The following is a 242,003-nucleotide window of genomic DNA, read 5'->3' on the forward strand; positions in this document are numbered from 1 at the left end:
TATCCCCAATTATCCCCGACGATCTCCGACTATCCCCGACTTTCTTTCGACTTCCTTCCGACTCTCCTGACTTTCCAAATTCCATAACTTTCCCAACGTTCCCTGACTCCCCCATTCTTGCTGAAATTTAAAAAAAAAAGAACTCCTGTCATAAATTGTATTTTTTCGTAAACTTAGCATATGTGATTGTAGATGATCTTGGTTCATTTCAGGACACTACTGGCTACATGTTCTACACATACAGTACCATAGTTATGTGTTTGACTCAGATCTATTGATTGATTGATGTTACATATCACTGAATTCAGAGGCATAACAATGTTTTGCTTCACCATTATAGAAATACATTAATTTAAACTTAGGTGTATGTCTTTGGTAACATAAGGAATAGACAAGTCTCTGTATTGAGTAGGTAGAGAGCCAAAACAGAGAGCTGCTCACGGAATATAACCCAAATTTAACACAAGACATTTGAACTCTGCAGTGACTCCATGTCTAGCCACCTATAGCCTATTTATAATAAGAGCAGCCTCAAATATGGAATCATTTTACCTTTGTTCAACTTAGTGATGAAGTAAAACCTTGTATCAATAAACTGCTTGAAGTATTTTCCCTAGCTAACCAAACTTTGATCAGCAGCTAATCATAAGTCACCAACATATACAAGATCTACAAATTCAAGTAAAAGCTATTGTCAATTCTCCTATAGCTTATTTGATTACTCAGAGTCAATGAGTATAAACACGCCAGATGAGGTTTCAAATATGGTAATACTATTGATACACCTGCTAATCCTTAGGCTTTCTTTGCTCAAGGTTCTAATAAATATATTTAAATGTTCAAGATACACTCAATTGCTATATAGAAATAATTCATCTTATTTATTATTGCAAGTGAAGCGAGACGATTTGTTGGTTAGTTCTACTGGATACGTAGATCTTGGATTGATATGTGTAAGCAGAAGATCGAACTGGTAAGTGTGGGACAAAGCAGGCCTCTAGAGTCAACTAAACTGCTGGTATAATTAGGAATACAAACCAGGTGAGTAGAATGTTTAATAACTCTTTTCTTTATCAGTACTGATTGAGTTTAGATCATGTCTCATTGTAGCTTTTTTTGTTTTCATTGCCATTAGTGCTTGTCCTTTTGTATGTAAATACCTGATAATTATGCTGAAAATCAAATTATTCGACTTTAAAAATTTGTTAGCTTCAAGCTTCAGCTTTGTTTAGTGAAAAGAATAGATTTGCCCTCTGAATGTTCAGGTTCTGTTAGAAACAAACTAGAAAGTTATTTAGACAGACCTTTGCCATTTGATTTTCAGTTTTAATAAACCTCTCTAAACTACGACTCACGGACATCAAATTATTTTCTAGCAATAAGTAATCATAAAGAGGCATAAAATTAGAACAAGCAAATACACTGTCAGTCTAGCAGCTAACAAAATATTCATGTTCAGTTTTATTGGTATTTAGTGACATGCAGTGCAAGGTTAGGAGTTTCAAGTTTCAGGCCTATTTGTTAAAGAGAACAGGTTCAAATTTCAAATTGTTGTGTTCCTATATAAACAAACTAGAGTTTTACAATAAACAGAATGTCGCTATTTCTTTTTCTATTTTACTAAACCTGTCAGTACTACAAAATGTCAATTAACTTTGAAAAAGCTATAAGAAATATGTGCTGACAGAAATAAAACAAACTGCAGGTATATTATCACTGCATAATCTAACCAAATGTTCATGTTCAGTTTTGCCAACTTTAACGACATGAAGTTTAGTGTTAACATTTTAGCAGTATAGCTAACATAAAGGATCTGGACAACAAATGTCTGCGAGCTTGTGAGCGTATGTATGTATGTGTGTGTGCGTGTGTGTGTGTGCATGCGTGTGTGTGTGTGTGTGCGTTTGTGCCTGCGCGCATGCGTGCAAATGTGTGCGTGCGTGTGTGTGCATGCATGCGTGCGTGCGTGCGTGTGTGTGTGTGCGTGTGTGAGCCTGGGTATGTGTGCGTGTGCATGCATGCGTATATGTGCACCTGTGCGCATATGTGCGCATTTGTAGTACCAATAGTTTAGGTAACGCCAATTTCTAGCAACAAATAATTATAAAAAATTGTGAAAGTAAAAGTACAGGTACACTGTCAGTCTATAAGCTAAAAAAATATTTATGTTCAGCTTTACTGATTTTTAGTGACACGCAATTTCATGTTAAGAGTTTCAAGTTTTAGGCTTATTTTACAAGCTCTTCGAGTTTTAAAATATACAGACTCTAGAAGTTTCTCACTATTCATTCTACAAAACCTGTCCAAACCACTGTGGTCAAGTCAACAAAAGTTATACGCAGCACCGAGCTGCAATCCTGGCACACCAACTTTCCCTTCACCACCAACCTTCATCACCATGGTATTACACACCACAGCAGAATACCTTCAGCAATCTCATAGCAGTCCTTACTGCCTTCCCATTTGTGCATGTACATACTAACATTTATATACATGTACATATGTGTACATAAATGAACATACATGTACATACACCCACATGCATGTACATGCACATATATGTTTTTCACATTCATTTACATACATTTACATACATTTACATGCATTTACATGCATTTACATGCATTTACATACATTTACATACATTTACATACATTTACATGCATTTACATGCATTTACATGCATTTACATGCATTTACGTACATTTGCGTACATTTGCGTACATTTGCGTACATTTGCGTACATTTGCGTACATTTGCGTACGTTTGCGTACGTTTGCGTACGTTTGCGTACGTTTGCGTACGTTTGCGTACGTTTGCGTACGTTTGCGTACGTTTGCGTACGTTTGCGTACGTTTGCGTACGTTTGCGTACATGCATGTACATGCATGTACATGCATGTACATGCATGTACATGCATTTATATGCATTTATATGCATTTACATGCATTTACATGCATTTACATGCATTTACATGCATTTACATGCATTTACATGCATTTACATGCATTTACATGCATTTACATGCATTTACATGCATTTACATGCATTTACATGCATTTACATGCATTTACATGCATTTACATGCATTTACATGCATTTACATGCATTTACATGCATTTACATGCATTTACATGCATTTACATGCATTTACATGCATTTACATGCATTTACATGCATTTACATGCATTTACATGCATTTACATGCATTTACATGCATTTACATGCATTTACATGCATTTACATGCATTTACATGCATTTACATGCATTTACATGCATTTACATGCATTTACATGCATTTACATGCATTTACATGCATTTACATGCATTTACATGCATTTACATGCATTTACATGCATTTACATGCATTTACATGCATTTACATGCATTTACATGCATTTATATGCATTTATATGCATTTATATGCATTTATATGCATTTACATGCATGTACATGCATTTACATGCATGTACATGCATTTACATGCATTTACATGCATTTACATGCATTTACATGCATTTACATGCATTTACATGCATTTACATGCATTTACATGCATTTACATGCATTTACATGCATTTACATGCATGTATATGCATGTATATGCATGTACATGCATGTACATGCATTTACATGCATGTACATGCATTTACATGCATTTACATGCATTTACATGCATGTACATGCATGTACATGCATTTACATGCATTTACATGTGTGTAAATACTTGTACATGCATGTACATGCATTTACATGCATTTACATGTGTGTAAATACTTGTACATTCATGTACATACATGTACATTCATGTATGTTTATGTACATTCACATACGTTTATGTACATGCATGTACATGTGCATTAAAGCTTTTATGTTACTAACATGTACTAACATTTATATACATGTACATACGTGTACATACACCAACATGCATTTACATGCACATATATGTTTTTCACATTCATTTACATTTATGTACAGAATTGTACATACATGTAAATACATTTACATACATTTTCATGCGTGTAAATACTTGTACATTCATGTACGTTTGTGTACGCGCATGTACATGTGTGTTAAAGCTTTTACGTTCATGTACATACATGTGCCTGCATGTACGTACATCATCATACATGTACATGCATGCACAAACATGTACATACGAGTACATGGATGTACATACACGTACATGCATGTACATACAAATACATGTTTTTCACATCTTTAAAAACACACAGTTCAGAAACTATTATGTTGCAATGAATATCAAAAACAGCTTTTTCAAAAGTAGATTGTGAAATTGATGACAATTTGCTATGCACACAGCCATTGATGAAATGGGTGAGCATGTTAGCCACATATTGTCAAGTGTCAGTTCCTATCAACGAATCTGAATCAGCCAGTCAGGCTGCTCGTAACTACACGTTAAAGATTCTGTAAGCTTAGTTGATCTAAATAAAAAAGGCCTTCCTAGTTTCGGCCGACGTTTGCATTAACTGCAGTACAATGACCAGTTCTGGCGCACAACGCTAATAAGCATGACCTTTGTCGCATGTCATCCCCATACGCAAGCCAAATCGGTAGCATCGCTGCTATTTGATAGTCTCTTATGCCAAGACTACTACAAGCAGATTTCCTGTCAGCAAAAGCATGACAACTCAGTAGTTCAGCTTACTTGCTCTCCTCACTGAGGCTTCTCATTCTAAAAATCGGAAAAACACCCGTTTATATAGCGAGACCTGTTAGACGGTTCCTCGGCTTTCCTCTGAAAAGCCAGCTTTTCAAAAATTATTGCCTTCCATGAAAACCAGCCTCTGCATTACTAGCTAATCACAAAAAACCTCAGGATATTTACATAATATCCCACAACTACAAAGAGTTAATTAACTTTGAAAAATTTATAAAAAGTGTATGCTAACAAAGATTTTAAAATGCAGATACATTGTCAGTGCACAAAACTAAAATTTTCATGTTTATTTATACTGATTTTCAATGACACGCAGTTTAACGTTAGGATGTTAGTACTACACTATAACTAACTATGATAGCTATAATAAACCTAAAGGAGCTAGCCAACGAGTTAAGCTACATGTTTCTTATTAGTGTTCTATTTCGGGACTCGACAGGTACTCGTAAAGCTTGATACACTTGAATTCTTTTTCTGAATTTCATTTTAAATTCTGCTTGTTATTTTAGGTTGATTAACGATGATGGAATCAAGTGATGATGATGAGACAAAGCTGTTATCTGCTAATAACCCTGACACAAAAGACAACGTATCGGATACAAATTCTACAAAAAACTATGGAATGCTGATATTTTTGGTGTTTCTACAATGTTTGTCAAGAGGGTCAGATACAATGATCTACCCATTCTATCCGGAGGTAGCAAGGGTCGAAGGAGTCACTATGGCTTATATTGGAATCGTCTACTCCGCCTATGACCTTGCAAGATTTATCTCCTCTCCAATCTTTGGTACAATTGTAAGTAAACCTGCTCAAACATGGGACTATATAGTGTGTATTTACTATACAGTAATCAACACATTTTATGAGGGTTGAAAAGAAGATAGTTATCAGGAGAATTACTACTGACAGTATGAAGTGTGTTTTATACTGATTTTGTTGAAATTAACATGTTCCAAGCTTTCAAATTGCGTGTTTAAGATTATAAAAAACTTCATCAATCAATATCATCAATTTCCTATGAGCAAAACAGAAACACGCGTGCAGATGAGAACATAGACTTATGACATACCTAGCTTGGTAGCATTTTAATAAATTTAATTAAGTGAAAAACAAGAGTTATTTACAAAAAATAAAACCGCGGTAACTATTGCTGACTTACCTTGCATGTGTTAAGTTCAGTCTTGGCAAAGCTTTGGGTTGCAATTAGGTTGCAAACTATAAAATAAGAACCTGCAGCCATTTTTTCTACCGACTAGCTTGTAGTAGACCTTAATAACAAAAAGTGGTTTCATGGATGGAAAGAGCTAAGATCAACTTATCTATATAACTGTTTAAGTTTAAGTTTTTATCATGATGACACAACTCTCACATTTTGCTATTTTTTGGACTATTTCTAGATTTCAAGCTAAGGTTAACTTTTTCTGATCATACCTTCCTCGAATGAGGCCATTACAAGACACGCACTCATGTTAAGAATTATCTGTTTTTGTCAAAGTTATTTAGTGAGTTGAAAGTTTCAATAATCATGTTTAATCACCACAGATAGAATATAAATACATTTCTAATAAAGAGAAGGTGAATCCAACAATTGTGCTCCAGCTTATTATATGCCAGTATATCTTGTCACAAATTGTCCGACCATGGCGTAATTAGGTCTTTGTCTAGATTTGAGGTATTTTGTTCTGCCTGGTCTACAAGTTTTTAGTCAAATGTTGTTAGTCATTTTTATTACTTTTTTGTAAGGGAGAAGAATTTGGTGGTGACTAAAAATCTCGTAACCATTTAAGTGTGACTTTCAAAAACATTACGGTAAAAACTTAAGGATCTCAAATCACTTGGGAGATAGCTCAAATCTGAGCGTATTACATTATACCTAGATTTGAGGTCTTCCTATGCATGATGCACTGCATATGCGTAAAGCAGTGAGGAATGCTGTTACTATTTAAGAGTAAATTAAATGAAGTCATTTCTACATTTTATTTGTTGGAGTAAGGTACCTGCCTTTAATGAATGTGAGCTAGCAAGTTGTTAGTTTGATAAATTTTGAATAAACATTAATAATTAAATTTATCACTTTTTAGTAAATTATTTGACCTGTTCATTTTTTGAACTTCAATTAAATACAGACAAAATAAGTGTGGTTTCCACATATACTTGATTCAAAAACTCACTGAGTAAACTCATTTGTTGTTTTAGCTAACAAAATGGCCACCTAAAAGTATGTGTATGGTTGGAACTCTTATATCAGGAAGTAGTCTAATAACCTTTGGGTAAGTTCAAATGCCTGTAAAAACGTTTAAAACCAAACGTTAAAAAAAAAAAGATTTTATCTTTAAAATTTATATTTCCAAAAGCTTCATAAACCTGCAAGTGTTTTGTTACAGGTTGAGTGATTTTTATATGCTTACAGAACATACTTCTTTATACATTTGCGTGTATGTGTAGGTGCACTGAGTGTATATGTGTGAGTGGACTGAGTGTATATGTGTGAGTGTACTGAGTGTATATGTGTGAGTGTACTGAGTGTATATGTGTGAGTGCACTGAGTGTATATGTGTGAGTGCACTGAGTGTATATACATGTATGTGAGTGCACTGAGTGTATATGTGTGAGTGCACTGAGTGTATATGTGTGAATGCACTGAGTGTGTATCTGTGAGTGTACTGAGTGTATATGTGTGAGTGCACTGAGTGTATATGTGAGTGCGCTGAGTGTATATGTGTGAATGCACTGAGTGTGTATCTGTGAGTGTACTGAGTGTATATGTGTGAGTACACTGAGTGTATATGTGAGTGCACTGAGTGTGTATGCGTGTGAGCGCACCGAGTGTATGCGCGTGAGCGCACCGAGTGTATGCGCGTGAGCGCACCGAGTGTATGCGCGTGAGCGCACCGAGTGTATGCGCGTGAGCGCACCGAGTGTATGCGCGTGAGCGCACCGAGTGTATGCGCGTGAGCGCACCGAGTGTATGCGCGTGAGCGCACCGAGTGTATGCGCTTGAGCGCACCGAGTGTATGCGCGTGAGCGCACCGAGTGTATGCGCGTGAGCGCACCGAGTGTATGCGCGTGAGCGCACCGAGTGTATGCGCGTGAGCGCACCGAGTGTATGCGCGTGAGCGCACCGAGTGTATGCGCGTGAGCGCACCGAGTGTATGCGCGTGAGCGCACCGAGTGTATGCGCGTGAGCGCACCGAGTGTATGCGCGTGAGCGCACCGAGTGTATGCGCGTGAGCGCACCGAGTGTATGCGCGTGAGCGCACCGAGTGTATGCGCGTGAGCGCACCGAGTGAATGCGCGTGAGCGCACCGAGTGAATGCGCGTGAGCGCACCGAGTGAATGCGCGTGAGCGCACCGAGTGAATGCGCGTGAGCGCACCGAGTGTATGCGCGTGAGCGCACCGAGTGAATGCGCGTGAGCGCACCGAGTGAATGCGCGTGAGCGCACCGAGTGAATGCGCGTGAGCGCACCGAGTGTATGCGCGTGAGCGCACCGAGTGTATGCGCGTGAGCGCACCGAGTGTATGCGCGTGAGCGCACCGAGTGTATGCGCGTGAGCGCACCGAGTGTATGCGCGTGAGCGCACCGAGTGTATGCGCGTGAGCGCACCGAGTGTATGCGCGTGAGCGCACCGAGTGTATGCGCGTGAGCGCACCGAGTGTATGCGCGTGAGCGCACCGAGTGTATGCGCGTGAGCGTTGTTTCTATTTGATTGTTTGACTTTTATGAATCCGCATGTTTAGCTGATGCATATGGCTGCGATTACTGTTACGGTATACATAAATTTGTCAGTGTAAGTATTTGCAAGGTGAAAGTTTAAGACTATGTGTGTAAAAGTGTAAGAGTGTAAAAACGTAAGTGTTATCAAAAAAATGTGTGATTATTGGTGATTTATTTACACTGTTATGTTTGACCTTTGCTGCAAATAAGCGTCACTCACTTGGCTATTTCCCTATCTGTTCGCTTAAATAAGTTAACCATGCTACATAGATGAATAACTCTGCAGTGATCACCTGTTATTCCAAGTGTGGGCTTCTATAAAGTCCGTAATAACAGCTGAGACAAATTTTACTTCAAATTTGGTTGCAAGCAGTTTTTCAAGCAATAAAACTGGAATCTTTAGGAGTGTTCACATTTTGGTTGAAAGGTTTGGCAATACCTGTGCCATTTGTTAAAAATTGGAAACCATCATTGTTTTAGATATATCGAAGTAATATCAAGTGGTTGGTGCTTCCTTGCCTTATGTACCATACTACGAGTCTTTGCAGGAGCGGGCTCAGCCATGGTAACCATTTCAACTACTAGTATACTACTAAAAGCTTCAGGATTTCAGTCTACCAATATCATAGTATGTATATTGCTAACGCAGCACTTATTTTATACACTTCTGTAACTCAACAATTGATGTAACATAATAGTACAGTAGGCTATCTTGATAATATACTTCTACACTTTTCAGCTTTTAACCATATCAGTGATTCATGTTCAGCAATACATCATGTAGTTTAAAGTGAGATATATAATCAATTACAAGCAATGTTTCTCCTTCGGTTAGCTTGAAAATAGATGCATATTAGATTGGTCAAATACACTTGTTATCCATGTTTTACCTGTTTTAGTTTAGCTCATTAGACTTGATTATTTCAGACAATTTTTAATTAATGAGCATTAAAGACTCTGACAACACCAAAAGAGACTTTTAAGCATTTGTACATCATTCCTGTATATGAGTTAACATTAAAAACAAACTTTTGAATGCTATAACATTTGATTAAATTTTACTTCCTGTTAACAGGGTATAGTAGAAGTAGGGAATGGTTTTGCTTTTGCCTTCGGTACTGCAATAGGTGGCACATTATATGAGGTAAGGCTTATATTCTTATTTGGTAATGTATTGCTTGATATTAAACCTATGAAAGACACATGTAGGTTACAGTATCAAATATTGTAGCAGCTTTCAACACTAGCCAAGTGATCTTGTATTTATAAACACAACTAGAATGTTAACTAGTAACGACCTTGGCATTCTGTGTTTGCAAAGAAATGGACATGTTTATCTTGATAGAAATTTGTCCGTTTTCTTCTGGCAGAGAACTGTCAATTTGAATGGTTAAGATTTCGCGAGGCTAATAAAGCCTTAGATAATCGAGCTCTAATGTTCTTCTACACCCTGTGCTGGTAAACTTTCAGAAAGCCTTGTAAACTTTGAGAATGTCTTTTATGTGATGTTAAGTTGGTTATTAATATAGATAGTAACTTTATATCACATTTCATTATACTGGTTTACACACTCCCAGACTTTAATCATTTATTTAGTATTGATTAGCTATTTGATCATATATTGTTGTCAACTTTCACCTGTCTCAGTTCGTAGGATACGTTACAACATTTTGGATCTCTGGTGGAGCTTTGGTCATCTCAACTCTGTTCACTGCAGTCTTCATTCCAGCGGTTGGTAAGTCTGTGAGGAAGGCAATATTACCAAAGAGAAATGATAAAACTGATAAACTGGTTATATACATTGTGTAACAGTAAAGACAGCATTACCTACATGTACATACTTATTCTAGCAGTATTTATTTTGTCACAAAATACTCGGTGTGTTTTTTTAAAACATTAAAAATCTATTAAGTAAATGTTTTACTTAATTTCTATTTAAGCATATGAACAGTATTTTACATCCTCTTTTTAAGATTTTTTGTTCACTATCTACTTCGTCTAAATAGACCTTTCATCAATTATACATGTAAATGTATACTTGACACTAAACTGCTAGCATCAGAGATGTTATCTGACTTATAGTGACAATAGAAGCAGGTGCTTGATATGCCGAGAGTTATCAATTATTAGCACAAACATGATAGTTACATGTATAGCAACAAATGTTTAAAATATAATTAAATTTTTCATAACATAATTTTGTCCAAGCACTTTAGTCTCTACATTCATTAAGCATGCATTGCAATTCATTCCATGCATCACATTTTGTAGCAAACTCTAGTTCTCTGCTTTGTACAATTTTAAAATTATACACCACTATAAACAGACTGCTTAGTGAAGTGTTTAATTCCCGATAGGTATAAACTGTAACAACAGGTTTCAACAGGTATCACACACTGACAGATGCTATCACACACTAACAGGTAATAGCTGGCACTTAGGCTACTGACAAGTACTAGCAGGTGCTAAAACATACTAATGTGGACTAAAGAAATAACAGGTATTACCCAAGTACTATCAGGGACTGACTAGTGCTAACAGGTAGTAGCAAATACATGTAGTAACAGGTGCTAACAAGTACCAACATATAAACTTCCATAAATCCCAATGCTTATTTCAGTGGAAGAAGAAAAAAGATCCCAGCAAGGATTTTTCCAACTACTGATCATACCAGGATGTGTACTTTTAAGTTTGACTTTGGTCATATCGAGAATGCAGGACACGTGTCGAAACATTGGTCTTACAGAGCTGTACATAGAAGAGGTGAGTATTCCACTGCATGTTAAGACTGACTTAGCTATTTGTTCAATAGTCTTAAAGTCTCTGTACAAAAATGTAGAAAATAGTGAGAACTATCAAGATAGTTGATATTGAGTTCTAGTATATAGGATTACCGCTATATATTACCAATTTAGTGAGTAATAAAAAATTTTGTATTTCTCTGCAAAAATTATTGGTAGAGTTACTTATTAAATGCTTTACATCTCTTTGAGCAAGAGTTAATAAACCTAGGTACAAGTGAAGCTCTACCTTTTTAGCTAAGGTGCAAGTTGTTAACATAGCTTTCTTGAAAATTAATTGCGGCAGATACTAAGAATTTGCAAAATACACAAGTAATTTTAAACTAGCGGTAGTATTTTGACAAGTTATTTTTGAGTTTTTTTGCAGATATGTTAAGATTTAAAGGCAATAGCGAGATAGTATTTATATCTGACTGATTAGCTAAGAATTCTGGAAGTTTTAAAAACCATTTCCTGGTGACATGTTTGTCATTGTTATATAGACAACTCAGAGATGACCTTGATTGATGAACACCACTGATAGTGCCACATGACAGGAACTGTTTATTGAAATAGTTGTGGGGTGCTTTTTGAGCTCACAGGTTAACAGAGTATGTTGTATGCTGTTTCCCTTTGCTTTAGTTTGCCATTTATCTTTACTTTAGTTTGCGGTTTCTCTTTACTTTAGTTTGCCGTTTCTCTTTACTTTAGTTTGCTGTTTCTCTTTACTTTAGCTTGCTGTTTCTCTTTACTTTAGTTTGCCGTTTCTCTTTACTTTAGTTTGCTGTTTCTCTTTACTTTAGTTTGCTGTTTCTCTTTACTTTAGTTTCCTGTTTCTCTTTGCTTTAGTTTGCAGTTTCTCTTTACTTTAGTTAGCTGTTTCTCTTTACTTTAGTTTGCTGTTTCTCTTTACTTTAGTTTGTCGTTTCTCTTTACTTTAGTTTGCCGTTTTTCTTTATTTTAGTATGTTTCCCTTTGCTTTAGTTTGCCATTTCTCTTTACTTAAGTTTGTCGTTTCTCTTTACTTTAGTTTGCTGTTTTTCTTTACTTAAGTTTGTCGTTTCTCTTTACTTTAGTTTGCTGTTTTTCTTTACTTTAGTTTGCTGTTTCTCTTTGCTTTAGTTTGTCGTTTCTCTTTAATTTAGTTTGCTGTTTCTCTCTGCTTTAGTTTGCTGTTTCTCTTTAGTTAATGAAGCAGCTTTTTAGATACCTGTATGCCATTTTAGTTACTAATCATGCTGGAAAGACTAATTCCCGTTACTAAAAGATATAGCAAAAGTATTGAGACATACTTCATAATTATGTTATTCATATGCTTCACTTAAAATTTAATAGTTGCTCAGCAAGGGATCAGCTAGATCGTACAACTCTGAACAATTGAATATAGCAACTATAACTGAATGCTGTCAATTGCAGTGATTTGGTGAGTGGGCGATTACGATTTTGAGGATGACATTCTAGTTCACTATGTAAATATTTTTTTCTGTCAAAACAAACAAAATTACATAGAATGGTTAAGATTTATGCCATAATTATTGGTTTTATTCCTTCATCCAATCTGAACCACGTTTGCCTGCAAATTTCGCCTATACCACTGTCTCATCAATTACTCTAGGAAATCTTTCTAAGCATAAGGCAAGAACAATTGCCGGAATACTACTACTGCAATGTTTGGAATTTTGTAAATGCGAAAAGACACCTGGAAATTTTATACAAACTTACATGTATTAGTACAGCTGATCAAAGAAATTATTAGTCATCGAAATTACTACAATGTTTCCAAAATGTTGTACTGAATGGTTGAGGTGGAAGAATGGCTCACAGCAGCCAATCATTTTTCTCCTTATATAGCGGTGAACAAATGAATGAGCTTTACAATTAAAAGTCAATATATCCGGAGTTGTTGGTTTGATGTAACAGGTTTATTGCCTAAACACTCAAAATACTCAAATTAATTGGTTCAGTGTAGGTATATTACCTACACACATTTTACCTACACACAAAGCCTTAATATTTAAATGCATCAGTCAAAACCTATGAATCACGCAAAGCTTGCAATTAGGGTCTCTTCACATTTATCTTATATGTTTTTAGTAATAGTTATATTAATACTAAACATGTCTAAATATGACTCTATTATTGATGTTTCTATTTGGCTCACATAATTTTATTTTTTCTTAAATAGAATTTCATTAATCATAATAAGTCTGTATATTCTGATCCAAGTTTATCTAATTTTGTCAGCTCGGAAGTAATCCAGATGTACTTGGACTCCTCTACATCTTCTGGTCAGCCTTTTACATCAGTTCTTGTGTCGTAGCCACAAGGCTACTAAATAAGGTGAGACATTTACCTGTTGTAAAGTGTGAAACATATAGAATAACAGTTTACCATCTAACTATTGTATGTGCAGCCAATAATTTGGTCTTATAGAGAGAAATCATAGGAAAGGTATATATACAACTAGCTGTACCACCCGGCGTTGCTCCTGTAATAAAAAAGTATTTGAACAGAAAATCTATTTGTATTTTACATATAACGACATTTGCCATTCTAACTTTCAAACTACATATCATGAGAAAAGTGTTTTGGGTAATTGAAATAAATTAACAGAGAAAATTAAAAAAAGCACCTGTAAAGGTTTTCAAACTTTGTCAAATAACTGTAACTTTCAAACTTCATATCATGAAGAAAATGTTTTGTGCAGGTCAAATAAATTACAAAAAATAAAACAACTATAAAAGAGTTCAGATATAAATGTGAAATAATTAGCAAGTACATGTATCAGCTAAATTAAGTTGGTTTTGCTACGATTACAATAAAGGATTATTCGGCAATAATACAATTAACACGAACTGTGAAACAAAATAAAAATTCTAAACATGTTGAATTAATAATAATAATTCTTGCATAGAACTGTTTGTTTAACCCTTTCATTACCATCCATGTACAAACATACCTATCGGCATACAGCCAGCCATTTTACCGCAAATGGCCGATTTTGCTTCACGATACGTATACAAGTTTTTTCAACTTCAAACTCTATCTAGAACACTTTTGTTATATATTTTATTTTTCTAACATATTAACAAATAGTCTTATGCCAAAAATTCAATGCATCTAAACTTTGTGCAATGCTAAAGCTATGTGAAACTACGATTGCTACGAAGCTAGAACGATCCTCTACAATGATCCTTACTCTTACAAAACTATTACTTTCATCACCATCAGAGTCAGTGTTGCTACTTTGATTATCTGTGTAATCACAAAAATCTGAATTGGCTGTAATGTCATCAATGTAAGCAATTATCTGTTTTGTAACTCAAAAAGTACTTACAAAATTTACACAAAAAATGTTCGTTTTTAATTTGAAAATTCCCAAACAAAAATTTAAAACTGCTTTCTTATTTTAGGCTAATTTTATAGGGAAACCTTCGGACAACACTGTCAATACTATAAATGTCCTAAATATCATTGGTTATACTGTAAACGATTAATAAAATTAAGTTATTATGCAACTACTGGGAAAGTCGCAAAAATGCATCTACGGCAGTTGACCATAGAAAACGCATGAATGCAGCTATGGCAGTGAAAGGATTAAAAATAGTTACTGTTCCACCAGAAGATGTCTATCCAAACTTTGAATATGGCGATACAATTGCCTCTCGATACCGGTACAGATGCAAAAATGATATATCATACTTTGTCTGACCGAAAGGAGAGAGAATGTTGAGGCTTTCTACAGAGACGATATAATTGTCCGCGGGAAAAGAATTGGCCTTGACCCTTAAGAAAAATATTCTATATAATCTACGGTCTATAATAGACCCTAGATTATAGAATACAGACTTTAGAATTAAAACTAAAACTTATAAGCTATAAACTGTAGACTGTAGAATTTGAACTAAAAACTATAGACAACAGAGCATAAACCCTAAACTAAAACTATAGAATATCAAGTGTCCCATATAGACTATTGACTATCACCTGCCAACTGTCGGCTAAACATATAAATTAAGAACTTTAGGAGTTCAAATAGAGCTACAGATAAATAAGTGTAGATTCAACTATCACACAAAGAAAACCAACTACAGCTTGGAGAATACTGGTGGTAGATTATAGATGATAGACTACCCACTTGAGACTGTATATAGCAGATGGTGAACTATAGACTATAGACTACAAATTACAAATGATAAACAATAGATTATGAATTGTATAAACCTTAAACAACATCTGGCGGGTGAGAGATGACGAATGGTGGATGACAGATGGCCGACCCCAGACTATGGACACTGCATGGCACATGGTCTAGTTACTTGTATGAAGTGGTTATTTTAAATCATTTTGTTTTTGTTGATATTTTGAAGATTTTATCATTGTACAATACAAGTTTTTCAAACTAAACAATAGATTAGGCTATTGCGTTACATAAAGGTATTTTGTATAACAGAGTGTAAATATTGCGAAAAACAAAAAACTTGTCTTAACTGTCTATTGCTGGGTAGTTTCATCTTATCTATGTAGAACATATTACAAAAATATGTACCTTAATTTTTAACATGAATCTTTTTATATGTGTACACTATTGGTTTGTTATACAGTTTTCACAGAGCAACTATCTTGCTTTGATCATTGGCTGGATTTGGTCTGCTGTCACTGCTCTACTAGTGTGTCCTTCACCTTTGTTTGACTTCATATTTCGCGGCAAAAAGTAAGTGAACATGATATCTACTTGAACCATTTCTAGATTAATTTTTAAAAAGTTTGCTCAAAAGAATTTGCTAATGTAATAATATTTTTGGATTTTTAAACATTGACCATTATATTTAAAAAAATTTATATATAAATTACTATTTGTCACTCTTGCTTCTCATAGATACTATAGTACACTTTAATGGAGCATATAATTGTCGATTCCTGTGTTGCCTGTGCGCTTATCTTTGTTTCATTACAGGTACTTTTGGCTCACCACTATTGATATGGCATTTGCGTACATTCCATCTTCTATTATCTACATAACACCTTTTCAGGCAGCTTTAAATCTTGCTGAGTAAGTACATGCATTATCTATCTCTGTTACAGTAAAGATGTTTATAGTGGTCACTAAATAAAGAAGCGACGCGATTGGCGGCAAATGTAGAGCACTATTTTGCCACAGTTAGGAAATTTAGTGCAACATAGTGTTGCAGCTGTTGTAGATGCAAGTCATCACAGAAGTGAAATCAGTTATAGATGCTAAATTATTTATTTTGGGTTGACATCGACTGGGAAATTACTTTTTTTGATGAGACATCACTGCAACACAACTAGTCCCGCACCAACACATTGTTACCTCTTATTATAAGTATGAGCCACAGCAGTCATACATCTGACTATAAATGTAAGACAGTCTAGTGTTACAATGTTAATACAGTAAGATACTTGTAAGGTATGATCTTGATGTTCATCTCTATTCTGATGTTTGGCACTTTGTCTGATCTACTGTATAGCATATACTGGTTGTTATGACCTTATGAAAAGTTGATAAAGTGATAGCTAACTTGATAAAACTGAGTATTACTTTTAGAACTAAATATATTGTTTATAATAATATGGAAAATATAGTTTGCAACTTAATTTTCAAAGTTTACTAATGGAAATATTTACACTTGACTGTTTGCTCATTTTTATTTGTTTTAAAGTTGTTTACTAACCTTGAGTGTCATATTCAACTATAATCAGAAACATCTCTCATGGCATTCATATGTGACAAAAGGGCAGTTGTATTTGAGATGTTTTCTGAGCTTCTGGTTATTATATATTTTTATTATATGTTTCAGAGTAAATGGATATAAAAGGAATAGCCTGCACACCTATGGAATGGTAACAGGTCTCGTAAACAGTGCAATGTCGCTTGGTTCCACAGTTGGACCTGTTGTATCAGGAATTATTATCGAGGATAAAGGCTTTGGATGGACCACAACTTATCTAGCTTTTGCCAACTTCATATTGGTTAGTCGCTTACAGCTCTATGGCTAGTTTTGTTCGCAGGATATGTATTTGGTGTTTTGACAGTGAAAACATAAAATATAATTTTTTCTTATATATTCAGTCATAGGTTTGTTTTTGCTCTCATAGGTATAGTTGGATTTTCAGCTCATTCAAAATTTCTACTCAGACTGCGTTATTTCATCAAAGTGCCTTTTTGAACTATCTTGACCACTAGTCTATGTGTTTTACTAGCTTTCTAAAAGGTTGTAACTCATGTCTCAAATTGGCGTAATGTTAAAGAGAGACATCCTGTAAGCTTATGAGCATCCCTTTCAAGTTCACATTAAATAGCAAGTAATAATTCTGATGTAAAGATATTAAACCGTTAAAATCATTAAATATTATTACTTATCTTCAAGTAAATATGATTATTATATAAATTGTATCCTGCATTAGAGGGTTTTAATTATTTTAGTTCAGCTGTTTCTGTTTCGTTCGTTGCATACATAAATATTATAAAATCAAATAAAAGTTATGATAGTCTGTACTAAATGAACTGACTGTCTTTAGTCTATCTTTACGCTATTTAATTATGCTGATTTATAATTTGTCTAATTAACATGTAGCCGTCTTTTATTAGTCTATTGCGATGTTAAATTTGTTCCTGCATAAAAACCTTGTTAGAAAAGATGAGTTTAAGCAAGTGCATTTATGCTACAACTAACCTAATGTGTTATCATGAATATCAATCATATGATATATTCATGTGGAGAATATAAAGGTTCATAACAGTATATTTCAAGTATGCAGTCTTTAATTGTAGATTACTTTTTACTATAAAAGTAATGATATAAGCAGTAAAGATTGCAAACTTTATGTAAAATTTTAAAATACTGCTTTGTCTTTGAATATATATTTGCTTTACCACAAAAGAAATATTCTTAAAATCTCATTTACAACCTTTCAAGGTAGTTTATAGTATTTACTAACAGCTTTTACATTAACTCTGATTTAACATACTTAGTACCATCCAGTGTCATAAACATATCAAAGGTTTTTAGTTATACTGCTTTGGAATCTGTTCAAGCTTTTTGTTTTATCTTTTCTATTTGCAGGCACTATTAATTGGATGCTACTCTATTTATATGAGAGTCACGGGTCAGCCAACAGAAGTAGTAGAGTATCAAGATAATGAAGAAGTCAAGGAAGAAGCTGTGTACGATACAGAGAAAGTAGACAATGTAAGAGAGGTTAATGAGAAGATAATAGAGAAATACTTGAAACATGAAGACTTGACTAAAGTTTATCTTCAGCAACCAGCCTCAGACTCTAGTACTAAATGATGTAGAGTTGACTTGATGGAGTTGAGTTTGTGATGTCTTACACACATAAAATTAGAGATATACCACTCATCTCTGAATTTATTCTATTTAGTTGAGTCTGGGTTGAATACTTATTTTGGTTACTTGTGTTAGACAGATTTTATTTTTATGCATTTGTTTACATCGGAGACCATCTTTTTCTATGTAGTTATCAATATGTTCTAATAATAGCTATACTTCATTTTTAGCAAGTCTGTCAGCATTTCATGTTGAATAGTTACTGGTCACACATGTCATACATGCCATGTCATATGTGCCCATGTTTAAATTGGAAACCATATCAATGTGTAAGTTAGTAAGCTGTGCACAGCAACTAAATAAGCAGACAACAATAAAAATAGTTTATGGAAAACAAAAAATTATTATTATTACCATAATTACTATAATAATGAAAAAAGAGTAAAAATAATTTTGGCTTTCTTTTAACTATGCTAAAATTTATGTAGTCCTAAATTTTTAAAAAGAAAGCTTCATTTTCGTTACCCGTAATTTTCATAAAGTTCAAAAGCGGTAGTTCAAAAAAATTTACAATTCTATCAAAGGCAGTCTAATGTACAGCAACTAATTTTGCATAAATTGCATGTCTAATTTTAAATTGTTCTACTTTTTTGCGACTTTTTTGGATTTTGGTTTGTTGACTGCATTCTTTGGCTGTCAAGAGTTCTTTTTAGTTCTTTTGACATTCCAAGAGTTAATAAAACTAGTTTAGGGTTATCCACATTTATCAGATAAGTCATCAAGTGAGTTGTACTTAAGTTTCAAGTATTAGTAAATTAAAACTGTCTGGGAAAACTTTATAAAATGGCCACAACTCCTTTTCTCCTGCAGTCAAACATGTACCAAAATTTTTCGCTAATAAGAAGCGCGGCATATAAAAAAGTGGCTTTGAACTGAGTAGTGATTTCCAGTCGAGTATGTTACCAGAGATTTACCAACCTTTTATGATAATATATAGATATCAATGTAGATATATAATTATACAGAATTTAAGTTCACTTTCCTGCGTCATCATTTAATTGTTCTTCCAGAGTGGGTTGAGCAGTCTATTTTTAATCTGTGAAGATATGCATGACTGGTTATGTTTTACAATCCACAGCTTATGCTGAACACAAACTGAATGATGAGAAATGTCCTACACTTAGTGGCCTCCCTCTGATTTAACCAGCCAAGACATTTAGATGATTTATTGTGCCTATCTATTGATGATCTATTGATCTTATTAGATGATCTTTAGTATTTCATTGACTGGTTGCAAAACAATTTAGTTCAAATCATTTGGAGAGTTGCAGGTGTCCAAGGTGTCACTGCCTTTAACAGTTTTCATCTTAGCCTGCCATCAACTTTCAATTTTTGCCCAACCTTACAAAGGTTTTTATATTAACCGGTTTCATGGAGATAAACTAAAAAAGTGTGTTCAATGAGATCGTTACACTATTAATTATGTAACTGGTGCAATACACATCATTTTAGCATTTTGTATCCTATAATACCAAGCAGTAATTATACTTTTACAAGCGAATACTTTTATTGTCAAATACTATCATACTAAATCAGATTTATTTGAAAATCATTTAAGAGAACTCACACACTCGTCATTAATAAAAGGTGACTTGTGAATCCATGTTTACTCATCAGAAACGATAAAGCGCATTACGAAAGCCAAAAACTTTTTGGGTTGAAATAGCAGTTACTTTGAATGTGCAAACTTTCCTGCTATCACAAAGCACTGTATACACAATTAATGAAATGACTATGAAATTGACCAAGATGGGCTAGAACCTGTGATGTTTAGCTTGTTTTAGAAAACTCTTTTATGGGGAGCTAATTAGTGACATTCCAAGGCCTCAAAATAAATTTGCCATTATTTGTTTGCTGCACTTCTGGCAGAAGAAGCGAACAGACAGATGGGCAACCGTCAAAAGATACATAGACCAAATTCATCAACTCAATTTCAGTAATACCATAAAATTATTTCTTATTCTATGATTTTTATAATGATATGCCATGACACTTTCTTTTATATATTGACTAGCTGCATTACCCGCCTATGAAAACAGATTGACGTTCAGCATAAGGTTTTTTGAGAGTTGTCTTTCATACTGTAAAACAACTCCAAATATGCAGTCTACTGAAATTTTTTGCCCTGATCAGACTATGCATACACATATGCAGTCATACATGTCAATAATGTTGGGGAGGTCAATGGAAATCTTCAATATGTTTTAGAGCTAGTCTGCAATGCATAAGTATCAAACCACTCAAATCGGAGTTGTCCTGTTTGTGTACAGAGAACTGATAATGAAATTGACATTGCTAGGCAAACTAAAGTTCTTCAAACTAGCAGTATTAAAAAATTTTGCATTTTTCAAAAAATTCTACAAAACATTTTGCTATCGCCAGCATTTATTGAATGGAGACTTCTACATGCTTAAAAAACTAATCATAGCTCACCAGTTCTTCGTCTATAGCCTGTGTTTTGACATGGTATAAACAAACAGTAATGTGGTTGTGTCGATAAAATTTATATGTATAACAGCACAGACAGTATAATGTCAAGACAGATACAGCATTAGCAACTTACAATAGTAAAACATAACACCAACATGATAGCCCTTTTTATGAGATACAATAAGGAAAACGAATGCATGAAAATATACATATAATGAAAAATATGTTAGAAAATGCTGAGTGTGGATAATATGTAGGTATAGCAGAACATCAAGAACATAGCATAACATAACAATAACATAATGTTAATTTAATGCAAGCATTACATAACAATAACACAATGTTAGTTCAACGCAACACTTGCAGATAGACAACATTTTTTGTTTTTCTGCCGGGTGTATGAACAAACAGTTTTCAGCTTGTGCCTACTTTTGAGCAGGTGAGGTACAGCTGGTCATGGCTAAAGCAAGGTAACAGTAAGTCGACACCAGCTGCTCTCTTTCTTCTCACCATCGTCTATCGCAGTGCTTAGAGTACCTGTGCATGTTCTGTAGTAGTAAGTTTCAACACTCGTAGCTAGAAAAAAAGTTAGTAACTCAGCTGATGAAGGAAATGAACATGTTTACTATCACGAACAGTGGCAAATCCAACGTTTTTAAGTAGTGGAGATGTGGCAATTCATAGTTGGGCACTGTTCCATATTAACCTACGTTTTTTAACCTAGTGCTTAACGGAACAGTACCGGTAGGCATTGTTTTGTTTTTTCTTTCACCGCTAGAGGCGCACTAACCGGGATTTCGGTTAATGCGTCCTAGCGGTGAAAGGAAAACCGCAGAACAGCCGCACCCTTATGTAAGCCGCATAGCTCAAATCATCAGAAAAAACTAGTGGCTAATAGTCTGAAAATATGGCGTTTACTACTGATATTAATTCAGTTCGCTTCGTACAACCGAAATTTGTACGATGAAAAAAAGAAAGACCGCTCTATAAGGTGGACTAACACACACACGCACGCACGCACACACACACGCAAATACACACACACACAAACAAACACACACACACAAACACACAAGCTTATTCTAAACAACATTTTTACTTCTTCGATACACATTTGTTCAAGCTTCAAAACAGCTTATAAACAGTGGCAGGTAATGTAGTTGTCAATGGCCGAGTTTCATTTTTCAAAAAATTTGAGTAACCTAAGCTAGTAACTTAAGCTAGTAAAAATCTTTACTGCATTACCAAGTATAAACATCTGAAGCCAGCATTACAAAAAAATATCGCACCACAATTTTTCATACAATCATGATCTTCAATCGTGCTAGCTAAAACGTGAAGCGTTAAAGATTTAGAATTAAAGATTGGCAAGTATAATAAATATAACCACTATTATTTTATAGCATTGCCAGGTAGAGAGTTAACGTAATGGATAGCCAGGCCGTCTGCAAAATCCTTGTTTCCAAGTTTATTGCTAGTGCAAAACGGGATTTTTTCTTAAATTTTACTCATTGTAACTGGACATACTGACGGTAAACAGACCAACCAACAAACTAACAAAAACTGAGATTTTTATACATAGATAGGCTTTTTGGAATTTCTTGAGTATATATGCTTATGCCATACCATTACATAGCATCGGACTATCACATCCATATGTGTCAATTACAAGAAATCTTAAATCTCACATCAAAACTACAATCTAATCATTCAATCATAATCTAATCTCACGACTCTCACTAATCAACTACAGCTAGCTTTGAAATGAATCAAAGCTAGCTGTAGTTGATTAGAAAGCTATCATTGAATCTTTGTTAAATGCTTTTCAATGTTCAATTTCCACTAATGGTAGAAAAGATTGAACAAAAAACATGACTCAATTGTTAATTGCCTGCTAGTTGAGACTACCATATTGGAACTAAAACTAAATACACTTGAAGCTGGGCACCCGCGGACTTTCTCTGACTCCCCCGACTCTCTTCTACCATTCCCAATTATCCTCGACTATCCCCGACGATCCCCGACTATCCTCAACTTCCTTCCAACTCCCCAAGCTCCCTTAATTCTTCCGACTCTTTCTGACTCCTCTATTCTTGCTGAAATTTCTTATAAAAAGAATTACTGCCATAAATTGTATTTTGTCATAAACTTAGCATATGCGATTGTATATGGTTTTGGCTCATTTCAGGACACCACTGGTTAGATGTTTGCACATACCTTAGTTGTGTGTTTGACTTAGATCTATTGAATGATCGATGTTAAATATCACTGAATTCGGAAGTCTACCCATGTTTTGTTTCACTGTTATCGAAGTCTATAATGTCTTTAGTAACATACTGAATAGACAAGACTGTATTGAGTAGGTAGAGAGCCAAAACAAAGATCTGCTAACGGAATATAATCCAAATTGAAAACAAGACATTTGAACTCTACAGTGACTCCATGTCTAGCCACCTAGAGCCTATTTATAATAACAACAACCTCAAATATGTAATCATTTTACCTATGTTCAACTTAGTGATGAAGTACAACCTTGTATCAATAAACTGTTTGAAGTATTCTCACTAACTAACCAGTCTTTGATCAGCAGCTAATGTAAGTCACCGACATATAGCTGATCTACAAATGTAAGTAAAAACTATTGTCAACACCCTTATAGCTTATTTGGTTACACAGAGTCAATAAGTATAAACGCATCTGATGAGGCTTAAAATTGGGCATATATGGTAAAATAAATGTTAAGCTTGCTAAACCTTACGCTTGTTTTGTTTAAGCTTGTAATAAAGATTTGTTGATGCTTAGAATACACTCCACTGCTGAACAAAAATAAATCATCTTGATTATTATGGCAAGTGAAGCGGAACGCCATGTAAGTTAGTTTTACTAGAGCGATCGTGGATTGATAAATGCCTGATTTACTTGTAGCTGGGAAGTGTGAGACAAAGCAGGCCTTTAGAGTCAACTAAAGTGTTGGTATACTTTGGAATACAAACCAGGTTAGTAAAATGTTTAATAACTCTTTTCTTCATCAGTACTGATTGAGTTTAGGTCATATCTCATTGTAGCTTTTTTGTTTTAATTGCCATTATTAGTTTTCCTTGTGTATGTAAATACCAACTAATTATGTTGCAAAGCAAATCAAAGCGTTGGACTTCGAATTTTTTTAGCTTTAAGCTTCAGGCTTGTTTGGTGAAAATAATAGATTTGCACTCTGAGTGTTCGGGTTCTGTTGGAAACAAACTAGAAAGTTGTTAAACAAACAGACTTTTGCCATTTGGTTTTTAATTTTGTGCTGACAGAAATAAAAAACTGCAGGTATATTATCACTGCATAAACTAACAAAATGTTCATGTTCAGTTTTGCCAATTTTAACGACATGCAGTTTAGTGTTAACATTTTAGTACTATAGCTAACATAAAGGATCTGGAAAACAAATGTGTGCGAGCTTGTGAGCGTATGTATGTGTACATATGTGTGTGAGTGTGCGTGTGTGTGCGTGTGCGTGTGTGTGTGTACTTGTAAATGCATGCAATTGGGGACTCACACCAGAATTTAACAAACAAATTGGGGACGTTCGGAAATTGGGGATGACCCCAATCTTTTAAACCCTTTTTTCTTATAGAAAACTAAAAAGTAAATAGTTTAATCTAACTCCCGACAAAATCTGAGCATTGTCCCCAATTGCCTGCATTTGTACGAGAACATCTGTAAGTGTGGGTGTGTGAAAAAATATGTAAGTCCCCAAAAAGTTTGGTAAATTCTCACACACATTTGACCTGTGTCCATTAGTTAATAGGCAGCTATTTGCAGAGTTTTCTTCTCATAGAAACCTTTTGTCTCCTAACAATTGGGGACATATGTTTTATTGGGGAGCTAATTTCTATCTTGTAAAAACTCACAGTATTTGTGAGTTTCTACAAGAATGAAATTACAAGAGATGAAAACTCACAATATTTGTGAGTGAAAACTCACATTATTTGTGAGTTTTTACATGTATCTATACTGTAGCTTCGAAAGCAAATTGAGAGTTTACACTATTTTGAACTTATGTTTAGCTAATGGAGATATCTGCTCTTCTGCATTACAAATGTATTTAGTAGTTTAGCATTTTCAAAGGTTTTTACAACATAATGTTTTTGGTCAGCAGTTATACAAGCTCAGCAGACATTTGAAAGTGTGTCTCGTTTGCTTCCTTCAATAGTTCAGGCTTTTAATAATCCTTGAGAGCTCTTGTACTTTTTCAAATATTCTCACATATGCATCCTTCTTTATTTACTGGCTTTTATTTTTAGTATGGTTGCAGTTTGTACGTAATTAAAAAAAATTGCGCTTTATTATTTAAATTTCTTTGAATTCATTATGTACATTTTTTACATAAGTTATAGCTGCATAAAGTTTCAGGTTAATTTTACATAGTCTTAAGCATAAGATCTCGGTACATGTACTTTATTTACTTCCAATCTCGATCCATTAGATGTCTTTGCAAGAACTTTACTACATCATCCTTCCTTGATATTTTCAGACGGAATAAAATATAAAAATAAAACATGCAGCCTCCAATGCTCTCTCTAACTCGTCTACATTTTTCCTATATCTCTGAATAATAATGGTTGAAAATCTGATTTAAAATATATTTTAAAAGTCAACTTGAATTTTTGATAATTTTGGTTCAAAACATTTAAAACAAACATTATTAAACCAATTTTAAGTGTCTCTGCCAATTTTTAATCTGAGATTTGTATATTGTTAGAATTCAATCAAATCTTCTGTTTTTTTTCTCAGACCAACTGTCCATCATTGAACTTTGTTACTATGTAGTATTATTTCATAAGCTCCACTAAAAAACTTTAATTACTACTAAAAGATCAGATTCAATTGCAAAGATTGACAAGGTAGTATATCTTTAGAGGATGAAATAGCTAGATGGAAAATTCTGGCTTACATTTATTGCTCCTCATTGAAAATAGTTATAGTTTTTTAGAAAATATATATATTTCATCAAGTTTATAGTGAGTATGTTGACAATACCAATTTTTTTTATCTAAAGCTTGATCGTAATTTATCTCCTATGTACCTATGCTTGCTTTTCATGTATGGCTTGAAAACAATGGCATTATACAAGTTGCAAGTTTAATCAATTGTGGTTATCAATGTGTAAAACTAAGCAGCAATGTCAACATATAATGAATATATTTAATTCTTTTGGCTTTTGGATTTTTTGACAAGTGCTTGTCATCACCTCACTTGTTCTTTTTACTTTTGTTTATAATAGTTAACTCATGCTTACGCAATGTAAATATGCTGATGACTGGCTTTGCTAGCGGTATAAAATAAGATATGGCAACAAAATAAATTCAGTAGCGTAATTAAATTGTTGTCGGTTAATGCCAATCGCTTGGCATAAGTGTAAAACTTCCTTGCATTCAGCTGTCTTTTCAGCTCTGCAAAGTGGAAGGACTTGAGAGTTAATAGAAAACTCTGTAGAAATTTTTACCTTGATGTTAAAAGCATTAATGGTTGTAAAATCAAAAATGCAGATAAGACATCAGTTTGCCACTCCTGCTGTTTACAACTTACAAACTAAACTCGCAAAAGATCAGTATTGATCCTGCTGGAAGCAATTGGTTCTATTGAATTTATATCCGAATATAATGGCCTAACGCCGAGTTATCTTTTGTACATCGTACATGTGTAGAATTAATAGTTCCTAAAAGTAAATTAAAAAAATGTCATAATAATTATGATTGTTTATTACTCAACAGAGATTTTATAGACAACTATGGAACTTTTGAATTGAGTTTGAAGTAGAAATTAAGTCATGCATAATTTTTACTAGCATAATTATGAAAATGTGCACATGAGATTGCACATGAAATTGTCCACCGAGCACATGAAATTGGCAAAAAATTAGGTATACAGAAAAGCAAAGTGTTCTTGCATACTCGCAAACAATAAAAAGAGTATTTGGGGTTAAAATGGGTGTGAAATACTGAACGTAAATAATCGCCAACATGAATGATTTTTTTAATGTTTATTCCTACTTGGTTCATGGGAGTGCAATAGATTAAAAAATTTTTAATTTTATTGTAGTATTCATCATATTTAATTTTAGCTGGATTTCAGGTATATATATATCTAAGAGCCTAATACGCTTCAATGAATGCATGAAACTTCGTTAGTTATACAATACAAAGCCAAATTCACTTAGCTAACGTGTCAGCAAATAAACAATGCATAATGAAAATCTATATATCTAAATATAAATCTCAGTGTCTTTTTGTCTTCTACTGTATGTCCATTTATAGCAAGTATGCATTGTTTTAACATAACAATGCATAACTTACATGACTCTCGCATAGGCTTCATTGATATGCTAAGCAAAACTATTGCAATCAGTAAGCTGTAGTAGGACTGAAACAGGCACAGTATGAATTACACAAATATATAAACAGTACACAGAAATAAATGCAGTACACAAAAACAAAAAGACACCTTCATTTAAAACCTTCATTTGTATTACCCGTGCAAAATTGGGCAATCTGTTAATTTTATATAGAGCAGGAAAGGTTGCTACCTATTGGTAAAAATTCACAACAATAAAAAATCTAAAGAAGTTGAACCAATTTTTAAAAAAACACTTTTTATAATTAAATCACAAAATGAAACTAAATCTTCGGATGATTACCGAAAAATACCAAATAGTAGATCCTTGGTCAAAGATTTTCAAAATCACACTGGCAAAATTGCTAGCGATTTCTTGTTAACTGTTTTTTTAATTATTCTTGACAAAGTTATTACTGGCGCTGTTTTAATTAAAAAAGTTCACAGACAAATGTTGGTTTTTTTGCTATTTTTAATTTTGTCCAAAAAACTTTGCAAATATTTTTTATAGATTGCATTGTAACAAACTAATTTTAGTTATCAATAGCGATAGTGCATAAATTTACTTTTGGTGCTATTGTTATTGCGATTGCTAATTTGAAGTAAACAGTTTTATGAGAATTATTCTATAGCTGTTCATTGACTACTTCTGTTGGAAAGCTTACCTACAGTTTTAATGTTTGGAAAACCGACTCATTTTACTTTTTGTTGCTCATAGTTGCTCGTTTTTTTTTAATAATTATTTTGAAAAACTCTCACAGCATTAGTAAAATTTTGGTGCTGTTTGAGATTTGTTTGAGCCAATGTGTTATTGCTTCTCAATCTTTGCCTGTCATACATTTAGCCTGTAGTGTCTTGCTTATGATTATGTAATATCGAAGAACCAGCAGTTAAATATGGAGAACAAAGAAACTTATTCAGTACTGCTTGTCATCTGCAATAACAAGATGATAACATTTGATTCTGTATACACCAAATCAAAGACAAATAAGATGTTTACTTCCATAAAATGTGTGCTCAATAGCATATACAATTTACAAATATTCAATGAGTTTATTATTTTTCATTTAATCCATTCTATAATATTCTATTGGGCACAAGGCTTTATGGTTAACTAAGAACCAAGCAGATGCAGTGAGTGAGATGTGTTTTTAATAAAATGGTAGCTTGTAAATTTCACAGACACTGCAAATAATTTGTCAAGAATCTACCTAGGCGCGAGATTTTAAACTTCATTTGCAATATCACCCAGTTAGTCTCAAACAGGAAAAATTATATTTGTTTTGCATTAATGATACTCATGCTCACGTTCATTTTAAATCATATGGTTTTTACTATGCCAATCTTTTTAAGAAAATGCGTACTTATTTGCCAATATAAATAGCTTTCAAAATGCATCAAATTACTGCTCAGTCGCCAAAGAGTAATGTCATATGTCTTAAATGGAGAAAATAAAGTGAACCACCTGTAATGATCATGACGGATCATATTTTCAAAAGATTACATCTGAATTGACGTTGCACACAAAGATCACTGTTATCATAAACTATACAGACGTAGAACAAAATTTTCAAATATTTCACATGGAAACATCCTATTTGACATTCGCAAGTATTTTTTATAGACTGCATTGTAGCAAATTAATTTTAGATATCAACAACGATAGTGCAAATAGTTTACTTATTGTTCTATTGTTATTGTGATTGCTAATTTGAACTAAACAGTTTTATGACAATTATTCTATAACTAGCCATTGACAACTTCTGTTGTAAATCTTATCTACAGTTTCAATGTTTGGCAAACCCATCTAATTATATTTTTTGTACTCATAGTTGGTGAAATTTTGAAGCTGTTTGCGATTTGTTTGAGCCAATGTGTTATCGCTTCTCAATCTTTGCCTGTCATACATTTAGCCTGTAATGTCTTGCTTACGATTATGTAATATCGCAGAAGCAGGAGTTAAATATAGACAACAAAGAAAGTTATTCAGTCCTGCTGGTCATCTGCAATAACAAGATTATAACATTTGATGCTTTATACACCAAATCATAGTAAAATCAGAAGTTTACTCCCATAAAGTTTGTGCACGGTAGCACATACAATTTACAAATATTCGATGAATTTATTATTTTCTGTCTACTTCGCTCTACAGTATTCTATTCTGCGCAAAGCTTTATGGTTAGCTAAAATGCAAGCAGATTCAGCGAGTTAGACATGTTGTAAATACCATGGTGGCTTCAAAATCCCTCAGACACTGCAAATACTTTTCAAGAATTTACCCATGTGCCAGGTTTTAAACTTTATTTGCAACATCATCTAGTTAGCCTCAAACAGGAACTATTACATTTGTTTTGGATTAATTATAGTCATGCTCACGTTCATTTCAGATTACATGAGTTCTACTATGCCCATTTTTTTAAGGAAATGCATACATATTTCCCTATCTAAACAGCTTTCACAATGCATCAAATCACTGCACAGTTGCAAAGAGTTATCACATGCATTTCAAATAGAAAAAATAAAATGAACAAAAGCTAATGATCAAGAAAAATCATATTTTTAAAATATTTCATCTAAATTGATGTTGTTCCCATAGAGTACTATTATCATGCACTATACTGACATAGGGCAATATTGTCAAATATTTTATTTAAAAAATTTATGAAAACAACACGTAATATGGAACACAAATTAATTCTTTAACCAGACTATTGAATTTACAAAGAGTTGAACAGTTATATTTTAAAACAAATATGAAGGGTTTTTCTTATGAAATTTTTTTCAATTTCTCAAGAGAGATTTAGTATTTTGACAGTTTATATGTAATTCAACCATGAGCAACTTATACCAAAAGGAAATTATGATAGAAAATAGAATTATATTACCCCTAACCATGGAAGGTTTGAAGACATGTATTTACTGATTTGCTTTAGTTTTTAATTTAAATTGCAATTGGAAAAATCTTTTAAACCCAAAATGCATGATTCTCAAAGTTGATTGTTGGAATATCACACTCACAAAGTTTTTTTCTTTTGCATCACATTAGATAGTTCGGTTGATGTACCGGCTTGCACAGCAAGAACTCTAATAGTGAGTGATTATTGCAAAGTTGTTTTCTAGTGCCGTTGTTTTTCTAATAATTTTTGTTTAATATCCGTCGTTTTGGTATACTTTCAGTGTTGGTAGAGAATCTCCTGAACCAAGTAAATATTATTACTTTCTACTTATTTTCTGCTAAACATTAAGCAGCAAGGGTCCAGGTAATCATGATGCAACATCAAACAGCAACAAGATCAATTAATAGAACAAAGGAAATTATGCAATACGGTTACTTGCAGGCAATAATAAGATTATATGGTTTGCGTCTTTTACACAGTCCATCATACAGAGAAGAAATTTGTTCTCTTAAGATGTGCACTTCATAACATACAAAATTGAAAAATATTTAATGATTTTAATTACAGTGCTAATTTTATATGAAGCAGGAGAGGCTGATAATTGTTTATAAAATTCACAATAATAAAAAGTCTGATGGAATGATACCAATTTGAAAAATTATTCCTGATAATTTAGACACAAAATTAAAAAAAAACTTCTGTTGAGCACCAATAATTACCAACTGGTAGATCCATTGTTGAAAATTCGCAAAAGCACACTTGCAAAATTGCCAGCAGATCCTTGTTAACTGTTTTTATTACTGCTGACAAAGTTATTACTTTTGCTCTTTTAATTAAAGAAGGTCACGAGCCAAAATATCTGTTTTGTAAATTTTTAATTCTGTTTAAAAAACTACACAAGTATTTTTAAAAATTCCATTGTAACAAAATAATTTTAGATATCAATAGCAATAGTGCAATAACTTACTTATCGTTCTATTGTGATCGCTAATTTGAACTAAACATTTTTTTTGAGAATTACTCTATAGCTGGCGTTGACTACTTTTGTTGGAAATTTACCTATAGTTTTAGTGATTGGAAAACTCATCTCCCTTTACTTTGTGTAACTCAATTTGATTAATAATTGCTTTGAAAGTCTCACAGCATTGGTAAACCTTCGGCGCTGTTTGATATTTTTCTGAGCCAACGTGTTTATCATTGTTGACACTGCCTGTCATACATTGAGCATGTCCCATTCTGCTTATGATTATGTAATATTGAAGAAGCACCAATTAAACTTAGAGAACAAAGACACTTATTCAATACTGCAATCAGTAAAATTCAGCGCTGCTCATGCACAATGACAAGATTATAACATGTTCTGCTTGAAAACTAAATCAAAGACAAATAAGATCCTAAGCTCTCATAAAGTTTGTGCTCAATAGCGTATACACTTTACAAATATTCAATGAATTTATTATTTTCTGTCCACTCCGTTCTATAATATTTTAGAGCAAGGCTTTATGGTTAGCTAAAAACCAAGCATATTCAGTGAGTGAGACATGGTGTTAATAAAATGGTAGCTTGTAAATCTCACAGACACTGCAAATAATTTGTCAATAATCTACCTAGGCACAAGATTTTAAACTTTATTTGCAACATCACCCGGTTAGCCTCACACAGCAAGTATTATAATTGTTTTGCATTAATGATAGTTTTGCTCACTTTCAGTTTAGATCACATGGTTTTCACTATGCCCATTTTTTTTTAAAAATGCGTACATATTTGCCTATCTAAACAGCTTTCACAGTGCGTCAAATTAATGCACAGTTTCCAAAGAGTTATGCCATATGTCTTAAATCGAAAACATAAAGTGAACCACAGTTAACGATCAAGACGAATCACCTTTTCAAAATATTTCACATTATTTGATGTTGTTCACAAAAATTACTGTTATTATAAACTATACAGACGTAGTAAAATATTGTCGAAGGTTTCACATTGAAACGTTATGCTTAAAGTTTAATCAAATATTAACATAATTTAATAGTTACTGTTTGTTCTATTTTTAAAAACTTCAAGATGAGTTAAAAGCCAAACAGGCATAGCAAGTAAAATGTGTTTGAAATCGTAGGTTGTATTCTGTCTCCAGATTCTGCAGATAATCTGGCAAATACCTATTTAGCGGAAAGCAAATCACCTTTAGTTGCAATATTGTCTTTTAGGTGTACACAAATTATATTATATTTGTATTGTATTAGTGTTGTTGTCTTGTGTATGTGTGCTAAGTATAGGCTCAATAATTTCTATCATGCTAATATTTGAAAGAAAATAAATATATATTAATACACCTATTATTATACGTACATGAATAGGTAAAAATCCCAAACTAATGGGTTAAAGCTCATACACACCCATGATAATAATCCCGAAAGTGAAATGAGGATATATTATAACAATGCTGTTTTTATTATTTGGTTAAACTTAATAGTTGCAAAATTAATCGTTGAAATAACAAACACACCTCTGATTTCTCAATGTTCGATGAATGGTTTATGGATGAAAGTACATGTATACTTAATTAATTATTTCATTAATATTCTATAAGTAATAGTTGCAATTTAATGAACGGTTTTGATAGTATTCGTAGTTTTAAAAAGCTTTGAGAAATTTTATGACTGTATGTACAGTTATGATATTTGCTTTTTGTTTTCCAACCTTTGGCAATACAAACAAATGTTCATGCACTGATATTTTATCATCAATTTGGAAACATCTTATTACAAATGCTTTAAGATTGGTGGCGACTAATTGTGCTCTTATAATCATTGTGTAATGTTCCAAACTCATAGTTCTTATATAATAAGCATTTGTTGGGGTGTTTGTGTTTCTAAATTAGATATATTTTATTCTTTGTAACCAAATGTAACAACAAATTGAACGAAACCTTTTATAACATCCTTGATATGAATTAATACTATGTATGCACCAGTAAAATTGGTCAAATATTTCAAACCAATGGTTAAAAGATCATGCAAACTCGTGTTTATATTTGAACACTCAAATTAGCAACAACATATCTTAATGGCATTGAGATGCTATATCACTCAGACTGCTTTTGTAATAATTGCTCAATATCCCCAAGCTAATGGTTAGAACATCATACACATTTTGTGTAGATAATGGAGCGAGCATTGGGGACATTTTGTTACAGATACTTTGAGCTGCTGTATGACTGCGAGCGGAGTTGCATCAATTGGCCAACTTCCCAGAATGGTTACATAATTATAAATACTGATGATGGTATTTAGAGCATCTATATGGGACATCTTGTTACAATAGCTATGAGATGCTTGATCATTGTGTGTAGATTGGTAATAATTGGTCAATGTTTTAAACTAATGGAAGCAATATCATTCACAGTTGCAATAATAGTTTTGCCAACAAATTGGTGAAATCTTGACGAATAAGTGTGCACTTACAATAATTGATCAATTTTTTAAGCTAATGGTTCAAATATAACAGAAACTCGCTTTGATATTTGTGCCATCAAATTAGAGAGATTTTACCGCAGCCCAGATGCTTTGAAAGCCACTAAATGATTAGTGACTTTAAATGAACCTACAATAATTTGTAATGTCATATGGGCATCTGATAATAGTTTTGTCATCAAATTGAGACATCTTGGCACGATGGCTTTTACATGGCTTAAAACTGCACATTCTTTTACAATAATTGGTTAATGTGACCATACAAATGTTTAAAATAGCGTAAACATGTCTGAGATATTTGGCTGTCAAATAACGGCCATCTTATAGCAACGGATTTTAGATTGTTCATGACTGTGAGTTCACATATAATAATTGTTCTATGTCCCCAAATGAATGGTTAAAATATCATACACACCTTTGAGAATAATTTTACCATCAAAATGGGTACACATTGTTGCAATGGTGTTGACATCTTTTATGAATGACTATGTTCTTTTGTTATAATTGTTCAATGTGCTCAGGAAACTGCTTATGAAGCATATTCATCGGGGGCAATATTTTGGCATTAAATTTGGAACATCTTGCAGCAATGGTATTACGAATGAGGATGACTGTGAACTCAAATAAAATTATCAGTCAATGTCTCCAAATCAATGGTTAAAATATCATACACACCTGTGAGAATAATTTTACTATCAAATTGGGGACATATTGTTGCAATGGTGTTGACATATTCTATGACTGACTGCGTTATTTTGTTATAATTGGTCAATGTGCTCAGAAAACTGCTTAAGAAGCATATTTATTGGGGTTGTTGTTTTGGCATTAAATTTGGAACATCTTGCATAAATGGTATTAGGAATGATCATGACTGTGATCTCAAATAAAATAATCAGTCAATGTCCCCAAATCAATGGTTAAAATATCATACACACCTGTGAGAATAATTTTACCATCAAAGTGAGGACATATTGTTGCAATGGTGTTGACATATTCTATGACTGACTGCGTTATTTTGTTATAATTGGTCAATGTGCTCAGAAAACTGCTTAAGAAGCATATTTATTGGGGTTGTTGTTTTGGCATTAAATTTGGAACATCTTGCATAAATGGTATTAGGAATGATCATGAATGTGATCTCAAATAAGATAATCAGTCAATGTCCCCAATTCAATGGTTAAAATATCATACACACCTGTGAGAATAATTTTACCATCAAATTGAGGACATATTGTTGCAATGGTGTTGACATTGTCTATGACTGTCTGTGTTTTTTTGTTATAATTAGTCAATGTGCTCGGGAAACTACTTAAGAAGCATATTCATTAGTGTTGATATTTTGACATTAAATTTGGAACATTTTTCAGCAATGGTATTAGGAATGATGATGACTGTGAACTCAAATAAAATAATCAGTAAATGTCCCCAAATCAATGGTTAAAATACCATACACACTTGTGATAATTTTTCTGCAACCAATATGGGAATAACTTTTCACAATAATATTTCTAATAATTGGTTAAACTAATGGTTACAAACTTGCTGATTAAAATCCCAAACACTCATTTGTCTTCATATTGGCCTATAATAGATAGTTGATGGTGTCAAGTGCAGACTCCTTATTAGACTAGCATTGAGAGAATTTATGAGTGCGGGCGCACTTGTAATAATTGGTCAATTGTACCTAAATAATGAATATACTTGTATACTAATACAAACACACTTTTCTTTTATGTTTATATCATACATCAGGAAAATTGTATGACACTGTTTGAGACTGTTTTTGACGGTTTGCAGTTCCAATAACTGGCCAATTACTTCAAAAAATATTGACTGTAGAATCATACATAATTTTGATGACATAGGCGCCTTTAAATTAAACAAAGCTTATTTCAATGGTACCGATATATCTCTAATCAGTGTGTGCAGTGATAGTAATTATTTTACATTCCCAAGCTAATGGTTAAAATATTTTGCATACTTTTGGTCATATCTGCAATAAAAATTGAGTCAAAATTGTTATAAAACAATTGAATAGATTACAATTAAATGTATGGTTGTTGCAAAGATGGGCAACTCGATATATATTTCAGAAAATGTAATAGAAGGCATATTTTTTGGTACGGGTAGCACGTTTTATTAAACATGTTGATATTTTTTATAAGGTAAATGTTTTTGGGCTTACATTAGGCATATTAGAAATACCAATATTTAATTTCCAAAGCTTGATTCTAATAATTATGTCTCTGCCTATGCTTGGCTTTTCATGCATGGCTTACAAACAAAGGAATTGCGCAAAAATTTAAATCAAAAGATGTAATCATTGTGTGCAACCAAACAAAAAAGTACAACTAAAGTTGACTATATTCAAGTTTATTTGGCTTCCGGATTTAAAAAAAAGTTACTCACAATGGCTGGCCTGGTTCTTTTTACTTTTGTTTACAAAAGTTAACATGATTACGCAATGTAAATTTTTTGATGGCTGCCCTTGGTAGTGATAAAAATGAGATATAGCAAAATACTTAATCAATTATAGTAATTAAATTTGTTGCCTATTCAGGGCTTAAGAGTTCTATTTAAACTATGTTAAAATGTTTACCTTGAAGATAATCGCATTAAATGTTAAAAAGTCGGAAATCTAGATAAGACATCAGCCTGCAACCCTGGCCTGGCTGTTTGCAATTCAAAACCTTAACTTGAACGGATCATCGTAAATTTTGTGAAGCAATTGGTTACACTGCATTTATTACCAAACATAAATGTCTAAGGTCGATTTAACCTTTGCGCATCATACATGTGTAGAATTAGTACTCTACATAGGTTTAATATAGAACTATTAAACTTTTAAGTTGATATATGCGGAAAAATGAAGTCATGGATAACTTTTATAACACATTTACGAAAGTGTGGGAAAATATCAGATAACGACAACTCCAAAATGGTTGAAAAAAACAAAAATAAGCCAGAGTTATCGTCTCCATGTTTATTAGATAGAAAATTCATACATGTGCGTCAGGTGAAGTCCCCAAAGTTAGTGTTAAATCCTCATGAGCTATAACTGAAAAACGAATAACGTGACAGCTCTCAAAATCAGTGCATTTGTAAACCCAACAAAAAATCTTTCAATATGTTATTTTTTAAAGCTCTTAATGACAGATGAAAACTGTCCTCAAAGTGATGGTAAAAATATCGCATCTCCAATTGCATGCGTTTACAAGACTGTGTGTGTGCGCGCGCACATGTGTGTAAGCGTGTGTGCGTGTGTGCGTGGATGCGTGTGTGCGTATGTGCGTGTGCGGGTGCGTGTGTGTGTGTGTGTGCGTGCGTGCGTGCGTGCGTGCGTGCGTGCGTGCGTGCGTGTGTGTGTGTGCACACATTTGTAACACTAATAGTGCCGGTAGCGCCAGTAACGCCATCGTCAATGGTCACCCACCCACAAGCACTCCATTAGTTTCATATAATACCACTAGAAGTCATGAGAATCAAATACGTATTTATTAAATCATTTAGCAGCATTTAGCTTTAGAAGTTAAACTACGTGTACATGTCTATTACTGGTGTTTTAATTTGGTGAATGATAAACTTGAGTTCTTACACTAAATATCATTCTAAACTCTGTTTGAGTTTAGGTTACTTAACTATGGTGGAATCAAGTGATGATGATGAGACAAAGCAGTTATTTACTAAAGATCCAGACATGAAAGACAGTTTACCCGATACAAATTCCAATAAAAGATATGGAATGCTCCTATTTTTGGTGTTTCTACAATGTTTATCACGAGGGTCAGATACATTGATCTACCCATTCTATCCAGAGGTAGCAAGGGTCAAAGGTGTCGCAATGGCTTACATTGGAATTGTCTACTCGGCCTATGACCTTGCAAGATTTATCTCCGCTCCAATCTTTGGTACAATTGTAAGTAAACCTGCTCGAGTAAGGGATTATATAATGCGTATTTATTATACAAAGATCAACACACTTTATAAGCCATTGAAAAAAAGATAGTTATCAGGAAAATTACTACTGACTGTGTGAAAAGTGTTTTAATACCGATTTTAATAAAATTAGGATATCCAAACTTTTATATTGCATTTATAAGTTTATAAAAAACTTCATAAGTCAATATCATTAATTTCCTATGAGTAAAACAGAAACACGCGTGCAGATTTGAACATAGATTCCTAACAAACCTATAGAAAATGTATTTAGCCTGGTGGCTTTTCATTAAGTTTACATATAAGTCTACTTACATGTATCAGCATTACTTTAGCGATAAAACTGAAAAATTGAATTGTGTGAAACATAAACAAGCTATTTTTTAAAACTGCAGTGACTATTGCTACCTCCCCTTGCACGTCTTTTGTCTAGTCTTAGAAAAGCTTTGGGTTGTATTTAGGTTCTAAACTACAAAATTAGAACATGCAGCAATTTTTTCTACGGACTAGGTTGCAGTAAATCCGAATAACCAAAAAGAGTTTTCAAGGATGGAAAAACTAAGATCATCTTGTCTATAAAACTGTTTAAGTTTAACCCTTTTTATCAGGTTGAAACAACTCTCACAACTCGTTAATTCTATGACCATCTCTAGATTTCAAGTTAAGATTACCTTATGAGGACCGCACCTTTTTCGAATAAGACCTTAACCAGGCCTGCACTTATGTTAAGAACTACTTGATTAGGTCTTAGTTATTCAATAAGTTGAAGGTTATAATAATCATGTCTACTCATTGCAGTTAGAATATACATGTAAATACATTTCCAATAGAGAGAAGATAAGTCTAACTACACGTGTTGTGCTCCAGCTTATCATATGCACGAAGCAGCAAAAAATATTATTATTATTTAAGAATGAATTAGATGATTCCATTTCTACATTTTATTTTTTGGACTTGAGTATCTCCTTTTTATGAACATAAACTAGTGAGTTGTCGCTTTGATAAATTTTAACCATACTCAAACATTAATTATTAAATTGATCATTGTTTAGTAAACTATTTGACTGGCTGACAGTTTTTAATTTTAATCAAATACAGGCAATGCAAGTATGGTTTCCGCATACATTTGATCCCAAAGCTCACTGAGCAAACTCATTTGTTGTTTTAGCTAACAAGATGGCCGCCTAAAAGTATGTGTATAGTTGGAACTCTTATATCAGGAAGTGGTCTAATACTCTTTGGGTAAGTTCAAATATCTGTAAAAACATTTAAAACCAAGAAATTTAAAAGCAATGATTTAATCTTTAAAATTTACAGTTTTAAAAACTTCATAAACCTGCAAATATTTTGTTACATAGTGAGTGATTTTTATCTGCTTATGGAACATACTTCTTTATTCATATGTATATATATGAGTGAGTGTACTGAGTGTATATGTGTGAGTTTCCTGTGTGTATGTGCGTGAGTTTCCTGTGTGTATATGTGTGAGTGCACAGAATGTATATGTGTGAGTGTCCTGAGTGTATATGTGTGAGTGCACTGAGTGTATATGTGTGAGTGTACTGAATGTATATGTGTGGGTGCACAGAGTGTATATGTGTGAGTGCACAGAGTGTATACGTGAGTGCGTTGAGTGTATATGTGTGAGTGCACTGAGTGTATATGTGTGAGTGTCCTGAGTGTGTACGTGTGAGTGTCCTGAGTGTATATGTGTGAGTGCAATGAGTGTATATGTGTGAGTGTACTGAGTGTATATGTGTGGGTGCACAGAGTGTATATGTGTGAGTGCACAGAGTGTATATGTGAGTGCGTTGAGTGTATATGTGTGAGTGCACTGATTGTATATGTGTGAGTGTCCTGAGTGTATATGTGTGAGTGCAATGAGTGTATATGTGTGAGTGCACAGAGGGTATATGTGTGAGTGCACAGAGGGTATATGTGTGAGTGCACAGAGTGTGTATGTGTGAGTGCACTGAGTGTGTATGTGTGAGTACACTGAGTGTATATGTGTGTGAGTACTGAGTGTTTATGTGTGTGTGCGTGCGTGCGTGCGTGCGTGCGTGCGTGCGTGTGTGTGTGTACTGAGTTTATATGTGTGAGTTCACTGAGTGTGTATGTGTGAGTGCACTGAGTGTATATGTGTGAGTGCACTGAGTGTATATGTGTGAGTGCACTGAGTGTATATGTGTGAGTACACTGAGTGTGTATGTGTGAGTACACTGAGTGTGAACGTGTGAGTGCACTGAGTGTATATGTGTGAGTGTACTGAGTGTATATCTGTGAGTGCATTGAGTGTATATGTGTGAGTGCACCGAGGGCATATGTGTGAGTGCACTGAGTGTATATGTGGTAGTGTACTGAGTGTATATGGGTGAGTGCACTGAGTGTGTATGTGTGAGTGCACTGATAGTGTATTTGTGAGTGTACTGAGTGTGTATGTGTGAGTGCACTGAGTGTATATGTGTGAGTGTATTGAGTGTATACGTGTGAGTACACTGAGTGTATATGTGTGAGTACACTGAGTGTATATGTGTGAGTGTCCTGAGTGTATATGTGTGAGTGCACTGAGTGTATATGTTTGAGTGCACTGAGTGTATATGTGTGAGTGCACAGAGTGTATATGTGTGAGTGCACAGAGTGTATATGTGTGAGTGCACCGAGGGTATATGTGTGAGTGCACCGAGGGCATATGTGTTAGTGCACTGAGTGCATGTGTGTGAGTGCACTGAGTGTATATATGTTAGTGCACTGAGTGTATATATGTTAGTACACTGAGTGTATACGTGTGAGCGCACTGAGTGTATATGTGTGAGTACGCTGAGTGTATATGTGTGAGTGCCTGGGTGTATCCCTATTATTTCTATTTAATTGCTTGACTCATCATGACTCTGCATGTTTTCTCTGATGCATATGGCTGCGTTTATTGTTGTGGTACAAATAACTGTGTCAGTGTAAATATATGCAAAGTGAGAGTGTGAGATTATGTGTTTAAAGTTGTAAGTGTGAAAGTGTAAGTGGTGTTACAAAGGTGTGTAATTAGTGGTGATTTATTTACAGTGTTATGTTTGCAATTTGCTGAAAATAAGCATCGCCTGTGCATAAACTCACTTGACTACCATCCTTATTTATTCACTCAAATAAGTTAATCATGCAACATATATCATAGCTCTACCGTGATCAGCTGCCATTTCAAGTTTAGGTTTTTATGAAATCTATAATAACAGCTCAGACAAATTTTACTTCAAACCTTGCTTCATGCAATAAAACTAAAATATTTGGCGAGTTGTCACATCTTGGTAGAAAAGTTTGGCAATACCTGCATGAAAAAGGAAAAAAATTAATGTTTTAGATATGTCGGAGTAATATCAAGTGGTTGGTGCTTCTTAGCATTATGTACCATATTACGAGGCTTTGCAGGAGCGGGCTCTGCCATGGTAACCATTTCAACTACTAGTATACTACTAAAAGCTTCAGGATTTCAGTCTACCAATATCATAGTATGTATATTGCTAACACAGCACTTTTTTTACACTTTTATAACTCAACAATTGATGTAACATAATAATACATTGGGCTATCTTGGTAACATATTTCTACACTTTCCAGCTTGTAACCATATCAGTGATTCATGTTCAGCAATACATAATATAGTTTAAAGTGAGAAGTATAATCAATTACAAGCAATGTTTTTCCTTTGGTTAGCCTGAAAATACCTGCATATTAGATTGGTCAAATACACTTGTTATTCCTGTTTTACCTGTTTTAGTTTAGCTCATTAGACTTGATTATTTCAAACTATATCTAATTAAGGAGCTTTAAAGTTTTTGAGAGCATTAGAGAGACTTTAAAGTATTTGTACATTATTCCTGTATCTGAGTTAGCATTAAAAACAAACTTTTGAATGCTGTGGAATCTGTTTAAACTCCACTTCCTCTTTACAGGGTATAGTAGAAATGGCCAGAAATAGGGAATAGTTTGGCTTTTGCCTTTGGTACTGCACTAGGAGGCACATTATATGAGGTAAGACTGAATTTCTTATTAATTTATTTTGGTAATGTATTGCTTGACAGTAAACCTCTGAAAGGCAGGTTACAGTATCAAATATTGTAGCAGCTTTCAACACTAGCCAAGTGATCTTGTATTTATAAACACAACTAGAATGTTAACTACTAACGACCTTGGCATTATGTGTTTGCAAAGAAATGGAAGTGTTTACCTTGATAGAATTTTGTCTGTTTTCCTCCGGCTGAGAACTGTCAATTTGAATGGTTAAGATATAGAGTAGCTAACAGAGCCTTAGGTAATTTAGGCTTATATATATTTAGGTAATATTTTTCCAGAAGTTGTGCTGATGAACTTCAGAAGGCCTTGTAACTTTTGAGCATGGCTTTTATTTGATGTTACGTTTATTATTAATATAAATAGTAGCTTTACATTATAGGTAGTCTGATTACACTGGTTTACCCACTCCCAGTCTTCAATAGCTTTTTTAATTCATATTGTTTACTTGATCATATCCTGTTGTCAACTTCTATCTGTCGCAGTTTGTAGGCTATGTTACAACATTTTGGGTCTCTGGTGGAGCTTTGGTTATTTCAATTGTGCTCGTTGCAGTCTTCATTCCAGCGGTTGGTAAGTCTGTGAGGAAGGCAATATTACCAAAGAGAAATGATACAACTGATAAACTGGTTATATACATTGTGTAACAGTAAAGACAGCATTACCTACATGTACATACTTATTCTAGCAGTATTTATTTTGTCACAAAATACTCAGTGTGTTTTTTTAAAACATTCGATGTGTATTTTTAAAACATTAAAGATCTATTGAGTAAATGTTTTATTTAATTTCTTTTTAAGCATGTAAACAATATTTTACACATTTTTTTATGATTTTTTGTTCACTATCTACCTCTTCTAAATAGACATTTTATCAATACATGTAAATGAATACTTGACATTAAGCTGCTAGCATCAGAGAGTGGGTTACCTGACCTATAGTGACAATAGAAGCAGGTGCTTGATATGCTGAGGGTTATCAGTTATAAGCACAAACATGATAGTTATAGTGATAAATATTTATAATACATTTTAACTACAATGTAGACCTATTATATAAATAAATATTTCAAAACACAATTTTGTGCAGGCGCATTAAACTCTACATTCATTAAGGGTAATGTATAACATTTTGTAGTGAACTCTAGTTACCTGCAATGTACAAGTTTAAAATTAAACATCACTCTAAACAGACTGCTTAGTGAAGTGTTTAATAACTGACAGGTATAAACTGTAACACCAGGTTTCAACAGGTACTGACAGATGCTAACATACATTAATAGATAATAGCTGGCACTTAGGCTTCTGACAAGTACTAGCAGGTGCTAAACCATACTAATGTGGACTAAAAATATAACAGGTATTAACCAAGTACTATCAAGGACTGACTAGTGCTGACAAGTAGTAGCAAGTACTAAAAGATGCTAACAAGTACCAACATATAAACTTCCATAAATCCTGATCTTTATTTCAGTGGAAGACGAAAATAAATCTCAGCAAGGGTTTTTCCAACTCCTGACCATACCAGGATGTGGGCTTTTATGTTTGACTTATGTTCTGGCAAGAATACAAGCCACGTGTCGAAACATTGGTCTTACAGAGCTGTACATAGAAGAGGTAAGTATTCCACTGCATGTTAAAGTCTCTGTACAAAAATGTAAAAAATGGTGAGAACTCAATATCAAGGTAATTGATATTGAGTGCAAGTATATAAGATTAGCACTACGTATTACCAGCTTACAGAGCAATAAAAGAATATTGTATTTTTCTGCAAAAATTAATAGTGCAGCTATTTATTAAATCCTTTGATCTCTTTGACCTGACAGCAAAATTAGAATAATTTTGTGAGAGTTTATAAACCGAGGTAGCAATGCTGCTCTACCTTTTTAGCTATGGTGCAAGTGGTCAACATAGCTTTCTTGAAAATTAAATGTGGCAAATACTAGGAACTTGTAAAATACAAAAGTACTTTTAAACAAGTGGTAGTATTTTAACAAGTTATTTTTAAGTTTTACCAAATACCCTAACACGTAAATGCAATAGCACGATGGTATTTATATTCTAATGACTAGATGAGAACTCTGGGAGTTCTAAAAACCATTTCTTGGTGACACGTTTGCCATTGTTATATAGACAACTCAGAGATGCCTTGATTGATGAACACCCTGAGAGTGTAACATAATGAGAACTGTTTACTAGAAGGTTTCTGAGTTGTAGCCATCTGGAGCACACTATGTTAATAGAAAGTTTTGTATGCTGCTGCCCTTTGCTTTGGTTTGCTGTTTCTCTTTGCTTTAGTTTGCCGTTTCTCTTGACTGTAGTTTGCCGTTTCTCTTTACTTTAGTTTGCTGTTTCCCTTTACTTTAGTTTGCTGTTTCTCTTTACTTTAGTTTGCTGTTTCCCTTTACTTTAGTTTGCTGTTTTCCTTTGCTTTAGTTTGCTGTTTCTCTTTATTTTAGTTTGCCGTTTCTCTTTACTTTAGTTTGCCGATTCTCTTTACTTCAGTTTGTCGTTTTTCTTCACTTTAGTTTGCTGGTTCTCTTTACTTTAGTTTGCTGTTTCTCTTTACTTTAGTTTGCCGTTTTTCTTTACTTTAGTTTGCCGTTTCTCTTTATATTATGAAGCAGCTTTTTAGATACCTGTATGCCATTTAAGTTTCTGATCGTGATTGAAAGACTAATTCCTGTTGCCAACAGATATAGCAAAAGTATTGAGACATACTTCATGGTGTTGTTATTCCCATGGCTCCTTTAAAATTTAAGGGTTTCCCAGCAAGGGATCAGCTAGATCGTACAACTCTGAATACTTGAATATATCAACTATAACTAAATGCTATCAATTGCAGTGATTTGGCTAGTAAACGAATATGATGTAGAGGATGACATTTTAGTTCATTATGGAAACAATCTTTTCTGTCAAAACAAACAGCATTTCATAGAATGGTTCAACTTGCAGGTGAATGCGGTTCATATCGGTTTAAGGAATAAAATCTCTACACTATACTAAGCATTTACTGCTATGGTGTTTCTAATATGTTTATAGCAAGATTTATATTAATACTAAACATGTTTAAACGTTTCTCTATAAATCTATATTTTTATTTGGCTCACATATTTATGTTTTCTTAAAGAGAATTCCATTAATCGTACTAAGTCTGTATATTCTGATCAAAGTTCATTTAATTTTGTCAGCTGAGAATTAATCCAGATGTACTTGGACTCCTCTATGTCATCTGGGCAACTTTATACATTGGTTCTTGTGCCATAGCTACAAGGTTACTAAATAAGGTAAGATCTGTACCTTCCATAAATAATGGAACATGTAGAGTAACAGTTTTCAGTCTGACAATAATCAATTTTGCTGATAATTTGTTCTCATAGAGAGAAGTTGTAGATAACAGCATAAATACAATAGACTACAAATTACACACTATAGAGTATAGATTATAGAATATAAACTGTAGTCCATAAACTAAAAATTATAGACTATAAACTGTAAGGTCTGAACTAAAATCTATATGCTATAAACTGTACTGTAAATTTTGAACTAATTTATAGACAACAGAGGATTAACCCTTGTCTAAAACTATAGTCTATCAAGTGTCCCATATAGACTATTGACTATCACCTGCCAACTGTTGGCTAAACATATAAATTAAAAACTGTAGGAGTTTAAAAAGAGCTGCAAATAGTTAGCTATAGACTCAACTACCCCCACAAAAAGCTGCAGCCTGTAGAATACTGGTGGTACATTATAGATGATAGACGATCGACTCCATTCTGTAGATAGCAGATGAGGAACTATAGACTATAGACTACAAACTACCAATGATAAACAGTAGACTATGAATTGTATAGACCTTAGACAACACTTGGCGCGTAAAAAATGGCGGATGATGGATGACAAATGGCCGACCCCAGACTATGGACACAGCATGGCACATGGTCTAGTTTTTTGTATGAGGTGGTTATTTTAAATCATTTTGTTTTTCTTGATATTTTGAAGATTTTATCATTGTACAATTCAAATTTTTCAATTTGAGCAATGGATTAAGCCATGGCATTACATTAGGTATTGTGTAGGACAGAGTGTAGATATTTTAACACACCAAAGAATGTGTCTTAGCCGTTTATTGCTGGGTAGTTTTATTTTATTCATGTTGAATATATTACAAAATATGTACTCTAATTTTTACTATAAATCTTCTTATATATGTACACTATTGGTCTGTTTTGCAGTTTCCACGGAGTAACTATCATGCTTTGGTCATTAGCTGGATTTGGTCTGCTGTCACAGCTCTACTAGTATGTCCTTCACCTTTGTTTGACTTCATATTTCGCGGCAAAAAGTAAGTGAACATGATATCTGCTTGAACCATTTCAAGATTAATTTTTGAAAAGTTTGCTCAAGAAAAGGTGCTATAGTGTGTTATTATTTTTAGCTTTTTAAAAATTAACCATCATATTTAAAACATTTTATATATAAATTACTATTTGTAGCTCTTGTTTCTCATAGATATTATAGCACACTTTAATGGAGCATATACTTGTCAATTCTTTTGTTGCCTAAGCATTCATCTCCGTTTCATTGCAGGTACTTCTGGCTTACCACCATTGATATGATATTTGTGTACATTCCATCTTCTGTTATTTACATAACACCTTTCCAAGCAGCTTTAAATCTTGCTGAGCAAGTATTATCTACCTATGTTAGAGAAGAGATGTTTATCGTGGTCACTAGATAAAGAAGTGACCCGATTGGCTGCAACTGTAAAGCACTACTTAGGCACAGTTAGAAAAATTTTGTTCAACATAGTGTTGCAGCTGTTGTAGATACAAGTCATCACAGAGGTGAAATCAGGTATAGTTGCTAAATTATTTATATAGGTCACCGTCTACTGGTAAATTGTTTTATTGATGTGACACCACTGCAACACAACTAGTCCTGTACTGACACATTGTTACCTTTTATTATAAGTATGAGCCACAGCAGTTATACATCTGACTATAAAATACTATAAGACAGTTTAGTGTTACAATGATAATACAGTAGGATATTTTAAAGTATGATCTTGATGTTCATCTCTATTCTGATGTTTGACACTTTGTCTGATCTACTATATAGCATATATTGGTTGTTATCATCTTATGGAAAGTTGATCAAGTGATAGCTAACTTGATAGAACTGAGTATTACTTGTAGAACTAAATATATCGTTTATAAAAATATGGAACATATAATTTGCAACTTTCATTTCCAAGTTTACCAATGAAAGTACTTACACTTAACTGCTTGCTCACTTGTATTGTATTTAAAAGCTTTTCTACTAACCTTAATTGTCATATTCAACTATAATCAAACACCTCACTCATAGCATTCATATGTAATGAAAGCGCGGTTGGATTTGAGATGTTTTCTGAGCCTTTAGTAAGTATATATTTTTATTATATGCTTCAGGGTAAATGGGTATAAAAGAGACAATCTGCACACCTACGGTATGGTAACAGGTCTTGTGCACAGTGCAATGTCACTCGGTTCTACAGTTGGACCTGTTATATCAGGAGTTCTCATTGAGGAAAAAGGCTTTGGATGAACCACAACTTATCTAGCTTTTGCCAACTTTATATTGGTTAGTTGTGTATATGTCTACAGCTAGTTTTGATAACAGAATATGCGTTTGGTGTTTTGGTAAAAAAAAACATGAAATATCTTTTTTTCCTCACATACTCAAAACTGTTTGTTTCTGTTATCAATGGCTCTAGTAGCTAGTAGCTAGTAGCTAGTAGCTATAGTGCTCATAAGATGGGTTTTGAGTTCATTCAAAGTTTCTACTCGGACTGCGCCATTTCATCAAAGTGCCTCATTGAACTATCTTGTCTACTAGTCTCTGTCTCTGACTTGCTTTCTAAAAGATTGTAACTCATGTCACGCATTGGAGTGATTTTAGAAAACACAAACATTCTGTAAGTTCATCTGCATTGCTTGCAAGTTCATATTAAATAGCAAGTAGTAATATTGATAATAGTAATATTGATGTAGCGATATTAAAATCATTAAATATTATTACTTATCTGCAAGCAAATATGATTATTATATGAATATTTGAATGTATTATATTGCTATTATCATTTAGATGTATTATATTAAATGAATATAATATTATATTCATTTAATATTTATATATATTAAATGAATATAATATTATATTCATTTAGTATAGTACATTTAATACATTATATTCATATTAATATATATATGAATATATATATGTATGTATATATGATATATATATATGATATATAATATATGATATATATATATATATATATTATATGATATATATATGTTATACATGTATGATATATATATATTATATGATATATATATTATATAATATATATTAACTAAAAGCAAGTGCAAAAGCATATAAAAAGAGAACTCTACACTAAAAACCTAAAAGATTATTAGTGGAGTATGAAATATTTGAAAAATTATTGCGAAAAAAGTAAACTTTTAGTATTGGCGTTACAAATTTGTTTCGTGCGAAGCACTCCTCAGACGCAATTGTACTAAAAACTTTTTTAGTACAATTGCGTCTGAGGAGTGCTTCGCACGAAACAAATTTGTAACGCAAATACTAAAAGTTTACTTTTTTCGCAATAATTTTTCAAATATTATATAATATATATATTATATGATACATATATATTATATGATATATATATGATATATATAATATATATATAAATATTAAGTCATACAATAAAAGGTTTAGGTTATCTTAGTTAAGTCGTTTCTGTTCCATCAGTTAAATACATAAATATTATAAAATCATATAAAAGTTATGATGGTCTGTACAAAATGAACTGATTGTCTATAGTCAATCTTTACGATATTTAATTTTACTGATTTATAATTTGTCTAATTAACATGTACCTGTCCTTTATTGGTATATTGCGATGTTAAGCTCCTTATTCTGCATACAAACATTGTTAGAAAATATGAGTTTAAGCAAGTGTATTTATGATACAACTAACCTACTGTGTTATCATGAATATCAATTATATGATACATTCATGTGGAGATTATAGAGATGCATAAGGGTATATTTCAAGTATGTAGTCTTTAGTTGTAGATCACTTTTTACTATAAAAGTACTGATATAAACAGTGAAGATTGCAAACTATATGTAAAATTTTAAAATATTGCTTAGTCTTTGGATATATATTTGCTTTACCACAAAAGAAATATTCTTAAAATCTCATTTACAACCTTTCAAAGTAATTTATAGTATTTATTATCAACTTTTACATTAACTCTGATCTAATATACTAAGTACCATCCAGTGTCATAAACATATCAAAGGTTTTTAGTTATCTTGCTTTGGAATCTGTCCATATTTGTTTTACCTTTTCTATTTGCAGGCACTTTTAATTGGATGCTACTCTATTTATATGAGAATCACGGGTCAGCCAACAAAAGTAATAGAGTCTCAAGATAATGAAGAAGTCACGGAAGAAGCTGTGTACGATACAGAGAAAGTAGACAATTTGAGAGAGGTTAATGAGAAGATAATAGAGAAATATTTGAAATCTGAAGACTTGACTAAAGTTTATCTTCAACAGCCAGCCTCTGACTCTAGTACTAAATAGTGTAGGGTTGACTTGATGGAGTTGAGTTTGTGATGTCTTACACACATAAGATTAGAGATTTATCACTCATTTCTGAATTTATTCTATGTAGTTATCAATATGTATTATTAATAGCTATACTTCATTTTGGCAAGTCTGTCAGCATTTCATGTTGAATACTTACTGGTCACACATGTCATACATGCCATGTCATATGTGCCCATGTTTAAATTGGAGACCATACCAATGTGTAAATTAGTAAGCTGTGCACAGCGACTAGATAAGCAGACAACAATAAAAGTAAATTATGAAAATGAAAAATAATTATTATTACTATTATTACTATATTAAGGAAAAAAGAGTAAAAATAATTTAGCTATTTATTCACTATGCTAAAATTTATGTAGTTTCAAATTGTTGTACTGAATGCTTCATTTTCAATTACCTGTAATTTTTATCAAGTTCAAAAACGGTAGTTCAGTAAAAGTACAAATCTATCAAACTCAGTCAAATGTACAGTGACTAATTTAGCGTAAATTGCATGCCTAACTTGAAACTGTTCTACTTGTTGCAGCTCTATTGGTCTGATGACTGAATTGTTTGGATGTCGAGGGATCGTTTTTGTTCTTTTGATGCGGTAACAATAAAATTCTTTTTAGGCGGCAGCAATAAAACTCTTTCAAAATGTGTCTAATGTGATTGGTCAATTTAGAAATACTTGTCAGGGAATCATCTAAATTCTGTTCATTATTCCGGTACATCTAAGAACTTTTAGTTAGAAGTTCAGAGTTATGGTGGTCTCTTTCGGTACATCTAAGAACTGAGAGTTAGAAGTTCAGAGTCATGGTGGTCTCTTTCGGTACATCAAAAACTGATAGTTAGAAGTTCAGAGTCATGGTGGTCTCTTTCGGTGCATCTAAGAACTGATAGTTAGAAGTTCAGAGTCATGGTGGTTTCTTTCGGTACATCTAAAACTGATAGTTAGAAGTTCAGAGTCATGGTGGTCTCTTTCGGTACATCTAAAACTGATAGTTAGAAGTTCAGAGTCATGGTGGTCTCTTTCGGTGCATCTAAGAACTGAGAGTTAGAAGTTCAGAGTCATGGTGGTCTCTTTCGGTACATCTAAAACTGATAGTTAGAAGTTCAGAGTCATGGTGGTCTCTTTCGGTGCATCTAAGAACTGATAGTTAGAAGTTCAGAGTCATGGTGGTTTCTTTCGGTACATCTAAAACTGATAGTTAGAAGTTCAGAGTCATGGTGGTCTGGGTTTCAAAAAAATTTTCAATCAAGGAGACAAAGTGAATGTCACGCTGAAAATACTGAAACCAATTGTGTCAACTGTATTTTTTTTTTTAATAGCCTGAAATCTTACATTCTTGCCATTAAAATTATGATAGCGAGCCCTACTATCACTGGCCAGAGTTTTGACTAGACCATTACGATTGATTTAACATGACTATTTTGTTCATAGCAGCCATTTAAGTCATCATGGTAGTTTGACCTTGAAAATCAAGCCAAAGGTGATGACTTATCTGAGCTCAATTAATAAATAGCAGTTGTAACCGGTAGCTCATTACAGCATGCTGCCTCCAAAGACATTCCAGTAGTTAAGGAAACTAGCCTAAGATGATTTATGCTCATCAGAGAAATCATCAAGTGAGTGACTTAAGTTTTAAGTATTAGTAAATTAAGGCTGTCTGAGGAAACTTTATAAAATGGCTGCAACCCCTTCTTTCTTGCAGTCAGTCAATTATTCAAGCTCTTGACTGTTAAGACACGTGGCATATAAAGAGATGACCTTGAACTGATTAGCGGTTCCCAGTCTAATATGTAACCAGATACTCACCAGCCTTCTACGTTAATGTATTATTAATGTAAATATATAGGTACTTAGCTATATAGGCCTTAATTCCACTTTCGTGTCTCATAATATAAATTTCCTTCAGAGAGGGTTGAGCGGTCTACTTTTAATCTGTGAAGATATGCATGACTGGTTATGTTTTGCAATCACAGCTTCTGCTGAACACAAACTTAATGATGAGAAATGTCCTACACTTAGTGGCCTCTCTCTGATTTAACCAGCCAAGACATTTAGATGATTTATTGTGCCTTAGTATTTCATTGACTGGTTGCAAAACAATTTAGTTCAAATCATTTGGAGAATTGCAGGTGTCAAAGGTGTCACTGCCTTTAACAGTTTTTATCTTAGCCTGCCATCAACTTTCAATTCTTGCCCAACCTTACAAAGGTTTTTATGTTAACTGGTTTCATGGAGATGAACTAAAGAAGTTTGTTCAATGAGATTGTTACACTATTAATTAGGTAACTGGTGCAATACACATTGTTTTAGCATTTTGTATGCTATAATACTAAACAGCAATTATACTTTTACAAGCGAATAATTTAATTGTCAAATACTACTATACTAAATCAGCTTTATTTGAAAATTATTTAAGAGAACTCACACACTCGTCATTAATAAAAGGTGACTTGTGAATCCATATTTAATCACCAGAAATGATAAAGCTCATTATGAAAGCCAAAGACTTTTTGGGTTGAAATAGCAGTCACTTTGAATGTGCCAACTTTTCTGCTATCACAAAACACTGTATACACAATTAATGAAATGATTAGGAAATTGACAAATATGGCCTAGAACCTGTGATGTCTAGCTTGTTAGATTAAAGGTACGGCCACACATGCCAATTTCTTTACTATTTTTGACCAAAATCACATAATGAACGAAAAACACAGAATTTTTAGATCAAAATTCACAGGATGGTCAAGGTTGTGCATACACACCGAAATCATCAACGAAACGCTTTAAATTGGCTAAACCAATTGTTAGCGCGCGCGATTTTAGCAGCTTTCGCAGTTGGCATAGTCTAAGACACGGATTACGACACACAATAAAAGTACCAGTGCAATTCAACATAGTAGATATGATGCAACTGCTTAGATTGCACTATTTTTGGTTTTCTATCGTTTGAACACCATGTCTACAAATCGTTTCATTTCTGATAATAACAATTTCTTTTTAACAGCAAAAGTTCTGTTGTAAAAAGAGTTGCCATCTTTAGGCAACTTTAGGATCTCAATTCAGTCAGTTGCATCGCATTTACTGGCGAATTGCGTTAGTATTTTTATTTCGTGTCATGTTACGTGCCTCAAACTATAATAAATCACAAAAGCTGCTACAATCTTGCTCGCTAATAATTTGCTTAGGCAATTAAAAGCGTTTTGTCGACAATTTCGATGAGCATGCCCAGCTTTGCCAATTCTGTGAATTTCAGCCAAATAAATCTGTGTTTTTCATTCATTTTAGGATTTTGGTTGAAACCAACCAAAAATTGGCACGTGTGGCCGTACTTTAACACTCTATCCAGCTGAGCTAATTGGCTACATTCTATAGCCACAAAATAATTTTTCCATTATTTATTTGCTGCACTTATGGCAGAAGAAGCGAACAGAAAGGTGGAAAACCGCCAAAAATTACATTAGATATATAAAATTCATGAGTCCAATTTCAGTGATTGTCTAAATAAACCTTTTATTCTATGATTTATAAAACGATATGCAATGGTCTTTCTATACACCGATAGACTTTTTGAAATTTCTTTAATATGGGAGTTATGCTATGTCATTGCATTGGCATCGCATTGTTGTGCAATAGATTACAACAAATCTGAAAACTTACATGAAATTAGCAATCTAATCATTTTATTAACAAATCAGAAATGTTGATAGTTGAAATTAAAGAAGAGCCAATTAATATTGATATTATTAAATTGCCAGCTCTTAAATTCAGTCATGAATACAACCGAGGTGAGCAGAATTATGAACCTTTTGAGTGCTTTCAACTCATATTAGGTCCTGTTGGCTTCCTCTAACTTTCCTAGACATCTCTTTCAACTCTCAACAATCAACCACAACCAGCTTCGGATTGCTTCTATCACTTTACACTTGGTGAGCACTTTATTAAGATTCTATTTTCACTGAGCTGTAGAAGATATTTAACAAGGAGCAGGGCATATTTGTTAATTGCCTACTAGTTCAGACTACTATATCTGAAGCTAAAATAAATAGATTTGGAGAGTGGATGAAAACCCTAATAAATATTTTTAGATGACCTAAGATACACTCCCGCCATCTCATGGTAATAAATCATCTTAATTATTATGGCGAGTGAAGCAAGACACTATGTACATTAGTTCCACTAGAGAGATCTTGAATTGATAAGCGCTAGATATAGCTGGGGAGTGTGAGATAGAGCAGGACATAAGAAACAACTCAAGCACGTGTATACTTTGGAATACAAATCAGGTTAGTAGAATGTCTAGTAACTCTTTTTTTCATCAGTCGGTTACTGTTTAGGTTTGGGGGTAATGAATGTCTCATTGTAGCGTTTTCTGTCTTCATTACCTTTCTTACTTGTCTTTATGCATGTAAATCTTTACTAATGTTGTTGAAATTCAAATTTTTTGATTTTAATTTTTTTAAGCGTTAGGCTTCAGGCTTGTTTTGTGAAACAAATAGGTTCTCACTCTAGAGGTTCAGGCTCTTTTGAAACCGAACTAGTTGAGAACCGAGAGTTGTAGAATAAATAGACTTTCACTATTTGTTTTTTCAATTTTACTAAACCTGTTGAAACTACACATTAGATATAGAAGTATTTTCTAGCAACAAGTAATTATAAAAAAGTGTGAAAGTAAAATAACAGGTATGCTGTCAGTCTATAAGCTGACAATATATTTATGTTTAGTTTTACTGATTTTAAATGACACACAGTCTCATGTTAAGAGTTTCAAGTTTTAGGCTTATTTCATAGAACAAGCTCTAATTCTAAATTCGAGTTTTTATGGAAGCGAGCTATAGAGTTTTAAAATATACAGACTGTCGCAATTTCTTACTACCCATTCTACACAACCTGTCCAAACCACTGTAGTCAAATCAACAGAAGTTATACGCAGCACCGAGCTGCAATCCTAACACACCAACCTTGCCTTTACCCCCGGGCCTTTACCACAATGGTGATACACGCCACAGCAGAATGCCGGCAAAGCGATCCCATAGCTGCTCTTACTGCCTCCCCGTATGCCTCCCCCATATGCAAGTCGAATCAGCAGCATCGCTGCTATTTGATGGTTTCTTATGCCTAGACCACCACAAACAGATTTCCTGTCAGCAAAGGCACAACAACTCAGTAGCTCAGCTTACTCGCTCTCCCCACTGAGGCTTCTCATTCTAAAAATCTGAAAAACATGACCTGCTAGACGGTTCCTCGGCTTTCCTCTGAAAAGCCAGCTTTTCGAAAATCCTTGCCTTCCATGAAAACCAGCCTCTGCATTACTAGCTAATCACAAAAAAACCTTGGGATATTTACATAATATCCAACTACAAAGAGTTAATTAACTTTGAAAAATTTATAAAAAATATATGCTAACAGATATATAAAATGCAGATACATTGTCAGTGCACAAAACTAAAATAAATGTTTATGTTTATTTATACTGATTTTTAATGACACGCAGTTTAACGTTAGGATGTTAGTACTATAGTTAACTATGTCAACTATAATTAACCTAAAGGAGCTAGCCAACAAGTTAAGCTACATGTTTCTTATTAGTGTTCTAATTCGGGACTCACCAGGTACTCGTAAAGTTTGATAGACTTAAGTTCTTACTCTGAATTTCATTTAAGTTCTGCTTGTTATTTTAGGTTGATTAACGGTGATGGAATCGAGTGATGATGATGAGACAAAGCTGTTATCTGCTAATAACACTGACACAAAAGACAACGTATCGGATACAAATTCTACAAAAAAATATGGAATGCTGATATTTTTGGTGTTTCTACAATGTTTGTCAAGAGGGTCAGATACAATGATCTACCCATTCTATCCGGAGGTAGCAAGGGTCGAAGGCGTCAATATGGCTTATATTGGAATTGTCTACTCCGCCTATGACCTTGCAAGATTTATCTCCTCTCCAATCTTTGGTACAATTGTAAGTAAACCATCATCAAATATTAAAGGATTTACTATATATAATAGGACTTACTATACTTATATAGATTTTTTATATTTACTATATAAAGGTCAAGGTCAAGGTACATAATGATCATTCTAAAGAAGTTATTAAAGGGATAACTACTGACAGTATATTACTTCTTTATAAATTTAGGAAGTGTGTCTTTATAGTGATTTTGGTGAAATGAAAAGATCATAAACTTATATTTTGTGTTTATAAGTTTTTAAATAACTTCATCAATCGATATCATCAGCTTTTTATGAGTAAAACAGAAATATGTTCACAGATGATAGCAAAGACTTATAAAGGAAATATATGTGGTCTAGAGTCTTTTACATAGAGTTTGCACATAGTCTATTTACCAGAATTATTTTATGGCTGCAAAGTAAAAATTAACTTGAGAAGAAAGAAAAACAATTATTTACAAAAAAGTTGCAGTAACTAATACAGATTTAACTGCCATCTCTTTGATCCAGTCATAGGAAAACTTTGAGCTCCATTTAGGTTATGAATAATAATATTAGAGCATGTCGCATCAGCTAAATTGTAAAAAATTTTAATAAAAAAAAGTTTTCATGAAAGAAAAGACTAATTTTAGATCATGATGAAACTGTTTGAGAGTAAGTTTTTTTCATGTTGACACAACTCCCATATTTCCATGAGTATTTCTAGATTTCAAGCTAAGGTTAACTTATGCTAGATATACCCTCTTCAACAAAGACCTTTACCACGCCTGCACTCATGTTAAGAACCACCTGCTTAGGTCTTAGTTATTCAGAGATTCGAAGGTTATAATAATCCTGTCTACTTCCCAATGTTAGAATATAAATACATTTCCAACAGAGAGGAGGCAACTCCAACTATCGTGCCGCTGCTTATTATATGCACAAAACAGTAAAAATGTTATAACTGTTCAAAAGTAAATAATCGAGTCCATTTGTAAATTTTATTGGTTTGACTTTAATATATATTTTTTATGATTTTTCTATATTTATGAGTTCCTATGATCTTAGTTTAATTAATTTCCAATATAATCAAACATTGATTTTAAATTGAGCATTTTTTAATACACTATTTGTCTTTTGAATTTCTTTTTAGTTTTAGATAAATACGGAAAAATTAATGTGGTTTTAAAATGTGTTCGATCTCAAAACACGCTGAGTAAGTTTGTTTGTTGTTTTAGCTAACAAGATGGCCACCTAAAAGTATGTGTATGGTCGGAACTCTTATAGTCGGAGTTACTCCAATACTCTTTGGGTAAGCTGAAATACCTGTAAAGATACCTAAAAACATATTTAAATTTAAAAAAAGTTTTTATAAAATGACAATTTTGTCAACAGAATTTATATTTCCAAAAGCTTGCTTACTTGTATACTCTCTATACAATTGTGTGCATGTGTGAGTGTACTGGGTATGTGCCTATTATGTCTATTTAATTGTGGGGCTTTTCACAAATCTGCATATGGCTGCGCTTATTGTGATGGTACGCATAACTGTGTCAGTGTACATACATGCAAAGTGACACACTTTTAACAGTATTTGCAGAAATATGTAATTAATGACTTTTGGTTTATTCCTAAGGTCATAGCTGCACTTACTACCAAAACGTATTTTTTGTGCAACAAACCACTGTTATTACCCTTTTTTATCATGCAAATAAAATAATCATACTATGCTATTAGTATTAATCAAGCGAGTAATAATTATGATACTATAAAGGGAACTGCTGGTCCACAAGACAGTCAAGCAATAATCCCGATTGTTAAACTCCAACGATGTACTGTATGTATTCATTATAATAAACATCAGTGTACATGTAAGATTGGCACTAAACCATATGCAAACATGCAGAGAGTGTGCGCGTTCAACTCTTCCTTAATGATCTTTTTGTTCTTTTATATTTTTTTCTTTTTAGGCTTCACCCCTTTTTTTTGCATTCAGTTTTCTATTACAGTATTCTTGGTTCTCTTGGTAGTCCAATAGATCCTTATGGTGACCGAGCCTTTTCCAGTGATTGGACGGCTCAGCCTAGTAACTGGGGTGACCAGGGACTCGGTCCCCACGGCCTTGGTGCCTGGCGGGCTGCTACTACAATATTGTTCTATATCATATTATATCTATTAATAACACTATTTTGGTCAGCTGCCATTTCTAGTTTCGATTTCTTTTGATTCTGCAATTACAGCTCAAATCGATCTTATCTCAAGTTTTTTGCATGTAGCTAATTACGAAGCAGAAGTAAAATGTTTGTTGAGTTTAGTACAGTGAAACATCCTATGATGATATTCTGAATAATTTTACAGAATAGATAAAGATGAACTTGCTTATCGGAAACTTGTTGAATCAACCTGAAAGTATGTCAAAGCTTTAAATTCACCTCATTTTTATCAGCGATCCCTTTTCAGACAAAATTTAAAAGCATTATTAAAAGCTTTCAAGTTTTGTGAATCAAATTCCATTCCTTATTAATATATTACTTAATAATACTTAATAGCAAGAATCTTCAAGCTTCTGAAGTAAAACAAGTATTTTGTATACTGTAACTAACTGAAAGCCCTGTGTTTCACTGGTAATAAAAAAACAGCTTATAAATATTGCATTACCTTTGCAGTACATTACCTGCAGTACATTACCTGCAGTACGTTACCTGCAGTACGTTACCTGCAGTATGTTACCTGCAGTACATTACCTGCAGTACGTTACCTGCAGTACATTACCTGCAGTACGTTACCTGCAGTACATTACCTGCAGTACATTACCTGCAGTACATTACCTGCAGCTATTTATAAGGTGTTTTTATTATCCTCGCAATAAAAAAAATCATCAAAATCATTCTTATTGAAACATAGCAGCAAAACAATATGTTAACCTTAGTAATTATAGTCACCTACAATAACTTTAGTGCCTTTTGTGGTTATAATCTGCAAGAAACTGTAACATCACAATTTACTACGTGCAGAGTTCTTACCTTCAAGACAGACGTGTAATATAAACGCTGAATCTAACTTATATGAATTTAGCTTACTAAAAACATACCTGAAGGAAGTTTTAGTAAACTTTTAACCAAAGTTTAATCACTTATCTGTTTGAGAACTTGTTTTTACCATAATGGATGACCCTGAACTGAGATAAAATCGCCAAATTTTAATTTTGAGAGGAATTATTGTTGATATCGTTTTGCAGAAAACAAATTAGCCCTAGTACGGCGAGGACAGAAAAGTGTTGTGTTTCATAGAGTTCATAGAGTTTCAATTAGTATGTCATTTAGCATTTGAAATAGGAAAAGAGTGTATACAGTATATATATATATACTGTATACACTCTTTTCCTATTTCAAATGCTAAATGACATACTAATTTACAATTTATAGCTCTCACTATAGTGAGAGTTATAAATTGTAAGAGCCTTTGTAGATTCGCGGTTCAACAATTGGATTACAAACCTGCGGTTGCAATCTTTGTGAGTTCAAATCCAGCATGATGTAAGATTTTAATTCTAAGATTTTAATAGCTATAGCTGGACATACTAAAATACAAACAGACAGGCACGCACAAACAGACATGCACGAACAGACACACACAAGCAGGAACACGAACAGACACACACACACACAAATAGACACACAAACACAAACACACGCACACGCACACACACACACAAACGAACAGACACACACAAGCGAACGGACACACACAAACGAACGGACTCACACAAACTAACGGACACACACAAACGAATGGACACACACAAACAAACGGACACACACAAACGAACAGACACACACAAACGAACAGACACACACAAACGAACAGACACACACAAACGAACAGACACACACAAACGAATGGACACACACAAACAAACGGACACACACAAACGAACAGACACACACAAACGAACAGACACACACAAACGAACAGACACACACAAACGAACAGACACACACAAACGAACAGACACAGACACACACAAACGAACAGACACACACAAATGAACAGACACACACAAACGAACAGACACACACAAACGAACAGACACACACAAACGAATAGACACACACAAACGAACAGACACACACAAACGAACAGACGCACACAAACGAACAGACACACAAACGAACAGACACACACAAACGAACAGACACACACAAACGAACAGACACACACAAACGAACAGACACACATAAACGAACAGACACACACAAACGAACAGACACACACAAACGAAAAGACACACACAAACGAACAGACACACACAAACGAACAGACACACACAAACGAACAGACAGACACACACACACACAAACAGACAGACAAACTTTGACATTTAAATGGATATGATCATCATCTTAGATCAAATATTACATTATCAAACCTTACAGTATAGACAGTATTATTTTAGATATGTTGGAGTAATATCAAGTGGATGGTGCTTCCTAGCCTTATGTACTATACTGCGAGTCTTTGCAGGAGCGGGCTCTGCAATGGTAACCATTTCAACTACAAGTATACTACTAAAAGCTTCAGGATTTCAGTCTACCAATGTCATAGTATGTGCATCGTTAATACAGCACTATTTTTATACTCTTCTGTATCTCTACATTTGATGCAACTGACAGCTTGTTAAAGCTCTCATTATTGCTATTTTACCTGTTTCAGTACGCCTCCTTGGGTTAAAGTAATTTAGATTGTACAATCTCTAATTCATGAACACTAAGGAACTTGATCAAGGCATTCGCTAGTAATTATTTTCTGTTGATTAGATTTAAAAATCTCTTTGAATCTTTAAAATGTTTTTAAACTTTACTTTTTTTCACAGGGCATAATAGAAATAGGGAATAGCCTGGCTTTTGCTTTTGGTACAGCGCTAGGAGGATCATTGTATGAGGTAAAATTTTTAACTTACAAATACATAAGCTGAGCATGAACTTTGAGTATCGGTTTCAACTTTTGAGCATGACTTCATTTTAGTGGTGCAGTTATCACTATATAATTGTAAATTTACATTATAGTATTCTGATTATACTTTTTACGCACCCTTAGTCTTCAATTACTTATTTACATGTAGTATTGATTGGCTATGTGATCATACCTTGTGGTCAACTTCTACCTGTTTTAGTTTGTAGGGTATACTGCAACATTTTGGGTCTCTGGTGGAGCTTTGATCATCTCAACCCTGTTCATTGCAGTCTTTATTCCAGCTGTTGGTAAGTCTGTGAGGAAGGCAATATTACCAGAGAGAAATGATAAAACTGTATAATTGGTTAATAATCATTGTGTGACAGAAAGGACAACATTACTTATATCCTTATTATAGCAGTAATTATTTTTGTAATGAAATACTCGGTTTATATTTTTAAAATATTAAATATCTATTACGTAAATTTTGTCCTTTGGTTTCTAATTCAGCATACAAACAATACGTTGCGTCATCTGATTAACGTTTTTTGGTAACTATCCATCTCCTCTAATTAGACATGTCATCAAAAATGCAAATGGATACTTGACACTAATCACACTGAACACTAAACACTAAATGACACTAAACTGTCATGAAAAGATTAATTATTTTACCTGTAGTGGCAATAAAAGCAAGTGCTTGATAAGCTGAGGGTGGTCAGTTTTTAGTTCAAACATGATAATTATAGCAATAAATATTTAAAATGAACTTTAAACGCAATATATTCTTCAAGTATAATTAAATATTTCATAAAGGACTTGTTTTCATGCTCTAAATGTAAGGGGGAATGTATGGGGAATGTACCAACTGGTATGGTAAATACAGTATGTCAGTTCGAGGTTGCTTTTTCTAGACACAAAGGCTACTTCAGGGCATTTTCTGCAAAATCCTTCCTAAAATTCTGCGTATTTTTTATCTCAAAAAGCCAAAACAAAATGACCAGCCCAATTGATAGCACCCTTTTCTCACACTCGCTCCAAACGTTTAACATGATGCAATGGAGCATTAGGTGTGACACAGGACTTGACATCTGTCTTACAAGTTGATCAATCCTGAATTGCCAGTTCAATTTTTCCATCCTTTGATTTCTGCAGGCACTTTGATCTGATAGATTTCTTACACTCGGTGATGCCTGGTGAGCCTCACTCCTATTTTTAATAACTTGAGTCTGCCTAGATTTTGGCACTACCATTTTTCCATCATGAAGAACCAAAGCACCTTTAGTGGCAAACTCATTTTTAATATTATAAAAGACTTTTCAACAGTTTCAGACTTAAACTTTCAGCTACTTAAAACACCGCTCTACACCACTGAAAAAGGTGCTCAAAGCTAATGAATGCAATCAAATCTCTGCTTCTATCTATGAGGGAAATCTGGTTGTGAGCAGATTTGAGATTCAAAGTCTAAAACACATTTTGACGGCACATGGAATGTACTAGCTCTTTCATATTAGGCAAAAAGTGACAGTCTACCACTATATTTCAGTTCAAGGCTGACAAGTCAGTACAAACTTAGACTTGATTTAAAAATGTTTTACCAACAATCACAGGAGGTGAAACCTATTCAGAAAAATCAACAGGCTCTATCACACCCTCATCAACCATTCGCTTCAGCTCATTCTAAATTTTGTCCCTCACAGCAAAAAGTACTTTTGAACACATAATTTAGCATTGAGTTACAGTTTTATCTGATGCATGAACCAGGATTTTTGTCTTTTTCTCCACAACGTTTGTTTTGACACTAAGAACTTGATTCAACACCAACTGCATCAAACATCCTCAAAACCTATCAAAGCGCTTCCACATTTTGCTACGTACAAACAAACGCTTCATGACTTGTTTTGCATATCAACATTAGCCTTTAAACAGTCCTTAACAGGTATTACATTATTGGAACTATCAATCAGAGTTTTTGGTGCTTTCACTGGCGAATCAGAAACCGTGAATTGAAAAGTCCATATGATAATATTGAAATATCAATACTACTATCCACTTGAAAAGTAAAAACACTTGGCTCATCAGTTTTCGCTACACTTTGAACTCTAGCACTCGTCATAAGCTCACTGGATCTACTATTACCTACAGCAAATATTTGCACTGGATCTGCTACTACCTACAGCAAAGATTTGCACTAAATCTGCTACTGCCTACAGCAAAGATTTGCACCGGCTCTGCTACTACCTACAGCAAAGATTTGCACTGGAGCTGCGACTACCTACAGCAAAGATTTCCCCCTGCTCTGCTACTACCTACGGCAAAGTTTTGCACCGGATCTGCTACTACCTACAGCAAAGATTTGCACTGAATCTGCGACTACCTACAGCAAATATTTGCACTACTTCATCATCACTCTTAGTATAACATCTATCAACAACTTTACACTCTATCCTGCCCCTGCAGTACTTGGCATCCAAGAAATGATTCCAGCAATGACAAATGTTGCACTGTTTTTCATTAGCTAGACATGATGGATCACCAGATCGATGTCAAACTTTTGTTAAGTTAAGAAAAAGTTAAGCTTACCACGCTGCTGCTTATACCTAACTTTATTCACTATTGGAAGTTTGGCATTAACGCGTTTTAGCAAATTCAATGGCTGTTTCACAGTTTCAGGTGCGCTCACTACATTCAGGGCATTCCATAACGTCTTACATCGAGACCGTCTGCTTTGTCCATCAGCCTTCAATAACAGCTTTTCCCAAAATTTTCTATCGCATACCTTCTTTGCAATCTGGTCTCAAATCATGTCTTTTTTGCAATCATCACTATATCTACAGTAGCTATGTCTTAGAACAAGTCTTCTGAGTCTCTAAGTCATCAACAGATTCATTTTTACTTTGAGCTCTATAGATTTGATCTGTGAAGTGCAGTTTCTTGCCAAGTTTCAGCTTCGTAGAGCTCAAGCTGCATCTTTAACCGATTAAATCCTATCAATGGTCAAGTTTAAATTTAAAAAAATCATGTTTTTTTTCAAAATAAGTTACAAATTGGGCTTTTTTATTTAACTCATCCAGCTGCGCTAAATCTTCCACAAGTTGCAATAGATTCTGATCTCTCTGATCTATGGCTCATAAGGTATGTTTGGATCTGCTGGATTTTGTTAGAAAGGTGGTAGCGGTTGAGTTACTACTCGCATAAAATCAGTTTGAGCCAGCATGTTAGTAGATGTAGATAGTTTACTCCCCCAGTTGTAGACATCTTACGTACTATGAATTATCCTTGCTGCCAGTTGCAGTTTTTCTACTCAAAGTTTAACGTCTCTGAGACATTGTTAGTATTTATTATTTTCATATACAAAGAACTCCATGAGGAAAACATCATAGCAAAATCTTTAAACTGCCTAAGCTGATGCTAATAGCTCTCCACTCACAAAGATAGTGTAAAATATCACGTAACGGAAGTGTGAAAAATTGAAGTACCATGACACTAAAAGTTTACAATAATATCTAGTTCTATGCAGTGTCAGGGTTTGAAATTGCAAGACACTCTGAACCTGCTACAATGTCTAATATTTTATTACTGGCATCTATAAGCTGTAATAACAGTTTTCAACAGGTAGTGACAGATGCTAACACACACTAACAGATAAGAGCAGATACATAAGCTAATGACAAGTATGAACAAGTGCTAACACATACTAATATTGCTAAAAGGAAAAAGCAGTTACTACTAACTTATTAAGTAACAATAATCACTGACAAACAATAGCAGGTACTAACAAAGTATTTTAGGTAAGATTCCACACACCCCAATTTTTATTTCAGTGGAGGAAGAAAGAAAATCTCACCGAGGTTTTTTTCAACTATTGGCCATACCAGGATGTGTGCTTTTGTGTTTCTCTTGCATCTTGGTGAGAATGCAGTCGACATGTCGCACCATTGGTCTTACAGAACTGTACATAGAAGTGGTATGTATTCCACTACATGTTAAAACGTACTTAGCTATTTATTCCACTGTATTAAAGTCTCTGTACAAAGATTTACAAAATACAAAAGTAAAAAAGTGCTTTACTACTGACCTACTAAATCTGTATATTTTGATAAAGATGTACATATCTTTATTTTTTCAGCTCAGAAGTAATCCAGCTGTACTTGGACTCCTTTATGTTATCTGGTCAGCCTTTTACATCAGTTCTTGTGCCGTAGCTACAAGGTTATTGAATAAGGTAAGATCTGTACCTTCCGTAAGGAGTGAAACATGTAGAGTAACAGTTTGTATTCCAACAATTACACATCTAGCTGATAATTTTTTCTCATAGAGAGAAGCCATTCGAAAGGTACCATAAAACCTTTTATTGAACGCCACCTCTATTTGATCACCGCCTCTATTTGATCGCAACTATGAAAGAAGGGTTGAAAAATAGAGCGCCACCCTGTGTTTGAACGCCACCTCCATTTGACCGCCACTTTGACAATCTTTGATCTTTATGAACCCATAATATCAAGGGATCAGTAAAAAGGTGTCCACAAAATTAATGTAATGAATTGTTTACGTCAATAACAATTAATTATCTTGTTGTCCAACTCCTAAGCTTTGCGCTTTTTTTGTTAACTTTGAAATCAACACCATAGAAATAATTAATAGCTGTATCAGACAGATAGTAATTTCTAATTTAACGCAGTTTTGATTCTTCGAAGTACATGTATATAAAAACGGTTTACACTTGCAATGGTAAATAAACGATTAGTTCTAGGCAAAAGGCTACGTTTAGAAAGCAAAACTTTTACGCATCGCACTTGTGCTAAATGCAACGCGCAAAGGTTCTGCCCTGCCAAAAATTGTTTGGCGCTAATATCAATTAGTTCAGCAGTTTAGAAGAAGAGTTAAGGCCTAATGACATTGTGGAAGGTATTGGACACTTGGTAATGGTATGGTATGGTATTGGCCATTCGAGCAAACGATGCAAACATTTTTGTTTCAAAAACATTAATTTTTGTTTCTGCATGTAATATAAGTAGGGTTCATTTATGTCACTTGTTCATGAATATATATCTGCAGAATTGTATAGATTATTATTCTATAAAGTTCTTATAAACTTGCAGATTTATAGCATATTATTTAATAGCGTCATTGCGGTAATCGGACCTTACAATGAATCGACCCTCATAACTCCTTTTCTATTGCACATAAAAAGATAGTGTTGGCTGCAAACTGTAGCAAACATACCAATGAATGCAAAAAGCTTTTATGAAATTTTGGTAAATGTAGATATATGCCTTAAATTGTAGAATAAGATAAAAATTGAAAGCTCCAAAAAATTACAAAGCGGCTCACAAGCTATAATATCATCGCAGGTTAATTACAAACAATCTATATCAACTGTTATATAAACTATATTAAGAACTGAAAACTTTTAAAACATTTTACAACTTAGTTTCATGGTTGTTACCATTCATCAGGTAAAATTAAAATGATCTAAAGCTCATATGACTGTACGTAAAAACACATCGAGTAGCTTAACGGTAAAGGCCAGCTACATATAATACAACAATTTAATTGGTTCATGTCACAGCATTGCAAATTAAGTGCTTATTTGAATGTTTGCACTTTGACACAAGCTCGTTTCTTGAGTTTAAGCTTGCAAGCTCAGGTTTGTATAGAATGAAGTACTTCTCCCAAATACACAAAATACAGCGTTTACTGGTCTCATTGTAACTACTCACTTTTTTCAATACTCTCCACTTGATGTCATACTGGATGGATCGTTCTTTAAGCTGCCATATATAATTACTTAGTTCTGTTGAAGTTTGTTTTGATGGATTGTTGAAGCTGCTACGATGGTTGTAATATCTTTTCTTGAATGAGCCCTCTGTCAAGCCAACATATGTCTGTTTGGTAGCATTATATTCGTTGGTCATAACTGTAGCCTGATAGATGACAGAACTGGACAAACATGCATTTGGCAGTGGACATGTACTTTTATCTCGACAGTTGCACGTTGCTGTTGGCTTTTCGTTTGATAGCTGCGCTTTGTTGTTATTTGTAATAATCTGTCCAATATTCTTCATGCAGCTATAGCTAAGTTTTAAATTGTTTCTATTAAATATCGAATAAAGTTTGTGATCTTTGGGAAATTCTTCACTCATAGCTCTGAAAAAAAGCTTTCCTACATTGGTGGCAACATTTTAAGAGAAAGGGAGGTTATACCAAAGTATATTTCTCCTGCGTTTGTTTCTGGTGTTATGCGATGTTGTATTCTCACTAAATGTCAGTTTATGATGGTATCCACTTCTATTAAGGGCTTCTTGGTGTTCTTTCGTATTTTGTCTAAATATATCTTGATTTGATGATATTGCGGAGAGGCGCAGGTTGACTGATGCTGGAATGTCTTTGATGATGGAAGGTGGATGGTTAGATCTTGTGTGCACGTATCTAGGCATATTATTGAGCTTGCTGAAGGGTCTATATAATTCATTCTGTAGATCTAACGATATATCCAAAAAGTCAATGGTGCTTTTATTTGCATCTACAGATATTTTCAGCCCATATCAATGGAATAATGTGCACAGATTTTTCTTTGCTATTGGAGCTATTCTTAGCTTGTGTTAAAGTGCAAACATTCAAATAAGCACTTAATTTGCAATGCTGTGACATGAACCAATTAAATTGTTCTATTATATGTAGCTGGCCTTTATCGTTAAGCTACTCGATGTGTTTTACGTACAGTCATATGAGCTTCAGATCATTTTAATTTTACCTGATGAATGGTAACAACCATGAAACTTTAAGTTGTAAAATGTTTTAAAAGTTTTCAGCTCTTAATATAGTTTATATAAATGCTCTATTTTAATATTGAGCACTCTCTTCTAGTGAACTGCAACCTTCTTTTTCATCAGTCTATCAACTGTTATGTTATTTATCAGTTTCTCAATGCATATTTATTAAGAGATATTTGACAAGTTGGAGGTAAATTAGCAGACTTTTTGCATCCAAAAGGTTTAATGTCGCTCCACCGGAAGAAGAGGGCAAAATATAGGCGACATCTGCGTCGCCTGCAAAAGGGCTAAATTTATCTTCCCAAAATTCTGACGAGCCATTTGAAAAATACAATGCTAATCTTTATTTGAACACCATCTTCAATTGACCGCCACTATTATAGAGAAAGGGTGGAAAAATAGAGTGCCATGGCGTTCAATTGGAGGTTTTACAGTATATGATATCGTATATACAATGGCATACACATTACGAGCTTTAGATTATTGACTATAGATTAGACTATAAGCTATAGATTATAGACAATAGACTATAGATATAGCTAAATACTGCAGATTATAGACTCTAGATTTTAAATTAAAAACTATATAGACTGCAGTTGACAAACTATAAACCTCAAACTGTAAAAGTTAAAACTGTAAGCTATCTGCTGCAGTCTGTAATCTATTGACTATCAACTAATGGCTAGAATGATGGATTATAGATTTTAGACTATGGGCTATAAATATTTTAATTGACAAGCCGAGTACTGAAAGTGCCTCAGTCACACATAATAGCATAGGAGCAAACCAGCAATTATAATTTACTTCAATCATTAAAATCAGCGCGATTAATATTTTCGTGAAAATGACATCAGTGTATGTTTGTGCTGGTTTCAGAAGTATACAAACTTTTGAACAAATTTCTTTATTCGTAAGTGAAAAATATTCAAGTTTTTTACCGTTGCACTTTTAGCCGCAAAAGTGGACTTAGGTATTTTCAGCACAACAGCATTAATGGATTTAGTCACCTTTACCTCAAAATACTGATTTTGTCTCGGGTTCTGAAATTATTATATAACATTATCTTCCTAACTGCTGTTAGTTTACTGGTACACTTCCCTTTACATCAGTGGAAATCATGTGCTGATTCTGCTGGTTGAATTTCCTTTCCATTGTAACACACATGGGTTTTACCTATGAAAATAGGACATCAATATGGTCAACACAAACTGAATGGTTCACATTCATGCTGCGATGAGTGAGTCAAGAAGAGGCGGAAAGAAAGGCAAAACAACAACACACTGTTATGTTCCTGTATGAATAATAACACAAGATGTGGTTTATTCAATCTCATAGTATGTATTGCCTTAACATGTAGAGACAACAAGAAAAGTATAACAGTAATAAATGTTACCTGTATGAATAATAAGACAAGATGTGGTTTATTCACTCTCGTAGTATGTATTGCACTGTTGCCTTCCAGAGCCTAGTTTATATAACCATTAGCTATGGCTATTTAATAAATAGCTAAACAAAAGCATAACTTGTATTAAAGTATTTAGCTATAGTAGAATAGATAGCACAAAGTTAGCTTGATTTAAGCTTTATGATGGCAATCTAACAACACATTGCATTGTTTTCTACTTTAAGAAAACATTTGGGAAGTCCAAAAGCATGACTACTCTCACAAAGGGTCAGTCACTTCAAATCATCACAGCTGTGAGCCAGTACACGTAAACCTATACTGTAACTGCTCTCATAAGACAAAACACACTCTCTCAAAACAATTATGTAACTCACCGCTTTATGAATGTAACTAAACATCAATATCTGCAACTAGACCAAACTAAAACTTCCATAAACTCACCCTTCACTTTGTTAGTTTTGATTGGGTTTCTCTTCCAATCACCGAGAGTTCTTCTTATTTTTGGAATACTAATTTCATGGTTGTGAGCAGCATTCTCTACTTTGTTCACCTCTCGATTATCAGTTATGATTGTTCCAATGATCACGTTTCAAAATTGAATGATTTCATTGGCTCTAAAGGGTTAAGGTGAGATTGTTGCATGAAAGTCAAGGACTTGGCTACTTTTATCGCATAAAATAAGACAACTTCCATTTTAATGAGCCTGTCCAATAAAATTTAGGAACTTCTAAGACGAAAAATCAATGCAGTCACATTGTACCAAGGTAACATAGTTCCTTATCCTATGTCAAGCTCTAATTTTTTTATAACGTGACTAAGGCACTTTTAGCACTAGGCCCTTCAATTAGGACTGCAAATAGTTAGCTATAGACTCAACTATCACACACAAAAAAAAACTATAGCTTTGTAGAATACTCATGTTAGACTATAGATGATAGACTAGCGACATGAGACGGGAGGTTGAAGACTGTAAACTATGGACTATAGACTGTAAAGTATGGACTAGAGACTGTAAACTATGGACTATAGGCTGTAAACTGTAGACTATAGGCTGTAAACTATGTACTATAGACTGTAAGCAATAGAGAATAGACTGTAAACTATGAACTAGAGACTGTAAACTGTAAACGGGAAACTATATAGACTGCTGACAACACACGAAGCATTACGGATGCCACATTGCAAAACTGGATGATGAACACTGGATGACAAATGGCCCATTTGCCAATTCACTGTAATTACTTAACTCTTTTTTTGTTTATTTTCTGAAAACTTTATCGCTGTACTTAACAATAATTTAAATCACTGCAGCAAATATAGGTAATGTGTATGACAACGTGAGAACATTGCAGGAGTTAAAAAATTCCTTAAACATGTTATAACAAGAAATTGTGCATTTTGTTTTTGCACAACTCTTCCTATAAATACTAATGGTTTGTTATACAGTTTCCACAAAGTAACTACCTTGCTTTGGTCACTAGTTGGATTTGGTCCGGTGTCACAATTCTACTAATTTGTCCTTCACCTCTGTTGGACTTCATCTTTCATGGCAAAAAGTAAGTAAACACTAAATTTTGTTAAACCATCTCAAGATTGACTTTTAAAAATTTTGCCGAACAGGCGGGCTGGCATGGAAATTTTTTTAGATTTTTTATACCGTAAAACCTCTAATTGAACTCCATGGAAATCTATTGTTTAACCCTTTCTCTATAGTAATTGGATTAGTAATTAGTAAGTGATCAATTGGAGGTGGCGATCAAATAGAAGCTGGCGTAGTATTTTTCAAATGGTTGGTTGGTTTCAAATAGTTTACGAAAATAAATTTAGCCCTTTTACGGGCGGAGCGAATGTCTCCTATCTTGTGCTCTCTTTTTTCCTGTGAAATGATATTAAACCTTTTAGGATGCAATAAATCTGCTAACTCAACTCCAACTTGTCAAAGATCTTTCAATCTCAACTCGTCGATATCTATTGCTTGAAATTATCCTGCGATGATATGATAGCCTGTGTCCTGCTTTGCAATTTGTTGGAATTTTTATTTTATCATAAATTTGAAGACATCCTTTTATTTTATGTCTAAATTTAAGTAAATGTAAACCGTTTTTATATACTGCACCTCGGAGTATCAAGACCGCGTTAAACAAGGAACTACTATTAGCTTGAGACGGTTATTAATTATTTCTATGGCAGTGCTTTCCAAGTTGCAACAAAAAAACGAAAAGCTTTGGAGTTAGTCAACGAGAGAATTTATTGTTATTGATTTGATGTAAACGATTCATTATTTATATGATTTTGTGGACACTTTTCTACTGAACATTTGATATTATGAGTTCGTCATGATCAAAGATTGTCAAAGTGGCGGTCAAATGGAAGTGACATTTAATTATAGGGTGGTAAATAAAGTTTCAACCATATACATAATTATATGGTTGAAACTCTATGTTTCAACCATTCTCTCACAGTGAGGATCTAATAGCAGTGGTGTTCAAATAGAGCTGGCATTCAATTAGAGGTTTTACTGTAATTATTTTTTACTCTCTGTACATGTAGCTATTGTAAATTTCAATGTATCTGTTTCCTGTATTCTTATCTCTATTGTTGCAGGTACTTCTGGCTCACCACTATTGATGTAGCATTTGTCTACATCCCTTGTTCTATTCTCTACATAACACCTTTCCAAGCAGCTTTAAATCTTGCTGAGTAAGTATTATCTACCTATGTTATTGTCAACTTTTGGCAGAGTAAAGATATACAGTATTTTCAATAGTTACTAACAAAACCAGTTACGTGATTGGCTGCTAATTTTGGTCAATATATTGCAGTAGTTAGAAAGATATACTTTTATATAGTGTTGCAGCCGTTGTAGATAGAGGTCATCGCAGATTTCAAATCAGTCACAAATACCATTGCCAAACTGTTTATACTAAGTGAATGCTCATGGGTTGCACAGGTAATAAACATTTTTTGCACAAAAAACTTTATTGTAAAGCAACATAGGCGACATTTACCATTCTAACTTTTAAATGAATGTGGTTATTTAGTTCTATGTAGTGTGTTTATTTCTCTGTACTGTGTTTATTTCTGTGTACTTTTTAATTCTGCGTAAAATGCTGTACTGGCTGCAGTGTCTACTACAGCTCTGTACTGATTGTCTTGTTGGCCCTGTAAGTTTAAGCATTCTTTTCCTGTATTGGCCCAGTTGTTTCTTCTAGTATGGCTTCGTGCATGACACTAGCCAAAGTGTCAAGCGTGAATCCATAAATAATTTCCAGGTGTAACAAACATGTGCAAAATTTGTTTCATATTGAACAGTGTAGCGTATTGGATCAATGCCTGTTAGCAAAACGGGATGTTACGAGTTCAAATTTAGTGCGCAGCTAATTTTTCATTCCTAAACCTTTATTGCTATAACTGAACACCCAAACAGAATGCAGGCAAACACACATTTATATAGATAGATCTCCTTTTATTAGTATGAATTGTTATCAGTGTACATTTACAGCAATAAAACGATTTCTGCATAGCCACAATGTTACCAGTCATTATAAGTATGAGTATAGATATAGATATAAGACTATTTAGTGGTATAATGGTAACACAATAGGGTAGATCAATGTATGCTCTTGATGTTTATCGCTGTTCTGATGCCTGACACATCGGCTTATCTACTCTACAGTGTATGTTGATTGCGATCACCTTTTACGTAAAGCTGAGCAAGAGATAACTAACTAAATGGAACTGTGTATTATTTGTGGAACTAAATGTATTGTTGATAATTATACAAGTATAGCTGGTGACCTTTTATTCAAGGTTTACCATTTAATATACAAACACTTGACTATTCACTTATTTTTATTTGTTCCAATGTTCATCCAATAACAAGGCTTTGGTTTTCAAGATATCCTACCTTAGATGTCATAATTAACTATAATCAAATACCTCGCTCATGGCATTCATATGTAATCAAAGCACAGTTAAATTTTACATATTTTCCGAATTTTTAGTAAGTAGTATACAATAAACTCGGATATATTTTTACTATATATTTCAGAATAAATGGATATAAAAGAGACAGTTTGCACACCTATGGAATGATAACAGGTCTTTTGAATGGTGCAATGTCGCTTGGTTCTACAGTTGGTCCAGTTATATCAGGAGCTATCATCGATGCTCAGGGCTTTGGATGGACCACAACTTATTTAGCATTCGCCAACTTTATATTGGTTAGTCGTTTATATCTCTACAGCTAGTTCTATCAACAGAATTAGCACTCTTCAATTAACATTCTGAAAAAGAAATCTAACAAATCATTTTGTTTTTCACATACTCAGCCATGTTTGTTTTTGTTCTTATGGCTTTACTTTTCATAAGTTGAGTTTGCAACTCATTCAGAATTCTCTCCTCAGACTGTGTTATTCCTTCAAGCTGTCACATTGTATTATCTTGTATAGCAGTTTTCATCCCCTAACTAGCCAGTAGTCTCTGTCTCTGACTAGCTTTCTAAGAGTATGTAACACATGTTACATACTGCTGTAACTTTAGAGAGACACCTACTCTAAATTCATATGCGGCATTTTCAAGAAGAAACTAATGCACATAAATTTAGAGTAAATATCTAAATTCATGTGCATCATCTATGAATGTCTATTCTACAGCCAGTATCAAGGTTGAAAGTCATTTTAAACTTGTAAAACTTGGAGATAAAAGGCTAGATAGTTTGTATCTTACAATAACATGTTTATAACATTCTGACTAGTCAAACAAATATGTATATATTATTTTAAGTTATAAGTTGTTATAAGTTTTATAAAAAGAATTACAACAGCCCATACTAGATGAACTGATTGTTTTTAGTTTACCATTACAATAGTTAATGATGCTGATTTTTCAATCGCCTAATTAACATATACCAGTATTTTATTGGTCTCTCACGATGTTCTTTATTCTGCATATGAACAAATATTAGTGAAGAAGTTTGTTTGCAACTTTTTGGTTTGCAGGCACTTTTAATTGGATGCTACTCTTTTTATATGAGAGTCACGGGTCAGCCAACAGAAGTAGTAGAGTCTCAAGATAATGAAGAAGCCACAGAAGAAGATGTGTACAATACAGAGAAAGTAGATAATGTGAGAGAAGTTAATGAGAAGATAATAAAGAAATACTTGAAACCTGAAGACTTGACTAAAGTTTATCTTCAACAACCAGCCTCAGACTCTAGTACTAAATGATGTAGGGTTGACTTGAAGGATTTGAGTTTGTAGTGTTTTACAAATATAAAAATCAGAGATATCTCACTCTTCTATGAATTTATTCTATGTAGTTATCATTATGTTCTATTAAGAAATAAACTTCAATTGCGGTCTCTTCGGCAGAGTTTGAGTTAAATACTTCTTTTGGTTACTTTTTTAGGCAATCTTTATATCTAAGCATGCGTTTACATCGTAGACCATCCAAATGTGTAAGGTGAAATAACATTACATTGTCAACCAGATAAATCGGATCTTGTAATATGCTACAATGGCTGTGATTGGCTGCTGCATGGCTATAAGAGCTACCGTACTAAACCACAAATGTTTTAAGAGATCTATCAGACATCTTCAAAAGTAGGCCACCATTACTTCAATTACGTTTATAATATTTAAAATTAGAACTTAGCAAAAGTCTATCACAATATTTTAGTTCCTACCTCTTCAAATTGAATACTTGAGTTTAAATTATATGTAAAACTTATAGTAGATGATATGAATGTGTTATCAGATGAAGATACAGCGTTTCATCTCATTACATTCCCTAGCTTATTTTGGTTCATCCATGCACAAACCACATGTGCTCTTTTAGCATGTGCAGTAGATGTATTTGCTGTTGGTAACATTTATACGTATATGCTAGTAGTAACTAAGCTAGTAGTAACTGTTGAGTTGTGATGCAAGTTTTATCACTTTGTCTAGCTGCAGTATTAGTATTGCTACATTACGCTTAGTATTAGTGTAAGTATTGTTACTTTATGTCTAGTTGTAGGGTAAGTATTATTACTCTGTGTCTAGTTGTAGTGTAAGTATTGTTATTCTACGCCAAATTGCAGTGTAGGTTTTGTGATTCTGTCTACACACCAACTTAGTGCTTGTCGTTGAGCATGCTAAGTAAAAAAAAATGGTTGATAGACGTTCATAGTTTTAGTGTCGTGTATGTCTGATAAAAATTAACTTTTTTCCGGCAAGCAATCTTTGCAAAACAAATATATCATGGAAATATTTAATGAGTGCCATGAATGTTGAGATTTTGTTTCTGTGTATCAAAATTAGTAGGCAGAATGGTAGTACATAATACATTATATTATAGGCTACCTACCGTATATTATTATATTTTATTATATTATAATATGATGTATTGCATCATGCTGTATTATGTTGCTGCTAATTACTCTATAGTAATATATTATGTCGTGTCATTTTATATTATGATGTCGTAAAATAAAAGGTTGTGGCAAAATAAAAATGTTGACTTGAAAACATTAAAACAACAGTAAATATAGACTTATATAACATATTGGAAGACTTACTATATCTACCGATATGAAAGCATTGATTTACCAATCTACATGTATGCTAGATGAATGAGATAATAAAGATGTGAAAGAAAAATTTCTTTTCAAGAGAAGCAAACTGTTTCAAGAGAAGTAACTCCTTAAGGAGTTACTTCTGTGCTGTAAAAGTTCTGCGGATAGTCAAAAGCATGAAGCCTGAGAGGTTTTCCACTGATTTGTCTGTCCATGTATATTGCTCTGGGAACATGTACACTCTCGCTGTATAGTTCTGGCTTGTGATTCTTTCTTTTGTAAATTAACACTGTTATGGTGACAAAGATTCCAGCCAAAATAAGGAATAAGACAGCACCTATCACTCCAAACATCCAGTCTCCACACACTTTTCCTTCTACAGCGGTAGCATGGCAACACGTGAACAATAATTACAACTAAAAAGTCACTCTCTAAAAGTTCAACAGCGTGAGAGTAAAGGAACAATACAGGGAGCCCTGTTGAGTAATTCAGAGACAGCATTTGAAACTTCATCCTGTATCTTAATAAAAAGAAAACTGTTTACTTGTCTGACATAATTTATTAAGGCATTTGCAATAGCCAGTATCCAAATACCTTGTATGCAGCCTTCAAATGAAATGCTTTCTTGCTACAAACAGAATGAGACAGATATTTTACCTGCGCAAATACATTCCGGTTCATCTTCAGCTTTTTCAAAGCACTGCTGTCCACCAGAACACAGTTTGTTGCTGCAGGACATAGCACAGACTCTACCATGCTCCCCTTCTTTAGGAGACAGATCAACTGGATATTCTGCACGATTCAAAAGAGATGATAACTCTTTTATATACTTCAGATAATTTTAAGATAGTAGACATCTTTACAAATAGAGGATTTGTTTTCAGTAATGTTATTTTCTAATAGTTTATCCATTGTAGCAGCCACTCACTTGTATTGCAGGTGCAGTTGTAAGACCTGGCCATATGGGAGCAGACTGCATTTGGACTACAATCATTTAGTGAGCTGTCCTTACACTTGTCGTGGCCACACAAGGTCTCATCTACAAGATAATTTATATACTGGCATGTACGCAACAGCTTTTCATTGCGAAAGACTTTCAGCTTTCAGTGAAACGCCACTTCATTGGCTAAGTGGTCATGGGACTAGGCCTTGATTACAGTTCTATTGTTAAATGTTGCTGGCACTTAGGCAAGGCTTCGCTAACAATGTTTGGAATACTAGCTTTTTGTTTCAGGAAAACAATTTAGAGCATGGTTTTGTGTCACGGATACATTGCAGAGCTTAGTCGATGCTGTGGGGGGAAGTTTATATTAGCGATTTGAATCATTTCAGTATTTACGTGTAGATCTCCTTGTGTTTGGGACGAGTGAGAGTTCAAAAAACAACTAGCACTGAGACTATTCATCACGCTCATAGAGAAACAAGGATCAAAGTGAATTGTTAATGTACGTCGGTTGAGAAACCTACAGATCATCTTTTCATATGCCGATAATCCGAGGATGCAAAATAAGCCAACATTGCGGGAATTTTGAAATTGTTTTGTATATCATTTATATGTCTGTTATTGGAAGATAATGACTATGGTAGTTATTTAACTATCAGATATATAGATATAGATACTGGTGTAGCTCTAAAGGTTTAGATGCTAGTGTAGCTCTAAAGATATAAATACTAGTGTAGCTCTAAAGATATAGATACTAGTGTAGCTCTAAATATATAGATGCTAGTGTAGCTCTATAGATATAAATACTAGTGTAGCTTTAAAGATATAGATACTAGTGTAGCTCTATAGATATAGATACTAGTGTAGCTCTAAAGATATAGATACTAGTGTAGCTTTAAAGATATAGATACTAGTGTAGCTCTAAAGATATAGATACTAGTGTAGCTCTATAGATATAGATACTAGTGTAGCTCTATAGATATAGATACTAGTGTAGCTCTAAAGATATAGATACTAGTGTAGCTCTATAGATATAGATACTAGTGTAGCTCTAAAGATATAGATACTAGTGTAGCTCTAAAAATATAGATACTAGTGTAGCTCTATAGATATAGATACTAGCGTAGCTCTAAAGATATAGATACTAGTGTAGCTCTATAGATATAGATACTACTGTAGCTCTAAAGATATAGATACTAGTGTTGCTCTATAGATATAGATACTAGTGTAGCTCTAAAGATATAGATACTAGTGTTGCTCTAAAGGTATAGATACTAGTATAGCTCTAAATATATAGATACTAGTGTAGCTCTAAAGATACAGATACTAGTGTAGCTCTATAGATATAGGCACTAGTGTAGCTCTATAGATATAGATACTGGTGTAGCTCTAAAGATACAGATACTAGTGTAGTTCTAAAGATATAGTTACTAGTGTAGCTCTAAAGATATAGATACTAGTGTAGCTCTAAATTTATAGATACTAGTGTAGCTCAATTATAATAGATATAGACACTAGTAAAGCTCTAAAGATATAGATGCTAGTGTAGCTTTAAAGATATAGGTACTAGTGTAGCTCTAAAGATATATAGATACTAGCACAGTTTTAAGTATATAGATACTAGTGTAGCTTTAAAGATATAAATACTAGTGCAGCTCTAAAGGCATATATACTAGCGTAGCCCTTTTGAATAAATATCTAAGAGTGTATTTCTCTCTTGCTTGTTAAAGACTTTTTATAACAGTCCATAGCAGTTTGGCGTGGTAATATCAGCACAACAAGCAATAGCAGCTGATTTTACCATTTTTGAACACCCATGTAGATAGCTTACCTAGGCATATGCACGTAGGCTCAGAGTTTGCCTTCGGAAAACACCGCTCTCCTTGTCTAGGACAGACAACTCCATCGCATGATTTGGCGCACACAAGACCAGGCATGATTGATGAAGGTGACAAATCGATAGGATAGTCTATAAAAGATTGGCGGCCGATGTAGGACAGTATAGATTAAGGTGAAAGACAATCGATGAACAATGGTTAGTTTGATTATGCGTGCTTACCTTGTGTACAAGTACAGTTGTATCCACCAATAGTATTAGTACATTCTGCATTTGGGCTGCACAGGTTGTCACCCTCACACTCATCAATGTCATAAGCTATAGGTTCCTCAAGTAGCTCTACAACCAGAAACCAATTTCAAACCCACATTTTGTTGTGACATCATTGATTTTGGTTTGTGTGTACCTTTAATAAAAATAGCAAAAGCAGCCTATAAGAAGTCATTAATTTGGTCACTTCATCATTTATGATTTGAAAGGTTTTAGTCGTAATTGAAGTTACTGTCTAGCAAGTTAAACAGTACTCAAGTTATGTGATCTGTCTAACCTTTTTCAGTATTCACTTTGCTGCTACAATGGCTTGGCCCTCTTTGAGCAGCTGAAAACTGCATGACCATGTCAAGCCAATTTTCTTTGTTTAAAGTGTGCACACTTGCTTGACACTAAGACTACCTTGCATGCACAACAGCACACCACACACAGAGCACACTACACCATCACAACACACTGGGCACCCACTTACACTTTCATTTGCACTTGCACCCTCACCGGTATACGCCATCTACTTACACACAAATTACACACAAACTACAACACATATTTGCTTTGCTCTGACCTTTAGCACATTTATACATTGCTGACAGATACTTTCTTTTGAAGCCATTAGCTTTAGAGATATGCCAAGTTTAATCAAGCAATGGCTTCTTTCTTTATCATAAGCTCTAGCTAACTGACACTCCATAAGTCTACTACCCTAGGACACTTATATTTTGCTAGCATTTAGTTTCGTGAGTATCATACAGAGTAAATTTTTGCTGCAACTTAATTTCGCAGTTCTGATGAGTGCAAAAATACAGTGATGTGAAAATAAATGCAGTGGAACAAACAATTCGATTCTTCAGGTTCGGTTCACCGGTAAGAAAATTCTTTTTCAATTTGGGACTAGTTTGTAATTGTGAACCGCAGGTAGAATTGTGTGGCCGAGATCGATAATGCAATTTGATCGCTTGCCGCCATTTGTTTCTTGGACTATCAATGAACAAAGCTATTTAATTCCGCATTTTCGCTCGTTCGTTATGATAGTTTAGTTTCGCTCATGAAATTGTCGCGAGAGGATGACTCCGCGATAACGCGAAAGTTAGATGAGGCGAATACATAAGTGTCCTAGGGTAGATTGTCAAGCACTAACTAACAGGTGTTCTGCCTACCTATCTCTGAGCTGTTGATCCTAGCGATTTGTGCCAAAAACTCATCTGCGCTTAAAGGTGCTAGGTCCTGCGGGTCAGTCGGATCATGTCTCACTGATATGGCTGTGTTTATGACAATGCTTCCGCATGACACTTCAAATTCAGCGCAGTTCTCTACATTTCCTACATTGCTCATGATGGCAGTGCAAATACGCACCTGCAATTCCCAAGTAAGTTTTGTTTGCCATTCTTTATTCTGTTTAGAAATTCACTAGGTTTGAGCTGAGGAAGTTGTTAATCATTACAAATCTGCATGTATAATAAAGGGATGTTTCCATTTAGCATGCTACCATGCTTTAGATTATAAGATTACCTGGTAAATATTAGTGAAGATTAGGAAGCAATTGAAGCTTTGGTTACAAAGTTGTATGTTTTATGATAGAACAAACTATTTTGAATGGAATCTTAACTAGCATTTTACAGTAACTGTAGTAACAGACTTACATGTAGCAAAACATGTTGTTCACTATGAGGGTCCTGCAGAGCTGGATCAGAGCAGTTAAATAGGTTGGCATCAAAGTTTATCCGTAGAATCACACCAAATGTTAGTAGTATGTTTATTGGATGTGAGCCATTTTGACTTGCAGTTGCAGTTGATGTAGAAAGCGAGTTATTGAAAGTTGATGTTGGTTCATGCATTGTAGTAGTGGTTGTTGGTTTAGTTGTAGTGGTTGTTATTTCAGGTGTTGGAGTTGTGGTAGGTTCAGGTGTTGTTGTAGAGGTTGTTGGTTCCGGTGTTGTTGTAGAGGTTGTTAGTTCAGGTGTTGTTGTAGAAGTGGTTGGTTCTCGTGTGGTAGTAGTGGTTGTATGTTCTCGTGTTGAAGCAGAAGTTGTTGGTTCAGGTGTTGTTGTAGTTGTGGGTGGTTCAGGTGTTGTTTTAGAGGTTGTTGGTTCAGGTGTTGTTGTAGAAGTTGTTGGTTCCGGTGTTGTTGTAGAAGTTGTTGGTTCCGGTGTTGTTGTAGAGGTTGTTGGTTCAGGTGTTGTTGTAGAGGTTGTTGGCTCTGGTATTGATGTAGAGGTTGTTGGTTCAGGTGTTGTTGTAGAAGTTGTTGGTTCCGGTGTTGTTGTAAAGGTTGTTGGCTCTGGTAGTGATGTAGAGGTTGTTGGTTCAGGTGTTGTTGTAGAGGTTGTTGGTTCAGGTGTTGTTGTAGAAGTTGTTGGTTCCAGTGTTGTTGTAGAGGTTGTTGGTTCAGGTTTTGTTGTAGAGTTTGTTGGCTCAGGTGTTGTTGTAGAGGTTGTTGGTTCAAGTGTTGTTGTAGAAGTTGTTGGTTCCAGTGTTGTTGTAGGGGTTGTTGGTTCTGGTATTGTTGTAGAGGTTGTTGGCTCAGGTGTTGTTGTAGAGGTTGTTGGTTCAGGTGTTGTTGTAGAAGTTGTTGGTTCCAGTGTTGTTGTAGAGGTTGTTTGTTCCGGTGTTGTTGTAGAGGTTGTTGGTTCTGGTATTGTTGTAAAGGTTGTTGGCTCAGATGTTGTTGTAGAGGTTGTTGGTTCAGGTGTTGTTGTAGAAGTTGTGGGTCCAAGTGTTGTTGTAGAAGTTGTTGGTTCCGGTGTTGTTGTAAAGGTTTTTGGTTCAGGTTTTGTTGTAGAGGTTGTTGGCTCAGGTGTTGTTGTAGAGGTTGTTGGTTCAAGTGTTGTTGTAGAAGTTGTTGGTTCCAGTGTTGTTGTAGGGGTTGTTGGTTCTGGTATTGTTGTAGAGGTTGTTGGCTCAGGTGTTGTTGTAGAGGTTGTTGGTTCAGGTGTTGTTGTAGAAGTTGTTGGTTCCAGTGTTGTTGTAGAGGTTGTTTGTTCCGGTGTTGTTGTAGAGGTTGTTGGTTCTAGTATTGTTGTAAAGGTTGTTGGCTCAGGTGTTGTTGTAGAGGTTGTTGGTTCAGGTGTTGTTGTAGAAGTTGTGGGTTCAAGTGTTGTTGTAGAAGTTGTTGGTTCAGGTGTTGTTGTGGAGGTTGTTGGATCTGGTGTTGTTGTAGAGGTTGTTGGTTCAGGTGTTGTTGTAGAAGTGGTTGGTTCTCGTGTGGTAGTAGTGGTTGTATGTTCTCGTGTTGATGTAGAGGTTGTTGGTTCTGGTGTTGTAGTAGAAGTTGTTGGTTCAAGTGTTGTAGTAGAACTTGTTGGTTCGAGTGTTGTAGTAGAAATTGTTGGTTCATGTGTTGTCGTAGAAGTTGTACGCTCAGGTGTCATTGTAGAGGTTGTTGATACAATAGCAGCTGTCAATTATAGAGGTTAGTAGTCACCCATATGTAATCAATGGGCAATTCTCAACACTTACTATTTAGGTCTATAGAATTAAAGTTTTAAAATTAGTAAAAGACTAGCCCAGCTGAGTGGAAAATGTTTGCATCATAAGATCAATAGTATATTGCCTTTTCAATAATACTTGATCCATCCATAATTAAATTAAATTGAATTAAATTTTAGATGACAAGACTTAGTATGATTTAAAACGCATTTTAAAGATAAAGGTGTGAAGATCATGCCCTTTTGATGTTTACTGCATGAGGCTTTTTTTCTTCCAAATTTGTACACTTGGGCACACTTTAGAAGTAATCGAATAAGATGCTTGCATGATCTGGTGTAACATTATTTAGGGCAAGCACTGTTTAATAATAATATTATTATTAAACAGTGTTTGCAATAAACAATAATAATATTATTATTGTTCCTTTTATGATCACCTCTAATAAGATTTTTATGCAGTTATAGTTATCATTACCTTCAAATGTGATGACAAATGCACTACCAATCACTGAAGAATCACTTTCAAATGCTACTCCTGCTTGGAATGCTTCAACAATGACAACAGTTCCTTGTGCAATAGAGCCACACTTAGTGGCTACCAAGTCTCCATCAGCATAAAACTGGAAATATAATTTGAACGGTTAGGAGAAATCGGTTGAAAATATCATGGCAAATTTTGATCAAAAATTGGGAGAAAAGTTGGAAATGTGAGTGGCAGTTTTTACTGCTTGTGAATTTCTTATTTTTTCCATTTGATAAGAAAAGCAAAAGTTAATCATTGTAGACCACTCTGCCCATGAAATGGGAGTCGTCCTTTACATAACTTTTTCCATGATAAGCGATTGGTTCATGACTAGTCTCCAAATTAGTTGATGGCTGGCAGAGACATCCAATAACAACCTGCTTCATCATTTGCCACATATACATGTTCTTGTACGTATATTATGGCAAGCGCACACTTAATATAACATTCCCTAGGCAAGTGTGAGCAATCCATCACAGGACAAGTACATCTGCTTTGCTTACTACAAGCAGAAGTTGTGCGTGTTTTTAAGAGCTTTATTACACAAACAATGGCTCTGTGATCTTGGCTGGACTTGTCTGAGTCCAGTCGTAAGGGAACCTCGACGACAGGAGACGTGACAAGTTGCAGAGAGCAAGTTAAGTTTGAATGGCATTCCTCTTACCGGTGGAGAGAGGAAGTCAACCCACCCTGTTGTTTGCAGATAAGGCATTCTAGACCACTAGGCTACAGCTCCTCCTTATACGTGTACATATTAAGTTAATAGGCTCCTTTAATGTGAACAGAATTCAGAATTGGCCAGTTTCATACATTACGTACTTTTTTACTTATCTTGAAAACTTATTCCAATCAGCTGCAAACCTATTGCTCAGCCTGCGCAATGCCAAAAGGTTGTGTCATGCACTTGTAACTACTACTGATAGAGATATATGTAGCTGTGAAAAACAGTTGACTTTCATGAGTACAGTACATGTATCTGGTTTGGTAAGGATCTACCAACAAGTCTCACTGCATGAATCTAACCATTGTCTGATTTGAGCAGAAAGGATATCCTAGAGGTAATGTGGGGAGTCAAATCTGGTAATTAACCTTGAGAAACTATTGTGCAGGCATGTTCATAGAGTGCTTTTACATGGCAGTTTTAAAATGCCTTTTGTACATAGCAACTTATATATGTTTCTTGTACATAGCAGCTGATATATGTTTCTTGTGCATAGCAACTTATAGATGTCTTTTGTATATAGCAACTTATATAGGACCCTTGTACATAGCAGCTGGTATATGTCTTTTGTACATAGCAACTTATATATGTATTTTGTACATAGCAGCTTATATAGGTCCCTTGTGCATAGAAAATGATGTATGTTCAAATCTTAAAAATAATAACTTATGTACATGTATGTACCTTTAAATAATAACTTATGTATGTACTTTGTAGATAACAACTTATGTACGTACCTTCAAACTATCAAATCTACAGCTGCTGTGACTCTCAATGTCTGTGTCCTCTATAAATGTAAAGATTACTCTTTGCAGGTAGTCATATCTGATTAGCCACATACAATTAGCATTGTTTGGATATGCTCCCGGGTAGCCTGGTGAGTAAAGTGTCCCATCGACTTCATTCACAAAGGTGTGGTTGCCATTGCATTCTATTGAGATTGGGCTGGTGGTAGTAGTGGTAGTAGTGGTAGTAGTGGGAGTAGTTGTAATCGTTGTTGATGTTGTTGATGGTATTACAGAGATAGCTACAAATAAGATCATAAAATGTATCTTTTTAATATTTGGAATCAAACTAAATCTATTAAAAACTATAACAGCTTTTACATAAATTTCAATAAATATTTTCGCCATTTTTTGTCTAGGAATTAATGTTTATGTAAAACACTTTTTAAAATTATCACTCTGCGCACAATTCATCTGTCCATAGGTTTACTTTTTCCTTTCTTGTAGCTTTCTCATTTTTAAGATAACTTATTCTTTTGGAGAAGGTCATGTCCTTTTATGTCATTTTGCTTTTATTTATAAACTAGCGGAATGCTTGGCATTGCACGCGTATTAAAAATCAGCTTATGAACAGTGACGGGTAACGTAGTTGCCTGCCACTTGTCATTAGCCTGGTATATTTCTAATGTCTAATTTGAGTAAGCTAGAATTGCTAAACTTACTAATAAGAGCCATGAGAGCAAGCATCAAATGACGTTGCGCCATAATGGAGAGCGGTATGCGTATTTTCACCCATATAGCAACATATATCGTCCAATGAATCTATCAATCTTGTGTAGCTCAATGGTTTAGTATATTGTCTCAGATTCGAACGGTTCCAAGATCAAATCTTTTGCAATACGGATTATTCATTCCAAGATACTAAAAGCTATAGCTGGACAAACCAAATCACACATACACAAACACACTTTAAGCTTCATATATATAGATGGTCACCAACACTCGCGTTTAACAAACATTTTGTTATTTGCTTGCTGGTTGTTGCTTTGGCCAATTGTGAAAATTTGTTTCTCAATAGAAAAAGGTATTCCATATTAACAAATATTCTAACTATTCATATGTATGAAAGACAATTTTATTAAAATCCCGATAAATTTATATAAATTCAATAAATTCAATAGTGTGAAATAAATTTTTTTAAAAGACATGAGGTGCATGATAGTTAATAACAACTTGAATCAAAGCTGGATAAAAATACCAACACTGTAATGGAAGCATGCACCAGCATGATGACCTTGACACAAAAATTGTCTGCAACACTTTATGAGGTTTTGTCTTAATTACATAAAACATTATTCTGCATCATAACTCTTTTTAAGCCATATTTTAGGGTAATTTCAAAACTGTTCAATAAACCTTGACCGTAAAAACAAGCTAAAATCACTTGCAGTCGTCAAAATCGGCTGTAGCATAAATGAGTGGCGTTTTGGAAAGAGGTTTATTCAAAGTAAAAATGCTTTATGCCAAAGTATAAGTTCTGTGTCTTTTGTTATCTACTCAGTAAGTTAGCATCGTTGTGGTAGAAGTTGTATGCTCAGGTGTCATTGTGGAGGTTGTTGATACAATAGCAGCTGTCAATAGAGGTTAGTAGTCACTCATATGTAATCGATGGGCAATACTCAACACTTACTATTTAGGTCTTAAAAGTTAAAGTTTTAAAATTGGTACCAGCCCAGCTGAGTTGAAAATGCTTGCATTTTGAGATCAATAGTTTATTGCCTTTTCAATCATACTCGATCCAATCATAATTAAATTAAATTGAATTAAATTCTAGATTACCAGACTTGGTATGATTTAAAACGCATTGTAAAAATATAGGTATGAAGATCATGCCTCTTTGATGTTCACTGCATAAGGCTTTTGTTCGTGCAAATTTATACCCTTGGGCATACATTAGAAGAAACTGAATAAGATGCTTGCATGATCTGGTGCAACATTATTTAGGGCAAGCACTGTTAATAATAATATTATTACTAAACAGTGCTTGCAACAAACAATAATAATATTATTATTGTTTCCTCTATAATCACATCTAATAAGATTTTTATGCAGGTAGTTACCCTTACCTTCAAATGTGATGGCAAATGCACTACCAATCACTGAAGAATCACTTTCAAATGCTACTCCTGCTTGGAATGCTTCAACAATGACAACAGTTCCTTGTGCAACAGAGCCACACTTAGTGGCTACCAAGTCTCCTTCAGCATAAAACTGGAAATATAATTTGAACAGTTACGATAAAATCGGTTAAAAATATCATGCCAAATTTAGACTGACAGTTGCGAGAAAAATTGGATATGTGGGTGGCAGTTTTTATTCCTTTTGATATTTCTATTTATCCCATTCAATAAGAAAAGCAAAAGTTAATCATTGTAGACCACTCTGCTCATGAAATGGGAGTCGTCCTCTACAGAACGCTTTCCATGATAAGCGATTGGTTCATGACTAGCCTCCCCATTAGGAGATGGCTAGCAGAGACATCCAATAACAACCTGCTTGATCATTTGCCACATATACGTATATCATGGCAAGCGCACACTTAATGCAACATTTCCTACACGTGCGTGAGCAATCCATCACAGAACAAGTATGTCTGCGTTGCTTTGCTTACTACAAGCAGAAGTGAGTGTTATTAAAAGCCTTGTTACACACACAATGGCTCTGGGATCTAGTCTGGACTTGTCTGGACTTGTCTGAATTCGTCTGAGTCCAGTGCCAAGGCAACCTCGACGACAGGAGATATGACAAGTTGCAAAGAGCAAGTTAAGTTTCAATGACATTCCTTTCACCACCAGGGGCCTATTATAGGAAGTCATCCCACCCTGTTGTTTACAGATAAGTCATTCTAGATCACTAGGCTACAGCTCCTCCTTATATGTGTACATATAAAGTTAATAAGCTCCTTTAATATGACCAGAATTCAGAATTGGCCAGATTCATATGTTACGTACATTTTTACTTATCTTGAAAACTTATTCCAACCAGCTGCAAACCTTTTGCTCATCCTAGCAATGCCAAAAGGTTGCGTCATACACTAGTAACTACCTCTGATAGAGTTATATGTACTGTAGCTATGAAACAATTGATTTTCATGAGCACAGTACATGTATCTGGTTAGGTGAAGATCTACCAACAAGTCTCAATGCATGAATCTAACCATTGTCTGATTTGAGCAGAAAGGATATCCTACGGGTAATGTGGGAGTCAAATCTATTAATTAACCTAGAGAAACTTACACGTGTTAACTTGGCAGCTTATATATGTCCCTTCTACATAGCAGCTTATATATGTATCTTATACCTAGCAACTTATATATGTCTCTTGTACATAGCAACTTATATATGTCCCTTCTACATAGCAGCTTATATATGTATCTTATACCTAGCAACTTATATATGTCTCTTGTACATAGCAACTTATATATGTCTCTTGTACATAGCAACTTATATATGTCTCTTGTACATAGCAGCTTATATATGTCTCTTGTACATAGCAACTTATATATGTCCCTTCTACATAGCAGCTTATATATGTATCTTATACCTAGCAACTTATATATGTCCCTTGTACATAGCAACCTATATATGTCTTTTGTACATAGCAACTTATATATGTCTCTTGTACATAGCAACTTATATATGTCTCTTGTACATAGCAACTTATATATGTCTCTTGTACATAGCAACTTATATATGTCCCTTCTACATAGCAGCTTATATATGTATATTATACCTAGCAACTTATATATGTCCCTTGTACATAGCAACTTATATATGTCTCTTGTACATAGCAACTTATATATGTCTCTTGTACATAGCAACTTATATATGTCTCTTGTACATAGCAACTTATATATGTCCCTTCTACATAGCAGCTTATATATGTATCTTATACCTAGCAACTTATATATGTCTCTTGTACATAGCAACTTATATATGTCTCTTGTACATAGCAGCTTATATATGTCTCTTGTACATAGCAACTTATATATGTCCCTTCTACATAGCAGCTTATATATGTATCTTATACCTAGCAACTTATATATGTCCCTTGTACATAGCAACTTATATATGTCTCTTGTACATAGCAACTTATATATGTCTCTTGTACATAGCAACTTATATATGTCTCTTGTACATAGCAACTTATATATGTCCCTTCTACATAGCAGCTTATATATGTATCTTATACCTAGCAACTTATATATGTCCCTTGTACATAGCAACTTATATATGTCTCTTGTACATAGCAACTTATATATGTCTCTTGTACATAGCAGCTTATATATGTCTCTTGTACATAGCAACTTATATATGTCCCTTCTACATAGCAGCTTATATATGTATCTTATACCTAGCAACTTATATATGTCCCTTGTACATAGCAACTTATATATGTCTCTTGTACATAGCAACTTATATATGTCTCTTGTACATAGCAACTTATATATGTCTCTTGTACATAGCAACTTATATATGTCCCTTCTACATAGCAGCTTATATATGTATCTTATACCTAGCAACTTATATATGTCCCTTGTACATAGCAACTTATATATGTCTCTTGTACATAGCAACTTATATATGTCTCTTGTACATAGCAACTTATATATGTCTCTTGTACATAGCAACTTATATATGTCCCTTCTACATAGCAGCTTATATATGTATCTTATACCTAGCAACTTATATATGTCTCTTGTACATAGCAACTTATATATGTCTCTTGTACATAGCAGCTTATATATGTCTCTTGTACATAGCAACTTATATATGTCCCTTCTGCATAGCAGCTTATATATGTATCTTATACCTAGCAACTTATATTAGTCTCTTGTACATAGCAACTTATATATGTCCCTTGTACATAGCAGCTGATATATTTCTCTTGTGCATAGAAAATGATGTATGTTCATATCTTAAAAATAATAACTTATGTACATGTATGTACCTTTTAAATAATAACTTATGTATGTACTTTGTAGATAATAACTTATGTACGTACCTTCAAACTATCAAATCTACAGCTGCTGTGACTCTCAATGTCTGTGTCCTCCATAAATGTAAAGATTATTCTTTGCAGGTAGTCATATCTGATTAGCCACATACAATTAGCATTGTTTGGATATGCTCCCGGGTAGCCTGGTGAGTAAAGTGTCCCATCGACTTCATTCACAAAGGTGTGGTTGCCATTGCATTCTATTGAGATTGGGCTGGTGGTAGTAGTGGTAGTAGTGGTAGTAGTGGGAGTAGTTGTAATCGTTGTTGATGATGTTGATGGTATTACAGAGATAGCTACAAATAAGATCATAAAATGTATCTTTTTAATATTTGGAATTAAACTAAATCTATTAAAAACTATAAGAGCTTTTACATAAATTTCAATACATATTTTTGTCACTTTTCTGTCTAGGAATTAATGTTTATGTAAAACACTTTTTAAATTTATCACTCTGCGCACAATTCATCTGTCCATAGGTTTACATTTTCCGTTCTTGTAGCTTTCTCATTTTTAAGATAACTTATTCTTTTGGAGAAGGTCATGTCCTTTTATGTCATTTTGCTTTTATTTATAAACTAGCGGAATGCTTGGCGTTGCACGCGTATTAAAAATTAGCTTATGAACAGTGACGGGTAACGTAGTTGCCTGCCACTTGCCATTAGCCTGGTATATTTCTAATGCCTAATTTGAGTAAGCTAGAATTGCTAAACTTACTAATAAGAGCCATGAGAGCAAGCAAAAAATGACGTTGTGCCATAACGGAGAGCGGAATGCATATTTTCACCCATATAGCAATATATATCGTCCAATGAATCTATCAATCTTGTGTAGCTCAATGGTTTAGCATATTGTCTCAGATTCGAACGGTTCCAAGATCAAATCTTTTGCAATATGGATTATTCATTCCAAGATACTAAAAGCTATAGCTGGACAAACCAAATCACACATACGGTACACAAACAAACTTTAAGCTTCATATATATAGATAGTCACCAACACTCGCGTTTAACAAACATTTTGTTATTTGCTTGCTTGTTGTTGTTTTGGCCATTTGTGGAAGCTACGATTTGTTTCTCAATAGAAAAAGGTAATCTAAATTAAAAAATATTCTGACTATTCACGTATATGAAAGACAATTTTATTCAAATCCCAATAGATTTATATAGATTTAATAAATTCAGCAATGTAAAATAAAATCTTGACAAAGACGTGAAGGGCATGATAGTTAATAATAACGTGAATCAAAGCTGGATAAAAATACCAACACTGTAATGGAAGCTTACATCAGCATGATGACCTTGACACAAAAATTGCCTGCAAAACCTTTTGAGATTTTGTTTTAATTACATAAAACATTATTCTGCATCATTAACCTTTTTAAACCATGTTTTAGGGTAATTTCCAAGCTGCTCAAGAAATCTTGACTTTGAAAACAACTTAAAATCGCCTGAATTTGTCAAAAATAGCTGTAGCATAAATTAGTGGCGTTTTGAAAAGAGGTTCATTCAAAGTAAAATACTTTATAACAAAAATAAGCTCTGTATTTTTTGTTATTCGCTCAGTAAGTTTCCATCGTTTAATATACATTTGTGGCTTACCATCTCTAATCACATCAAAACCTTACAATTATCGCAATGCTGAGATATTAGACTCTACCTTAACAGTTGTTGATTATTTACCGGTATGTTAGACTAAGACTATATACTTAATTAGAGTTAATGTTTAGAAAGGTCAGTCAGTTTTAGACTAATAATAAACCATTTCATAACTTGAAAGTTCTGGTAACTGTATACAGAGTTATCTTCTCTTACCTTCAAATGTGACAATGAATGCAGGTTTAGTTACCGAGCCATCACTGGTAAAGGTCACTCTAGCTGTGCTTGTCGGAATGTATATAGTTGTTCCTTGTGCGATTGTTCCACATTTAGTCTCCACTAGGGTACCACTTCCATCAAAGAACTGCGGTAACAGTCAAAGGGATAAAGACGTTAGATCAGATAAATTCTTACTTTATGATATGGTCTGTAGAGTTTGATTAATTTGTATAGAAATGCTCTAATTAACTTAAAATACTGTTTAATCTATTAAAATGTAAAAACTTGACTTCCAATCGATTTGTAAAACTCATAAAAGCTAGAAAGGGACTTTGGAGTTGCCCTTTCACTTTAGTTGTTCTTGATAAAAAGGAATTGCAAAGAATGGTTTTGTATTTTTTCCAATACATTCAAAATATGACCCCCAAAAAATTTAAAGCTGACATTACAATCACTAGTAGTATACAAATAACTTAGACAACTTACTAGAAGTTTAAAACGCGTGCAGTGTAAATCAATATTATTTGACACTACCCTGAGTGTATCTTTAAAAAACTCGGTAGACGTCTGGAAGTAAAACCCAACCACTTCTGATTCCTATTGTCTAATTTTAAAGCTGATCAGTTTAAAGTGTCAAGATATGCAAAAGTAAAAAGAGAATATAAAGGTAATTTTTTCTGAGCCAAACTGGCAGTGAGGTATATATGTATAATGCAATTTTATTTTTTATCAAGGCTGCCAAAAACCAAATCAGAAGTTGAAGAATGTGTTTCCAATTAGTATTCTGTCTTTATCAGGCGCTTTTGCTAGCAAGAAACAACCGGGTCTCACCTAATACCACAGCAGATCTCAATCAAAATTTTATGTTTATAAAGCCTTTATTCAAACGTAACTTTAAATGACATGCTTCGGGTTCTTTACATTTTCTGAAACTTTCCTTAGCTCGTGAGTCAGAGTTGAGAACAATATTATTATAACCTTAGGCCCCTTTTAAAAAACATTTCTAAAAATATTTCTACACCTGCTAGAAGGTTAATGCACAAGGGCATAGAAGCTGTAGTACAATCTATAAATTGCACATTGAATTTTATGAATTAAGCAAGCTTTGTAAACGTTTATGTCAGTAAACAGTATAGATGGACTTGACTCTCATGAGACAGTGATTGAGAATTTTGCGCGCTACCAACTTTACTGCTCTGACATGCTAAACCACCTGCACTGGCATACCATACCAGCTATTCTGACATGCCATACCAACTGTACTGCTCTGACATGCCAGACCTACTGGACTGCTCTTACACGTCATACCAATTGCACTGCTCTGACATGTCATACCTACTGCACTGCTCTGACATGCTATATCAACTGTACTGTTCTGACATGCCATACCAACTGCTCTGCTCTGACACGCCATACCATCTGCACTGCTCTGACATGCCACACCAAATGTTTTGACATGCCACACCAACTGCTCTGACATGCCACTTTCATTTTGTATCAACCTGAAACTACAAAATCTATGGGTGACTAGCATTAAGCTCGGTGTAGCCTAGAATTTCGCTAGCCTAGGAAGCTCTGTAATCAATAAAAAAGGGGCTCAAAAAAACTGCTCTTGCCTAATGCCTTTGTGTAGCTAAAAGAAATTCAGAACGTCTTCCAGCAGTTTCTTTCAAGAAACAGCAAGAGCAGCAATTCTTTGTTACTTACATGTACCAGCTAGATATATGTGCTACTGGAATAATACTGTTAGCCACCTTGATGGCTAAATCTTACCTTCAAACTATCAAAACTACAACTGTATTGATTCTCAATGTTGGTATCATTTGGGAAGGTAAAGGATATGGCCATCCCAGAGTCAACAGCTATGAACCACTGACAATTTGCGTTGTTATCGTAGTTGTCAGGGTAGCTAGGTGAATAGAGGTTACCATGGCTTTTGTACCAGATGTTGTGAGATCCGTAACAGCCTCTAGGAGGTGGAGCTGCAAACCATCATAATGGATAATGATTGGAATGAAAAATAGCTTGCGTCTGTTGATTGTAGCAGTTTCATTCTAATAAAATTACACATTGTTCATAATATATATTAATAAATCCTACTTTGTGATTGCGCACACAAGCATGGGCATATACTCGCATATACTCGCATATACTCGCATATACTCGCATATACTCGCATATACTCGCATATACTCGCATATACTCGCATATACTCGCATATACTCGCATATACTAGTGTACATGTACATCCGTGCATGTATGCGTGCACGTAAGTGAGTGTGTGCGCGTGTGCGTGTGTGCGTGTGTGCGTAGTCTCTAGCAGTGTCTGTCTGGGCCTGTCTGTGCGCTTCAGTTTGTGTGTCTGTCTGTGCGACTGTCTGTATATCTGTCTGTTAGTCCATGTGAATACTATACATTTTAGCCTATTTCATCCAAACTTCACACGCATGTTTTTGTGCCTTTAGCCAAGACGCTAAATATATTTTGTCTCAAAAAATTTCATCAGGTTTCTCAGAACCAACCCCTTAAACACTCACATTCGGGCTATCTGTTGAAGAATAAAAGAACTCCTGTGTATCAACAGGCTTACTGCTAATGCTATAATACATAATAATATAAACAGTTATATCTGCGAATGTGTGTTTGAATAGCTCCTTTGCATAATCTTACCTACACAAATTTTTCCAATCGGAGCTCATTTATTCGAAGCTTACTTCAAGTACTTACTGCTGACTATTAGGTAGATGAACTTTGTTTAATAAGTATTTAGAACACGCTGTTGGCATCAGAGCCAACTTATCTGCTTATTCTCTAGTCAGTCATATCTTGGTTACAACCACAAATTTCTTGCATGTAAATCATGTACAGCTAGTACCCTTGCAGTCTAGTGTACAAGAGGAGACCATCGGGTGTGCCGCGGAAAATTATCAGTGAATGCGTTTTTGAGACTTCATCAATAAGGGTATGCCGGCAGCCCCGTGTGCCATAAAAAATAATTATATGTAATCACTAAGTTGAGTGTCATACAAATGGCACACAAAGCAATATTCTATACTAAGTTCTATACCTAATATTGGACAGACAGACAGACACTTATTACAATAAATATTGCCTATGAAGGCATTTCTAAACTGCTGCAACATCTTTACAGCTTTATGATAGTTTTCATTAAAATTAATATGTATGAATGCTCTGCATATAATCTGTTAAGTAGGTGTGAAAATGTTAAATGTAAATTGAAAATCTTAAATGCAGCATTTACCTGCAAATGTGACAAAAAATCCTTCATCTGTAACTGAGCCATCACTGGTAAAGACCACCTGTGCGCTGCTTGTAGGAACGACCACGATTGCGCCTTGTGGAATCAACCCACATTTGGTGGCTATGAGCCCTCCACTTTCATCATAAAACTGGAATAATGTTTCAAAAATCCAAATAGATAAAAATAACTAGAACAAACGTTCATAGAGTTATGATACAAATGGTTCAGGGACTCTATGATGGCTTTGAATGTTAGTGTAACAAAACTCTAGCGTGGCTATGTCTATGTCTATGCGGCTATGTGGTATCTGAGAAGCTCCTGCTAGTCAGAAATAACTATGGATCTAGTAAAATGCAGTTTAATAATTTAACAGCAACTGTTCTCAGGGTATTTTGTGTTCGTAGTCTCATTTATTAAATTTCCATTCACATAAACAGCAATAGCCTGTGCATACAAGCTTGAGATGGGCACATTATGAGCATCAACAGTGTACTGCCATCTACTGTAAAGACACCGGGCTATTTGTATGGGTCAAAATAAAACTAATTATCAATAAATTCTGGTATATGTCAAATCTGATGGGATCATAGAGTCATGACACCAATAGGCTCAAATAATCTCTCATGAAAATAAACAAGACAAAATAGTAGAAAAAATGTAATTGCTTATCATGACCATGAGTGAACATTCACTTCAACACATCTACTGTCCATTTGGACATTCTAATTTACATTCTGTGGCTCAGAATGTTGTGACAGTTGTCCTTTTTAATGAATGGATCATCAGACAGCTCTTTTGTATCAACATTCTAAATTAAGCAAAGATTTTGTGCAGTTATATGAACAAAATGCAAAAGCTGAAAGAGAGCCTCAAAAATCGTGCTAAATTTAACCATTGGATAACATATATAGCAGCTTCTAATATATAGAACTTGTAATTATATATGTAACTATACACATACATGTATGTCACTACACTCTCCCAATCTTAAAAGTTATACATACAGTTAGACTGTCCCACCGGCAGGTGGAATGGCTCTCAATGCGTGTGTTATAAGGGAAGGTGAAGACGATGATCTGCCCATCACCAACTGTTATAGACCACTCGCAGTTCGCGCTGTTGACGTAATCTCCAGGGTAACCGGGGGAGTAAAGAGTGCCATAACTTTCATAGTTGAAAGTTTCATGTTCATCACATCCAAGAGTAGATAAAGACTTCGGTACAGCTAAATAAATATTTAAGTTATTTAATAAAAATTTTGATATTTGCATTACAAAAAGTAGATTATATATAAACGTTTGAGATTTATTCAGCGTCTGTATTTATTCAATCATTCATATACATGTAGACTGCATATTCCTGAAGTATATAGTATGTATAGTGCTACAAGTTACTATTAGGTTATTTATATAGAGTATGTACAGTGCTACAAGTTACAGTCAAGTTATTCATATAGAGTATGTACAATGCTGCAAGTTACTGTTAGGTTATTTATATAGAGTATCTACAATGCTACAATTTGTCATTAGGTTATGTATGTAGACCATGTACAATGCTTCATGTGACTGTTAGAAAGATGGTAGAGCTCCATGTAGTTGAACTACAGCAAATGTTTGTATGCTATAGACTATAGAGCAATTTTGAGTTGGCAAAAACATTTGTACACCATCAGCCTGTGAGCATGTAGTTATATATAATCAAAAGAAAGAGAACAGAAAGAGAAAAAGATTAAGCAAAAATATGAGGAAAAGAAAAAGCGGAAGTTTTTATTTTATATCAAGAGGTGTAAAAAAGGAACAGAGTATGATAGCAACTGTCAATGAATTGGTCAAACCTTAACCACTTTAGCCAAAGAGAAATCACTGTGTGATTTTTCATCAGCACACCATCTCTATTACTATTATCTGTTTTACTGCATAACATTACGATGGTTTGTAAAGATATTGAATACTTAATATTTCCAGATTGTTTTTGTGGGCTGTTTTATTAGGTTTATAAGTTCACTAAATATTACAAAACTCTTTCGCTCGAACAGTGCATCGGCTCAGATATGCACACTGTTAATATATAATTTACACTGTGAGTAAGTATGTCCAGTAGAATACGTAGGTTCTTTAAAGCTTTTAGATGAATACACCTGCCTGCTAGTACCTCAAAACTATAAAGCTACTCATGCACAGCCCGAAAAAGATTAAATACTCAAATATATGTCTACAGATTAAAGTCAGTAAAATATATTATAGAGCAAAATTGAAAGCTTCAAAATGTGTTCACATACATATAGTTCTAAAATAATCTAGTAAAAAAATTCTAACCTGTAAATGTGACTGTGAATGCATCATAACTAACTGAGCCATCACTTGCAAATACCACTCTGGCACTGTTTGTAGAAATGCCTACAGAAGTTCCTTGTGAGATGGAACCACATTTGGTTGACACTAGGTCTCCATGTGCATCATAGAACTAGAATTATAATGACGGTAAGATTAAGCAAAGATGGACTCATCATAACCCATGAAAGAATATGCACATCTTTATGATGTTTAGAAAAGATACAAATACAGTTGACCAGCTTATGTTTACCAGGAGACCTTGGACTTAGCTGACCACAACACAAACTCCATTGCATCTTTAAAAATTAAGGACTTTAAAAACAAAAGTAGAACTTTTGCCAGTTTAAGATAATCAAATTTAAAGTTTTCTCTTAAAAGTATATTACTACTCTGCTAAGGCAAACGAAAAGATAAAGCAAATTATTAGCACAATAAAATTTTGAAAATGGCATACTTTGAATTAAACATCATATTAAAGCACTCGTTTTACTATCATGCTTAGAAGAACATGCTAATAACCAAAAGTTATAAGTTATACTAATCTCAAAAGTTGTAAGGTCACTTCTCTCTGATTTTATCTATTGATCACACAAATAGCACAAAAGAATTATGGCTTTTAAAAGGCAGCGTCCAATAGCTATGTTCAAATGATCATTTCGCGTGTTAATGTAGTTCTGTACCTTCAAATTATCAAATCCACAGCTCTCAATTCTTGTATCCTCCGGAAACGTAAAAATGATACCTTGAGCATTGTCTACCACTATAAACCATTCACAGTTTGCAAGGTGTTCATAGCTTTCAGGGTAGCCAGGTGAGTAAAGGGTTCCTCCGTTTTCGTATTCAAGGTAGTGGGAGCCATAGCACCCAAGAAGATATGGCGCTACAGATAAAGAACGTATTTATACAATTACTCAACACAATTAAAGATATAAAGAAAGCTAACACTAAAAACAAACTAAGCAAAAGTTAACAGAGAATATCAGGAAAAATAGCTAAAACATGTTTAGTTCATTCAAATCTTCCGATGAATTTTAAAAATACACGCTATATATGGGAACGGGATGAATAGATTCTCAACGATTTCACTTATTAAAATTTAGTACAATCACTGGTGATCAGCAATATTTGTGTTTTTGTTACATAATGTTTAAAGGTAAACAAAATAAATTCATTAGGCAACATTTATCCGTCTTTGCTAAGTCATCGCTACTTACCATGACATAGCAGTTGGATAAGGAGACTAGCCTAGCCCGCAAGTATATCTGATATAATTTAACATTGGCTGAGTTTCTATGCAGCTGTGGCAGCGAACCCACTTATGACGCTGCAGTGACATCATGGGAACGGAAAGTTATAGATCCTATTGGAAAACCGCTGTTTCCGATTGAGTGAGTATCCGGTTTGACTCGCTGATTTCTTGTGCTGTCATTGTTGCGTAGATACTACGTGTTGTGTTGACAATGATTATAAACTAATGCACCTTCCCTGCAACCAACCAGGGACTCCGAAGCTAAGGGTTGTGGGAATGAAAGAAAGTGGGACTGATGAGTGAAGAAGCAACAACATTTATTATTCTATTTCTCTAATAAAATTAAAAGTATACTACACCGCAACTATAGCCTAACTATAGCTAACGAGCCCTATGGTCAGGAGTATATACATTCATGGATACTGGAAAGGTTTAGTTGGATGGTAGAATTGGATATAGCAGGACATGTAGTACCGTCTAATAGTAGTTGGATATACTATTAGACAGTACTACATGTAGATGGATGGAACTTCAGTTCAAACACGCAAACAACATCAGTTTGGGTTTTTTATGTTTTCAGCGAGCCGACTAAATTTTATTGTAACAGGAAACAGCAGTTTTCCAATAGGATCTATAATTTTCCCAAGGGAACAGTTGTGTCGCTCTACTTCTGTCATGATTCAGCATAACTGTTGCAAAGCAAAACTTCGTACAATCGTCATATTTGTGTCATAGATACGGCCTTAGCGACAAAAAGCGTTACATTTGTTCAGGTGCATTAGTGCCGCACAATAAAGCGATATAATTCGATGTGACGATATATTTCAGTGGACGATTATATATTAGATCAGTTTTCAAATCGATATGAATATCAAAGCTGATGTTTTATCGAAATATCGGCTTATTTAATGTTGCAAAACTGGAGTTGTCTATTTGCCTTGTTCTAAAGAGAAGACAACTCTTGTTTTTCAACCAATATCCAATATCCTCTCATATCGTTCATGTTAAAGCCTATCGCTATATTTCAAAATAAGACAACTCCAATGTTTGAAATTTTTCGATATTCGATATATTTAGAGACCAAATAATCAAATGTACACGCAAAGATATCGTGCAGCACTAATTTGCATAGATCTTGCTTTGCTGTTGCTTAATATGCAGAAATTATTTGCTGTTGAAATACTCTAATCTCTGGCAAGTGGTTTAAAAAGGCCATGAGCACAGCGGATAACACCGTAAGAAGTAGCAGTTTTTCCTTCTGATTATTCATAGGTGGTTTTGGCCTTGATCTCTTAAAGATACAACTTAGACATAAGGCATCGCACAACCATTGCCCAACTATAATGCACCATGGGAAAATGCTCTGCTTATTGGCCCAGAGTAGCTCCTCGGCACTGGCGCACCCAGGTGTCATTACACTATCAACGTAATGAAACTTAGCGAATAGTGTGTCTATTCAGGGAGGCACTAACTAATCGCTTTCAATTTTAAATTTGTGAGACAAGATGAAGTCTTTTTCTGTAGAGGACTTCACAATCTTTATTTACTATATTATTCCTACCTTCAAATGCTATGGTAAATGCGTCCTTAGTAATTGAGCCATCACTGGTGAAAACCACCTTAGCACTGCTCGTTGGAATGATGACAGTTGTACCTTGTGCAATGGAGCCACATTTGGTTGCTATTATCTTTCCACTTTCATTATAAAACTAAAAAAATGTTAAAAAGTATAATAATTTTACAAAAATCTGATTATTATAAACTGTATTCTGTAAAAGATTTAAAGAACAGTTTGCCAGATGGGGATCTCCGTGAAGACAGTAGTAACATTGATCTTAACCAACCATCTTTAGAATTCTATAATCACATCACACGCTACAATATTTTAAAACTGGATAGAGGTCAGTTCTTTTGAAGCCTTGGTTCCTGTTCTTTTGAAGCCTTGGTTCCTGTATTACAGTGGGACAAAAATTGAATAATGCATAGTAGATGTTTTAAACTCTGCAGTGAAAAAGCAAAACTTGAGGAGTTATTAAATGAGTTATAAATATTAGAGTTTTGCTGGCGTGATAACTATTTCTTTCTTGAATTCAAGCAAAACAGTCTAATGAATCTGACATTAATTAATATCTTATGATCAGCATGGCTGAACTAAAAATATTTTAATAGGTTATGACAGGTTCTTAGTCAAATGTAAGAAATGTGTACTTGTTATAAAATATGTTTAGTTTGGTATAAGTGATGTGTACTTGTATATACAATATGTTTAGTTTGGTATAAGTGATGTGTACTTGATATAAAATATGTTTAGTTTGGTATAAGTGATGTGTACTTGTATATAAAATATGTTCAGTTTGGTATCAGCTACATTTTTTTATGGTACTTTTTATGCAAGAGGTGTGTATTTTACATGAGAAATGTGTACCTTAATATAAAATATGTTTAGTTTCCTACAAGAGATTTTTAGCTTTTAGAAACTTTGAGTATGGTCATCCTTTTCTGTGAAGGCGAGAATTGAAGGGGAAGATAAGTGAATGAATCAAGTTTGTATGAAATTATTTTTTAGAAAAGAGCCATGGAACTCTTGGTAACATGTTACAGACAAAAGTTGAAGATCGAGATATTTTTTCTGAAGCAGAGAACACTACCAGATTCAATGAATTACCTAAAGTGTATTACACACAAATTTAAACAACTCAAAGCTGAATAGCTTACAAATTGTTTTTATTTCATTAATGCTTACATGAAGGAAGCACAGGCTACAGAAATTAGCAAACATTTGATAGTTTCATATCAACTCTTACCTTCAGGCTATCATATTGACAGTTAGATGCATCCTCAATGTTAGTTGGTTCTGGGAAGGTGAAAACTATATGCTGTCCATCACCAACTGTTATAAACCATTCATAGTTTTCATTGTTCTCATAGTCTTGAGGATAACCAGGTGAGAAAAGGGTCCCATAGCTTTGATACCAAAAGTGGTAAGAACCATCAACTACCATTGACTGAGGCACCGTTTGTGGGACCTTGGGTGGAGGAGCTGATGTGAGAGCTGCAGCAGAGATAACCTTGTGCAATATACTGAAGAAATAACAAATGTCAAAAGGTTTTGCTCTCATGTTTCGAGCCTGATGATTCATGAATTTCAATTAAATGCTTCCAGGCTAAGTGAACTTTTTAATAAATTCTGAATGGTTTCAAATTGTACTATAAATTTTCAGTTTATCAAGCTATTAGCAAATCATCTGAACAAAAAATACATTTAAAACCTAGTCTTGCAGTTTTCGGAATAGACAAGAGAGAAGGGGGCCTTAAATGGAAATTGTGTTTTTGTAATGCATTTAAGCATTTGTTTTCAGAGAGGAATTATGTTCTATGTTTTGTATTTAATAGGTAAAACTAGTCAGCCTTACTATGCAGCAAAAATTAATTTGGCCTTTGAAACAGCTCTGTTCGGTAGCATTGTACCGACCATAACAGCGAACCAAAGGACTTTTTCCATAAATTCACCTAAGAGTAAAGAATTTGCTACATCTGAAAAAGTATGCACCATTCATTTATAGTCTAGCAATAGCGGAGTGGCTAGACAGACATATTATACAGCTAATAATAATATATATTATATTATTATTAGACATATTATACTAAAAACTATAAACAAACAAACCTTTGGTTGGTTCAGCAAGAACCAGAGTAAAAGCATAACAGAAAGTCGCAAGAGTACACTGATGAAGCATGCTGTTTATTGCTGTTCGACGGTGAAATGAGTAGAAGGTTTCACTAAATGCCTTTCTTAAACAATTTTAACAATGAATGATGTAAGAGAGTTTCAGGTTGCTACACAGTATCTTTCTTTGTTCCATCCATCGGCTAGGTTAAAAATAGTCTTCCATTGTAATCTTTATTGTTACAGATTGAATAGTTCCAAGGTCAGTCTCGTCAATAACAAAAAGTCCGCGACAGAAAAACACGCGTTGGGGAAAATAAAGCTATAAATAACTATCGAAAAGATAGTAAACACTTTGTATGACAAAACTGATGTAAGTACCTACATGTAAATGCACCAAACAAGTGGAGGTATTTAAGTGCTCCAAAACTACAACAATTACCCGAGTAAGCCAAAGCTACGATAAAGTCATAGCTGTGCTAAAGTTGCTCAAGGTACCTATATTTAGGTGTGCCCCAACCACGATAGATTCCCATATATGCTGAAACTACTGTTGATGACGACATAAAGCCGCTGTTAATACTTCTGGTGTGTCAAAAGGTTTATATGGGTTAGATGTTACAGAATTGCTGAACAATGCAGTCACAGGTTGGCTTAGGGTGACCAAGGACAAGAAGAGTGTGACCAGTGACAAAATGACAGAGTATGACTGGTGTCATTCTAACAGGTTGACCAGTGACAAGGTAGCCGAGTGTCATCACCAATAAGGTGAAAGAGTGTGACCAGTGACAAGGCAGCAGAAGTGACCAGTGAGAAGGTGACAGAGTATGATCAGCAACAAGGCAGCAGACTACAACTAGTGACAAGTCAAGATGTTCACTGTTTAACGGCTGCATATAAGGTTTGCTAGCTGCCACCGGAAAAGTAAAATCGGTTGCTCAGGTCATTCAATTTTTCAACGCTAAATGAGAAGTGGCAGCCATGGCAGAATGTTGGTCAAGGTCACCTCGGGCCTTGCATAACAAAATAAATGTCAAGGTATACTTCAAAACTTGCATACCAAAATAAATGTGTCGGGTACACTTCTATTGGGTTAGAAGTTTGTCCCTTAAAGCCTGGTTCCCATATACGCCGCAAAGTACCCGCGACAGCTACGCAGGCTATCGGCGGTGAAATGTGAACCTACGCGCCAGTTACCGCCGAGTACCGCCAATAGTTGCCGGCGGCAATGCAAGAGTTTAGCGCTGTTCAAATTTTGCGAAGAGCCGCAGGCAAAACCTTCCCGAAATGCATTGTACAGGTGAAGGTCAGCATTATCAAAACGGCATGGCAAGCGAACATTTTTTATGCAGCTATTAGCAATGCAGCTTTATGTGAACAGAAGCGTTGCAGGCATTTTGCTGCGCAATTTTGCCGCCGGGGTCTCGCAATCGATATGGGAACCAGGTTTTAGCTTGCCTTGTAAGATATGATGCTCAGAGGCAGTTCAACAGACTCCCCCGAGGTAGACCTGAGTAATCCGGATACTCAGGTGGGATATTACTCTACTCGCTGATGTATCAAGCTGCATAGCTTTTTCTTGCTATTATTACTTCATCTGCATTGGGCTATATTTAATATTGTCATCTGTTAGCGTACACTTCATTGTCATATAACAAGTTGTTATATTTTTATGTTTCTGAACATATTTATAGAGAGGGAAGTCAAACCGTAAAGGGATCTCAAAAAAACGATCATGTTAGAGATGCAGTATTTTGGAGCGTTTATCTGCTATTATGGATCAACCAGGATTAATTATCCAGCTTTAACTTATTATTCAGGGTTGGGTTATAAAAGCAGTCACCAAGGTGTTGTGGATGAAGCTAATTAATTTAATGGAAAGTTTGTACTTTTGCAAAAAGTAAGGAATCAAAATACACTTTCTTAAAAAGTTGCGCAGCTAGTCAATAAACAGGCTGCATGCTTTAATACATATAGTCATCTACTTGGCTCTCCCATAGTACCTCAAAGCATGCATTTTATTTGATAGTTGTTTCTCTGGTAACGCTAGTAGCCTGAGAACTTAGTGAGAAGTGAGGCGTGACGGGCATTGGGAGAAGGTTTATTCATTGATGTGTATTACGAGTTTTCAGACTAAGCCATGTGTTACACAAAAAGGAAGTGATACTAACATCCCTGTGTCCAAGTCTATGGGCAGCTATACTAGCCACATAAGAAAGTAGTCCAACAACTTCCACAAAGGAACTGAAAAACTCGGAGTCACATACATGTATAGTACCAACCCAAATGATTTCTGTAATGGAAGCTGAATATTAGATAGGAAGGGAGATTATAGCTCTTTGAGGCTAAGTATTAAAGCCAGTAGTGGCTTATCATGCTAAATGATGTAACGATTTTATTATCTTTCATGTCTCTGATTATAAAACAAAGAATAGAAGTAAAATGAAATAATAGAATATACAGCATCGGTAAATAGACTAACAAGGTAAGTCGATTATGAACTATCTTAAAGTGATCATTAGTCGAACATTTCCTGAGCTTTTCACTATCCTTTTGAGCGGCAATAATCTAATCATTAACTTGGTACAACTGATAGCAACTCTATATGTACGTTGTTTTTATTGCTCTCATTGTCTCAATTGTCAGAGTTGGGGAAACAAGCGCAAAAGAATGTCTATAAAAATATATATAGGCCTATGTATATATGAGCACATATATATATATACATGTACATGTATATATATATATACATGTATATATATATATATATACATGTATATATATATATATACATGTATATATATATATATATATATATATATATATATATATATATATATATATATATATATATATATATATATATATATGTATATACATATGTACATATATATATATATATATATATGTATATACATATGTACATATATATACATATGTATATATATATATAAATGGTTATATATAGATATATAAATGGTGATATATATAGAAAATAGAAAGAGAAAATAGAAAATATATATATAGAATAGTGTATATATACTAGAAATTCCCCTGTCAAACAGCTCACGACCAAAGTGATAATGGAAAAAGAAAGGGTACTGCCAGTTGAGAAATGCAATATTAACAGGCAAATGGCACTGCAGTGCAATAGGAGAACTACAATGGAAGCTGCAATGGTAGCTGTAATGTACTGGGTGTTATTATGTACAACAAACAGCAATAATGAAAGGAAAAGATTATATGTTTGTATCTCTCCCCTGCAATAAGAGAACTACAATATTAGAAGTAAAATGGCAAGCTGCTGTGTAATATACACAGGGTGGGGGTTGTATATCATTGGTCATAGCAACCAATATCAAGAAGTTGTGATATTTATCTAGATTTCTGTATTTATATCTAAAAAATTATGCTGAATTTAAAAATCTAACAGATTTTAGCTGGTTGTCATAAAAATAGATGTATATCTATAAGAAAATGTAGGCCTATTACTTTTGCAGATATTAAAAAACGGTTTGGCAGTACCGTGATATTGGGTACCGCGATATTGGGCACAGCCGCAGTATCATCAACAAATTATTTAGAAAAATAATAACAGTAACATTGCATTGTCACTATATACTTCGATCTTGTAAATTCGAATGATTATTCTTATAACTAAATATTATAACAATCTCATAAAATCAAATAATTATTCTTACAATTAAATATTGTAATAATCTCATAAGAATCGTTAAAAAATATCATCGTCATTTCCTTTACTTTCACTGCTTTGAACATCAGTTGGAATACCAAAGTACTCATTATAAGTGTACAAAATGTTAGTGTCCGGCAGAATCGGCAAAAAAAGTATGTATATATAAACTGCTCAAGAAAATAATTATATCATTACAGCCTGATGGGAGAAAAAGCCGCATCCTTGAAAATGACAGTAGCTGGAAGGTAAATACAAAGTATTCTTTAAACTATTTGTACGTGTAGGATAAATATATGCATATATGTACATGTGATACATGTACGTGTAGGATAAATATATGCATATATGTACATGTGATACATGTACGTGTAGGATAAATATATGCATATATGTACATGTGATACATGTAGGATAAATATATGCATATATGTACATGTGATACATGTACGTGTAGAATAAATATATGCATATATGTACATGTGATACATGTACGTGTAGGATAAATATATGCATATATGTACATGTGATACATGTACGTGTAGGATAAATATATGCATATATGTACATGTGATACATGTACGTGTAGGATAAATATATGCATATATTTACATGAACAAATAGTTTGAAGATTGGGTTATACATGTGTACAATGTATATGTGGATTTGGGCATGTAAGAATTAGTTGGCAGCGTAGATGACATGATAATGTGAAACTTGCAGAAAATACAGACCATGGAAAGAGTTAAAATAAGAAATTGGCAGATTTTATTGTTTAGCTATTAGCCCTAAAATGCTAGCAAGTCCAATTTCTGATAATTTTAAGCTGGGTTCTAAAAGCTTACAGAAATAATATTTTGTATTAAAATAAATGCACACCAGTTTGTATTCGCTAATAATTACGTTATTAAAACCTTGAGATGCCTTATTGGCTGAATCTCCTTTACAGAGATGTGGCTCCATTTTAAATCATCTTTGAAGCACAAAAGGCGTTAAGTTGTTTTTAAAAGGATGACATTGAATATGAAGGATAAACATGAAGATATGTTACTAGATGTAGAAGATATAGCATTGTCAAAAAGACTGGTATTTCAGCTTATGCTGTCTCTAAAAAAATTGATCATTTCAAGATTGAATGCTTGTAATGAATTAAACTAGTTTATGATGAAATATTTATTCAATAACAACAGTAAAATGCTTTGTTCAAACAGGAAAGCAAGAAAATTTCAAAAGGCAAAAAGTCTTTTCGTTAAAATTATAGATAATGGCAATTTTCAGATAGCAATGGCCAGATGAGTGACCGACAACTGAGTTCCGTATACGTGTCTTGTACATATTATTAGCTTCAGCATGCTCTAAAGCATTCCAAGTTTGGGAGATAATTCACAATACAAAAGTGGATTACTTTCTTGTCACCAAATTTGCAACTCGCCTGCTTGTTGAATTCTCTTGTGTTATAATCAAACCCATCCCTTTAATGGCTGCTGTAACCACCGTATATATTGTGTCACGGGTGCGTTTATATAAACAAGATCGATATGCGATGAGACCATTAGGTGTCTGTGGCTGACTATCTAGGTTACACTTGTATTGCCATGGCACTCTTCTTAAACTGGGCACTTTTGGCATACCTCCCCTTCACTAGATCTCTTATTATAGACAAGATCTCTTCACAAAAGAATGCAATGAAGTTTCATTTTTAGCCTAAGTAAATATAGAACAAAATTTGTATTTGACACTATAAACAAGTTATCATATAGCAAGTTATCGTATGGCAAGTTATCATATAGCAAGAGAAGGTTGTTTGTGGCTCATTCCTCCAAGTGGTCTGAGGCTATCATGGTCGAGTTATCAAACCAATGGTAGCTCTAAAACTACATCGTCACTAGGAGCTGCACTTGAACAGCTCTCAGTGATCACAGGGACAAAGAGCTTGACAATATCCCAAGTTTAGAGGAACTCCAAATAGCAGTTCTGTCCACAAAAGACAATAAAACACCTGTACCTGTAGCAGTTCTATATAAGTTTGGAGCCACAGTAGATTACGACTCTGCGATAGTGATATTACTCTGATATGATAGGATACATCTGGAAATTTGAGCTAGTAAACAAAACTGGAAAGACGAAAACGTTGTCCCCATATCTAAAAAGACAGCAGGAAGGAATGTGGCAATTATAGAAGGATCTCCCTGCTCTCAGTTGCAGGAAGACCTCAGCTCTTATCATCCTTAATCGACTAGGTAAGATATGTCATCAGGTCTCACCAGCGACTCAAAGTGAATTCTGAAGAAACCGAAGCGCCATAGACACAGACATAGACCATAGACACGGTCTTCAGTCTTCTTCAAATCCAAGAGAAATGTAAAGAACAAAACTTGGAGCTCTACGGAGTATTCACAGATTTAACAAAAGCCTTTGATACTGTTTCACGAGATTGGCTTTAGAGCATGCTACAAGAATCAGGATGAACAGTGAAAGTAACTAATCTGGCTAGAGCATTACATGATGCGATGCAGGCAGGTGTGGTTCAAGGTGAAGACTTGTCAAATGAGTTTGCAGTATGGAGTCGTGCAGGGCTGTGTCTTAGCTCCAACATTGTTTTCAATCTTCCTGGCTGTCATGCTTCATGTAGCCTTCAAGGATGTGCACTAGGGGTGTACATACAGACAAGACATATCTTTTCAACATCTCCTATTTCAAAACCAATTCCCATACCACCAAGCACCTGGTTTGAGAGATGCTATTTGCTGGTGACAGCGCATTGGTTGCTCATCCTGCCTCTGACATGCAGCTGCTCCTGGACAACTTTGCCAAGGCTGCATCTCTGTTTAGCTTGAAAATTAGTATCAAAAAGTCAGAGGGTATATACCAATCAATCAAACTCCTTCACTCTCCTGAAGCCAAATACATCTTCATCAACCATGTTCATCACTGGTCAAAGCCAAAAACTTCACCTCCCTCGGAAGCACTGTATCTAACACTACTTAGATTGAAAAAGAGCTCCAACTATGGATCAGAAAATCCAGTGCTACCTTTGGCAAGCTTCAGCAGTGACTCGGAAAAAAACAAGAGTGTCTCAGTCAGGGCGAACTGTAAAGTACATCGAGTGGTGGTTCTATCAACTCTTTTATACGGCGCTGAGACTTGGATGATATATCAAGCTCAAGAAAAGAAACTACATGTTGTGATGATTAGACACTTGAGGGACATGATGAACAACAAGTGGCAGGACAAGATCTCAAACATAAAATTTTTAAAACAGGCAGAGTTATCAACTATCACACAGATGTACTAGAGGCAACATTTAGACATCAAGTTGCACCTTTAAAAAAGCTATAATGGTACATTTATACTTACTTACTCACTCACTCACTTACTTACTCACTTACTCACTCACTTACTCACTTATTCACTCACTCACTTACTTGCTTACTTACTCATTTACTTACTCATTTACTTACTTGCATACTTGCTTTCTTACTTACTCATTTACTTATGTACTTACCTACTTACTCACTTACTCACTCCCTTACTTACTTACCTACTTACTTATCTATGCAGCTTGCTACTACATATATTCAATATTTGGTCACACCTTCAATGAGTATAGCCGTTGTGTTGTGGTTAGCACTGAGGGTTACCCAGTGGCAGGTCAATGTACCGCGTTCCCCTACATGAATGTCATTTTGTTTTTATAGGTTTAGTAAAAGCCGACTATCAAACTAAGGAGCAGCTGCAGTGTCTTGGTTAGCACTCTGGACCACCTAGCAGCAGGTCAGTGGTTCAAGTCTTGTTACAGAATGTCAGTCCCGAGTCCCGCCCTCAAACAGCATTTGAAATCGGAGACCCAGTAAGGCGTTGTCCTCCTGTATGGAATGCTCATCAGTTGTATTAGCTGTGCTTTCCTCTGACTCGAGAGAATTCATAGAAGCCTTTGTGTAAGTGCCAGGGTGAGTCAATGCAGCACGATTACTCTTCCGGGGTGGTTTCAAGGAAGCAAAACGTATTTATCTTATTATAAACGCACTAGAAGTTATGGAAATAACTTGAAGTTAGGACTTGAAGATATGAATATAGTATAGAAACTTTTTAACAAATTTTTTAAATTATCTTGCAGCATAGCTGATCACTTTGGATAGACAACTCTTTTTGCCTTTTGCAACAAAGTACTAAAATATATATGGTAGTCTGGGTCAGGTTGTTTGGTCTATTTTTAAATGTTTGTCTTTTTCTCGAATGTCATACTCATTGAGAAGTTTAGGTTTATTTCCTTTTAGCTCTATCAAATATATTTGGCTGTAGTTTTCCTAGATTCAAATTGTTGAAATAAAGGTTTGGTGTATGGAACTTTTCAAGCTTTGTGTTTAAAGGAGAATTGTTGAATTGCTAGGGTCCGGAGCTACAGTATATACAGCTGTAACCGTAGCTACCAGCCTCTATATCAAATTTGCTTTACTGGCTGCTTGCTATACCTTCACTTCAGTTCTTAGATAAAATTTATCAAGTTTTTTGTAGGAAAGAAACAGATGCGTTGTAATAAAAGAGCTAGCCATCAATTCATTGCATTTACCTGCATTTACTGTTTCGGCTTTCCATTTCCTGGTTTCTTCTATTTTTTCTTCTCTTCCTAACAATCATTTGCAATTTTTCAAATAAAAATTTATTCGATTTGCTGGCTAGTCTGGCATTTTATACAAAAGAACAAGAAATGGTACGAAAGCCAAAAATACTTTGGAAATAATTTGGGGCTCAACATGCCTTGACACAGCTCCCACCTTGCAGTACATGTAGCTGACAGTTGGTGACCTCCAGGTTACAGATCGCTCATCACACAGCAGCACAATGAGCTACAATGCACATTGACCAAGGCCATCTGTGGAATTGTAAAAATAATAAAATAAAGTGGGTTGAAGAAATGATGTTATTTGAACTGGTGAGTTGCTACTTTGCTATAGAAAGTGCAGTCATTCCAGAGTTTTGAGGTAAATAATATTAACAGTGAAATTTTGTGATTTGGTCCAAGTGTTTAACATGTTTAACGTATGCTACATGCCCTTTTAGACAGCTCATTGTCTGAAAATAGCTGAGTATGTAAGGAAGTCCGTAGCCAACTTCTATTGTTAGCATTCAGTCGGAGTACGTATATATTTACAACTATAGAGGTACACGAGCTATACTTTATGGAATCTTGAGCCCGACCACTCAACTCGCAGGACACATTGCAGAAATGTTTAGCTTGCAAAACAATCATTAATCATATAGGGCAGAAGCCTAGATAAGCTATAGAAGAGGGTCAAGGGCATTTCCACCAACACAGGTCAGTTGTGATGCTGCTGAACACTCACCGGACTTTGAATTTATTCTATTAGAACTCAGGCTATAAAGAAGTAATAACAGAGCAACAATAACAAGTGCTGTGATCCTAAAATTCAAAAAAAGAATGCCATAGAGCTATTTATAGAGTTATCCGTAGATTATATGAATATGTTATGGAGTCAAATGTTAAGCAAAAGGCAATAAGAGAAGACAGCAAGAGACAGTTAAAGGCGGGTGAAAATAGCAGTTATAATAAGTTCAGCGACTAGGAGAGGTCTGCTTCGACTGTCGGCAGGAGAGGACATACAGCTTCCTGTTCAGCACGGCGTTCTGCTCCTGCAGACTCCTGATCTTATCGGCCTGATGCTCAATGATGTCATCCACATAGTTATCCGCCCTGTAGCCTGAGAGAAGCGAAAGAAGGGGTGTGTTTGAGTTGTAAAACAGAACAAGTTTTCAACACAAAGCAGAGTTAGCCATATTCAAAGGTGTATCATTGTTGGGAAAAACTTGTCAAACTAAAACTGCCAACAAGTGGCACCTGGGGTGGCCAATGCCAGACAATGTTAACCGTTTGAAGTCAGTAAATGTCAGTTGTGAGGAAAGACAACTACTACAAAGTTGTTTGGAATGGAGAAAAACTAAGTTTTACAATAAAGACTGGAGCTAGCATTAACTCTGGACCTTGAATGAGAAAAAGCATCAAAGACAGGAGACTAGTCCTAAAGTATTCCTAGCAGGTAATAAATTTAACTAGATGATGCATAGTGAAAGTGAGGTGTGCTCTACTAGAGCATGACATGACGGAATTTACGCGCTCTACTATCTACAGCATTAACCATGAAAAAGGTTGGTATAAACACCAATAAGAGAAGGTGTCTGCTATCTACAGCATTGACCATGAGAAAGGTTAGTATAAACACCAATAAGAGAAGGTGTACTAACCGACACCCGAGCTACTGTTCAAACTATGAGGCTGAAAGCTTGTTAACATCTGGTCTTCTGCATCATCTGGAGCAAGTCTTCTCCTGTTCTGGTAGTATATCTTTAACGTATAGCAAAAGTAAAAACAAACAAAACAACAGATCCAAGGTACATCGACATAGACAACCGGTGTAGATACATAGACATACACAACCGGTGTAGATGCATAGATATACACAACCGGTGTAGATACATAGACATACACATAAAATGAAGTTACATAGACATACATATAATAGCGCAGGATTTCCAAGTTTCTCTGTTCATGTATGTTTATTTTTAATGGTAAATGGCTTATGAGATTAAAAGGAAAGTATTGAAGAACCAAATTATTCTAGGGTACCGCATATCCCCCCATATAAGCCTATCTCAGATATAAGGCTTGTAAATGGGGATATATCGTAGCTAATGAGTACAAATGCTAGAGACATCTATGAAACCGCTATTACCATGGAAGGATAACCGAGATAAAATGACTCAACATCAGGATTATGTGAACCAAATTCAAATAAAAAGGTATAATGGCTAGAAGAAGTGTATTGCTGTAACAAAGTAAGGCAAAATCATGGAGCAAAGGAAGTACATACATACTTTAGACAAATACAGAATGAGGCCGACTAGGATGATCGCCGTTTCTATAGAGACCAGAATTTGCATCCATTGAACAGGCTTTAGAGTCCAGAGGTTGCATTCCTCATCAACTAGTGACTATAATAGAATATACCAGCGATGAATTATGAAGTCAAATCGAATTACTCTTTCTTTGTCTGAGATCTTTCAAATTTTCACTTTTACACAGGACCATAGGGCTACAGAATAGACTTAAATCCTACCTTACAAGAGGAGGTTAGGTGGCCTGTTAAAGCAAGAATAACTGACTGGAAAAGAGATTTGACACAAAATGGGTGTCGCTGCAGGTACTTGATGGATCGGTAAAATCTGAGGTAACCCTGCATCTTTAGCCTCCTGTGTGTAGAGAAAATATCATAACTATCAAGGTAACTGTAGACTGAAAATACAGAGCATAAGCCAGAAAACTATTTGTGATAGCTGGCCAGTTCATCAGCATATGTGTGGCTCAACCTAACAATGAGCTGGGTCATAATATCATGGAGAGTCACTGACAGTCTAGAAAACAAAAGCACACAATGGATACAAGCAAATGCCTACCTTTCAAATTCTACTGACAAACAAGCATTCAACGCATTTACTCACCTGTGATGGAAGGAGAAGATAAGGTCAAAGAGAAATATCATGAACCAGACAAAGCAATGCAAGTAGAGAAGGAGAATGTATATCCCGATAGAGACAGCATCCTGGACAACTTTCTCTGTGACAACGTGAGGAAGGAGAAAAGATGTAGCCACTAGGCCTAAAGAAAGAGGTAGCAGAGTATAACACAGCAATTAAAGCCTCATCATGGCTCTGCTCTCGCTAGTTAGAAGTGTCTAAACTTGAGGGGTTCGAACCAACAAACGTCTCAAACCAAATGGGCAGGTAGAGTAATAATGCTGGCAGTTTAAAGATATGGTTGCGTCAAATAGTTCAATCAAATGAAATTAAGGCCAATAAAAGGGTAAAACATCAGCTACGATTTGATGTCATTTTTGTCTTTGTAGACTAACCCTGTCCAGAGATATAAGCGTTTGAATGAGGTCATCTTTGAAAACCCTCAGATTCGAGTGGGTGCTTCTTTCCGAATCATTCATGACGTATGTAGTGATACATGTCAAAAGAGTCCATGAGCAATAAATATATGATCTCTTCTTTAGCCAATCATCAGCACTAAATTTTTATATAGGTCATAATAAATGTTACTGCTAGTACAACGCGTTGTCTGTGATCTCGAAGTTAGGGATTTTACTCAATTAATAAATCGTACATCAACATTGACCGAATTAATTGACATCGTTAATTTACTGAATTACTGGATCAACACGTTTTATTGACGAACAACAGAATTGTAACAATGCTTCCAGTTCCTGTGAACATGACTCAAGAGTTTTCTGAGCACCAGGTGGTTAAAGTTTGGGGCAGACAACATATGGTTAGAGCTGACAGGCGTCAGCAGCATTATGCTGCAGAGGAAGATAGGAGAATGGAAATAAATTTATCTTTTTTGAGTCTCATATATATATATACTGTTGTGTTTACATTCGGATTATATTTTCCTGTCTGAGACTATGATGTAACTTCCTGTGCACGCGTGATACGAAATAAAAGATGTTGATTGTTGAATTGATGGCTTCTAAATTAATTTATAGCATCTAGCAATATAATGGCTTAGATTGACGAACAAGTGTTAAATATTGGTAACAATTCAAGTGCTCATGACTACATTTACTAATAAATAAAATTATAAGTTTTGCTATCACCAATCATCTTTTCATAACTTTTTTATTGTTTCACTTAGCTATAAAATTTGCTTCAAGTTTTCTTTGGTAGTTTTAGCTAGTAAATTAGATTTATGATTAAAATTTATGTTCACTTCTCATTTGTAGAAAGTGAGGAAAATCGATTGATCAATGCTCATCTTTAGCTCCCAGAAACAAGGCTTCGAATTGTTGGCTTGCCGTACTTAAGCTTTTGTTAAACATTTATTCATTTTTAAAATTACGCTTGCAATCTAACTCCCAATTTGAAAGCCTTCAGTAGATACACATTAGAACGACATATCTATGAAAGACATGTATTTATTACATTTGTTTTATTGATTACAGGATGTTTTATGTGGTGATGCCAGTGGAACATTTGTGGCAGTGTGGAAACTGCCATACACAGAAAAGAGAGACATGAATTTGTGCTACACCAACCATGATATGTTTTGTTTGAGTTTGCTTCAGTAGAGTAATTTGTTCTATTATATGAGCTGAAACTAGATGAGTGGCTACGACTTGGATAGATGTTGTTAATAAAAACTTTATGCCAAGATGAACATTTTTTGGCTTGTAAAAATTATATAACTAGAAATTCCACTGTCATACAGCCCACGACCAAAGTGATATTGGAAAAAAGAAAGAGTAATGATGGTTGAGAAATGCAATATTAGCAGTCAAATAGGATAACTGCAATGGTAGCTGTAATGTACTGGGTGTGGGTGTTATTATATACAACAAATAGCAATAATGAAAGGAAAAGATTATATGTTTATATCTCTCCTCCTGCAAAAAGAGAAATGCAATATTGGCCAATATTAGAAGTAAAATGCACTGATATTATTAGAATAACCAATATTATTAATATAGTAATAATATAAAACCAATGCACAATTTTGTTTACATTTCAAAACGCCATAGCTATCAATATCACGAGGTTGTGATATTTATATAGATTTTTAGGAAATCTGTACTACGTAGTCATACCTGCCAACTCTCACGCATTGGTCCTGAGACTCACGCAATCACCCCAAAAAAAATTAAAATGCGTGAGAAATGCGTGAGATTTTTGCCCCAATTTCCATAATTACATATATACTATCATTGATACATCAATTGCGCCAAAACCAAATCTCACGCATTGCCCCACTCTTGGGTTGGCAGGTCTGTACGTAGTCATTGTTCTGTAGCCATCCAAACTTCTAATTAATTATTGTTATAATCTCATTAGAACCGTTAAAAAAAATATTATCGTCATTCCCTTTACTTACACTGCGTTAGATTTTTAGAAAATCTGTAGTACGTAGTCATTGTTCTGTAGTCATCCAAACTTATAATTAATTATTGTAATAATCTCATAAGAAAATGAAAAAATTGAAATCGGCAAAAATGAAACAATTTCTGTACTCCTATGTTAATTGCCGAAACCTTCGGCAATTCGACAATGCTATAGACTGGTGAAAAGTGCACGTTATTTTTTCGCGAAATGCGCACGACTTGATCGTTCTATTATCTGTTGACCGCCGTTTCAATTTCCGGTCTTAACTTTTATTAAACCAAGCTTTTCAAGCGTTTTGTGACGATTTTCGTCCTAATAAATCTGTCTATTTGTGTATAATCCGATCAGATGGGTAAGTTTTTAGGGAATTTCGATAATTTACAAAGACTTGGTAACATATTTAAATAGGCCTATATGTGTTTTGTATCGTTATTATACTTTAACTAATCTACAAAATGATGGTTAAATTTGTTGATGAAAATTTAATAGAAGGGTTCGTCTCATTGTTGATGAATCATTTTCGTAAGTTGTGTGCACATGCATTTATCATAAAAACTCCCAACTTCGCATCCGCTCGTTTGGTCGTGGGATAAAACAATATTGTTGAAGATGATGCAAAACATGATTTGCAGAACATACTGAATACATCATAGCCCCGTTGACACCTTGCTGAATTCTTGTCTGATAGATGGATCTATGAAGTGTAATCAGAGCTATGTTGACAGGTAGTTTTGCATAACTCGACTCAATTCCAACAGACCAAATATTAAAAACTCCAAAATCTTTATGCTCCACGCTACTAAGTGAAAACAGGTTAGTTCACAAACCGCCAACCAGGTACAAGAATGGCTTTATTAGCCATTCGCCAGATCGGTGGATTAATTGATTTCATTGAAATTGGCGTATTACGTTCACAATTTCAGTTAACTCATAAAACCATTTGTTTAGTACTTGAATCAACTAATCATATGTGAACAGTCATTTTTTTCTATAAATTGATACTAATAATGATTAGATAACGTTGACTATACATGAATTTTTTACGGATGTAGTTGGTTTCGCCATATATTCGCACATATTCTTTTCAAACATGCAGCTTGCTTATTTCATTTAGTAACTAGTGTCCGGTGTGGGTAGCAACTGAAAACTTAGCTAATACAAAGGCCACGATGCAATAAGTCAACTTGGCAGCCTAATTACCGTAGACTGGCAGAATCGTAGTCAGTACTCAGATGTTTACACAGCATTTAGAGGAAACTATTATGACAAATTTTTAATTTTCCTTGTTTGAGGCGTCTGAGACATTTATAATAATGTATCTGTAGCTAGATTTAAAATTTTATCCCAGCAATCATGAGCAAATACAAAATAAAATATATGCTGATAGACTTTTATCGCAATAGCCGATGTGAATACAAGAGATATAGACAGGTTGTTTCACTATACACATCATTTTGGGCAAGTCTGGGAACGATTTTGTTCCTGAGCATTTTTACCGTGATCAATTTTTGTCAATTCTATTCTTCAAATATCTTGACAATGAGATTGCCTTAAACAACAAACAACATCTTAACTGATAGACAAAAATCAATACTTTCTGTTAAAATCAACTAAAATTAGATGCAATCACATCTTTAATGCTATTTGTAAAAAAGGTAACAAGCACCTGCAGGGCATCTCAAGCACCTACAGGGCATCTCAAGCTCTAGCAAGGCATCCCAAGCACCACTATGTAGTCGTAAGTTTAAAGGATTAGTGCAACCACAGCACAGATGGATGATTACATGGATAGTTAGGGGTAGTTTTATGTTGATTTGAGTACGCCTGAACATGTGCAAAAGAAAATAATAAAACAGAACGGGCAAGAAAGTGAAGCAACCAAGACTGAAAATACAGAAAAAAAAGTAACATTTTATTTACCTAGCTGCATTTAATGTTGATTTCATACCAAAAATAGCAAAACAAATTTATAATATGTAATATCAAGAAAAAAACTCCACAGGATAGTTATGAGCGATAGATCAGCTGCAATAATGATCGGATTATTTACAAGTTTCCGAATCAACCAATCAAGAGCTTAAGAGCAGGGATCAGCAACTACATGTAGATCTCTGAATGGACAAAGATTTATAATTAGCTCCCCAATGAGAGAGCGACTCCTAATCATGTTAAGACGAGTATAGGAAGTAGGCAGAAAAGAGAGGTACCAGTTTGCCACACTGAGGGTTGATTTTTTGGGAGACTTACCTAACATAACAAGTATTTCAAAGGAGGCCAGCGTAGCACCAAGTTTAGCTACCTTTGGGTGGTCTAGACCTCTGCCGTCTGTAAGGTGCAAAGATGAGTTGGACAGCCCTTCCTATGACAGATATTCAGGAATGATAACTCAAATATATGACACCAGAGGAAACTAGTGAGAAATACATACTCCATGACACTAATGTCTTTAATTGTGACACTAGTGTATGACATATGGTGACACTACTGTTTGACATATGGTGACACTACTGTTTGATGTATGGTGACACTACTGTTTGACGTATGGTGACACTATTGTATGGCATGTGGTAACGTATGATGACTCATCATGAAGCGCTCCCTTTGAATTATAATTGATGATATTGGCAAATATCATCATCACAATTTGAATATCTGATCTATAGTATTTGTAAAAAGGCTGATTCAAGCAAGGCTATGTCAGTGCAACAATTCGCTGGGACGATCAGATACTGTTATGATAATGAATAATAATTGAAACCAATGGGCTTCTCTAAGAGAGGAACTAAAGATAACAGTTGTGGTGGTTATATGTTGACTATGTTCCATTAACAGGGTTGAGGACAAAAAATTATAAACTGAACAAACTCAAAAACTTTTGAAAAAAAAAGCCTACAAAATGAAATAAAACCGCATCAATAGTGTGCAGCTTACGACAATCACTGGCACTTTGCTCAGCAACAATAACTGCTGTCTTGATTGAGAGAACTAAAGTGGACATTATTATTAAAGAGATCAAAATTAGAACCTAGCATATTACTTAATACTTCCAATGAGCTGCACAGAACTACGGAAATAATGGCAAGGTTTTTGGCTATTGCTTTTAACTACTATCATGATGTATACTTTGTGGTATAGATAATGCTATCGAGATACGGAGATGTAGACGGTGCTGTAGATTTATGGATAGATGGTGCTGTAGAGGTATAGATTGTGCTATAGACCTAGATATATGTAGCTATATAGGTATAGTTTCATAGGCGCATTATTGAGCAGAGCTAAAAAGGTACATATAGTACTATAGATTTAGAGGTATGGATGAGCTATCTACGTACACGTAAGACCAAAGCTGGTAATTACTCAGTGTTGGATTTATTTTACTGAAAACTCATTTGTTTTTCATGTTGAACAATACAACACCAGAGAGGGGCACATGGTAGGTTAGAACTGTAGCGTTTGACACTATAAACAGGTTATATGACAGCCCATGAAAAAAACTTGTGTGATGTCATAAAATCAGGGAATTGTATAAGTCTATGACATGGTAGGTAACAAACGGTAAGTAAACATGAGAACATTCTACAAGCTAGAGGAAATCAATAAAATATGGCATATAACAAGATCGGGCTTAACAGTAAGCAAATAGCCCCAAATGCGAGGCAAATACCTAGGGTGTTAGCAATATATAAAAAAACAGACGCCTACCTGCAGGTGGTCCCTGTCAGATGTGTCTAAACCATATGGCTGTGTTGTGTCTGGAGATGCTGAGAGCTCAGCATGAGTGCCAGAAACATTCATAGTACCACAAGTGAAGACCTAAATCCTCGTAATGCCAGAGTTTTGTACACCAGTCCAGTCCACAACAGCTAAATTAGAATGTGAGGACTTCAAACTAACAAAAGGAAAATATAATTAGCAATAAGCTCTATAAATCGGGCACAAGCATCACCCAAATCGAACATAACTTTCACACAAATTTGCTTTTATCCATGACTTACTGTAACTAGCGAACAACCAACAATGTATAAAATTAACTTTGTACCAAGTTGATGAGGTTGTCAAAGAAACCCAGTAAATTGTTACCAAACTTGCAAACCCAATTATCAAGGTTATATAGTTGATATACTCAATTACCTTATGTACACGCACAGCTCTATGAGAAAGGAGTCGCTCTATGAAGTGAAGAGCCCACCACAGCAACGCAATAAAAACTAATAGATGTTAGTGAACCGCACTTTCAATGGTTGCCTGGCAGCAAGCTGCCCTTCAGTCTCGCCTATGCAATTACTTATACATCAGACAGTAGACTATGAGAAGCATGTTCAGCCTAGAAAATTACAAAAGCGTCTGCTGTAACTGCAGGTGTGTTGTGAGGGCAATCCCTCATAGAACCAGTATGATGTCTGCTTAGTTTACCGTAAGCAGAGACTGTGTGTGTTTTTAAGAACGTCGTTGTACAAACAGTGGCTCTGTGATCTTGGCTAGACATGTCGGAGCCCATTGGCAAAAGCATGAACGACTGGAGACATGCCCAGTCGCAGAGAGCAATTTAAGGTTGGAGGTCATTCCTCTCACCACGGGTGGCCTTATTTGGGAATTTAAGCAAAACCTATTGTTTTTAGGTCAGGTGTTCTAGGCCACAATTGTTCTCATGCGCGTTAGCCACTTGTGTATGCATGTCAATCCCTCCTTGGTTTATATTCTCCAACGATAACATGTAACTTACAAGCTTGAGTTCCGCGGCAGTTTATAAAAGCATGTATAAAAACTTAACAACGAACTAACTATGATATATGTGTAAAATAAAAACACATCAAAGAAGTTCAAGTTGTGCACATAAGTACACTAAGAGATATTTATCAATATATAACAGAATTTTAATTATTCGTAAAATGGAGTTGTGCTCTCAATATCAGTGTAAGCATTTGTGGAGTTATCTTACACTGACCAAATACACAAGGATACAAAGGAGTAAACTGCTACATACCACAAAGTTTATGTATGATTACACACAAACTCATATAAAATGCACTCACAATGAACAATGACTCTAGTTTAAAAGCATGTGAACCCAAATCACGGTCTACTAACTATAATTGACTTGTAGTTCTAGTGAATACTAGGTTTCTCTACAACGGGTCACTATGATTACATTATTATTAACTAGGGATGGCTCGGTTTAAACCAATGGTTTAATGGTTTAAACCGAGGGGTTTAAACCAGCTGAAAAAATCAGTTTTTATGGTTTTTTCATTATTTTTTTGAAAAACATAATATATAAAGCTCCTAGCGGTTCATGTACGGTAGAAATGCAATTATGTGTAATTATCAGCTGTGGAAGTTTATTTAGGACACAGTAGTAAAGTGATGGCAAAGCTCAAGTTGAAACTACATGAAATACTAGCACAACAATGAATTAGTGAATTTCATTTTCAACTGCTTTTATCAAGTAATATAATGATCTCTTTAATGATGAAATATAAAAACCATGGGAAATACACTAATCCAATCATTATCTCTAATAATAAATAAATACTTTCTCAAGTCTGGCCAGTGAGAAAGGATTACTTATAATTAGAAATTAAAACAAAAAATCCTTTTGGGCAAAAGCTTTAAGTTTGCAAACTAATATTTCATTTATTGGGCTCAAGCCAAAGTAGTTGGATTGTTAGAATTCAGTTTATCAAGTTTTTCATGTTTTGAAATGCTAAAGTTGTGCATCAAGTTTCCAACATGCCTCGCAAATAGGATCCTGTTTGGCAGTTTTTCACTCGTACTGCAAAAGGCAAAGGTTTTAAGGCAAAATGTAATAGGTGTGCTGTCGTAACATGAGGTCATGCAGATAGGCTTAAAGCTCACGTAGCAAAATGTCAAGCTGAAAATACCAATTTAGACAGTGATGCTAATATTCAGGTGATAGAAGTTGAGTCATCTGCCACTGCTCCAAACACTAGCAATGCATCTGCATTATGCTCTGCTCTGCACTACCATACGACTAATCACTCGGATTCCAATTCCTACTTATACATAGAGCTGTATGTAAAATATTCACTCTATGTGATAAGATTTCTGTTCTGTATTTCATCCATCATGTTTGATTAAAGACTCATTCCGAAATTTCCATGTTTTCTCTCTTTCTTCCCATAACAGCTCCCGCAGTACCATCTTTAATAGATGATTCCACATATGTATGTTCAATACTCAATCATGCAGCTATAGTAAGTGATGTTAATTTGACTTAAAACTCCAAAAGCCTTGGTGAATTTATAAAAAAAAACATGAAAATCAATTTAAACCATATAAACCAAAAACCTGGTTTTTCCAACCCTGTTATTAACACCCGACAAAAATAGCCTACAATTTATCTCCCTAAGCAACCAAAATCATATTGTGACCAAATTCATGCCGCCTTGTGAGCCCAGCTTTGTCAAACTAAAATACTGGCACTCAGGCTAAAATCGTCTCAAGACGGTCGTGCCAATGCCCTGAATGTTTGCATGTTCTTAAACATGGAACTTAGCAACCGACTTTGCTACGAAACAAACAAAATGCTGTGCAACAGACCAAATCACTGCTGATCTGAGAACATTTTGTGAATAGTATGTGTATAGAAATGGAATAGAAATGGAATTTGTAATGCAGCATGTCAGAGTGAGAAATGTAAAATCTTGTAATTCACCTGTCAGCTATTTAGCAATTTATTTTAGCAGTAAGCAACGCAAACATATAGATAAATACTATGATAAGTGTGTTTGAAGACTGTCTAAGCTGAACAGCATCATAGATTGGTTTGTTTTCCTAGCTGTATTCAATTGAATATGAAATCAGTACTATGAGCTGATTGGCAGACATGCCAACTTCTATAATAGCTGAATAAAAATACAATTTTGGTAAAGAGAAGGCTTCATGGCACAGCATCTCTGTGTCCAAAATGGTAAGCCATGCTGTTGATTAACATTTCTGCCAGCACCCTAAATAACTTGTTCCTGTCAATTTCATTTTATTCCCCCAGGGAAAGGTCGGACTGCAAATAGGGCCAAGTTGGATCAATATTTTATCAAATCTTTTAATATTAGCAGTCAAAGTATACTCTAACTATCCAATCGTATTCCACATGATCGATTGTGATACACAAATGAAAAGAAACATATTGTATTGTATTTATTACTCTCAGCCAAATATCACTCCTTGAAAAATAGTACTCTTTGTACTATCCTTGTATGTTCATTCAATATTATCGAATCATTGACTTATTATTGTGGTGAAAGATAGCAAACAAGAACATTCTAGAATATATCAAGATCAGAATGAGTAATACCACACAGTTTGGATCGCAAAAGAACAAGAGCACGGAACAACCAGCTCAACTCAACCTTTTCAAAATGAACACCGACTCCTTTACCGTGTGCTTAACATAATGCATAGCGTCAAGCCTGACCTTGCATAATGGCAAAGCAAGAAGCAATGTCACATAAGCAATTGTGAAAAGGCTTCAAATGTAAAATACAAAATATTCCAAAAACATGGAGTCAAACATAAACCAGTTGAATCATGAAGCGTTACCGGTGTCTTTTAATCAGGCATTTAAATATGTACTCAATTACTTTATTATCGTTATCGCATTTAAAGAAAGTTTAGATTTTAGCCAGTCTGCCACTCGGCCTGGTTAAAAATCTAAGTGCTTTACTCATTGCCACCAATTCTATATGCGCTTGCAATAACAAGTGATCATATCTTTAATGTGAAATATATTTGTATACAAATATAAACAACACAAACACTAGAGGAAAACACGAATGCAGCTCATCTACTGTCTTTGGGTGAGTGAAGCCTCATATACGAGTCCTTCGTGTTCAGCTCCACATTTTTCCCTCTTTGACTGCCTGATGCCCAGCTGGCAACGTAGTAGGACGATGCAGTCCAACGGGCTGGCTAGCCTCGATGTAGATACTTCCACTGCACTTGGCTTTTAATTTGTTTGCATTTCAACAGCAAATAGTCTTTCTAGGTTTTTTAGTTTTAACCTACTTTAGTTGACCTTTTTATTAAGTTTAGTTCATTGCATGTTATTCCATGCTATTTTTGTAATATAACTAATTCCACTGAGAGAATAGCGCTGCTCAAACCTTTCCCACATGGCCGAAGCTAATAAAAAGGATAAAACGTGATCAAAATTAAATCTAACTTGTGTAGAAAACAATTTCAAAGAAATTGTGAGTGAAAGGTTTGAGCCTTAAACAACAATAGAACTTAGAGTGTCTCTAACACAAGAGCCAAGGTATGCACAAAAGGTAAGTTACAAAAGCTGGTTTACAAAAACATTAACTAAACAATGTATTTAGTAGAACTAATTTGTAAGAATTAACACTGTGCTAACAGGCATCATTTGAATTTTAGTTGTGTCATACCACTAAATGTTGACGCTTGCTGGTCTGGTTGGGCCAGAGCCAGCATGCAACTGTTATATGGAACTGTACCATGTATAGAAGGTTTCTGGTTCAATGGTTTGACAGGTAAGTTGAGCTAGGCGATCCATATAAATAAGTGGTAGTCTAGTGGCCAGAATATATTATTTACAGAAGTTATACATAAAATTCATTGGCTACAGCAATAATAAAAAAAGTGAGGGCTACAAATTTAGGTAAAGTCATGAAAGATGCTATGGGCTATGTATCTGTAACGATAACATAATATATCATATAATTATTATGTTATCCATAATATATCCATAATAATAGCCACCGATTTTTAGTATGACCCGATTCAGATGTTATAATGAGCTATCTTTAGATTAATGAGTTGGACTCAGGTGCCCTAAGCCTATTTGTAGATCGGCGGTTATTGGGTTACATAGTTCATTACACATCCCCAGCTTTCTTCCAACCGATATGTAAACTCTGCCAACATTTCCAGCCATTGAGCAACCTGTGCCGAAGGCTCCTTTCGTCGACATAACCACCGGAGCGAAGTGTGGTTACTCCTCAGTATAAACTGTTGTCTATATAAGTAGGGCCGGAAATGTTTTACTGTCTTAATCACTGCCAAGCGTTCCTTTCATGTTATGCAATAATTCATTTCAGCAGGTGATAAAGTCTTGCTGTAATACGCCACCACTATTTCTTGGTTATCATGTTTCTGTGACAGCACAGCTCCCACACCCACCGCACTAGCATCGGTGTCTAGTATGTAGGTTTTAGACAGATCTAGATATCTCAGTAACAGAACCGTTACCAAACCCTTTTTTAGTATTTCGAAGGCCCCTTGTTGTGCCTTGCCCCATCACCACGACATGTTCTTGCTGGTCAGTTGAGAAAGGGGTTTCGCATTTGTAGCATAATCTTGAAGGTATTGTCTGTAATATCCAGCAATTCCAAGAAATGCCTCGAGCTCTGACAAGTTTTTGGATGGAGGCCATTCCTCTACCCTACAGAGTTTTCCAGGATCGGTAGCTACACTCTCAGCACTGACCACATGTCTTAGGAACCGTACTTTGGAACGTAACAGCTCACACTTTGACGGTTCAAGTTTTAATCCAGCCCTGTGCAAGCAGTCCAGCACCTCTCGGAGCCTACTCACGTGGGTCTCAAAGTTGAGTGCCACCACTATCACATCATCTAAATACAGCAGTAACGTCTTCCAGTGTAAACCTTAGAAGACTTGTTCCATCAACTGTCGGAACGTGGCAGGAGCCGAAGTGAGCCCAAAGGGTAACACCTTCCATTGCCACAGTCCATTGGGTGTTGTGAATGCAGATTTTTCTTTGGCATCCTGGTCCAGTGGCACCTGCCATTATCCACTGGTCAGGTCCAGTGTGTTAAAGTATCGACTTCCTGACAGTGCGTCCAAGCTGTCCTCAATTCTGAGTATCAGGTAGGTGTCTTGATTTGTGATGGCGTTGAGTCTGCGGTAGTCAACGCAAAACCTCCACTTGTTATTTTTTTCCTCACTAGAACCACTGGAGAGCTCCATGCACCACTCGCGGGCTCGATCAACCCCTTGGACAACAGTTCCTGAATTTGTCATTCGGCTTCAGCTTCCTTCTGAGGGCCCAACCGATGAGGTGATTGATGTACGCGGCGAGCTCCCTCTATGATAGTAATGGAATGTTCCACTAGAGTCATCCGTCCTACATCCTCGTCAGTGGTGCTGAATACCTGGCTGTACCAATTCATTAAGCAAGCTAACTGTCATTATTGCTGTTCATCTTGACAACCCCGACATGTGTCTTCATACACTTGTTGCAAGTGCTTTGGGACCCACGTAGATCCGTCCTCTAGTTTCACGGTCGTTAATGCTGCTCCTTGAGAGAGCTTTACCTCTGGCGTTTTTATGTCATTTTCCTCTATTTCCGTGTAGGTTTCCACCGTTTTTGCAGCAGGAATTCTCAACAGCTGATCTAAGGGGTTCATGCACCTAACCACAATCCTGCCATCTCTATGAGGGTGAGTGAAGCTAGTAGCTAGGGGTACTCCCCCTCCACTCTCCACTATTCCAACAGGGTAGTAGTTTCAAGTTGTGATCCGGCACTGCACCATCATTTCTGCATGGGCCAGAATTTCCACACTTCGGACTAACTGGACTTTGTTTTGTAGCAACCGCCCATAGCGGTACACGCAAAGCATTACCAAATCCTGAATGGTTATAGTAGGCTGACCAAAATCCATCTTGCATCTATGAGCAGAGAGGAAAAGCATTCCTAGAATCCCATTCTTGCTAATACTGCTTACAACAAAGCCTTCCTCAAATTTCATATCCCGGAGGTGGCCAGGCAGTCGAGCCACTCCATAGAAAGGCAGTTGACTCCCCTCTGCCAGTTGTCCATGTGTCGTACATGGCTCAAGCTGCTGTTTGAAACTTTGGGGTAGCTGATCAAACATGCGCTTACTGATCAGGTTGGTATTGCAGCCGGTATCTTAAAGGAACAGTGCCGGTTTGCCCCCACCTTTCCAGGTAAGTAATAGCTAGACCCATGTAGTCTCTTTAAACTTTCTGTCATATCTATCTGTGGCTTCCATCTTTCAGGGAGTTTCAGGTCTGAAGTACGGTCACCGTGGAGCTTCCGTCTTTCGGGAAGGTTGAGAGAACGTCTTTTGGTTTTTTGCTTCTGCCCGAGCTGTTTCTGCTAGGTTTCCCCCTGGTCGCTTTGAGGTGGATCCAACTCTTTGTCTTTGGTATCTGATTCTCTCATCAGTACCTCATATCTATTTTGAAACTTGCATTCGAACTTCTGGGCAGGTTCTGGTTGTCGACAAGCCTTACTTGGAGATTGTCAACTTCTATTGGTGTTTCTCATGTGTCCTTGTCGTACCTGTATATTTTTTTTTATTATTTGGGGGTGCCCTCTTGCAGCCAGTAGGCAGTCCTACTGCTGCAGCCTTTCCTCGTTTCCCGGCCCTGTGTTTTGAAACTTTCGGGTTTTCCATGGGTGAGTGGGACAAATCCTGTGGAGGTGACCCTCTTTCCCACACCCCAACACTTGAGGGGCGCCCGTACAGGTTGCCTTTCTGAGTGTCTGTCTATGTACCTGCGTTAGTTGGCTTGTAACTCCGCCATATCAGCCACCAGCTTCTGTAGTACTTTACTTATATTTGTTAGAGGGTCATTCCGGACTGAGTGATGTTTAACGCATCTTCCCCGTCTTCGTCTATTTGTCTGATGCGTGAGCTGCCTGGGAACAGTAAGTGGATTTGCAGGTATTCATTTCCTGTGCGTACAGGGTGGGTGTAGGCACCCCTAATAAGAGTCTTTGCAGCCCTGCGTGTCCTAATGTATTAGTTAAAGTGTCCCGCATCATGATGTTCCTGTGTACAGGAGATAGATCCGGGTATGCCACTGTCACTGGCTTTTCCACCAATGCAGCATGTTGTTGGAGACCGGTCTTGAAATCTAGCTTCAATACAGACAACTGAGCCTGAGCTCCTGTCCCGGTCATTCCAAACCGCACTGTGAGATTTTCAAAAATCCCTTCCACTGTTCTGGCCTTGCCACACGCTCGAGCTGCATCTTTCAGTACTTCCCGGAGGTGAAGTATACTAGCCAATGGTTTCCATCCATTTGGCATAACTACATCTTCAAATTGCTGGATGAAATATTCTACATCTCCTGTGCCATAAAACTCCGGTGCCTTGAATTGTGGTGGTCCTGGTCGCGGCCAGGACTACTACTACCACCATATAAACTACCACCACCGTATAAACTACTACTACTGTATAAACTGCTACTACCATATAAACTGCTACTACCATATAAACTACTACTACTATATAAACTACTACTACCATATAAACTACTACTACCATATAAACTACTACCATATAAACTACTACTACCATATAAACTACTACTACCATACAAACTGTTACTACCATATAAACTACTACTACTACCATATAAACTACTACTACCATATAAACTACTACTACCATATAAACTACTACTACCATATAAACTACTACTACCATATAAACTGCTACTACCATATAAACTACTACTACCATATAAACTACTACTACTATATAAACTACGACTACCATATAAACTACTACTACCATATAAACTGTTACTACCATATAAACTACTACTATCCTATATATCACTACTACCATATAAACTACTACTACCATATAAAAAGTACTTCTGCTTCTATTGCACCTATGCCAGCTCTTTCAGCACTCCTATTCCTCCGGGCTGCCATACTCTCGAATAATCAATAGAACAGGTTGTCTGGGAGTTATCCTATCCCACCGCTGCCACCAAATGTAATGAATTGCGGGCAACTGCCTTTAAAGTTGTACCCGATCGATTACTACCTGTTGTTATTGACTATGTTGGCCACTGAGTGTTGTGTAGTCCGGACAACGGCCCTGGTAATATATTGTAGTCCGGTTTTTTGTGTCCTTAAAACAGATACCGGATCGAATCCCATTACACCCAGATAATAATCCGGTTTAATAAATAAGACTGTTGCCGGGTAAAATACTTGTATTTTATCGTATTGTGTCCAAACACCAACTGCTCACTATAAAGTGCAAGCCCCTTTTATATATAACAAATTGCGGGCAAAACCCGGGTAAACTTGCCCAGACACGGAGAAAACTAACTAAAGGCTGTGTCGGCCATAGCTCGTGTTCTGGTAAACAATAATAATATCGTTTGTTCAATATGAAAATATATACAGTAATTACCATAATTTCATGAGTACAATTTATCATATAATTTACATACTATTATTAATCCACAAACAAAACATAAATGAAACAATAAGAATGAAAGTGTTATCGTGTTCTTTTAACTGCAGTAGTTATTTGTAGAACGGCGGCTATCGGATTACATAGTTCATTACAATAACACTGTTGATAAGAACTGTTGTGTTTTAGCATACTGATGCGAAGGATGTAACTTGGAAATGAATATTTCGGTGAACATTTATTTAACCGGAAACCGACTGAATCTCGATACGTTTATATAATAACATTACGAGAATAAGGAAACAATACTACATAAGTATTGATCTCCAAAAGAGTATTACGATTATACAACATCTCCCCTTCCCGGGTTGATAAAATTAAACAGCCAAATAGCAGGCCACAAAACATGAATGGATAAAACTACTACTACAAACTACGTAAAGCAATATATGAATAAAACCATTATTCAATATAGTAATGTTGACAGGATTGTCGAAAGCATGGTGTACTATATGCAATTCACTATAGATCTAAAATTTTACGTGGCCTAATAGTTCGGCCAAAACTAGACTGTTTTGCACTATCATTTACTTTGGGAGAATCGGTTGGTTCTAACGGAACTATGTTAGTGATATTCCGCCTGACTACACTCCCCCTGCTATCCTGCACCACCACTGAACGGGGCGTTGTGGGGGAACAACCAACAACTTCAGCGTCTCGTTTCAAGTCCCGAACATGAACATTACTACCTGGACTAAGGCAAGGCGGGACTACAACACGACGTCTTTCATCAAAGTTAGCTTTACACTGAATTCGACTGAGGGACTCTTTGGTACGGACAGCTTCCAGATCTGGCTGTTTGGGAGTTAGAACTGAAGGCAGAGAGGGTAGTGTTGTGCGAATTTTGCGACTCATTAGCAGTTCACTCGGGGAGAGACCATTTTCTAGTGGAGAAGACCTGTATGCCATCAGACCTAAATAAGGATCTGGCTCTTTCTTGAGGATTTTCTTCATGGTCTGGACTGCCCGTTCAGCAGCACCATTTCCTTGTGGGTGTTTGGGAGAACTGGTGATATGTGTGAACCCGTACGCCTTAGCAAAAGACCTGAACTCATCTGAGGCGTACTGAGGGCCATTGTCCGAAATTAAAACCTCAGGGACTCCATGGCGGGCAAAAATACTCTTCATGTGTAAGATCACTTTGGAACTAGTGGTCTCTTTTAACAATGCAACTTCGATAAATCGAGAATGATAATCTACTATTAGCAAATACCACTTGCTGTCATAAAAAAACAAATCACTGCCTAGTTTTTCCCAAGGACGGTTGGGGAATTCCGAACGGAGAAGAGGAGCTTGCTGAACATTAGACTCCTTCCTGCACGCTTCACACCTACGCACCATTTCAGCTATCTGTTGGGACATGCTAGGCCACCATACTGATTGGGCAGCTCTAGCTCGGCACTTTACAATACCAAAATGGCCACTGTGAATTTTTTCAAGGACCGAAAGACGCTCAATTTGGGGGATTACGATACGGTCATCAAAAACCAGGACACCATCAACTATAGAAAGCCTAGAGCGGCACTCAAAATAGGGACGTAGTAAAATCTCATGAGAAGGGAGGTACGTAGGCCAGCCAGACCTCACATAACTGAGAACGCGGGAGGTGACCTCATCATGCTCTTGTTGAACTTTCAACTCCTCTAAACGAGGTGATGAGGCAGTGCAATAAAGTGCTGACACAGCAAACAACTCAACATCCTCCATTAACATAACATCATCTTCACTGATAGGACCAAGAGAACGTGACAACGCGTCAGCAATAACGTTATTCTTTCCTGAGATGTGTTCAACACGGTAGTGAAACCTCATGAGACGCATTCGAAACCTCTGGATACGGGCTGGGTTTTTGTCTAATTCTATGTCGTTCAGTAGTGGGACCAAGGGCTTGTGATCGGTTTTTATCACTACTTTCAAGCCTATGATATAATCTCGAAACTTTTCGCATGCCCAGACAACACCTAAAGCTTCCTGCTCAATAGTGGCATACCGTTTCTCGGTTTCACTCAGCGCTCGAGAAGCTGCACTGACTAATCGCAACTCCCCATCATCTTGCACTTGAAACAGGGCAGCACCGATGCCACCTCGAGAGGCGTCTGTGTGTATAACTGTTTCACGTTGTGGGCTATATGGTGCAAGTTCTACTGAACGCTTCAACTCTTCCTTGACACCATTGAACGCTTGTTCCTGAGCTCTATCCCAAATCCACACAGAATTTTTGTGAAGTAACTCTCGCAATGGAGCACTGAGTTCACCAAGCTTGGTGGTGAACTTGCTGAGCTGGTTTGCCATACCTAAGAAACTACGGACATCCTTAACACAGGTTGGCTTGGCAAAACTTTCAATGCCTTGAATAGCCTCAGGGTTAGCGCGAATACCGGAAGCAGATATGACATGACCGAGAAATTTTATGCTGCTGCAGGAGAACTTGCACTTATCAACATTTAGAGTCATACCAGCCTCAATCATCCTACTCAACACAGCACGAACTCTGGCATCATGCTCAGCAGTGGATTTTCCCCATATGCACACGTCATCCATATGGACTATTACGCCTTCGAGGCCATCCAGAACTTGAGACACAATTTTGGAATACAACTCTGGGCTAGATGACAGACCGAAAGGCAACCGATTAAAAGCAAACCTACCAAATGGAGACAAGAATGTGGTTAACATTTTTGCTTTAGGGGAGAGAGGAATTTGGTAAAAACCCGAATTGGCATCAAGGACAGTAAAAACGGTACCATTTCTGAGTTTGGCAAGACTTGACTCAACGTGAGCCATTGGGTGAACCTCTCGACGGACAACTTTGTTTAATTCTGTGTAGTCAACACAAATTCGGACTTTTTTGTTGGCTTTAGGAACAACAACCATAGGGGCGCACCAATCGGTAGGCTCACTGACGGGGGACACGACACCTTTGGTAACCATATCGGCTAGCTCTTGTTTAACATTAGGCAACAACGGATAGGGCACGGACCGTGGGGTGTTGATAGCGAAGGGTCTGCAGTCAGGGCGTAATTCTATGCCTACTTCCTGTTTCATCTTACCTAAGCCTTGAAAAAGTTTAGGAAACTCACTACGAAATACACAAGGTGCAGTAGTATCGTAAACAGAGTCTACATCACATTCACAAGATATCAAACCTAGTTTAACACATGCACTGCGACTAAGTAACGCTTTGGTTTGATTTACAACATACATTGTTTCACTATGACTAACGTTATTGACAGTAAGTACAGCCCTAAATGAACCTAGTACTGGTATCTTAATGTTACCCGGGCCTACAAACTGTTTCTTTGTTTTTTCAAGGGCTACATGTACACAGAGTGTACTAGGTAGTATGGAAACGTCTGCGCCGGTGTCCAACTTGAACTGAACGGGCGCATCGAGCTTGTCAACAGAGATGGTTTTTGTCCACACACCCACACTGGTGTCGGTTATTTCACCAAGGAATATGCGTTCTTCTTCTTCTACTTGGCTGATGTTGGGTTCAGATTTAGATCTACACACTTTAGCATAGTGACCGACCTTTCCACAAGATTTACAGCTAACGTCTTTGGCAGGGCATGTTCCTCTTGTATGCGTCAAATATCCACATCTGCCGCATGGAGTGTTATTACTCAGCTTGCTGACGTTACTACTCGCTAGGTGGTTGCTCCTAGACTTGGGTCTGCTGCTGCTTTGAACTCTTGAGACGGCGTCGACGGTGTCAGATTTGTTTGCCGCAGCTCCTCCATGCCCAGCCAAGTCTTTCATGTGTTTGTCCACCTCTTCTGATTGTCGAGCCATGTTAATGGCAACTCCTTCTGTTAGCTGGTCCACATTCATCTTTTGCATTTCACGGCTGCAGTCAGTGTCGACGATGCCAACTACTATACGGTCTCGCATTTGCTCAGACCTGTTTGAAAACTCACACCTGTCTGCAATGTCATTAAGGGCTCGGATATATTGCTCAACTGTCTCTCCTGGCTGTTGATCGCGTCTGAAGAACCTAGCCCTTTCATAAATAATGTATTTACGTGGGGTAAAATATTGCTGAAAAGCTTCAGTGACTTTTTTGTAGCTTTTTGCATCATCAGCGGACAGACTTAGGCCATTAAATATGCCTTCACTTTTACTTCCTAGGCAGTATAAGAAACTGTCTATCTGCAACTGCTCTTCATCTTCACTGAGCTTCGCTACTGCATGATAGCGGTTCCAACGAGCAAACCATTCCGTCCAGTTTGCCGGGTCAAAGTCAAACTCCTTCGGAGGATTAAATTTTGGCATTATATGTTAGAGAACGTATCTAAATATATGCAATCAGTGTTTGTGCATCTAGAATTAGCACGTACTGGGCACCATGTTGTGTTTTAGCATACTGATGCGAAGGATGTAACTTGGAAATGAATATTTCGGTGAACATTTATTTAACCGGAAACTGACTGAATCTCGATACGTTTATATAATAACATTACGAGAATAAGGAAACAATACTACATAAGTATTGATCTCCAAAAGAGTATTACGATTATACAACAAGAACTACAAGATTTGCTGACTGATGGGTACGTAATTTATGTTTTTATTTCAGTCATAATGTCATGAGATATTGGAACTACTAGGTTGTGAGTGGTACTCGTGCGATTACGATGCTGTGTTGCTGGTTTGTACATTTGCCATCACGGCAAGGAACACTAGATAAGAGATAATATATGATGAATTGAATCGGCGTTTCTACTCAGAAACTTGGGCATGATAATCTTTACAAAAACAAGATCTAGCATGTCAAGAGAAAAATACGGCAAAAGCAGTTTTCAAATTTAACTTTAGCTGCTAACGGTGCACTTTCCAATTTTGCAGGGTTTGGGAGATAGCATAGATCAGAGTTGTTAAATAGATTCTTAACGGTGGATAGAATGCAAATATAACTCATCAAAAGATTGGCTAATTAGTTAGTTTATTTATTAACCGGCAAAAATCTGCATGTTGCGGTGTGTTATACGTGTGTGCAAAACATGTATGTTAAAGAAAAGTGAATTGTAACGATATTTACATAGTACGTTAACAAAAATGGTTCACAGCTAATTTCTGAAATACTCGATATAGTATATAAACTAGACTTTAAAGTAGAGCCAGCAATCTTACTAATTAATAAGAGACGCAAAGGATTTCAAAATAAATATATACTACAGATACTTTCAAAGAACTTTAGCATCGGATAATGACTGATAAAGTTTTCTTTCCGCATTAGCTGAAAGTGAGTACATAATTTTAGGGTGTACATTAAATTCATTACAGTTGCATTTATGATTTTTATTTATTAAAAGATTTAAATTTTGTGCAAACAATGTATATTCATTTTGCGCGAAAACTTTGCCGGTGCTATGCAAAACATATTTACTGGTTGCCATGTCTACATCCTGATCCAGGGCCTAGTTTTGATTGTGATTTGATTTGCTTTGGTTATCGTTATTGTCCTGTTTTGTTTCACGTGAGCAACGAAATTGCATGTTTATCGGTCGATTGGGAGCTTTAATGGTCAAGTATTAAATATAAAACAAGGTTTGTATTTATTCTATATATATTGCATTTAAAATAATAACTATTTCACGACCTGTATTATCACGGACCATTCAATCGACAGCCGAAACTAGGTTCTGACTGGTGTTTTTGATTTATGCAGTTATATAGTTGCTTAGCTTGAGATTGTAAAAACATAAAAGGTTAACAGTTTAACTTACTGTTTTACTGTATGTATATTTATTATAAGTCAAATTAGACAATAACGCTATCTTGTGATAAGTAAAGTTTCGTTGTTTATATTTGGTTCCATGATTGCGGCTATGTATAATGCAATTGCCGTTTAAGATGTTGAAATGTTCAAGTAATCATTTTCTTGTAACATTTGAAAAAGTTTGATGGATAAACAAGCATACGCAAATCTTATTAAAAATACCAAAAATTTTGTTCAATCGAAGTTTTGAAACGTTACAACAATGATCTGTATTTTTCTATTTTATGCCCAAGAAGTAAGTATGCTTATTTTTCGCTTTTGATGAGGATGCTTTTTAATAATCATTGCTTATGTATGTCTTTCAATTGTTTATTATCTAAAGTGGTTGGATAACTTGAAATTTGTTGGTTTTGGTATTTCCTTTTCATGAATGAAAAAAATATTCGGTTTCATCTTGGAAAAAATTTATACTTATTTTTTGTCTACTCTTAGCTTGAATAAAACTGTTTAACTGCTAATTGTTTTGGTGTGGTAGTAAGATAATGTGCAACTATTTTTTGACATGCAAAAAATACTATCAGCTTTAAAGTTGTTAATACTATTAGAGCTTCATTCTAGGAAAAGACAAAATGGGTTGCGGTTCAAGTGCCCCAGCTCACCAGCCTGTTTCACACCATAAACCCCGACCACAGGCTTCAGTCAGACCTCAGCAGCAGGTTAGTTCTATCAAACCCCATTTGATAGTTTATCTTTAACATCCCTACCAAAGCCACTACTTTAGACATTGGTCTGCTACATTCCGATCTTTTTAATTTTTTATTGTATAGCCTTAAAAATAGTTATTTTGTCAAAGTTACTTTGCAGTCAGTTCTTAATTTGCTTGAATGATGTATTTAGCAACAGCCGGTTGCGGCGTATAATCCACAGGTAAGTAGTGGCTCTTATAAATGGTAACCCAGATTTTTTGCTTGTGTGCTCTTCACTAATCCCACCAATAGCACTGCTGTATGTCTAACTATGGTCACCATGCATATTAACCATAAAAAAGTTTGTTGCTGCTTTTTTGCATGTGCTTTTTAACGTGTCACGAGTTTGTATGTCTTTGCTCTCAGCACTCCCAGCATGCTAACCAGCAGCAAATGGCACCTGCTTCTCAACCAATGCCGTCGCACACCGCCACAGCTTCCCAGCCACCTATGGGCCAACGCTCGACAATGGGTGGTTTTGGTACAGGCTACAATGATGAGGTAATATAATGAGTATCCTGAATAATATTTTTAACTGGTACTACTCCTAGTACTCTACCCCTGAACCTATTGCATGTTTTCTGTACAGTTCGCTCTAATTGTTAAAGCATGTCTGACTTTTAATAGACTTTTTGATAATCTTGTGTTTTTGAAGTGCAAGCTGCATGTTATTAATGACTTGAAACCATGTTCAAAACATTTTTTGCTAGTGTTCATAAGTGTCTTACTATGGCTTTAACAAAAAAGCTGTGTTAACACATGTAATGCTACTCACTGCGGGCCCTCTTTGATTTCTCAGGTGACAGTATGTTAGTGATGTGTTTCTCATTATGATAATTTGCCAAATATGTTTATATTCTCGCAACTGTGTTCAACATGGCATCATGATGGTCACCTGGCATGCATAGGCTATTAACTAATGCTATGAAGTTTTTATTGACCAGCTGAGATGGCAAATACTTGAGTATGAAGACGCTTATCCATATTCAGTAATTGCGTTTTTGTGTTTCTACGCTCTACTTTAGTAGTTGCCTTCTCTTGTTGCTGTCCTTCGCACCCCCCCCCCCCCCCTTACCCCTAATTATTGCTAGAAGTTCTTATACTCTAATTGCTTGCTCTTGACACAAAGAGTAGTTGTGTTCTTTTCGTGCATCCGCCTTCCTTTGTCTCATTGATGCCACATCACAGAGCATAACAAGAGTTGCTGTCTGGACGTTGGTTCTTTGTTTACTAAGGAACAGCAAAACCTACAGAGCAAGCTTTTTATGCTGCCATTACAGTGCTACTGATAGGCTAAAACTCACAATTCTGGTGATTGGGTCAATCATAAGAATGGGTGTCTAGCAGGCTCGATAAGGCAACTCACTGCTTCGCTAATATATATCTATAGCTAGTCTGTAATTCTGTGTTTTGGTTTATTGCCCTGGCATACTATCATTGCTATTGGAACTTATGAGTGATCAACAATGTTATTTTACTTGTAAACTTGTACACACAGACAAAGCATGAATTACCTACATTAGTTCTTGAAGATATATCACTTTAAAATACACTTCTGGTTTGATCAGTCGATTAGGTTGTCTGTTCTTTTTACAAAAAATTGACGTTCTATGGAATATAATCTTATTTGAAATTTCATTGAGTTAGGAAGCTAAGCTTTTCATTTAGTGAATAAAGTCATTTAATTTCTTTACTAAAAAAGTTGAAATAAATAAAACTATTTCTTCTCCCAAAACAATTGTACCTGCATTTTTAAATGAAGTGATTTTTTAAACGCGCCTCACAGACTCATCAAACAATGTGAAACGAAGTACATTATTTTTTGTAGCAAACAGAAATAGCGGTTAAAGATATAAAAACAACAAAGGAGCTTTTGCAACAATACATAGACATCGACAACAAAGTACGGGCCTATGAGGCCAAGTACACACTGAAAAAGTACACGGAGATGCACACGGAACACGCCGCACTTCAGGAGACCTGTGTCAAACTAGAAAAGGCTTACCGTGAAGCCCAGGAAAAAACGTAAGTTGTGTCAGCTTTTCATAATGGGCTGTGTAAAACTATGTCTACAGAAAACATGCAGTATAAGTTAAGTTGGTTAAAATATATCAAAGGTACTAAAAAATATCACAAAGGTATAAAACTACTTATGAACGCATTTAAAATTTGTAAATGGTTTTCTAACTGCGCTTTTATGGATAAATGCTTTAGCCGCTGACGGCTTGCTGTCACTTACTCTAAAGGTAATTTCTAAGAAGACATCAATTTAGCTTGAACCTCGGCATTTATTTTTGTTTTTATAAAGCATGATGTTTGTTGGAGCGATCAGACCTACATGTTACCGTATATTGTAGTAGTAGTTTATATGGTGGTAGTAGTTTATATGGTAGTAGTAGCTTATATGGTAGTAGCAGTTTATATGGTGGTAGTAGTAGTTTATATGGTAGTAGTAGTTTATATGGTAGTAGTAGTTTATATGGTAGTAGTAGTTTATATGGTAGTAGTAGTTTATATGGTAGTAGTAGTTTATACGGTAGTAGTAGTTTATATGGTAGTAGTAGTTTATATGGTAGTAGTTTATATGGTAGTAGTAGTTTATATGGTAGTAGTTTATATGGTAGTAGTAGTTTATATGGTAGTAGTAGTTTATACGGTAGTAGTAGTTTATATGGTAGTAGTAGTTTATATGGTAGTAGTTTATATGGTAGTAGTAGTTTATATGGTAGTAGTTTATATGGTAGTAGTTTATATGGTAGTAGTAGTTTATACGGTAGTAGTAGTTTATATGGTAGTAGTAGTTTATACGGTAGTAGTAGTTTATACGGTAGTAGTAGTTTATATGGTAGTAGTTTATATGGTAGTAGTAGTTTATATGGTAGTAGTAGTTTATACGGTAGTAGTAGTTTATACGGTAGTAGTAGTTTATATGGTAGTAGTAGTTTATATGGTAGTAGTAGTTTATGTGGTAGTAGCAGTTTATATGGTAGTAGCAGTTTATACGGTAGTAGTAGTTTATATGGTAGTAGTAGTTTATACGGTAGTAGTAGTTTATATGGTAGTAGTAGTTTATATGGTAGTAGTAGTTTATGTGGTAGTAGCAGTTTATATGGTAGTAGTAGTTTATATGGTAGTAGTAGTTTATATGGTAGTAGTAGTTTATATGGTAGTAACAGTTTATATGGTAGTAGTTTATATGGTAGTAGTAGTTCATATAGTAGTAGTTTTAAGGGAACGCTTAATAAAGTACATCATAAATGGAACCTTTTTAATTAGCTAGATCTCTGTACAAAGTATCAACGTTCACCACCAGAACAGGTCATGAATGGGGTTTGAACTCTGCTAATGTACATGCACAACCCAACCATGTGCCCCATACTGAAACCCAGCATATATATAAGTTCTATCAGGCTCATCTTAGTGTAGGGGATACGAGATTACATTTAGCTAGCTACAGTCGTGGCCTGCATTAACATCCAATAAAGGGAGGTTTGCAGATGAATGGAGTAAACTAACGCAGTTCAATAAAAATCACTAAACAAACTAGTAGAGCATTTTAGTCTAGGACGACAAGAGCTGAAGTCATCGTCTCTTCAGACAGAATAGAAGAGGCGAGGTCTTCGCGCCCTCGGCCAATAGTGTCTTCTGAAGGCTATTCATTGGCATACATTATATTGTTACGCCAATGGTTTCCATTAAGTCAAAATCGAGTAGCAGGAACTCAGCACCGTAGTGTTCTCTACTGATCTAAGTAGATAGCTGTTTCATCTATAATCCACTTTTAACGCGCTAAGGGCAAAGGAGAAGGGAGAGTATGAAGATTTATTCTCAGTTTGGAGCAAGTCAATTGGTGGTAATCAGGAGGAAGAGAGCGATCCCAATGTTATGAAAGAAAAGGTACGTTAATGACAACTTACTTAACAAGCTATCACCAACTGAACTCATCGTTTTTTTCACACTTTGGAGTTGTCTTATTTTTGCGCATTATTTTGTGTTTATGTTATGATGTCATATGGATATATGGAAATATAGGGTTATTGACTCAAGATCACTCTGATTTATACATTCTTACTCTACCAAATACCTAATTAACCTGAAATCACACAGAAATTAAGCAGTTGCTAGCCAGTTACGATACTATTTATGCAGAGATAGCATTTGGTAGATTACGTGTTATTATTGGTTGCTGGTTGCTAACAAATCACTTGAATTGACTAATTAGAAAGAGTGGATTGAGGCAAAAGGAGAAGAGGAAGTAGCTAAAGCAGAGCTTGAAGCGGTCAAGGTTAAATTAGCAAAAAGTGAAACGACACTACGAGAGAGTGAACCTTTCTTTGAAGAACTTAAGGCTAAGCATAAAGAGCAAGAGGAGCTCTTAGGTGAGTCCATCAAAATCTTATTTTCTCTCAGGTTAGCTTTTGATTTAGATCACTCTCGTAATCATTGCGGAAATAACTGGAACTCTATCTATAAGATTTGAGGTTAACTTATTACGCTATTTGTAACAGGTCAAGCAAAAATCTTTTCCATTTGCCAAGTTTTTTGGTTTAGCGGAGAACCTCCAGTCGCACTTTTGTATTTTTAGTTACAAACTTTATGATAGCTTTAAGGTATGTCTTAGCACTTAAGTTTGTTTAGCTAAAATACATTATATTTTGTGATTTTTTTTGTATTTGGAGGTCCAAGATTAGAATATTGCTGTTTTTACTCCGAATTGAATTATTAACCTCTTGACTTTCTTTTGGACACACTAAAGCATGAACAAGTTGTGTCCCTCATAAATTAAAGTCCTTAGTCAGCATTTAACAGTGTGTGTCGCATTGCATTGTGGTTAGGCTTCGGAGCAGCGTGTTAGAATTTTTGAGTTAGAAAGTTGTGTTAGCAGTGTTATATATGCAGTTAGTGTGCAATCCTTGATTTAAGTTCTCCGACAGCTCGGGAAGGAAGCTGTTATGGTACACCGATTTGCTGGTGTATATTGTAAGAGGTTCTCCTCTCGTTATAGCTCGAGTAGAGACCATATCTATAAGTCGAGTTTGTTTAAGTTCATCGTAAGAGCTTGACAGTGTGGTTCTCTTCTTGAAATAAAGTGCAATGTAGGCATGCATGTTTTATTTTCATGTGTTTGTTGACAAGTGTCAACGTTGTTTTATTTGGTTTTTCTATACACATTTTCAATAAAAGTTAGCATTATCTTTTTCTAAATTCTTAGTCAAAAATTTATACGCAGTTTTGATTTAATCTGTTGAAGTCAGCTACTCATTTGTTACTTGTTACCTTTTATATTAATTTTGCTGTCAAGACCAATTATTATTATTTGTTGAGGCAGTAAAAACAGTCACATTCTTTTTAGCACTTTCTGAAATGTGTAAAAAGCCAACAAGCAGCAGTCGGCGTGATCTGGCTCTAGTTACACACAAAGTTATATTTCTATTCACTGAAATGGTGCTCTTTATAACACTTGCTGTTACATGGTTCTTACACTACTCTGAAGTAGGCATACAGGCTTTATTGATTACAGCTGTCAAGAATGTGTTCAAATAATCAATAGAAACACGCAATGGTCTTTTCCTGATTGGGCCACTTGCCCTTTTGTTCTATAATGTGGCTAGCTAACTTCGCTAGGGCGTAGTCACGCAAGCCTAAACTGTCAGAGTTAGCTCCAGTTAGAAGGTAGATTAGATTACTTCTAGTGTGTGCAGTAGGGGCAGCCTTTATTTGTCTTCTCGAAGTTATATGGTATCAGTTACAACAGCCAACCCCCAACAACATTGTTTTACCTTGGCTGCATCAAATAGGTTTGCTTGGCAGAACATCACACAAGGTTCGTGTAGCGTAAGTTACATAAAAAGAATTGGTCAATTGTTATTGCAACATATTTAGAGTTGTCTTTTTATTTGCAGAGGGAAAGTAAGTCTATTTTTATTACTAGTTTTTGAATATTACCTTAATAATATATTATTAGTGGGTGAGGTTTTTAATTTGCCTCTGCAATATTGAACATGAAAATATAGTCATAATGTGTTTGTTTTATTGTTTTGGCATTTTATGCAATGCGATAGAACGTGTTGAGCATTTGAAAGATTTGTTTAGTAAAATGCTGCTGCAAAAAACAAATTAAATATATTATTTTGATGCACTACAGCAAATTAATTTTTATCAAGTATGTCAGATTTTATGCATTCTTATCAAGTTTTCTTTATGAAGATCTTTAGCTCCGACATCTGAGTTTATCTTTTCATCTCAATATTTGCTACCAACACAAAGATTATTGACTTGTTTCTTTGGCAGTTTTACCCTATATCACTATAATGCCATCATTAATACTATAATACCATCATCTCTAGATAGTCCTTAATAGTACCTATACCACCATCTCTAGATAGTCCCTAATAATACCTATACCACCTCCTCTAGATAGTCCCTAATAATACTTATACCACCTCCTCTAGATAGTCCCTAATAATACTTATACCACCTCCTCTAGATAGTCCCTAATAATACTTATACCACCTCCTCTAGATAGTCCCTAATAATACCTATACCACCTCCTCTAGATAGTCCCTAATAATACCTATACCACCTCCTCTAGATAGTCCCTAATAATACCTATACCACCTCCTCTAGATAGTCCCTAATAATACTTATACCACCTCCTCTAGATAGTCCCTAATAATACCTATACCACCATCTCTAGATAGTCCCTAATAATACCTATACCACCTCCTCTAGATAGTCCCTAATAATACCTATACCACCTCCTCTAGATAGTCCCTAATAATACTTATACCACCTCCTCTAGATAGTCCCTAATAATACCTATACCACCATCTCTAGATAGTCCCTAATAATACCTATACCACCTCCTCTATATAGTCCCTAATAATACCTATACCACCATCTCTAGATAGTTCCTAATAATACTTATACCATCATCTCTAGATAGTCCCTAATAATACTTATACCACCTCCTCTAGATAGTCCCTAATAATACCTATACCACCTCCTCTAGATAGCCCTTAATAATACCTATACCACCTCCTATAATAGATAGCCCCTAACAATACCTATATCGCTATCTCTAGATAGACCCTAATAATACCTACACCACCTCCTCTAGATAGTCCCTAATAATACCTATATCACCATCTCTAGATAGTTCCTAATAATACCTATATCACCATCTTTAGATAGTCCCTAATAATACCTATATCACCATTTTTAGATAGACCCTAATAATACCTATATCACCATCTCTAGATAGTCCTTAATAATACCTATATCACCATGTCTAGATAGTCCTTAATAATACCTATACCACCTCCTCTAGATAGTCCCTAACAATACCCATATCACCATCTCTAGATAGTCCTTAATAATACATATACCACCTCCTCTAGATAGTCCCTAATAATACCTATACCACTATCACTTCACTCACTTTTGTCTAGATATGTTACGGCTACTTTCGGCGTTACTTGAACACCACAATTTGCTTTAGTTCCTGCTTGTCAACTTGCAGAACTCTAATAGTAAGAATGAGATAGTAAGTTTTACATCTGGTTATCTTGAGTGGTAGTTGAAGCCAATTGTATGGGGTAGATTACACAATCTAGCATGCCGAGGTTGATGGTCTGGTGTAAAGTATCATAACTTCTTTTACATGTAAACAGCTATCAGAACACGGTAGCAGTAACAAATAAGAGCATATTTGTTAATAGCATAGTTGTCTACACTTGTAGCAGTAGTAAAACAACTCCATTCATATGGTAGCAAAACACTGCAGGAAATGGGAGTTTTTTTCTCTCAAAAAGTGTTGATAATTCTAGGTATTTACGTGCATGTGGCAAACTACCTGAATGTTCATGCATCCTTTAAGAGATTGGGTCATAAGAATTCAATCTCCTACAGCACTCTTAATAAACACTTATCTGCCAATAACATCTGGAAGTGCTTGCAACTCGAACCCTTTTGTGCCACCTACAACTATTTTCTGATACGTCTGCTTTGAGTGGTCAATTATCACGGCACTCTTTCTCTTGTTGTAATTTTTGCTTATTTTTTCTTGCAGCGGCCATCTTTAAAGGAAAGTATGGATCTGATCATGAAAATAAACTGGAAGCAGAATTTGACTTCTTGGATGACAGAAAACAGAGAGTGGGTGCCGCCCGCTACAAATGGACAAATGGTAAAAACCTTCTAAGTCATGCTACTTCACAGCTATGTGTCGCCTGCAAGAAGTGGATGATGTTGCCGACAATGAACCCTGCGTAAGTTCACTATGAAAATAGACTGAGGTCTAAACTTTTGCTTCAATTTCACTATTTACCTATTAGCCTGATAGTTTGTGTCATTTTCTGCTCTGAAAATATTTATACCTTATACCAACTCTGCTAACAAGAGATGCATGTTGTTTATGCATGCCACTTGTCACAAGAAAAGCGTTTTTGCATGTGAGAGTTTGCTGTAACTTGAAAGCGATTTCGGTATATAACATGTATATCTATGCTTTTATAGTGATCAGCAAGGGCGTTACGTAGTAGCGACAGAAGCAAGGAATAACATTGTCGCGGCAGCCCAGAACATAACGTCTGCAAAGCGATACCTCAACACTATAGAGTTTCCCTACTGCAAGCCAGCAGAAGTTGCAGTGCTAGAAAAGGCTGCTGCCCATGTCTACACTGACATGCAGAGTCATCAAAGACATCAATATGTCTATGCCAATGTCTATCACAGCATGTACCTTCGGTGTAAAGAGCTTGTCAAGTGGTTTGCACATGTAAGCATTTTATTCTGCCTCACCCCTTTTCAAAAAAGACAACTCTGTTTTAATGATTATGTTTCCCTTTTGTTTAAGCGGACAAAAATGGTTATGCCTTTCATGTCCTCTTGCTATCTAATGCTACCTTATGCTATGGCACCAAATGTTATGCTTTATTACCTTAAGAAAGGGTAGGCTTCTTACCTTTTGAGGGCTTTCAAAAATGGGAAATTTGAATAACTATTCAACCCAATCCATTAACCTAGACCATATCATGTTTTGGTCACACCGCCATGCCATGACCACCCACTGTGTTTTCTTCTATTTTCATACCCCTAATAATACCTATACCGCCATCTCTAGATGGCCTATAATAATTCTTATACCACCATTTTTACATAGACCCTAATAATACCTATACCACCACCATCTCTAGATAGTCCCTAATAATACCTATATCACCTCCTCTAGATAGACCCTAATAATACTTATACCACCTCCTCTAGATAGTCCCTAATAATACTTATACCACCTCCTCTAAATAGTCCCTAATAATACCTATACCACCTCCTCTAGATAGTCCCTAATAATACCTATATCACCTCCTCTAGATAGTCCCTAATAATACTTATACCACCTCCTCTAGATAGTCCCTAATAATACCTATACCACCTCCTTTAGATAGTCCGTAATAATACTTATACCACCTCCTCTAGATAGTCCCTAATAATACCTAGACCACCTCCTCTATATAGTCCCTAATAATACCTATACCACCTCCTTTAGATAGTCCCTAATAATACTTATACCACCTCCTCTAGATAGTCCCTAATAATACCTAGACCACCTCCTCTATATAGTCCCTAATAATACCTATACCACCTCCTTTAGATAGTCCCTAATAATACTTATACCACCTCCTCTAGATAGTCCCTAATAATACTTATACCACCTCCTCTAGATAGTCCCTAATAATACTTATACCACCTCCTTTAGATAGTCCTTAATAGTACTTATACCACCTCCTCTAGATAGTCCCTAATAATACTTATACCACCTCCTCTAGATAGTCCCTAATAATACTTATACCACCTCCTCTAGATAGTCCCTAATAATACCTATACCACCTCCTCTAGATAGTCCCTAATAGTACTTATACCACCTCCTCTAGATAGTCCCTAATAATACCTATACCACCTCCTCTAGATAGCCCCTAATAATACCTATATCACCTCCTCTAGATAGACCCTAATAATACCTATATCACCATCTCTAGATAGTCCCTAATAATACTTATATCATCATATCTATATAGTCCCTAATAATACCTATATCACCATATCTAGATAGTCCCTAATAATACCTATATCACCATCTCTAGATAGTCCCTAATAATACCTATATCACCATATCTAGATAGTCTCTAATAATACCTATATCATCATATCTAGATAGTCCCTAATAATACCTATATCATCATATCTAGATAGTCCCTAATAATACCTATATCATCATATCTAGATAGTCCCTAATAATACCTATATCATCATATCTAGATAGTCCCTAATAATACCTATATCACCATCTCTAGCTAGTACTTAATAATACCTATACCGCTACTTCTAAATGGCCCCTAATAATGCCTATATCACCTCCTTTAGATACATGTCTCTTTGACTCTGTGACCTTCCTGAAATTGATAAAATGTGACTTCTGTGTTAATATCACCATAACTTTATTTTGTTTAAAAGTTTTCAATTCAAAGTTACATGTATTTTAAATTGTCCTTCGTAACTGCTTATTTCATATTTGTATAAAATTTAAGAAAAGACTACAATTTGCAAAGCGAAGAAGCGTAAAATGTAAGCACAAGTCTAGTTAAACTCGAGCGAGGGTTTACTATTTGTAAGCACTTTCAGTTCTACTCTTTCTGGCGGACAGCAAATACTAATATTTTGCAATAGCTGTGTGTCATAGCCCAGTTTCAGAGCTCACCTTATGTTAGATCAAATTTGGCTGGTTTTATGTTTGCGCGACATTTTTTGACCAGATGCAAAAAAAAATAAAGCAAACCTACACGTGGTTTTATCCATAATTATGCAAGAGGTTAAGCCATGGTTAATCAGTTTTGGCCACCATTGTGGCATCTTTTACATTTGCACTTTTCATAACATACACCAGTTGCGTTAAGTTCATGGTCTAACAGATGATCAGCTCGTAAATTATTATCAAGAGTATATTTTAACTCTTGTAGAGCTTTCTATCTCAAGAGAGAGGCACAAATTTTTTTACAATAAGAAAAACTAACCTTACAACTTTAATTCATTACAAAGTTTATTTTGTTTATTTTTAAATGGTCCCTTTGTGATCTCAACTGGATCATATATGAGAGCATTTTCTGTTTGATCAAATGCAATTTGATCAAACAGCTGTAATACATGACTATTAACTTCTAAGGCCATTTCAAGAAGTTATCGATCTTTGTAATGTTTCAGCAGACATTCATTCAATTCCGGAATTTTATTGACAATCGCTTGCTTTCGTCTCTCCGTATTATTCCAGGGTATTACCTTCTCCTCAAGTACGCCTCTTTGAACTGAATAAATTTGCAATTAAAATCAACATAACATTGACATAAGTAGTTATGGTACACCGGCGCCTGAGCCGGTCTTTTAAAGAGAGCCATGCATAAGGAAGGACTTGAGGAGTGTGCTTGACAACCAAAAGACATTTAGATAATAGCAGGCTGAGGTCAATACTTGAGAACTAGTCTGCGCTTAAAAAAAACGACCTTGTTTCATGGAACCCCAGATTCTTCGTGGAGTTGTTAAAACCAGCAAACAGCATACATTTATATTCATAGTCAGCAGTAGTGAAGGCAAACATCAGTTTAAAGTCTTAACATTATATTTTTAAAATCTGCTAGAAACTAGATTTACATAAATGATGAGAGACCGGTTATGCATGCATCAAAGAACTTCATGACACGCTGAAGGCTTTGCCGCTCAAAATGACACTATTGGCAAGTGCTGCCTCTATTCTCAAGTTTATTCACATACTGATCTGGTGTTTCTTCAGGTCTTGACTGAAACAATATCTGAGGATCTGAAGGATGCCACGACTGCTGCAAATGCCAAAGCTCAAGAACTCCGACAAGAGAGGTTAAATCTAATCTCAGTTAAAGTTAAGGAAGAACTTCAGCAGGAAGTGACCTTTGAAGCTCATGCTGCAGGTAATTTCTTTATGGATAGCTTATTTACACACGCCAGCTCTCCATCATTTCAAAAGTCTGAAACAGATTTACTCGATTGACCTTTTTTAATATTCTTAAGCCCCATTAAGGTGATTGATTTCAACTGCTAAATGGTTGATCATCTTGCAATTAGTAAAAGGTTTTTTAGTTGTTCCACTAAAGGCTTGTTAAACTAAAACAGCAAAATTTAATTTGTTGTTGTATGATATTCCAACACTAACAGGCCAATAGTCAGACACAAGGAGGCTTGTCGATAGTGATAGCTCTCTGCTTGCTTGCATTTTTAGCCAACAAAATAAATCTGTTAGCTCACATTTTTGTTGCAAATTTTGACTAACTCTTAAAATAATGCAATGAACCAAATGTAGAGTTTGCTTTTTAGTAAAAAAGAAAAGTTCATTTCTTTGTCTGCAGTAATTTAGTGGTTAGCATAATTTGTTTCAAATTGACAGGCCCCTGCACTTAACCTTGTCCTTTTGTAGAGCAAGAGGAGACAGAGGACTTGGGAGAAGAAGAGAATGCTGAGCAGGTGTTTGAGGCAGAGGGGGCCGCCGGAGAAGATACCAGTGAGGAGGAGCCTCCTTCAACTGAGATAGAGGCAGACCAGCCATTCAACCCTGTGCCCCTCAAGGAGCTCGTTCAGGCACCGAACAAGGAGGATCTCTTTGGTGAGAAATACCTAAATGAGAAATCTTTGTAGTTATGTGACCGTATTTGGAGTGTGAAATATGTGTGAATGTTTAGCTTAACCAGTTTATCAATTTTTCCATCTTTGATAAGTCTATCAAAGTTGCCTGTTTCTATTTTTGTGCCAAGAGTATCTGTCATTTTTTATCAGGCTCCCTCTTACACTTTTTTGTTACATTCGTTCCCCAACTTTCTGGTGTACTTCTTTTATTCGAATTCTTTTGTCAAGCGCCTTTCTGTCACACTCATCCAGTCACACTTTCTGTCACACTCAACCAGTCACACATTCTTTGGGTCTCTTTTTCTGTCACACTAATTTGTCATGCTTCTCTTTAAAAAATGCTCTGTCACACCCTCCCTGTCACACCATCACTGTCATACTCTCTCTGTCCCACCCTCTTTGTCACACCCTCTCTGTCACAATTTTTCTGTCACAACTTTTCTGTCATTACCTTCCTGTCACACATCATTTGGTCACACCTTCTCTGTCACACCCTCTCTGTCACACCCTCTCTGTCACACCCTCTCTGTCACACGCTTTTGTCACACCCTCTCTGCCACAATTTTTCTGTCACAACCTCTCTGTCATACCCTTCCTGTCACACCCTCTCTGTCACACTCTTTTTGTCACGCCCTCTCTGTCACACCTTTTTTGTCACCCCTTTTTTGTACCACCCTTTCTATTTGTTATACACTTATCACGCTTTTGCTATCATCCATATTTCTAGTCATATAATCTCTTACCATCTGATCTGTAACAGGTGACGCCCAGGAACTGTATAAGAGGCATCAGGAGAACCTTGAGGAGCTAGAAAAAAACCAGATGGTAAACAAAGCTCGCCAGGAACAAGGTCTGGAAGAGAAGCTCAAAGCTCGTCGCAGCAAGCGGCAGCGACAGGCAGCAATTGCTGTCGAGGAGCAAGCCAATAGCTAAAAGCCTTTCTTCTTTATCTTTATCATCTCTTATTTATACTTCTTAATATTCTTATTACTTCTTTTATACATATTCTCAAGTCGATAATTTCCACTTAAAAGAAAACATCGTTTTATCTACATAAATTACTGTGATAGACCCACAGAGGTACAAATTACTGTGATAGACCCACAGAGGTACAAATTACTGTGATAGACCCACAGAGGTACAAATTACTGTGATAGACCCACAGAGGTACAAATTACTGTGATAGACCCACAGAGGTACAAATTACTGTGATAGACCCACAGAGGTACAAATTACTGTGATAGACCCACAGAGGTACAAATTACTGTGATAGACCCACAGAGGTACAAATTACTGTGATAGACCCACAGAGGTACAAATTTGAACAAGTGACTGTATCAACTATTATGTTTTTCTGTCTTTTCAAATTTGCCTGAGTTAGTTAGGAAGCATGAAGCTACATGGGCACCTCATCTGGTATGTTACACACCGTATGTGTAGTCTGGTATGTTACACACCGTATGTGTAGTCTGGTATGTTACACACCGTATGTTACACACCGTATGTGATGTCTGGTATGTTACACACCGTATGTGTAGTCTGGTATGTTACAAACCGTATGTGTAGTCTGGTATGTTACACACCGTATGTGTAGTCTGGTATGTTACACACCGTATGTTACACACCGTATGTGAAGTCTGGTATGTTACACACCGTATGTGAAGTCTGGTATGTTACACACCGTATGTTACACACCGTATGTGAAGTCTGGTATGTTACACACCGTATGTGAAGTCTGGTATGTTACACACCGTATGTGTAGTCTGGTATGTTACACACCGTATGTGAAGTCTGGTATGTTACAAACCGTATGTGAAGTCTGGTATGTTACAAACCGTATGTGATGTCTGGTATGTTACAAACCGTATGTGTAGTCTGGTATGTTACAAACCGTATGTGAAGTCTGGTATGTTACACACCGTATGTGAAGTCTGGTATGTTACACACCGTATGTGTAGTCTGGTATGTTACACACCGTATGTTACACACCGTATGTGATGTCTGGTATGTTACACACCGTATGTGATGTCTGGTATGTTACACACCGTATGTGATGTCTGGTATGTTACACACCGTATGTGTAGTCTGGTATGTTACAAACCGTATGTGAAGTCTGGTATGTTACAAACCGTATGTGATGTCTGGTATGTTACAAACCGTATGTGTAGTCTGGTATGTTACAAACCGTATGTGATGTCTGGTATGTTACAAACCGTATGTGATGTCTGGTATGTTACACACCATATGTTACACACCGTATGTTACACACCGTATGTGAAGTCTGGTATGTTACAAACCGTATGTGAAGTCTGGTATGTTACAAACCGTATGTGATGTCTGGTATGTTTCACACCGTATGTGTAGTCTAGTATGTTACAAACCGTATGTGAAGTCTGGTATGTTACAAACCGTATGTGATGTCTGGTATGTTACAAACCGTATGTGATGTCTGGTATGTTACAAACCGTATGTGATGTCTGGTATGTTACAAACCGTATGTGATGTCTGGTATGTTACACACCATATGTTACACACCGTATGTTACACACCGTATGTGAAGTCTGGTATGTTACACACCGTATGTGAAGTCTGGTATGTTACAAACCGTATGTGATGTCTGGTATGTTACAAACCGTATGTGATGTCTGGTATGTTACACACCATATGTTACACACCGTACGTTACACACCGTATGTGATGTTGCTCTAAAGATAAGAACTATGACCACCACTTGATTGCCACCAAAATACACCTAGTATGTAAATGTTCGATTATCGAGAGTGGACGCTTGTCGCCCGAATAGTTGTGAGTTCTTTTCTATTTCTCTATTTTATGGATCAGGCATCAAAACAAGTTATTCTATATTAATGAGCATGAAAATACTTTTATAGATTTTTAATATTAATGCAAAGAATATTTCTAAAGATTTCTTTTGTGATATGAAATTCATAAAATATAATGATGGGTCAAACTTGAGATAAAAAATGGAATAATGAGCCAATCAAAGGATACTCTAACAGTTTTAAATGTTACGGCTTCCACTATTCGACGCAATTATCCATTAGGTCGTTTGGTGTCAGGCTTGAAATAAACCAAAGTTGTTGAGGGAATTAAGATGGCTACTCAGGCAGAGAAAAAGCTTAGTCAATAAAACTGAAGCGGAGTTTGAATAGTGATGAGAATATGCTTGTCTTAACAACCTTCTTCAGATAGATGTAAGTTGTTCAAATTTTAAGTGATCGCAATTAGCTGACATTCCAGCCTATCGCAAACATCCTTTAGTACCTCGCTTACCTTGACAAAGATAATTGAAAGCGACGCTAGTAAGTTGACATTTTAGTTTCTTCTCTGTTTTCAAATATCTTGGTTAAGTCAAGGGCAACACTCTTCAATCGTTGTAAATACTAATTTTAACCTTCAGGCTAAACTCTGGACTCTTAAAAAACGATGGTTTAGTTGGAATGCAGCAAGGGAAGGTAACTCCACAAAATGCTGTTGCATGATTGTACTGTTTTTATAAACTGAGTTGGCTAAACAGGAACAACTCTGGTATTGGCTAATAAAAGAGCCCAATTAAAAGTCTCAACTTTTTGATTGAATAAATCTCCTGCTTGTAAACTTCATAATTTTAGTTTACCAAGTATGGGCATTGAGTACCTTTAAGATTACTTTCAAGGTAAAAAAAATTGATGGACTAAAGTTTCCTGTTCATTGTCTGACTTATGGTGCACCTACATTGTATTTTCTGGAATTAGTAATCCGCAAGGGAAAGTTATAAAAGTTTTCCCTTGACCAGGTGGTCCTAAAAAAGGATATGGCCTAACTCATTATTCACACAGCAAAACCCCATTCTAGGAAATAAAAGTTGTTCCTTAATGTAGACAGGACAATAGCTTTTTTATAATATATAAAAATAATCAAAACATTGTAAGACATAATATCATTACAGCAATGCTTGAAGTCCTTTTGAAGATGTGATTGCGTCAAATTTCAGTTGATATTAACGAAAAGTATTAACTTTTTTTATCAGTTGATATGTTGTTGGTTGTTTTAAGCAATCTCATCATCAAAATATTTAAAGATTAAAATTGACCAAAATTGATTGTGGTAAGAATGCTCAGAAAAAAAGATGCGCCCAGACTTGCCCAAAATGTTGTATATTGTGAAACAGTCAGTCTCTATCTCTCATATTCACATCAGCTATTGCGATAAAAGTCTAGTCCTACGCGGCTCTATTGACATATATTTTATTTTGTAATTGCTCATGATTGCTAGGATAAAATTTCTAATTTACCTACAGCTACAGATAAAAGTCTCAAACGCTTCAAATAAAGATAATTAAAAATTTGTCATATCACGTAGTTTTTCTAAATTCTGTGTAAACATTTGAGTACCTACTACGATTCTACCAATTTATGGTAGTTAGGTTGTTCAGTAAACTTATGTTACCGCGGCTTTTGTATCTGCTAAGTTCTCAGTTGCTACCCACACCAGAAACTAGTTACTAAATAAAATAAGCACGCCGCATCTTTGAAAAGAAAATGTTCAAATTATATATGGTTACTATATAGTTACCTTTTGCATAGAGTAATGCATAGAGTAATGCATAGAGTAATGCTGTCTTTAGTGATAAATTGTTCAACAGGTGTTGATTGTTATTAAAGTTGGAAGGGATTAGTTTATAGCCTACTTAATATTGATTAAAATTATTTTTAAAAATACTCATAGGATTGTTGTTAGTTATGCATTAAATGCTTGTATAACAACATTAATGCTTTCAACAATTTTCAACAAATAATTTCTATCATTTGGTGATGTAAAAATATTGAACTCCCAGTTGAAATCATTAAAAAGTTGAAATTCTTTTTCATAGTAAAATTTATTTTGATAAAAAATTAATCATTTGTTCATTGTCTCTGAGAACTCAATATTCTTACATCAGTGATAGGACTTCAATTTGAATTATTTTTGGTAAATTTCGCTATAAAAATGGTTGTTGGAATTTCAGATCAAATGACTATCAGAATATCTGCCACTTAGTATTAAATCTTATGTATTTTTAAATTGTTAGCACAAGAAAGGATTAGATATCTATGGAAATAGGTCTTTAATAAAATATTAATGTAATATCAATAAGAAGAAAAAAATAATAGTATCAGAATATACTAAAAGTTTAATGGTTGCTTTTGAGGGGGCGTGTTTAAACTTGCCCCAGAGAAATAAAAATTATTCAAAGTTATTGTCATACTTGTGGTATCTTGTTGAACTGCATTAGCTAAAATGGTACAAGTTGATAGTTCATCAATTAATGAGACAGAATTTATGATCACATCTGAAAAGTCCACACTCTGTTAACTAAAATAATGCATTACATATAGCTTTAAAAGACATTTTGGTAGCTGAACATTGTACAGTTAATCTTCACTTAATAAAAGTCATATCTGTCTGTCTATCTGTTTGTCCATCAGCCATGCTAACAGCTTTAGGAAAAAAGATTACACCACACAAAGATCGAACTTGGATATTTAGATTTGCAGGCAGGCGCACTACCACATGCACCATTGGACTACCTTGCAGCATCATCTAATAAGTGAGGACACACTGATTACACTTTATGGTCTCTCACGAGACTGCCTGTGGAGTACTAGTCTCACGTCCCACGAGACTGTTGGAGTAATAGTCTGGTCTACCACAATAACTGGCAATTATAAAGCACAAAACACCAAACTAAGTATTGTTTTTTCTTTCATTGATCAGCAAAATTAGGAGCAGAATGTACAACTCTATGTGTAAGACAGTGAGCTTGTTACAATCTAAAATTCTAAAAGCTATTTCTAAAACAGTCTGAAACAATTACTGCTAAGTTTATATAGAAAAGTTTTTTATATTAATGATCACTTTTATTCAAAAGTAGAACCTTAGCAACTCATAGCATCTTAGCCTTAGCACCTTAGCCCACTCATTCAGATGTGTGTAATATGAGACCTCAAGAGCAATGAGCCATGGTTTTGTGGAGTCACACAAACAGAGGCAAATCTGGTGTATGAGAACCAGATTATTATAGATTCTGGCTTTGAGCTCAATAGAAGCTGATTTGTTTGCATAAATACGTATTATAAATTAATATGTCCTACAATAAGTTTTACTCCAAAAGCGAGTGACAAAGTCGTTGCCGACACACTCAGCAGGTGCCTTTGTTGACCAGCTATGGACCTTGTCAATAGAAAACAAGTCTATCATTGAAAGGGTTTTAATTAAACATGTACTAAACCATTGAGGGATATCACAGTAACTTGCTTGAAAGACTCAACAGAGTAAATGTTGGCTTTTTTGATCACATCAAATGCACTGAAAGAAATATTGCATGACTTCTAAATTCCACAATGACAAAAATATATTTTAAAAAGCAAATTTAAAACTTAAAAAAAGAAATCTGCATAATGTGCATTTAATACTTTTGTATGAAAACAAAACTTACTAAATACATCGTTTGAACAAGTTCTTGCAAGACATTTCAGTTGTCTTCACAGATCCAAAAATGTAATCTTAAGTAAGAACTGACAACTCTTAAAATTAGTGTGAGTTGACTAAATAGTTGTTTCATTGTTGTAGTATTGGAACTAGGCAGCGAGTTAGAAATAAAATCACTGTCATAAATAGTTCTACACTCATTCTAAGCCGATAGTATCTAGAAACCATGATCTCATGATGATTTCTATCGTGAGATTGAGAGGGCGTCTAGGGTGAGATTGAGAGCTCCGCAAGGCTCGATCAGGCTTGCCTTACGACCAAGGCAAATGGCAGAAGAGGATGCTGCCGAGAGGTAAGCTGGCAGGACAGCGACATGAGAAGTGTTGATGTCTGTAATGTATGGATATCGGTTTATGTTGGCAGGGCTGCCGGAGAGAGTTGGTTTCGATGTTGGAATGTTTGTGACCATTCTTGAGGTTGCTGCAGAATACACAATTGCTGTATTTTATTATGTGCGCAATTTCTAACCTTTTTATAAGGTTAAAAATACTATGCTGATTGACCAGCCTGTTTGGCAGCTCACATCATAAAACATTCCACCCATACTTTTGCTATTTTACCATCCATATCGGTAAAGGTTTTTGATATAAATTTTTAGAAGTTCTGCTTAGCTGTAGAAATTTTCAAGTTCTGAAAAACAAGATCAGTCTACTAATAAAACTACTAAACTACTACATGATGCCTTTAATTCTCATCTGCTGAAATAACTACTGAAATCTTATAAAACTCAAGGTGAGTTTACACCAGGATGAATTGTCTGAGTTGTGTTCCCGCTGAGAGAGTTGAAGTTGGAATAGTTTCTAGTCTGTTTATGATTTGAAATGTTTTTGCAAAGACTTTACACCAAACTAACTTAAACTCTGGCTATGCAAAATTAGTCACCAATTTTGTCACCAATATGTCACCAAAGTCATCTTTTTTAACCAATGAGAAATTAACTATTAACTTTGCAAGATATGATTGGTCAATCCCATGTTGTACCTCATCAATGATGGCCACCAAAAACGAACAAACATAATATGCAGCATGTTAATGACCTTGTGTCGCGCCTAGGACAACACCATTTTTACAATAGTTTTTCATTCTACACCAAACCGACTTTGTCTGTCTGTTTGTCTATGAGGAAACAACTCCGATAAATTCTCCTGGTGTAAATGCGCCTTAAAAACTAGAGGCTAAATTAAAATGCTTAAACACGAGAGAACAATTACTAATAAAATGTTTAGCTCATCAGACTAGCTGCAGGTGCTTTGTTTCCACTCACTAAAACAAGAAGTAAAATTTAGATGCTATGACCAATGAAATCTTTAGGGAATGTTGCAACAAGTTACCAAGTTGCACAACACTACAAAACTGGATTTTATGGTGTCATCATTGTTTGCTCTACATAAAGTTATTTCCATCTGTTTTCTATGCGCTTCCAGGGAAGCGCATAGAAAACAAGCCACAGACAAGGTTGAGTCAGCTTTCCAAGTTGTGCTGATTTTTACAGAGCTAACTCGTTTATTAGCTCAGATGAGCATTTAGTTTCTTTATCTATTTGTTTGTAGAGCTTTTCTCTTTCCTCTTTTCTCTATTTATCCTATTTATTTATTTATTCTTTTTTTCTCTTTTCTTTCTGTATTTAACTGTTTTCCTTTTTACAGTAGAGTCATTATTTTTTTGCGATCAGGTGAAAAACTAGACTGTTTGTTTTTGACAAGTGAAGCAGGTGGCTTATGAAAGTTTGGCATTACTCAATGTAATGTAATTGAAAAGATCTACCACAAATATGTAAAGAAAGGCACGATGTAAACAGCTAGTAAGACATGCGCAAGCATCATTAGCCTGCACTGTATTTAGTTGATGATACTGTACTAACTCAGCTATCGCTGTGAAAGTCACAGTTGGTTGCGCTAGCAACGGTGCCATTGCAGGAGCTAATTTTTGGAATGTATTAACCAGCTGTGATAAGTAGAAAATGTCTTACACCAGCAACTTAATACTGGTACATGCTATCCACCAATATGGCCTTCAGTTTTTAGCACAAACAAAAATATTTTTTTCGTATATCATGAACATTTCACTTCATATTTTTAAGTGAGTTGAGCTCAGTTTTCATTGACTAGTAAGAGCAGGTGATAGTTGTCTCTTATGGACTAGTGTTATCAGGTGATAGTTGTCACTCTTGAACTAGTAAGAGTAAGAAAATGAAGACTTAGCATTACTTATGCTTGTATACTTGGCTGAGTAGATAGTAGACTTTAAGATTATAATAATACAGGCTCACTATAATATACTACAATAATTAGTAGTAGTTGTATAACCTATTTTAGACTCTAGTAAACTTTAATAATAATAGTTCAAAGTTTGCATTGCTTTGCCCAACTGAAAAATGGTTATACATATAAATAGTTTCATGGGAAGATTACTTCTGATCAAAATATGCATGATTGTTTTGTGAGCTTACTAATGTGTAGACTTTGCCTCTGTCACGTCTTCTTATCTGATTTTGTGAATGTAAAAAAGTTAAACCACAAGCTACATAATTAGGAAAGATTTTTAACTAGTAGGCTTACTTAGTAGGCTCTCTAATTTACATTCCACGCTAAAGAGAATAAAAAGTTTTTTGGTGGCTGATTAAGTACTCTAAAACTGTGTCACCTGTTAAAACTGCTTGTACTTATTTTTTAGATCAATGAGAAAAGATCCTCAAGTCTGTTTAAAGTAGTTAAATAGAGGATGCTTTAACACACAATATCTTAAATGAACTGTGTTTGTGTCTGTCTAGACCATCTACTCGTCAGCAATTTTGCAGTGTATAATAGTTATTAAGCACAGCACTGCAGCAGATAAGACTTGCGGAGGTTGCTTAAGGTCTTATTGTTGCTATGGCAATGTATAAAATGATTCTGACTGCTAAGTACAGTGTGATTAAATGACTAAAAGCTGGTTCACATTATATCACCGTATCTCGGCTATCACCGTATCAGTGATAATAATGGTCACACTATCATAAACCTGTCTGCATTTGAATCAGCGAATACTCCGAGACGTAGTGCACTTCTTTTTCTTTTTAATTTTTTTCGAAGGAACTATATTGTTTTCACATGCTCGAATACAATACTAGCCTCGCAGAAATTATCCTAAACAGAAATAAATCATACTAACCACAACAGCGAATCACCATCCACGAAATAGTGCACATTGTACGGCTGTCGTTGATGCTTAGCGAACTGTTGGGAAAGTTTGACAGCTGCAAACTTTCCCAACGTGTCCGCGTTGCTTTGTCGATGCCATCGGTTTCCTGTGCACATAATCGAGGATGACTGCCAAAAAGACAATACGGCATATTACAATATATTGTGAACCAGCTTTAAGTGCGTGCCGAGCTATTTACTTCCCTTACAAGGTACCTTTAGCTTAAAGCAGGCAGGCTCAGCTTAATCCATTCTACAACCTGAAAACCTAATATGCAACCAGCAGTGCATATAGAAAATATTGTGGATTTGAAGGCACCAAACACTTACCATCAGATAAGGTTGCCATATGGCTCTGCTCTTGTACAGCGTTTACACTGATGGAAAGATGACGAGGACCAAGTTGTGAGTCATGACTTCCTGTTTTGAGGTGGGAGCGTCTTGCTGTATTCAGTTTGTCTAGCTTTTGTTTTACACAGCCTCTCATGTGTTTCTCCATCGTCCTAAAACACGAAGAATTATTAGTTTAATTCTTAAAAGAATTTGGTCGCGTATCATGAGTATCTCTCAACCAAAAACCTTCATCTTAAAAAGCTCTGGCTGATTGAAATTTTCAGTGGGCCCCAAGGCTTCAGCAGGTTTGACAGATTACCAAAATAGGGTAATGTTTCTATGCTCAAAGGAGACGGAGACCAGAGTTGATGACAGTTGTTATTTGGGGCAACTAAGAGTTCCCTGTGTGACAAGAGTAGTTTTTTGAAAGATCCCTCTGTGCAAGAACAAAATGTGGAAAGACCCAGAGCTCTATAGTTTATAAACAGTCTAGCTACTAATGTACAGTTGAATATTTCTTTTTTCCAATTGTATTCCGCTGCAAGAGTAAATTATTAGCAATTTCATACATCTTACTTTCATAAAGATTTATCATCAACAACTATTACTTTTATTATATTTTAGTGATACCATTTACTGCTAAAAAGTTGAATAACTCGGCTCAAAATCTGATCATAAAACTAGAAAAGATTTCATTCTTGAATAATTGAGAAAAAGACTGACATAAATTTCCTTGTCTGGTTCAGCACAAAACATCAGCATTTTAGTCCACTTGTGAGGAATAGCAACGCTTCCTGAGATTATATTTATGTATAGAAATCAGTCTAAAGCTAGCTGACTCCCGACACATGATCTTTATTATGTGAATAGTTTTGTTACAAGTTGGATGGACAACTCCTGTCATCCGCGTGGGATGCCCTAGGTATGATTTTATTAACTTTGTGGATTTGCTGAGATCTGATGTTTGGGACACAACCAACCCTCTTTTCATTTACATTGGACACGTAGAACAAGTTTCTAAATAGAGATCAACTAGACCTACTATAGTGAAGCAAAGAAAAGAGAGGGCAAAGGTCAAACTCCAAAGGCAGATCAAGGTAGAAAGCTCATGCCAGCACAGCACAGTACCAGAATTAGTTTTTTTAACAACAAATTTTTTTTATTTCACTTACATTTATTTATTTATTTTTTATTATTTATTTATTTTTTTATTTATTTTATTTTTATAGTTTTTGTAACAATAAACTGAAAGTGTCACATCAGAATATCTGCTTATGAGAATATAACTGCTGCAGTCGGATGTTTTAAGAGTTCCTAATCATATCTTAACCTTTATGAACTTGTAGCTTTATGACATATAAAATAAAAACAATAAATAACTACATGTTACAAATACAACTTTGAATAGTCTGAGGTTTTATGCAAAACTATAACATAGTACTAATTTTTGGAAACATTCATAAAAAATAACCTTATTCAAATGCATCTCAACATAAAACATGTTAGAGTTGCTTCGATTTTGGTATCGGAATTGATATTGGTGGCGATATGGGTGTTAAGTATCTGAATCGGTATCGGCCAAACTTTTTTTGAAAAATCTGAAACTTCAGATACTTTTCACAGATCAGCTATTTAGCAGAAAACAGTATTTTAGCCTGCTACACTAATGAAAATCGTCAGCTGCGACTTTCACCTAATGAATTTCGGGCCTGCCACACAATTTATTTCATATCTATTGCTTGCTCAAAATCAACACAGCTGAGGAACTTTTTTGCTTTAGTTAAGAGGTAATCACTAAGTGTGATATTTCCCAATTACAGTGATAAGATCTATTGCAGCCAATCACGAACAAGATAGCAAAGATGAGAAACAAGAATGTCATGTAATATTTCTATTTACTAGCATTACGAATGTAATTTAAGCAGTCGATGCATAAAGTTATCTATCACTCTTTTGATCCTGACGATACAATGTATCGTTTGTATCGTACAAAATACGGTAACCCTGGTGGCTTATCAGTATTTGGCCTGTCCTCCATCATCTGTAGCAAGTGAGTCCCTCTTCAAAACGACTGGCTATATTGATAGTGGTAGAAGAAAGAGGCTTCTTACTGAGAGAATTTAATCACTAACGGTAATTAAAAGAAACATTGAATTGCTCTAAACTTGTACAGGCGCAACAGTCCGTTCAGCAACAAAAGAGAGACTTCATTATCACAGGTAGAGAGAGCTGTACCATTAACAGTAATTACCTTTATTAATTATGAATTACAAGAAAGATTGACTGTTTTGTTACTACATGCACGTTATGTCAGTATGTGAGTATATATAATTTTTTTCCATAAATACAAATAAATACATTAATATTCATATTTTCTTTGCATCATATTTGCATAAGAAAATGGACAATTATCTATGCAACACAAAAGATCTGAATCGGCATCTAAATCAGATTATTTTTCAATAAGAATTGGTATATCGAATCGGTATCTGAATAGGCTGGTGATTTTGGAATCGGAGCATCTCTAATAGGCCTGCATGTAGTTTAGTGTTCTCAGTGTTTGCCTTGCTACCATTTCGTTTTTTATTAAATTCTTATTATAGCAATAGGATTATAATAAAGTAATACTTTAATTGTTATAATAGGCTATAGCAATTAAAGTATAGCATGCCACTTGATTTGAGCTTCATTTGAGCAGAACCTTCAGATCTAGAGGCAGCGAACCTAACCATTAAGCTACACAGAATACAAGGGGTTCATTGGGCAAATATTCATTACATTGGTTAAGATACCCACGCGTAAAGCACCTGCTTGGGGTTAATAACTAGCACTGCTGAACATTACGCGTAATGATTGCTGGCCCAAAATGTTTTAGTGATGACTTTAGTAAAGATCTAGCTTTCCAGGTAAGTTACTCAAATTCATTAGGTAATTATTCTATTACCCGTGCAACGCCGGACATTCAGCTAGTCTTCACTATAGTTGAGCAATGACCTTCTGAAAGCATGGAAGATGAGGCTATATAGTTGATCAACTCTGTCTTACTTGGTCATCAAAAACAAACACCCTGTACACAGTGCAATTGTACGCACCAACGTAACATCCTTATTTTCAATGACCTTATGATACAATTACATAGATCCACTTAAACTGGCAGGACGTCTATGCTTTCTCCCAAATTCTCTTCAGTTCAGCCAAACTACGAAATAGTTATGTTTAAAAAGTGCGATACCAAAAACACTATAGCAAGTCTTATTTGTATTTTTAGTAAAACTGTATCACTTTAATAAAACCTGCGAATTGGCGGTCAAAACAATAATATGTTCAAAGAAACATTTTTGTATTATTTTGGTTAAATTAATTCACAAAGCTGAAAACAGTAGTTATACACAGCTTCACATGAACATGACAAGGCAAGTAGACATGAGTAGCCTGCTACAACTTGTGACAAGTTGTGCCTGTCTCTGACAGCCTTCATTGATCCTCTGCATTATTCTTGTGATCACAGTACAAATATTATCACTGCACCTCATTGTAAGCTAGCCGGTTATTCAGCCATTGGTTTGGATGATTACATAACAACAATGTTTATTCAATATAAACTCCCAAGTTAAAACTAAAATGTTGGCTAAATTGGTTAGTATTTCATCACACTGTATCACAATGTTTTCATGACGCAAATGATACACATTTGCATTTGCTGGCATGTTGAGATAATGTGCCCGCAAATGGTTCAAGGGACATTCGTATGACGCGGACTAACACAAGCACTTTATTAAAAACTATAAGGATTTCTATGCCATATATCATAGCGGCCCATTTAGAACTGCTCAAATCAAAATAAAAATGACTAAAATGTGAAAAATGTTTAAAATTGAATAGCTTGGGCTGCTTTTTTTGGCGAATCATCTGCAAGTGCCGTTTTCATCATTCGCAAACATGAAACATTCAATAAAGATTTGCGAGTACCAAAATTCGCTTGACTTGGGAATTTTTGCCATCTCCATCTTGCGGATGATTTGTACATTGACACAAACTTGTGGATTAACCTCATCATGTAAACATAGTGTATATCTTAGCATGGGCATGGTTAGGAGTTATCTTAGCATGGGCATGGCTAGGAGTTATTTTAGCATGGGCATGGTTAGGAGTTATCTTAGCATGGGCATGGCTAGGAGTTATCTTAGCATGGGATGGTTAGGAGTTATCTTAGCATGGGCATGGTTGAGAGTCATCTAAGCATGGGCATGGTTAGGAGTTATCTTAGCATGGGCATGGTTAAGAGTTATCTTAGCATGGGCATAGTTAGGAGTTATCTTAGCATGGGCATGGTTAGGAGTTATCTTAGCATGGGCATGGTTGAGAGTCATCTAAGCATGGGCATGGTTAGGAGTTATCTTAGCATGGGCATGGTTAAGAGTTATCTTAGCATGGGCATAGTTAGGAGTTATCTTAGCATGGGCATGGTTAAGAGTTACCTTAGCATGGGCATAGTTAAGAGTTATCTTAGCATGGGCATGGTTAGGAGCGCAGCTAGAGAAAAAGGTAGTATAACCACTTGAAACTATGTGTATTATGTTTGCTGGCCTTAGATATATGAAAGACACACCGTCAGTATTGAAACCATAGAGATAAAACTTTTAAGAGAGTTTGTAACCTCCAAGAGAGGACAAATCCAAGTATACACGCTCTGTTACTGTGGTTTTATAAAGAATTTAAGTTGCTGAATTGAATCCTGCAGCCCAGCTCCGGCAACATGCAGATCTTTATAAAGTAGAGTTGGCACTTCATACTTTAACAAATCTGTAATTCTTAACTCATTTTAAAACATTAAGTTGTATGGTTCAAGTTTAGGGAGATGTGTGTATGGGATGAACATCTATTCTTATTTTAAAATCATACAATGAATGTCTGGTCTACACTAAATCAATGCCCATGCCTCATACAAACAAGAACCATGAACTTCTTTCTTTAACAAAATGCACAAAATTTCTGATTAAATTTTTGAAAAACCTTTCAAGTTGTTCAGCGAACTAAGAACAAAGTAGTATAGACTAGGGGTTCACAGCCAGGTAGAATTCCCACGAGGTAATTTTTATTATACTGGTGAGGAACAGAGAGGTGTCTGAATTTTTAAATTTTTAATTTATAGCCAGCAGTTCTGTATGAGTTTGGGTTCCTTCCTTCAACATTATGGTTTTATATATAACCCTAGTGGCTAATCATTAGCTACTAGTCAAAACCTAGATAGGCCTATATGTGAACTCCTCCATCTGGATGTCGATTGGATAATAAGTTAATTTAGTCATAAAGCAATTCACCGCGATGCCAAAGGTCATGTGTTTTTGTGTGTTGTGTACGTGTTGTATAAAGATTAATATTATGCTGTTATATGTTTAGATGTCTACTATATAAACGGCAATTGTTGTCTGTCTATCTGTCTGTCCGCCTTATAGAGTACCGTACTTTTCGGACTATTAGCCGCTACTAGGTATTTAGGGTGCATTAACGGGAATCTCCGGTTAGTGCGTCTCTATACATACCTAACCTATTCATCGTTTTTACACAAAAACCACGTGATCTCTGGTTAGCGCGCCTCTTTACGGTGCCCAACGACACTGGTGCGTTTGAAACAGCAAAGTTGTTGCCGTGTTAAAAAGTGCCATCCTGAGTTCTGCGGCCTATACAAAGATGCCTATACAGCTATACAAATGTACTACTCATTAAATAAATTAATGAGTAGTAGTTTACATGCAATTAATATTTACTGCCAATGTGTACAGAGAAGGTCATGTAAGCGTTTGTTTCTTGCGGTCACTGGAAAAAACGCACTTCTCACCTACTAAATTTCCACATCAAAAAGATAAGTACTTTTTATTCAATGTTGTATTGTCTATGAATTGCCACACTTCCAATACATAACCCTTTCACTTGCGTCCATGTACAAATTTAGCTATCGGCCTACTGCCAGCCATTTTGCCGATATTGCTTTATGAAATTTTTTTCAATTTGAAACTCCATCTAGAACATTTGTTTTGGTTATATCGTAGATTTTGCCAACATTTTAACAAGCACTGCTATGCAAAAAATTAATTGTATCTATACTTTGTGCATAGCCTCACATACTAAAGCGACGTGAGGCTACGAAGCTAAAACGATCCTCTACAATGTTCCTTATTCTTACAAAACCAATACTTTCACCACCATCAGAGTCAGTGCTGCTATTGCTGTTTTAATTATCTGTAAAATCAGAAAAAATCTAAATCTGAATCGGCTATAATGTCATCAACATAAGTGATTGTTTTCTAACTGGGTGGCGTTCTCAAAACTTACACAAAAATGGTTGTTTTTAAGTTGGAAATTCTCAAACAAAGGTTTAAAATTAAATTTTAGGCTAAGTTTATAGAGAAATCTTTGGACAACACTGTCACTACCATAAAAGTCTTAAAGATCATTGGTTATGTTATCAACGAATAATAAAATTCAATTACTAGCAATTGCTGGGAAAGTCGCAAAAATGTGTCTACGGCGGTCAGCCATAGAAAACGCATAAATGAGTCTACATCAGTGAAAGGGTTGAAAATGTTGAATTTGCCACTGTTTGTGATAGTAAACATGTTCATTTCTTTCCGCAGCTGAGTTACTGTTACTTTTTTTCCAGCTACGAGTACTACAGAACTACAGCTACTACAAAACACATGGGCACTCCGAGCATTGCGATAGGCGATGGTGAGAAGAAAGCGAGCAGTGTATATTACAAAAAAGCACACCATCTCATTCACTTTTAAACTTCGGCATTGTACTGCTTTACGCTTGAAGCAGTACAATGCCTCCCAAAAAGCCTACTGTCCAAATGCAAGAACAGATTGATTCCTGTAGAGAAAGAGACCAAATTCGCAAAGCAGCAGCTAGACGAGCAGAAACTGCAGAGCAAACACAGCTACGCCCACAATGAAACAGAACTGCTACTGCAGCTGTTAGAAGTGCCGAAACTGCAGAGCAAACATAGCTACGCCTACAACGAAACAGAATAGCAGCTGCTAGAAGAGCAGAAACCGCTGAACAAACACAGCTACATCGAGAGCAGGCCAGAATAGATTCTGCCGCTGCTAGAAGTGCAGAAACTGCTGAGCCGACCCAGCAGTGACTCAAACGGCTCAGAGCAGCCGCTACAGCGGCCAGGCGTGCAGAAACCTCCGAGCAGATGCAGCAGCAACATGAACATGATGCACTAGCTACAACAGCTGCGCGGCGAGCTGAATTTTCAGAGCAGATGACACGGCGACAACAGCAAGATGCACTAACTACAGCAGCTGCTACCAGGCGCCGTGTATGGGCAGAAAACTTCGCACTTGACTACAGTCCTGCAACACAGTAAAGGGCCAAATTTTTTTATGGGACGAATGTCCAAAAATGCCCCAGATGTAATGCTTTACGTTGGAAAGGCGAGAGGCCATATATGTAGTTTATATAGTAGATTTTATTGATAATAAATTTTATCAACAACCGCATTACTGCTGCACAGTTGGTATATACCATGTCAAAACACAGGCTATAGACGAAGAACTGGTGAATCATGATTAGTGTTTCAAGCACGTAGAAGTCTCAATTCAATAAATGCTGGCGATAGCTTAGCAGTGTAATAGCAAAATATTTTCTAGAATTTCTTAAAATATGTAAAACTTTTCAATACTGCCAGTTTGAAGAACTTCAGTTTGCCTAGCAATGTCAATTTCATAATCAGTTCTGTGTACAAAATTAGGAAACTCCGATTTGAGTGGTTCGAGACTGATGCATTGTAGACTAGCTGTAAAACACATTGCATATTTCCATTGTTCTCTCCAACATTATTGACATGTACGACTGCATATGTGTATGCAGTCTGATCAGCACAAAAATTTCAGTAGATTGAATATTTGGAGTTGTTTAACAGTATGAAAGACAACTCTCAATAAAACTATTGCTTCACGTAAATCTGTTCCCGAACACGGGTAATGCAGCTAGTGCACAATAAAATGGGGTTATAATTTTTATTGGTTGTTTTAGTCATGGGGTTTAAAGAACATGGGTGAATCAAATTTCTGAAAACACTTAGGGAAACTGAGTAAAAAAGGTTAAGAACCCTTGGTATAGAAAGAGTATAACCTACTTGTAGACCTACATGCAAGTCATTTCATGTTAAAGCAAAGCTAAAGTCACTTACGAAGAGTTTAAAAAAGTCGCCAGGCATATTCTGCATCGGTGTGACCCTCCATGAGTCTTCTTATGCCTTGTCAGTTTGCTAGACTGAGCACACGCATACGGGCACTCATCACACTGAAATGGTTTTTCTCCTGTGTGACTTCTTCTGTGCACTTTTAGGTTACTTTTGTTGGTAAAGGTCTGAAACAACCGTTGAAAACTTGTGGCCTGTGTTCTATGATGACATCCGAGGAGTAGCGTCCTTACCACCCTCTCAGTAAGTGGATATAGAACTTTAAACAAAGAACAACTACAGATACTGATCTGATTTTCACAACCTTGAACTCTGTGATAGATGTCTAGTTTTTTCAATAGGTACCCATTAGCGTTGCTTCTTTTCAAAGTTAGTGAAAATGTATTTTGATCTCCTTGGTCAACTCTTGTTATTCAAAGGAATGTTTCACATAATTGCAATATACTATATATTTGTAAATGCACTTCCAGAGACAGCAATGCAGCTGGCCTTCCATACCAAAGATGCTTTTTAAGCACATCAGAAGAATGTGTAGCATACATGTATAATAAATGTATTAATATATATCATAAAGTAAGTGTAATAATATTATATTACAAGGTTTATAATTTACCTTTTGGCAACTTCAACAGTATTACCAATAAAGTGTTTAAGCTGATCTGTACTACAATAACATAACGTACAATGCAATGCAGTGCAGCGTGTATAACATACATACATACAGTCACTCCTATAATGTAAAACTCATTTTATGTAAACTCCACTTAACCTAACGAATTTATGTAAAGTTTTGGCTTCCAATTGCATAAAAAATTTTGTATGACATAAAGAGTCAAGTCTGTGCAAGTTCTCAAATCTGATTTGATTATCGATAGTCCAAAAGTTAGCCTTAAAGTATCAGCTTCTCCCTTGCCGTACTTGGGAGAGAAAATGACGTATATGAGTATTTCTATTATATTATGCTAGTACCCTGACATATAGGGTATCTCCATTATATTATACTAGTACCCTGACATATAGGGTATCTCTATTATATTATACTAGTACCCTGATCACAGCTATTCAGTTACACCTGTACAGTTACACCTGTACAGCTATACCTGTAAAGTTACACCTGTACAGTTACACCTGTACAGTTACACCTGTACAGTTACACCTGTACAGTTACACCTGTACAGTTACACTTGTACAGTTACACCTGTACAGTTACACTTGTACAGTTACACTTGTAAAGTTACACCTGTACAGTTACACCTGTACAGTTACACCTGTACAGTTACACCTGTACAGTTACACCTGTACAGTTACACTTGTACAGTTACACCTGTACAGTTACACCTGTACAGTTACACTTGTACAGTTACACTTGTACAGTTACACCTGTACAGTTACACTTGTACAGTTACATTGTACAGTCATTAAATTAAAGAGTTAGGTATGTTTGTTTTCCTTTTTGAGAGGCCAAATGAGTGAGTTTGGGAAGATCATGGAATGTATTAGGCTATTTACACACGTTTTATGCTTCATAGAACAAGCATTTTCGGAATAAATTTTTTATGTTGCAGGAGCGTCTATTGTATTTCTCTTATTCTTGCTTTTTGGTGTACCCTTATGCCATTTGTATGTCATTATGTACCATTTGTACGGGTCTAATGTGAAGAAAAATGTAGTGACCCTTACAAAGACAATGTTTTGGCTCGAGTCGAGTAAAAACAAAATTTCAAGTGATAGTATGCAAGCTCACCTTGCCACAGAATTCACACTGGCCAGATTTGAGAGGAAGCCTGGCAGCTGAAGGTCTGTAAAACTGTAGAGTGAGATCGGCCGCAGACACACTGTTCGGGTGAGGCAGTAGAAAATCTCTAACTGCAGCATTAGCTCTCAAGTCGGCAGCATCTTCAGCATTCAGAGTTCCATGGACCATCCTCGAACCTGTAAAAATGGTCAGAAATATGGTGTCACACAGAAACACTTGGATAGTAAATCATAAAAATCCATATTTTCATGTATAAATAAAAACTAATTAGATACTACAATTTAAATAAACTAGCTAATAAAATTTATACCTAAAAGGAGCCCTTTTTGCAGTACTACTACTACTACTACTACAAGCTACTACTACTAGCTACTACTACTAGCTACTACTACTACTAGCTACTAATACTACTACTACTACTAGCTACTACTACTACTTATACTACTACTACTAGCTACTACTACTAGCATAGTTTCATATGCTGACTTACAGTTTAGGCCAAGATCATCGCTGATCTGACGTCGGAAATCACCGAAAGGAGGGCAGCCAGTTTGCTGACGGAGAAGAAAATGAGCGAGCATAGATTTGCTGTCACTGTTTGATCTGCTTCTGAACAAGCCTGCATTGCATAAGAACAAGCCCGCATTACTTAGGAACAAACCTGCATTACTTAGAAACAAACCTGCATTGCATAGGAGCAAACTTGCGTTACTTAGGAACAAACCTGCATTGCCTAAGAACCAATCAGCATTACTTAGGAACAAACCTGCATTGCATAGGAACAAACTTGCATTGCAAAGGAACAAACCTGCATTGCATAGGAACAAACCTGCATTGCACAAGAATAAACCTGCATTGTACAGAAAAGCATGCCTTTTTTCCGACTTTCAAAGACTGTCAAATTTAAGGCATGCAATCCACACACCTATTATTGTGCCAAATAGGCATTTGTATTAATTTTATGAACAATTGATGTCAAATAATACATTTTTAAAAGATTACAAACTATACTAAAATAACAATAAATAATGAATAATTTATTTAAAACAACATATCTTAAAGTAACCAATTCTGCTGGGTGAGTCATTTGAATGGATCACCTGATTTAGGATGTATCAGTATTCTACCAATATAGTGAAAATACAACTACACCTTTTCCAAATATGTGTGTCAAGAAATCTTACAGATCATTTGATCTCTATAATAATGCCCAAACTTTTTAATCACATCATTATATAAACTATTGTTAACTGGAGGTGCTAAATTTATGTGAACAATATTAAAATAGTTATTAGTTTATCAATGTAAGCACTTCTCTGGCAAAACCTGACTTTTCAATGAGCTTTGCAACACATTGTTGTCACTAACAGTAAACCTTATGCTCCAGCCTCCACTCAGATGTTTTTGAGAACTATTTTTCAATGGAAACATGCGGAATAAAGCCCGAGTTGTACAGCTAAAGGCTCCCTGTGAGTTTTATATAGTTTTTGTTGCTCAAAGCTGAGTTGTTTCAAATGCTTACCTGCTGTTTCAAATAAACATGGTCTGGACCTAGTATTATGAGAAACACACTCTTTTAGAAGTACCAACTTATAAGAATCTGTAAGTCACATATCCTGCTGCTTAGAGTCTGTGATGATCTAAATTTACTGTTGAACTGTTTACAGCTGTTAAACTTTTACTCTTTTCAAATTATAGTATTTAACGCTTTCGAAAAATCCAATTTTTGACAAAAATAATAAGAAATTTAGCAAAGATGAAAAGTGTAAAAACAAGGAAATGCTTTACACAACTGGACATCCAGGAAATCAAAGGAGAGTGACTACGAGGATAACCACAAGTATGTGTTAGTGATAGCCCGGGCTGTGGAGATCAGTGAAAAGTGTGGGAACAACACACCATTAATCATACTAACACTAGTTGGTGCCAAGAGCCACCGTCACATTGCAGGTTTAGCTGTATTTTGCCCATTGTAGCTGTGTCAGTCCTGAACTGGTGAGGTGTTGAAATGTCAACTATCAAATATTTTTTCAGTATTCTCTAGGCTCTAGCAAATAAATTTTAGCCTTAGCTATATTAAAGCTATATTGGTTATTCCCATTGCAGGGTGCTTATCTTTCAGACCTTTTTTTAAAAATCTTGCTGCCAAAGATAAGCTGAAAGCATTTTTTATTAGCTAATGACGGATGAGGAACTATGGTTGTCTATAAAGTTTGCTATAGTGAACAACTTGGCAAAAGAAAAATCTACACTCACATATACCAAAGAAATTACTTTCTTTTCCTAAAGTAAATCTATATTAATAATATAGCAATTATAATAAGATTCAATTGTACGATTTGTAAAATGTTGCAATCAATCACAGATTTCTGAATCTTTGTATTGTAAGAAAGGGATGATTTATAGCTGCCAGTAGCCAGCAGGTGATTGATTTAACTGAATAGGAAGTGACAGGAAGTGACATGTATGTTAAGGCAATATCAGATATCAAATGTTAGCCTGTAAACCGACGCTCTCATAATTTTTACTGCTTTGCAATCAAGCTATTGAGACACATAAAAAACAAAGCGTGTTTGACCATATTTAGAGTGTGCGGTTTTATATTTAGACGCTGCCTGTAAACAAGTTGAAACTTCTTTCTGGTTTTTTTCAGGTTTTAGAATTTGTGATGGAAACACTTGTAAATAAAAGCATCTGTATATCTAGCCATAGAAGTATACTTCAAATATCTGTATACCTACCTAGCCATAGAAGTATACATCAAATATCAGCAATTATCTCTTTTGATTTTTATCTAGAATTTTTTGATCTTAAATAAAAGATAGTATTTATGGATTACAAACTGTTATAATACATTTTATTATATTATAGTATAATATATTATATGTTATATTATCCTATATTAAATTATTATTTATGGTTATTCATGAATATTACTATACTTGAAGGGTATCTATTTATCTAAATCTCTTACGTGATGTAATTTTTTGATATCACAGTCTATATCACAAGCTATATCGCAGGCTATATCGCAGGCTATATCACAGGCTATATCACAGACTGTATCACAGGCTATATCACAGGCTATATCACAAGCTGTATCACAGACTATATCACAAGCTATATCACAAGCTATATCACATGATATATCACAGGCTATATCACAGGCTATATCACAAGCTGTATCACAGGCTATATCACAAGCTGTATCACAGGCTATATCACAGGCTATTTCACAGGCTATATCACAGGCTATATCACAGACTATATCACAGGCTATATCACAGGCTATATCACAAGCTGTAGCACAGGTATATCACAAGCTGTATCACAGGCTATATCACAGGCTATATCATAGGCTTAAAGAAAAAATAATGGCTTTGAATGTTTACAATCAAACAACGTTTGTTGTTTGACAACATATTTAGTTAAATTACCATCATTATAGTATTCAATTGTATATTTTATTTACAACTATATGAAATATTTAAGTCAAATCATAGCATGCAGGTTAGTGCCAAGTATCTCTTTGTACAGACATATAATCTACTGCTGCCACTACAGACATATAATCTACTGCTGCCACTACAGACATGTAATCTACTGCTGCCACTACAGACATGTTTAGTTAAACAGCTGCCATTAGATAGTTTTATTAGCTATGTTTTAGAACAAAAGTAATTCTATAAAAGCCACTTATCATTTTATAATTTTGCCTTAATTAACACCATTTTATAAGGCTATGTTTATTTTGGTGTAATTTCTTTAAATATTCCAAGTCAAATATGTTTACCTCAATGAAAATTTAAGCAATCTAGCATTGCAAAAAATATTGAAATTTAGCAGTAAAATCTGACGTCTGCATGAAAGCATGATGTAAGTATCCTAGGCATTCTCTATGGCTATGAGTTTATAAGTCTGATCACTCACCTGTTCGCTGCTGCTTGGAGTTGTCACTTCCTGTAATGCCAGCTGATCCCTTAACTACCTGCACGAATAGTAACAGTAAGATCGATGCAACATCAAACTAATAGCACTCAAGGCCGTGTCACAGACAATAATATCAATAATAATATCTGATTTCTGTATTAGGTTGCCAAATTGACATTTTAGGCCAAAATAATTTTTATTAGCAAAATAAATTGGTAATTAAGGAAAAAGGTTTTAGATTGAAATTCTGCATAAAGTGCATTTAACAGCAAAGGTTCTTCGGCCACTAGGCTACTACAATGTAGAGAGAAATTGCTTATCATCTCTCTCTTTTAAAAAGAGTAAATAAAAGCTAATTATTAATATAGCAATTATATTAAGATTTAATGGTACAATTTGTAAAATTTTGCAATCGATCACAGAGTTCTGGATTTGTGTCCTCTCAGCTGTTTTAACTACTAGTGTAGACAATATTGCTCAGTCAGATTGCGCTAGAGCCTCCTGTCACTTTCTGTGTATGTTGAGCTGTTACTAAAATTTTTATAAATAGTAAAACCATGTCTAACAAAGGATTGTTCAGTATTTTTAGGGGAAATCAGTAGTAAATGTACGAAAAACCTAGATTTCTGGCAGCTCACTAACATGCTATATTGTTTCAATTTTGACTGAGGGCATTTTGAATTCTTTGCTTCTTTTAACCTTGAATAGACTTAATCTGCAAAGCTTGCCAAGATAAACTGGTGAATAAATCCTTTTTGTATTAGGTGCTGCCTTAAAGCTTTCTGCATTAGGTGCTACCTTAACCCTTCCTGTATTAGGTGCTGCCTTAACCCTTTTTGCATGGGATGATGCCACATAACTAAAGACTTGTTGCCTCCTAATTTAATCTGCAAACTCAGCTGTCACCTAAATGTCAGACAAGCTAGACAAGCAGTCTTTAGAGAAGGCTAGCCTTAGCCTTAGTTTCTATATCTATACGGGAACATACCCTAGTACTCTCACATGTTTCTATATCTATACGGGAACATACCCTAGTACTCTCACGTGTTTCTATATATATACGGGAACATACCCTAGTACTCTCGCATGTTTCTATATCTATACGGGAACATACACTAGTACTCTTATGTATCTCTGTACTAATTTCTTGTTTTACTTTAAATTTTGCCACAAAAATCTATTAAATTTGAGAGATTAAAAAATATTTGTTTTATTTTACAAGAGTGGACAACTCTTTAAAATATAATTTTCTATTCTTAGAGTCAGCAGTTGATATGACTGTGTTGAAATTGTGAGAGAACATCTGATATGGGCTTAAAATATGTATTGCATGTTGCTACTATTGGTTGTAGTTAACTGTGCTCTTGGAACAAAGCTGACAAAGGAATCTCTCAAACACAAAACGTTTTAGAGGAAAAATGCAAATTATTAATAGTGAGAGCTTTAATAAAAAAAACTCGTCCTCTCTTTACTCAAAAAAATGCAAAAAACTTTCAAAGTTTAGCACTTTTTTGAAAAGCCTCAAACTTATATTGTTGCCTCTCAAGAGGTCATCATTTTATGATCAATTCATGAAAGCAGATATTAGTCAATATTAGTCAATAAGGCTCAGTGATCACTCGAAGATGACTGACAAAGTGTAGCATCTGTAGTGGTACCAGACCAATATTAATAGAGAAAGGAGTAAGCTAAACATCGGTTAAATGATTTGGTTCAAGCTACAATTGCTAGATTTTTTACTTTTCTCAAGTCTCTGAACAGTGTGCCTATTTGGCAGCATTAGGCATGTCGTATAGGCAGCAATGAATATTTAATTTCACCCGCTTGCTTTGGTCTCACTTACTTCTCTTTATATTACACTAGTACGCTGACAGTCCAGTAGAGCGTAACGGATCGTCAGGTGTGCCGATATGGCGGTAAACCATCTTCTGCACAACCATATGGCGAAACATGAAGGCAGTTTATTGATGCACATGGTAACACGCCTGTCTGTCATGTCTGAGTTCGAGTCCCTTATGAAGCAATCTTTTTCGCAACCTCTAACCATTGCTTCAAAAGGATACGGCTTTTATTATAGTAGAGATTATTCTGGTTTAGTTTTAGAAAATGAGCTGAATGAGCCAATTAAAAGGCTGCACACTTTTACTATCTCTATAATGTTTCTTATCTCCTTACCAATTCAGCTGGAACGAACCTTCGCTTCAAGGTCTTTCGTTCGCAACAGAGTGGCATTGCTGTAAGGTTGTACGAACAGGCTGGAGGAGTTGAAAGTTTGGCATTAGTTTGCATTGGTAATGACTGCATTTCTGACAATCAAGTTTTAGTGTTGGTGGCTAGCTCTGCTCCGTGGTGGAGCATGATTAATGCCTCTAGATCGGTCGGATAAAATGGCTTTACAATTACATAAATGCATTCTTTAGCCGTCTGGGCAGGACAAGAATAGAAAACCTTTATAGGTCAACTGTACTCTTACACAAACCTACGCGATGTCTTTCTTTGAGGCACCTGCTTTTCAGTTTACACGCAAATAACAATGCGTTACCTTCTGCCAAGAACCTAAAACTCCTTTTATAATATTGAAACAAGTTTGTAAACGATTTTTGAACAAATCAATTATTAAATTAATTATGGAACAGGCTTGTCAAATGAGCAATGAAAAAATCAACAGTTTGAATCATTCAAAAAAGAAAAAAATCTTCCGATAGTCCGGTCTTGGGCTACTTGTGACCTAAATAAATTACCTAAATAGCACTGCACTAGTTACTAATTACCGACGAATCCAAAGAGCTTGAGCCAAATATATTGCAGAGAATATGACAAATTTTTTAAATTCAAAAATTAAAATCTATCACACTTGACTCTATAAATTTGAAACAAACAAATTCCTGTACTCACTTTAGTTTTTGCAATTTGTCTGCAAGTGCAAGTTTCAAGGGAATATTTATGTCTATGATGACATCATACATAAAAATGAGTGGGCGACTCCGATTCTGCGTTATTAGTATTACAATAATGAGATATCACCTGTAACGCAAGAAAAGAAGTGAACGTGTTTATTATTTTGTAAGATTTAGGTTGGTTTAGCCAATTCCAGAGGAAACAAGATGGTCAATCATTGGAATAACAATGTTGAATGATATGCGGGTTGTCAAATATGTTTATTCATTACGGCTTTTAGCGATAACACTTATTGAATACTGTTTTAAATAGGTGCAGTCACTTATAAACAAAAGTGTAAAATTGTTTGTGAAATATTATATTAGTTTTGTTGTGTGTTTGGCAACTTTAGGTTTATATATGTTTTGGCTGGTTTTTCATTCCATGTACATTTTTTAAGCCTGCAGTTTTTTCTATACTACTACTACTAGTTTATTTAAAAAGCTGTAAGCCTTAGAGGTTAGAGTCTAAAGAGAGTTTTTTAAAGAGAATCATTTAATGAGATAATTTTCTTTAACAATATCAAATTAAACTAGCATTTGTGCCCTGAGAAAAACGCATTCTTATCGACTGAATGATAACTCTATTCAGAGAGCTTCTTAGTTGCTACAAAGCTAGTTCATCTTCCACATCATCTAACCTTGCATAAAGGCCTTACACCGTAGTAATTATATTTGATGGAAAGTTTTGGTAACGTTTTTTTAGAAAAAATGACTTCTGTATGTCACACTGATATATTATATTGGGCAGCATCCAAGCGTGTAATTCTGGGGATAGATGATATGTGCACATGTCACAGGATGGTTGCCTTGGCGTATTTGCCTGCGTACTTGCGTACTTGCCTGAAGGTTGTATGTAGTGAAAACTTTACCCTCGCTTTTAATATTCATTCCTGGCGCTTGCAAGTCGAGACGTTATATCGGCATAAAAAAGAACACTAGATGAAAATCGTCTCGTCGGAGACGCAAAGTCTTTTCAGATTTCTTTAGTAAAACCCCAATATTCACTAACAAACCTTTATCATAAGCCGAACTTAAAAGATTTCACCATTTTTGTAGTTTTATTACTCATTAAAAATAAAGAGCTTATCACTTAGTAAATTATTCATTTTAACGGACAAGTTCAATTAGTTTTTTAAAATCAAAGATTGACTTGAGGCTCTGAGTACGAAGAGACAGTAAAACTTATTTGGTTAAAAAATAAAAGGAAAATATTTAACCTCATACATAGAGTAGCGGAGAAAATATTATAATCTAACTATGTTATTGTTGTCATGATATCCAAAAAGTAAGAAATTGGGTCCATTAGAGATTGGAGACCATAAATATCAAGGTCACAAGTGACAATATTGAAAATATTCATCTTGAAAACTGGATACTTAAATGCTAAACCACGGTCAATATAACAAAGTTTATTTTTGTGTAAGAAGGCATCGTATCACATTCCCAGCTGCATAAAACAACACATAATTGTCTTGCTCGCAAGAAAAATGTCTCGTCCGAATTATGTAATATAATATCAAAAACTTAAAATAGGATCAAGGTTGCTCGTGCAACAATAGATTGATATGCCTAAAGCAATTTGCATCTTAGAATGACCAAAATGCAAAGCTACACTTTTATCAAATTTAGTAGTTAAAGTTTGTTTAAAAAAATTTAATTGTCTTTAAAAGGTTCTTGAAGGGTTGACAAGTTTAACAAAGTAAAAAGAAATTAATATATTATTAAGTATAATATATAAGTTTACTTTGCAAGCTCAGCAAGTGCGCCGGTATCTTCGTGTTTTTAAAAAATGTCTGGGCGCAGAGTAACCAAGAGGAAGCAGACAGAAAGGCGGAGCATATGCGGTCACCGTGAGCCTAACCGATAAGTCAAATGCATTGCAAATAAAAGTACAAATTACTCGAGAATCTTAAAATGGTAGGAAACATTTCATAGAATAAGACAGTGTTAAACATGTTTTAAAAGATTATAAGTAATATTTAAATGCGCTTATACCTCAAAAAGTTAATTAAAACTTTTGTAGCTAGCTTTGTGCGGTATTCACTCTAGACAGTTATATTATCTTTTAATAAGGAAAATATGTCATATTTAAATGTTTAAAGTAAATTATTTATCATTAAACTATTAGTAATTCAACACTGCAAGCTACAGTTCAGATGCAATTAGTTGTTTCAGCAAGAATAGAAATAAGAAATACTTATAAACATACCAAAGAATCTCATTTTGACCAACAAAAAAGATTTTTTTTTCAATATAATTCTCCAAGTCTTTTGCCCAGATGTCAACAAATATATAAATACAACAAATAAAAATGTCAATCTTAGCTGAGGCAAAGCTTTGGATAACAAGCACATTGTTAGTTTTAAATGTCTAGGAACTTTCTCAAAATTTAAATTAATAATGTTTTGGATATTGTAATTAAAAATAAAGTATTTGTGTATTATTATTTGTGTAATTATTTGGCTGTTGAATAACGTAGTTCATTTAAGCAAAATTTAGTATATTGGCAAAATAGTTTTGCATTGTAATGTAATAATATGACAGATTTTAAAACCTCTTTCTCTGATGTAAAATGGCTGATTATAAAATGGCTGATTATAAAACAGTTGGCTATAAAATGGCTGATTATAAAATGGCTGATTATAAAATGGCTGATTATAAAATGGCTGATTATAAAATGGCTGATTATAAAATGGCTGATTATAAAATGACTGATTATAAAACAGTTGGCTATAAAATGGCTGATTATAAAATGGCTAGTTATAAAACGGCTGATTATAAAATGACTGATTATAAAATGGCTGATTATAAAATGACTGATTATAAAATGGCTGATTATAAAATGGCTGCTTATAAAATGACTGCTTATAAAATGGCTGCTTATAAAATGACTGATTATAAAATGGCTGATTATAAAATGGCTGATTATAAAATGGCTGCTTATAAAATGGCTGATTATAAAATGACTGATTATAAAATGGCTGATTATAAAATGACTGATTATAAGATGGCTGATTATAAAATGACTGATTATAAAATGACTGATTATTAAATGGCTGATTATAAAATGGCTGCTTATAAAATGGCTGATTATAAAATGACTGATTATAAGATGGCTGATTATAAAATGACTGATTATAAAATGGCTGATTATAAAATGGCTGCTTATAAAATGACTGCTTATAAAATGGCTGCTTATAAAATGACTGATTATAAAATGGCTGATTATAAAATGGCTGATTATAAAATGGCTGCTTATAAAATGGCTGATTATAAAATGACTGATTATAAAATGGCTGATTATAAAATGACTGATTATAAGATGGCTGATTATAAAATGACTGATTATAAAATGACTGATTATTAAATGGCTGATTATAAAATGACTGGTTATAAAATGGCTGATTATAAAATGACTGATTATAAAATGGCTGATTATAAAATGGCTGCTTATAAAATGACGGCTTATAAAATGGCTGCTTATAAAATGGCGGTATCTAAAATGACCACTTTCAATATGTTGTCCTGTTCAAAATGAGGAAACTGCTACAGCAGTTTGAACTAGTTGATTTTATATATGTAAACTAGTAACCGTGGAATAGCTGAAAACTTTCCAACCCGGAAAACAACTAATTTAAAATATATTCGTAAAGAATTGAAGGACATGTTTGAAGCTTGTGTCATCATATCCACATTGTATGCAGAGCTGATCTGGCGCTTACAGACCAGCCCTGATCAAATGGGACATCCTTTTTAAACATTTCTAAGTCCAAATTTTAGATTTTATTGTTAAAATATGTTTGCATCATTCTCTCTCATTAGTTTTTAGTCCAAGTTTTAGTTAATGACTCTACCAACCTTTTCATCTGTTAATATTGTTTATTATTTTTCACTTAACTTTGTGAGTCATTTTGGGTAAAACTGATGTTTTGTTACAAATATAAAAATTTATTAAAAAGATGTAAAAAGTTTCAAAATGTCATTTTGACTCAATGTGGTTCTTTAAATCTTTAGACATGTTAGAGCTTATGTTATTTAGCCATCTCAGTTATCTTATATGTTACAAATCAGTTAACAACCATGTAATCTTAAAACTGGCAAATACTAGCGAGGGAAGCATTAAAACAATGAACTCTTCAGATGGCCATAGGTACCTCTATTTACTGCGATGCAGTAACATTCAACCTACTACCTGGCAATGAATAACTGATAACACGGATCAAAATTATCATAGTTGATCCAAAACTGGTAAGTTCTTATCAACCGTGAGAAGCCTTATAATATGCAGAGTTGAAAAGGCGTATAGTGGTGTGAAACTTTGGATTATGTTGTCAAGGGTAGTGCAGAACTTGAAAGTGTTTAAAATTTTACCAGACAATGGGCACAGAGATACTAGGAGAAGTGTTTTATGAATGGTTTATGTCCTGCTAGCTAAAAATTAATTTCGATTAAAGTAAAAATTATTTTATACCATACTATAACATAGCATAGCATTTTGCATTAAAAAATTAAATTACATCGTAATATATAGTAACATATTATTTTAAGGGTTATTTTATCATGCTATAGTATTTTATAATATATATTGAAAATTTTTAATATTTTTAACAATTCCATAGAGTAGGACCTATTGTTATTAACAAGTTTTCTATGGATCTCTCTAAAATATAAGTATCAAACAGCCAAAATTCAAATCAACCCATTAGGTAGTTATAATCTAAAACAGCAACAAAAATTGAAAAATTCTAAAAACATGCTAACAACATTGTTAGAATCATAACTGGTTTTTGAAGTCGAACAAAAATGCATTTTCTTAGTTTCAAAGCGACTTCTTTACAAGATTGAATTGTCTGTCTGTCTGTCTGTCACACTCTGATGGAGTGTTCTTGAGCTGACAACCTCCATCAGTTTGATGGCGTGACTATGGAGAGTCGCAGTGCCCCAGTCTTAATGGCACCAATGTGTTTCCTGAAGCTTACATCTGCTGATTACACGGCTAAGCGCATAAATTTAAAATACGTGGTGACTCTATTCCTTGTGAATCTGGTGAGCTACTGATAATACAGCATTGGTGGTTTAAAATTAAATAAAAATCTGTGATAAACCATCATAAATATTTCAAAAATCTATTTTTCACTTTATTTAAAGATATGTGGTCAAATAAAAATGGCCATTTTTAAAGGTTTGATCAAGGTGGTCAGTATTGAGGATAAACAATGTTATTGAAACTTGAGATTTATTTGTATTTTTATCTAACATAGTATTTTATATTTATATATTAAAGAAATTTCTATCAGTTTTTTATAACAAGAAAAACTGAAGCTTTGGTTCTAATATTGACTAGCACACTAGCAGACCTGCGCATCGTGAGAGATTGTCATGTGTAAACCACTAAAACCATAAATATTGCATGGAGCAGCAAGGTGGTTGAGTGGTTTAGTGGTAGTTGGCATGACTTTTATCCGAAGCCCTGAGTTTGATTCTCATGCAAAGCAATCTTTTTCCCATCACTCTTTGCGCAGCTTCAGACAGATGGAAGGACGCTGTTTTTTATTATCATAAAGATTGTATGGTTGTTCTTGTCACAGGGTCAAGAAGCAATTCAAATGTTATATCCTTGTATAAAGTACAACTCTGAGAATATTTTCTCTAGCATTGTGTTGTAATTTTATTAACTAATAACATGACAAATGAGGTAAAAGTTCACCCAAGACTAATTATATAATGCTACAGCTTTTTCCGTAACCTCAAATTTGTTGTTAGCATATGAAATCTCAATGTAATGCGTTTAAACAGTTAATGAATTGTTTGAAATGCAACATAATCAAATTTTAGACTATCTTACAAGTCAGAAGGATTTTAGTCTTTGAGCTATAATAATTTGGATGAGATTTTTTATAATGAGAATCTTGCGTAAAATTCAGTGAATTTTCAAAGTTTTCTAAACTTTCTCAAATTTTAATATGTCATAATATAGCATCTTATCTATCTAAAACTTTAATAACTTTTAAAATTGGTTTATTGGTTCATGATATATTGACGACTTTGTGACATCTCATTGAGATGCAAATACCTGTGACTTAAGGACAACATGAGAGACATAAGACACTGATAAACTCGATAGCCCAGCATGGTGTGATACCCTATGTTTTTACTGACTTACAGGAATAAATTTCCTATCAGATTGCTGGGACGCTGTTTGACTTAAGGGTTGGTAAGGGTTCATTCAGACTTTCTACACGGAAATAGAAAGAGTAAGCGTAACAAAATACCAAAAAAATACCTATTATGGAATAGAGGTACTTGTGAAGCACACGTTTTGTCCTACGCATATCCATAAACTTGGAGTTATCCGCTGTATGCCACTTTCGATGAGACGTGACTGATATAGTAATCACTCTGTCAATGACCATGGTTGACCCCAAAGCAACATTGTCCGCATACACTGAGAGTGGCTGCTATGAGTCAAACTTTCAGTTATCGTAGCATCTGAATATCAATGTGTAGTTAAAGACCTCTGAGTACGACTTGCAATGTATTTATTGACTGTAAATACGGCTCATTGGCTCAACTATTACCTTCTCTCATGTTCTCTGTTCAACCCACAAACTACAGTCATTTTTGTTAAATTGGAAAGGGTTTGCATTTGAAATCTAAAAATTTCATGTGTACATCAACTGTGTACATCCTACAAGAAGGGTGTTGAAGAGCGCTCTTAAAATTGTATATGATTTTTAACCAGGCTAGGAAACTGCAACTTGAGGCATAGCTAGTTTAAAGTCATGATAAGACAAATCAATTCATGCTAAAGCAGAGATAATGAAAGTTTTAGTCGAAGTGTATCCCTCTATGACTAGTTCTCTGAAAACTAAAAAGCTAAAAACTGTAGAAACTGCTTCAGCTCGTAGCTATTTCATTTTATAATTTTGTATGGTCATCTCTCAGAGATTTATGGAGATTACATATATTGAATGGTAGAAGTAAGTCTAGTTCTGCTGACGTAACTAGAGCTACATTCGGTTGATAGTTATAACTACAGTGTTCTTTTGTATTGAACTACTGCGAATTTATATATTCCTCCAGTTCTAGACTATTTGAATTTAAATTTAATTCCTTGTTTTTTAATTAGTAATTAAAAATCTATATGTGTTGACTATCATGCTATGCAGCTATTAATAGAACTCTCGTAAGTTAGGATTTGTACCGCTCAAACAGCAGGTCATCATTAGCTACGCTATAAAAATTTTATACTAAAAGCTCACAAACTTGTTGCTTGTAGAGAAATTTATATTGATGGATCTGTAGATAGTTTCTAAACCACCCTTATAATGATTTTTCGCACTTTAATAGTCATCACAAATCAGAGTATTTAGAAACTTATCACTGGATGTTAAACCTGCAAGTTAATACCCTGAGACTTCGTCAATAGTCCTTCAGAATTCGGGTCAATAGAAATTCAAACAGAAAAATTATTTTATCAAAAGTTTTGAAAATTAATTAAGTCGTTATTCATTTTATGGCGATACCAACAACAAAAAATAAAAATGGGATCTACATAGTATTTTGTCACAAATTGCCAGCTCATAGCTTAGTTTTTTCAGAATTTTTTGAAGGATCATAAAACAAATAAAAGCTCTGATGGATTGTGTAAATTCATCTTTTTCTTGCTTTCTACCATTTTTATTATTTGTTTGAGCAGATATTTTTTTCACAAATGATAGATAATGACACCTAATGACAAGTGACAACAACCAATGACAGATGCTGACACCTAATGACAGGTGACAACAACCAATGACAGATGATTACAACCAATGACAGGTGATGACCAAAGCAAATCACCACTGGCCAACTTTCAAAGCAAAGTTTATTCGTAATAGTGTAAGTTAAACTAAAATGGTTTCCCGATGTAAGCGTACATACAATGAATAACATATATGTTATTATGACTGATGGTTTAAGCTGTGGAAGTCATCGCATAGTATTTTACTGGCTTCCTTAAGTTAACCTTCAGCAGTACCTAGCAATAGTTTCAAGTAATTCTACTAGGCAAATGTCTGCTAAATAAGGCCTTGCCAACCCTGCAAGGACAGTCTTAACTGCTAACAACACTGTAATAGCAATTTGAAAAGGTTATTTTCAGTATATCTCCAGGTGAAAGACAAGCTATTTTTTATCAGCGATGCATTTATAAACTCACCGTGGGGAAGAACTCTTTGCAAGTATTGCTGTCGGTTGTGAGAGTGCTGCCTGTTGCTGAGGAAAAGTGATTTTCATTTTCTCTTGAAGAGACAGATGTGTTTGTCTTTGCGGAAGAGCTGCAATAAATGCTGGTCTTCGAAGAAAGGAAGGCGCTACCATTTGTATGAGAACTGTGAGGGTTGATGACTGTAATATCAGAGTCACTCCCATCATCTCTTGCTCTACTGAAGACTTCTGCAGCAAAGAGCCACACAATATACAGCAAAGCAAATTAAAATATCTATCAATAAAATGATAAATGATATCGGAAAGTTATGTTACCAGTGGCCACTAACAGGTTTAGCGGCAGTTAGCGGTTTACTAAGCAGAGCTTAACAGATGTCATGAGATTACAGGTTCTAGACCAGCCAAAGATTCTTAACTTTTCTAGATATTTTGAGCGAGTTAGCTATTCTTAGTTATAATTTTTCAGTAAATTCTACTAACAGGAAAAAAATTTTTCTAATCTAGAATCAGCTTGCAGGCAGGAAGTTCTCTAATAAAGCATAATGCATTCGTCTGGCAAACCTTGCCAATGACATTCCTGCCTTATCAAATGACCAGATTAAAACCTGTGGGGGCTACGTGTACTCTTACATGCCAGAGCCTTAAAACCAAAGGTAGTTTTTAAAGAAGCTCCTTAACCACAGCCCTCCCTTTCATCTCAATAGCCGGTGAATCTGATTAGACAAGTCCAACCAGTCACATTAGCTAAGCAATGGAAGTAAATGTGGGAAGTAAATGGAACAACATTCAGCCATTCAAACTGTCATTCTTTAATGTTATCCGCAATTATTTCAATATAATGTTATTATTACAGGGTGATTGTGACCGCAACCGTATTGATATGTGGGTTCTCTTGCAGCAATCAGATGCAGGCATTTGCAACCTTCTTACAACCTTCAAGTTAGTTTGAGTCATTAGCTCTGAAAAATATTTTTGCCATAGGCAGTTAGTTACCTCTTGAAATAATGCTTTTATCTTAAAAGAGTTTCTTATCTAATTGAAACTATCGGTAGAATATTTGTTAGGCTTATTCCTCAATAGGACATTGGATGGCAGCTTAATGTGCTAGCAGCGCTGCCTCTATCCAATGCTGCCTCTATTCAATGCTGCCTCTATGCAGAGCTGTCTCTATGCAGAGCTGCCTCTATGTAGTGCTGACTCTATGCAATGCTGCCTCTCTGTAGAGCTGCCTCTATGTAGGGATGTCTCTATGCAAAGCTGCCTCTATGCAGAGCTGCCTCTATTCAGTGCTGTCTTTATGCAGAGCTGCCTCTATTCAGTGCTGTCTCTATGCAGAGCTGCCTCTATGTAGTGCTGACTTTATGCAGTGCTGCCTCGATTCAATGCTGCCTCTATTCAATGCTGCCTCTATGCAGAGCTGCCTCTATGCAGTCGGCCTCTATGCAGTGCGGCCTTTATCCAGTGCTGCCTTTTTGCAGTCTAGTCTTTATCCAGTGCTGCCTCTATGCAGTGCTACCTTTATCCAGTGCTGCCTCTATCCTGCACTACTGAGCATTGACAACCGTTTTGATATTTAGTAAACTCTAGAGCTGTGAGAATGAGAGCTGTCTATTGATTATATTCCTCACGCCAATCATAATTTGTAAACAAAAGAACAAAAATTCGAGTTTTTTCTTATCAAGCTAAATGAATATAACATAAGCTGAAAACTACAGTTCTATAAAACTGAAGTATGTGATAGACTGTGGCCTTTAAAATCGCATTGATCAAAGTCTAGTCTATACTGCGAATGATTCCCGAACACAAACATAGCCTGGGATAAGTTTAGAGATTATAAATTGTAATAGCTTTCGTATTTTTTTACCTTTTAAAAAACTTCAATAAATAGATAAGTTAGATCTATATGGCTCTTGAGAACTATAAACAATTTATAGCTTTCATTGAAATAACTTTAGAAAACTAATAAGCTGAAAAAGTATTGAAATATGAATTCCAGTTTCCAGACTTCGAGTTCACCTGCTGTAGTATGTATATGTGTAGAATAACGTCACTCTTGAACATCTAATTGTGTCATTTTTTGAGACTTTCCTTAATTAATAAAAGTGAAACGTGACAAAAAAATCGTCATCGACTAGCATTTTATGAAAAACTACATTTATCATTTAAAACGGTAGTTGCCTTCTCTTAGGGTATCTAAGATATCGTTGCTTGATCCAAAAGTGGCCTAGGTCTGAAGGCCGTGCTGGGTGAAATAATAAAGTTTCTTTATTATTTGGATGTTTTATGTTATTATTTGTCTGCAGCGTGACGCACGCGATATTGACAATTGAAATCTTTATGGCAATATATTATTCAAATGTGAGATATAGCGATAATCATGATGACATTTAGAACAAAATGAGACAGATAAAGTTATTTATTCAAGCCTAAATCGGCATGCTGATTTATGTCTCGGTAAACCTTGACAAAGGGCAGTCTTCAGAATTGGCTTCGATTGCCAGTTTAAGACTTCCAACTTATTTGACTGAAGACTTCCAAAAATGTTTGTTATTTATAATGTTTATATTATTTAAACAAAATTACGCTCGATCATTCCTAGACCTTGTAGTTCTATTATCGAAACATAGAAGTGCTTCCTTGACTGAAGATTTTACAGAGTCTAAAAAAGGCAATGAAATAACAGCCCATTTGTAAGTGTTTATTTATAGAATTTAATTAAAAGAAAAATTAAATTAAGAAAAAAATTAGCCTTACTATGAAATACCTGATGCATTATTATGAATAACTTTCAAACAATAAAAGAAGGCAAATTGAAATGTTCAAATGCTTTTTCAACTAATAGTTTTGAGATATTTTTCCTTGCAAATCCTTCTTTAACAAATTAATAACTTGTATGCCAAATTTACAGATATTGTATCAAAATTTTCATTTACTAACATAAACAATGACTTAGTTATAAAATGTTTAGGTATGTCAAAATATAATTTACTTACAAAAATTAAACTTCATAAATAACAAATGTAAAATAAGAGTGATGGTGTAAATAAGAGCTTAATATTATAATTTCAAAAACTAAAGATACAAACTGACCGAATGATTTGAAGTATTTATTTTAAAAGCCAAGGCTACAGATTGGTCAAGTGGTTTGAGGTATCAATTTTAAAAGCTAAGGCTACAGATTGGTCAAGTGGTTTGAGGTGTCAGCTTTAAAATGTTCAGGCTACAAATTTGTCAACTGATTTATATATCAATTTTAATTGGGCAGCATTTTTCAAGGACTAATATTCTATTGATATATTTAGGTGCGTAGTTGGTCCACCTGACAGCGGGCAATCAACTAGGCTACAGAAATGTGTCTCCAACTACTGAGTTTACACCTTTTTGTTTTACTTTTAAAATTGTAGTTGTAACCGATTACTGTTTCTATTTTTGACATTTGATCGCATGGGTAGACAGCGATGTCTTGGTGGGTGGTAGCCACTGGTGTGCCTATCTAATGTGACAAGTGAGGATATAATTAAATGTTTTCAAAGCAGATGTGTTGCCATGGTGATTAGATATATTGCTGATAGAAAACATCTCAGACACTTACATGCCAGAAATTTGAGTTCCACCAATTTTTCCATGAGTTCCACCAGTTCCACATCAATATAATCTTTTCCTCTTTTTCTACTTTTTGAACTGGATGCCAAAAATATCTTTTGGTTTTATTAAATAGAAGCAAATCTTATATTTTAAAAGCGTTAGTAGGGCTAAACATTGCATAGATTTTCTGAAATACTATTAATTTTAGAAACCAAAGGTTATAGAACTGGCTCAGCTAGCATTTAGGTTTGGTTGGATTTCACCCCTTTGCTCCTCAAAGGACTCCTCAAATGTCGGGAAACAGTTTTTGTTAAAATATCAATAGAAGTTGGATTTTTCAGATTGTAATAAAATTCTAGGAAACAAATTGTCAGTATCCTAAAAATTAATACAGTGAAACATGGATAACTCAAACTTCACGGGACCGAGCGAAAGTGTTTGAGTTATCAGAGCGTTCGAGTTATCAGAGCACAGTCACAAGTGAATGTATTTATTAGTAGATACATATACAAACTACATGTATATATAAAACTAAAGTATAGGTTGTTTGTTGTAAGTTAAAGGGCATCTGATGTAGAGTTTTTTAAAGTATTTATCAGAAAGTATAGATACATGTATTTTTATACACTTGAGATTTGTGTGTTGTTTTAGGTGATGTGACTGCCAGAACTTTTTCAGATTAAAATTGGCAAAACCTAATCGCGATTAAAACGCTCAGAAGACATTTTTTCTTCTGAGTGTTTTACTCGAGATCAATTTTGCCAATTTTAATCTTAAAACATCTTGTCAGTCACATAACCTAAAACTGCAAACAAATCTCAGCCCAATAGAAAAATATCTATTCTTTCTGATAATTTTTAAAACTGGACATGAGTAAACATTTATGACCAATGCAAAAAAGCATGCTTTACATCTGATCAGTTGTTTCATTTAAAAAACTTATCGAGTGTAGTCTGTGACAAGGTATTTTTTTGACAAAGATCAACAGTGTGACTTATTGTAGAAATAGATTTTAAACAGTTATTATAGTCCTTAAAAACTTGTTAGCCTTTTCTAACAAAATTGGCCCATCGATAGGTACGCCTTCACTACACACTTGTCTAAACCAAGTCAATAATACACCATCCAAATCATCGTGCGACGTTGAACGATCTCTTAGCCTTTATGAATTTTGGTCACATAACGATCTTATTCTTTCTTTTTGTTTAATCCATGTTGACACTGTACTTTTTGGAAGATTTTCTCTTTTTGATAATGCTGATAGCTTTTGTTCTGCTTCGATTTCCTCGAGTACTTTAAGTTTGTCAGAAGGTTGCTACGCTTTTCTTTGCTTGCGTGATGCCATCGTAAAGCGGATGTCTGTTGTAGCGGACGCCAAGCCACGAGCCTATTTGTGACATTTTATTTTTATGTATCCGCATATAATCACTGTTAAAATATGTTTTTTGCATGCTGTGTCTATCTTTATTAAATTTGTATCGCTAATACCTTCCAATGTTTATAGCTTGGCCGTAACTAAGCGAGCGTCTTAGCGACCCTATTAATCATTTTTATACGATTTCTTTTTCGGTTCCATTATACGGTATGGGGGAAATTATACGTACACTATACGCGTACTAAAAGCGCTTTCGTTAAGAAAGCAGAGTAGTTTCAGCTCCGCGACTAGTGGAAACTCCTTCGAAATAAATTGAACGGAAACCGTTTGTGAATTCGGCAAAAAACTGTTCGAGTTAACGGTGCCGAGGTCGAGTTATATAAAGCCATTTATCATTGCGTGGGAACGGACCAAGCAAATCCATTCGAGTTAACCATGTGTTCGCTATATCCGAGGGCGAGTTATCCATGTTTCACTGTACATATACAGTATATAGACATATTGTATATAGTTTTATATGAATAATAGAAAAAATATTAAGAAGAAAATAAATTTTCAGTAAAAGCGTTACAAATCTGTTTCGTGTGATGCACACCTCAGGCGCGGTTTGACTAAAGATTTTAGTCAAACCGCGCCTGAGGAGTGCATCACACGAAACAGATTTGTAGAGCTTTTACTGAAAATTTACTTTCTTCTCAATTTTTTTTCTATTATTTGATATTCCACTAATTATCTTTTTGGTTTTTAGTGTAGAGTTCTCTTTTTATATGCTTTTGCACCTGTTTTTAGTTATTATACTTATATATAAATATATATACAAACATATATATATGCATATAACATATATATTATATATTAGTAAGTCCTTTATTTGTAAGAGAGGAAAATTTATGAAAAATAAATAATAGGGCCTGATGGGCATTTCTTCTCTCTTTTTTGCGTCATATCTCTGGCTTGACGTCAGCTCTAAACGCAAAGGGTATTTGGGTCATCAATTTGCCCAAAACAGGCAGAAATAAATAAACCATGACAGTAGCAAGCTTATGAAGAGTTGTGTTACCTGGCAGTGTTGAAAGCCTTGCTGGGGTCTGCTGGCCAGAGCTCTCAGTCATCAGGGTGCAAGCCATTGGCTGGTAAAGGAAAGAGACAATGCCAGGATTGCTTACAGAGTAAAGCCTGAGCTAGATAACATCAGCATATTTTTTAAATGCGTGCAGTCTCATATCATGCCTTCAATCTTGTCGCTGTTGCACCGAGTTGGCACAAGACTTGTTTGGTTGTTGCGTAACATTACGTAATAGATCAAAAAGCCATCATTGCATAACTAGAGTTATTCTCAAACAGGCCAGGATAATGACCCACTGAAATGAGTTGACGCTGCGCCAAAGTTTTTTGGAAAGGCATCAAAAGATCAGACCTTGTGACTAGACAAACAAAGAAGAATGGCTGTTACGTAATATGCATTAGCTGAGTCACCCTCTGGCAGCGTTAGCGAACCCGATCTACTGTGACAGTTGATGATGCCGAAATATTTGCTAGACCTCAACAGTGTAAGCACCGGGCGCAGTTACGATAGGATGGCAGACTTGCGTAAAGCAAATAAGTGGAATCAGGACACTTTGTAAATCGACAGCTTTGGGAGTAGCACTTTGTAATGTTGAAAGTTAGGCTATAACAAAGAGATTATCAAGGGTACATTGCTGTGACAGCTAGGAAGTAGTGTATACCAGCGTAAAAACAGTCATAATTGGCACCTTGATGTACCAGTGTATTCAGCCGATTATGGAAGAAAGAACAGAATGCATGGCTGTTCTTTGCTCTTGTTAAAATTGATAACCATTTATAAGTGCTAGTCTATGTAGATTTCCAGTTTAAATTAGCCAAAGGAGAAACGACAATGATTTATAGAATAGATTTGTAATTTATTTGGAAACCAAAAAAAACTAAAACGAGTTTTGCTTTTTACCAGAATTCTTTTAAACGCTGTCATGTTGTAAGAGTTCTGCGAAAGTCTCTCTTGCTGTCTTGCACAAGTTGTATAACATACCAGAGTACTAACCTCGCTCTACTAGCAGTATCACTATACATACATGTAAGTTATACTACAGCATAAATATGAGCAAAGTATGAGATGGCCATGATTGGTAAAACCAGAATTGTCAGCTCAGTTTTTCTTGAGTATGTATCAGGCAGTATTATTGGTTGGCTGCAGTTATATTAAGATGTGTCTGGTTCATAGCACAAGCGTTGTTTTACGAATGCACATTGTTGATGAGATTAGGGTAAATCTTTGGCCTATCATTCTTTCTTGTTCAATATTTTAGGTAGCTAAAGTTCATACACTAAAAGTAAAGTTTTATTGTTATGTTTTTTATAGTATATATATAATATATATAATGGTTTTATAAAAAACTTGTCTTTTTTTATTTTTTTTACACAGGTCTCAGTGAAGATGTCTCAGTGCTTTGATAGAACCTCATGTATATTTTTGACTCATGTGATACAACCGAGTTGCATTTTAGTTTTCGTAAATGCTGACCTCAGCGTATGACTTTTAAAGTGAGGGAGACAGTATGCAGATCACTTATGGTGATGGTGATGATAGCTGGCAGCTTGTGATAAAGTCATTCAGTGTGTTTCCATGGTCAGTGCTAGCAGATTATAAGACATTGTAGCACGGCTCATCAAACCGCCATGGAAACATTGGATTTTGTTCAGAGAGAAGTTTTTGAATTTTCGTTTTATCCAGAAAGTCTGAGTTTCAGTTTTGTGTCTAAAAAGTGGATTTATTCCAAAATTTTTGTAAACAGACAATATCAACCGCAAGAAAAAAATATATATTTTTAAAACACCAGCTGCAGTTGCCATTTTTAAAACACCAGCTGTAGTTGCCATTTTTAAAACATTAGCTGTAGTTGCCATTTTTAAGATACAATCTTATGACACTTTCAAAATGCTAGCTATAGCTGTCATTTTTATAATACCTGCTATAGCTGCCATTTTTATAATGCCAGCTATAGCTCTCATATATAATACACTAGCTATAGCTGTTATTTGGCAGATCTGTTTAGTAGAACAAAGATGCGCCGATTTCACTGCTTTTAGAGATAATATGTAACACATACTGTAGTAAATGCATGTTCTTTCGTGGTTCTATCAACCTATCAACTCAAAACTATGGAAACTTTAGCTAACAATTTCTATCACTAAAAACAATGTCTACATGACTAATAAATGACTGCCTTTGAGTCACCTTTAAAATCATCTGATTAATGAAAACATTTTACATCTGGTGTTTAATACATTAACAGTGGCCTTATTATAAAAAAAACTAAATGATGTAAGGTTTGTGGTAACAGATGGATTTTATTTAAGTGTTAAAATACTCTAGCAAAATATTTTTTTGTAGAAGAGAAGTCTTTAATAATAAAATACAATGCAGTACAAAACTGAATGGGTTCTAAAAATAAAACTAACTAATGTTATTGTGGTAATTATACTGCGGTGCAAAGATAGTTTTAGAGGAAGACATTATGTGGTGCTGATATTTACACACATATATCTGATATTCAGGAGATCTATTAAATGAGATCACAAGTCTCAATGTGCCTGATTCATCAAACTATAGGCTGTATCTTCTTATTCACAGGCAGATTCTTATCACATTTCCCTTACGTCTTAAATCAAGACCCATGTGTTTTCATTGATGATTTTATGCTCTTTAACGCTCTTATATTTTATATCATTTACTGTCGCGCAAAAAATGTATTTAACTTTTAGTGCGTTATGCCATCCACCATCTTTAAACCTAGCATTAAAAGTCAAATATTTTTGTGTGCAAGGTTACATACAAGTATAGTGTACTAGGCTCCAACTATTAAAGATCGCTTCTGATCAAGTCATACCGACGATCTTTGTGTGGTTCACCAGAAATACTGATGGATGTCATAGCAGTACAGAGCAATGTCAAAGCCAACCATAATCATTCTTCTGTTGGTCAGTAACAGAGCAATAATTGAACACTGGTGGGCGGGAGTCCATATAAGAGCCATGGTTCTCATTATAAACTGCTAGTAGGGCCCTACCTATGATAACTAGCAGTCTCTAAGAGTACTAAAGAACTCAACTTGGAATCTGTTGAAACTCAACTTGGAAAAGCACTCTGTTTACTGTCAAAGATTTTTGAAGAAATATTTTGCACATGTATCATACCTACTAGTTAAACGAGATCAATACTGAATTGAATGTTGAAACGCCAGCACAAGAGTATAAAAATGTTGCCACCAGCATGTAGTTTCGGTGCTATTATTTGGCAAAGAAAAGTGATTAATTTCTCACAACTTCATAACATACCAGAAAGGTTTCTAAAAAATCTGACTTAGGATATGATGAGAATCGTATACTAAACCAAAGCCGGACAAGACAACATAACAATCACCCCTATTAAGTCACGGCTTCTAGTTGAGCAACAGTATCTAATGAGTCCTGCAAGACTCGGTTCTGTAACAGAAGAGTTAGTGACAGAAACTTCGAAGGTTTCTGTCTCATTAAAGACAGAAACTATCGAAGTATAAGAAAATCTCCTGTAACAGCAAACTCATGATCTCTTGGAATCATCATGAATTGGATGTGAAGGATGAAAAACCTCTTGGGTAGGTAAAGTAAGAAGAAGCCTCTCGTCCGTATAATGTGAACAAATCACTGACTTTTATGAAGTCATGTTACTTCAAAAAAGCCTGTCAACTAGCAGGAGAAAATTGTATAATCTAATATTAGCCAAACTACATCTCAAGATAGTCAATGATTGTTAGAATCATGAGTGAAGTGTCAAGGTTTAATCCCATAGCTCAAGGTTTTCAAAAAAAATAATAGCCAAGATGGAGATTTTTTAAATATAATATATACTAATAAAATAACTTTATGCCTTCTGTTGAAAGGGTTGACCAAAGAACTGGTATGATGTGATTAAATAATCTGAGTGCAATGGTGGATTGTTTAACATTCAACAATTGAAAAACCTACTTGTAGTGGTTGGGAAACATTTAATATTTCACATCCTCTTTGTTGTGCGAATATTAACACAACTTATCCCATGATATTACCTGATATAAACTTTATAAATGAATGAATATGAACTTTGTTTAAGGTCAACGTACGAAGCTAAAAAGGTCATAGAAATTATGACGAAATGATAAAAGTGATTGCTGTAGATGAAGGAAAGAATAGTAATTTGCTCATGAGACTAGTGTGGCAACGCGTATCAGATGTGTCGCTCAATCTTTTACAGTGACGCCTAGAGGAATGAATCAGACAGTTGAAGAGCTAGACAGTTGTTTGAGTACAAGCTAAAGTTACTCTGTTAGTAAGAAAGATGTGTACAAGAAATAAATACTCCTAGCAAATGGCTCACTCAGCTAGGTTGAATACTAAAAATAAGTATTAATGGTAAAAGAGGAAAAGGAGGCTCATAGTGACTGAGTTTGTATCAGAAATCAGGTTGTTGATTTGGTTTTTGAAATGCAAAAGTTAGCGAGAAAGGCAGTCTAACAGCATCAATTATATTTTTGAAGTTTTTAACTGAACCTAACTTTAAAAAGTGGCTGCAGTCTCAAAGAAAGACTAGCATGGATGTAAAACACAATACGATCAATAAATTGTGAGAATTTTATGATCAGTCATCAACAGAATCTCGACCTGAATGCCAAAAGTCAGCCATTATGCAAATAAATAAAACAACTTAAAACAACCGGGCCATATTAAGACCTGGCAAGACATAGGTTAATAATTCTAAAGACCTAATGATTCTCTACAAAGAGCTGTTTGGTCAAAAAGATATATAAATTTACTAAACTAGAAAAGCCTGATAACGTTGTTAGAAAAGCAGTTTTGAAAAAATTATTTCTAATGACAGATGCTGGGATGGAGTAAGGAGTTCATCCAATTTGATAAACATGGATTAAGTAAAAAACCTTTACACATCTGATCTAGTAGATCACTTGATGGCCAGCAGTTCAACATCAAAGGGTGCACGACTGCCGATGAGATAAATTAACTATTTAAATGTCCGAAACTCCATTCTGCGCACATAGATGATTGACCTATGACCTATGATTGACATAGATGATTGACTTGGAGATGGTGTAAGAGTTAACCTAGAGAGTAACTGATTAAACATTGAAAAACAATGAACCAAACAAGAGTGGCGTATATCAAGTGTGTGCTCTTTTGCTTGATTGCATGAGGAGAAGTTGAATAGTACAATAATTAACCAACTGTTCAGCAGAAAATGAGATTGGCTGAATGCCATGACTGAAAGGAAGAGCAACTTTTGACCCGTTTGACAATGTTTCTCAGAAGTGACAAGAGCTTGTTTTTTGTATTGAAATATGTGGGTCCTTCATCATTACGTAACTTTAAATATGATCTTTGATGACATCAAATTATCTGATGGCCATATTAATGATAGTGAAAACAGTTGAATGTGCACTGTGATTTACACTCATACAGCCAACTATAGAAAATTATTCCCAGAAAGGATGTAAGAGCATAGAAAGATTCGGAACAATTTGTTTCAGACTCAAATTGTTTTTGTTTACTTTGAATATAAACATTGCCATAACTCTTCAAGCTCAAAACAACTGACTACCAACTGCTGTGTAAGGTGAAGCCTTACATTTCAAGTTCGGTATCAAAAGGTTTTATATAGAAGAAAATATACATCATTGCAATGTAGTTTTGTTATGAGAGAAGAAGTTTTGAGGATGAGTGGTACTTAAAGTACTCAAAGTACTTAAGGTACTTAAGGTACTTAAAGTGGTCTTTGCTAAGCATCGTGGGAAAAGTAGCAACTCATGATCAAAGTTGAGAGATAAATTCAAAAGTGAAACCTTGGCAACTATAAGATATAGCAAAATATCAGATATAGCAAAATATCAGATATAGCAAAATATCAGATATAGCAAAATATCAGATATAGCAAAATATCAGATATAGCAAAATATCAGATATAGCAAAGTATCAGATATAGCAAAGTATCAGATATAGCAAAGTATCAGATATAGCAAAGTATCAGATATAGCAAAATATCAGATATAGCAAAATATCAGATATAGCAAAAGAACAAATTGATAAAAACCAAGTTTGGCAGCTCACACTCTACATAATTTTTTACAACTGTTTCAGGCCAAACAATATTATCTTAATCAAGAGTAGCTTTATTACCGTTACCATTAATCAGCTATTACCAGCCTATTTACTTTGTTAATACGCTTTGCTGAGAAAGTTAAGTTTGTTGCTAGCTACTGTCTATCGTTACATGCATTAATATATCGCTATTACAATAGTTTTAAAAAAGTTAGCAAAGGTTAATATTGAATATATTTTGTTTGTTTTTTAGTAAAATTATTTTACGTATTATAAATGCAACATGCTAAGTTTTTCATTTTTAATTTTGGGTATGAAAATAGCTAAATTTTCATACTTACACTAAAAGTGCATTCATGAAGTATTGTATACTCTGTTATTTGAATACCTAGTCACAAGCATTTAAATGTTTAACCACACAAAGAGGCAAATAGAGAAATAATTTTACAACTAGTTTTGGTATAAATCAAAACATGTATAAGATATGCTACTGCTTCAAGTTGTTTAAATTTTCATGTTATACTTCTCTGAAGGAGATTTTAGGTGGTTGATAAAATTCTGCAAGCATGAGAAAAGACGTTATTTTTGACCTGTTGGTGACTTTAAGGAAAAAACTAAATCAAATTGAATTATAATTGTGGTGTCTTTAAATTCGAGTTTGATTTGTACGCGACTCAAACTAGAATTTCAAAAGCCTTGCATTCCAAAGAGTTATGTTCTATTTAAAACAATGACTCCCACAACTATCATATGTACAGGACAGTATATTTGAATATGAAACACCTTCATCTAACATAAAAGAAATAGTATAATCAAAAATGGTTATTGAATTTTTACCTTCAAGACAGGCAGGCACATTAGGGTTTGAATGAAAGACAGGTGAGATCGAAGAGAGGGGTTAGTGGCAATACGGAATGTAGGCGTAAACCTAACGGTTCCATAACCATGTATGACTAAATCAATCACGGTCCAATAAACAAATTATGGTCACAAACCAATAAAGAAAAATGCATCTATACAACCTAGTTGAAAAATTGAGCCAAACGCTCTTGTCTCTGCCTGATTCATTTTTTCTCTCTGCTTTTTTGCCGCTCAAGTCAAGCTTGTGTTTAAACATTCAGTTAAAGGTTAACCAAACTTTCAGTTTGAGTTTGTGTTCAAATTTTGAAAAATGTATTTATCAAGTGGCTAGTATTTCAAAGTACCACTGTATTGTCTCCAGGATAATTTAAATTCTGGATCAAATTAGTCTGATTCATGTAAGAGTCAAAACAAGCTTGATTCAGCCTCCATCTTTGATTGATCTCGATAAAGTCTCTTGCTTGGATGATTATCAATCTCAAAATAATGTTGTTATGTAACACAATTAAATTTATCTGCCAATATTCCATGCAAAAATTCTCTCTGAAAAATTATGAGCAGTTATGTACCAGTCGGACCACTGATTTTAATGTCTCCACTCTTCCCACTCCAATTCTATAAACTTTTAGTTCAACATATTTTCAATTAGGTTGAAAACTAAGTGAAAAGCCCCAATGATAGTTGATATACAATCTGTTATGAGAAGCTTGTTTATTTTTGCTGATAACTTTCAAGCTAAATAATAATTCAAAAAAATCAGCTTTAGCCACACTCATGAAAGGTAACATAAAAGGTTATAACATGTCTGATGTTCTGCTGACAAAAAAAACTGTTGTGATGGTTGTTTATACCAGGCTTGACAGTTTTGGCAATAAAGATTCTACCATTAAGAAACAATCAGAGCCGTAAAACATTTATCAGCGATGCTTGGTATCAGTACTTACACTAGCGGAAGTGCTTCTATTGCGCTCTGTCAGGTCATCTCTAAAACAAATTCATTGTAACGTGAAATAAACTCATTGTGTAACGTCAAATACGAACACATAGTTGTACAAGAAACATCCACAGGTAATGCAAAGTATTTTTTGCAATTTTACCTCATATCTGATGAGCTGAGGCTAGGAGAGCTTGCTGTTTGTAATGAACCTGAGATTACTTCATCAGACTCTAGAAATAAAAACACTAATAAATGAGAGTCTCTGTGTATCAAAGCTAGTGAAGCATGCTTACAAAGAGTTTGCCTCTACATTAGTAGCAAGGTCTACTTTCAATCGACTTTGAAAAAGTTGGAGTGCAACTTTAAAGGCTGTTCCAAATAAGCAATTCATTTGCAAGAAGTAGACATTTTATCTGATTTTTAATAAAAAGAATTGTGCACCTGAGTCTGCTCACAACATAAAATGTTGATTTAGAGTTCTTTGTATCAGAAAAATCTAATATGAAACTAGTTTTGACTAATATACACCAAAAACTGAAATTTATACTTTTCATCGTTTCAAGTTTTCAACAAAGCTAAAACAGTGCAGTGCAGTTTACATGAAACTATTTTTCTAAAATAACTTGCAATCGTAAGCTGTCTATGACAAATGACACATGTGTAAACAGAAAATCATGCCTAGAACAGTTAGACTAGCGATAATCAGTAGCAATACTCCCTGTGCAACAGACAGAAAATTGTTCTTTATTAGAATGTGATTAGCAAGGTTAAGAAGATTTATGCAGCACAAGACACTTAAAGTAACCAACAGCTGAAGACGACCTCAATTCCTCATACATCAGATTATGTATTGATTTAAAGGTTTGCTAAGTTGTATTTCATATGCCTGGACATGATCTGCAATGGCTGAATAATTGTGTAGAGAATAAAGCGACACAGGGAACAATAAATTCAGTGGGTTAGATTGTTGTCTAATCCTTTGTTTCAGTCTCATTGTAACTGTTAAAAAAGTGTTGTTTTTATGATGTGCTGAAATAAAAGTTACACTACAAAAGGCTTATTGTAGACTTTTCTAGCTTGAGGCCAAACAGACAGTATAAAACTATAAATAGATGAACTAATAACATCCGGTGAGACTGAGGAAGTTGTTTTTTTCTGTAATGTATCTGCTATATTACTACTGGTATCATGGCTGTTAAATCCATAGACTACAACTGAGAAACATACAGTACACAGACACAACTCTGTGAGTTGTATTTCAAAAACACTGCGTTTCTGGAACCACACATTGTACAAAGTTGTGTTTTGTGAAACATACTGTGTACAGAATTTTGTCTCCTGAAACGCTCTGTGTACAGAGTTGTGTTTCTAAACATTCTGTGTACAAAGTTGTGTTTGTCTTCATTATAGTTTTCTCTTCCTAATACAAAATTCTTAAGCAAAAATCATGCTTACAGTTATGTTTTCCTTTTCTTATTTCTTATTCATGAGAAACACAGTGAAACATGATTTCTGTAACAATTTTAGGGTTCTTCTGTCTCCCACAAATAATTCAAGTCATGCAGAGGTTAAAAATAAGAGTGTCTATGGATGTTTCAGTTTTCCCAGCATTCTGATAAATCAAGAAGAACTTCTTGGCACAGATGTATGAGATTATAGGCCTACCAAATGCATGGGTAAATAAATGCAACAATATAAAACATAACTGAAGTCTGTACTTGAAGCCATCATTATGGCATGTCACAAACAATCAGAAAAGCTGATAGACCTCTTGGTAGTTCTTCAAAGTTTTGGACGGAAAACTTGTTTTTCATCAAATGAACCTCTGGAATGGCTAAAAAGTTGTTATTGTTATTGAAGTTGTTTATTCTATTAATAATACTTTGTTATACTAAATTTTGAGAAAATGTCATGCGAGGAGTCAAATAGGAAACTAACCTTTAACAGGGCTATTTTACAGCCTAGCTCAAGTAATATAACTTTGAGTGCAGATTATTGTATGTGTTCTAGTCTCCACCAGTTGGTGGTTCTTTGAAGATGAAGCCAAGCAAACACAGCAAAACTTATAACATGGTGGATGTCCTTGACTTAAACCTGCACAACCAATTATAGCTCAGGCCTATTGTCCAAAACCTCCTCATCCCAAATAGAATAGCATTGAATTTTGTAATCGATCTATCGACCTTTTTATTGAAGGATAGTTGATAAACTAAAAACTTTACAAAAATTATTGCTAGTAATAGGTATCTTTATGGTACCTTTAATGATGTCAAATCACAATATCTGTGTAAGTGATTTCATATCATGAAACTGAAGATTAGAGTTTAGTTATAAGGAATTTCATAACAGATTATGCTATGGATTGTCTACTTCTAATGCAGTCTGAGTCATGCCACTTAGAAATGGTTAATAATGTCTGTTATTCTTTAGATATAGAACTAGAAGTTACATATCTAAAGAATAATAGACAGTTATTTTTGAAGTTTTTGTTTAACAGCTTAACAAGAACACCGATCAGCATGCCAGTGTTGCTATTTATGAATGACTGACAGTGAAGAAGTCATCTCATGAGCTTTTGACCTCATTGTGAACTTATTTGAAGTGTATACTAAATTACCTTTGATACTAATTATATGAATAGAAAGAGATGACAGCGCCAGAATAATGAAGCGAATGTTTGTCTGGCTGAGGAATTGTAAGCTACTTGACAGTATAAATTGATTCAACATGTTGATTCTAGCATCATCATGGTTGTATTTTTATACTCAAACAGGTCACAATGCAAGCATTAAACTCTGATCTATTTGTATCAAAAACCTATTTACTCTATACTAGCAGTAAGTCCAGTGTTCGAGGTTTGTCTCAGAGTACGAGGTTTGTCTCGGTGTCAGAGGTTTGTCTCAGTGTCCGAGGTTTGTCTCAGTGTACGAGGTTTGTCTCGGTGTATGAGGTTTGTCTTGGTGTACGAGGTTTGTCTCGGTGTACGAGGTTTGTCTCGGTGTACGAGGTTTGTTTTGGTGTCAGAAGTTTGTTTCAGTGTCCAAGGTTTATCTCGGTGTCAGAGGTTTGTCTCAGTGTCCGAGGTTTGTCTCGGTGTACAAGGTTTGTCTCGGTGTACGAGGTTTATCTCAGTGTACGAAGTTTGTTTTGGTGTATGAGGTTTATCTCGGTGTCAGAGGTTTGTCTCGATGTACGAGGTTTGTCTTAGTGTCAGAGGTTTGTCTCAGTGTCCGAGGTTTGTCTCGGTGTACAAGGTTTGTCTTGGTGTATGAGGTTTATCTCAGTGTACGAAGTTTGTCTTGGTGTATGAGGTTTATCTCGGTGTCAGAGGTTTGTCTCGGTGTATGAGGTTTGTCTTAGTGTCAGAGGTTTGTCTCAGTGTACGAGGTTTGTCTCGGTGTACGAGGTTTGTCTTGGTGTCAAAGGTTTGTCACAGTGTACGAGGTTTGTTTCAGTGTACGAGGTATGTCTCGGTGTACGAGGTTTGTTTCAGTGTACGAGGTTTGTCTCGGTGTATGAGGTTTATCTCAGTGTACAAGGTTTGTCTCAGTGTCAGAGGTTTGTCTCAGTGTATGAAGTTTCTTTCATTTTTAATCAGATGGTCAGCAGAAGATAGTTAGCAGGAGATAGTCAGCAGGAGGTAGTCAGCAGGAGATAGTCAGCAGGAGATAGCAGGAGGGTGTTTATGAAGCTTGTTTTCAGCAACCAGGTTGAACTTTGACAACGAACTTTTTGCTGACTCGGCACCAAAAAATTTGTTTGGCACGAAGCATGTCTTTAAAGTTTGGACAAAGTTAGCGAATAAACCTGGGAACGATAGCACTTAAGCAGCCAGAGATTTGTGACATAACTATGCTGAACAAAAACAGTCCAAATTTTAAAATGCTTTTGTTAGTTGAATAAAATTACATACCATCTGTCGCCAGTTGTTGTTGACGATGAAGAGGAAATGCGGCATTCTTATGTAAACTAGCCTCGGAGGATTTGATCTCTTTGCACAGCTGTAGTCGATGGCTTACTTTGAGATGCTGGAGGAACTGGAGAGAGCAGGGTGACTTGTAGGAGCAATGTACACAGACTAGGAGGTTGCAGCTTTCTTCCTCATTTAGACCTGCTGTGGTGATAAGATGCTTTCAAGTTTTAAAATAAGAAAAATAAATGTTTCGGCTGATAACTGTATTCTGTGAGTACGAATTCATGTCTTCACCACAACCTCCTTAGCATTTCATTCATAACATTTCAAATATTTTATACCATAATAAATTATTTATCTTGCTCTATTTTTTGATTTCTTGATTTTCTTTTTTATAATAAATTGATCATATATTGTTTTTTTTTAATTTAATATTGTAAAAATGGTTATAATTGTACAATACTGTAAAGATTGTAATGTAATCTAAATGTAGCCTACTACAGTTAAACCCCGATTACAGCTGAACCCCTATTACAGTTAAACCTCTGTATTACAGTTAAACTTGTATTACAGTTAAACCTGTATTACAGTTAAACCCCTATTACAGTTAAACCCCTATTACAGTTAAACCCCTTATTACAGTTAAACCCCTATTACAGTTAAACCCGTATTACAGTTAAACCCCTATTACAGTTAAACCCCTATTACAGTTAAACCCCTTATTACAGTTAAACCCCTATTACAGTTAAACCCGTATTACAGTAAAACCCCTATTACAGTTAAACCCCTATTACAGTTAAACCTCTGTATATGATATGAAGTAGTTAAAATGGTTGTAAATTGGATCAAAAATTCTCTTAGAAATACAGTGTAGTTCATTTACTTGGTTATAGGCCTACAGCTAAATCAATGATTTGTGTAACTCTTTAGTAATACTACAGAAAATTACCAAATAAAAAAGGTGTGTCATAAAGAGACGCTGAGAGAGGTTTAAAAAGAACAATAAAATTACTAAAATGAAGTTTTATTGTTACTTTTTCATCGGAGCAGACAAATATAAGTGCACGCTGGCAGTGCATGGGTTCAGAAGGCAATTTAACAAGCTTACCCCGTATATTTCTCACAGTGTTCATCATTACTTACTTTTAGCCTCTTCATCAGTACTTATAAAGTGGCAATACTTTGAGAATCTTTGAACATCTCGTTTTGAAAAGTGTATAAAGTGCTTAGTCAAATATTGACCATAAATTTGACATTGTATGTTCAAAATTTGGTTTTGTAAATGAATCGTAAATACGTGTAGCAGTTTGATTGTATTTTAAATTTGTACTTATTGCAATATTGGTTGTTTCCTGGTACAGGGTCTATCCTTGTATCTCATGTTCTTGTTGTTGATAAACAAAGGAGTCTTAAACTTCTATCATAATACTATAAGTGAGGGTCATTTACGGTGGCTTGTACTCTTAAAATTATATAGGTCACTTGATGTAACTGTGTTACGCAACAAAAATAATTGTTACATAAACATGGAGCTTTAATTTAATTATGCAGATATTAGATGAAATCATCTAGTGTAGTGTTAAAAGGTGGTACAAAAAATGGAATTCAACAGGCAACATGTATCAGATAAACCCAATTACGATAAAATGATGCGTAATACAAGTAGTCGCAAAAGGATATAGCCAAGTATGCAATTAGTTTTTAAAAAACACCAAACGCAGATGTGTGTGTTTGGACATGCAGTCACCTCCGGTTAGCCATTTGTGTCATAACAAGCCTGTACTCTTAAAGGGGTCACTTCGTGTCAGGATATTATCCTGGTAGACTACTTTTAAAAATTGACACTTGCTGTCTAAATTCAGAACTTTTTCAACGCATCTCAAAAATACCTGCCACCCATTAATCTTGGTTATGCGACTCTAACAGCCATGAACTTCTCTAAGATGTAGATTTCTCCATAAGCGTAGCTTCTTAGATTTCAAACGGTAAAAGTAAAAATTCCAACAACTTATAGGTTGACATCCTAACGAAGAAAAACTGCTGTCGGCTAAAGACGCTAAAATGGTTCTACTTTTTCACTTGTTTAAGATTTGTTTTGAGAGAGTTTTTTGACTGAGTCAATTACAGACCCAAAGTCGCTAGAGGATAGTTAAGTAAAAGGAAACATATTATAAACTCAACTGCATTCATCAAAAGTATTCCATTTATTGTTCAAATACTGAACTAGTGGATAGATTTATGGTCTTCTCACATATGTTCTCACATGTGACAATATGCTCTTTTATAGTGCTCTATAGTCATAATTGCTTCAAATTTCTCACAGAAAATCATTATTTTTTATACTATAATGTATAGAGGTCCACCAAACTTTTTGCATATGGCAACAAAAACACATGAAAAGCAAATTATGTATTATTAATAGACTAAATTATTTATCTTTGATGTAATTACGTCGCTGAGTAACACAACTATGATTTCTTTTGAGATATTTTATGGCGGAGAGGAAGACACATAAATCGTTGTCAATCAGCTCAGCTAGAATCAACTATAATAAAATATAAATAAAAGCAAATACCCTATAACATGACGGCAGGCATACAATGGCAGCAGGTATAACATTATGGCAGGTATGCAATGGCAGCAGGTATAACATTATGGCAGGTATACAATGGCAGCAGCTCGACCGACAGCACTTACGCTTGTAAAGTTAATATTTCAAGGCTCTATTTCTAACCCCATGAACATGTTATGTCTCTTACGTAATGCAGAAGACGCAAAGACATTGACAGTTCTAAATAATAGATCAAGCAGGAGTTTGAAATGTTTGTCTTTTAACATAAGCCAAGTTTGCGGTGTATTTACGTTTGTGTGCCAGGAAACACGCGTGTTATCACATGAACTTTTAAAACTGCAACTTTGTTGTGTTGAGCTAATCGGGATAGAAGTCATATTAATTGTATTATTCATGGACTGAAGGAGTCTGAAGGTGAACTAGGAGGCCTTGTGAACCGCTCATTAATGCACCCAAAATGCAGTTGACGCTCTGAAAAGCTGATAGGAAGCAGAAAGATCGAGATTAATCAATTGTCCTTGACACTTACAAATTGTAATTTTACTACGATGCTTATAATATCAATAACAAATTTTTCAGAAATTTCTCTGTTTTTTTCATTTTTGTAAAGTATTTATTTTATACTACATTATATTTTTTAACGAATTTTTTTGCAATTAAACTTCTTTTTATTTTTAACTGACAGACAGACAGACAGACAACTGACAATCTGTCTGAAAACTATAACAAGATGTCAGACGTAATGCTTTTAATAATAATTGTAAAATTTTATAACGTCAATTCCGGCTAGCTTGTTTATTATCAGCTAGCTGCCAATCCATCAATGTAATGGTATAACCACAAGTGCAAATCAGTCTGCAATCAGGTGCAATACCTTATCGCTGCCGATTCATATTCAAATGTACAACCACAAACTGCTCTAATTGTTTACCTTGGTAAGATTCACCACTCTTCAGCATCCTCCTACCTTTAAAAATAGCTGTTTTTTAATATTGCCCCACAAAGTAAAAGAAATAAATGAAATCACTGCTGCCCTTATGTTGTCACTATTTGCATTATGATGATTCTCCTCCAGTTTTATATAAATTGCCAGCAACCGTTTTCTTATTCATTTCATATTATATTCTAAGAGAGTGTAGACTTCTTTATAACTAGATAGAACAGAAACTTATTGTACACCTAACTCTCTCCTGGAAAGGGGTAAAAAAGGTATGTCTGTCTATATGTATGCCTTTATTCTTTGGATTAATGTTGTTTATTCATGTCTTTGGTTTTTTGCAATTCTTGTCAACACTTCACATTATATTTTATTAGCTATATGTCATATGTTAATCAAGTTTTAATAACTTTTAGTTTCACAGTGTTAAGATGTAAATATACTACAACAAATACATTTATACGTCTGTGCGGAACTTCATTACTAATTCCGGAAGGGCAGTTACATCAAACGTAAATATCAGCCAATCATCATATGCAGTAAGTACACTTGCGTTAGCCGCTAGCATTCGCCGCAGCATCGGTGACTGCTAAGTTGGCAGCGAATTTACTCGATATTTCTTTAGTGCGCTTAAAGGAAATGGTCATGAAAATTTTACAAACAGCTGTAATTTTTTTGTGTTTTTGTGTTTCGGTGTGTCAGCTGGATTCTACCTATAATGGGGTGGTGAGTCAAAATGCTATCAACTACTTCTTGCTGCCTATTCAGTGCTTCATATAAAAATAACTAGAAAAAATTAACTTTTTTATTATTCTAGAGCAGTTAAAACTGAGATATTATTTTGTCTCATTTAAACAAGTTTGGCAAAAACAAACCAAATCGTAAGTACTATTAATCGCACCTCCGCTTGAGTTCGTTGAGTTCAGTTTTGAAACATTAAAACATCTTCAAACATTAACAATTATCACAAATGATATAAAAACATCCGATACTTTATGATAAAATCTACTAAAGTTTGGTGTAGGTTGATCTTTAATTAACATGCTGTATTATTAACATCTTATTAACGTGTTATATTATTAACATCTTATTAACGTGTTATATTATTAACGCCTTATTATCATGTTATATTATTAGCACCTTATTAACCTGTTATATTATTAACATCTTATTAACCTGTTATATTATTAACACCCTATTAACATACTATATTATTAACACCTTATTAACCTGTTGTATTATTAACATCTTATTAACGTGCTATATTATTAACACCTTGTTAACCAGTTATATTATTAAAACCCTATTAACATGTTATATTATTAAAACCATATTTGCATGTTATATTATTAACTCATAATTAACCTATTATATTACTAACACCTTATTAACATGTACCTAAAAATTTAGTTGCAGTAACAATACACCTGACCTTGACACCTATGACTATTTGGCACTAAACTCGTGCTTGCATCAAATCCATCTTAAACAAAGTTCTAGAAGCTTCTCACACAGAAAAAGACTGATATAGTCGCGATGCATCACTCATAGAAGGAAGTTCTTTCAGTTAGTTGGGTACATGGACAACATAGACAACATAGACATAGATAACTATTTAACTACAACAGCAACAACTCACACTTGTTGTTGGCTACTCTTGAGCAGTTTTAAACTGTTACATGGGAACTTACTTAGTTCTATACTGAGTTTCCCAAAACAGATAGGCTTGGCTGTCAGACCTCCTATAAACACTTCACAACACAAGTAAGGTGAAGACATTCCCATATCAGATCTCGAGGATTACGTCATTTGACCACCCACACATATTTTGGCAGCCTAGTGTTTGGCACCTGCTGATCTTAGAACTCGTAAATAGACTCATGTTTTAACAATAACGCTGATAATAACAATAGTAACAGTGATAATAATAGTAATCTGCAGTAGAACAGCTGGTTGTCTTGATTATGGAAGGCACACTTGTCCTGCACTCATTTATAAAAAAAAACACTTTTATAAAAAAATAAATTTTAATACCATAATTATTCCATTAGTTACTTTTCATGGAAATTCCCTAAATGTATATCGGTACGGGCATCTTAAAGTGCTGACAGATGTCAGAGATTCGTTCTTCTCGTCATTTAAAAGTCATTAAAAACTCGGCATCAAACCGGCTGCATCAGTAGGAGTTGTCATACTCTCTTCTGGCACCAGAAGAATTATATAGAAAACAAAAATATTTGCTTCACCTTTTTACTGTAGAAGAATTGTAACTAAACTGGCCACCTAAATTGTTCATCTATAGTACATGGTAACCATTCTCAGGCTTGGGCTGCTTGCTGAAATCTTTAAAAATATTCCTATAACTGCTAACTCCTATAACTTCCAACAAAATTCACATTAAAGTTATTTGGTATCAAAAGGTTCACTATGTCTTACTCTATTGCGTTGTAGGTGCCAAATATGTGGGAATGTGATTACAAGTTCTTAAAAGCTCAAAAACGAACAGTTAATCGCAGCCACACGAGACTGCCGTAGTTTGGATTCTCATTCCAAAACGGCTCAGATGTGACGTAGTTGTGGTAAATGGTTTCTGTTTACACTTTCATGCAATCTTATTCGTCGAAATATTTTCACAAATATACTTCTCGCATTCAATAAAACTATGTCTATTGTTCTTACGCATCAGTTTTATCGTCATCGTAATGCTGTCACTTTTAGCAGTGATACCTTATAACTTACCGTAAAAATTCATTGAACATTTTAACCTTACCTCAAAGGAGTACATATCTTTATCTGATAATCAAGACGAGCCTGTTGGTCATCTGTGATAATCGAAAAGCGCTGCAAAGATTATTTGCGAAGTATTGGGTCACATGATCAGATTACGTCTTGACGATTAGACCAAAACCGAAACAAAGCTGTAAAGTAGCGAGCATCTATATTTGATACGGGGTCGTCGGTAAAACCCGTAGTGTATGTCATAAACTAGTGCTACAATAAATTTTATATTGAGCTTTTTATTGGCCTTTCAATTCACGTGAGAACATCCCGTGACAAGACAATAACCAAACTGTAATAACTACATGTACGTCAAATAAATAAACTGATTCCATTTTACGGCAGCTTTTCGTTTTTGAGCTTTTAAGAGCTTGTAATCACATTTCCACATATTTGGCACCTACAACACAGCAGAGTAAGACATGGTGAATCTTTTGATACCAAATAACTGTAATGTGAATTTTATTGCAATTCAACTTTTAAACTTTTTGCTGTTTGAGTTTGTCCTCCTTTGACTGCAAAACTTAGTTCTGTTTCCGCTGCCTTAAAATGCATTGCTTGGTATTATTGAGTATAAAACAAATCATTTTATCAAAATAATTATATTTGAAATTACTGTAACTAGTTATTACTGTGATGTTAATAGCAACAGAAAAGATCTATTATTAAAAATATTTAAAAAAGTCAATGTTTGCCTAGCCTCCTATCGGCTTATATTATTGCAACTATGCATTATATAGCCTGTGCTCACTGCTAATAGTAATAATAAAGTCATTTCATGAGCTATGTCATATTAGGAATCCTGTTATTCAATTACTTGAATACTCTTACCAACTTTGTTCTTATTGATTCATTGTTTTATTTCAATCTATATTTTACAAGAAACAAACGTAAAATAAATTTCACAAAGATTTTAAGAAATTGTCTGTAAATCCTCAAAAGATAACCGTAGCATTGGTTCACAATCCTGCAATACCACACATTATTATTTCCAACTTGTTGCCGCGGCAACTGTCATAGGCCATGGTTATAAATTTAACAATACCTTTTAAATCCACTAATTAGCTTTGTCAAGGCATCCCTTTCTGAGTACAACTTTTTATAAAACCTCTTTTATGTGTTTCCTTAGGGTTTGAGTGCCTAAAACTGATCAGTAAGTGTTTTGCAGGCTGCATGGTCAGCCACAGACAGTGTTAACTATTCAATCTAATATTTACTATTCCTTACATTAAAATAAATCCAACGGTTGCTACTTTTTAATACATTTTGAAGAAAGTTGTGTAACAAAAACTATTTGTTGCCATAGCAACTGGAACTTATTTGTTGACTAGGAGTTGTGTGACCTTAGATCTTAAACCAGCTATGTTACAAGCTAGCAGCACAAAATTAATTCAACTGCTTTTAAACAAGCAGATTCAATTGGTTACCAGTTATTACCTCAAGACTATCGCTGTTATTATCTCAAAACTATCGCTGTTATTATCTCAAGACTATCGCTGTTATTATCTCAAGACTATCGCTGTTATTATCTCAAGACTATAGCTGTTATTATCTCAAGACTTGCTGTTACTATCTCAAGACTATCGCTGTTACTATCTCAAGACTATCGATGCTATTATCTCAAGACTATCGCTGTTATTATCTCAAGACTATCGCTGCTATTATCTCAAGACTATCAATGTTATTATCTCAAGACTATCGCTGTTATTATCTCAAGACTATCACTGTTACTATCTCAAGACTATCGATGTTATTATCTCAAGACTATTGCTGTTATTATCTCAAGACTGTCGCTGTTATTATCTCAAGACTATCGATGTTATTATCTCAAGACTATCGCTGTTATTATCTCAAGACTATCGCTGTTATTATCTCAAAACTATCGCTGTTATTATCTCAAGACTATCGCTGTTATTATCTCAAGACTATTTCTGTTATTATCTCAAGACTATTTATGTTATTATCTTAAGACTATAGCTGTTATTATCTCAAAACTATCACTGTTATTATCTTAAGACTATAGCTGTTATTATCTCAAGACTATCGCTGTTATTATCTCAAGACTATTGCTGTTATTATCTGATCTTCATCAAGGTTTTATCAGCTTCTACAGTTAACCCTTTCACCGCCATCCATGTACAAATTTAGATACCGGCCTACTGCGAGCCATTTTACCGAAAATTGCCGCTATTGCTTCATGATATGTATACAATTTTTTTTCAATTTCAAACTCTTTCTAGAACAATTTTGTTATATATTTTAACATACATTAATATGTAACTTTATTTAATAATTTTAATATACATGTTAACTAACATTGCTATGCAAAAAATCAATGTATCTATACTTTGTGCATTGATAAAGCTATGTGAAGTAACGATTGGTACGAAGCTAAAACGATCATCCTCAATGTTCCTTTTTCTTACAAAACTATCACTTTCACCACTATCAGAGTCAGTGCTGCTACTTTAATTATCCGTGTAATCACTAAAGTCGGAATATGAATCGGCTATAGTATCATCAGCATAAGTACTTATCTATTTTCTAACTCAGAATGTACTTACGAAAGCCATAATAACACTAAATAGTTCGAAAGAAAAGAAAGAGAAATTTCAGTTCAGAATATAGTTCAGAAATAGTTTAGAAAGAGAAGTTCATTTTCAAGTTGGAAATTCCCAAACAAAAATTTACAATTACTTTGTTATTTTAGGCTAATTTTATAGAGAAATCTTCAAGCAGTGCTGTCAATACCATAAAAATCCTAAAGATTGTTGGTTATGTTATCAACGAATAATAAAGTTAAGCTACTATGCAATTGCTAGGAAATTTGCAAAAATGCCTATTTGGCAGTCGACCATAGATGTCATCGCATCAATGCGCACACAGCAGTGAAATGGTTAATAAGAATACTAAGGTGCTGCCAGCATTGTCAACGCTGCCAGTGCTGATAGTGATAGTAATAATAAAATTGCTAGTAAAGCTTATTTTAGATGAATCTTAACTAGAGTTTCTGTAGAAGCATCTCAGACGCATTTTCATGTTATACATGATGAGATTTCTGTCACTAACGTACTCTCAAGGAAAGATTTTATTTTGCATGTTTACTAAAAAACTAGGATCAGGCTATGCTATTTCACTATTAACTGAAGTAATATCTTTCTATTAGCAAAAGAAAATGTTCTAATAATTTTTTTAATTGTTAATTAGCACCTGCTGCGTATATAGAAGCATGTCATTTGCTTACATCTACGTACTTTAAACATAACCTACATGAATTTCTAGCATACACCTCAAAGGTTTTTTCCTGCATATAATCATTTGGTAAGTGCCATAATCTGATGATAAGGAATACTAATATCATATCACTTCTGTTTAACAGTCCTAGCATCATAGCTGAGTCTATTAAATACTAGAATACTATTGTGGTTTAAGAAACAGTCACAGCAGAGAAAACTAAAGTAAGTGTCAGATTTCTCAATTAGTATATGTTATGTAATCTTATCTGGAGACTTTAGAAAAGTTAGTTTTGAGTGTCTACTCATAGATTAGTATAACTTTTTACAAAAGCAGTTCAAAAAAATCTCATGGGAAAATCATTGGGAATCGAGGGAATATTTGATGGTTTTCCTATAATACAAAATAACGTCACAAGTTCAGAGCATAATTTGTACTGGCCAACAGTTGAGAAGAATATGAATAACAACAGTTGAGAAGAATATGAATAACGCAAAAGGTGAAAGTAGGCGAATTTTATATACATCAAAGAAAATATTTGTATGCCATGTAAAAATTATATATACAGTATATAGTACTTTATTGGCAATAATTATGTGTAGAAAATACACTCAAATATCAACTATAAATTTACACGCGCCTTATAGGTCCAATTTCATATCAAACATTACATGTGAACTAACACAGATGAATGCAGCATGATACCACGAGTACAAACTTGTACACTTGAAATACATACAAAAGTGGGCACTTTAAATACATGTGCTCAGTTGCACCATGCACATACAGGTATACATGCACTACATACATGTTACAATTATGCATATATACCAGATACAAATGTACATATAAAGAGATTACTGTTAATTACCGTTACTGTTCTTCTCCATCTTGAGCTGCTTATGACGAGTTGCCTCCAGGCCGTGGTACTGCAGGCTGACCATCGCTGCCTTCCGTATCTGACTAACTACATTCTCTGCAAAAATCCGGTTGCATTCCTTTTCCTTGTGTTGCAGAAAGAGCTGGAGATCAGAGAGTGGGAAGTTCTCTCCGCACCTTCCGCACACGAGTTTGTCACGACTCGTCTGGATTGATGGGGAGAGTTGTAAATTAGTGGCAGCATCTGTAACACATCACACAAGTGTAAGCATTAAATGAGAAAAAAGCCTTGACCAAGGTCGTCTAATGACCAAGGTCGTTGCCTCTTCATCTAACAGGGTCACTCTACCTGATTCTAATAATAAATTACTCCCTCGCAGAGTTGAGATGCACTTCTCTCAAACTGAGAAAGATTGACAGCTGGAAAACACATTTGGAGCCCATTGCAGAAGGAATACTTCGTCATCAGGTTCTACGCTCTACGTAACGCACCGTCTGAGTAAAGGTGACGCCATAGTTTACGAAGAATAACTGGTGCATTGGGACATGTCTGACCTTTGCTCTTCAGCAGACTGCCCGTCGACATCTACTATCACGCTACGTTTATTGAATCTGTAATTTCACTTTTGATATTTGGGCAAAACATGTTTACGAACATCTTGATTCCATTATCTTTCTTTTATCTAATCATCAACATAACTTTGGATAGACTTGTGTAAATAAAGGGACAAACGTGTGTCAAAGTATGCAGAGAGATAACCCCTGACCAAATTACTATATCGGTTCACAGATTACAACACATGGATGTAACCCTTCCTTTCAGTACCTTCTGCAAAAAAATACCTAGCTAACGAAAACATCTGCTAACTTTTACTTCTGTGACAAGTTTCAATCCCTAAATGTTCAACAGAGAGGTTAAATCAAAGGTAGGAGTTCTCAATAAGGGCATTAAAAGATGGTTTAGTGACACACTATAAGCCCAATGATTGAAATGTGTCACAGAAGCCCGTTGCCTGGTAGACTTTGTGCCCAAGGCTGTATGTTGTATGTATTTCAACCAACTCTGACCACTCTGAGAGACGAGAACGACTAATATGGAGTTGTTCCTCATGAACTATGCTCAATAACTTGTATTGTTTTTTAAACTCTATCGACTTCCAGAAATGGCCTGCTAAATCACCGGTCGATTCTGAAGCTCTACTAATACGTTGCTGCAATATCATGACTGCGTCCAAAGCATAACAGCGCTTCATATAGCCTTCATGAGTGTGCCATATTGGCATTTGAATACTGCTCGATAGCTGCAAAACTAACTGAGCTGCAGTCAGGGTTCTTGCTTTGCAATGGCTTTGTGTGCTGCAACCGGCACTTTATACACTAAAAGTGCAACTTTTGACCTTTCGAGTTCAGCAATGTCTGGGCCAAAGAGAGAAACTGCCACAATTTGTATAACAGTTAAAACTATACTAAGTATAGGCCTATAGCATTACAGGAACTCAGGCTAAATCAAGTACCATTCAGGAATTAGCGTTATGAATGCCATGGTTTTTATTCTCTGACTATAAATGTTTTTATTGCTTCCATTTATTTTTTGTTCAAAGTGTTCCAAAAAAATATGAAGTTTTATGTCTGTTAGGACAGAGCAGATGTAGTAAGGCTTTACCTTAGCAACTAATCTGGACTCTAGAAGTAATTTGAACCGTAACGACTGGTAGCCTCTGCTCCTTAACTCAGAATATTTGTTTAAAATTCTTACGTAAATTGTCATTAATAATATTGGTTCACCAAAAAAACTCATCATTCCAGTCAATTTCAGCTCAAGCTGGTATATGGAAAGGTTGTGATATCATCACAATGTCACTATTTGTAACATTTTATTTGACTAAATAGCACTCAAATACAGTTGTACATAAGGTCATAAGGTCATCATAAGGTCTCGTCTCATCTACCAGTGTTTTCAGTGTTTTATCTCTACTATTTGATTAAATTGAGCTGGAACACTGAATGTGTGGCTGTGGTGTAGTGGTTAGCGCTCTCGTCTCAAGCAGGGGATCAGTGGTTCAAGTCTTGCTACGGGATTTCATGAAGGGCATCCAGCCGTATATCGCTCTGGTAGAAAATGCACTGGTAGAAAACTCCTCTCTCTCTCTCCCAATGTACCATGTCTTGTAAAGACAGGCAATCATGGTTCTCTCCAATTTCTTGTAACCATGAGCGCTCTTGGCAGGCTGCAGCAGCGGTTAGTCCCACTGCAGCCTGCCAAGAGCGCTCAACAAACTCCACACTCCACTACCCCCCCCCCCAAGGTCATGTCAGGCAGGTTTCTTATGTAAATCCATTTGCGTCTCAGAGTAAATGCCTGAGGTGCTGTGAAGCAGAAGTTTGGTGAAACAAGAATTTGCTAAATTGACCTACATGGAAAAATGGTTCTCTGTAAAATGCTTGGTAATAGCAACAAAATGATTATCGTCATTGACTATGCTTATGTCAGAGAAAATAAAATTGTAAACATAGATGAAGGGGCTTCTGCTTATTCCATCATCGACCATGCCAACAAATACCATTTTTTGCATGTGACAACATTGATGAGCTAAATTGAAATCGATAATTTGCAAGCCGCAGTAAGAGGATAAACCAAGATGTGGCACAATCAGATGTTTGCTACATTGATTGTGGCAGCATAAATAACCAAATTTAAAAATTGAAATAAAACTGCAAATATTTCATTTAAAACATTCAGTCCGTTACTCAGCAGTTCAGCTTATAAACAAATACTAGAAAAACTCATTGTATAACACAAGTGTCTTGTTTACTCAACATTCCATTTTGAAATGAAATTGAAATGGCAATTTCGTCTTACTTTGATACTAATAAAGTAACGTTCAGCACGATCTACCAAATCAGTTGAAAAATAGGGTAGCAAATTCGTCAATAAGAGAATAGTGAAATTCATTCATATATATACATGTAGATATGTTTGCATAGATCGAGCTGAGATGTATAACATTTGTCATAAGTTTTCTCTGTTACCTAATAAGGTAATAGGGCTTAAGGTGAAACAATGGCACACTGTACTGTCAAAATGCATGCTCTGATCTCCAATCCTCTAAAATCAATTGGCTTATCTTTAATAGCAGTCAGCATTGGCCAACGGTTAAAGCCAAACAGAAGGAGCTTTGCCCTTTGTTACATTGATCATGCTGTTATTTCAATGCTTCTCAATGATGCCGCAAGCTTTTTTGCATAAAAGAATCTGTTTGCAGGAAAACTAAATGCATTTAGTGAACCAGTTTTAGCAATTCAATTTGGCACTTGCAATGCACTCTTAGATATCTAGTACTAACCTTGGCTCAGTTCTGCAAAAATGTCTTCAGAAGCTGCATAGACCTGCAATGGCTTGTCTTGTTTTCTTTTAGACATGACACCCTGAGAAGAGCAGCTGATTAGGACCTCTAAACAGAGTTGACACTAGGCATGTCAGAGCAGGTTTAAAAATGCCACAAGTTGGAGAGTAGTTGTTTAATCTGTAGGAGAAGCTCGAGTGGTAACACGCTGTGTTAAAGTGCACCCATGTACTTTATAACACCTATCACTAGCCACTGACAGCTAATGTAGCATAAGCGCAGGCACATCCACGGTTCAGCCAATCACGGATGGATGGGCCTTCATTTAAAGTTTTTTGCATTACTGAGACACTAGCTTTTGACATGATGAATTTTTGTCTTGGTGTGCAGGGTCTGGGCAGACACCTGCCTAGCTTCAGATGCTGCAGCAAAGGAAATGCCGCAGTTGGCCTGCCACAGTATAGAGTTGGGCTTCAATCATAGTCGTGCCATACTCCAGCTACAGAAGATGAGAGAAATGAGAGAAAGCAATAGGGAAGATAGAAATGAACAATTAAACAACCAGAGAGAGGCAGATGAATAAATCTGTCTATGAATAGTTTCTTGGCTTGCAAACATCCTAACTGTTTTGAGAGTTACAACAAATTTACCCCATAAAAATATCTAATATAATATTTTACATAGTTCTGTTGCAGAAGCTACGCTGACAATTGTGAACTGGTATGCAGCATGTGCAGGATGAATACACTTGTTGTGCTTGTGGTGGAGAAAGGCAGCATCAATGCATCACTCGGTTTTAGTGATACACCATAAGGGTTGGACTTTCCTGGTCTCCTTCTGGCGCCTGCTTATACTTTTCTCTTATTTTTTGACTGTCATTATGACTTTAAAGCGCAAGGCTGATTCTTCTACGGGCATCAGAGAGAAGAAAGGCCATCGTCGTGAAAGTGAAACAAGATATTGACAAGAGAACAGAGTAACTTACCCCGGATGTTCCAACTTACATTAAATCTCGAAATACACAGCGTCTTCAGAACGGATCAACATTGTAAGTCGAAGACCCCCTGTGATATGGTTTCCAAGAATTGTTTTCGGGCGAATCAAGAACTCAGCCAAGTTGGTGTAAAAAGAACTTGTTGGCATTGTCTGGCTGGCCCAATTCTGTTTTGTAAAGACTTTATTTTTTAATTTTAATTCTTTAAATAAGTTAGTTATGCCCAATGCTAGAGCTGGCAATCAATCATCTTTCAGCAGCAATGTTGGGTATTTATTTTCTGTGGAACCGAAGGAATGATGCTCCGCAGTTGTCACTGTGTGCCCAGCTTTGAACCCTATAATAGCGGGCTCCCTTATATGAAACATTTCTATTTAAAATGATATATTACGGTTAATGTAGGAACAACTTAATAAACAAGGCGGTGAATATCCAGAACAAACATTGCGCATCTCTAGCCAACAAACAAGTTGTAAACGTTGAAGCTGTTATTTAATATCATTAAGATAATGAAGAATATGCATGTATATATCACTGTATGTATCTGTATATAACACTGTATACATATTTCAAAAACCTTACTTGAGCAACTCTAAAGCTTCAATAAAATTAACCCCTTTAGCTCTATGGAATTGAGTATGAATGTTTCAGAGTACATCTATTGAGTATTCAGAGTACATCTATTGAGCATTCAGTGTACATCTATTGAGTGTTTCAGAGTACATCTATTGAGCATTCAGAGTACATCTATTAAGTGTTTCAGAGTACATCTATTTAAAAAGCAGAGCAACTCGTACTGCTTGAAATCTGACTTCGTATGACATGAGGTTCAAAGGGAGGTAAATAGACTGGGTCACGTTTGATCAGGAACAAATGTTAGGACCAGCTTTGTATAGCTAGTCCCCATCTGGGAGTTGTGCTTCCAACTAGTTGAAACAATAAAAGAGACCATTAGATAATTTATTGACATAGCTTGAAGGTAAAGAGTATTTTTATCTAATAATTGTATATTGTGCAACACAGCGCAACCAATGAGATGCTATTCTAAAAGCCATTTTTAATGTTTTATATGATTCAAAATTAGCTATTATGAACATTCATTCAACTTTTAAAAGAAAGTATTTTAATCTTGCTGAAGGCCATGACACCTTAATTCTTACACATTTAATTCTTAACCAGTCAATAATTCAGAGTTACTTCTTAACTAATCAGAAATAAAACTTTAATTCTTAATCGATTAAAAATATAGATTTAACTTTTAACCAGTCAGAAAGGCATTTTAAATTCCTAACCAGTCAGAAATTCAAATCTAATTCTTAACCAATCACAAATGCAGATTCAATTCTTAACCAATCAGAGATATAATTTTAATTCTTAACCATTTAGAAATATAGATTTATTTCTTAACAATCAAAAATACAGTTTTAATTTTTAACCAATCAGAAATACAGATTTAATTTTAACCAATCAGAAGGGCATATTTAATTCCTAACCAATCAGAAATGCAGAATTAATTCTTAACCATTCAGAAATGCAGAGTTAATTTTTAACCAATCAGAAGGGTATATTTAATTCCTAACCAATCAGAAATGCAGAGTTAATTTTTAACCAATCAGAGATGCAGCTATGCTTCACCCTACAAATCCATAAACTTGTTATTTGACACTAGGCAAGAGGACCAACATTGATAGAACCAGTCAAATGAGACGACTGAGTATTCAGATCCAACCAAACGATATGTTACAGTTTAACAATCCTAAAAACCATTTTCAAATTAAACAAGCTCAACACACCCAGTCTATAAAAATACATTAATAGTGCACGATTTTGACATGTACTTATATGCTTCTAATATGGTTAACAGCTGATTTAGAGCTATACTTATACCATAGATATTGTGTTTGAATGCTTTGCATAGGAGGGCTTCTGAAATATGTCTGTTTTAAGTACTTGTCAAGAACAGCAGAGCAACTCGTAGGCCGTTCTCGCTCAACACGACAGGACTTGCTGCCTGTGGTTATTGGCATGTACAGTTCTAGAAAAGTCTGTGTATTCAAGCTAAAAGTATTTTTACTTGCAAGCTAACTTTGTAATTCAAGACTGTTACATGTTTGAGTGGGTGTAGACATTATATTTGTATTAAAAATATATCAATTATGCATATTTCAACAAAGCCTGATAGAAGCGGAAGATATTTTATACCCGTATGATCTGTATCACCATGTAGAGAGTGTAAAAGAAAGAGATATGACAGAAAAGCATTAAATAAAACAGACAATGTTTTGAAATAAACAGCAATATTTATAATCAAAACATTGTCAAGTGGAATCGCTATAAATGTTAAAGTTGCACCGGTCTCGCAGCTGCGCAACGTACAGATGGTCAGTCATGCAGACATCGCAGAGGAATGCTCACTACTGCTCAACCTATCACTGCAGATGGCCAAACTGGATAAAATAGAGGCATGTAAATAAAATGTATATAAAATAAATTTCATTTGTCTGTTCATAGAACTACATGTAGATGCGCAATATCAATGTGTAAAGCAGAATTGAGGAGAGCATGCGGTTACTAAAGATAATTTGTGACTAGGATAGCCTAAGCGGTTCCTGCTGATAAATTGAGAGCTCCATGCAGATCATGGACTACCGATACGCCGTCTCGCCCTTGGGAGACTGAAGACTCTATGCTGTGAGATCTAGATATTTTGTTGGTCAAAGGAGACAACGCGCATAGCTTTGGTAAAGCATTAGCACCTCTGTGCAGGTTGATTTGAGGGTCAGTCACAGCCCTCCTCATCAGGAGCTTGTTGCGCTCAATTAAGTGATTGGAGATGTACGATTTGGTGGGAAAGTACGACTGAAGAAAGGCTGCCGATAGCTGACTTGAGGCAGGGTTATGTGGAAGGCTGGAAAATGCTGAAGGACTGACGACTCCATTTAAATACGGTGATAGGGACCCAAATGGCATAGATGAGAAGTTTTTCATAAATGCTAAAAAAAAACAAGAGAATATCAATTGGTCGTCTGTGAAAGACAGGTAAATAAATCCTTGACCGAGTCAAATTGACCATCACCAGAGCTCAGACGCTATCAAACTGGTTTACTAAAGCCATCACTGCCAGCACAAGAGCAGCACACTCACTTCCTTGCACAGCCCTTGACGAAGTTTATTTTAGTGCTACTAGCCAATAGAGTTTACACCTATTTTCTGTCTTTTTTTAAGATAATAATAGCCTAAGTTACTAGACAACTTTTTTCAATGTTCTTTACAGAGGGTGCGTAAAAAACTCACTTATTTACGCAAAATGTCAGTTTTAGAATGTGGCAATATCTGTTGCAAAGCTGGCAAACAAAAAAGAGCATAGCATAAGATTTGAACTCATGACCTTTACAGCCTTAATTAAGACCATCGTTTCTAACAAAACGTTTTATTGTTCTAAAATTTTCATCTTTTTCCTCCCAACTTCACTTGCATAATATTCACATGTTTCACAACTTTTCCAGAAATTAAACATTGTTATAAGAAATAAAGATTTATGATTCAAATTTCAATAGATCTCAGTGCTTCGACAATCTCTAGTCAAAAAAAGAGAATAACTCCACCTCCTCTACAAAAATCTGTAGCAAGACGTTTCTACAGCTCCATTGATTAACATAGCCTTACAATAACAAACTCCCTTACTGTGCAGTTTACTAGAGCTCTGGTTAAACACAATGAGAAAATGCTTTTTTCTTGGAAGCCGGTATTTTGACGTTACGTCCAGTACGCACAGCCGATGCAGCATTTCCTAACAAAAATGATGGTCTATGAAGGCAAAAATAAAGCTGGCACATCTGTGATTGGCTAAAAAGTCGATTATAATGACCATGATTCTATTTTATTAATTTCTAACGTACACTCGTTTAGTTTAAGTTTTACATTTGAATGACGATGACATCACGGCTTCTTACAAACAGCTATTAATATATTAATATATAGACAGTGATATTATCTTTTTGTAACAGACATGTAACAGCTACTAGTATCCTTTGGAACTGTTCGTGAAAAATTTTAGATACTTTTTTCGGCTATTAAATCTGTTAAAAACCTTTTTTCTATATCTTATGTTCTGAACCTAAAGTATTTTTGTACTTGGCCGCTGTCATCATCAGCAAGTAGCATTGTTTAAATAAGGAAAATATGGCAATGGAATTATCTACACAGAGACTACGGCTATGACAAATTTATGATCCATATTAAATAGTAAACACATGATACTTGAGTACGGGTCATAGGAAATTCAAAAAAGATGTCATGACCTTCTCATAGCTAAGGCCAATTACATTTGTCATCGCAAAGCATCATTCAGTAGCATCATAGTATGTACCTGCAAACAATGTCTACAGTAATGCATTGCAATGCAAGTTATGTTTTAAAGGACAAGACTTGAGCGTCTTCCATTTGATAGATTAAAGCTAGCAAGTTTGGCTTCAGAGCACAAAGCCGGGTCGCCTCAATTCCTAGAATACTATAACTTTATTAGAAATATTTACCCAGTTGCTGGTGGGCTAGTTGGGAGGCGAACATGGGTTCAGAGAAATGCTTGGAAAACACTTTTCCAAAAGCCCTTTGATCCAAAAATTCCTTAGACAGAGTGTTGAGAGGTGTGGTGAGTGCTTGGTTTTTGATTGGCAGCTGGTGTGACGGCACACATTTTCTCATGTGCCTTTCCATAGTGCTGAAACATTTCAACAGAATTAATCTAATCATTTACAAACCGACAGCAGAATGTTCTCTGAGGCAAAATTATGGATAATTTACCTATCAGCAAACTTGTTATAGCTCATTCCATTTAAGTGCTAGTAAGTTTAAAAAGATTTGTAGCTAATAAAGATTAATGGTGTTTAGTCAGAGATCATTGGCTTTTAATATCATGCCACACATCCTAGTTTAGATGTCATCTTGGTATTTGACAAAAAAATTATTCAGCAAATACACGCTCGCAAGTCGCAAAGAAAACGAGTAGTTTTTAATGTAGATCAGTAAAGTTGTAGCTCTCTTGCAATTTTTTCAAATGCATTTGAATATATGGCAATAGTTGAATAAGAATAAAAGACTTAGTAATAATCGTAATGATATCAATGTGAGAGAGAGAAGCCAACTCACGCTGGATTTTGGAATGTTGCATTGCAAAGTTGGCAGCGGTTATTCCCTCCATGAGTTTTTTTGTGTCGAGTCAACTTGCTGGACTGAGCGCAGGCGTATGGACATAAGTTACACTTGAATGGTTTCTCTCCCGTGTGGCTTCGTCGGTGCACCTTTAAGTTGCTTTTATTTGCAAATACCTGTAATTGTCATTTTTAACTTATCAAGTTTTAAACTTGGAAGAAAAACTTCCGTTTGAAGTTCTCTTGATGTTTGTTTGTACGCAGTAAACCTTTTGACAAGTTTTTTATTGTTTGATAGTCTTTGAGGGCTACAGACAAACTAAATTTTATCCATCAATATTTCTGAAGTAAGAATAATATTACTACTTTTATCAGCAGTAATAACAACTTAAGGAATCTCAAAAGCAAGTTGTCTGCTGAGCACTAAACATTGGAATGCAATTGTAGTTGGCCAGGCTTCAACAGCAGCGGTTGAAATTTTTAGCAGCCAGCAAAACGATTTCATCCTAGAAATGGGGTTAAATATGTCTTATTTCTAAACCGATAGCTTTACCTTTCCGCAGTATTCACACTTGTCAGTTTTGCTGCCGTGAGGGTTATCTACCCTTGTCTTGCCTTCACCATTTATCAGCTCGGCCATCGTAGGAACAGACTCGGACGGCACCCCGAGTGTCTCGGAACCCCATGAGTTCAAGTTCGGGAGCAGTTGGCTTCTCCAAGGAACTGCAAGAAATAGAGTTAAAATGTAACAATGAGGAGTGGATATAAATGTGTCTACAGGAATTCATACCATAGCCTTATGAAATCATAGACATAAGGCTCATAGCCGTGAAGTTCATAGCTTTAGAGATCATGTCCTTAGAGATCATGGCCTTAGGAATCATGGCCTTAGAAATCATAGATTTAGTGTTCATAGACTTAAGAACTTATAAAGTGGTATAAGTGACTCAATCTTTCATCTATTGCAGCTTTTAAAAATCACTTAAAAATCATTTTCTTAATATCGCTGAACAGGAACAAAAACTTAGGCCAAAGATATAGCAGAGGTAGTGAAACAAGTCTTAGCAAGTGAGTTCCAGGCTAGTTCATATAATAGTTACTAGTTCACAGGCTAGCTCTTATAGTAAAGGATGCCGACTAGTGACTCACAACTCTAACAACCAGAATAGCTCTGTGTCATTCGCAAGGCTATAATACATGAGTTAGTGGCTCACAAATATCAATGCATAGATGGTTTTTTTAGCCCCAGCAATTTTGATGTAAAAATGGTAAATGTGTGGGTTACAAGCATACCGCTGGGCATTTGGAGAGATCTAGTGAACAGCTCTTCGCTGCCATGTCTTTTCAACGCATTCATTGAGTAAGGGAAGTATTCATCTGACCTCCTACATTTGGCCATTGTAGCCTCGCTATCATCGCTTGACCTGACTCGGACAGGCTCTGATCGCTTAGTTTCTGCAAAAAAGAAATTAAAATTTATTAGAAGCGTGACTAATAATTTAAAATGATAATTAGTTGGAGTTAATAGTACTAGCTCTAAGGCTAACTAGTAATAATAGGGCTAAATGATAGTTAGCCACTAGCATTATCAATAACTAGCCTTTAGCAATAATAACAGTAACTATTATGGTTACTAGCTGAACCGGACGTAACTTCCAGCATTTAATAGGTGAAACTACCCAAACTATACAAACCAGTGCTTGGAGGAGTGTATCGTTGATCGGCCATAAAATCCACATCTGGCTTTGCTTCCTGTACCTTACTTTGGTTCTCGACCTGTTATAAACACCAATGGCAGTATAGCAATACACAATATAGTAATTTTATAGGAAAACTTGTGTTAGCTAGTGAGTGTAACACAGATGCAGCTGGTATGCTATGCTTCAACATACCCTAGACTGTGTTACAAGAGATATGTCTTGCTCGATCGTCAGGTCCATTTTAGAGCCTTTATCGCTTTCACTCATTTCAGGAGATGGAGTGAAGTCGCAACTTCTCATCTGGGTGGAGACGCTATCTAGCTCCTCTACAGCTTTCATATCTGTTAAGAGCAATGACTAACATGAGTGATTCAGGTCTGAGCTGGCTAAAGTGAACTGATGCTAAAAATGTTAATTAATTTTACTATTTTAATATTATTTTAAAGATTTATATTATTTAGATATTATATAGTTAAAATATTTTGTGTAAATATTCTTGTGATGATTCTCGCTGCTTGGTTAAAGCATCAAGTTTCTTAATGCCAATTTTACTCCATTGGTAAAATTTTACCATATTTTTCATGAATTGAAACATCTTTAAGTTTTTCCTGGTCCGTCAGCCATACGAGACATGTGTTGATCTTTTGTGGCAAAAATGAATTTGTTCTTGCGCATAATGTACAATCTTTTTTACACGCAATAATTCTGGACTCAAATACTACCTTCATTAGAAAACATTGTTTGTGAGTTATCTTCACTTGATTGTTAAAAGATTTGAAGTTGCTTGCACTATGTAGGGCTCAAAATGGTACTATTGATGTAGCTTTTAGCTGTCAAATGACAGTTTTAAGAGTACTAGCAGTATTAGCTTCAAGGCTTCAGCAACAATATTTAGCAGACTAGCGAAGCATCCTTAATTTCGATCCAACAATCGTTGAAGGTGAAAACATTCTCGCAGATTTTAACAAACCAATGTTGGAGTGAAAAGCTGACAAGTTTAATTAAAACCAGTGCTACCTGTCTGAGACAAAGATAAAAGTTTACTTGGACCTCTGAGTATGTTTGATTTCAATTGAAATCATTCAATTCAATTCGGGTTGAAAAACATTCACGATTTGAGTCGTTTTCATGAATCAAAACTGAGTTGCTTTGAAGTAACAAGGTTAGGCTATATTAGACTCAAAAATTTGATAGGTCCAAGAGAGACTTGTTTAACGCTGCCAGGGTGTCGCATCAAGTGCTCTTTCCTATCCATTGTTGTGATTTCGTGACCAATTTGGTGCCAGTGAGTGATACTTTGTCTAACCAAAACAGACCAGTGCCGTGTTAATTCCTGGAAAGGCTGAGTCATGCGGGTGAATGTTGGCTATGTTGAGGTCAGGTTGAGGCAATGATGCAATAGTTAGTAAAGGAGAAAAGTGAGAAAAGATGGAGGGGTAGCCGAGATACCAGATAAATGATATCTAGTGCCAAACCTTTAATAAACTATAGGTTTATAAGAGTAAAAAAATGTTTAGTGATTTCTTTATAAAAGATAATCCAGGATAATCTTAGGATGAGAGATCTAAATCGTAAGATTTGACTGATCAAAAATAAAATTTTACACTAAATTCAAAGAATAACATATGATATAAAAAAGGAAAAATTAGTGGTAGTGAGAATATGACCTCAAAGTATAGTGTAAATACTACAAAATGATTCACAGAAAACAGGAAATGATGCTAAACTGATGAGGAATTGTAATTACCTTTATAATCTGCTTCTGCCGTCCATTCTGGAATTCTCTCCTGCAACAGAAAGGTTATAGGTTAGAGCGAGCACCAAAGCTGGGTGGAGACAATGCGGTAAGCAGTGGTCGATGCGGTAAGCAGTGGTCGTCATTGCTCAGTATATGCTGGATTATGGATAGCTGGGAAGAAGGCTGATCATTCTGTGGTCTTATAATGGTCAACGCGGTAAAGGAAGGGGACATTATGTAACCAATGGTAGTTCTGGCACGTCCCATGGAAATTTAAGTCATCAGTCATTCTTCCACAACAGCACATTCCTCTTTTTATTTGGCATGTCTGAGCTTTTAGAATGTGACTAGTAGATAGGCAAAAGAAAGCAGAAAGTTGGGGGGTAGTTGGGCGTGTCCAATACAGTAAATATTCACCATAAAGTTTCACAAAATGTAGCGATTCTCTGCCAAAATCTGGGTGCCTTCTTCGCTACTAATTAAGTGTACATAGACATATGGACAAGAGGCTAAACATGTATAGTACAGGTGCACTATTGATCTGTTTAACGGCGTTGGCCTGTCCTCCTTATATATCCCGATTATAGTAAAATATTCCAGGCCAGCGTTATGGCTAATTCCCTGATGACTTACATGCAAACATTAACGGGCTGTGAGCCATGGTATAGGAATGGTACGTATTGATAGCGCGGGAGCCACTGGTGGCCCTGTGCATTGACCATTTGTCTCCCGCATAGCAGCAAGACAATGCTCTCTCAGCTACCCGTTTCCCTCGTCCTACCTCTGGGAATAAATTACTGTTTAAAGGCTAGAGAATTCTGCTGAAGCGCATGTTGTGGGTAAGCCCTGGCTTGAGGCTTCGTAAAGGAACTTCTCTAGAAGGCCTTGACAGCAAGGTCTTCCTCCCTCAATCAATAATGGCAGCTAGAATTGATCTTGTTTAAAAGTTGGTCACCCCTCAGATGCTTCGAGTTTCTATGTCAATCAAATGGTTTCACACAGAACTATGCATAACGAAATAGACTTGGCTTTCTGTTTGATTTTACTTCAAGGTTAACTTTAGGTCAAAGTTAACCTAAATGGTTCCATTGTAAACTTTATGCTTAGCAGGGTAATGCTTTCATGGTAATTGCTTCTATGTTTAGCATTTACATCCTTTAACCACTTGAACCCTGGACTTGTTCCAAAGCTTTTTAAACCAGCAGTTCCAGCAATAATGATAACAATAATAACCCTTCAAGCAGAAGTATTACGAGTTCTCTGAAAAACTGTGAAGAAGTTTAAAACAGAAGTTATGAGAGAGGATATCCTTCCTGCTATCAAACATACATTGCTTCTAGGTTCACTTTATTAGCTTTCTGAGACACTGTCGTTTTACAAAGCTTACATAAAGTCACTTCAAATTGATTATATCGCTTCCAATTGCTACATTTTCTCCTCAAATCATTAAAAATATACGTATATAACTTGTTCAGTTTTGTGGCACCAGCTTTGTAAATGTAGGTAGAAATAGCCACAGTAGATGCACCAAATAAGTGATTGTTGATGGAGACCCGCTCACGTCTGATAAGCACTAACCCAGCTACCTTCAATACCATGAGGGGTTGGGTTTCTCCTTGGCCCAATGGGAAACAAACAAAATTCTTTTATTACAAAATCAGCAGTTCCTTATGTTGTTTTTATTGTACTAGAGTTACATTGATTGATTACTATAGAACTTTAGGAAATACGCAACCTAAGGAAAATTCTTGCTGTCTTAGTCATTAGGTTTCCATGAGATGGTGTTATTCAAATATTTTTACCCAATTCTAGTAGCAAATAATAGTGTATCTATTGCAACATCCAAAGAATTTTAAAATATAAGTTGTCTCCACTACTAGATATTATTATTTACTGGCGTCATACACAAAACATTACAGTACATTACATACACAATACAATCGCATAAATATGGACTTTTATTATGGTTTTTGGAATCGGTATTTGATCGTAATGCAAGGCTTGAACAAGACATTTTTAACCCTGAAGAACAAAGATGCTCTAGAGTCTAGACGAAGGGGGTATATCACACCCCTCGCAATCAAAGGGGCACTACAATGGTTGCTGTCTTTGTGGATAAATGCTTGTATATTGATGCAATACAATCTATGGCTTGAGTTCCTTATAAATGACTTAAAGTTTATAGACTGCAGCAATTGAATAATTGTTTTGTAATAGATGCATTGAACTCAAGCTAAAAATGGTTTCATTGGATTCGTTTGTCGGTCATCAATAGAGTAATTTGCCTATCGCTGCAGGCAGCATATAGTGGATAGCTTTATGCTCATGGAAACTAAACAAATGCCCATCCTATACCTCGCGCTACAATAAATACTTTTTTCGTATCTGTTCCACGGACCTCTCCAACACGGGTGCAGAAAATCTAAAAGCACCCTAGATCTGTTTCCGCACGAAATTATTTTCAAATAGTGTACCGCTCTCAATTATCAACCTCGACTGAAATTAGGTTTTTTTGATCAAAGCTCTCTAGGAGTTGGCGAACACGGTATGCTGCCAACAATGGAAGCATAACGTGTAACAAGTAGCATGAAGCACTGAGATGAAGTGCTGACCATGGCCTTCAACTAACATCAAAATTAGATATCGCTTTTATACGACTGGTCGTCTCTTTTATATGACTGGTCGTTTCTTTTATACGACTGGCCGTCTCGACCCGGTAATGTACAATATTTGGTATACTGTATCACTAAATAGTCCACAGGAAAAGGAGTCAGAAAAAATGTGGTGAGTGTCACAGAGGAACATTAGTATACATTTAATATATGACACTAATTACTCCTGTTTCAGTGACCACAGTTTCTAAACAGTGAGCAGTATGTTAAAACCATTGCTTTCCTCACATGCAAGTATTTCACGGCATCTACTACTTAGCTAATCATGAAATGAACTGCCTGTTATTTTTAGACATCATTTAAGTGAGTTTTAAAAGACATCTAAAACAATCTAAACCTAAAACTAATGGAAGTTGGAAATATATCCTAACAGTGTCTCGCTATCAGCCTTTCTATTCAACCAGTCAGCATTCGAAAGACTGCAGCAAGGACATCTGTTTACAAGCAAGGAGGGTTTGAAATATGGAATAGAGAAAAGTTACGGGATAAACAAACATCATATATGAAACATACTTTACATTGTTGAGTCACGCTAATCAGAAAGCTTGAGGAGACGTTTGGGTGAGTCGGTTGTATTCTGATATGTAGGATAGTGAGGTAGAGATTCAGCAAAAGGATAACTTTCTCAAGTCTGGTAACATTTTGGGACCGCTCCATGTGCACAAATTTTAACATATGTATTTCTAACCCTAGGGATTTATAAGTACATTAATCAGTTAGAGAACTTGAGCGTTGTCAGCGCTGTCAGGTTGGAGTCATCTCCCTTAAAGATAAACTTACACAAAATTTTTGTAGATTTCATCAAAAAGTATCTGCATTTTTCTATCATTTGTAATTGTCTCTGACGTTTGAGGTGATCTGATCGCTGAAAACTTGATCATGATTAAGACACATAGATCAATCGAAAGTGCGATTATGACGTCTGATGCTTGCACAGAGACCGACGGAATAGAGACGCGTAACGCTTCAACTTGAACACAATAGCCGATGTCAATTATCAATAATAGCCGTTATCAATTATCAATAATAGCCGTTATCAATTATCAATAATAGCCGTTGTTAATTATCAATAATAACCGTCATCAGTTATCAATAATAGCCGTTATCAATTATCAATAATAGCCGTTATCAATTATTGCGACGATAACAACCAGTGACGTCATTTTTCACATGTAACTTTTCTTCTGAACGGTTTAATGGCGATCAAGTATTATCGATTTTAATTTAGAGATATCCTGGAAATCAGATCACCTCAAACATCAAAAAAAATTGTAGATGTAGAAAAATACCGATACTTTCTGACGGAGTCGAGAAAAAATTGTGTAAGCTGATTTATATATTAAAAAAGGCTATTTATAGCAGCGCTGATATCGTTCTTTTACCTTGTGCTTTCAGCTCTAAAGCATGTATTGTAGCGTGTATTGTAGCGTGTATTGAAGTATAACGCTAAAAAAGTTTTGTATTATCAAAATTAACAACAAACTATTCTGTATTCAAAGAGTTTTCATTTTTTGCAAAGCGGCGCATATAGTTATCACAATTTAATTTGTTTATTTCACCTAGAACAAAAAGTTAAAACTTTTCTGTTATTGTGAGCAGCACTTCAGTTCTTTTGAAAGTTTGTTGAAAAGTAAAGACTTGAGGCTTTCATCCAATCAAAAGCGGCCTATCATTGCGCAAACATCAAGGCAACCAATGACGACCTCAAAATGTTTTATGTCTACTGTGGACAAACAGATCTAAAAATGGCTTCATGATTTAAATAATTAGTTAGAGCTCGAGGGGTGAAATGTTACCTAGCATTATATTTATTCTCAACAAAGTTATTTTTTAAATTACAGCTTGCGAAAGTTTGTTGCAGAGATTTAATTAAGTAGTTGCCACAAGTAGTGACTTTCTCGATTTATGACAAGATTTTTTATTCAACTGATTTTAAAATCCTTTTTATCACCATTTTATTATTGGAACAGATTCAGGTGCACAAATACGGAGCTTCTCGGAATGTAATAAATCAAATGCAACCAGGTTAAAATACACACTCCGTATAACCTTTGATCTCTTTCCAAGCTGCGCCGACTTGTTCAAGATCTCATCAACGGCTGCCCTCTTCGCTACTTCCTGGGAGCTGACGATGCTTGGCACAGCCTCTCACGCTCCGAGGGTCGAAGCAGCACAAGAATGACTCTTACGTAACAACAAATACGTGATTTAGCAACCATTTGCTCTTTGGTATTAATTAATCGTGTTGTACTTCCTTATTTATATCTGCTGGGAACATTACATCAGGCTATTAACAGATCAATTATTTGCCAATTTTACCATAAACATATTGTTTTGGTAAAAGTGTCGAAAGTCAATTTTAGTAGATGTACTTGTGATGACTACTAGATCAGTTTTATGCGCTGTCCGCTGCCGTAAAGACAATTGTGTATATACTTTTTTTCTGTGCTTCAGTGACACGCATGACGATCTCTCAAGGCGTAGAGGACTGCCAGCGTGCTAGCTAATATAATAAATAGAGAGTATGGTATAATACATAGAGAGTCTAATATAATACATAGAATATAATACATAGAGAGTCTAATATAATAAATAGAGAGTATGGTCTCCTTATTTATAATAAATCTGTTCTTTAATCTTCCAATTTTTTCTGTTTAAAAATTTTTATGAGATTATGATGTTGTTTTCTAAATGTTGCTTTATAGAATCGTTTAGTCATCCAAAACAAGTTTAATAAAATAAAAAACGGAAAGATGGAAATATTTTAAGTGATTTAGTCTGGTAATCAAATTTAGGAAATGTTTTTAAAATGAATTTTTGTCAAAAAAGGGCATAATGCAATTTTATAATGACTTTAAAATAAGTTGTGTTGATCCGTTGTCATGGTGACAACAGGTTTTGATCATCCCTTTGTAGTATCTGTTTTAGGGATGTGGTGGGTAAAAAAGGCAAAAGGAATGAAATAAATGATATATTAAAATTTACATTTAACTTTTTAAAAATAAGTAATTTTAGCTTTACGTTCACTTTATGTGTACTGTGTATATAACTCATAGATACCATTCACCTACGGAGAGCCTCTACTGATAATTATTGTGTATTTGGTAATTCAGAAAATCGACTAAAAAATCTTCCAACTTCTAGGTCGGTGACCAAGTGAACATTTTTTGAGTCAACCCTGGGAATACATCCATTATTTTATTATAACTATTATTTACTGACAAGGTGATGCGTAGCAAAGATGCACTCCAGTATGATGGGAAGCTAAAGGTTGGAGTCATATATTGAGCAGTCTAGTTTTTCACCCTAGCCATCTTCAGGTTCATGTAAAACTCCATTGTTACACTGTATTCTCTAAAGTATCGGTAATAGTACAGTTGAACATCATCATCTGAGGCCAGAATATTCACTGGTTCTGCATTAAGAGGTTTTTTGTCGATCATAGAGACTGGATGTTTTCAGAGGATTTGTCTGTTGTATTTACTCCCTCTCAATCAGTTTTTATCTATTGTCATTTGCATCAAATCATTCTTTTATAACAGCACGAAGATTGTTTTTTACTATAAGAAACGACTAAAACATGTGCCAACAACCATGTTGTAAACAAGGTACCACAAAATTCAAACTTTGTCACACAAAAAGATGCCGCAACCTTTTGGTTCACTAGAAGGTACAAAAGATTCTCGTAATATAAAGGTACTGTCCTCTACACATTTTTTATTTAAATATATTAGCGTGACAGAAATTAAATTTTTTTTTCATTATCCTTATAGTAAAATAAATAATGGTATAGATTATTTTGATTTACATAACCTAATTTTGATTTATAATTATTGATTATATACATGTATATTACATTATAATTTTGATTACATACATGTGATACTGTTAAATTATTACTATATTAATAAGTAAAATGATTTGTATTCAGAGTTTATGATGGGCATTCCTTCCGGAACCTAGTCTTTTATAAACTTTAAGACTCGGTCATTTGTCACTATTCAGTGAGGAGGAAAGAGCGTATCTTTTGTAATAAGGAGATTATACTCTGTTTGTGTTATAACTACTGTTAGCCTGCCAGTTCGGTGTGCCAATAGAGCACAGAGAATAAATAAGTCTGCGCACAATAATTCTGCAACACTTGAAGGTGAATTATTGATGCAATGGCAACTGTGCAGGATGGCAAAGGCAAATGTCTCATATTTGAATCCTGGGCGATGCAACCTTTTTTCCCACCCTTTACCCGCGTCTTCAGACAAATGGGCAAACAGATGCGGCTCTTATTATAGTAAAGTTTGTCATGTTTTTCTTTCTTAAAATTTACATGTTCAGTTCAACTCAGTACCCACCATTCGGCAGTGAAATTCAGTCTAGTTTTATTCAACAGAAAAATAAATTTTCTGTAAATACTAACCGTATTTGCCTGCTTGTCCTCATCATGACCTCTGCTTTCCCACAGACCTGACCTGTGAATAATCAAATCTTTCAATAATGTACATTTCTATCACAGTATTACCAAAACATTCACCTAGTTAATTAAACCACTTGACTCAAATAATTATGTAATAGAGTTGTGCCTTTTCCCTTGTCACCAGCACAACATCTATCAATTATCCCTTTGACTGACTATTGCTCCGAGAATCAATTACATGTTTTTGCTGGTCGTTAAGGATGAGATTTGCAAACAGTGGTAAAAGTGGTAAAATCGTGGTATGGTGAGCACCGAAGATAATATCAGACGCTCTTATTGGCCGAAAGCTATATTAAATTGTCTCTCAGTTGTAAGTATTTGTGGTAAAAAACAAAAACAGGATTGTGAGATTATAAATATCTAGTCCTCACGATGTAAGATACCTTTGAATAACAACTTGAAGAGCTAACATGCAAGCCAAAAAAAGCATAAGGTTCATATTTGCGAAAAAACAATATTACCTACTTTGCATGTGTGTCTGTTTGTTCATCATCTATTTCATTCACTTCATGGGCCTCGCTTTTGTTATCTGCAACACAAAACTCTTTCAGCATAACAAGGATTACATCTATTTCACATTTGGCAGAGTGCCAGGCTCCGAGTTCCTCGAACATTATATTTCACTTATTCTCAGCTAATTGCTTGGCAAGGTTTATGGAGGGAGGTGGGAGTAATATTTCATTACGTAACCAGACCCCCAACACGATAAGCTAATAGACAATAAAATAAGAGAAGTATTAATGGCTGCGTTACGGCAGACCAACCTCGGAGTTGAACGAGTTCCAAGCCTCTGTCTAATCATGGAGAGTTTTGTGATTTACCTGATTGCAAATATGTTATCAAACAAATACAGGACTTACGCAAGTCGGGCCCCTCCTAAATTCGTGTGACAGAAATTGCAATTGTCGTAGCGTATCAACTGAAACAAAGAGCATCTCTAGCGAGAGCCGTGTAATATGCCAACAAAGCCGAATCAGTCATGCAGAAAATATATCATTTTTTAAGTTTATGATGGAGATTTGATTGTCGTTTATGAGCGTTGACAGTTATGTAATAGCTAATCTGACCAGCCTCGAAGATCTCTTAATGCGCATTCTTGGTGAAGGGAGTACTTAATTTGACAGTGGTTGAATATGCACTCCTCATCAGTCTAATCTCGCTACCAAACTCAAGTAAACACGCAAGTTGGTTGGCCGCAATCATTATATAACTGTCCGCCGGGTCGTCATTGTTTTTCTTCTTTTTAAACTCAAAAGAAAAAAATGAAATATTGGCCAGTCAGGGAGTGCAGGGATGCAGGACTAATTCACATTTTCATAATTGCGGTTTGCTAACGGGCCAACGGTCTAAAAACAGCTGCAAAATGGCGCCATTGTCCATGCAAGCCTGTGTTCCTACACGACCACAAATGCATTCTGCGGCTCTCCCTTCCCTGCCCATCTAGACCAATTTAATTTACACTATCTTACAGGGCTTTATTAATCATATATAAATTGCAGTGCCATCCCGAGACTAGACCTGTGAGTGTAATATTTTATTAAGTGATTTTTTACCCAATTTATTCTATCATAATCGTCCTTTCTATGGGTTTATCTCTGTCTATGTAATCCCTTAAGTTGTGGTAAGTTAGTGTGTAGTTTAAAGTATTTTAGAAAATGACTCAAAATAAAACCCACGTCTATACCGGTACTCGGAGACTGATCAAGTCACTACCTGTGGTTTACTAAACTTGTAAAACCTTTGACCACCACCCCCCCCCCTATATCCGTCCCTATTACCCCCTCTCTCCATTCCTATTACTCCCTCCACTCCTATTCAACTAAAAAAATGTAACCTCAGCCTTTGTATCAAAACTAGCAAACATAACAGATAAAAATCATAGCTTAACAAGCTTTAAAGTGTTTGCTATGGAAAGACGACTCTGGGTGATGGAATCATCTGGTGACTTTAAGCGTGACCTTGCAAGATGCCATTAGTGAATCTACATGTAACTAGAGAGTTTGCCTGCAACCCTCTTACCTGTTTTCTTTTTAATCTCTTGGTAGAGGGCGAGTTGATGGCTCTGAGAAAGGTGCTTAAGGAACAAGCTGGCATGGCTAGCGATGAAATCACAGTGGTGACAGGCGTACAAAGTCGTACCTACGGCGAAAAAAGGTTACATCACAAGTTATCTTTATTGAATCTGCAAACACTGACAAAAAACTACTAGTATCATTCTTCTGGTATCTGGAGGCTGTTATAGCTGCAGGTCAAAACGCTTTTGTTCATTAACCCGCGTAAAGACATTGTGGTTGGAGAGACAAAGTGTTTGGAGAGACAAAGTGGTTGGAGAGACAATGTGGCTGGAGAGACATGGTGGTTTCAGTAAAAACAAAAAAAGTATAAAACTTTAAATAAATTATAATTATTTTGTTTGATGGATTTCATTGCTTAGCTAAGCCAATGATTAACTACCCCCCCCCCCCCCCCCCCCCGCCCTTTGGTGAAAGTCGCTTCACATAAGCTTTAACTACAATAGATCTGTTTCTTTAATTTCTTTTAATTGCATTTTAAATAAACTGGTTGACAGTTTATTTTTTAAAAAATTGTTATCATTTAACATATTGATATACATATTAGCAGTCTTACGCGCCTTCACATAACACGGTTTAAGGCGTTTAATTGTATCCATGATTTTCTAGTTAAAATTTTTGATTGCAGCATTTATTGATTGTTTGTGATTGTCTTGGATAACCAGACACAACTTGTATACTAAACCAATATTAGTTGGTGAAGTTGCTGTTTTGCATTTAACGGAAATCATCAGAGATGAGTCATAGCTAAGCCTTAAAATTGCAGCAATTTCATTTATTGCTATTGTGATGATCCCAGCAGCCATGTGAACACGAAGATAAGAACTCAGGAATACAAACTGATAAAGACTGGATTGCCGGTATTTTCACAAAGAACATAAAAATCTGCTTTAGTATATAAAGCAATGAACAATAAAATAACTGATCAGTTTGCTTGCATTATAGAAAATAATTTTAGTTTTTCTGTTTATAATTCTGCAACTTTTTTTATAAAGAAATAAAGTATTGTCTTGGAGACAATTTTTTGCAGATCGCACTGGCAGTTTTCACTATCAGCTGAAAAACAAGATTGCAAAGGATAGTCATCAACAGACTCAGATTTTGTTAATTTACATATATTTTTTATCCCAAAAGACTTCCTGTTTATATATTTTATTGTAGCTTATCTTATTATATCTTATCCGTAAATTAAATAGGACCAAATAAAACCAAAATACTCAAGTAGGCCTACTTCTTGGTTTTTCAGGTCAGCATAAAAAAGTTAAAATACTCCAAATTAAATTGTTTATTAAAAAGTTAAAGTTTATAGTAATTGTTTTAATTGGTCAACAAGTTTTTTTTTAAACCTGAGTTTAAAAAGTTTTTCGGAACTACTACAAAAAGACTCTTATTGAATTTTTATCAAAAAGAAATTTCATTTTTATTGCTCATTAATTTAATATACTAATATATTTATGCTGTACTTAATTAAACAATCAAATGCCAAATTTTTAAACAAATGCGTAAAAATTTAGCTCTCAATTTAAACTCAACTTTTACATAAAATAGCAAATGATAAGTTGAATTTAGTCAACTTTTTAGGTCGGCGCTATTTGACTTTTTTGGCTGAATATTTAATGATTAAAAATGTAGCAACTTGACCAGCTGCTGCTTTTAAAATCTATTATTATCCTTATTTTTGTATTGTTATTATTCATTATTATTACTATTATCATCAACAGTTTTATAACCTACATACGTGTTTGTTAATATAGCGCTAGTACCCAACAAGTGTCTGTTTTATGTTTTTTATGTTCGGATGCTGTAAAAAAAAGCAATAAATAACAACTACAACTATGATACTAAAACAACAACATGAAGAGATTAAAACCCTGAGAAGCCAAATAATGTGTTAGAAACTTGGAAAGAACTAGTAAACTAAACACCGAATTAACAGCAAGCATTCCTGCTGTCATTTCAAATGAGCCTTGTATGGGTAGTAAAGTTTCTTTGTGATTGAATAAAATGCATTGCTAGCTTAGGTAAATCTCTTATCGGTATTTGAGTCTCATGTGATGTTGTACCGCCCCAAACTCTTCTAGTTGAGAAATCTCAGCCTACTTTTTAAGAAGTTAAATTTACAAAGATGGTAAGAAAGTGTTTTGAAAGAATTGTTCAGAAGTGTGACCAGAGGTACAAGTAATAAATATAACAGTTCGGTGTAACGATTAAATTGGTAAAGTACTGTAGTGAACTGCGGGAGTGAGGAGGTTTAGATCTTTCAAATAATGTCACAGATGTATTTCTGGTGACAAATGAAAATGGAAATCTATCAGGCATTTGAAATCTAGACAAAACTGAATCAAAATCTAAAAGTAGTGATAATACACGTATCAGCAATGCTGCTGTCAGCGATGATGCTGTCAGAGATGCTTTTTTATTTGATAAATAAAGGCTGATCGAGTTTTTGTACTTTCCATTGGTCTGAACAAGATACAGAGTGGCTATCTATGTACGTTAATAGATATTGAACTGTGTCTTAAAATGAGCCATAGACATCATTGGTAAACATGACTTAACAGTATTTCATACTACTGAGGAAAACATGATGTCCTTAATTAACTACTGGACATTGTTGATATATAAATTCTGGGAAATTTATAGCATTAGTGAGATATGAATTCTTGAATAGGAACCAACAGCTTGCACTAAATAACTGTTAATTCAGCATAAACAATTGCTTTGTTTTAAAGAATGCAAACACAATGATCTCTATCAGCCCAAAGAACTCACTGCGAAGTCTAATCACAGACCACACAATGACAAATCAAGTTAGCATGTCGGCCTAGGTCACTATATATTCTGTGTTTACGCGGTCATGTAACATGCAGTCTGTTTACAATGTATAGGTAGTTTTTATGCATCAATAGAAGCGACACACATGTAGCTCCTAAGAAATTAATACATTGAAAAGGTCAGGGAATAGTTGGGAACCAAGAGAGCTTTTACCTGACATTGCTTCAAGGATGCACAAACACAAAAGCTTCATAACAGAAGCTAAATGGGTGAGCATCGCTCGAGGCGTTCAGCATTTGTGTTGAATGGAAATCAATTTTAGCAGCGGACAACAGGTGACCTTACATGATGAGTTCTACATGGAGCTATATGCGTTCTGCCACCCTCGGTGACCATAAATAAGCACGATGAACTTAGCTTCCCTCAGGAATGACATTGTGTGGAATCGTTAATTATGCACAGTATATTCTGAGGTGGAGCCGTGTGACGCAATCGCTTCACACATTCATGGAACGAACTGGCCTGCTGTTTAGTCTTCCAAAGTACTTTTCACATGACAACTTTTAGATGGAAAACCTTGATTTCTCAGGTCTAAAATGCAGCTGAATTCAAAATTTTTGGTACTGAGACTTGGAAAAAGATTAACCCCATGAAAGAAATTGCTGCCTAGAAAAAGTGATATTTTTCTGTAGCAAGAGATCATGTCTAACAGAGCTAATCACAGGCCATGACACACACAATAATAAAATGCCCAAAGATTTCTTTTATGGTGTTTTGTGATAAGATAAATTTTTGACTTGAGCTCAGTCAGTTAAAATGTTAAGAAACAAAATCAATCAATAAAAGGGTTTTATAAATTTAATTGTAACCTTCACAAAAACCAGATCAATCAACATATTGACAGTATAGTTATTGATCTATCAACATATTGACAGTATAGTTATTGAAAAAAGCAAATTTTGCGTAGCTCCAAAAAAATTAGCAAATCAGATTTTTAGCAAATGCCAGCGTAGCGGATGAGGTGCCACTTGAAGCACATTTGGAACGCGACGTCTTTGTACAACTCAATCTGTACCGTCACACCCTAAAGGTAACATTCGATTCACTCGTGTTACAATAGCAAAAATGTAACGATAAAATTAAACAAATTTCTTTTTGTACCAGAAAAAAAGCAAGAGTAGACAGTTTTCATGACATCATAAAAGGACACAGAATGAAAATCTATTTCTCGTTTAAGCTGCAGCGAGGGTGGATTTAGCAAATTGCTTTTAAAGTTTGTATGCTGGCTTCAAGCATGAGAAGTTACGATAACTCTGAGAAGCGTTGACATATTTTAGCCTACCGTGAGCTTTAAGAGACTCTTCGCTGACATTTTTCGTACCATGTTCCGGCAGCATTTGTTTATCGCTGTTAGAGGTCGGTGAACAGCAAGATTGTTGCTTGTGTTGAACAAAGAGCTGAGTTTCCGTCAGCGGAAACCACGCCGAACAACAACCGCAAACAAATTTATCATCTTTTAGAGCATCTGAACAGCCTCTGGTTTCTTCTGAGCTCTTATCTGCCATAAAGAATAGTTATTTGTTAGGATCCAGATGCAACGCAATTATTTAGTAATCAAATGTTGACAATTTAACACCGTGAAGTTATGCAAAGAAAATTATAGAATGTTGTAGCTCGTTATTATAGAAGTTGTAAATCGCTAGCTGTTAGTGTTAACATCAGGTTTGACAAGGCAGCATTAGTCCTCCTTTAGTGACACTTTTAGTGACAGGTGGTGACAGGTGGTTGAAGTTCAATAAAGGCAGTTTATTAGAAGTCTAGGGTGATAAAACATCGATGAGGGTTCAAGGTAAAAAGACGCCCAGTCAGGTAGTCATTGACACAAGGTAGCCATTTGGGCACCAAATAATGGAACGTCTAAATATTTATTACTTCTATCAGATTGACCTTGCGGGAGGTCCGCTAAAAGTGCTAATGAGTAATAAAATTCTCTCAGCGGAAGACGGCAATTCTTTCTGCACTAAAATGCTCAGCCTGTCAGTATCAAATATAGAGAAAGTTACCGGTAACAACTTTGAATTTCAGTTTAAATTATAAATCTTTTCACGTGTAATAAAATTTGTCATTGCTATTTAGCTGAGTTGAAGAGATCATGAGCATTTATTATTGTTGTTGTTGGTAATGCAGGCAGTCGAGGTCTTCAACGTAGGCCCAATTGGTCATAATCAACTGAAAGGAGAAGATAGCAATAATAAGCAAAAAGACCAAAGTTTGAGAAGACAATTAGCTGTGAGGCAGCAACTTTAAGAGACTTGTTACTGACATCTTCAGTACCATGTTCCAGCAGCGTCTGCTTATCGCTGTTAGAGGTGCAACTGCTGCAGTAATAGCTGCAATGTATCGCTGTTGCAGGGAAATGCAATGCAGCACAGCAAGGTGCTGCAATCGGAGATACTGGACAAAACAAGAAGTTTAATTTTACTGTCTTTGTTCTTCAAATATTGTGTAACTAAATTTTGGTTGTCACCGCAAAAGTTATTGTTCTACTTTTTGTTGTCCTGAAAAATAAAGTGATTTTAGATTCATTAAAACCCTTTTATAGAAGTCTGGACCCTAAAACTTAACTGGCACGATCGATTATTGGAAACTAAGGGACATTGTCAAAAATGTATATTCATCTCCCATACAACTGTAGTTGCAAGGACTGACATGGTTTAAACAAAAGCATGTTTTTATGAGTAGAACCAGTTGTGATTATATCATATGTATGTATATATATTATATGATCATATAATATGATCATACATATAATATACAATCATACATATATTATATGATCATGTGAGTTTAAGCTCTACTCACTATAAAATATAAATTAAGGAATGTCATGTGAAACTCAAGTCCATCTTAGATTCAGCTCCAGATATCTTTGCTCAATCTACAACAGTTATTTACGAAACAGAACTCACCAATTTCCATAGAGTTTACTGGTTGATACGGAAGATCAGCTCTGGAAGGATCATCAGAGGTAGCCTTCTGCTCTGTTGACACCTCGCTTTGACAGAGGTGCTGCGGGTTGCCCTGCTTTCTTCGAGACATGCTCAACGTGTCCCCTTGTAGAATCATATCGAGAGAATGAGGCAGTCGAGTCCTTTACACACAATCATGTAGTGCTGGACTCGTACCCTCGCTGGTCACCAGGCCTGTAATACGCTCGCTCGATTCAAGCTATAGATCAGTACATGAAAGTACATTTTATTATGCGGCGGTCATAATTTAGCCTAAAAACCACAACCTGTCAGATCTTGACGAGTCGAGTATATATTTAATTTCTCCGTATGGTCAGGAAGGCTCGGCTACTATGGCCACAGCCAATAGGAGCTCACACTGTGCTCGCCGCTGGCTATGTACTGACTTAAACAAGCATGAAAGACTATGAATAGCTACAGCCTTGAACAATAACACTTTATGCTGCTCAAAGCCAGAGGAAACAACTCCCAAGTAGGAATGAGAAAGCCAATACAGAGGAAAATAAAATAAGTAAGAAAAGAAAATAATTTTATTAAGTTAGAATTAAGTTGCTCCTCGTATGTTCCTACTGCGCGGCAGCGAAAAATGGCAGCAGGTGCAACTCCAAACTCTACTGCTTAATGCTGCCAATGATTCATTGTCACTAACCTGCAGCATAGCTTATATATTAAGAGTAGAATTAAGCTTTCATATTAGAGTTACCCGTGTAAGGGCATCACTAGACTTTTGTTGAACTCCCATGAGAAACTTGCAAGATTTTTGCAGCTTGGTGGTTTGGGTCACCAACCATGCTGGAGCATTTGTGAACAGACGCCCTCCTTGGCTTACAGTAGCAAGTGGAGAGGTGCCGCCAGGGGGAGTTCAACCGTTGACCTTCTGGTTGACAGTCCAATGTTACAATCACTACACCATTTTGTAGTTGCTGTGTTCTGTCACCACATTAAAAATAGCTCAAACTGAGTTATTGAGGGGTTTTTCGAGCTTGCAAACTGCTGCAAAAATAAAATGAAATTGTTTGATATGGGAATGGCTAGCACGGGAAGCCTGAGTAACTTAGCTAAAGCTTCTCACAAAATTTTGACGGGTAACTGAGTACCCGTACTAGGATGAGCAATGGAATTTCCCTACTAAGCTAATATTTAACAAGTGAAAATAAATTTTTATGAAGGATATTAATATAAAATATTAGTACATTGAAACCCTATATCAGTACAGCGAAAGCCTATAATAGTACAGCGAAAGTCTATAGTAGTATCGCAAAAGTTTATAGTAGTACAGCTAGAGCCTTTAGTACTACAGTAGAAGCCTATGGTGGTACAGTGAAAGCCTGTAGTACAGTAAAAACCTAAATATTAACAGTGAAATTCTATAGTTGTACAGTGAAAGCTTAGAGTACAATTAGGGCTGATAGGTTGATAAACCGCTTTGCAGATTAACTTTCAGTGATCATTGGAAAGATAAACAGTTTGCTGATATCACACCTCCTTTAATGCTTGCTCTTCCCATACACTTGACTACATGTAAGGATGTATCTGGTACCAACCATAGTGACCACGCTGCAATGCTTTTAATCTTTAAATGCCTGTGGGTCATAACCAGCTGTAAATAGATTAGGCAACTCCAGTACCAGAGTACCAGAGGTTTGATGAACCAAAATCTATTTTCCTTTCAGCTCTGTTGAAATAATCTAGGTGTGGTTTTTTTCATAACTATGTGTTTGTTTATTCATAAATCGGCCATGTTAAAGCTAGGAGTTGTCTGTCTTTTGGGTTCATGCATGAAAAGAAAAGGAATGGTGTAAAGATAGAATGACATGTGTCAACACTTTATTTATCGAATCTATGAACTTTGTCAACGTATTAGATGTTCAATCTCTTTAAAATGCTGTATCACAGTTTCTTGCAATCTGGATTAGACAGGCAAAACGACTTTTCCACCCAGTCATGTTAAAAACTCATATTTCACAGTATCTCTACTGAGCCGTTCAAACTCAGTTAACACTATCTGCTAGCTTGAAGACAATGTTGTAATCAGCTAACATTAACTGCTTCCAACATTGTTTTCAAAAAGTTGTGCAAAAACATTTCTTGATGCTGTTTATATAATTACACATGTGATTCTGCAAAAAATATTTTCCTACATTCTTTTTTACAAAAATCTTCTTTTTTGTTTATAATATAATGTGTTATAACAGTTATATATTATATATATTATATATAACAGTTATATATTTAATATATATTATATATGACAGCTATATATTATATATATTATATATAACAGTTATATATTATATATATTATATATGACAGTTACATATAATGTGTTATAACTGTTATATATTATATATATTATATATGACAGTTACATATAATGTGTTATAACTGTTATATATTATATATATTATATATAAAAGTTATATATAATGTGTTATAACACTAGCAGTAAACCTTTTATTTTATTGCCTTCTTATCTTTTATTCTCAATCAAATAGTTGATAGGGGGCATTTAAGAGGCGAGTTTTCGGGAGCCAGAAGAAGGTTTGAGACTAAATATTTTTAGCGCCCTGACGGGAAGTATGGAACATATGCATGTGAAGTTTGGATGGCATCAGCCAAAATATGTGGAACTTTATGTGGACATTTACTTCGCCTAGCAGACACACACACAAGATGACAAAGTGGACTCATTATATCTATATGCAAATTCAGCTGTAGAGCTGCTTACTAATTTCGGTTTAACCCTATCTAGTCGTAACACAGTGACACAGCGACACAGCGACATAGTGACGCAGTGACACCGTGACACAGTGACTCAGCAACATAGTGACACAGTGACTCAGCAACATAGTGACACATTGACTCAGTGAAACAGTGACACAGTGACAGAGTGACAGAGTGACTCAGTGACACAGTGATACTGACTGTGGTGATACGGTGGCGACGCGGCGACATAGTGACGGTGTGATGCGGTGACACAGTGACATAATTGTTTTTTACTTTAAAAAATAATACATGTAAATGTATCAGAATACATGTACGCGGATAAATTCAACATTTCCATGTTAGATGTCATGTCCTTGGTTGTCACTAGTCATGATTTGCATGACACCCAGCACCAGCCATTCCTACCTCCAGTTCATGAGGAATTGAGGGTCATTGGGTAACAGTTCACGTGTCTACTTACAGAAACAGTCTACTTACAGAAACAGTCTACTTAAAGAAACAGTCTGCTTACAGAAACAGCCTACTTTCAGAAACAGTCTACTTACAGAAATAATCTACTTACAGAAACAGTCTACTTACAGAGACAGTCTACATACAGAAACAGTCTACTTACAGAAACAGTCTACTTAAAGAAACAGTCTGCTTACAGAAACAGTCTACTTACAGAAACAGTCTACTTACAGAAACAGTCTACTTACAGAAACAGTCTACTTAAAGAAACAGTCTACTTACAGAAACAGTCTACTTACAAAAACAGTCTACTTACAGAAACAGTCTACATACAGAAACAGTCTACTTAAAGAAACAGTCTACTTACAGAAACAGTCTACTTACAGAAATAATCTACTTACAGAAACAGTCTACTTACAGAGACAGTCTACATACAGAAACAGTCTGCTTACAGAAACAGCAATTTTCTCTGATTTGAATCTAAACATACATTTAGGCAAAACAATTTAAAAATGTGGTTTTTAAGGCAAAACCTCAAGATAACTTTGTAATCCAAATTAGCACATGATTATCCATTTGTCTACATTAGTGGGATTTACAATTAAGCGCAGCATTGCACGAGATTTAATTCATTTTCTATCAGACAGCCTGCAACACGTCTGT

General features: G+C 35.2%; 7 protein-coding genes and 1 long non-coding RNA gene across 17 annotated transcripts; 4 read left to right on the top strand and 4 right to left on the bottom strand.

Annotated features, from left to right (window-relative positions):
• Positions 1-5,208: 5,208 nt before the first annotated feature.
• Positions 5,209-18,731, top strand: LOC137400999 (MFS-type transporter SLC18B1-like). Its single transcript, XM_068087340.1, has 11 exons — positions 5,209-5,484; positions 6,886-6,959; positions 8,886-9,033; positions 9,481-9,549; positions 10,053-10,140; positions 11,026-11,168; positions 13,430-13,525; positions 15,790-15,899; positions 16,143-16,238; positions 17,008-17,179; positions 18,274-18,731. Exons 1-11 carry the CDS (start codon positions 5,209-5,211, stop codon positions 18,499-18,501), a joined length of 1,500 nt encoding a protein of 499 aa, XP_067943441.1. The 3' UTR covers positions 18,502-18,731.
• Positions 18,732-23,851: 5,120 nt separating this feature from the next.
• LOC137399227 (MFS-type transporter SLC18B1-like) lies at positions 23,852-73,832 on the top strand. Of its 4 annotated transcripts, XR_010979131.1 has the most exons (13): positions 23,852-23,984; positions 37,366-37,652; positions 38,841-38,914; positions 41,022-41,169; positions 41,624-41,692; positions 42,217-42,304; positions 43,205-43,347; positions 44,922-45,017; positions 45,969-46,078; positions 46,324-46,419; positions 47,187-47,358; positions 49,154-49,610; positions 49,837-49,993. XR_010979131.1 is itself a non-coding variant. In XM_068085241.1 (12 exons), exons 2-11 carry the CDS (start codon positions 37,377-37,379, stop codon positions 47,320-47,322), a joined length of 1,236 nt encoding a protein of 411 aa, XP_067941342.1. In that variant the 5' UTR covers positions 23,852-23,984; positions 37,366-37,376; the 3' UTR covers positions 47,323-47,358; positions 73,469-73,550. The 4 variants fall into 4 exon arrangements, 3 of the variants coding, with proteins under 3 accessions (XP_067941342.1, XP_067941340.1, XP_067941339.1); XM_068085241.1 differs by lacking the exons at positions 49,154-49,610; positions 49,837-49,993 and adding an exon at positions 73,469-73,550; XM_068085239.1 differs by lacking the exon at positions 49,837-49,993 and having other exon boundaries at positions 49,154-49,787.
• Positions 73,833-109,884: 36,052 nt separating this feature from the next.
• On the bottom strand, positions 109,885-118,370 carry LOC137400156 (transmembrane protein 192-like). Its single transcript, XM_068086471.1, has 7 exons — positions 118,205-118,370; positions 116,750-116,861; positions 112,064-112,220; positions 111,682-111,814; positions 111,440-111,556; positions 110,810-110,909; positions 109,885-110,268 (listed from the first exon to the last, which is right to left on the bottom strand). Exons 1-7 carry the CDS (start codon positions 118,295-118,297, stop codon positions 110,123-110,125), a joined length of 858 nt encoding a protein of 285 aa, XP_067942572.1. The 5' UTR covers positions 118,298-118,370; the 3' UTR covers positions 109,885-110,122.
• A 12,329-nt stretch (positions 118,371-130,699) lies between these two features.
• LOC137401000 (uncharacterized) lies at positions 130,700-132,018 on the bottom strand. The gene is made up of 2 exons (XM_068087341.1): positions 130,969-132,018; positions 130,700-130,750 (listed from the first exon to the last, which is right to left on the bottom strand). The coding sequence occupies exons 1-2, from the start codon at positions 132,016-132,018 to the stop codon at positions 130,700-130,702; spliced, it is 1,101 nt and encodes a 366-aa protein (XP_067943442.1).
• A 1,180-nt stretch (positions 132,019-133,198) lies between these two features.
• LOC137399949 (uncharacterized abhydrolase domain-containing protein DDB_G0269086-like) lies at positions 133,199-148,394 on the top strand. Of its 3 annotated transcripts, XR_010979195.1 has the most exons (12): positions 133,199-133,293; positions 134,084-134,181; positions 134,363-134,392; positions 136,040-136,236; positions 138,006-138,108; positions 138,434-138,590; positions 142,283-142,481; positions 142,729-142,990; positions 146,051-146,204; positions 146,708-146,893; positions 147,674-147,993; positions 148,197-148,394. XR_010979195.1 is itself a non-coding variant. In XM_068086218.1 (11 exons), exons 2-11 carry the CDS (start codon positions 134,095-134,097, stop codon positions 147,844-147,846), a joined length of 1,548 nt encoding a protein of 515 aa, XP_067942319.1. In that variant the 5' UTR covers positions 133,199-133,293; positions 134,084-134,094; the 3' UTR covers positions 147,847-148,394. The 3 variants fall into 3 exon arrangements, 2 of the variants coding, with proteins under 2 accessions (XP_067942319.1, XP_067942320.1); XM_068086218.1 differs by having other exon boundaries at positions 147,674-148,394; XM_068086219.1 differs by having other exon boundaries at positions 146,051-146,197; positions 146,719-146,893; positions 147,674-148,394.
• Positions 148,395-153,289: 4,895 nt separating this feature from the next.
• LOC137399802 (zinc finger protein 296-like) lies at positions 153,290-213,796 on the bottom strand. Of its 4 annotated transcripts, none has more exons than XM_068086029.1 (13): positions 213,563-213,796; positions 210,211-210,462; positions 199,819-200,016; positions 196,066-196,135; positions 195,913-195,952; positions 188,025-188,094; positions 181,997-182,232; positions 170,858-170,915; positions 167,418-167,546; positions 166,916-167,103; positions 165,160-165,338; positions 156,954-157,126; positions 153,290-153,864 (listed from the first exon to the last, which is right to left on the bottom strand). In XM_068086029.1, exons 1-13 carry the CDS (start codon positions 213,636-213,638, stop codon positions 153,629-153,631), a joined length of 1,905 nt encoding a protein of 634 aa, XP_067942130.1. In that variant the 5' UTR covers positions 213,639-213,796; the 3' UTR covers positions 153,290-153,628. The 4 variants fall into 4 exon arrangements, with proteins under 4 accessions (XP_067942130.1, XP_067942131.1, XP_067942129.1 ...); XM_068086030.1 differs by having other exon boundaries at positions 153,290-153,774; positions 199,819-200,019; XM_068086028.1 differs by having other exon boundaries at positions 199,819-200,019.
• On the top strand, positions 203,516-210,962 carry LOC137399803 (uncharacterized). Of its 2 annotated transcripts, XR_010979177.1 has the most exons (4): positions 203,516-203,599; positions 203,744-203,866; positions 210,356-210,482; positions 210,599-210,962. It is a non-coding gene; the product is annotated as an uncharacterized lncRNA (long non-coding RNA). The 2 variants fall into 2 exon arrangements; XR_010979178.1 differs by lacking the exon at positions 203,744-203,866 and having other exon boundaries at positions 203,525-203,599.
• A 2,897-nt stretch (positions 213,797-216,693) lies between the features above and the next one.
• LOC137401002 (zinc finger protein 296-like) lies at positions 216,694-238,260 on the bottom strand. Its single transcript, XM_068087342.1, has 13 exons — positions 238,104-238,260; positions 236,477-236,692; positions 232,307-232,426; positions 230,753-230,816; positions 230,231-230,282; positions 223,154-223,193; positions 221,599-221,747; positions 221,401-221,482; positions 221,000-221,161; positions 220,260-220,429; positions 219,705-219,883; positions 219,092-219,276; positions 216,694-217,549 (listed from the first exon to the last, which is right to left on the bottom strand). The coding sequence occupies exons 1-13, from the start codon at positions 238,258-238,260 to the stop codon at positions 217,155-217,157; spliced, it is 1,971 nt and encodes a 656-aa protein (XP_067943443.1). The 3' UTR covers positions 216,694-217,154.
• Positions 238,261-242,003: the final 3,743 nt, after the last annotated feature.

Source organism: Watersipora subatra, chromosome 7 (assembly GCF_963576615.1).
Source record: "Watersipora subatra chromosome 7, tzWatSuba1.1, whole genome shotgun sequence".
NCBI lineage: Eukaryota > Metazoa > Bryozoa > Gymnolaemata > Cheilostomatida > Watersiporidae > Watersipora > Watersipora subatra.

What these genes read in the sequence shown, in the direction of transcription:
- LOC137400999 (XM_068087340.1), top strand. Translation starts at nt 5,209, where the DNA reads ATGATGGAATCAAGTGATGATGATGAGACAAAGCTGTTATCTGCTAAT. An exon ending in AGTCTTCATTCCAGCGGTTG is followed by an intron (nt 10,141 to 11,025) that starts GTAAGTCTGTGA and finishes TGCTTATTTCAG; the next exon opens with TGGAAGAAGAAAAAAGATCC. An exon ending in TTCATATTTCGCGGCAAAAA is followed by an intron (nt 15,900 to 16,142) that starts GTAAGTGAACAT and finishes GTTTCATTACAG; the next exon opens with GTACTTTTGGCTCACCACTA.
- LOC137399802 (XM_068086028.1), bottom strand. Translation starts at nt 213,638, where the DNA reads ATGTCTAAAAGAAAACAAGACAAGCCATTGCAGGTCTATGCAGCTTCT. An exon ending in TTTTGCAGAACTGAGCCAAG is followed by an intron (nt 210,463 to 213,562) that starts GTTAGTACTAGA and finishes GATGTGTTACAG; the next exon opens with ATGCTGCCACTAATTTACAA. An exon ending in ACAACAACTGGCGACAGATG is followed by an intron (nt 196,136 to 199,818) that starts GTATGTAATTTT and finishes TTTTATTTCTAG; the next exon opens with AGTCTGATGAAGTAATCTCA.
- LOC137400156 (XM_068086471.1), bottom strand. Translation starts at nt 118,297, where the DNA reads ATGAATGTTTCTGGCACTCATGCTGAGCTCTCAGCATCTCCAGACACA. An exon ending in CTGACAGGGACCACCTGCAG is followed by an intron (nt 116,862 to 118,204) that starts GTAGGCGTCTGT and finishes TATCTGTCATAG; the next exon opens with GAAGGGCTGTCCAACTCATC. An exon ending in ATCTTCTCCTTCCATCACAG is followed by an intron (nt 111,815 to 112,063) that starts GTGAGTAAATGC and finishes CTCTACACACAG; the next exon opens with GAGGCTAAAGATGCAGGGTT.
- LOC137401002 (XM_068087342.1), bottom strand. Translation starts at nt 238,260, where the DNA reads ATGATTCTACAAGGGGACACGTTGAGCATGTCTCGAAGAAAGCAGGGC. An exon ending in AGAGTCTCTTAAAGCTCACG is followed by an intron (nt 232,427 to 236,476) that starts GTAGGCTAAAAT and finishes TTTTCGCCGTAG; the next exon opens with GTACGACTTTGTACGCCTGT. An exon ending in AGAGATTAAAAAGAAAACAG is followed by an intron (nt 230,817 to 232,306) that starts GTAAGAGGGTTG and finishes TTTGTGTTGCAG; the next exon opens with ATAACAAAAGCGAGGCCCAT.
- LOC137401000 (XM_068087341.1), bottom strand. Translation starts at nt 132,018, where the DNA reads ATGCCAAAATTTAATCCTCCGAAGGAGTTTGACTTTGACCCGGCAAAC. An exon ending in CTGTACTTACTGTCAATAAC is followed by an intron (nt 130,751 to 130,968) that starts GTTAGTCATAGT and finishes CCCTGACTGCAG; the next exon opens with ACCCTTCGCTATCAACACCC.
- LOC137399949 (XM_068086218.1), top strand. Translation starts at nt 134,095, where the DNA reads ATGGGTTGCGGTTCAAGTGCCCCAGCTCACCAGCCTGTTTCACACCAT. An exon ending in CCAATGTTATGAAAGAAAAG is followed by an intron (nt 138,109 to 138,433) that starts GTACGTTAATGA and finishes TTGACTAATTAG; the next exon opens with AAAGAGTGGATTGAGGCAAA. An exon ending in TTGTCAAGTGGTTTGCACAT is followed by an intron (nt 142,991 to 146,050) that starts GTAAGCATTTTA and finishes GTGTTTCTTCAG; the next exon opens with GTCTTGACTGAAACAATATC.
- LOC137399227 (XM_068085238.1), top strand. Translation starts at nt 55,243, where the DNA reads ATGATCTACCCATTCTATCCGGAGGTAGCAAGGGTCGAAGGCGTCAAT. An exon ending in TTCAGTCTACCAATGTCATA is followed by an intron (nt 59,939 to 60,207) that starts GTATGTGCATCG and finishes TTTTTTTCACAG; the next exon opens with GGCATAATAGAAATAGGGAA. An exon ending in TTCATCTTTCATGGCAAAAA is followed by an intron (nt 70,025 to 71,072) that starts GTAAGTAAACAC and finishes CTATTGTTGCAG; the next exon opens with GTACTTCTGGCTCACCACTA.